The sequence below is a fragment of the Pelmatolapia mariae genome, linkage group LG5 (genome assembly GCF_036321145.2).
Source record: "Pelmatolapia mariae isolate MD_Pm_ZW linkage group LG5, Pm_UMD_F_2, whole genome shotgun sequence".
Classification (NCBI taxonomy): domain Eukaryota; kingdom Metazoa; phylum Chordata; class Actinopteri; order Cichliformes; family Cichlidae; genus Pelmatolapia; species Pelmatolapia mariae.
The window spans coordinates 22,571,547-22,822,117 of record NC_086231.1 but is presented as its reverse complement, the minus strand read 5'-3'; the positions used below and the strand labels follow the sequence as shown (position 1 = coordinate 22,822,117).

The window sequence follows — 250,571 nt, the reverse complement described above, 5'->3', positions numbered from 1 at the left end:
ATATATATATCTATATATATATCTATCTATATATATATATCTATATATATATATATCTATATACATAGATATATATATATATCTCAATTGAACTCCTGCAAAATGATGAACATGATGAGGACTTTTCAATATAGTCCACAGGTAGATGTAAGGACGCTATTTTATCTGTTTTTTTGTTTGCTTGCTTTTTTATTTCTAAATATACAAGAAAATATCTATAGATGTTAAACAAACTGATAAATTCGAGATACTTCGGACAATGCCTTTCTCACCTTACTGACTCACTTCCGTTTGAGCATTTAGTTGACGCATAACAGCAGACAGAGACAAAGCTCGGGGAGGTGGTGTGTGGATAAAGACGCTAATGGAGCCATGATGGGGGGGGTGAATAACAAGTTAATATAATAACTGAAACCGACACAAGATGATATCCAAACGGCAGGTGATGAGTTTTATATCCCTGTGACCCCATAGCCTAATTCCCCACAAGTACACCGTAGAGTTTTATGATTCAGCTCACCTTTCTGTAATGAGAAAAGGGTTCTGAATAAGCACATCCCACCCAGCCCCAACCCCGAGCCCAAGCTACGTGACCTAAATTTAATTCGCCGTGTGCCTATCAGCAGCGGCCACACGGCGTCTATCGAGCGCTAGGACACGTCGGTTTTAGTCACATTTGAGCTATTTTGCGTGGCTCGTGTTTGCACAAGCAGCTCCTGACCTACATTCGCTGTGTCCCAGCCAATCTCCGGCGATACTTTGGCTTCTGGCAAACACAATCTCCACAAAGAAAGGAAACGTGACGGGGAGGAGGGGGCGGCAGGGGGAGGGGGAAGGGGGGGGGCGGGAGTCACGGTGAGCGCCGCCCTTCACGCACGTGCCGGCGCTTCTCCAGCGAAGATCGTCTATCGCGCGAAGACCTCCACCGCTCGACTGAGAACACACGGCGCTGGTCTATGGGTAGAAAACGTGCTCTCAGCTCGAGCAGCTTTGACTACACTTAAAAGCACGTGGACTAAAGCTGAACATTGGTTTGGGTTTTTTTTTTCTCTTATTATTATTATTTTATTTCTCACCTGATATTTATATTTTTAATCTGTTGCAACATGCGGCTGTCCACCACTGGAATATAGGCTGCATTTATAAGCAATCAATACAGCTACATATATAAAAAACGTATTTTATTAGAGCTATTTCTTATATTTTGTACATTTTGTAATATATTGTATTATTTAATTAGTTTGGTCTCTTACTGTTATTATCTTGGAGTAACTGTAACCCACATAATTTTCTTAGGGATTATTAATGTATTCTGATTCTGAAACTAACACTGGCATTAAAGCCACTCAAACGTATACAAGGTGATAACAGTGATCTAGATAATTCTGAGTGGCCATGTTCTGTAATAATGAGTTGCTGTGTTTGTTGCAGAATTTTACATTATTGGTATTATTATTTATCAGTTGCTTAGATTGTGTGTAATTTAACTTTGTTGCTCAATGAGTGAGGTGGGCTGCTAAAGCAGAGAATTACAGACTCTTAGTGATCTAAGAAGATGCTCTCCATACGAATTTCATGCAAATCAAAAATAATGGCAATTAATTATCCTAAATGTTACAGATCAAAACAATGAAATGAGGATCCCTTTAAAGTAATGTAAAAACTACAAAGTAATAGTGTTAGATAAAAACAAGCATAAAAAATGCACATTTGCTTCTCCTTTCCATTAAAACTTAAAGTTGTTACCCCAATATTCTATTCTATTTACATTGCATACAGGTGCTGCTGATCCACTTCTACACTGCAGTCATTGAACCTGTCTTGTGCAACTCAATCAGGGTCTTATTCAGTGCAGCCACAAAACAGAAATATACAAAGAAAAAAAATACAACTACAGCTAACAGGAAGGAACTGTGAGCTGCTCCCTTCTCTTCATCCTTTAGGACTTGTACTCAAAAACCAGGAAGTGGGCAGTGAGCATCATCACATATCCTTCACTTCACACCCTGGAAACAAGCTTTTTAAACTCCTCCACTCCAGCTGGCACTATTAATCTCCCATACCACGGCAACCAAACACAGAAACAGCCTGTTTCCCACTGCCACCATCCTTATCAACAGCTTATATTTATTCTTCGTTATTCCAAGACGGTTATTGCATTCTGCTTCAAATCCACAATTACTGGATTTTACCCATCCTCAACATCACAGCCAACTCCATGCACATTATGCTGTTTCACTAGCTTATTACACTGCACTTCATATAAATTGGTTGTTATATCTGATGTGTGTGAGGTTTGTGTTAACCCTGCTGTACACTGCAATAAATTTGTTTGTATACATTATGTAATATAATATCCAGTCTGTAATAGATTGTCTTATATGTATATAATCTACCTGCCAGTATTATCTTTGTGCACACTGATAGCACCGTATAATATGGCCCATGTGTAAGGGTGTAATTTCACTACAATTATATAATTTCAGTGTATTTCACCTGAAATTGCAATGTAACTATATTAACCCAAAAATTCTTAAGTAAAATTACTTATGAACTTTTTAAAATACTTACAGTATATTTTGTCTAGTTTTTATGTAAAATACTTGGAGTTACACCCTACTTAAAATTGCTTGCAGTATGAATTTGAATTGCTATCCCTCTTGTCAACCTGTAAGTAAAATTAGGCATGTACTTCTTAACATTACTTACAGTATAATTACTTCTTCTTTCCTGTAAAATACCTGAAAGTTACACCCTACTTCAAATTGCTTGCAGTATAATTACTTCGTCTTTCTTTCCTTTAAAAGTTACTTGGATATTCAGCCCTTGTTCTAATGTATCGACCTGTAAAGTAAAATTACTTGTGCACTACTTAAACTTGCAATATATATATGCCTGGTTTCTTGTAAAATACCTGAAAATTCCATACTACGTAACACTGCGTACAGTACAATTACTTCTTTGCTGTAAAGTACTTGAAGTTACACCCTTGTTCTAGTGGATCTTCTTGTAAGTATTAGTGACTAAATATAACTGTATCATAATTTCAAGACTGAGAATCCGTTTAATTCTCAAAGAATTACACAGTGACATCCTAATTTTCTACACTGCACCACCAAATCCCGGAACCAAATCCTTGTATGTGCAGCAACCTCGGCGAAAACAAATTTGAGTCTCATCCTAAGGTCTAAAGACGATGCCCGAGTGAGACCTCTTCTCCTCTTTCGCCGTCTCTCCCTCGCTTCACCCTCTTATCGCCGAGCCCAGGCAGCTCATTAGCATAAAATGTGTGTCAGTAGGGCAGCGCGAGCTCACATGCAACGCGCACATGCTGCAGAGCTTTAACCAGCATTCCAGTGTCGAACGAGCCCGATGTGCCGTCTCCACGCGGGGCTCTCGGCCAATGAGAAAGTGAGAAAGAGTAAAGAAGAGTGGGGGGTGTGGGGGGAGGAGTGGGGGTGAAATGTTGTCAGAGAGCGTGACACAGAGAGGGAGGAAGAGAAAAGAGAGCGAGAGAGAGAGACATCCCTGATGCACACCAACAAACAGGAGGGACACACAAAAGGAGAGCAGGGAGGGAAGAAAAAAATGGTCACATTTCTCAAGCACCTGAAAACGTGCTGGTTATTTTCGGACGCGTGTTGCTTATTGATGAGTGTGGGAGTGTTTAAACTACTTCCACTCTGATCATGTTTTCATGGTGACTGTACATGGCAAGCAGCTGAACGCGTTGGGACCACTGTAATTCAGAGAACACCCTTTTACACAGAGATCCGTCTGACATCACACAGTGTACAGACAGTCGAGCTTCCCCGTGCGTCTGTTCACCTCGGGAAAATATCGGGATCAATAAGAGACCTGATCTGAATTGCTTTTAAATAGTTTATTACTTTTATTATTTCTACTTCTTCTTTTTGGCGCACTGGGTTTTCTCAGGAACCCCAATGCCCTGCGCACTCTGCTTTTGGTCTGAGCTTTGGGATACACTCTACATGCCCTGGCAGTTCATGACTCTTTCACCTGTATCAACAAAACTCCTCGGTGACAAGAAGTGGCAGTCAGTTCAGCAGTAAACGCCTACAGTAATACGGAACAAACGAGCAACACCGATCGACTGGGAAACATGGAAAACAGTCCTGGTGGTAAGTAAGCTTTAAATTGTGTGGTCGGTGCTGAAAGCTGCTGGCAAGCAGCGCTGTCAGGTTTACTTTGAGGGTAATGGTGCAGGTGAGGACAGATGCCAGTGAGCTGCATTAGATCAAATATTGCTAATATTTAAGTAATATATATAGTTTTACTGCCATTTTATTATTATTTTTTTTAATTGTCATTTTGAGTCATGTCAGATCACTGCAGTTATTGAACATGTCTGATGCGTTGGGATTTGTATCCAGTTTAATTGCATCTTATGCTCCTTCTATATGAATGTGTGATATCCAGAAAACTATTTAAGCTATAGGCAGTTGGAGTTTCTGTGCGCTGTACTCTTGTCTATGACTGTAATTCAGCTGTGCAATCTCTGGCGTGTTGCCAGGTGCTTCTGGGCTGCGCAAGTCTGAGGATTTTGAGTGAGTGAGCTGAACTCGGAGAGGGAAGTCCTCTCCTCCAGTCTTTGCGGCGGACTTCCGATTCTCTGCATGTAAACAAACTCACGTGAAGCGCGACCCTGAACGCCCTCTGACCGGGCACGTTGTCATCCCACAGCCTTCCCCACGTTTGGTCGCCCCATCATCAGAGTGCTAATTTAATGACAGGCTTATCTGCAGACAGATAAGGAACAATAACGTGCTGACCCACCCGCGGTGCGTCCGCGTTTTTTTTTTGGGATCTTAAAGTTCTTGCTCCCAAAACCACTTCTGGATGTTTTCATCCAATGGGAGGTTGTCAACTAACAAACATGTGATTCATTAGAAGTTTGCTGGTCATAAGCGTGGCACTTTTCCCCAAACACAAGTGAGGAGGCGATGTCAGGGAGGAGTCACGCCCACTGCTCCACAAACATGAAATCTGTGCCAAATTCTCCTTCCACACTGGCTCCAAGAGCCGCGCTTGGAGTAAACATGTAGTTCTGCCAGCCCCTGAATCACGATCTAAATGTAGCGAGAGCTGATGATGAATGAACAGATCATATCTGACTCATGAAATCGATAAGAGTTAAACCGCCTCCTATTCACTCCGTCGCTCACTGGCTGAGAGCGCCATTGTTATAGGCGAACATATAGATAAAAAGCAATAAAGCAGTGACGCTCTATTGATATAACGCTTTAAACCATTACAGCAACTTCACGCTGCACCTAGATCTCACGATATAATTTAAATCTAAACATCACGGGCATAAGTCCTTGGTCGACTGTGGCCATTTTAACTGTTCTTTCACGCGCTCTCCGCCTAGTGCACCCTGGGTAAAAAACAACACACAAAAAAACCCGTTCGTGATGTTGCGAATCATGCACCTGATTTTTAATACGCAGCCACCCCGCCTCGAGCTGACAGCACGTGTACACAGCCTCAGTATCCACGTGCCGCGCATGATTCCAAGTACACTGCTCCTCTCACGGTTGTTCCTCTCTGTCGCGCGCATTGTGCGCGCGCTCAGCTCACACGGGGATTCCTCTTTATTCGTTGGTAGATTGGTCAGTGGGTCAGAGGGGTTTAACCAGCCTTCTCTCTCATATTAGTTACTATAGCTGATTTGAAATGTTCATTAGTAATTAAAAGGAGCGTCCTTTTTTGGGGGGTAGCCTATCACAGGACGTGGGATGTGAAAGAACATATTAACCTACATTTGCCAGCATCAACTAGTTTTTTGGGTGACAAGGCCAAGCCGTTTCAATTACACGCTGGTATTTCTATTTGGGCGGTGTAATGGAACAAAATAACATGATAAATACCAGACTGAAGTCATTATCATAGGGGCACTGAGCAGTTGTCACATGAACTAAGGCTAACCTTCACAATGTTGTCAATGAAATGATAAAAGGTCACTTCAACATGGACTGTTGATTGTTTTTCTTTTCATTCAGAATAAATAAAGTTGTTTAGATTGGTGCTTTGATGGGATGTTGTTGGTAATAACAGCACATAAACCCTTTCTGCAATAAAAAGGCCAAAGCATGTGAAAGGTTATTTATTTCTAAGGGTTACAGTTAAATCAGATGACACAACAAAACCTGTTCTGACTTCCTTTCACATTGTTTCAATATTATATGGGTATTTATTTTAAAGCTGTCTCTATCAATAGTAACTAGTCAACCTTTCTGGATGATTGTCAGTACATCCATCCATTTTCTTCCGCTTATCCAATTCAGGGTCATGGTTGGGTTGGAGCCTATCCCACCTGTCACACGGAGGGAGGTGAGAGGTGGGGTACAGCCTGCACAGGTTGCCATTCTATAGCAATTCTAACACTCAGAGACAGATATGGGGTGGCTGTAGCTCAGGTGGTAGAGCAGGTCATCCACTGATCGGAAGGTTGGTGGTTCGATTCCTGGCTTCCCCTAGTCTACATGCCAAATATCCTTGGGCAAGATACTAACCCCAAATTGCTCTCCGATGCATCCATCGGAGTATGAATGTGTGTGAATGTTAGCTATGAAGCACTTAAAAAGATGTGCTTGTGCGAATGGGTGTGAATGGGTGAATGCACAAGTTGTGTAAAGCGCTTTGAGTGCTCAGATGAGTAGAAAAGCGCTATATAAGAACCAGTCCATTTACCATTTACCATAACCATTCATGCTCACAAAATCAGTAAACCTAGACTCTCCAATTAACCTAACGTACATGTCTTTGCATGGTGGGAGGGAGCTGCAGCACATGTGAGAACCCAAGCAGGCAAGAGGTGAAAATGCAAACTCCACACAGAAAGGCCACAGCTGGCCGGTGGATTCAAACCCAGGACCTTCTTGCTGTGAGGCAACCACGGCGCCACCATGCTGCCCATATTCAGTTTCACAGCAGTCAAATGGAAGATGAGTACTTTAATAAGTGTTCATCGTGTAATTGGGATATAATGTCATGGTATCAACCCGCTTCAGGGAGCCGTGACGTGTTCAACCTCACTCCTTTCAACTGAAAAAGTACCAGAAAGATTGTGGGTGCAGTAGTTGAATGACTAAGCTAATCAGTAGCAGTAGGAATCTGCAATAGGAATGGTTAATGGTATGACTCTGTGATGAGAATGAATGCAGAGAAACACTGCAGCTGTTCATGACCAGCTCTCATGAACCCTGTAGTCTTCATGGAGTTTTCCTCTCCTTGATCTCAAAGCGTGATTATTGACGAACTTACAAAAAAATCCAACATGTTTAAGCAGATGAATGCATATGTTGGGCACTAGCAGGAAAATGAAACCAGATTCATTGTGTTAGATTAAAAAGAAACCCCCCCCCCCCCCCCCCCACAAAGATTTCACATTTCACATTAAAATCCTGACTATACTATAGGGAGCATGTCACTCCTGAGAATAAATACTTTTTTCTAGGCTACGTTTGCATTGCTCAGCCCAGAGGATCTACATGTAATCCTTTGAACTTGAGAACTCCTTAAACAAAGTTCAAATTGGGTCAGCCTCTTCCATTATGTTAATTAAAAAAAATCTTCTCAAGTGCTTCTAATATGAAAAAAAAACTGTCCGCTGCTCCTTCTAAGAACTATCCTCCATGACAAACGCTTCATAAATGAGCATATGACATGAAGCCAGTAGTTGCACGTGGAGGGAGGCTTACTGCCCATGCACAGAGGTAAACGTTCACATGACAGAGGACAGTCAAGTTGCAGATGGAGCATGATTTCCACATTTTCTACAGGCGTCCGTGCATGCCCAGGGGGAGGGAACACACGAGATGGGAAGTCAGAGAGGACTGGCAAAAAAAAAGAAAGAAAAAAAAAAAGGAGGCGGTTGCATTGTTTATTCTGTAGTTCTTGTGGCTGTATGTGTATCCGCAAGTCACATGTTGTAACCTGTGCCTGAGCACAGCGGGGGTGACATTCCCAGAGCTCATTCCATAGCCCAGTCAAGCCATATTCCAGGAAATCGTTACAAGCATTCAGAATATGGAATGTTTTTCTACTCGACAAGCTGGGCGGGGTTGTTACTTCTGAGCGTAGAAAGTGGGTGTGGAAGAGCCCGTGTGTCTGCAGGGTGTCACCCTGCCCTCCGCAGGTGAGCCACATGCCCATAAAACTACCTCTCTCACAAATCATGCAGAAAAACTGAACAAGCAACATTTGTGTGCACAGGGAAGTAACCGCCTGCCCAGAGCTGCCACCCCACACACGTCCACACACACATACACGCATACTCTGTTGGAGCATTCAGTGTTGACACGTGTAAGCGGTGGAATTAAGGAGGCACTTAGAGCTAAACAGCAATCCAGCACGTGTTTTCTCAAGAAGAGAAAGCAAAAGAGACAGGGCACACTTTTCTCAAATGATTCCAGGTCCTTGAGAGGAAATGTGCACAGAATTACAGAGCAGACATTCTAATTATATTTACACCGCTTTGGATAACACTGCCACACACAGAGCAGGCATTTTTGACTTTGACTACACTAACCTGTTGGGTGGTAAATTCACAGACCCGATACATTACAAGTAGCTTAATACTGACCCACAAGGTATGATCACAATCATAATGTGAGAATATCTGATGCAGTTTCTGGGTGAAGAATTGTGCGTGCAGGAAATGTTACAGTTGGCAGGTCTTCTCGGATATGTGACACAGTGATCTGGTAAAAAATGAACAAGTGGTTCAAACTGTCAGCTAAATACGGGGGGGGGGGGTACCAAAGTAAGCCTAAATCCATAAATTCTTAAAATTATTTGAAGAGATAATCACTCACTTATATTACCATAAATTAAAACAATTATGGTAGCTTTAAAGGTAGGGAAGATTGCTTGGTGGGTTTTTCCTCCCTCTAGCCTGATTCATCTAAACACACACACACACAAAAAGCACAATGTCAGCCTTTGAAATTGTGTTAAAGTGTGAAAACAGTGACCGGCAACAACGTGACTGTTGCCCTCTGCGCAGTTTCTAGTGACTCAGTGGAATTCATTAGCTTGTGCCGTTCCCCGCTTGCTCTCCTCCGTATCTCTAGCCACAGCATTAAAAGCCTTCTCCACTCCAAACGTGATCTGCCCTAGCGCTTGTTATGGCACTGCTGCTGTTGTTGTCTACACGGGACTGCGCAAAGAGCCTTGTGAGCCAGGCGGGAACTGTGTCAAGAGTCCATGTGAGCTCCTGGTCAGGTGGCTGGCGGATAGATGGGTCTGCAGGCCCGGAGCCGGAGAGGGGAGGGAGGAAGGGAGGAGGATAAGAGAAAAAGGGAGGGGGGAAAGGCGGAGGGAGCGTAGAAAGGACTCTGTTCTGAAAGGAAGCATGCAGAGAGCTGGCTGGCTCAGCCTGCACGTGAGGGGCAGTCTTTCATCTTGCGGGGAGGAACACTGTCTGCAAAGGAAAGGGCGGGGGTGGTGGTGGTGACGGAGGGGTTTGGGTGTTGTGTTTAGAGGTAATAGGGCATTTCCAACTTGATCTGACATCCCTAAACAAAGGCCTGTTTGTGAACTCTCTGTGGCTCTCATTGTGAACATACAGTGACTTACTGTCATAATATGATATGATATGATGTATTTAATGGAGTTCCCTATTCCAGAAGGTTTGGTGTGTGTGATGTGATATATCATAGGCTATTTTATCAATAGTTTATGATAGTTTATGACAGTTGAGAGATGAAGATCTTTAACTAGTTGCATGCTGTGTCTATTTCAGTTACTACTTCTCCTATTTTTCCATCACTCATCAGTAAAAGCATTGTCAAGCAGGTTACTTGAAGGTATGATTTGGCATGACTCAGGCATTTTTTTCCTTATCTCATTGTTATCAGATTAAAAACTGAAAAGACTGCACAAAAATATCCAGGTCAGAGTTGTTGTTCCTCAAGCTGTCACTTTTCTTTCTTTCTTTTTTTTTTCTTCTTTTTTCTAAATTGCTCATCGGATCAAATTTCTGTTGTCCCAACAAGGTCAGGGTTTTGTGTCTGTGTTTGCAAAAGTCTGCCAAGTAAGCTCAGATGAAAGCAGATGATTGCTCAACACTTCAACTCTCTACTAGTTTGTGCCTGTGCACTGAGTTTTGGACCCTCTGTGCTCTTTCAGGTGGTGTTATCTTGTACGCTGGCTCGTCTGGAAGCGCCAGTCCGAGTCCTGGCAGCCCGTCAAGTGGATACCAGACCCAGTCGCCCTCCTCCCACTCACAGCCTTCATCCCCAGAGGGTGTCTCCTTTCAGGAGATCGGAGCCCTGAAGCAAAGAGGGGAGCCAGGGGGAGGAACACCTTCCCCGAAAATGGTCTTTCAGTTTCCCGAAGTTAACAGTGCTCCAGCTGCGCAAATTACGACGGTGTCATCACCGACCTACAACCATCCCACTGTTGCCAAAAGGCCTTGTGGCTTCACTGGCACGTTCACCAGTAAGTACCTGCTCGCCACCCTCCTCCCTGTTCTCCTCCTTCCTTGGCCATCAGATGTTTTTCATTGTGTTTCTTCATCTGACAACTGTTGTGACTTCCTCTTTCACAGAAACCGGAGGTATGGTGCTTCTGTGTAAGGTGTGTGGGGACATCGCATCTGGGTTCCATTATGGCGTGCATGCCTGTGAGGGCTGCAAGGTGAGACCAAAGAAAGATTATATTATGTCACGTCTTTCCTTTTCATTGTGTACAAAAAACACAATGACACAAAAGGCACCCTTCACAGCCTCTATTCTTCCTACCCTCCTTCCACAGGGTTTCTTCAGGCGCAGCATTCAGCAGAATATCCACTACAAGATGTGTGTGAAGAATGAAAACTGTCTCATCATGCGCATGAACCGTAACCGGTGCCAGCACTGCCGCTTCAAGAAGTGTCTCTCCGTGGGCATGTCCAGAGATGGTGAGAGATCATGTCATTGCATGAAGATATTTAGACATAAGTAAATTCTGATGGATTTATTCCCACCAGTATTTTACACTGGCTTAAACAGAGAATCATTTTAATCCACTTTGTACAAGATGCGAAAACAAAGTCCAAATTCATTTCTGTCACAGCTTACAACAAAAGCATAATCCCACTGTCGAAGCCACTAGCCTTACTCCTCATCAAAAAGTTGAATTTTCTACTTATCTCCTTTCCACTATTTCCTCCTCTTGTCTTTGTCCTCCTCTGCCTCCCTTTCTCCTTGCGCTGCTCTCTGATTAATGGCAAGAGGAGCTGGAGAGTCTCAGTAGTCATCAGTCATGTAGAAACTGTGAAAAATACTAGTTTATTTTAGGAAATTGGGGCACAAAGTTGTTGATTACCCTTCCCGTTCGCAGTCACGTACGCTCTTTCCCGACACGGGCATTTCAAATCATTTGAGATTTAATGTTATTCTGTCTAGTTAATCACAAAAACATACACTGCTTAAATTGAATATTAAACATATGATTGCAGGTAATCAGCTTTTGTGTGTTATTTTCACCTTCAGGAGTTAAATCTCCAGGGGAAGATGGCTAAACTAGGTGATAATAAATCAAGTTTTTTTTTTTCTTTCTGGCGCAAACATTTTTTAGCCGACCCCCCCCCCCCCCCCCCCCCCCAAAAAAGCCAGAAGCGAGAAATCAACTGCTAATTCATCAGATTTGAGCCATTTAGATTTTTTGAATAAGCACACAAAACACCGTAAATGAAAAATACGATAATAACAACATAATGTTCATGGGAAAAGTGGTTCCACCCACTTTCTGGTTTTCGGCTGATGTCTGCGACTCGCCAGCACGAAATTGATTTTTGATCAGCCGCCTTCGACCCTCTGTCTTTTCGGCTCTCTCACCTGCCTTTCTGTACCTCTGACCTTTCCACTCATCACCCACTGTGTCACTCTGCTAATGACATCACGTTTGGTGGTATTGACCCAGTGACCTACTTCTAGAGGAAAAAAAGAAAGAGCCTGCGCTTCACTGAAAGGCAGAAAGAGAAAGACTCGTGGGGGAGGAGGTGGTGTAGCATACAGTGTACTATAAATAGGACTGTCAGTGGAGGTAGGGCATCGAAGTGGGGGGAAGGGAGGAATGTAAAGGCTGAAGAGGAGGATGAAAAGATGGAGGCTTCTGGGTCTGTAGTGTGGTGTAACAGCTGTGATGGAGAAAGAATAGTCAGAGACAGATGAGAGATCTTGGGATTAGTAATACATTTAGATTAGAGTTTGAGAGTAACATGTAGGATATTTGTTTGAATGTGAACATTTTACGCATACAAGTGTCAGTGCTGTAAGATGCTAACAGAGATGCTCATTTCTGTCTGCTTTTGTCCTCAGCTGTGCGTTTTGGGCGTATTCCCAAGCGGGAGAAGCAGAGGCTTTTGGATGAGATGCAGAGCTACATGAACAGTCTCAATGAATCGGCTTCCATGGAAATGGAGGTGTCACCTCCTCCCGATGCTCCATGCAGTCCACAGAACCAGACGAGTGAAGGAGCCGGCTCCATAATTCAGTCTTACCACGGTAATGAGAAACCACTCAAGATGGCTGCTGGCAACGGCAACCTTGGCGCTTCCTCTTTCCAGAACAGCGCGGGGCAGGAGCCTGCCCTGTTGCACGCGACTGCCCAGACGCAGCACGCAGTTCAGGTGGAGCAGGCGAACCTGACAGCTAACTACCACGTCCCCCCAAACTTCCCCGTCCCACCTACCGGCAGCGAAAGCACCACCAACGCAAACGTCGACAACGCCAAGTACACGTTCTCCTCCAATCAGAACCAGTGTCCTGTCAGCGGTAACATATCGTCTCAGGGCTACGCAGCCAATCAGAACAGTTTCCCAGCCAGAGAGTCCTCAAACCAAAACCAGTGTCCCTGGAAGCTGAACGGAGGAGCCAAGGTTCTGGTGAGTCTCCCTCTCCTTTTGACTCTATGAAAGCCTTTTTAAATTCCAGTCAATAAAAAGCCCATAATGCTCCTCTTTCTCCCTTTTCTCTGTCTTCTGCAGGCATGCCCACTCAATTCATGTCCTGTGGCTCCGGCCAGTCGCTCCAGTCAGGAGGTGTGGGAGTCTTTCTCCCAGTGCTTCACCCCTGCTGTTAAAGAAGTGGTGGAGTTTGCAAAGAGCATCCCAGGCTTCCAGACACTCAGCCAGCATGATCAGGTCATGCTGCTCAAATCTGGTACTTTCCAGGTATGCCTCTTTGAATACGATTTGTGTCTTTGGGGCTTTTCTTTTTACGTTTCTTTTTCCCTCGATGCTGAACTGCTCTTGTTTTGCTGACAGGTTCTTATGGTGAGGTTCTGCTCACTGTTTGACCCCAAAGAAAGGACGGTGACCTTCCTCAACGGACAGACATACTCACTGGCATCCTTGAGAGCCCTTGGTATGGGCTCATTATTGGATTCCATGTTTGATTTCAGTGAGAAGCTAGGATCTTTGGGTCTGGAACCAGATGAGATGGCACTTTTTATGGCTGTCGTGCTCGTATCTGCTGGTAAGAGTCACGCACCTATGTGCATACAAGCTCATACTTCTCACACAAACACATTTCTTATGTCTAATGCTACTTTGTTTCCTCCTTTTTTCTTTTTTTAGATCGCTCTGGTATAGTGGAGGTTGGCGCAGTAGAGCAATTGCAGGAGAATCTAATAAAAGCTCTGCGTTCACTCATCACCAGTCGCCGCCCAGATGACAGCACGCTCTTCCCAAAGTTGCTGCTTCGTCTGCCGGACCTGCGCACCCTGAATAACCAACACTCTGACAAGCTTTTAGCTTTCCGCATAGACCCTTGAGTTCAGACAGCTTAATGGGGTAACTGCCTTTGGGAACCGCCTTACTCCATATGCAGGCCTGGCTTGCTACTTTTCCTACACTGGCCGCTGCATGATGGACGGCAATTTTGAGAGATCTCCCAGGTCTGATGTTCCAAGAGAGCCGGGGAAATATGAGTGAAGAACGCAGGCAGAGCAGAAGGTGGTGGAAGCTGATGAACATAAACCGATCTCTGCTCCAGTTGCTTCCAATTGGACTGCTAGAAAACTGTTAAAACTGTAGAGTTCTTCCTTGAGTTTTTCGAGACAAAATCAAACCACCGTTGCTCCTCCCTCTTGGAGTTTGCTTTTGATGTAAAGACCAAAAAAGAAGGGAGAGCCCGTTGATCCTCACCGGACTTTTTTTGTTATCTCACAAAGCTAATGGAAAGGAAGCACATACTTTTTTGCCCAGAAGAAAAAAAAAAGGACAGACATTCACCAATAATGATCTCTTACTGTAAATTCCTGCCACAAATGTAAAGGCACTTTTCATACATTGAGAAACCTCTGAAATCAATAAATATATATATATATATATAGCAATAGAAATGTTTAACACAGTTTGTGTTTGCCCTGTTGAAATGACATAAGCTATTTTCACATCATGTTATCATGTGAGGAATCTTTATAGAAAAAAAATCACCCATTTGTGATTGAGAGATGTATACCATTTTTACGAAAATGAGACTGAGGTACAATGTATTTGTACATGGTGATCAGGGAGAAATTATTGGTCATTTTAGACCATGTCTGATGGCTTATATGATAAGATGTTCTGTTGTAAATTTTGTACAGGGCCGTTATTCTCGGTTTGTACCAGCGCTTGTTTGCAGATTCTTGGATATGTAAATGAAATTAGTATGGAGATTATTGTATGATGTCACACATGATTGATTTCTCTACAGGACGCAGCGTCTGAATGATGTGCTCCGAGTATAAACTTTTTATTTGAATATATAGCGTTGAAATAAATGTATTGTCAACGGACAGCATCGGCCTGTGAATATTTTGTAAATGTTTTATGGTTACACCATAGATTACCATTATTAAATAATGTTATATAGCATCTTCTCCTTGTTCTCATCTCTTTTCATTTTCTTCCTTAATGCGATGCCGAGACATACCATACAGCCGTAGCCTAGCAACAGATGCAATGAGCCAATCGTGCTTCAGGTCTGAGAGCCACTGGGGGCTTTTATAATAACAAGAAACACCACTTGATTTTTGAGTGTGTGAGATAACAAGTGAATGTAATTCCAAAGACTTATGGGAATACTAGGTGTTGTTCTTTGCTGAGAGCACACAGCGACCTTTTGTAGAGACGAGATGATAAGCAAACTGAAAGAGATAAACTGGATTCTGGTGAAGGATGAATGCAAATGTAGGACTAACAAAGCAGTTGGATCAAAATGTTCTTCATGTGTAAAGTCTTGTTACCAGACACGAGGCGAAGCCCTGGAGAAATCATATTGATATAAACATTTAAGAGCAAGTTCCATAAACTGCAGCTCTGCCTTTAATAAGGCTCCATAATGTGCTCAGTCACTGGCATTGCTTGTTTTAAAAGGAAATGATTTAGACAAGTGCGTCACACCCAGAATCATGCATCACAATAGCACAGCTTCAATTATATTTCTAGGTCTGACAGGCTTTTGACTGACTCGTGTATTTTCGAAACAAACATACTAAAGAAGCTGTGACTGCTTATAAGAATATAGCAGTCACAGATCCAACAGTAGTTCCACATTAGGTGAAAAAAATTAGCAATAGTACACATTTTCCTCGGTGCCAAGAAATGAAAAATGAGTACGAACCAGAAGCTGACATCTATTTATCTACGAACGCACCTGCACTTTTACTGTCATTGATCCATCAGAAAGAAATACTGGAAGTCTGCAACGGGGAGAGCCTATAGTCCCTAGGGGTGCTTTGTTCCAGTCATGCCCATAAATCATGTTGGTCTACGCCTGCCGCCTACTGGACAGCACAGTAATGGCAGGAGCACGTTTTAGCCTCCCACTAGATGTGTTACAAGTTGTAACACATCTGTCATATGATAATCATACAAAAATACTGAATGGGCTACAAGACCATCACCAAAAAGCTTGGTGAGAAGGTGACAACTGTTGGTGTGGTTATTTGGAAATGGAAGAAATATAAATTCCCCCTTCAATCCCCCTCAGTCTGAAGCTCCATTCAATATCTTGCCTCATGGGGTGAGGATGATCAAGAGAAAAGTGGTGCATCCGCCCAAAGGAGGAACGAGGACCTGCTAAAAATCGGGAAGCAGTTGGGACCACAGTCACCAAGAATACCATTTGTAACACTACATTTTAATGCATTCAAATCCTGCAGCGTCCGCCAGGTCCCCTCAAGAAGTACAGATCCGTCTTAAGAAAATATAGTGGTCAGATGAAACCAAAATCAAGCTCAACACCATCCCCACAGTCAAGCATGAAGGTGGAAACATTATGCTTTGGGACTGTTTTTCTGCTAAGGGTACAGGATGACTTCACTGCATTATGGAGTCAATAGACTTTAAAATCTTGGACAAGAACTTCCCTCCTTCAGCCAGAACATTGAACATGGGTCATGATGAGTCTTTACAGTTACCCAAAACACAGCCAAGGCAACAAAGTCTCAAAAGAAGAAGACGAAGGATAAGAAGTGGGCTAGCTGATCTCCAGACCTCTGGAGGCCAGTCTGTTATAACGCTGGATATTATATTATTATAACAGTTAAGGGAAAAAAGTTTTACCTTTGGTAAATCATCTGCAAGGTTTTGGTCACATAATCTTCTCCCGAAGGCTGAAAGTGCTCCTCCATCAAACTTTCATTTTTACCAGTTAGATTAATCAACTTGAAAGTGGGCTGTTGTTTTCCTTTCCTTTTTCACTTTGTTGTTATGTAATAGAATTAAAGGGCCCACAGAAACCCTTCCACCTACAACTTCACAAAATTATGACTTCAGTCTGCTGACGAAATCGCTGCTTCACTTAATCATGCTTAGTAAACCCTGCAGGAAAACCGTATTTTCGTTTTACTTCCTTACTGTCAATTTCAATTTACAACCATCTCTGCAAGCAGTAATTACAGCCGAGATTTCCTTTTAAATGTTCCCAGTTGTTTCAGTAATAGCAAATCATGCAAGGCCAACAACATTAGAAGTCTGGAGGTTTAGGTTGAGCCTAGACTAGACTACATAACCTCCTCTCACATCACGATTTGACACAAACAGAACATACTCTCTTTCTGGTTGACTTTTCTCTGGGCAATAAAAACAGAAAGCTTGTAAAAGTCTGGTATTTACTTTGTCAGTGATGCAGGTCTGGCCGCCACATGGGACATATTTCTCTTGGCTTCTTTCGCCATCTAGTGGTCATAGGAAACTTTGACGTTAGAATTAGTATGGAGTGAATCTGGGATTGTTGCCCCCAAGCGGCCGACAGACTGTCCTCTGTTGTGTCTTTGTAAATGGCCATCTCTCTGTCTCTCTCTTTTCTTTTAGCATTGTGTTATTGTGCTCTGGTTTAGGGAATAGCAAAATCAGAACAGTTTTATTATCATGATTTTTTCCGAACATTTATGACATTACAATGCAAAAAAATATGAAACAAATTCATCACCATCAATCATCCTTGGCTGCAGTCAAACAAGCTCCATCACTCTTAATATATATAGTATATAGTGTACCGCCAACCTTTTTATTATTATATGTTCTCAAATGCTCCAGCTACCCATCTCACAAGCCCACCTTTGGACTGATGCCACTCCCTTTCACTTACAAACTGCCTAGAAGAATCTGCCTTGCTCTCATAATACTAGACTGAATCCAACTCCTTTTCTTTTCATTTTTTTCTTTGTTTTATTTTTGTTGTTGTTCCTGCCTGCTAATGTAGCAATCAGAATTATTGTCTGACGGCCAAAAAAATGCCAAACAGATTTATTTTCTCAAGTGGACCATTTGCTATAATGAATGGATGGATGGTCTCCTTGATAGTCATTTTTTATTAGAACTTTATTAGGATTTTATGAGTTATTACAATCACAATGGGCAAGACTGAGTGATTGAAAGGAAAAATAGTAAAGAAAGCGAAGTTGGGGAGAAAGTTCACAGAAGGACAGGGAGAGAAAAATAGTAAAGGAGAGGGAGAGAGAGAGAACATCTGCTTCAACACCTGCTGAAGGAAGAAGCAGAAACAAAACAACAAAAACACAGCAGAGAAACCATGGTAACAAGCAACATATGTATAAGTAACAGCAAACAATAAATGTTACTGAACAGCACACAGTACTACTAACAGAAGATGTGTTTATAGGCAGCAGCCGACCAAGATAGTGTGTGTCTGAGTACCTGTTTGCATACCTTTGTGCACACCTGTGAGTGTTAATGCGCTTGTGTTCAAGGTTTCTTCATTAAGTGTCTGATTGTGTGTGTGGGGAACCAAGGCCACAGAGATTCAGAGGCCCCCCACAGCACAAGAGCCCCAGGAGGACCGCCACAGTGACAATTGTGGACCCCAACCAGAGAAGACAAGAGGAGAGCCCCTGGAGAGGGGTCACCCAGCAGCCACAGTGTAGAAGCCCAAGGGGGCCATGGCGACTGGCCCGCAGGCTCACCACACAGCTGGCTGCGCCAGAGCAGACCAAGCTCCGGGCCCAGGGACCCAAGACCTGTGGGCCCGCAACCCCCCAGCATGTGTCTGACAGAGCCAGGAGGGCCAGGCTCCACCGAGCAGCTGACGGAGTGAGCCAGTACACACCTGAGAACCCAGCCCCAGACACTGAGTACCACCAATGCACTGGCGGGTGGGGGGGAGCCTGAGATGTTCTGAGAGAGGCGGAGGTGGAGACCTGACCTGACACATAGACACAGACACAAACATGCATTCTCACCCTCACGCTCACACTTTCCGAACATGAAGACACACTCACACTCCCCATACACACACTATACTCCCTGGTGCCGGCACCTACACCCCCAGAGGGGCAATCAACCTCCAGACTCCAGACAAGATGGTCCGCTTTCCTCTAGGGTGGAGACAACAGACCGCCTTTGTCCACGCAGCAGCAGAGCAGCCCACCAGCCTGTATGTGTTTGCCATCACCTGTCCAGTTTGACTCGTCTCCTAAAACAAACAATCAGAATTTTATAAATCCTTTCCCAGAATTCCCTCACCTTATCACATGACCATAAACATGAATTCAATTTCTTTGTTTAAACTTGCATCTCCAACAGTTTGGAATAGGCCTTGGCGCAAGTCTCAAGAGTCTGGAGGGAGTCCAATAAAACAGATGCGTAATCTGAAACTGAATAACACATGTCCTGACAAAACAAGTTTTATCTTAATGTGACTACTTTTGCTAAGAAAATGGGAAGGTGATGCTGTCATATATTGAAATGCAGAAACGCATGGACATTTAGTATATAAGACAAAAACAGAGTTAGCAAAGTACTAATGAGCTTGAAAGTCAATATTTTAGGTCCACTTTTATTCACAATTTATTCACACAGCCTGAATTCTTTTAGACAAGCTTTCTAAAATAGGTAGTCTTCAGGAAAAATCCCGTGGGCTTCTTGGAGAACATTTAAAGCTCTTCTTTAGATGTTTTCTGTTTTCTGTTCTCTGTCAAGACGAACAGAACAGAAGTGGCCTGGTCAAAGTCCCGACTCAAACCTGATAGAGATGCTTTGGTAAGACCTTGAACACTTCGTTCATGCTTGAAAAAGATTTAATGTGGCGGAATTAAAACAGTTCTGCAAAGAAGAGTTCTTACTGCCACATGTCTTAATAACAAACAGTAATTAAGTTTAGGGAGAAATTACTTTTTCCACACAGGGTCAGACTGGTTTGGATAATTTTTTTTAAATGAAATCATCATTGAAAAAGTGCATGTTACATTTACTAGGGTTAATTTTGTCTGGCTCCTTATTGATCTTGAAGGAGAGGTCAGAGGTCAAATGCGACATGATATCTTAAATCTTTAAATAGCACTTTCTGTATGTTGACAACACACTTCTAAGAATGATGCTTTCTAAGCTATGAGGCTTTTTGTCAATTTTGGCAACGTTGGTGTAAGACAGATTTTAATGGATTGTCAAAATGACCCCCTCTACGCCCGACAAAGTGTTCTCAGAACTCATTCTAAACTTTCTGAGCTATTGTGCTTACAGGCAGAATGACACCTACACAAAGCAGACACCTATTCTAGAGCAGAGCACGAGAGAAAACCAGTTCTTGGAAGCACGTTATAAAATCTCGCCAGAGATTAGACAAGAGCAGTTCAAAGTATTGTAGAGAGGCTTTGAGGTAACAGTTTTTTAAATTTTAATATTTATCTATTTATTTATTTAAAGATCTGTATTTATTTAAAGTGTACACATTTACGGACTTGTTGTTGCAACATTTTCTAGATCCTGCATGATTTCCTCCTTATGGGAGACAAAGTAATCTCATCCTACTGACTGATGATGTTTAGTTTGTGGCTGGAAACAAACTTCCAGTTGTGCATTTGAGAAAATATTGAATATTAATATAAACATTTTAATAAAGTATAAATGATTACGCACACAAATGTGCTTATTAAAGAGGGGAACAGTACAATACATCTGAGTAAAAGCAGATTAGAGGTGATCACTTGCCGGTAAATCTCAGTGTATTTTCCATAATGTTCTTAACTCCATGCTAATTAGTGCTGCGTGTCTGTTACTAAAGCAGTGTCTTACATAAAAACATGATGTCATTTGTTTACCCAACCTGTTTGCTAAAAATAAGCAAACAAAGAAAAGCTACTTCCAACTGTACCCTACTGTACTTTTACACCCACGCAGACAAAGATGTCACCAGACTGATGGACCCACATTAATGCAATTGATTGGTAGTTTTTGATGGGTATAATATATCTGAATTTCCAATAAATCTGTAAATATGTGTTTTTTAAAAATACATTTTTCTGTCATATCAACATTTCTGCACTGTTCTCTTTGTATTTTTTATACCTCAAAATGGATTAAAATAATAATGTAATATCATCTGTGGTTCAGACATGTAAATCCCTCTGTTTGCTTTGCACTATTATGATTAATTGACCCTGAATACTGTTCAGAACATTTGTCCCCCCCCCCCCTGTTAAGCAACAGCAGTGGCACACTCTGGTGGGATCTGAGTGTTTTGGGCCTACCTGGACGTTGCTAGAACGACCTCTTTAGGGCTGGGATAGGGGTGGTGTGGGATCAGGGTTAGAGGGAGATTAACTACATGGCAGCCTATAAAGCTCCAGTGTAATCCGAACACTGCAGACAAAATCAGAGCAACAACTACTGCGCAAACAACCTTTTTTTCCCCACTCACAACGGCTTTTGGAGCCACAGAAGCGACATCGAACGAAAGAAGAAGCCTAGGAACTGTACATATTTGGGATTTAACAGCTTCACATCATTAAATAAACAAACAAACAAACAAACCCATTTCACCAAGGATTTCAGGAGAGTGTTCCTTCATCAGAACCATAAAGAAGAATAAAGGGAAAAAAACATGAAAAAGGGAAAGGTATGTTTTCATCTTTCCTGACTTAAAATAAAGCTGTAGCAAAATGCCTTCATTAAAGTGACAGATTTGTTTAATTATGAGATGTGTTATTGTGAAAGATTGTTAGAATTATTAATATTTTTTTAAAGGTATGCTCTAAAAAAGCTTACAAACTCGATCAAAATCCAACATGATCAGAGAAACAGTTTAAAGGTTTTATGACTCTTTATGTCTATGAACATACATACATACAGTTTATGTATATAATCCTTTGAGTTAATCAAACATGGGGGCTTTTATAGTCAGATCTGCAATGAAAAGTATCTCCTGTACTATTTTGTTTTTTATTTAAATGTGCATATAAAGCAAAAAGGGTGTAGAATAGCTGGCACATGTGTCTAACACTGTACTGTGGCTGTAAACGCAGTTATTGTTCATTCATATACTAATTATGATTGCGTACCAGCAGGTGAGTAATGACAATGAGCCTCCCAGCTATCAAGAGGCAACAGCAGGTGAGTAAAGTATCCTGCTGGTTACATTTATGCGAACACTGGCTGTCCTCTAGTTTAGACCTGTAGTAGTCAAAGCTGCGTGGTAACAAGTGAAACAATGTGAATGAAAAATAATGTTAGTTTTTTGTTTAGCTTCATTTTAAATGCAAATAATAATCTTTTCATGACATTGCACTTAGTTATTAAAAATGATGTAGGTAATCAGGGCAATGCTACAATGTGATGTCATGAAGTTCAGCTTTGAAACGCCTCCACCCTGCCTCTTTTTTTTAGGCTATGCTGAGATGGAGGCCCAGTTCGCCTGGGATGATAAGACCATCCGGCGGACTTTCATCAGGAAGGTACTGGAAGCAAAATAAACCCCAAACAAAACACCATGAAAACATAAATTAATAAAAGGAAATGCCACATCGCTCTGACACAGCGCTTGTCCACCTGCAGGTCTACGCCATTCTCATGGTTCAGCTGTTTGTGACCGTGGGCGTTGTTGGTCTCTTCACATTTTGGTAAGTACGTCTGTATTTATTCTGCTCAACTTTACTGTCATTTTCTAAAAAAGCTTTTTCTACTTTATTCTATGAAGTACCAGTTTACTTTCTTTTTTGGTTGCCGTTTTGATTTCAGTGAACCAGTGAGGTTTTTTATTCAGACTCATCCTGGCTTGTACTCGGCATCCTAGTAAGTAAAAAAACAAAACAAAAACAACACAGATGAAAACTCACATTACACTCACATAAATTTCATGTACATTTTGAAATTGTCTCTGATCTTTTTTTCTTTTAGTCTCATGTTTTTTGCCACCTACATTGCACTGTCCTGCTGTGGAGACCTGAGGTAAACCGTCTTTGTAGAAATAAACAGCACAAAAATTCAAGAAACAACTGAAAAGATGCTCTTTTGCAAAAACTCTATAAAATGTGTCTCTGTGTGCATAAATAACAAATCTACTGTCTTTTCTGTCGAAACAGGAGGCAGTTTCCTTGGAATATAATTCTTTTAGTTCTCTTTGTGAGTAACATGCAGTGTAAAATACAAACCTTATACAATAATACAGCCTGCCGTCACTCAGCCTCTATCCTAATAAGCCATTTTTATCAACTTTTCCCTACAGACTCTGAGCATGGCCTTCATGATGGGATTTTTGTCAAGGTAAATACACCTGCAGATGTAAGAACCATCCGTGTCTTTTCAAGCTGAAAGAGAAAATGTATATGTTTGTTTGTGTCCAGCTTTTACAACACCAAGTCGGTGGTGCTGTGCCTGGGAATCACAGCTCTGGTGTGTCTTTCTGTCACCATCTTCAGCTTCCAGAGCAAGGTGCGAACTGCTTCAAACTAGAACTTCAAACTGCTTTGAACAAAACAAAACACAATAAAACACACATCTTCTTCCTCTCTTGCAGATTGATGTCACCTCTTGTCAGGGAATCCTGTTTTCCTTGTGTATGGTCATGCTCATCTGTGCCATCGCCATCTCCGTTGTCGTCCCTTTTGGATACGTGAGTTTAAACACCTACATCCTTCCAGAAGGAAACCAAGCTGCAATTAATGAGTTAAACAAAAGTAGTTGGGTTAATGCGTCAGGTACTGCATTAATGGAAGAGGGATTAGCCTCAGATAATCTTGCACTGTGCTGTCTTCCTTAAATTAGCATCCCTGCTAGCCTTCTTAAAAGTGTTTTGTAATGCATTTTATCTCGCAGGTACCTTGGTTACATGCCACCTATGCTGTAATAGGAGCCATCCTCTTTACTCTGGTGAGAATCACACAGCCTACCCCCCGTCTTAGTTTCCAGCTAAGTTTTCAAATGATTACCTCGTGCTCACCTGCTCTGCTTGTTTTCTCCATTTGTGCCTTTCTCTGCCACAGTTCTTGGCATTCGACACTCAGATGCTCTTAGGAAACAAGCGCTACGCCATCAGTCCAGAGGAATACATCTTTGCCACGCTCAGCCTCTACCTGGACATTATCTACCTTTTCAGCTTCCTGTTACAGATTACGGGAGAAGGCCGGGAGTGAAGCCTGTTTTACACGTTTCTCCTGCATACTAAAGATGTTTCTCAGCTGAACTATTTGATCACTTGACTTGGATTTACCTCTCGACAGAACGACATGACTTCAAGGCTCATTGCAGCAACCTGTTTGCTCTTTCTTTAAGTGATGTGTTATCGATCTAACCTTTGTTTAACCTTTAAGTCTCTTCAGTTCATAATCTTCTTATCAAGGGAGACCCTGAAATCCCATCTTGAAATCCCATAGATGACACCGTCCAACTACTGCTAGCTGCTACCTTGGGAATCTATAAGTGTGTGTTTTGAATGCCATTTTGGACTCTTAAGTGGATAAAAGCAGGTACAAACAGAGTTGGATGCATCACTCCGTTTATTCAGCCTTGAGCCAATAATGGGGTTGAGTTTGTTTTAATCATTTGTTTCACATCCAATATGTAGATGCACTTTTATACTTGTTTTTATTTTTATTCATTTCATTATATATGATAGGTTTAGTGTATTATCAGTATGTACTGTATGTGTGTAAGCTCAGACTGGGCAGTGGTATTTTGGAGGCAGCAGCTACTGTATGAGTCAACAGACTTTAAGATGTAAAGAAAGCAAACAGCAACCACAAAGGGAAAATGTACATAGAGTAAGTCAGAGTAAGAGAGTACATTTGGCTGTTAGAGATCTGTTTACACTGGTGTTGAGAATTTACTGTGGCCTTTTAGCTGTTATAGAAAATAGTTTTAGATTAATAAGTTAATAATGGGAACGCTGGAAACTGTGTGTAATGAATAAAAAACATTATACATTTCTTTGCAAAGAACACGGGCTATGGACTTGTAAGTGGCAATGTAATTAAAGTAACACATGAAACCTATCAAGTGTGTTAGTTTTAATGTTACAGAATTAAACAATAATAACATTTCTTTGTATTGTACGTTTCTACAGAGCAAACTACACCATCCTTGTGGGGGTTTGGAGTTGTGTGTACACTGACCAGTATTAGATACACCAAGCTAATGGCACAGATTCAACGAGGTGGAGGAAACATTCCTCAGAGATTTTAGTCCATACTGGGATCAGTGGTCTCTGATCAGTGGTTGTTCATCAATGGTCATAACATGCATAATAATGATCAAGAAACTGACCTTACAGCCCATTTTTCGTCAGTGGTGCTAGTTTCAGTCATTGTGTAAAGGTTGGGGAAACCTGCAGTCAGCTGAGCCTGAAGAAGTCACTTGGACTGAGTGATCTGGTGACTATTCAGGCCATCTGAGTACAGTGAACTTATTGTCATTTGAGATGATCTGTGCTTCGTGGCATACTGCGCTAACCCTCTTGGATCAGCCATCAAGATTGGCACACTGCTCATAGAGAGTTGGAAATGGTCAGGACTCAGGAACAATTCTCACATAGGCTGTAAGCTTTTAAATGATGCTCGCCCAGTACTAAGGCACCCAAAGGGTGCCAAAAAAACCCACCTCCCATCCCATTACATAACCAGGCAGAATGGATCCCTCCTTTCATGTTTAGACCAAATTCTGTCTCTGCCATGCAAATGTCAGAGCAGAAACCAAGACTCATCAGACCAGGCAATGTTTTTCCAATCTTCCATTACTGGTGAGCCGATATGAATTGTAGCCTGATGAGGGGTTCGGGCTCGGTGTGTTCTTCTGCTACTGTAGCCCATCTTTTGCACACCTTTCTTGTGACAATTGATTATTTGAGGTAGTGTTGCTATCCTATTAAATCAACTTTCTTTTCCATGTATCTGAACATCAGCAGGTTGACTTGACCATATTTACATTTCTAAATGCACTGAGTTGTTGCCATGTTATTGGTTAAGTACTTATTTAAGCAGGTGGACTTTAGCTTCCTGCAAAAACTAATTCAATTTAAAGATTAAGAAAATAAGACTAATGATACTGCAAGATCAGCTGTCCATAATATGTAATATACACCCCTAATTTAGCAATAATTAAACAGCCAATAATAAATCGCTCACAAAAACATTGAAACAAGACTTTTATTAAAAAAGAAAACTGACATATTCAAATTCAAAGAGAAAACCAAGAAAGAAGTAAAATCTCAATCAATTAAAAAACAAACAACAACAACAAAAGAAAAACAAAAACACAAGTTACAGACAATTTAGCAACTCTGGCACAGGAAGACAAAAGTAGCCAAATGGCATTTGCAAAATAACCAAATATCAAAACCTCTTTCCTCTAACAAAACTGTACAAAATGAGTTCTTGTATAAATAAGAAAACTATTCACAAACAGATAGTGAAATGCGCCAATCTGAATTTTCAAAAAGCTTGTGATCCACACAATACAGTTTATACAGTGGTGAGCTGTGTTTGTGGATCAAAAATGTTACTTTAAGAAAGCATTTCTTGCTAAAATGATTGAATATTTATCTAGTTAAACTGCTCACTACTGCAACATATAGTAAACTGTAGTATTACACAACAGTATGACTCAACTGTTTAAAAAGAAAAAAATTGGGACACTGGTATTAACCAAACTGAAATAAAATGAAACATTTTGAAAATCCAGATGTGACGTTATTAAACCAGCTGTTTGGAAATCCTGTTTTAGCAGCAAAATGTTTTGAAACTATGAAATAAGCTGTCAAATTGACATTAGGATGGATAAAAATAGCATTTACAAATCTATGCGGACTAAAAATGCAAGTGCAATGAGTATTTTTTTTTTTAATTTCAAATATTGTGTACTTTCCATGTACTATTAGTCTTAGTATTCCTATATTTGTTATGTCATTTAAAAGGCCAGTTCCTTTAGTTTCCTGTCCTATCATCTCTGCTTTAAAAAAATAAATAAACACTGCATTGTAACAAGTGGTCATTTCATAGTTTCAAAATCTTGTTTTGTATTAAAAGTGATGGCTAATATATGGAATAGCATTTCTCAGAACATTTCCTTCATGGTGCGCTGAATCTGAAAACTTGCAAGTCACTGTGTTTTCTGGACAAGTTATAATTCATAATAAAAAAATTAAAAATCACAAAAACACACAAGAAGAAAGGGAAAAAATGGTGAAAGAAGTGCAAGGAAAGACAGGCTATTTACAAAATCTGCTTGTGTCTGAAAATGTTTGTGTTTGCACCAATCGTAAAATCTGTGCTCCGTTTTTCTTAATGTCCGTTGAGTCAAGAGCCCGACCGATATAGGATTCTAAGACCGATACTAGTACCGATATCTGGTGATTCAAATATCGGCTGATACTTTTTTTTTCTTTCAACATAAATTTTTTGGTTTGTAGATTTGTTTTTGTGTCCTTACTAAGACAATATGACAATGCTATCAAAAAATAATGTTTTCTTATCACGAGTTGTGGATTACTTGTTTATGCTGCTCGGATCAGCCGGTTGTTGTTTTGCAGAATTCCAAACATGTGCCCTCTGGTGGACAAACCATGCACTGTCAACACATAACATGGTGGAAAGGTGTTTCTCCCGTCTCATCTTCACTTAGCGGGCATTATAAATGTTGACACCGACATATCGGCAATCAGCTAATAATATCGGCAGGCAATATATCGGTCGGGCTGTAGCTGAGTTCAGTTAAGTCTGCTCGCATGCTGTCCTGCACTCATTATGTAAGCTAAGGGGAACTAGGGTTAACCAGCTGGATTTGTTCTTTTCAAAAACACTTTCTAAGACAGAGCTGAAAAACTCCTCAAACTGTAGACATAATTTGGAATATTGAGTGTACGTTAACACTCTTATTGCCATCTTTCTCTTTCTTAGAGTCAATAAAAGGCATTTTATACCATTACACAAAACATACGAGCATCTTGGGAGGAGAACAGGAGATTGGAGACAACGGTGGGTGGCTAAAACATCTTTGGTTGCAGAAATGTACAACAGAAAAATTGCAAAAAAACAATGTAAGCCTTGGGGAAGATGTTATCTCGTTCGTCTTTTCACTGGATTCAAACATGAATGGTTAAAGAACAGGAAGAAAAGCTCCTGGTAACCCTACGTCTAACTCAACTGACTCGAAGTTCAAACAACCCTGCTGCCATTTCCACAGTATATACAAACTCATGTCAAATCTATGTGAAACCGGGCAGTTCATCCAGAGGAAAAACATTAAGGCTTAGCTAGAAAGAGTTTTTGCAGACTTTTTTTTTATCACTCACAAAGTCATTCAGACTTGCTGTCTCACTAAAGGCTGTAAGAATCATCTTTAATGGCACTTCCATGGTCTAGTGAGCAGTCCTTTGTAAAACCATTATTTCTATTATCTACATATGTACAGTTTTTGATATCCGTATAAATTAAAGTTCAACATGTTTGGATGTACGTGGTGACAGCATAACTCGGTGTGCTGACTTAAAAAGCTGAAAACAGCCCAGGTTTGTGTGTTTTTGAGCTTGTCCGAGCCTGATGCAGCAGCATCAGCAGAAGTGATTTGGATCAGCACTAAGTAAAGTCACTGTTTGGTTCAGCTCTCCATTCTGGAAGGCTTTCTGCTAAAGAGGCCAGACGCAATGTCGGGACAGACGACGTGAGGTTTGGAACGGAAATTCATGTGAAAAGAAAACAATGCGCACAAGAAAACAGCGTCAACAAAACAAACAAAAAAAACGACTCCATAAAAAGCTAAAATCTACAGCTAAAATCTAATCTACTTGTAAGATTAACTCATCAAAAAATAAGGCAAATTAGCTCAAAGACTTTCAAGTGAAAGACAAAAGAGAGAGAAAAAAACAGAAGACACTTAACTTTCTACAAACTAAAAAACAAAAATCACTGACAAAGAATCAAACTCAGGTGACAGCAGCATTGAAAAAAAAAAAGACTTACAGCTCCCTTTCCTCTCAAACAAATTATTCTCAGGGATTTTGTTAGTCTTCCATTCGATATCCCTCATTGCTTTCACTAAACTATGTCTTAATTTAGTCACTGCATTTGCTCTTTGTTTTCACATAATCTCTCCTTTGTAATGCGTGCACACGTCACCACTTCAGGCAGAGGATGAATTCAATGATACCTGATGGTTCGCCACCACAAAACCGCTTAAAACCACTTCTCATGGATGAGGATGTAGTAAAGTATTAACTATTAACAGTAGGTGCAGGTTTTTTTGTAAGCATATGTGGACTGAGAGTGATCCAATCATAAAAAAAATAATTAAAAATTAAATTCATGAGCCAAACACTGGAGCTCAGCTGGGGGGGGAAGGCTCTTTCATGTTTTCATTGACTACAGTATTAAATAACTCCTTTTGTATAAACGTATGCCTCGCTGATCTAAAACCTCTAAAAAATAGAACTATAATTCAAATATAAATATAAATAATTGATTGTCTTTTGTTCTCTTATGAAAGAATGATTTAAAGTTAAACAAAAAAACAAGAAAGAGAAGAATTAATTTGACTAAACTATAAACAGTCGATGTTTGTCATCATCTGTGCGTGATGAGAAATCTCTGCAGCAGTTACAGGAAGAAGTAGCTTTAAACGGTTTGCCTCCCACAGTCAGAGCGACTCGACACACCAGACCAGCGGAAGTGTTTGTAAGGTTTTTTTGTTTTTTTTTTAAAATCTGTACAAATTGCCCCCCCCCGAACCCCACACACCCCAACCCGTCCCGCTGCTGCAAATAGAATGTCAAACAACAACAGACATCAGGAAATAAAAATAAACCTTTGCATATTTTACAAAAAAAAAAAAAATCAAAAAGACACATTGTGTTTCAACTCTTCCTTGAATCACTCTGAAACATCCAGAATGCTCAGTTAAAAATAAGAATTTGCTATATTACGTGCACAAAAATAATGCTCTGTCTTTTCCTCCTCTTTTAATTTTTTTTTCCAAAGAGTTTTTAAACTTCTTTTTTTGTTACGTTCCTTTTTTTTCAGTTATCAAAATAGATCAAAGCTTCTCTTGAAGAAGATTCCCACCTTTGGTTGATCAGCTCTTGAGGATGTGAGCTGAAAAGTCTGATGATGTTAAGTGTTGTCCTTTTTCTTTAAAAAACAAAACAAAAAAGAACAAAACAAAAAACACAGAAACAAACAAACAACAGACTAACACGCACACACGCACGCACACAAACAAACACACTCACAGGCATACACGTGTTCCTTTTGTTATCCATGTTCAAGTCGGGTTGCTTGGTGATGGTATGGAGCACAGATCTCTTCCAGCTGAATCCTGTTCGGTTGGATTCATTTCGCGCCTTCGGCCCCACCCTGCCGGGAGCTGCAAAACACACGACTCAGCGTTGACACTCTAAACCCACTCACGCACTTGCACTGATCATAGTTTAGAAAACATTGCATGAGATGCTTTTAGACCATAGCAGACATGATTAGCTAAAGTTTGCCTTTTAAAATCATATTATGCAATATCAAATGATTCCTTTCTACTCCTTATTTTATTTGAGTTTTTTCGGCCGATGGATACATACGGTGTGACCCTCTACCTCTACGATCACTGAAAGCACGAACCACACCTGATTCCAGTTTGGCTGCTATTGCGTTTAAGGTTGCGTCACTGTGCATACCTGGACCGCTTCCAGCACTGCAGCAATCTTTAGATGCCTTACTGGAAGTCTGTTCTTAGCACCCGCTGACCTCAAACTTGCCTCAGAGCAAACATAAACTTGGTGTCAGACAAAGCCGATGGTGATGACAGTTGGCTCCCGCTGAGGCAGTTTTCAAACCTTTGAGTGATTTATCACCTCGGGAAAATGATCCGTCATCTGTTATCTCCTTTTCTTTCTTTTCACAATCACCGGTTAATGCACCAATGAAGTCCCCCAGAGTGAGACGACCACTCGGTGCAAACAGCCTCAGCCGTGCTGCGGCCTGGCGTGAAAATGTTTTTTAGTCACAGCAGCACAATCTTCACTCACCGCATGCCCTGTGTTTTCAACCTCTTCACCATGAGGGTTGCAATTTTGACGCAGCAGAGAAGATCTGGTAACCACTGCGGATAGTTTAAAGTAGAAAGAATGGGGACTTCCAGGGTGGGATCTAAACATGGCAGCAGCAGCTCTGAATGTGGTGCACATGTCCAGGCAAGGATATGACAAACAGCATACAGGCTTCTAACCGGAGGAGTCACAGAACTTATTTATTGTTCTTCATATTATGAGCGTGTTCGGCATAGTCTTCTTCTTGATGCCTCTAAGCATAAATACTGAAGCCATAATGTGTTTGACTCTTGACATGATAACATATATAACTACCTCCCGTAACTAACTACTCATAATTCCAGGTTTTTATGCAATCTATACTAGAGTGTCTCAAAAAATTACAATATTGTGAAAATCTTCTTCTTTGGCTATTTATTTGAAAATGTAATCCTCCTTATATTCTACATGTATGCTGACAAATTCACAGCGTTTTTCCACATTTTGATGGCTTATAGCTCATGAAAGTTAGAAATCCAGGATCTAATATCAGGTTATAATCTTTCATTAGAGCAGCTAAAGAAAGGATTTACAATACAATAATGTCCAGCTTCGGAAAAGCATGTTCATTTATACACTCGGTGCTTAGTTCAGGCTCCTTCCCCTTGGCTTACTGCATCAACGCGATGCGGCATAGAGGCGATCAGCTTGTAGCACTGCTACAAACAATTACATTTAAAATATTTGATATTTTGCTCTTCAACAGCTCCATAACTGAGCTGTTTAACTGAGAAATGTTTAACCACATATGTAGGTGGAGTGTACAGAGAATTTCTCAGTTTTAAAGTCCCTATACAAAGAACAACACTCATAAACATGCTCCCATCCAGGCAGCTACAATGACCATCATGTCTTTATTGTCACCGTGGTTCAGGGGGTTGGGAAGTTCATCATCCGGTTCGATCCCCAGCTCTGTCTGTCTTGGTTGTTGTGTCCTTGGGCAAGATACTTCACCTACCGCCTACTGGTGATGGCCAGAGGGGCCGATGGTGCGATATGGCAGCCTCGCTTCTGTCAGTCTGCCCCAGGGCAGCTGTGGCTGCAACTGTAGCTTGCCTCCACCAGTGTGTGAATGTGAGAGTGAATGAATAGTGGAATTGTAAAGCACTTTGAGGGTCTCAAAAAGCGCTATATAAATGCAATCCATTATTATTATTATTTTTTTGAGTTTTTGATTTGTGGAAACCTCCTTAAAAAAAGTTATTTTAACTTAGTAATATTTTCACCATTGTAATCATCTGTGTCACTTTTAACCACGACTTATGTTTTCATTCATGCTCATTACAATTTTGCTAATTAAACAATTTACAAATGCCTACATATTTGTAATTTGCAGGAAGGAGCGACCTTACCTACCTTAGCTTTACTTGGTGTGTTGGTATGAGTAGTTTGTGTGTTCTGTAGGAGTCTCCATTGCAACCTGCTGCTGCTGGCCACCGTTTTCCTGGGGTAAAAGAAAAGAAAAAAAAAGTCAGGTTTAGCAACTTAATAATTCATGACAACCACACAGATGTTAGCATAAAGGAAACAGACGATATTTTAAAACTCCCTTCCTAATCACATTAAATGCATCTTATCCTTTTGTGTGCATGCACAAAGAGCAAATATTAGATTTACAGAAAGAATCTGTGAACCTAAACTCACAGCCTCCCCCTTCCATGTGCTTTCTGTTGTACTTCATTCATAAATCATCCATTTTCTCATTCACAAGGTCACCTAAGAGGCCACCACCGCTATCACTGAGCTCCATTCAGCAAATGGCTTAAAAACACCCCACAGGCTCAGAGGGCCTCCTGCAGAGCACTCTGCCTGGATCTACCACAATACAGCCCTGGAACACACAGACTGCACAATGATTGCCAAAGTAAATAAAGAAAGACATAAAGAAATTGCAAAAGCTTGCCCAGTTAGGTAATAGCCTTAAATCTGAGGTTCGCATATGGCTGCATTCAGGTTATCAAAGGTTACGTATGGACTCAGGCCAATGTTGGGCGGAAACAGAAGCAGACACTCCATTTATACAGGTTCTCCCAGCTGGAAATATTCTCTTTGGTTCAAGCAGCAAACACATGTGCTGACCTGGAATAATCAGTCATTCAACAGACAATCAACACGATGAAAGAATTTTTGCTGCTTCTTAAAAGCACTTTTAAGTGGTGCTGTTTACCTAATAAAGCAATAAAATGACATATGTTTTTCAATATTTCAATATTTGACAATTTTTAATTAATCAAATATCTGGCAGATTTATGAATGAATAAGGAAAATGAGCAGGTGCAACCTAAACTAGGCACATTTGTTTCACAGATTAAAAAGAAGGCAGGACAGCACCGCTAAGTCATTTTGATCTCAAAACACATCAACAAAATGACTTCACAGACACAGGGACGTACGCCGCAGTTAAAGGTTTAGCTGGTAAATTCATGATCACTTTAAAAAGGCTCTCAGGATATCGAGTGAATTCAATCAGCCAGCTGGCACCTTTGAACAACCACCTCCATTACTTTTGTCAATTTCTTTAGCCACGTTCAATTATTAGTTACACAGTATGTCCCACAAAGGAGTTTTCATTTTGAGCCAGCCACTTCATGGAAAAACAAAACATCATTAAGACATTAAGAAACGTTTCATACCTCCACTGGGACGCTGGAAGGAGGCACTGGGGTGTACTGGGGGATGTAGGTCCCCTGCATAGTTGTATTGGCCGGAATATACTGTAGGGAAGACAGGGAGGAAAATGAAATCTGTGACTGTGTGTTTAGTATTTCACGCAAATAATTACACTTGTAAACTTCGTTAGTGACAGGGACAGTTGATTGTGTTTGTGTGTCTGTTGGTACTGACTGTGCCTGTGCTGCCCAGAGACAGGTGGCTTAGTTGCTGGGTGAGAGGTCCCATCATGGATGTGGGCTGGATGGACATGGCATGTTCCATTGTTGGGGTAATAACTGTACCCTGTGAACGCACAGAGACACACACCTAAATGCAGTCCCAGAGTGTGACATGTATCACCTAGTAACTACATTTTGTTAAAAAGTAGAGGTTAACATTCATCGTATTTTATTAATAACACTGGTACAAGTTTAATATTAAAAAACTGTAGATATCTACTGATGAAACAAAAGCCCTTTCAGGTGTGCATTCCTCTTTAAGCTTTCCACATGGCTTCGGCACGCACCCTGATCCCTTTTCCATAAAAGTTGACCCAGCAGAAGATATTTTTCCTTTCATTTGGTTAATGCAAATCATAGCTGCCACTGGTCAAGTTCGGATAGTGGCAGCAATGCAACCGATGCTGGGCAGCCACAGATATATTGTACAGTTTAACATGCAGCGTAATTACAACCACAAAAAGTATTGAGACTAATTCATTAATGGCATTCCCTAAAGCAGGTCAATGCTTAAAGCGTACGCTTAAAGATCACAACTATCAGGGATCCAATAAATATTACAGCTTTCTGTGTGACCACTGAGGCCGCTTGTTCCTGTTGATTTCCATGTAACAGAAAGAACTATGTTCTTTTTATTGTTACTGCCGTGACACTTTGATTTGAATATCCTGCTTCAAGCACTTTTTGCATTTACACTTTTGTTTATGCTTTTTTGCCCTGTGGGCCAAGTGAAAAGACCAGAAGGCATTGAAGGAGGGATACTCACAGCTGGCTGCATGAGGTATGACTGATGGTGCATCCAGGACGGGTTGTGTACCTGTAGAGGCGGGAGTACATCGCAAAATTAGTTTTCGATATTTTTCATCTGGTGCTGTCACAGTCCCCTCAGAGCCCTTAATGTGTAAGCTGGCACAAAAAGGTCACAAGAACAGAGACAGAACCTGGATGAAAGCAGCCGTCCTACATGTTAACTTACGTAACGTGACCTTAATGAGGGATTCGGTACAGAAAAGCAACAGAAAAATACATGATTCACTTTCATGCAGATTTTAAAAGCCAGCAGGGCTAAAAATGAACGAACAAAGAAAAAAAAACTACTAATAATTTGAATATAAACAGAGTGAAAAGTCCCACCTGGTAGGATGAGACAGGAGAATGCATGTAGGGAGAGAGGGAAGTCTGAGCAATCATTCGATTTGGAGCCAGACTGTAAGGTGAGGAGTAGAAGCTGCCAAACACACAGAGCAACAAGAAGAAAACATGAAGGAAACTGCAACATGTCGACAATTTCCAGCTAATTTAGCGACATTTCTGAGTTCCTGCAATGTCCAGCAGAGGGCAGCCTTTTACCAGTCTCTGATTGCTATGTTTATTTTCCTGGAGGGCTGGGACTGTTTTTAGTCAGTCCGTGCATACCACTCACCCATTTTGTAAGGCTGTGGGGTCATACGCAAGCGTCATTCCTCCCTGGGAAAACAAAAAAGGGATTCAGAACCAGTGAGGTCATGCAAACACCGGCGCAGTACTTACTAAAACAGTCTGCTAGCACAGAGTGTGGACGATTACATTCAAAACTTTCCAGTATGTACTTAAAGTGATTATTCTCCATAATTTTAGAGGAGAAAAAAAAAAGACATTACCGTATCTCCGTCTCTAGCCCAAGGTCTTCCATTTTGGAGATATTTGCTCTGGTTCTGCCTCTTCTTCTGACCTCCGTCTGCAAACTTACATAATAAGGGCTCTGTGGGTACTGAGAAAGCAACAGGTCAAACAAGAGAGTGAATTCACTGATCACAGTGGGGAAGAAAACACACTCAGCTCCAGCACTTACAACAGTATCAGGTTTCTATAATACAAAAAAAACATTCCACGCACCGGGTATTCCTGGTGGAGTCTTGATGAATTTGCCATTGAAATGCTGAATTATGGCTTCGCACTTCTCCGTGGATTCCATCCTGAAAAACCAGACAGAGTTAAAATTAATCCCTCTCGAGAAGCACTGTTTGCATTCGGTTGGTCCGTGCCAGAGCTGCACAAATTACATGTAATTCATAACAGAAAATGTGCTCAAGACACGATGGACCACCATGCGACGCCACAGTCTGACCTGGCAAATCCGACGCCACGGCTGGTCCCATTAGCATCTCGGAGGATGCGGGTGGAAATGACCTGGCCAAAAGACTTGAGCATGCTCTCCAGCTCTTGCTCATCCATAGACACGGGCAGGTTGGAGATGTAGAGGTTGGTGGGGTCCTGCTCCTGTTGCTATACAGAAAGTGAGAAATGAGAATCCATTCACTCGTCCATCTTTTTAAGCTTTGAATGAGGAAACGCGGCGCTGACTTTTTATTATTTATCTCAAAGCGACCGTGTCGGTGCAGACGCCGCTGCTTTAATCAAGTATTTACAGTTTCTTAAAGCGTGAAGTTCTCCGACTTAAATTTAAAATATATTTCAGCACACTTTCCTGGCACTCTTGCAAATAGAAAAATGTTGTCACTTTCAAAAATCTTTTTTTCCACACGGCACAAATTTCTGTGTAGGCAGCAGTGCGACCCGTCTTTCCATCAACACCTGCCACTGCACTTGGCAAATTGATTAAATTACATTTGCGCACCGTGTCAAGCATAATTTAGTAACAGAACCTGCTGAAATGTTTTTAAGCAATTAGTGACAGACCAATAAAGGGAAACCCTGAATAATCTCTCACCACTTTCTATGTGTCACTGCCACAGCTGAGGAGGATTTGAAAAACCTTACGTGCACGCTAAAAAACCACTCTGACATTTGCAAAATATTAATTTGTGCACAGGGGTAGAGAGTCGTGCTTTTTTAGTATAATTTTGACTAATGAAGAGATCTTGATGGCTGTGAGTAAATTAAGAGGAGAGATCATTTGGTGGCACTAGCTTGAAAGCGAAACCTTGTGTGACTATGCAGAAGCAGACAGGAAGCCAGGCATGAAGTTAAAGAGTTCACAGAGCAACAGGAGCCTGGCAACCATGAAAAAAAAAAAAGAGAGGCTGGGCTAAAAAACAGGGGAAGGAAAAAAAACGGAGAGCGAAGAAAGAGGGGGGAAATTAATAACTCAAAAGGCTGATATTTTGTTACGGAAGGAGGAAACTAGCAGGGTAGGACCTACCCAGGCCTCTGCAGTCATTTGGGCAATTAGAAAGGAGAATGACAGAAAAAGAGTGAAACTAGAAAAGAAGACAGATGGGTGTCTTCTGACTAGCAGGCTGCTCTCTATACCATTTTATCTCCTCTTTTCAGTGCCTGCTGCATGCAATCAGACAGCTCTGCACACCACAAATAACAAAAGCTTTTTAAATTTGGATGGAGAAGAAGCTGTCAGAAGCTGTCAGCGAGCGAGGCAAATCGAGTTACAACTGTTTAGACTGGACTGATCCAAGCAACAACCAGGAGAGGACAGCCAGTACCTCAGATACTTGCCAAGCTGTTCGGGCACATTTGACAGAGGTGGCGATCTGACAATGAAGAATTCCTGAGAACATTTATGGCATTAAAGTATGTCAACAGCTATCTTAAATGTTTTATAGCCTACGTGAGTATCTCCTACTCTCAGCCATCTGGTGGAGAGATAACCTATTTTCTGTGATTGCCGTCATTCCTGCTAACACAGCTATTATGCAACAGAGGAGCAAACCGCAGGGGTCATAGGCCAGCTGAGAGTAATGGTATTCAAAGCCATATGACAAAACAAACACAAACAAAAAACTCCACCCCTTTTCCCTTTTTTTGTTTTCCCTTTTAGCTCGGCCAGCGCACACAGCAGACGGTTTGATATTCTAACAGTTTTCTTCCTGCTGTATTAAAATGTTGCCGCGCGCAGCTCAGGCGCATGAATGGGATTTGCTGAGGTGTCACCGTGTATTGTCTGTGCCAGGCCTTCACCGAGCCATGTCTGTTAAGGTGTGTCTCTGCGTTAGCTCGCTTGGCTGTTTGTGTGTCGAGCAGCGTGTGGGTGATGACGTCTGAGTTCAAACAGGGAGGTGCTGAGAAGTAAAAAAGAAAAAAGAAAAAACAGAGGGGGTGGGGTGGGGGGTGGCTCTATTTTTAACTTTGCCATTGTTTCGCTGCCCCTACACACGCAGCTCCTCTGGGCTTGCAGCCTGGAGGCTGGGGTGGCCCGTTCAGGGACTTAGCACACACTCTAAGGACATCTAGTTCAAGGTGTGGTTCATTGTGTTTGTGAATAACACTGCAGCAGCCATGGTGAAGCTGCTGGCAGGTGAACCTGTCCTTGATATTAATATTACCATTGACTATAGCTCTTTTTTTTTGCTGACCTGAAATACCCACTGACTCTGAGACGGCGGGTTTATATAGTGGTTATCAACACCTCTCACTGAGCACATGCTGTCTGGGTGAGTCAGGTTATGGTGTCCAGTTGCACTTGTCAAGTACAAAGATACGCAGGATTGTATGGCACTCTTACAGAAGCGGCTCAGTGAACTTCGACTCAGGGTTTAGTTGCACTGGACTGTTTCAGGTCAGCTGGCAGTGTGTATCCGTTACAGTTCTCCAGCGCTGCTCTGAGGGAGACCCTGGTGTTACATTGCTGCGGGTCTGTTTGGGTGCAAGATTGAGGGAGGAGGTAGGGACGCCGGGGTGGAGTGTATTAAGTGCTGGTGTCTCCCCCAGGCCCAGGCCCAGGCGATGGACAATGCCAGTCCATTGTGCCTGCCCCATTGACAGCGGGTGTAGTGGCACCCTCCCCCCTGGGTTCCTTCAATGGGGAGCCTCAGAGCCAGAGGGATCAGCTTAATGGGCCGACAAGAGTAGCTTTGACTTCAGACACTTGGACAAAGAGTTCAGAACAAGTGCTACAACAGGAGCAGGTTTGTAACATACACAGTGCAGAAATGAAGTACGTGAGTGGGAAGGAGACAGGAGGTAGTGCGGAGGACAGTGAAGAAAGAGGCAAAATGAGGATTTGAGAGGAGACCGAACAGAGCGGAGGAACAAGCAATAAAAAATATGATCAGCAAACTGTTTCTGCAGGTCTAGTCTGGGCTGTGCATCACTGTACACACACACCTCCCTATAGACAAGAGTTTACTTTGAATCCTTTCCAACAGCACAGTCGCTGCCAATTAGGCCACTGCATGTAACAGTTTTTAACCTTTTACATGATAGTGTGTGTACGTGCGCAGCAATGGTGCCATGACTCTTGAGCTGATGGCTCTCTGAAGATCAATAAGGGTACAAGACTGGGTGATGGGCTAAAAAAGGCATGTTTAAATCTAATGGTGGCTGGTAAACTTGGAAGCAACACGTGGTAGATGGATACAAGATAGTTGGCTAATTCTTACCTTAGCCATCTGAGCCTGGACCCCAGTGGATTTCAGAGCTGTAACAGCTTTCTGTGCTGCTGCTGGACTGTCGAAATCCACAAAGCCATAGCCTGTAAAACAGACAAACTGATGGTAAAAATGCTGTAACATTGGGAAGTACATGAAAAGATGCCATGCGTTTGCTGAATACAGCACTCTACAAAAGTGTTGAGCCATATTTCTCAACATTTTGCTGGAAAAATGGGAAATGAGTGCAGTGATTCATTGAAATGTGCAAGCAATTCTAACAAGCTTGAAAGTCAGTACCTTTATTCTTACAAGCTGAATCTGTTACGCAAGCTGTAATTTATTTAAGTAGTCTTCTGTAATAGTTCTTCAGGCTTCTTGAAGGACATCTTCTTTGGATGTCGGCTGCCTTTTCTTTCATTCTCTGTCAAGATCATCCCACAGTGGTTTAATAACGCTGAGGTGTGGGCTCTCGGGAGGCCAATCCATGACTGATAGTGTTCCACTGAGTGTTTTCTATCCAGTTATGCTTCTACTGCTTTGACAGCGTGTTTGAGATCACTGTCATTGAAATTGAAGCCGTTGCCAATCAGTTGCTTTTCAGATGGTATTGCATGGTGGATCATATGTCTGTACGTTCCTGCAATCAAAATTGCATCAATATTGACAAGATCCCCAACACCATTGGCCTAAAAGCAGCAGCAAACCATGACAGAGCCTCCACCGTCTTTTACAGTTGGCTCCAAAAACTCACTGTTGTACCTCTTTCCTGACCTTGTCTGTACATTATGATGACAATTTGAACCAAACATTTAAAATTTGGATTTATCGTTCCATGAAACTGGTTTCCACTGATTTTCAGTCCAGTTCTTGTGTAATGTGGCATACCTCAACCTTTCCTCCATGTTTCCCTTCCTTAAGAATGGAAGTTTTTCGATAGCCATCCTTCCACTGAGAACATTGGTCTTCAAACTAAAAGATGCACTTTTTGAAACATGTTGGTAGCAGTGTTGAGGCATGACTTTTATTTGTAAGGTGAACATTCTCCATTTGTGCTTTGCATTGCACATTTTCAAGTTTCGCTACATCTCCAAGAGCAAAGGGTTCGCAGCCAAGTACATGTCTTCTGTGCAAACTACTGGTGACTGTGGCAGTCTGCTACTGACCAAAGCAATCTGGCGAGGTTTTTGGTGGTGCATCCTCTTCGCAACAGATTTTGCTTGTCAGCAATCAGCAAACTCCAGCAAGCACACGCCAGCTGATCTGGAGTCTTTAGAGCTATGTGACTGAGGCCTTATGAGCTACATGGATGTTCCCATCTAACTCTGGGCAATACAGGAAAACAGCGTTTTTCACAAAATGGCATGCTTCTCCACAGCCAAAGAATGACTAAAAATGACATTCAAAAAAAAAAAAACTGTGTATATAATTAAAAAAAAAAAAAGCATGACAACCCAGTCTTTGAAAAGATTATTAGAGTTTACCTTTACATTTGTTGGTAGTTTTGTCCAAGATGGCCTTGGTCGACACAATTTTGCCATACCTTCAGGGAAGAGACAAGAACACAGAATACAGGATCAATGACGAGACAAGGTTACAATGAGGCAACAAGAGGAATCTGCTCCTACCACATGCATGCCAACATTTATAAATTTCCCCTGGCTGCCAGACTACAGGTGTAAACACGAATACAAAATCCTTTGTGCAACCATTTGTGTGCATTTAATGATCTTAAGAAGCACCGAAACCTTCGTCTGACTCCTCCCTCGTGTCTTTGTTCAGGCTGCCGTACAGTAACTCTGTTCCCCGACATTGTTTTCGAGGACAGGGGACGGCACCCCAGGGCCAAAAACAATTTGTTCCAGGCCCGTCTTTACCAGACACACACACAGACTAACACACTAACACCTCTCTTCTAAATACAGCTCTGCTCTAGGGTATTTTTGACTTAAATACAGCTTAAACATCTTGTCACTTGCAACATTAGACTCTCAAACTGGGATATTAATTTTCAGGAAAATGCATTCTCATCCACCCATCTACAAACAAAAGAAGGAATATAGCATGCGAAATACAAGTTCATGTCTTAACCTGTCATTTCGGTTCACAGCTGTCAACAGAGACGCACAACAAGTCAGTCAGTAAAAGATGAAAATCAGTTTCTGCATACATCCAGCCACATAAATATTGATAGTATGAAAATCACCTTAAAGGCAGCAAATGAGAAGTGTTACGCAACATGCTGAGACTAATGGAATGCAGTGTTGTAAGACGGTGCATCAGCACTACAGTATAATAGACCTGCCCTTGTCTGGTGAATTTACCCAGTGAGAGAGGCTGGTGCTCCTCTGTTTGGGCAACATGGCGTCTGGGCGGAATGTACACTGTAACCTGATGCTTCACCCCTCCAGTTCGCCTTCCTTCCTTCCCACCACGTCCCGCTCTCTCTCTCTGTTTTTCCACCCTCACATGGTAGCACACTGCTGGGTCCTACACTCCGGCCTCGTTTCAGTGCACTTTTAACCACATGACTCAGACCAGGCTTGATGGTCACAACAGAGACGTGGGTAATAACTGGCAATTCAATTTAAAGACAACGCTACTCCTCCACTTTTGCCCTAAATGCACAGACCAGAAGTTATATATACGAGCAATGTTTATGGCGCCGCTCCAGTTACCACGGTGGGGCATGACTGAATGTTTGCATTGACCTTATTAGCTTATGTCTGTGTGCTAAGTTTGATATTCAAATAAACTTATATATGCATTTCGATTATGATGAATTAAAATAATCTAGAAGTTCCGCTGCACAGTTTATAGTGCTAGAAAAGCTCCTTATTGCAGGCATTAATAATTCATCAGCCATTACCAAATAAACACAGGCTATGTTTATACTGTCCCAGTGTCATCTAACAGCTGCAAAGTGGTTGTTAGGCATGAATGTACACACACCCCTGATATAATGTAACCCATTCAAGCCCAAATGAAGTTTTACAGTTGGACCTCTGGCTTTCACATATGGACACAGTTGATTTTATGGTGGATTTTTGTTAGTATACAAAGCTGAACTTGTGCTGTGCTGTTTACAGCCATTCGAGAAACTGCAGAATGTGTCCAATGACATTTTCATGTAATTATACTTCAAGCATTTCTATGTTGTGCTGTGTTTTACCTCTACATCACTTTATTCTGGATGCAAATGCCGTACTCTGTACTACAGGATGCTTTGGTTACTTTGAGGCTCCTGTGCAGTTCAACATTTCATTTCCGAACAAATATTCTGATTGCATTTTTTCTACTACTACGATGTTAATGAGAGTGGATAATCACGATAAGGTAAAACACCGTTCTGCTATGAAAGCAGCAGCCCCACCCACCTGGAGTTCAACCCTTGTGTTTATGAGAGGTAGCCAGTCAAATGAAGTTGACTTAATAGGAGGGTGGCCAGCCCAAATCAGCTGATGGCTCAACCTCTGCAAAACACTTTGCAACCCACCTCCGCCTAATTTCCTCCTTTTCATGTTATTCATGCTCTTGCTGACTTAATCAATGTCATGTGCATTGTCAATGAAGCCTGCTATGTTACATGAAGCATTTGTGGTGGTGCTGCTGCTTTCCCTGTCTTAGGCATTACACAGAACAGTGTCACACCGCCAAATAAAAGAAAAATGCCTGCAGAAGTCATAATAATCCTATTTTGACAAACACGGACCTAACAGAACTGCAAGTTTCAGACAGCGGACAACCTCAGGGACTGCACTAAGGATTTCTTTGAACTTTGAATCATGCCAGGCTAATCTAGCAAGGTCCATGAATAGAAACAAGGAGCTGGAAATTTGAAATAACCAGTCCCCTTTAACTAAAACAGACTTGAAAGCCACTGGTTTCTTTTTATAGCGGTGTCTTTTCACTGATATAAAGCCTCAGAAGTAAAGATCCCGTACACACATGCACACACATCCTTCTGAGACAAATTTCATTAAGTTTATCCACTACTCTTTTTATAGAAAGTACTTTGTCACCTGTCACCTAGCGTCTGATTATTTAGGAAAAAGCAAAAATGTCTGACATTTGCAAGCAAAGAGCAAAATGTAGATGAGAGATATAAGTGAAGTCTAGGTGAGAACCAAGAATATTTTTATTATAATGTGGATTATATGTCAGTACTCGAGGTATGAATATTGTCTGACTGAAACAACATTAAGGTGAAATAAATGTGAGTTTGACCTTGAATTGTACTTAACTATCACTTATCTAGAAACCAAAGTGGCATTGCTGTGAGTTCATTAGGCACAGTGAAACTACTATGTTTGTTGTATGGACAATAGAAATGTGCTTAAAAAAAACTGGTTAAACTGATGTTAGGCATCTCTATTTTTTCTGGTTTCGATCTGATACCTTTAAACTAAAAAAAAATCTAAAAAACCCACTTAAGACTTACTGATCACTGAGTTTTAATTAGAACCAAAGATAAAAATAAAAGCTGTCATTTATGACTTCCCCAACAACAATGCTATAAGAGTTTAAAAGGTCAACGGGCACTGACTGTGTGACCCTGCGCTTACCTCGGCTCCTCTGCAGGAGAACACCAACCAAGCACACTTATGGAGGAAACAGGGCTTAAAAGACAGCCCTAACCCATATATGGTCATCTGACATTCTTTCCCAGCAGGCCATGCTACTTTTTTCCCCGCTCATTTAAGTTTCTCCTTCAACAGTAGCCCTCCCACCCTCCTCTAAAGTCTCCGTCCTCTTTCCACTTCTCTGCCAATCCACAATGGCTTCTCTGTAAATCTCTTTAACACTCAAACTTCCTGTGTTTCACATCTGCACATTTCTGATCTTCTTAGATTGCTCACACACACGACAATTCATGAGTGTGTGTGTGTGTGTGTGTGTGGTCACAAGCCAAGTAAATTCTCCCTGTGGATTTTAATACTTCTGATACTTTTCTCTGTATGGTCAGGATGATTAAAATCAAAGTTTTAAAGATGGATGGTCTGTGATGTTGGAAATATTACCGGGCATTTTTAATTAGAAGTTGTGTAAGCTTCTTCACAGAGATGTGCTTTTACTGTGAAAGAGCCCTGATGGATGTGGGGCTGAAGTTCACTTGCAGCAGCCAAAAACCAGTTTGGGTGTTTTTATCTGCATGCTTGTCTATAAAGCTAACTACACTGGCTAGGCTGTTTGCTTCCAGGTGTACAAGTCTGGCTTCACTGAGTTTAAACTAATTCTCAAGAAAATGCAAAGTTAAATGAGGAAATATTGTAAGTTTCTTTTCTTTATCTCAGCACCTATCCCATCAAGATTAATTCAACTGACTTTAGTTGTGATAAGACTCACCCTTATCACAACTAACCTTTTTTCTTTCCCTCCTGCCTAAAGAGCTATTTTTTTCCCCCCCGAAAAATGTAGTTTTGCCTCGGTCGGAGGCATGAATTTAATTTCACGCCTCCCACTGATGAAGCGCACAGCTTCGGACAGCACAGGTCTTATGACTCTTTCTCCAACTTATTCATTAACCATAAACCTACAAAAAGCGTTCAAATAAACATGGAAAGTACAATCACCTTTGAACATTCAGATAAATATTAATGTTTTTGCCCTAACAACATCATGCGTATAAGGAAACAACAGTGAAACAACGACTCTCAGAAACATCACCAGCTCCATGCAGCCTTTGAACATCATTTAGGCATTTATTATGGAAATACCACTGCATGCCTGTATGTTTTATTACCTTTTAGAGTTTGACTTACTTTGCAAATCATATTTACCTTTAACAAACACAAAACAGCTTTTACACAAAGTTGTGAATAAGACAGGCATTTTTAAGTGCTTCATAGACCCAAACTAAGGTTACACCTTGGTATATATGAGCACACCATCATAACTCCAACAGTGAGAATATGTTAGTTTAGGTTAGGATAAACTTAGTTTAGCAGCTAACCTGATTCTGTTTAAAGGCCAGAAGTAGCAGCACCTCAAAGGCCCCAATCAGCATTCAATGCACATGTGTGTCCACTAGCACCGACAGATAAGTCTCGGTTTCTTCATTGTTATGAGAGGAACATGTGCAATGAAGAAAATTCAACCTGAAAGGCGTGCACCACGCATTCACTCTCAGCACACACACACGTGGCCCATGGGACGGACTGCTACATACATGAGACATTAAGTCTGGGGCTTCATCTACCACTGCAAGACTTAGATGCAAACACAGCATGTCAGCTAAAGGAATCAGAGAAACGTTGCAGGATGTTCTCTAATGTGTTTGCAGCTTCTTATCTCACACAAAGCAGCAAGAGTCCTTTATCACTGCACCCGTTCAAACACAGCAACAGCATCTACACCTAATGTAAGCCCCACACCAACCTAAGGAAAACCCTCAACTGAACTGTATAGCCGTTGTATTGCAAGTCATACTGTCATCTAATCATCACACAGTAGAACAGTGTTATTGCATATCACAGATTGTAGTAGGACTTCTGTCTACATACAGAAACAAACAAGAATTCGCCTAGTGCATCTAGTTTACGATGGCTACAGTGAAAATTAGACTCTGGAAAAAGTGTGAAGTTGATGCCAAAAAGTCTCCATTGTGTATCCATTTTTAGTTCTCTGTGTGTGTAAAATCAAAGGCTGTATTTAAAAGATGGAGGTAGCCTCCACATCTGGAAAAGGAAGCCAGTGAAGAAGTGCTTTCTTTATAAGGTCCAGCAGGTGGCTGCAAAAAGAAGTCTGGTTGTTTAACACCCCGTGGCTGTCAAATAGCACTTTCCTGATGGGCTTATGGTCTCCGTCAGTAGTTTCCACTTATACTGGAAACAGCACAATGTTCCTTTTGTCTTTTTTTTTTTTTGGTCAACAGTAGGATTGTGAAGGTGGTTTTAGTGCCTCAGCTTCACAGTCAGATCTATCTAGCACTCGTGACTGGTTACAAAAAGCTAAAATGGCACACTCGGCTTGAAACTTGAAACAGAACTTAGCTTATCAATCAGTGATGTCACTGTGGTCACGTCTAATCCTTTATATACAGTGTTTTTGGTAGGCGAGGCTTTCATAGATGGAATGAAGGCAAGCTAGATTGTTCCTTCATCCTGTGTTCATGTTTTCCAAAGCTAACCCCAGCCGACCTATAGTTTTCTGTTCCACTTGACGATAGATAGATGGTATCAGATCTCAAACTTAAAAAATGAGAGAGAAGATGATTTTATAACTTTATAAAAATTCGACTTGCTGTGCTACGTACAAAATAACCAAAAGTTAAAAAATGACTTACGGTTGGCAGAGCTTGACCAGATCTTGGTCCGTGGTCCCCGGATGGAGGCCACGAATATACAGATTGGTTTTGCTCAGCTGTTCCCCTCCACCGCCACTGCTGTTGCTACTACTGTTGGTGTTGGGACTGGGGGGTGCCATCTGGTGGCCGGAGGACACATAGGTCTGCTGCAGCAAGAAAGAAACATACCGATTATTTTACTGTGCACAAACATTTATAGGAATAAACATCGCTGATATTCTCAAACGCCAGCAGAAACTGCACAAGTACGCTGAAGTTTTTATTAAAAGTGTGAAAATTCAAAGGCGTGTTTAGAGATGTGGAGAAATGGAAAGTAATCCTGCATGAAACAGATGATTATGTGGGAGCTGCGAAAAGTGATATCACACAGCCCTCATGTCAACACTCACCAATAGCGCTTTCTGAGGGGAATGTGGGGCCTCTTGGCCGACTGCTCCACACATAGGGAAAAGGGGCCTCTTATGCTTTCTCAATGTTCGGTAACCTTTTTTTTTAACTTCTGGAACCACACAAAAAAATCCTGTGGTGCAAAAACCAAAGACCTAAAGATCTCAGACCAACATTTAGTTAGTCTCATGATGCAGAAATAAATAATAGCCTTGATGTTAACAATGTCTACTTTGTAGTGCAACTCGCTGCCTCGTGTTACCTCAAATGAAAAAAAGCAGATACGTCAAAAACGAGACACTGACAACGCTGCATTTATTTTCGCTCCCGAAACTCGCTGAAGTCTTCACTTTAACAGTGTAATCTTTTCCCCTCTCAAACAGTCATTAAGGTTAAAGGGTTAACAAGATCCCGAGCGGCTAGATGCAAAAACAGGGATCAGCTTAATCCACGATAATTATGAGTCTGAGAACCCCATCGGCTGATGTCTGATGACAGATATGTGGTTACAGAAATGACTCAAATGTAAACAGAAACAAGGGGAATTTAAAGAGATTAATAAACTTGGAGTTTATCACTTTATTAGAAAATATGATCAAACATGCTCATGAGCCAAACATTTGACATTTACTTCAGCTATTATCTTATTTTGGTTTGTTTTCTACAAGGATGCAGTGGCAGTGAATTCTGCTTGTAAACTAATGGATGACTCACAGCTAGGACCATGAAACGGATGTTGCGCAACAAAAAGTGCATCATCTAATCTCTCTGTGGGACCGTGGCTCTCCTTGGAGATATCAAACAAAAAGATTGTGTAACTGTGCAGATGCTTTCATTTTAATGGAATAAATATGATTTTATTATCACTTTGCCAGTGAAGAAAAAAAAAAAAAACCTTCTCCTTCCAGGAATAGATCTGGTAGCTTTTTTCCAAACATGACTGGGGAAATAAACACAGAGCACACCAGCTTCACCAGAACAGGCGAAACTGGCTGTCTGCAGTGGGAAAATGACTTCAATCACATTAATTTAACAGTCCAATTTCTTTAACTTGCTGTTGTATAGGAACGAATTAGATCAAGCATGCTTTCTAAATAAGCTCAGCAGGGTGCTTCTGTGAAGCTGGGCAGGAGGACAATGGGTTTATTTCATGACAGAGGAATAAAAAGGGCTCGCCGATCAATCTGGTCGGGTTTAAAAAAGGCCCAGCAGGACGACACGGTCGCACCGGGATCACCGACAGCATCACTCAATTCCACTAATTAGACAGTATCCATAAGGGCGTGAGGTCCCTTTAAGACAGGCCTTCTGACCTCTACTTTGCCCACAGCTTTCACAACAGCAATGACCCTCTACTCCACCACCGACTTAAGCTTGAATGTAGACTTTTTTCATGACAGGTAGATGAGATGGAAGCACAGCCTCCCTTTTGTCCATTTTCGTTGTATCTTTTATTCCAGGGATATTCAAACATGTTCACAAGTGTGTTAGACTTCACATTCAAAGAATTTGGCGAAAACAACTACTACTAATATTGGTGTACATATATCTATATATCAATTGCAATTGGAACGTAGTAGTGAAAAGGAACAATAACAACTGAATAATTTCAGTATTGCGTTCTTAGTTTTGATTTTTTTTAGGCCTAGTAGAAAAATACATTCTGCTGGACAAATACACCCCGAGTCTGCCTACAGGAGTCGTCCTATATTGTCACAGTGAAATTCTTGATGAATATGTTTTGCAGGCAGCTAATTTGTGAATGAAAGAAGAGGACAGCAGAGGCCTATAATCTCATTCAAACTCTCTTTACCAAAATGCCAAGTCTCATTCAGTGAGCGTATCACTGCAACAACACCCCTTAAATCACCGGTCTGCAGTCACACGGCTAACTACGCACACATACCGCTGAAGCGTTGTTAAGGCTAAAAATGTGCCCAGAGGGCTGCATAAAAGTTCATATTAACAATCAGACAGAGATGACTGAAGCGCAGAAGTAACTCTCTGTCAGGCTTTCAGAAAATTCTCTTTATTGCAAAAAGCTTTAAATTCACGGTGCTGTAACTATGCAGTTGATGCTCGGTCACGTTATAGTGGTGACGTGTAATCTTTCTCTCTTGGGTCCTACATTAAAGTGTGCGTGTAAATTGTTATAGAAGGAAAAAGTATTAAACTGAAAAATAAAAAAGTTTCAAAAGCCCCCCCTCAAACGGTTGGTAATTAGCTTTCACGTTATTGCAGTAATCATATTTTGTAGTCCTGTCGCTGCATTTCTCCTTCTCTGTGAGACTGGAAATATAAATAGATTATTTTAAGGACCAAAGATAAAAATCAAGAACATTTCTATAAATAAAACCATTTCCTCTATTTTTATGCAAACCTGTATGAAGACTCTGACGCTGGAAGGAAGTGTCTATTTTAAATATAGGGTACTGCTAGCATTTAACCCTGCCTTTAATCTTTCAAAATATCAAAGACGTACCCCCGCATTTTATGTGTTGTATCACAGTAAACTCTCAGAGGTGATTCACGCACAGGAACAGCTCACTGGCTTAAGTGAGACGTCTTACCTAATTGAATCGCATGTCTAACGGTTTAATTGTGTCAGAAATATCCTCCACCAACACCCTGAAGACATTTGACACGAGGTGTCACATGAGTGCACCTTCTTCAACCGCCCTTTAAGTCTCACGCCACCTCTGCTTTTATTTTATTTTATTTTATTTTTAAATCTCCGCCTCTCAAGCTGACTCACAGAAGTCCATGGACTTCCTGGTTGCGGGCGGTCTGCCCACCTCCCCATGTCCTGCCGGCAAGAAAGAGCCATGACTGCCTGTGTATGGCAGCCGACTTCTATGCTAATGCACAGATTTAAAGTCCAACTAAATGAGGACACAGCTTCCAGCGTGTATAGAATTACACTGCTGAGCTGCCGCTTTACATCCGCCTCTCTTTAGGACCGACCAGAGCAATGAGTCATGGGAATTCAAAACCTAAGATCCTTCTGAAGCATTAACAAACCTTCCGGAAGAGTTATCCGATGTGTGTAACCACATCTTTTCTTCTTTGCCATGTTGATAAAAACCATACAACTAAAAATGTAACAGTTAATCTACACCCAACGGAACGCTCCGTCCCAGAAAACAAAAGTGCTAATAATCATAAGAACATAAAACAGGTATCTATGAAAAGGTTAAACAGTCTGTACATGTTAGCAGAGGATAAGAACAGGACTGTACGTCTCATAAAGTGGTGAGTGACAGTATGGCAGTAGGCAGGAAATCCTGTGTGTCTGCTCCTGATCTTATCACACAGCCTTCTAAATGAGGAGCTCTGCATTCCAACCAGGTGACAGGGACACCAAACTCACGTCCAGACTCGTTCCTGAATCCTCCTTCCTTTCAGTCTGCAACGCTCCCCTTCCTTTCGTCTCTTTATAGGCACCTATTAATCTTGGAATTGTCTGTCTCTTATTGTCGCTGATCACACCTATGTGCGCACGCACAGGCCAAATGCACATGCCTGCGTGGCTTTCAAGCCGGGTCAGGTGGCAAAGGATGGAGAGCTTGCAAACGGATACTCTCAAACACTGGGCCAGAGCTCAGCTAGAGATCTAACAAAATGTGAGACAGAGAGAGAGCGTCTGGCATCGGTGCAGGCCTCGGCATTGGATTTCTGACAGCTGTGCTTTCTCCAAGGACTCTGTCTCCCTCTCTACCTGTTCACCTTGGCCGGTTCATGCGGCTGGCACTCCGGCCAGGGACTGATCCAAAACATCTGACACATTAAACAAAGAGACAGATAAACATATACCTGGCATGCGGCCAGGAGGACAAAGGTGGCTGTACAGAAGAGTTCAAAGAAAAAAAAAACACTCACTGCAGCAAAACAGCTGGGGTTTTTTTGTACGCACAACCGTGTGGAGTAGTTTCTGATACCTTTTCAGTAGTGTCTGATATAAAGGATTGGCTGATTTCAATACAATATAAATAATCCTGATCCATATTCCTCGATCTGCGTCAGAACACGCGTGCATTCTTGTTTAAATAAAAAGGTTTCCAGTTGAAACGCATTCATTTAATTGATTATTGGTACCCACTAAAATCGTGGTATTGTGACATCCCTAATCCCTGCCAATATTTACTTTAATCTTTGTCTTTATCCTTCATTTAGGGATGGGCAAGTCATGTACTGTGGGTTTTTAAGAGATTATTTGCCTGAAAACAGCTGCCTACTGCTTGCTGAAAATAGGATTAATGAAAGCAACAAGACTCCACAACAAAGTAAATGTGTGGGCTGTAAAAAGTACCCAAATAATAATAAGTATAATTTAAAAAAAAAAAACAGCCACCCAATATGTTTTTCCCCTCATTCAGACTTCAAAAAACAATTGATCAATGGAAACTAAAGCCTTTGGGTGTAGCTATTTTCTAGCATTAGCATGTCAGTGTTTGAGCAGCAACGATGTTAAAGTTAATATGCATTAAAGTGAACGTGTTTGTGTCGGGGCACACAGTATAGAACTTTGTTGTGTCAGTGAGAGGGTTACGCAGATGACTGACAGCCAAGCAAACCACAGAGAGTTTTCAGGCCCTCATTTAATGTGACTGCATGGAACGTATTTATGAAGCAGCGAGACATGTACCCAAAAAATTTAAATACAAATTGAGCCATGTTTGTGTGCGATGAAACTGTGAATTAAGCTTGAGACAGACACCTGCTTTCTACCTCCTAGACATCAGCTGGTTTCAGTTCCTGTCACAGTGACAGGAAAATATGACATGAACGAGGACATGAATCATGTTTGACACAGCGCACAGTTGTAATGTATCAAAATGAATCCTCATGAACATTTAGTTCGCTCTACCTTCTTTCTAGTAAAAAAGAAAAGAAAACCCCACCACAGCTGTGTGGCAAAACTATTTCTTTGCACTGTGATTTCACGCACTACATCCAGGTGTGCACAGTTGTGGCTAGCAAAATCTTCACAGTGGTTCTGCTCACTGCTGAGATCACACATGTTTATTATCATAACAGCTAATCCACCTTAAAGAGAAAAAAAGCTTGTATCACCTCTTTTTCATATACGCGCTACTACTTTTTTCATAAATAGTCAGGTCAGTCCTTAAGCTGCAAATTAAAACAAATGAGGTGTGTAAGGCATTTATTATTCTAATTTTATTTTTAAAATTACCTTGCCTTCAGTATGGGGGGGGGCAAAGACTGGGTTGCTGTAAAGTGCTTGACTCAATAAGCTAAACACAATAATGCTGCACCAATTAACTTACTATTTAAAGATAGCTGTTCTAATTATCATATTAAAGCGTGATTACATGTCACTTTATTATCCCGACTAACCCCAATCACTGTTCCCTTTATTTCTCCCAGAGTTACTGAGGCTTTCCATTTATTCTTTAACTCTTTAACTTTATTCTTTAAGGCATTATTTTTATTTACTTTTTTACAATTACACTGTACAACAGGCATCAAACAAAGAGCTCGCTTAATGGAAAGGACTTTTTATTCACTATAATACACAAATACAGTTTAACAATTTAGTTTGGCTTAGATTTTTAAAATATTTTACAAATCTGTCAATAAAAAATGTAAAACTAGATATTTTATTTAATTTATTACGCAAATAATAAACTGAAGTCATGTTGTTATAGCCACATTTGAGCTAGCGTACTGGACTCAGTCAGAAATTAATGAAGCGTAACATTCAACCACTAAAACGAATTCTTCTGTTTAGGAATGTAAGTAAATGAATGTAATACGTCATCCTAATATAACAATAATAATGATCTTTACATTTTTTTCCGTTCTTTGCTTGTAAAACAGTACATGGGGAAAATCCATGGATAACAGCAATAATTAGATTTTAGCATTGAAAAAAATAATTTTATTTCAAAGAACTTGCAGATACCGGTGAATTAAACATTACAGAAACGTAAAAATGGCAACTGTGGCATAAACCCTCCATCGGATGCTGGTCTGTATATGTTTTATTTCTTTAGTGCATTTAGTGCAATCATTTTGGGAATTTTGAGCAGGTCAACTATTTTCCGCGTGCGACTAAAAACTCCACAGTCACGTTAAGGAGAGAACACACCGTACCAAACAAAATCAAACTTCTTAAATGACCCAGTTTACTCTGAGCACAATGTTACAGTGAGAGAAGTTTTCTTTAAACATCAGTACTGCAAAGTAAAATCAGTTGCCAGTACAGGCATTTAATAACCATCTGTCTGGAAGCCTTAGCATAACTTACTTACATCAACTCTTATCAAGGAGTAACATGACAAAGCTAAACATGCCCACTTAAATGTTGCTGGTTTACATAATGCTTGAATTCAGGAATGAATACTTGTGAAAGCGTTTGGAGTTCATGTGTAAAAGGATCAAACTACCGAGTCAGAAATGCATTTGAGACTTCACATCTGCTTATTTTCCATCAATGGCCTTTTTAGAGCAAACCTTTCTATCCGTGTGTCAATTTAATGCTCCAGTCAATGTGTTTTATTGATTTCTTTGATTTCTTTTCATATACATAGCTGTGCTTTGACTTAGCAGAGTCAATGTTGAGGCATCCACAGCTTTAAATCACAGCACTAAGCTGACATCTGTTGAAAAGGTCTCCAGCCAAGAGGGAAACAAAAATGTGAATGACAAGTACAAAAAAAAAAAAAAAAACCCACGCCATTCGATGCCGCCCTGACTGAGACTCACGATACCTTAAGCAGCGACAAGCCGCCTCCTGTTATTTTTCCATGCAGGAAGCTTTACACGGAAACCGACCAAATTTGATTTGAGAACATTAATTCTATTTATTTGAAGGAGGAAATGAGGTGCTGAGTCAGGGGAGGAGCAGCAGCCTTTAAGCACAACAGTAACCAAATGCCATTTAGCAGTCGGTAAGTCAGTCTCAGTAATCACCGTGCTCACACAAAGAGCGCTTTTCTCACCCCTGTGAATGGGTTTATTTCTCATTCTGTTTCTTATTTGATGCACTTGTATAGCTCAGGTATGGCAAAATGTGAGCAAGGGACCAAAAGAATGAAAGGAGGTGCGCGGAAATGTTGAGAAACAAAACACAGGAACTTGACCTCTCTGTGAACTTTGGCTCCCCAACATAGAGGAGCTTGATACTACTAAAGCAACTGAAGGATAAATGTTTTGCCTACGCCTTAAGCTTCTTTTACATGCTGCTTAATGCCTTTTCACCTTAATTATTCTTTTGAGAAGTCTGAAACTAATCATTATGCACTGAAAACACAGATAAGGAAATTCAAATCAACTGAGTATCACACATTTAATTCAGATGCAAATATATTAACTAAAAGAAGTGCTGATACTTATATTTGAAAACAAATTTGACTAATATTTAATGCTGATATGTATTTTGTGTGTATTTCATGAAAATCTAAGTAGAGATGAGAGCAACACTCGTGAAGCGTCCTATGACTGTACATGTTGCATGAGTTGACCACAGGAGAACACTTCCCTGTTGTCAGCACACATGTTTCATCTGAGTCAGGCACAACTAGTAAATAAATAACTACACATAACAAAATTTAATACAATTATTTAATGGCGCAAGCGTCAGAAAGAAAAAAAATATCATCAATCAATCAATTTATGAGACTAATGGATTTTTAATATCATCAGTTATCGGTGTCCGTCTTAAAAAGCCAACATGGGTTGGACTTCTCTAGAGTATTCCAGCTCTTTATCAAATCATCTTTGCACCCTTTTTTGAAAACAACACTTAACGCAACAGATAAACAAAGGCACCCGGCAAAGGCAGATGTCATCTTTAGCTTTCATTATACTCGGACACGGTCAGCTAGTAGAGACCCGACAACCAAACAGACAAGCCTGTGTGTCACAAAAAAATTGGTGGACATGCAGGCATCCACATGGACTTTCACACCCACTGTCTGATGATGAAATTTAAGTCACTTTGAGCCAAGTGGACCGTAGCGGACTCGCAGAAGCAAAAGATATAATCAAGGCCTTTTATTTGGCGTCTGCAAGGGAAAATCAGCTGACATTTATGATCAGGTGAAAGCTTGTGTTAAACTTATCGAACGCAAAGCCCAAAACATTTCAATTTCCTGATTACCAGCATTGTAAGTGATGTACACTAATAATAAAATTAAGAAAATGAGATTAAAAAACACCAATCATATAGTTTTTGAAACATCAACACACATGAGAAAAATTTAGTCTTAATTTCCCAGTGCACATTTTGAAACATCTGAATTCTTTTGAGAAAGAAAGTGGAAAATCTAAATAGTGTTGGCAATTCCCACAAGAATTTAGCACATCACCAAAATATCTGCTTATGCACGCAATGAAGCCGATTAAATACTGCCACATGATCTGTTGTGTACATGTATGTCACTAGAAGACCAAATTAAATAAATGAAACTGAAAGTGCTGACATGCACACACTCCACTGCTCACACTTGTGTACTTCCTTAAAAAACTTTTGACAGTATCTCTTAGTCCCCAGTGGTGTTAAAAAAATTTAAAAAATAAAGTGGGTGTTGATAGTTTAGAGAATGAACCATTTGTCAGAAACAAGATAAAGCCCAACCTAGTAACAGCAGTGAATTTAAAAGTCTATTCAGTAACAGCTCAGTGCCACTGCATCAAAAACAAATCGCTAATTGCGTTTGAGCCTGCACAACCCAAACATTTTAAGCTATTTGCCCCAGACAAGCGCAAGTGTTGACATCAGATCTGGTAGGATGAGCAGTCCGCGATCACAGAGAGACAATATGTCAATACACATTTTCAAAATGCCATTCGGGGTTCAGGAGCTCACAGCAACACGCTCAGTGAAATGCAGGAAGATCAGCAGGAGATGAAAAACCACTATTACTCTACTGGATGTAGAAAAAAAAAATCACAACGCGATGCCTTCACGTTCAAAGGAAAAGCTTTTACCGTCACTTAGAAGTCATTAGGGTCCACAGGGAGAGGTCTGCGTGACTAAACAAAAACACCACTCTGGAATATGGATTATAGGAAGCGAAAAGTTCTCGAAAAGTAGCTTTGCTACTTCACTGTATCGAGCCACTTTTGCTCATTTTAAATGGCTTCTGTTACGGTGTATAGTGTACTACTCGAAGCAGAGTAGTCAGGCTACATTTGCCCTCACGTAGTGGTTACAAAAAGTGACAATGTCAACAGTGAACGCAACAGAGAGAGCGCGATTCATAATTCTGGGAATGTAGTCATCGGGGTCTGGTGGGATTTTTTAAGGGGTGGGGCATATTCCGCTTTCTGATGGGAAACGAGGGAAAGAGGAAAAAAAACTTTGCTAACTTACGCGGCGGCGGAGACAATGAAGACCTGATTTAACACCAGATACTTGTGTCCGGAGCTCTCTCACGGAGGAAGAGGCAGAATTCATTTTGTAACATGTTCCCTCTCAGCCTGCGTTTCTCCCTACCCCCACTTCCACAAACACCATCCAGGCACTGACGCGCTATCCCAGCACCGTACAGTAACCCACAAAAGTTGCTCCCCACCATTGACTTTTCTCAAATGAGTGAACAGAGCCATAATCGACATCCCCCGCTTGTAGTACCCGCACACAAATACTACTAAATAAAACAGCCAGGCGTCCAGCGTGACAGGGACCGAGCGGTAGAAGGAAATTTCCCACCTTGACACACACCACGGAGCGGGCCTGCTCTTTAAGCTGAATATTTGACTCCACGAAGTCTGAAGTTAAATTCAGCTCGTTTAGCTTCTCAAGGACACTGCAGCTCACTGTCACAAACCCTCTCTCTCTCTATCTCGCTCTCTCTCTCTCTCCCTTTTTTTTTTTTTTTTGGTCGCGACAGACGCAGGCGTGTTGCCCTGCAGGGCGAACAAGCCGAAAATTGGGGAAAATCCCGAAAGCGTTTACCTTTTTGCTGTTTCTGCTGTTATAGCCGTTGTATGGGTTGATTCCTGCCCTTGACGGTACGGAGAGCAGCATTTTTCTCGGCGCTATGTCCGGAGCGGCGAGCACAGCCCAGGCTGCCAGCTGACGTCAGCAGCTGGGGAAGTGAGAGCCTGGAGTCCCGCTGCTCGACGGCGAGTGGTGCTGCTGCTGCGGCAGGACAGCCCCCCCCTCACCTCCCCCGACCTCCCTCACCTGCCCCTCACTGCTGGCCCCTGAGATCCTTCGGGGGTCCTTCACGCGCCTTTAGGGGTCCGCACAGAAGAAGGGCTTTACCTCAGATTCATTCACTCAGCAGGGGGATTTCGAGTAGAAATCACCAGACAAGAAGAGTCTCAAAAAATTAGCTTTGTCGGAGCAGAACACTTAAAAAACCCATCAAAGTTACAGTGTGCGGTGCTTTTGTCGGAAGGTCCTTGATTCACTCTTGACTTCACAGGCATTCACCTTCTTCAGAATTCTCATTCATTTTTAAAAGCATTGATATATAATAAGGGTTCTTGATCTTTTGATGACTGGGTGGTAATTAAGGACGCCAGCAAATGACTGAGGCCAGATAGGAAATGCACTAGCACTGCATCTTTCATCTGTGAATTATTGACAAAGTTAAAAACATCCTGTCTCAGAGAGATCCTGACAAACTAGTCCATGCATGTGTTAGCCATCACTTGATCCAAAAACCTAAGTGGGACTATGAGAGAGCACATTTCTGCTACGTTAGTTTCTTCTCATGGACTCCTTGTTAAATCCAGGACTGAATTTAAAATGAATCCTGAAAATATCACAATGATAGCTTTAAGACCTCGCAAAACCATGTCATTCCAACAGAGCACTTCTCGCTCAGTCTGCAGCCTTACCTAGACTTTCTGAAAGTAGAATGGGAGGCAGAGTCTTCAGCTATCGGGGCCCTCTCCCGTGGAACAGCTCCCAGTTTGGTATCAGGAGACAGACACCCTCTCTATCTCGCTCTCTCTCTCTCTCCCTTTTTTTTTTTTTTTTGGTCGCGACAGACGCAGGCGTGTTGCCCTGCAGGGCGAACAAGCCGAAAATTGGGGAAAATCCCGAAAGCGTTTACCTTTTTGCTGTTTCTGCTGTTATAGCCGTTGTATGGGTTGATTCCTGCCCTTGACGGTACGGAGAGCAGCATTTTTCTCGGCGCTATGTCCGGAGCGGCGAGCACAGCCCAGGCTGCCAGCTGATGTCAGCAGCTGGGGAAGTGAGAGCCTGGAGTCCCGCTGCTCGACGGCGAGTGGTGCTGCTGCTGCGGCAGGACAGCCCCCCCCTCACCTCCCCCGACCTCCCTCACCTGCCCCTCACTGCTGGCCCCTGAGATCCTTCGGGGGTCCTTCACGCGCCTTTAGGGGTCCGCACAGAAGAAGGGCTTTACCTCAGATTCATTCACTCAGCAGGGGGATTTCGAGTAGAAATCACCAGACAAGAAGAGTCTCAAAAAATTAGCTTTGTCGGAGCAGAACACTTAAAAAACCCATCAAAGTTACAGTGTGCGGTGCTTTTGTCGGAAGGTCCTTGATTCACTCTTGACTTCACAGGCATTCACCTTCTTCAGAATTCTCATTCATTTTTAAAAGCATTGATATATAATAAGGGTTCTTGATCTTTTGATGACTGGGTGGTAATTAAGGACGCCAGCAAATGACTGAGGCCAGATAGGAAATGCACTAGCACTGCATCTTTCATCTGTGAATTATTGACAAAGTTAAAAACATCCTGTCTCAGAGAGATCCTGACAAACTAGTCCATGCATGTGTTAGCCATCACTTGATCCAAAAACCTAAGTGGGACTATGAGAGAGCACATTTCTGCTACGTTAGTTTCTTCTCATGGACTCCTTGTTAAATCCAGGACTGAATTTAAAATGAATCCTGAAAATATCACAATGATAGCTTTAAGACCTCGCAAAACCATGTCATTCCAACAGAGCACTTCTCGCTCAGTCTGCAGCCTTACCTAGACTTTCTGAAAGTAGAATGGGAGGCAGAGTCTTCAGCTATCGGGGCCCTCTCCCGTGGAACAGCTCCCAGTTTGGTATCAGGAGACAGACACCCTCTCTGCTTTTAAGTGCTGGCTTCAAGTTTTCCTCTTTTGATGATGCTTATAGTTAGGACTGGATCAGGTGAAGCTTAACCAGGCTGCAGAGGGGCACACATGGCTCACTGAGCATTTCTTGTTCTCATCTCACCTCTTTTCCTTCTGTGTTTTTATATTATTATATTTTGTCTACCCTCTCCTTTAGTTTGTAGTTTTTCTGTTACACACATCTTCCAGAAATATCTACTTTCACCTATTTTTAGCCTATATATAATTTATACTACATTATTCTCCTCATTTTAACAAGGGAGACAAAAATCTGAACTTTAAGTTTTGCAAGAGGTACCATACAGAAGACAATAAAAGTGTAGTAGAAAAGCAGATGCCATCATTTATTTATCTTAGATGTAATAAATTCATAACACCTCCACATCCTTTTAACCCACCTGAAGGGTTGGCTCTTTCCCGTGGGTGTTTTTTGTGCTGTCTCTCTGTGCTCTCTTTTCCCTCACCCCCCTTAACCAGTTGTGGAAGATGGCTGCCCCTGAGTCTGGTTCTGCTGGAGGTTTCTTCCTGTTTAACCCTAGAACACTATCGCTATAAATAGTAACACAATCACTAACGCCGGGTGATTTTTACCCGCTATAATATGACCAACTAAAAGTACTTGTCATCAAAATATATCAAACACATGACAAATCAGAGTGGTCAGCTTTTACTTTCAACTGTGCCATGTCTAACAAAATGAAAAAAAGTGTCATGGGGGATGCTAAAATAATGCTCCAAAATTACAGAAAAATCTGGAATTCAAGAACAAAAAATTCCTAAAAAAAAAAAAAAAAAAAAATGACGCTGGAAAGCTGGTCTTTGATACACCCATTCCTGGGACATTTGAGACTTCCCTGGTGAAGGCACAATCTCCTCGACACACTAACAGCTGCAGGAGAGAGAAATCACGTAAATGTATTTGCTCGGGTGAAAATCACCCAGCTATAGTGTTGTAGAGTTAAAGGGAGTTTTTTCCCCACTGTCACCAAGTGCTTGATCATACGGGGCCATCTGATTGTTGAGACTTTCTCTTTCATATTGTAGGTTCTTTTTCTTTCAATATAAAGCAAGGTGTGATTTGGTGTGCCAAAGGTGTGATTTGGCACTACAAACATGAAACTAAATTGAACTGAACTGAAGCATATTTAATTTTGCTGCTCCTCCTTCCTTTGCATGTGTGGCTTTCTCTCTCTATTTGGCTTTTTGTTTTTTGTTTTTTACTGATAACAAATGCATTTTAAACTTTCTTAAGTACATTTGCAATGCAGCAACTCCTATGAACTGAGAATGGTAAATATTTCCTCATTAAATACTGAATGCAAACGTTCAGCCAGTTCACATAAGTCAGTCTTTTCTGGATATCATTATAAAGATGACAAGACATACTGTTTTACAGTTACAGTTCTCTGCTTTCCATTAACATGTTCTCATCACTCCAATCAGTTTTATCCGTGCCGTTCTCCTGCTGAATGCCTTCAGATGCCATTTATTATTATCTTATTTTGCCCAAGAAGGAAAGAACCATTTGTGATAACTCCAGACTGCTGATGCTTATATCACAGATACCCCAGAGTAGCTGGAGCTTCGAGGATCATTGCATGATTTAACATGCCCCCACTTTAGAACATCTTGTTTGAAAATGTCTAAACGTGTAAAATCCGCTCCTAAAAGCCATTTTTAAAAAAGTGTATCTGTCTTTTTCCCCCTATGATTAATGTCAAAGCAACATGTCTTTTGAAGACATACAGAGCCTTAAAACCTTCAGTCTGGCACAAGAGAAAAATAAATGAATACATTTTATAAACCCAGACTTATAATGTCATTACTAAGGTTCTCCTTCGCTAGTGCCACCTCCATTGTAGTCATTAGTTCATCAGAGGCAAGATGAAAATAATTTCATGGGCCAGGGAAGCAAAAGATAATCAAGCTAAGTATGTTGTGTACAACTTGAGATCTTCCTGTTTTGGTCATCTGGAGGGAAAGAGACATATTTAGACATATAGTCAGCTTCTTGCTTGTGCCGTCACTGACCCAATGACTTGTGACCAAACAGAAACAAAGCTATTGTTTGTATTGTTTGTGTAACTCAATTAAGTATCTAGGACTCACCACTAGTAGAAATTATTGTGCAACACTTAAATTGTGCTGATTAGAACTTTTAGTTCTAGTCTTTTAAATGGTCGGAAATAAACCTTTGTGCGAGGCAATGATGTGGTTTTGTCACAGTGAAATGGGTCAAATGCAACGCTGTGTTGTTTGTTCTGAAGGTCACAGACAAACACTATCAAAGAGCAGACACACATGAGGTGCTAACCCTAAAAATTTGACATCAGAGTGTGAATGAGCATTGTCCTAAAGTTACCTTTAACATGTTATCCATGGCTGCCTAGTCACTGACTCTGGTTTCTTATCTACTACTGCTATATTTGAATGGCTTTTCACTTTCTCTTGTTGCCAGCAATTGGCTGGAAGACATATTCCAACACAGATGGCAATTGAAACCTGATTCCTAAATTGCAGTGGCATTCAGTGTAATCAGCACTGACACAAAAAAACCAGCCCTGCTGCTACTTTTAATCTCACACTGCAGCCATCAATTATGAAATTAGCAATCTATTAGTTTCATTTCAGTGTTTTGGACAGTACATCAATATAGAGTCATGAATGATTTATGAGTCAATGTATTTTTTCAAGCATGGGGACTCTTTGCAAAATCTCTCACCAGAAGAAGAGTGATTTGTGTTTTTTCCAGCATGTACACACCAAAGCACAATTTCTGCTGCTGATACAAACACCAGAGATGACTTTTAAGAGCAATGCATGTGTTCGATGGATAAAACAGGCTACAACTGGTAGGCAGAACTGACTTTCCCTTAGGATTGTGTGCCTTCTGTTCAATAAAGCTGTAGCTGTTAGTCTCCAAATTCTCTGTGCATTTTGCTTATAATTAGCTTTGTTTAAGGTAAAGTTAAAAACTACAAAAAAGTTTCCTCTGCTATCATTTGCCTTTTGTAGATTTTACAAAATATCAAATCAAATCAAATCAAATCACTTTTATTGTCACATCACATGTGCAGGTACACTGGTACAGTACATGTGAGTGAAATTCTTGTGTGCGAGCTTCACAAGCAACAGAGTTGTGCAAAATACAATAATGTAAAACAAGCAAAATATAAAAATGGCTAATCTAAATATCTCTACAGATTGCAGACTTTGTAGAAATGGCACATCCCTGTATAGTCTAGTGAGCAAAAGGCTTTCCTTCCTCCACAGACGGCCCACTCTGCCAGCTGTGAGCACTGCATGTCCTCTGTGTGGACAATAAAATGACAAGTGCAGCGGTATGGTCAATATTTCTAAGAAATGAACCATAAGCACTTTGTGTTAGTCTGTGTATCTCTGGCTTCAGCAGCCTGTGTGTGTCTGTTCATTCATTTCCCTTTAGGAACACACCAGCGAGACTGCTGCACCAGCAGCAGAACCTCAGTCTGTTACAACCAGCCGCTTTGACGACATGAACATTGTTTGGACATCAACAGGCTAGTTGCTAAGTAACCCAGCCCCCTCCACCCCAAGTGTTATAGCCTGTGAATCCATACTTATTACCTCAAGAGTAGCTAAGCGGTTTACATGTGCACACGGGCATGTGTTTATGCTTATGTGTGCATGCAGGCGTATGTGTGGGATAACCGTAATGCTTTATATTAGAGACAAAAAAAAAAGAAAGAGGTGGTGCATTGCCTGTTTCTTTTCCTTAAAAAAAAAAAGTTTAATTTATCGTGGCCTCAAAGTGGGAGTGAAACTATGTTTTGAAGCATGGGTCAGAGTTCTTTTCATAAAATGAAAGCTGCATCTGGTACAGACTTGCATTAAAAATGTTCTCATTTTTTTTTATTTGTCTTCTAAAATAAATCAGCCTTAGCAGATACTTTTTCTTTGCAAGTTTATTATGAAATGCAGCCAAATAGCCACAGCTATTTTGCAGTGTGGAAGCCATTCAGGACAAAGGCAACTGTTTAGGAAATTCCACCCTGTGGTTTGCTATAGAGAGCATGAATGCAGTGGGGGTGAACCCCTGTCATCAAAGTGGGTTGTTGTTTGGGAGGAAGGGAGCCTGTGTGTGGTGGAAAGTGGATATGAATGCTGTGAAAGGGTTCAGGTAGTTCATGTGTGAGGAAGGGTCTGGGTCACTGAGATTGTCAATGTGGGGTTCAAGGTCAAAATGGCTGAGAGTGGTAGAAAGGCAGAAAGTCACTGCAGAACTTCTAGAAGTGGGCAAAAAGAAGAAAAAGACAAAGGTGTCATTCAAAAATGACCACTGAGCACTATGTGGTTAAGGGTGAAAATGAGAGGCAGCCAGTCTTTCTTTCTTTAAAATCTTCACCTCTGACAGAGCAAACCCTTCACCCAACACCTGCTCCACATAAAGAAACAGCTTACTGCATATTGAAGCAATCTCTGCAGATATGTGCAGCTTGAGTTTCATAAGCTATGGCTTTTATTATTTATGTTAATTCATGTGGGTTTTTTTTCATGTAACATAAACCATTCACGCAGCAGCAGCGTGAGAAATACACTGGTAGTCATGAAATAAACTCTTTTTAATTACAGTAAACAATAAAAAGTGCAATATCTCACAAAATAGCTTTTTGCCATTTTAATTAAAACCTTAATGAATTTAATTACACATGTGCGTGTTGCTTGTTCTCAGTGCGGGTTAAGCAGCGAATGAATGGCTACAGCTCTGCTGTAGCGAATAAAAGCCATAAAAAAAGATGCATTATCAGAGGCACAGACAAACAAATGGATGCATTCGCTTGCTTCACGTGAGAGTAGCTACTTAACACGTCTGCCGAACAGACCACACACACACCCCTAACACTCATCAAACAATCAGTCAGGCATTCCCTGTGGCTGGAATGTGTTTTTGAGGGAGAGTGTGAAAAAGGAAGTTTTGAGGGGCGAGGCGGCTTGAGGGGAATGGATGATGACTTTTAGGTTTCAGCATAAGATATCGTTTGTGTGCACATTAATTATCTTTTTATAATGATAATTAATCTATTAGCACGGTGAGTAAAATTGTGCAAGCATCCTGGACATCCTGGTTCTTCTGAGGCACTATTTCAGATTGTATTTGAGACAAATGGGAACAGTTTACAGCTCCTATTTCATTAATTCAAATAGGAAATGAGAAAAGTATTAAGACAACTGACCTCAGCAATCCTCACCCTAATATCAACTCTATCACTGAACTAATATTAGCATAAAACCTACCTGTTTAGTCTTTAAATCCAACACAATTTTAAAACAACTTTAGGACTGTTACTAATTATTATTAACTTTTTAAATTTCATAGTAATGTATAGAAGCTATTATAAAATAAAGCACGTAAAATTGTTTTTAATGGGCATAGTATTTGATCTATTCATTGACAGCAGTGGTGGCTGATGTGTGCTGCCTCTAAATATAAATAAATGAATTAGAAAAGAGAAGAAGTGAGTTTTCCTTTCATAATAAACTGAGATTAAAAGCTCGACGGTGTGTTACAATTTCTTTGTTCTGATTATTTATTTTTTATTTTTTGTTCAGTTCATATTTTCTATTTATAAACTCCTGACAGAGCCACTGAAGTAAGGCCAGTGTCTGAGACATCTATATTTTTTTAAATTCTGGATTCCGTTTCCTCTCAAGTTCATGATTACTTGTTTTGTTTTGCTGATTGTTGTTGTGAAAGACTTTCTGAGCCTTATCCAAAAAGGTGCTATATAAAAAATGTACTTACTTGCTTACTTACTTAATACAAATAAAAAGTATAGATTTTTTTAATAGTTGGCCATATTGCTTGATTGGTACACATCAGTTTAACAATATTTCAAAACTCACCATCTGAGGATGTAATTAACAGATTATCACTGAGAAACTATTTGGTGTTAACATGCATAAACATCGGGCTCATTGTCATGACACCACAATCTAAATGTTGCACGATTTATTTTTGTTTCTTTTGATTTGATTTTTTTTTTAACCCCAAGTCCCAGCTGCAAGTAATCTGCACAGATTCTGAGTGTAAAGAGGCAGAAATAAAGCCTGATGATGGAGTGGGAGGAAAGGAGAGAAGGGGATGAGGGAAGGGGGAAGGGGAGAGATTGAGCTAAGCGGATGGGGGAAGGGCTGTTTGTGCATGCCTCAAATTCCTTAGGTGTTATCAGCGTTGCCCGCTCCATAATTGTTTCTTTCAAGGAGGGGAAAAAAATACACAGACTGTACAACATTGTAGAACTTCCTCTCGTAGGTTAGAGGACATAAAACAAGGGGTCGTTTTTGACTTAGTTACACTTGTATCACTGTAGACTAACATTAAAAGGGCGGGTCTGACTTTTAATGCATAGCACAGAATAGAAAGGGGAAATGGGCTAGATTCTTCTAATAAACTGCCCAAAGTTAATTGCGTTTTGATTGTGTATTGCAAAAATCTTAACAGTTTTGAAGTATTTAAAACTAAAAAATACATTCAAATAATACTGGATAATCTTGTCTTCTCTGGTTGCTTACAGAAATCAGGCCATATTTCACTGCTCAGCTTTGGAATTCTACGTACACTTGTCAAATTAAAAGCCCTTGTCCCACCTACAAACAAGAGCACTCACATTATTTTGATTGTGTCATTTTGTCAGCTCAAATAGGCTTTCATGCATGAAGAAAATGAGCTGCTTCCTGTGTATAAGCAGATGAAGATAAGTGAATGAGACAGAAAATTTCTTTAAATATCTTTTTTTCTCTCTCTTCCTTAAAATGAAGACACTGTAGTGTTGGGACACATGCGCATGCACGCATACACACAAACATGCACAGACGCACACATGCACAAGATGTGATTCTAGGAACTTTGATTGATGAGGTAATCCATCTGGCTCCAAAGCAAGGGAGGGGAGGGAGAGAGCATCAGTGAAGGGAGGAGGGACGGGTGAGTAGAAGATGAGTGATAATCTACTTCAGAGACTGATGCATCCCCGTATCCATTTGTGTGTGCGCGTATGAAGGAAAGTTGAAAATGCTCCAAGTTTTAAAAAACACAAAACAGATATTGACATGAAATCCTAAAATCAATCCATACTTTATTCATCAGTTTTGGAAAAAATAATAATCCAACATCTCAACATTAACATGCTGGAGGGGAGCAAGTACAGACTGCCTCCTCCGCTCTGCGCTTCACCCTGGCTTTCACCACAGCTGCAGTAAACTGGGCGTAGGTGCACCAAGAGCCTTAGTTTGAGGATGAAAGAATGACGCACAAAATCCTTGCTCCTTGCTCATGACACAGAGCAGATGAATGGTGTTTTCACTTACTTCATCAATAAAAAGTGCAACGGAAAGAGACATAACAGAAGCCCAGCACAGCTCTCAGAGTTCTCCACAGGTTAGGGTTTCCATTAATACGGTAATTCAATGTCACTCACATCAGATACATTTGGTAAGGAGAAGAGATGTTTTCCCGCTGCACAGTGTGGACACTTTACTTCACATGTGCAGTTGCTTCATCCATGTTTTCATTTAGTATCATGAAACTATCATTTGAAGGGTGGCTGGGGAATTAAAGCATGTCAAAAACATCAACCAAGAAAAGCTACAGGCTACGATGGCTTTACTGGCAACTAGACAGACCAAGAGAAACAAGTGCTTCCAATCCTGATATAGCCTATCATGTGCAGGACTCAGAAGCATGGTGTTTTACAATATAATGGTGCAGAGATACAGAATACAGTGGAGCTACAGGTAGAAAGGGAAGTGCTGAGCAAAATGTCATTATGGTGAAAGATGCGTGGGTGTATATATGCACAGCATCAGAGTCACTTTAGGATTGCTGCAGGGATAAATATTACTGTTAGCTGTTAGAGCAGATCTCTAATGTGTTTCTCCATTTGTTTCGCTGTCACACGTATAATGCATTAAAACTGATCAGAGGAGAAAAAGTGAAGATCCCCAGAGATGGATCTAAATCTGACAAGTAACACGTGAGACTTCTACAATAACTTTTAGAGTGGTCAAGAGAAGGGTTAGAGGGAATTATGGAAAGAAATCATGAGCGATGTGTTAATAGCAGCATATTCTTGTTTACTTTTTCCTATTTTACTGTTGTTTATAGATTTCATTCATTAATTCCTGCTTAAAAATAGTCAAACCAGAAACAGTCATTTAGTCTAGTCGTTGCTTTTACCACACACAGGGCTGAGGGTAACATGAAAGTGATGTCTGTGAGAGCTGTGGACGCCACAGGCAAGCGTGTCACCTGTGTTATGCTTCCATCTGCTGGTATAAATTGAAAAACACCAACTGATACCTCAGCATTTCCCCCATAAAGAGCCTTTTTGAGAGCCATGGCAGCAGTGTTACGGGTCAGCAACACACTTGCTATAGTTTTGCGATGTGTGGGTTATATGTTTACATGCACAAACAATGCTGCAAGTAGGTGATGTGGCAGCTCACTCCAAGACTGATTTTCCCTTGTTTCATTAGTTTCACTTGAGTATGTTTTTGAGCTGATTAACAAGAAAGAGCAAAAAAAGGAGAGAAAAGGGAAACACAAAAGTGAATTAAAATATGATCACCTTTTAGAGTTCTTTAAAAAAAACTGAAAAAAATCATTACACAGCAACTAATATCTCAAGAGTTTAAGTATAGTCTAATTAAAAATGAGGACAAAATCATCTTTCTGCTGCGCCCTTTCCCTCTCACCCCATCCCTACCATCCTCCTCTGTCACACTAACTCTGCCTTCATGTCGTCCTTCACTATATCCAGGAATCTCTGTGGTTTTTCTCTTTTCCTTCTGCTTGGCAACTCCATATATATCTACTCCAAAATATCCACTATCCCTCCTCTCTACATCTCCAAAGCATCCCAACCTCACCTTGACGCACTCATTCCTTTCTTTCTTTCTTTCTTTCTTTCTTTTTTTCTTTCTTTCTTTCTTTCTTTCTTTCTTTCTTCTTGATCTCTGTCATCTCCAGCTCCACTTCCTGTCTTTTTGTCAGTGCCACTATCTCCATCAGAGTTAAATAAAGACAACACGAAAGACAAAGAGGAAATGAGTAAAAACAATCTTTCAGTTTCCATTTCTTTCCTACTGTCTTTGATGTATTTTGTTTTTCAACCGAGAAAAGCAAAATGAGCACTGTGTGATGTAAGCAATGTAATAATAATAATAATAATAATGTATACTTTATTGATCCCCGTGGAGAAATTCCTCTCTGCATTTAACCCATTCACTCAGTGAAGCAGTGGGCAGCCACTGGGTGCCCGGGGAGCCCAGTGGCTATGAAAATACATTCACAAAAAAATTCAAAAAGGGTTCAGACAAACATTTGCACTGTTACTAAGCTCCATAAATTGAGAAAAAAGGTGCCATCGTGGGACAAGGTGGTCACAGAATGATGTAAAATGGCTGTATTTATCACACGTGCATGTCTGAGGTTTGTGTGTGTGAATTTTCTAAAGACTACATGTTTCTTTTGTAAATATATCTCAAGTCTTTCCCCCTCTCTGTCCTTCCATGCTTTTTCAGTGAATGTCTGGTTTTAGTTATGTAAGCACTGCACAAAAGCATTTGGTATGAGGACATTTTTGGACTCAAACACAGCATTAGATAAGGTAAGAACTGGTAGTGTGGTGCCGTTATACTGTTAGCTATGCTGCATGCACTAAATAAAGCATTTAAACGGCTTTAAGAGGACGGTTTGGGTGAAAAATGTGGAATTCCTGATTCAATTAACACCAAATAATAGCTTGTTTAACACTAACTGTAAATGAAAATTTCAGTTTTATTTAAAAAACAAACCTCGTTGCTCATAACTCTTCCTGAGAGGTTTGGCTTCAGCAAATATAATGACCCTGAAATCAAGAAAAGACTGAGGTTAAAAGGACAAGTGGTATTAACATTCTCTCTTTCAGAAACATCTCGGTCAAGTGTTTTGCTGGATATTCTTTGTGCTCACGCTTGCAACTCATTTATTTTCTTATCCTTGTAAGAGTCTCGGGGGGAGGGGGGGACTGCTGAAACAGAACAGAATACTTAAAGCTACGCGTCACTTTGGTAGTATTTTAAATACAGTCTTCTTCTCTTTTTTCTTTTTTTTTTTCCACTGACACAAAAGACCTTTTGTTCTTTGGCTTTAGATAATCTGGCACTGTAGACCCTCTAGGTGTCAGTGCTGCACAGCATTTCACAGATAGATTCTAGAGGTCACTTGATATTATTGCTCTAAACTGGTGCACACACACTGGGGATGCATAAGTAAAAGCCGGATTCATTTGTGCTGTCAGGAGCATGCACAACCTATAAAAACATATTTATTAAGCCTCAGTCTAAAGACTCCACACCTGGTCTTGTGTTTCTTCCAGTTCTGCATGATTGTGCCACTTTTTTGTGTGTGTGAATGAATTTTACACTGTAGTTGGGATTAAATTAAATATGTAAAAAGTCACAGAATTTAAAAACAAAATACAGTCACAACAAACATAATCAGAGTTAACGAGAATAAAACTTTGACTCATCAGATATCAGCGTCAGTAGGACTGTGACCACAAATGACTTGTTTTAATAAAGAGGAAGTAAACCATTAAAATATAGCCAGTGTCTTACAAGCTGTTTGTGTGATTTTTTTAAACAATGAAGTTAGAAGGGTTCTTAATAGAGGCTGCAGGCCATACTTCAACATATGTCAGACAATAATCCCAGCAATCTGTTTGTAAATGAAGAACTTTTGTGTTGAGACAAAGTCTGCTCTCTGATGAGCCACAAATGTTGAAATGATTCACTGCTTAAGTCTATTAAATTCATCTAAGCCATCTATAATTCACCTTATACAGTCACACTGCCATTTATTGTATGTAGTCTTTCTGTGTATTCATCAGATGTTATCATCGACGATTATATAAACCAGGTAATCTAATCCCAAACCTTTAGTTTAGGCTTTTTCTCTGGCATTATATTTCCAGCTCGCCGGAGTGCTCTTCAGTAAGATGAAATGTGTGTTTCAGGGTGTTGTTTTTGTTAAATGATCCAAGTACTGTGTGAGAGTAAACCTATTGCCTAACATGTTCAAGTAAGCAGTTTGTACTTGATGAATGTAAAGCGATGGTAATGATCCAAAATACCACCAGTTCTCCTAACATTTCTCAGTGTGCTGGAGTATTAGTGGAGAAAGCAGCAGCCTCAAAATAGACAGGATGAGCTTCTCCATATCTTGAAAACCTTAAATTAAGACAAAGCCAGGGAAACCCTCGTGTCCGCCGCCTGGCTGTCGTTTTGGATAGAGGTTCTTGTAGGCTGGTTTAGCATCCCAACAACATCAGCTGTCATCATTCAGGGTAAAACCCCCCCCAAAAAAAACCACATTTGTTGATGTACAGATTAGAGATGGCACGATACCACTTTTTAATGTCCGATACCGATTCCGATAACATAAATTTGGATATCTGCCAATACCGATATGAATCCGATATAGCGCATTTTGTAATCAATAAAACTGTTTTTTTTTTATAAATATCTTGCTGCATTTTGTATAAGTTCATACTCAAGTTTTAAAAAACAAGAGACTGAAGCTATTCTGTTATACCTGTATGCAAAAAATACACTCCACCCAAAACATTTTATAGTTCAGCAACACTGATCAATCTAATAAATTTAAACCTACACCATCCTCCCTATTCTGGTATTTTAAAGAGTACGTACCTACCTAACTAATAGGGTTGCCAACTCCCAGCAAAAATATTAGGGAATAAAAATATAAATAAATATATTTTATTTAATAAAAAAAATAAAAATATATGCAATGTTTGGTTTTCTTCCTGAATACTATCGTTGTTTATATTTACTGCGGGAAGAAACAGTGAAAATGGCGTTTTATAAGGAAAACGCTCGAAAGCACGCTCTGCCTGTGAGCAAAGATGAAACCAAAAAACCCCACCCTTTCCTATTGGTCGAAAAATCGACCAATCAAAACATGTCATTTAGTTGTTTAGGGAGGGGGGAAGTTTTAGGAGTGACGGCAGTGTTTTCAGATGTGAGAGATTTGCGACGTTTAGCGCAAATCTTGTGTAGTTAGTGTGTAGTGTAGTCAATAGTTTTGTTGTGTGTGTCAGAACAATGAGGCGACTACTGAATGTTACAGGTGATACATCTCCTGTTGTCAGGCCTGCAGGTATCAGGCTGTTGTTCTCCTTTATCTCATAGTGGACAGAAATTATTTTTTGGAGTGGCACAAATAATTTGTGTGGCATCAGATTTGATGCAGAACAGCTGATTGTTCTGTAAATAGTTTGAAATGTTTATTTAAAAAAACGCCTTGGCTGCATTTTTAGGTAAACAGCTGCAAAAAACTTTGTTGTTTGCAAAACTCAGTTACTTTTTTGAAGAAGTAACTGTATAATTAATTGCCCAACATTGGTCATTATATACTGTATTTTGCAGACAGAGAGTTACAGGACTTTCTCCCAGACCACAGAATCATACTTATAATACAAGTCAGAGCTTAATTTAAAAAAAAAAGAAAAAAAAAGTTGTGTTTTCAAAATTGGAGTTCAAGTTATTTTTTACTTCCAATAGTGTTAACATACTACACAGGCCATGAACAAGATTTTATTTTAATTTTCATTGTAAGTGGGCTAAAGCAGTTAATTAAAAGTCTAACATAAATATAAATGTTGTAATTTGATTATTTTAATAAACCATGTAACTTGGATGGATTTGATGCTGGCGTGACCACAGTACACACGTCTGCTGTTGCTCACAGTGGTCCAAGGGACCGCTCAGGGAGTGAAAAATTAGAGGGAACATTGCCCCCCGCCCTTAATCTTTGTAATCAACTTTAATTTAATGCAAGTGTAAAACAAATGCACAGAAATCAATTATTTTTCTACAATAATTAAATAGATTCAACATCTTTCTTCAACAGAATTGCAGACAGCACAGATGGTACCTTCCCAAAGGAAAAAGTACTATAGCTTACTAGGGTGTATATTAGACTTATTAGTTACTATATACAATAATGGATTTCTATACATTTAATCAGATGACCACTTTTGTTGTAAGATTCAGATAATTATTTATTCAAAGTTTTTAAATCACATAACAAAGAAAAGTATTTCTCTGTGCCCCCCTTTCCCTGTTATTGCCCAACCTGGCCCCCGACAAAACTTTGCTAGACCCGCTCCTGCACAGTTACCAGCTGTCAGCTATGTAGAAAAGGATCCTGGGTGTTATTTGTCTCTCAGAAACAGTTCATAACTTCCCTTCAACTCATTCATGTCACCTAAAAGGTAAACCTGTTTCTCCATCACCTGTTTAGCTCTGATGATTTAGTAAGGACATCTCCTGGTTTCATCTTCATGTTTCCCTCTCACCACATATCCAAACGGATATATCCGATCCAGTAATTTAGGTCAGTATCGGACCGATACCGATACGTAATATCAGTAGAGATGGCACGATACCACTTTTTTATGTCCGATACCGATACTGATATCATAAATTTGGATATCTGCCGATACCGATATGAATCCGATATTGTGTGTTTTTTAATCAATAAAACTGTTTTTTTAATATCTTGCTGCATTTTGTATAAGTTCATACTCAAGTTTAAATAAACAACAACACTAAAGCTATTCTGTTATACCTGTATGTAAAAAATACACTGCGCCCAAAATATTTCATAGTTCAGCAACACTGATCAATCTAATAAAATTAAACCTACTCCATCCTCCCTATTCTGGTATTTTAAAGAGTACTTAGCAGAAATATTAAGCAAACTAACTAATAGGGTTGCAAACTCCCAGCAAAAAAAAAAAAAAAATAGGGAACCACCCCCACCCTCCATCTCATGATGCTTAATTGATGTAATCAACTTTAATTTGATGCAGGGTGAAACAAAATGCACAGAAATAAATTATTTTTCTACAATAATTAAATAAATTCAACATCTTTCTTCAACAGAATTGCAGAATTCACAGATCATACCTTCCCAAAGGAAAAAGTAGTATAGCTTACTAGGGTATATTAGACTTAACAGTTACTATATACAGTAATGGACTTCTATACATTTTACATCAGATTAAAACTTTGGGTGTAAGATTCAGATAAATATTTATTAAAAGCTAGATATTTTAAATGAGAATAAGAAAGAAAAGTATGTCTTTGTGCCCCCTCTTCCCTGTTCATGCCCTATCGGCCCCCCTGGCTAAACTTTGCTAGATCCGCCCCTGCACAGTTACCAGCAGTCAGCTACGTAGAAAACGATCCTGGTGTAGAAAGTAATATTAAATAAATTCTAACAACAGCTTATCAAGCTTAAACCTGCTGCTGTTGTTCAGCCGCTGGTTTCCTCTTTCTGGTGCAAAGTGGGCCAAAAACAAAGAAGAGAGACGGACTCGCGACAGAAAAGCCGATCAGCTGATCATTAAGCAGTTTCACGATTGAAGTAGCAGCAGGAGAGCGAGAGGCAGTCGCTCCATATATCAGTTGTTAAGCTTAACATGGGAACGCTTTACAAACATTCAGAGATGAACTTACACACTTCCTTTACTTCTCTCTGGGATAACTTCCTCTGAGATGAAATGCTGATTTGGTAGCAAGGCTCCAAATACACACAGCTGCTCTATCAGGTGACGCATACTGCTCCCAGGTGCTACGGTTGTGAGCCGAGTTACGCCATGTCGCAAGTTTTGTGAGGTGCTTTTTTGATATTTCATGGATCATTACATTTTTTATTTCTCGCTGATATCCGATCCAGTAATTTAGGTCAGTATCGGACCGATACCGATATGTAATATCGGATCGGTCCATCTCTAAATATCGGATCGTCCATCTCTAGTACAGATGGGTGTTTCCCTCCATACTAAGCAGTTCACAGCTTACAAAGCCCTTAGTGTGTCAGCTTTGTCTAAGATTGGTTAACTTTTTTAAATAGTAAAATGATTGCTGTTATAATTATGCCTCTGCACACTATTTTCTAACACATTACGTGACTTTCTCCTCATTATCCCAGTAAGAAGCTTTTTCATGGGTACTGTTGAACCCTGTTGAAGGCAGAAAGCAAGCATCAGATACCAGTCATGGCCACACACATCACTAAAAAGTATGGCTCTGATTCTTGAGTAAAGCATTCTTCCACTAAAACGTCATCCCATTTCAAGGATCATGTCCTTCAAAGTCGTGATTTCAAGACTATGTGCATCATAATAGGTTAAACTAAGTTCTGTGAAGGCCGCATCCAGAAGGTAGCTGGCTTGGGGATCTGAAAATCTGCAAGTCATTGGGTCCTATCAAGAATATGCAAATTGTTTGCAGTGCTTAGCAAATTTATTAGACCACCAGTCATGAAAATAAGAAAGCACAAATATTTTAGAAATCTGTCAGAAACTTGTTTAAAACTAAAGATTAGGTTGGTTTTTATTGGGCAAATAGCAAACTGACTTAATGTTGTTAATCAACCAAAACATTCAAACACCTAAACTACATATCCTGTTCAGTGATGAATTTGGCATCTTAAATGAAATAATAATATTCTGGTTTTCATCTTTTTTGTAAAACAGTACATTTGAATTTTCGTGGATAACGACAATAATTAAAGTTTAGCATTAAAAATGTAATTTTGAATTAAGGAGCCTATACATGCTGGTGGATTAAGCATTACAGAAACATAAAAATAATTTTGGTAATTAGCAGTACTGACAAATTTAGGGCAGCCGTGGCATAAAGCTTCAACTGGGTGGCTTGTTCAATACATTTGTTAAGGATTGACCGCAACTTCCAATATTATTGCGAAAATTCATATTAAATCAACGTCAAATCCCGATGAAGATGAAGTTGCAAAGTACTTGAAAATAACGACAATACTGGAACGATCGGGTGTTTTTATGTCACAATCTAAATATCAAATCCGTTTAATAAGGTGGACTGAGAATCATTACCGTCGTAGCAACCGCAGCCTGCGAGTTTACATGAGTGAGCCTAATTTGAAGGAGGTGAATGGTGGTGGTGGGGGTGTCGGGTGGTGCTGGAGGGAGAGGGGAGGGCCAGCTGAGCCCCTGATGTTGCGACGTCACTCAGACCGCTGACTGACTGGGCTCCGGGCTTCAGGCTCAATCTGTGGCCAGCAGCAGCAGCAGCAGTAGCAGAGGTGGCGGGGAGGAGAGGAACATTTGATCCACTTCTTATTCCCCTCCTGTGACTTCTTCTCCATCGGGGCAGGGAGAACAAAAGGCGGACAGCTGCATGATTACAGGCGTCAGCGAGCTCCTTCATCTCGCCTACAAGCCGGGCTAGCTTGATGCTCATTTCAGCCAGCTAGCCTTTGTGGCAGGGCTCTCCATGCATCCGAGGACCCCTTAAGCAACCCCGGGCTGGGAGAAAGCCTCGGCTTTTTGCCTGGACAAGTCTGGAAGACTTACTCTCCGAGTGTGGGCAGACAGCAAGCAGCAGCCCTGTCAGCACTCACTGCGCACCCAGACAGCGGATTTCCAGCAAGGAGCATCCCCGCCGGGGCACACGGTTACACGTCGTCGCCTCTCTGCAACCTCCAGCTTTTGACAGGAGCAAGAAGCGATTGATGAGTAATATTCTTCCAAGATAGGCTACAATGTTGCGCATCGCGGCCAACATGCTGGCAACAGGATTGCTTTTCTTGGGATTCATACACAATTTGGAAGTAATCGCTCCAGCCAGAGCCATTGATGGTAAGCAGAGCTGATTGAATGTTACCTAGAGTGTTGTGCCAATTGCTCAAAAGATCTATAGCCGTTAGGTGATGTGTGCACAGTGATTAGTGCGGGATTTATTTTTGCTCTGTGTCTGCGTTGCAATGAGAGTACATTGCACCCGGTGGAAGGGGGAATGACTGCCCCCACTGAGCGGAGCAACGTGGAGGGGATGAAACCTAGGCGAGACAATTAAAGCGGTCTTTTGTTAGCGTGTGAATGTTGCAATGTCACAGTACCCCACCTCCAAACCCTCCACCAGCACCCTGCCACCCTTCACTTGATTCAGGCGCTCGCATCCCAGCATAGGCCCCGATAACAGCTCAAAGCTTATGTTTACGTGTCGATACCTTCATTAGAAAAATGTGTCGACCTGCAGTCTGAGGCGGTTTTTTTTTAAAGCTATGATAGTACCATGTCTTATTAAAAAAGAAGACAGCTGTGAGCACCTCTGCCGAGCTGTAATCGAGCCTATCTGATGTGTCTCGACTTCAGTCAGTTCACGTTCAACAGTTTTCCCCGAGAGTGCTGATGACAGCAGCCGAGCTACCCCTCAGTCAAACCGCACTGCCACACTTTTGTCCCATCCGTGGCTGGATCTTGCTTTATTAAGAGCAGAGGACCCGTTCGTGTCCATCACTGCACACTTGGTTTTTTTCTGCATCTTTAAGCTCCAAGGATGTGCTGCCATCAACAGGCATGCGTAACGCTGTGCACTGTTGCTGTGTGTCGGTGCCATTATTCAGTTTGTCGCGTATCTGTGCCCCCTGGAATGCCGACAGTCATATTGTGATCTGCAGGCACACAGTGAGCAGCTCTAAACGCCTCTGCTGCCCCCCCCCCCCGGACTTTATGAACACACACACACACACACACACACACACACACACACACACACACACACACACACACACACACACTGGAACAACTTCTGGAAACTATTAAGCTTCACAGTCCCACTCAGGGTTCCTGTTTTTGTGTAAGAAAGGAAACAGGTATTCATTCAAAGACAAAGATTTGCTGACAGACTTCTTAAAATCTTTGCAGGTGGAAAGAAAATCTATAAACTTGTTCTTCAAACACAGCTTTTTAAAATTTAATTTAATGTAATTTTTGGGGGGATGTCACCAGCGTCAGCAGGGCTAATCGAAGGTCCTGAATTCACCATGTCATTATATTCAGCAGGACTTGGATTCAAATCCCAAGCTGCATTTTGAGATTATTCATCGAGCCACAAATGGCTCCCTGTGTCTTTTTGAAGTCATCTCATCTCACTTGGCAGCCCAGTGCGGTGAGGTTCTTAAGGAGCACAATCCCCCACATAAAAACACCACCTTGGAGATCGATAGCCTGCAATCACCTGTAAGTTGAGAGAGAGTTGAGAGCCTGCATTTAAGCGTTTAAAACAAACAGCTTCTGCCTCAATTCACAGTGATTGTTTTAGTAAAATCTTCTTCCCTCTGAGTCTTTTTTTTCTTCCCTCCATTTGATGAGTCAGACCAGTGCAGTGGAACAGAGGAGATCACCAAACCTGAGTTTTTCCTAACAATCCACTGAGATGCAGAGCCTGCTGTGCTCGACGGCGTCTGTGAGCAAAGATACTAATTTGTTTACAGATGAGGTGTTTCATTACAATTTATTGGTTAGACTGACTGTGAGATTTACCAAATAGTCTCTAATTTTAACTCATGCATTTGGAAGATTTCTTCACTACATTGCCTTCTTTCTAACGTAGTTAAATGGCTTTTATTTTTTAGGGCCCCTTCAGTTACACATGCTACTAGTAAACCCTTTCCCCCCCCCCGACTTGACTTCAAAGTCTTCTTCCTTTGTTTCCATAAAGGTTTTTCTTTCTTTTTTTTCTCATACACTGTAGTTAGTGTAAAAGGCTCTGGGTACCAACAAACCCTAAGTTTAATTGGGTCTAAATTGCTCTTTGTTTCCCAGAAGAGACCTCCATGAACAGTCTCAGCTTGTTCAGAGAGCTCTGCTAATTGGAGGCCCAGTGGAAAGGGCCCTAATGAAAGAATTCCCATCACTTCGGTCTATGAAAGTAATTTCACTCTAGAAAGAGATCACTGGCCCCTTACAAATAGACAGTGTGCCCCCAACCCCCACCCCAGGCTTTCAGCGATAAATATTTTGCTCAGAAAATGACAAAGCAGAAGCGGTGCCTTAAGATCAGTCTCTTCAACTTTTGATAATTTCTTTTACTGCCTTTCTTCCTTGATGATGAAAGTGGCACGGGTTCCTTCCTTCTTAATGAACTCACGATGCAGCGATTTTCCTGGCAGTTCCCCTCTGTGCTGCAACATTTGGTGGAGGCCTAAGAACTGCCCCGGCATTTGGCTGATAGCGGGATGCTACTCCCATGACAATGACAGCATAGGGCCAAAAGGCTTATTGTTTACGACTGTATGGAATACAGAGTAGGTTTGTGAGAGCTTCACAGCTGTTGACCTTATCTTACCCTAAAACATTTAAGCGCAGCAGCTAATGTAAACAGCAGATGAGACATATATAGAAGTCTTATATAAATTTCTAGGTCAGATCAGTTAATTTGTTTCTGAAAATACTTTAAATGGCACAATTCAAACCTGCTCCAGCTGCATGAATGAGGAGCTTAACCAGGGGGAAAACAATCAGGTGGTTACATAAAGCTCATTCACATCATTGCATTCATGGTTTAAGTGGCCCTACCCCCACAGGAATCACTTAAAAAAAATTGCAAGATTTTGTATCTTTAACTCTTATAGATGCTAGTAGACCATGACCAGAACAATGGTAGCTGGACACGTTTAGGGGTGGGGGATATAGCCTCATAATTCTATTGTGATATTTTGAGGACATTTGTAATAACAATATTTTTAAAGATATATAGAAAAAAAATACTGAACAACATTTTATTGGTGATTGTAGCTCGCAGGCAGCAGCATTTCTTAGTGCAAACAAAATGAAGGTCATTCGCCGTCCTTCGTTTCAAATAAGCTGCTGTAGTTGATGATAGGCGACCTGATTCAGAGTTTAAATGTAATGCCATGAGGTGCCAGCAGCAGCAGTAGTATTAAATGTGAGCACAGAAGTAGCCTAGGTAATGTGTTCCCTAGAGTCTTTAAGTAGTGTAACAATAAAGCAATATCAATGCTAAGGATACTCATAAAATAGTACAATTTCACTATAGTCAAAACTTAAGCACAAAATTGTTGGACAGATTGTGAGTCATATTAGTTTTTAAGATAATTCAGTTTAGCTAACAGTGCTCTAAAAGGCACAGGTAGCACAAACAGTTGAGAGGTCCATCGTAGTGGCTTCAATTAATGGAGGCGAAGCATTGCAGACACCTATGGCTGCAGATGCCTGTGTGCAAACATGCCATTCAGAGCGATGATGCCCATTATGCATTAGAGTCTGACTTGTTTTGGAGCCAGCCTCAAGTGGCTGTTAGAGGAACTGCAGTTTTTGGCACTTTGACAGGTTCATTTTCCAGCTGCAGAGGTTTTGCCAACACTAGTCTTTATTTAAAGCTAATGTAGCTGTCTCCTGAAGCTCATTATACTCAATAGGTAAATATAGACTGCAATGCTACCAGCTGGTTGTGTACAAAATCTTCATAATTAGGCGGTACACTGTCAAAATCTTTGAAATTGCAACGTCTTTCTAGCCACTCGGCTCTGGGTACACATACACTTTTTACAGCAGTCCTGTGACCCACTTTAGGCTTGTGACCCACTGATTGAGATATGCTATCTATATGGAGCTATTTAAGGACTGAAGATGCTGCACAGAGGCGACTGCTGAAAGAACATGAGCGGAAAGTTGCTCTTGGGATGTAATGATTGTGACATTTCTTTACATTCACAATACATTAGCCAGCAAATTACTGAACAACCATCACCGGTACTGTATGTGAAGGTGATGATATTTTAAAAAACTGCTTATGAATTGAAGCTTAGTTAAAATACCAGTCCATCTCATGTCAGGATCCTTTGATTTGTACTTCAGATGAGATATAATTCCTGGAAAATGTTAGTCTTATTCACAGGTCACCTCTCTTGAGAAACAATAGCAGAAATACTCCTGCATTAAGACCAAAAACGAGTACAAAGTAATACTACAAAACCTTCTAATGACAGTTAGAAGAAGAGAAGAATGATAAGATGAGCGCGCTTCAACGTGTTTCAGGAGAGAATGGGATTTTGGGGCAGTAGCGATGAGCTACAGAGAGCTCCATAGTTTACCTAATATAGTGTTCAGGATTGTGAGTCAGTGTCCAGTTGAAATTTGGCTAAAGTGTTTGCAACCACCTGCAAATATTCATAATCGTATTTGGTGGGGTTTACAGTGAAGGCTAGGCTCAGGCTATGCGGCCTGTTATTTTTTATAAATTCACATATCTGCTTATTTACTGCACTTGTTTTGTTTTTTTAGGTGCAAAGTGGTGGAACACAGATGTTTATTCTGCTTTTATGTGTTTTTTCTACCTGGTCTTAAGATTTACACCCGTTTGCAAGCCTGTTTGGCTATTCACCAACTCCTAAGGGAACAATTTGTCTGTTTTTGCAGATAAATTCTCGACTGCATCCAGTAGTTAGTTGGCAGTTTTTTGAGATTTGTTTTTTGTAATCTGCAGTTTGTTGCCAAGCAGGTAGGTTGGTTTGTAGAGCTTTAGTAAACAGCACAGTAAGAGTGACCCAAATCAGTAAAGTCTCAGTCTGGAACACCAAAAACAAAGAAAATCTGATTTTCAATTTTTCAATCTGAGTCAAAGTGAGGAGGACTTTTTTTTTTCTGGGGCAAAGAAGACCACTCTGATGTTGGATCTTTTTTGAGTAGTAGCTTTAAATCCAAAGATGGCCTGTAGATAAAAGTATAGCTATGAAGAAGACAGTCATTTCACTCTTGTATTATACTTGTAGTCTTATGTGTAAAACTCATCAGTACACCTTCCCCCGATATGTACCAGGGCACAGACAATTAACTTTACGTCTACTGCCGCAGCTACTTTGTCAAATTATTGATTTTTCCATACCAGACTTGAAAGAGTTTTAGTTTTCATTTCCTGCAGTACTGAACGCTGATTTGAACTGCACTTCCTTGCTCTCTTCTCTCCCCACCGTCGAGTTCGCACGCACACACACACACAGACACACACTGCAGTGCCCACACAGCCCAGCCGCCTCTCACTGACTTACTGCCTTGCTGTCTTCTTCTTCATTTTTCTCATCCTCTCAGGTTAAACAGCATTTTTTTATAGTGTTAGAAAGTGCACTTTAAATCAAACGCACCTTTTGGCCGTATTATAGCCTTAATATGTTTCTCTTTTAATAAAACTCTAAACCTGCAGCGCTCTTAATGTTGTGGCACTGATTCCCCCTGGTACTTGTTTGAAATACTATTATTGCATCAAAGTATGTAATTCCTTTATTATTGCAACACTTAGTGGAAAGCCGTGTTATCTGCTGCTAGATGCGAGCACATGTAGGAGTGGGCTACGTAAGTAATCAAGCTGCCTTGAAAATTCAGCAAAATAAAATATTAGTCTAAGTGTGTGTGTGTGTGTGAGAAACAGTTTTCATAAGAAGTGGATGACTAACCTTTCATAACAACCCAATTGTCATGATAAAACAAAAAAAACCCAATGTGCTTAAATATTGTGTAATTAGTCCAGTTTTAAGGGTTTTGCCAGATTTGCAAAGACGTTGTCGTGCTTTATAGGTGTGTAATGTGCAATATTCATCAACGTCAACAACAACCACATCATGCTGATGCGAGGCAGTGCCATGGTCAGGCTGTAGGATTTGCTGGGACCCTTTTGTCACCAATAGCAAACATGAGGTAAACTCACTCCTCGGGCGTCAGTCTGAAAGGATGTCTGTGTTGTTTTTTTTTTTTGTTTTGTTTCTTTTTATATTAATGACTCAAGCTGTGACCTTCTCTCATTTTTTTTCTCTTTACCAAGTTTCAGATTACGTAAAGCATGAGGGAGGCAATATGATAGATTGTCCCAGCATAAGGCAGAATTTGTGAATTTATTTCTTTTATCAGTTTGCTAGATAAATTGCTTTATTTTCCAGTTGTAAACATTGTTGAATTTCAGCTCCAGCCCCGGGGGAAATGTCTTTTTTATTTGTTCGAAATGTTCCCAGTCTTGGTTGCACCAGCAGATATAACCAATATGTAGTCTATTTTTTTTTTTTTTTTTTTTAGCACCAGGCCTCTAACAAATACATTTATTAACATCCATTAAGGCTTCTCCTAGAAACATTTTTTTTCACTGACATCCATTTATTCAGGGACAGAGTGGACACGCATCCAAAGGTCTACCTCATCCTTTTCTCCAGCCTTTGCTGATACATCACAGTTTGTATCTAGTCTCCACAATGTAATAAGAGTCCCCCAGCTTCATGCCAGCAGACTCTTCCTAACTCGGATTCAAACAATGAGCACTGAGCCACAGGCCCAGACACACCAGCACCAAGGTTATTATTCATAGCACTGTGATTTAGATTCATTTACAAACTTCTAATGCAAAATGTAAATAACAATAACCTCAACATAGGCCTAATTGCAAAATTAATCCTAAGAGCAGACAGTAGCCTTGACTCTGAGGTAAAAAAAAAATTTTTGTTTTAAATTTCCTCACCTGGTCTGTAGTGGAGAAACAAGCCTGAGGAAATATAGCTGTCAACTGGGAGATTATTTATGTAGCAATTCCTGGCAAACATTTTACACATTTATAGTTAGGTCCATATGTTTTTGGGCAGTGACATATTTTTTTCATGATCTTGTCTCAGTACACTATCACTGTGTATTTTAAAGAGAACACTATGTGATTGAAGTGCAGAGTTTAAGCTATTCTTGAAGTGAGGTGAGGCCGCAAAATGACAAACATTTTCCATGAAAAGCAGATTAAAGATCTGGAGTTGATCCCAAGAGTTGAAATTGCATTTCATAGCTTCTTACTGGAACTTTCAATATGATGTCCAGTAAGAGAACAAAAGTGAAACTATCATAGAGACAGCAAAAACTTTAGGAGTGGGCAAATCAACAGTGGCCAGCTCAACAGCACCAAAAGGCCTGAAAGACCACAGAAGACAAGTGCATAAAGATTAACTCCATGTTTTAGAAAAAAAAAAACCCAACTTCAAATCTAACTAAATTAACACTCTCAACTGTGCATTGTCAAAGTCTGCATTCAAGACATTCCTTCGTGAATGGAGCTTTTTTATAACAAGGTGCAAACCACTGGTTATTCTCAAGAATAAGAAGGCCAGATTAGACTTTGACAGAAAATATCCAAAAGAGCTTGCACAGATCTCATGAAAAATAATCTTTGTACACATGAAACCAGAATGAACTTGTACAGAAAGGATGGGAAAAAAAATATGGAGAATGAGAGAAAAGGTTCATGATCTAAAGCATGCCCTAACATCAGACACGGGGGAGGCAATCAGAAAAGGAAGATAAAAAAAGGAAGCACTCTGTGGTATCTAAAAAAATACATACTAAACAGGTGCTCCTCAGTGGGATTAAAAAAAAAAAAACAAGTCATAAAAGCAGAAAACCTGCAGAGACACTCTGTTAGTAAGAATTAAAAAAATATTTGATAAAATTAGTAAAAGCACAGCAAGAAAAAAACTTGACCTACATGTATCGACTAAAGAGTTTTAGCAGGGTCTGATGAGGACCTTGATGAAGGAGGCAATGCTAGAGCATGGGCATGCATGGCTGCCAATGGAAGCGGGTCACTAGTGTTCATTAATGATGTGAGTGCTGATAGAAGTAGGAGGATGAACTTTTAAGTGAACAGGGCTTAAGTCTCTGCTTAGATTTAGGCAAACTCTAAAAGACTGATCACATGTTGTTTCCCAATGCAAAGCATGCTGAAGAAAAGCACGAGAGAACAGGCCTTAGTGACTGTGTCTAAAAAAATAGCTGTAATTCCCTAACAGCTAATTACTAAACCCCTTGAATTAAAGCTGAAAATCTGCACTTCAATCACGCCTTGATTGTTTGATTTAGGATCCATTGTTGTGGTGTGCAAAGGCAAAAATACAAATGTATCACTATCCAAAAACCTGTGGACCTAACTTTATGAGCCACACTGCAAATGCTGCACGCAGTTTTTAAGCAACTGGGTTCTTGCATAAGATTTCCCACATTCAAATGTATGTGTGTAGGCAATGTGGTCTCTCTGATTATGTGCATTGTGTGCTTCTGGGAAAAGAATGGGTGGCTGTTTGGTCCGCTGTTATTAGCCTACACACACTAAACTACTTGGAATATATTTAGTAAATATCCCTGAAGAAATTTCATTATTTATATGAGGTATTTTGGAGTGTGTGCAATTGCATTTTTAAATATATGAACTGGCTGAAGGAGTGATTTGGCTTTCAGATTAAGATTAGGATTATATCACTCACAGTCTTTCCTCAATGTGCCAAAGGCCAAGAAACCCACCTTACAGCACTCAGAATATGTTCTTATTAACAGAGATTTTTGAGCGACTGTGTTGCCACATGACAGAGTCAGGCTAGTGGTTTTCTTTCTGTGTCCATTTTTAGGCATAGTTAGGTTAACAGCTGCTGTCTGGTTAAATACCACAGACATGTATTTACAGCGATATCAATTTCTTACATTTTCATGCAGACTTGTTTGAATTCCCAAATTTCCCCAAAAAGGAAATTTCAGCAACCTTTAGATTTAAATCTATGTTACTTTTTATGCAAGAGGATTTCTTCCGACTTTGCTTTTTGATTGTCAGTGTCTCGTTGGAGTCTCAGCCAAGGTTGCTTTAGCACATGGAGGCCAAATGTGAAAAAACATTCTGGAGAATCAGGTCTTGTTGCATAGAGCTCATGCGTCATACTGAGACTTGAAATTTGTACTGGTCTTATGAAAAGGCACTAAAGAATTTCATATAATCTTCTTTAATGTGTTCCCCTCGGCAGCATACTAAGCAGGCTTAATTGTCATTTCCCCCCCTCTGCCGCTGCATACGGCGTGTGCTTCGGTGCTAGTGCAGCAAAGGGATTTGTCTAAACTGACTAAGTTGATAATGATGCATCACACCTTGTGGTTTTCTGCTTTGTCCCTTTTTCTTCTTCTTTAGAAAAAAAAGATTCATCCTTATGTGGAAGCGAAGGAGTTCATGACCTCCGCCCCCCTGAGTTCAAACAGTGAGCGTAGTAGTACAAATAGCAGTCATGGTTGATTACCACACCGGGGCTGAGACATGGTGAAATCTCAGCCAGACATCCAAATAGCTCTTAATTATGTTCACATTTGATTACTCTGCTTCAACTAATAGGTTCTGCTTCACAATACCACAAAGGCTTGTTGAAATTTGTGGAGTTTTTTTTCTCAGATTTGACCTGTAAAAATCAAACAGTCATATTCAGGAGTGTGTTGCCCTGTACAATGAAGCCTCATTTGACTTTGCAGCTATCACCAGACTTGAACATATTCCTCGTGATAGCTCTCCTGAGCCTAATGCATGCATGACACACACTTTCATGTATACGAACGTACACATGGCACAAAATTTACATCCATCCAGAAGGTGGTTGAGTAAGTCTGCACGCACAAGCCGAACTTTGACTTGGATTGTATTTTTTTAAAGGCCTCATTACCTTAATGTAGGTGACAAGTACAGTGGGGGAGATAATTATTTGATCCCCTGCTGAATTTGTAAGTTTGCTCACTTACAAAGAAATGAACACTGTGAGTTTTATGGTAGTTTAATTTTACTGGAAAGAGAGAATGTAAATTAAAAATCCAGAAAAAACACATTACGAAAAAGTTATTTGCAGGTCATTGAGTGAAATAAGCATTTGAGGTTCTAGCAAAACATGACTTTGTACTTAGTGGAGAAATCCTTGTTGGCAAGCACAGAGGTTAATTTAGTTAGTCTGTAGTTTTGCCCAAATCTCAGGAGGGATTTTCGCCCACTCCTCTTTACAGAAACTCTTTAGGTTTCTTGGCTGCTGCTTCATCAGTTGAAGCTTCACCTTTTTCCACAGGTTTTCTATAGGATTTAAGTCTAGAGACCTTCTTTTTTTCATCATGCCTTTGTTGTCTTGGTGTTATGTTTTTGGTTGATGGTGGAATGCGCTGGAAGACCCATCTACAACCCATTTTGTTTAAGAGGCACAGCTGGAGCCTCTTTATCTCTTGTTTTGTAACACAGGAACTTTTTTCCTCCCTCTTTCTTCTCCTCCTCTTCCATTACAAAATTCTGAAGTGTTTATGGCTCAGCTGTGGAGGTGGATGAAGAGTTGGCAGACTGCAGCCAAAGAGGCTGATATGCTCATCCCTCAATTTTGGCACTTAGCAGAACCCCCTCAGTTCAGCCCATAGGCCAAGTAAATAAACCCATATCCCATTTCTTTTTCTCTCAACCTCAGTGTTTTCTATATCTATACAAGTTTGTCAGATGCCATTTCTTGAGAGTGAGAAGCGTGTTGTCATGAATCCACTGTGGAATTTTCTATTTATTTTTTGTTGAATTCTGTCAAGATATTTAGCTCCAAGTCGATATCAAACCGGCTGGGTTGGGTTCTTTCCTCAGTGGGTGACTCAGTAAAGATAAAATCCAACTCAAGGTTTTCCAGAGTCTGTGTCAGGGTCAGGACTTGCAGCACGCAACTCAAGATGTTAAACTTCCTTGGTTAAATATTAGAAAACATAATGATGACACATATCATGTCGAGAAGCAAAAATGTTTAAAATAGTGACAGCATCTTAACCTTTGAGAAACTATTGAAGTGTTTCATTTGTGCGAGTACATGCTATCTTCTGTAGACTAAACTTGGTGTTTGTTTCCCATTAGACATTTCAAAACTCTCTGTAAGTGTTTAAAATGACTTCACTGTGTGTTTACTTCAGCCAGCACGCCCTCCTGGTACTTTTATGCTCCCTGGCAGCTTTCTTAGTTTTAGTTGAATTAGTTTTCTTTTGTATAAAGATTTTATATGATACTTTTCCTGCTTAGTCTCAGTGTATGTGGATGGCATGAGTGACTTAGGTTCGGAAAAGTCAGGGGAAAAACCCAACTCTTATTTCATAAAGACAGTCAGATTCCAGTCTTGTGAGATGAAGCTTGTGTAGCAGGTCTAACAGTCAAATAACAATTGTTTTATTGTATACTTTAAAACAGTTTGCTGTTAGTTATTTTATGGCTCTCCTGGTGGTATGGCCACAGGCATTGCAATATATTTATAGCTTTAGAGGTTTGCTATTAAAAAAAAAAAGGTGAATTTCTGATTTACCATTTTCCCAACTTGTGCAAGCAGGATAACATGTATCAACAGCTCATTCCAAAGAAATCTGGTATAAAAAAATGTGCTCAGTGTCATTTTTTCTCCCTCAAACACAGTATCACCATCCCATCAGCCTCATCAGCTTCAGCTGTACTAACACACTAAGCCAGTGGTTCCCAAACTTTTTTTGCTAGGCCCCCCTTTGTTTTACAAGAGAAATGCCCCCCCCCCCGCGCGCACACACACAAACACATCCTCCAACCACACACACCCACACATTTTGCTCCATTGCGGTTTATTTCACACCTCAAACATTTAGTAAACAATTAAGCAAATACAAGTAAACTGCAATAAATTACAGGTAGTAATAAAATAAACTACTAACTCTGTTACGCTACGTCCACACCTACACGGGTATTTTTGAAAACGCAGCTGTTTCGTCCACACGTAAACGACGTTTGGAATCACCGAAAACGGAGATTTTTTAAAACTCCTTTTTTGCGTTTACGTGTGGACGAGGAATACAGAGTTCGTCACGCAAGGTCAAAGGTGTGTGCCTTTTTTCACGTCATGCTGTGCGCCACGTTATTGTTTACATGAGATGAATTGCAGAATGGCAGATAGAGACAAAATACTGCTTCTGTTAATCTGACCATCTTCAGGTTTTACAGCTTACATATACACACGCAGTTACTGTCCCTCTATTTAGAAAGGCAGAGGCTCATGTCATTTTACATGTAGTTGCTTTTTTCCTGTGTAATAATATTCAACATTGCTATCAATACATTTTTCAAAAAATGCCTCTCTGTGCAAAATGGGTTTAAAAACATAAACAACTGTGGGATACTGTTTGTCCGTGATTTAGACAGGGGGAACAAATCGTGGCAGGATCAGCCTGATATTATTTGTATCCCGCTGTAACTTTACTGTATAAAGAGCTAACATCTCCAAAATGTCAGGAGTAGTTAGTCATTATGAGAAGTGTTTGTGAACTAAAAATCAAGAATGTGGGATACTGTTTGTCCGTGATTTGGAGAGCCCAGCGCGTGCTCCCAACGAAGGGAAAACCAATTCTGCAGGGGAGACCTACCTCGGCACTTGTGCAGGTGAAACCAAAGGGAAGATATGCTTCACCATATTTTCTAGTCTTTGGCTTGGAAGGAAGTTGGTTTGGAAACATATTCAGCTATGCTTCATCTCCTGATTTGCGTTTGTGTAGGCGCCCCATGCTAGCAGTGTCCAAGCGTTGTTTTTTTTGTTTTTTTTTCCCTTTTCATCCCCCCCCCTGCAATGGCTCTGCCCCACACTTTGGGAAGGTCTGCACTAAGCTAAGATGGTGTGCATAGTAAATATTTTACCTACTTAACATCAGCATGTAAGGCTGGCCAAGAAAGCTGATTCTTAGTGAGCTCAGAGTTTGGCCTCAGAAGATTCTATAACCTATATTAATACTAATAATAATACTAATCTGTATTCTATCTACTGTTGGTCCTATCACAGTGGTGGGTTTACTACACTGAAATTCTCATTTTTTGATTTCTAACTCCAGTCTTTGATACATTGTCACTATCCATTTTAAGGAAAGTACTCCTGTGATGTGATTAGCAGTTTCAGGACTGAACCTGAGGACTAGCTGGTGGTTAGTAACTACTGAGGAGGTGCCCCAGGAACTAAATACCTTCACATCTCTTTCTTCCCCCGTTTAATTTGAAGCTATCTAAGATCTACTAATTGGAATGCTGAAATGATGCAATAGCTTCCCATTGGTCAGGATGTATGTCATATCTTGTGGACCTTTATTTTCTGTGAATTTGTCAGTAAGATTAGAAAAGTACTATACATTCACCAGCCTTTTCTTTGCTTCCTCAATTACTTGTTAACTTAAATCAGTACTCAACCAATAATGTGGCAGAAGATTTATACATTGAGGCAAGTAGATTTAGTCAAGGCGACCATCTCTGATATTCGAACTGAGCATCAGAATGAGGAAACCCAAGGGACTTAAGTCACCTTTGTTGGTGGCAGATGTGACTGATCTCACAGTTTTAGAAACTGCTGATCTATTGGGATTTTCCTGCACAACCACAATATGTAGAAGAGCATGTCTGAAAACACAAGACATTAAATTTTGAAGCAGAGCGGCTAAAGCAGCGAAAGACAGCAAAAGAGGAAAAATGTTGCCTTATCTGACAAATCCTGATTTCATTTGGACAATAAAGTCAGAATTGGTCAAAAACAACATGAAAGCACTGATTCATCGTGAATTGGTAGCAATAGTTCACTTTGGTGGTGGTGCAATAGTGTGGGGGACATCATATCGGCAAACTCTGCACGCCAACTGATCATTGTTTAAACACCAGAGAGTATCGTTCATGCCTTCGTGACCATAGAGCACCTTTGGGATGTGATGGAATGGGACATTAGCTTAATGGATGTGTAGCCACCAAAGTGCAGGAGCTGCGTGATGCTATCATATCAGTATGGACCAACATCTCTAAGAAATGTTTCCAGGACCTTGTTGAATCTAGGCCATGACGAATTAAGGCAGTTTTAAAAGCAAAATGGGTCTAAACCAATGCTAACAAGGTATAACTAATGAAGTGGCCAGTGATTGTACAAATATTACTCCATAATGTCTATACCAGCGTTTACACTGGTTTTCAGTGTATTTGCAAAAATGAGGTACATTTATAGACTAGTCACAGTATAACTACGTCACTTGGGGTTCTTCACAGGCTGATGAAGTATCTAAATAGTTAAAAAAAAAAAGAACCACAATGGTCTCTAGTTTCTACAGTGTAGACAGAACAAAAGTAGGCGCCAAATGCAACAGTTAGAGCTCTTAAACAGTTCCTGTATTCTTAAGGACATTTTAAACAACTAACTTTGAAACTTCCTGCTGTTCAGAGTCCTTTCAGCCCCACTGTTGACAGTACTTTAAGTCTGCCTTCATCTCAACCGCTGCTGAGCAGTGTGTGATGAGGCCATAGTCTCAGTGTCTGCTGGAGCTTTGTCCTGGTTGATCTCAGAGGGCAGACTTCCAACTTATTTATAGCTCTGCTGTGGGTGTCTGAGGAAATGCTGCAGTGACTGGGGGCAAGGCTTGTGTTTGCCTTAGTATAGGTCTCTTCCTCCCAAGCAGACAGAGCTCATCTTAGAGGGCTCGCGGGCAGCGGCGGGGTGCAGAGGGCAGTGGGTTGTAAACCGTCCCAAATGGCGACAATTCAAAACATTTTCCCGCAGCCTCCGCTTTAGTAAACACACAGGCAGCTCATTGATAGCAAGTGTTAAATTCCTCCATCCCATCTCAATATCCCTGCCCAGCTCAGTGTGCTCTCTGATCTTCAGGCCTGTCCTGAAAGCTGAGATCACTTCCCCCAAGGAGTTGTAGCTCACTGCCCACTCTCCATTTCCTCTCGCATTGATGCCGTACATCTAATTTGTTCTCTTATATCATCATTCGGCCTATCCATCTGTTGACCTCATTTATTTGCTTTTCAGTTAAAGCTGTCCTTGGATCCCTTTAAACCCCGACTTTTAACCATATTAATTCAGATCGTGCCAGCAGCAGATTGCTTTCACAGCTAACAGTAAAATGGTTGTCAGTGTCGGCTGTCTTCTATCTTCTATGACTGAACAGTTTTACCTCAGTTCACATGCAAGTAAACCTGCATATTCAAAATATGATTGATTCTTTTTCTTGATCTCGCCAAAATTAAGTATTTTGTCATTATTTGTCATTGCCTGCTGTTTAGATTTGGTAGCCCAGGACTTACTTTAATGGTTTCCCTTTGCCCATCCCAGAATGAGCTTCACTTTTCCTTAGCTAACCTCTTGACCTACTTCTTATTTTCCCTGATATGATTCTGTCAGCAGCCGCTTGCAGCTGAGCCTGAGGTGCTTGTTAACTCCCCCCACAGCCATTTTGAAAGCGGAGTTCACAGCAGAGCGTGTCAGCATCTACATAAACAATAGACAATAGACAGATACACCACAACTGCTGCCTGCTCTGGCTGGTGCTGATATCCCTAAACAAACAAACAAAAAAACATGATCGCACACACCGAAGAAGAGGGAAGAGAAGCAAAGAGGAAACCCTTTAACACAAGCTTGGTTGCATTTCATGAATAATTCAAAACCTTGTGAGTTCTGAGAGAGAGAAAAAAAAGGCGACCCTTTACACACTCATCCACACACACACACACACACACACACACACACACACACACACACACACACACACACACACGGTGATCACAGTGGTACAGAGCGGAGGATAAGTGGGGAGCGTGTGACTGTGCACAGCAATATGTCAGGTTGAATTCATGGTTTTTAGGTTGAGCTCCATTTGAAGATTCCTTTCACTGCTGGAGTTGAAGAGTAGCTTTACATGTAGATGCAGTCATCCTGTTTATCCTTCTTCATCCCATAAGCCACTCCTATGCTATCCTATACTCCCCCACGTCCTGTTCGTCATGCTCTCTATCTGACTAAGTTGTAGCTCTGGTAAAAATGGCCATTTCTGGCCTTGCATTCTGACCCAAAGAGGCTGACTCGTCTGCAAAATGGCGTTACATAATCGTCTATAAAACACACTTTTTAAGATAACACTGAAAATGTAAATCATCAGTTGTGCCGCGGGACTGACGTGGGTGGATCGCTTCAGTGAGGCGAAGCTGTCAAAGATGTTGGAAGAATCACCCTCAGACCACTATATTCGAAATAATGACAGGAAGAAATAAAGAAGGAGTCTATTAAAAAAAACAAACTTTGAACTCAAATGATAGAAAAACACCAGCCTTGTGATGGATATTTAAACACTGAATATCCACAAAAACGGTCAAATTTTAAAGTGTCGGTTTGTTCCCTTTAAATGCCATGAAAGACTTTTGCAAAAAAATATAAACAACACTTCTCTGTCATGTATTAAGCTAAATCTTTAGTACAGCCACAGTATATTATTTACCGTATGGTCCCATCTTACCACAATGCATGAAATCGCCATCTGTGTGTTTGTGTCTTTGTTCACAAACTCCTCCTAGACCATCAGGAGCTGAGCAACCAAACCTGGCATGCAGGTTTATCTTTGGTCCTTGAAGGTTGTTATCTATATCAGATCTTACAGTGCCATCAATTTGCCTAGCAACCACCTAGCAACGGTTTGAAAATGGCCTGTTTTTAGAGTTTATGCACCCGAAACATCTTATAAAATCATCATCTGATGTAAGATCTAATTTAAACCTAGAAAAGCTGAGTTATATATTGTTGATACTATAATGCCATCACTTTGCCTGGCAAACACCTAACAATGTGCTAAAATGACCTGTTTTTACCCTTTAGACACCTACAGCACCTTGTGAAAGCATCCTATCATTTTAATTTCACAACAGTAACATCTCATTTATATCCTCAAAAGCTGAATAGTACATGCTTAGCAACCACCTAGCAACGGGCTAAAATGACCCATTTGTAGCATATAAACAACACTCTATTTTTGTACTTTTCTCAGTGTGATAAAGTGCCAACAGCACAAACAAGCCAAACAATACTCTAACATGGGCATTACTAGTTAGTTAACAAAAATGTCTGTAATTCTACCTTTTTTATTACCATGTTAAGCAGTTTATTATATCTTTAAATATAACTAGAAAATTATATTTCGTCAGTAACATAATAAAAAACTGTTTTAGTTAAACGTACTATTAAAATGAATTAATTTTATTTTGGAATCAAGTAATTATGTTAGTTACCAGTATGCCAGTAAATGTAATATAATTAGAGGAATATGTTGTTTGGTTCAAAGTCATCTTAGTCTCTCCGTCTTCAGCGTGGTCTGGTATGACTTAGCTTAGCACTGTGGCTTGGGTTGTGCAGCTGCAAGCATAGACTGTATATAAAAGTCTAGTTTATGTATACAGTCTTTGTTCAGAAGAGGAGACTTCAGCCTTCTGGTATCAACAAAGTAATCTTAGCTATGCTAGCCGGTTGCCTGCTAACAGCTTGCGTTCACAAATCTGCTGGGATTTTTGAACCTTGTGAAGCGAATACTTATGAGATGTTGCTGCATGTGGTCATAATGGCAAATGTTAAGCTAGCTGCTGACAGACAGTAAATACCATAGACTCTGATAAACATCCACAGATCGTAGGCTGCTGTCTGTGAAACCACAAAAAAGCATCACTTCTGTATGATTTCCTTACAGTTAGGTAGAGCAACTGAAACTTACACATGTTAAGTAATGTAGGAATTACTCTTTCTGATGACGAATGATTTAAAAAGAAACTTGTGCAATTTATTTTGCAGTGATTACCTTATGGGAACTTATCAAACACTGGCAATAATAAATAACATCTGCTCTGTATAAAACACAGCTTTACAAGAGGACGTGAACAAAGAGTGCTCGGGACAATGTGAAGAGCAGTCCATGTCAGAGTACTCATTAATCCCTGCCTTTATTTACATTTCAGTGACAGCTGAATACATGTTGAATGAAATATGGTTAAAAAGCTTCTGTCAGTGTTTACGTTTTCCTACTAAGTTTGTAAAATCTTGGAGACCGAGATTATTTCTTCCATTTGTTTTAATGTATTTTCAAAGCCAAAGACTTTGTACTCCATCATCTGTTTTTTGGTCACCGCTCAACAGTAAGTCCTGCTCGTCCAAAACCAAAGCTGAATGACTCAGCTTTGTTGCTTCTCTGTGTGTATATGTGTTGTTAAAGTGTTCATGTGCTGCTCAGAGAGGACTTGAATTAATGTGGCTTTGAATATGCGCTGCCATTTGGCTGTGGCTAGATTGGGCAGTTTTTCCTCGCCCTGGAAGTTTGGGCTGAAGGGGGGTAATAGAGGGAGGGTAATTCAGTGAACAGGATGTTCTTTGATATCCTCCAGACGAGCTGCTTCTCTGCCACCGGCTTGCAAATACTGACCTGGATATTTAGGTGCAGCAAGTTTATGCAAAGCTGCTTCCAGGCCTGCTTCAGTGCTCATTTTGCTTTTCTTGTGTGTGTATCCATTCTCTATTGCCCTCCGTCATGTAACAACGTTCCAAAACCTAATTAGGGCCAGTGTGAGCTTCTATTGACTCACAACAGACACCGCTTGCTAATGAGACCTCAGGAATAAAGATCATTGACAAAAAAAAGAGCTGCTTTTTTTTTATCTCCCAGAAATCCTTTTAGTCTTACTTTCTTTTTCTATCTCTTTTTAGCCCCAAGGACCTGCAGCCCAAAGCAGTTTGTGTGCAAAGATGGGGTAACGTGCATCTCAAAGGGCTGGCGCTGCGATCGGGAGAAGGACTGCCCGGACGGCTCTGACGAAGAGCCTGATGTTTGTAAGTCTTTCAAAAAATAATGAGTTTAAAGGCTCAGATATGCTGTATCCAAATAAATCATCAGGTTATTGAGCCTGCTGCGTCTCACTTGTTCAGCAGAATAAACTATCTGGCAGTTAATCATTCAGAGACAGATAACTGTTGTCCTGAGAAGAGACATTAAAGACTAGTTACGTTGCTTCTCTTTCTTGTTGTATAATAGAGTCCAGAGCATACTTTATGTGAATCATTCTGTGTTCAGGTTACTGATTATCATATTTGATAAGAATAAGGGTGTGTTTGATGCAGGTTAAGACAGGGAGCATTTTCACTAAATCAGTTAAAAATGCAGTGTTATGCAGACCTTACATTTTATTCAATCTCAAAATAAAAATGCGAGCTCACTTGGTTTAAAGAACATCTTCAGCTTCTCTGTACAGAATACGTTCTTTTGGCAATGTTTGAATTATGCACGTAACCAACGGTCACCAAGTGTGAAATTGGCTTGGAAATTGATCAGAACCTGCATGGGTAGATTTGTAAAATGTATCTTCCTCGGTATCCGGGGTATGCCAATATAATACTGCAGCGTTTGTTCTCTCAAACACACTCTAACAGCAGTTGTTGACTAAAAGACCGAGATTGATGCACTTTTCGATTTATTTGGCTAACCACCGCCAGACGAGAGAAAACAATGGGATGTTCTATCAGCAAATGAGAGGAGGTCGTTCTGCCGTTGAATAGCTCTGTCACGGCAAATTAGAAGATCTACAAAGTTTGTTTTTCTTGGTAAATGTGATTTTCCACTAACACTCAGACCCACAGAGGACACAGTCATGACACGAAACCAAACAGAAAGTGCTAAAAAAAAAAGAAGAAAAAAAAAAGACAGCTCTTGTTTCAAAGTCTTCAACTAGATGTTGAGATGCTTTGAGGCCGAATCCCTGGGGTGAGGATGAAAGCAGCAGTGTCTTTTTGGTCATCCTCTGAGACTAAAATGCCTGTAGTTATCTAAGAGGACAGAGGGCTCCGGGTGGGTTGGGGAGTGGTATGTGTCTGTGTATGTGTGCGTGTTTTTGGAGGGGCTGACCTGGGAGAGAGAGAGCGCAACTGTGTGGCTAGGACAGAGAGCTGTAGCTGCAGTCTAGACGCATGAGGCTGTATGAGAGCAGGTCTGGAAGTCATTAGAGACTCGCCCAGAGCAATGGAGAAACCTGCTGTTTTTCACAACCTGCCTAGGCCAAACACACACACACACACACACACACACACACACCCTCCCCGCTTCTCATCTTGGCCTTTCCTCTTCTGTGTCTATCTGGGACAGGAAGAAGTGATTTGATCCTCTGTTTCTTGCTACTCCATCTATCGTATGCCAAACCTCTCAACAGCAGCAGTCATAGGACCTATTGCCTCCAGGGACCCGATTTTATACAGTTAGGGAGGAAAACTCTAGAAGTGAAGCAAGGTCAGAAAATAAACACCAGTCGTTAGCTTTCTTAGAACTTAAAGTTGAGCTTGCTTATGCTGTTACTGAGAGGTTTCTGTAAACTTTCCTCTCACCAGAGTGTGACCAGCTACCAGCCTCAGTACAGGTGGTTAAACGATCTGGCACAGGAGGCTTTAATTGGGATCGTGAATTTCTTTTATGCTCAGTTAATGCTATCTTTGCCGTAATCAAAATATACCAGCAATCAGGTTTTCCAAATCTCAAGAAAACACCCAAACCAACAATGAATGGATGCTATCGGCATGTAGTCACAAACAAACATAATTATTAGCCACATGTAACATTAAGTGGTTAGGACTGATGTCTCACAGCAAGAAGGTCCCGGGCTTGAATTCACAAGCTGCTTGGGCCGTCCTGTGTGTCCATATTCTCCCAGTGCTGGCGTGGGTTTCGCCAGAGGCTCTCGGTCTTCCTCCCACAGTCAAAAGCCATGCAGGTTATGTTAATTGGTAATTCTAAATTGGTCGTAGGTGTGAACATGAACATGAAAGGTTGTCTGTCAGTATGTGTTATAGTCGTACGACAGGCTGGTGACCCGTGCTCTCACCCCATGGCACCTGGGAAAGGCTCCAACTTCACCATGACCCTGAAATGGATAAGTGATAAATGATGCAGTTGAGAGACACACACAAAAAACCCCAAAGACCCACATTAACAAATTGTTTTTCCTCCGTTTATGAAATTTGACAAAAGCATGGGAGCCAAAATATGCATGTGAGTCTGTAACCTCAATAGGCATGGAACCTGGGCTTTGCAGCTGATGTTGATACAAGCCACATTTTCCTCCTTCACACACACATTCATACAGCACTTTATTCTGTACCTTTTAAATACTTTCTATTTAACTATCACGCGCACACATTGACACTCCGATAGATGCCTCGGGGGCAATTTGAGTTCAGTATCTTGCCTTAGGATACATCAATCTTTAGACTGGATGAGCTGGGGCTCAAACTACAGATCTTCCGAAGCCACAGGCAATATATGAGCTAGTTTTACGTTAAGATGGTCAAAATTTTCAGCTTTTAAAAAAATCAGTAAGAGTAAAGGTCTGTGAAGGTCTTGCCTAACTCTGAAACTCGTCTGCTTAGCTGTGATGCATACTCTACATGTGCCGCATACAACACTGAGAGTCTGAGCCGCTCCCCTGCTGGATGGTCTCTGTGATGAAGCAATTTTTAATTTGCTGCAGTACATTAAATTTTAAATGACGGCATTACGGCCAACATAACCTAACCACCTAAAAAGCTGCTCTAAACCAGAGTTTTCCGAGAATATGACAAGAGATAAAAATGGACAGCAAAAACTTTTATACACACGTTTTCCCCCATCATATACTGACAAACCTGCGTTTTTATTGTTTTGATTAAAAGTGCTCTTTGTTGAGGGCCTTTTGCAGATGCTTCTGGTTGAAAGATGCATGAGGTGGTTTATTTATTCACTCATGTGGACGGAGCTTCACAGTGGGCTTTGTTGAGGTGTTGGCTATTGCCAGTGAAGTCAGCCACTGTCCAGTGCAGCTGCTTTGCCCTGCTGTGTAACCCCTACAATGCTGTTCTTTGTACTCCGGGGTGCTGGGTCAGACTGGCATAGAGGGATACTGAATGAGTAAAACAAAAATAAAATGGTCTTCTGGGCGTGTGGCCTTTATATAGAACTACATTTCTAGTCAATGAACAGTTAAAAGCCAAAAGATGAATATTAGTGTGGTCCGCAGCCTTCAGGTAGGGTGTCAATTCCTGCCTCGATAACACAGGAAGAGCGTGATGCTGAAATGATGGCCCTCCCTGTAGCCTATAAGTGCATTTTTAGACTGACATTTCCTGTCTAGTCTGCAATTAGCTTTTTAGGAGATGAAACATATTTGTAACAGCCACTTTTAGAGTGGAAAACAACTGATGTAGTGGGGCATCTCACTGATGCCTATCAGAAGAAATGAAAGACTGTCATGAAAATAAAATCTAGTAAGTTTCATCTTTAACCTTGGAAGGTAAAAGCAGTTATAATCTGCTAATATACAGTCGACTGTTGTATAAGACAGCAGTTATAAAAGGAGCAACAATCCAGGTCATATTAAAGCCATTAAATTAAATAATCCTAGGTTAGTATAAGTGTCTGTTGTTCCTACAAGGATTAAGGTATAAGTGCTTCCACTTTTTTACACACATTTTACCTCTCATAATAACAATTCTAACTATTAACTAAAGAAGATGAGGAAAATAGGTCTCAAAGACCATGAATCCATGCCAAATGAATGCAGCAACATAATTAGACAACACTTTAACTCAGTAAATCTGATGCTCGCAGTTGGAGGAAATTTAAGTTGTAATGCAGACACACGTGACAAAGAGGACTCATAGTAGTAATAGTTAAAAAAGCTGTAAATGTGACATCAGGAATCTCTTATTGTTTGTGTGTTACTGTACCTATAAATGCATTCAACAGATAGAGAGTATCACTAGAGCCGATCTGAAGAGCGCTTGTAGCATTTATATTCATAGGTTTCATTTATATGGAGCTTTTTTCACGCTTTTACTATGCAATCAAATAGAAAATGTTTGCAATTACAAAAACTGAGCAGAAGCTAAAATGAAAAAAACTATACATCTGTATTTACTGTTATTAAAAAAAAATCTAAACATTTTGTTTTTCAAATTTAAAAGTTGTTAATGAATCTAAAACATGCAGTTCAGTGGAATCTGAAGGATTTCAGTCATGGCTGGTAGCCACAGGTATGTAGTTAATAGGGAAGTAATTCTAACACAATTATTTTGCATCATGACCGGGTATCTTACCTGACTACAGCTGCTAAATTTAATTGACATTACACGTCTCTGCTTGACACGTTGCTGCTAGTCTAGTCTGTGTGTATGCACAGTAAACTGTTACCATGGTTGAGACTCACCAATAGACTTGCTTTTAGTGTAGGTTATGCCTGTGAAATTAACCTCAAATCCAAGCAAACCCGTTTGCTTGGATTTGCAAACAGAACTTTTGGATTCACATTTTATTGCCTAGTCTAAGATAACTCTTGTTTGATTGCATTACAAAAGACTCCAGTGTAACTCCTGAGGGAAATTTCCTGCTCCTTACCTTTTATATATTCTACTGATGTCGTTTTCCTTGCCATATGCCCCATAGGTTTCTCAAAATTCACTGATATTATTCTGCAAAATAACATTGTGTGTTATATTTAATGTTTCCTATATTTAAGAATAAACTCTGCAAGGATTCAAACCATTCCCTTTTCAGTTAAAATATTTCCAATATGTATGGCTACATTCGTATTATCTTTCAAGGGTTGTGTAAAAGTTCAAATTAATAAGTCTTATATTTGATTTTTAAGCAGTCCATAGGTGTAAAAAATCTAAAAATGTGCAATACATGTTGTATACACATGATGCATATCAAAAAATGTAAACATCTTATAGTTATAGGTAAAATGACCCAAATGCTCCAAAAACAGGCAAAAGGTAACTGAACACCATTTTCTTACAGGCAGCAAAAAGTCCAAAATACAAAGTTGATAAATCCACAAAGGGCGTAAAATATCAAAGACCCAAAAGGAAACGGCAAACTTAATCTCTGTAAAGGCAGAGTGGTTACAATGAGGGAAAAAAAAGACACAAAGTAACAGGGGAAAAGTAAACACAGGTGAACATAATCAAGGTAAAGAGCGGACAGGAAATAAATCTAAAGAAAAGACACCAGAGACAAACCCTGTAATGTAAAAACAGGAAGTAACAAATTGAACACAGAGGGTAAAGTCACAGACAGGATACAGGGACACTAAAATCCCAGTGGCCACGACAAAATGTGTACATAGCCATTCATTCGTCTATTTTTCCCCCTGCTTATTCATGTCGTACTGTAACATAGGTATGTTTTGAAAACATAATGCAGAAGATATTTTTTCTTATATTTCGGGTACAGTTACACAAACTGCAGGAAAAAAAAATACTTCCCCTTATAAAACCTCAGTGCAAGGTGCACTTCTGCAAAGTTTTTCAAGGTAGTTGGCAAGAGTAGGTGGTTTGAAGCATCTTGTTTTGTTGATTTAAGTTCCTTTATTTTCTTCAGTCTCTTTATGTAGACTGACTCTGTGGTGCTGAGATCAGGGCTCTGTGGGGGCTTTACCATCTGTTGCAAGCCTCCTTGTGTTGCTGCAGTAGACAGTTCTTTATGACAGGCTCATTCTCTTGCTGCAGAAGGATTTTGGAACCCATTATTTGACTTCCTGATGGTATTTCATGATGGCTAAGAATCTGCCCGAATCATTAGAGAAATCACTAACTCCGACCTAAACCCCAGCTGCATTTGCAGAAATTCTGCCCCTAACGTGAGTAAATGGCACCATCCTTTCCTGCTTTTTGCATTAGACTTGCTGTCATTTATTTCAGTGCAGTTCCTTTTTTTTATGTGTAAAATAGAAACCTGTGAGTCTGTTTTCACCTCCACGGAATGTATATTGTGCATTTACTGTAATGACTATATTGAAGGATGTGGCGAGCCAGATGTGACCCACCGACTAAGGGGCCGTTTTTAGATGAGGGGTTGAAGCTGGGGCAGCGAAAAATGGCAAAGCTGGCGCCCGAAGCAGAGCCCTGCCTATGTTTAGCCAAAAAAAGCATGTCAGGGGTTTCAATTTTTAAAACGCTATTATGTAATCTGAGCAGGTCTCTCCCCAAAAAATGTGCGGTAGGCCATAGGCACCCTAAAGCGAAAGCAAGCCTAAAAAGAAATATACAGCGGGCTTTTCAGCTCAAAGAAAATCAGTAAGGTGAACAAACAACAAAAAAACAAAACCCTGCATTTTGAATGTACAGACAGATGCTGAACACCTGGCTTTGCCTTGTGGCTCATCTTTCTCACCACCTGTGTCTGATTAGTGGCAGCAGTGAACGACTGCAGCCTGTATCCTGTAGTGTGCATTATTGAACACACAGCTTGTCTCCTGCATCATTTGTTTAACTTCACACTCCTCTTACAATGATGATTACTCTCATCCCGACCCCTCAACCCCCCGACCCTTGTGTTTCATTTATCTATTTCTCAAGGTGATAATTAGTCTGTCCTTTGATTTCATTTTCTATCGGCCCGTGTAACAAATTTAAAAATAACTGTTCGGTTTGGGGCTCGGTGCTCGATTTGTGACGATTAAAGTCAGCCTGCTGCTCTCTGAGTAAGAGGTCTGAGCCAAAGTGGACTGAAATGCCTTTCAGATATTTAGTCATTCTGGGCCAGCAGTAAGTCTTCTTTAAGGAAAATGTGAACAAAACTGAGAGTTAAGCCTCACACCATGGTGAGGAAAGAAGTCTTTTCAATCTGAGAAAAAGAGGTGCCGCGTAAAAACCTTATTTTAGTCAGCGACGGGTCTGTTCCTCTTCTTTCAAAACTCCAAGAGAAAGAGTGAAGGGTAAGGAAAGAGCGTCTCGTTTGCTGTGCGAGAGAAAGACGTGTTAAACTACTTTCTGTACTTTTAAAGCTGAAGGAAAGCAAGTGTGTTTTGGATCAATGTCCCCACATATTTAAATTTCACACCACACCAGATTTGTTTGGGTTTTTTTTGCATGTATTGTTGACTTTTTCTCTCTCATAACCAATACCGGAGTTTGTCCACTCTGTCTAGGTGGTTGGGGTATTCTGGTGATGTTGTCCTGTTTGAATCTTTCAATTTACTGCGCTGACAGCACTGTTTGCTTAGTGGTTGCTCTGCCCCGAGGAGCAGTGGTGCTTGTGTGTTTGGAGAAGGCTCAGTTTGTTGTGCTTTCGAGAGCTAGATTTAGCCTTCCTGCTTTGCTTGTCCCCCTGCCAGCCACCCTAGAAGCCCACCCCCCCACAAAAAGGAAGGAAAATGCAGTCTTGATATCTTAGAATGAAAAGAGTGAGCAAAGAGCCAGAGAGCTAAGATCCAACCATTAAACAGCAGGGTGGGGGGAGAGGACACACAGTCAAGCTAGATATTACTGAAATAAACTTTTATGATGTAAATTTTTGTAAAAAAAAAAAAAAAAAAGGACAGCTAATACTGAGATGTGGTTGCCTGTACAAAGAAAATTCAGATAGCCTAACTCAAAATTGTCCCACTGTGGTACTTGTGAGTCACCCACAGGTGCGGTTCGAGTGGCAGGTTAATGTGTTGTTTTCCACCTGCGGAGCAAAGTGTTTATAGGATAGCTGTCAGAAAGAGGGAAAAAAACAGCTGTGAAGTGCAGCATTGTTCCCTTTGCCGCTCGGCTGCCTGCCGTTGCTGTGCCTGCTCTTTTGCTGCCCATCATCTTTTTTTTGACAGGGCTGCGTTGAGTAGCCACATCATAATACAGACACCCCCCCCTCTGTCCTCTGTCCTCTCAGCGAAAGCTGTGCTGTTGCTGTGTTAATTTTTGGTGTCCTAGTTGTTTGGGGTTTTGTTTTCCTTTGGCAGGGCAGGCAAGGGGGATGTGGGGTAGGGGAGGGTCGAGGGGTGCCTCTGTGGCGCTGGGTCAGGATCTGGGGGCTTCATCCAAGAATATGTCATGTGGCTCAAGAGCATCACCAGTGAGGGCCCGTGAGGACATGGTCATGAGTTTACATTTACAGCATATGTGATGCCTTTGATTAGATTATTCTTTTCTGTACACTTTGCTTTTACGTTCTTATTTTTAAACGTCTGAAGTATTTCAAATGTAATAAAAGGCAGTGGGGTAGAATTGGTTTTCTCTGCAGTGAGCCTCATTCTGGCTCGCATAAAGCTCCTTTTATGTTTTACTGTAGCACCGGCAGGATCTTGTTATTTGTATTTGTGTTTTTATTGGTGCATTAAGAATCCATTTGACTAGCAATATGGGGGAAAAGTGTGAACTACTCAGTGGAAAACCCTTGCAGCCAAACAGACTTTGAGCTCTGGGACAGCCTAATCCAGACCCAGATCATGACTCCCTCTCAATCAGCTTGTCTCCTTTCTACTGGTGGAGAGGGAATGCAGATGAGGAAGCAGTTTCCAGGATGAATCATTCAGCATTCATCTTGTGAAAGAAAAAAAAATCTTAAAGTTGCAAAATTATGAGAGAGTCCTAAATGACACATACAGCATTTTCCTCATAAATCACAAAGCGCCAGCTGCCCTGTCATCACTTTGCTCCTGTGCCCCGTGGCCCTTACCCTTTACTGTTACCCCAGCTCTCCCTCCACGTGGCTGTACCACAGTTCAGGTCAGGCTTTGCACGTGACACTGCTTACAGCACTGTGGCTCAGCCTGTTTTGTAGGGGGTCACAGCCGATTTGTATGATCCAAACAATGGCCTTAGTTCTTTGTTCACCATCCCACTACCATTGCCCCCCTCTGCCCTCATTCCCTTGGACTGGAAAAGTTCATGTGATCTACCTCAGTGTGTAGCGGCTTAGAGACTCCACTGGTACAAGGTGTATGAAATCCTGTATGCCTCAGCCTGGTTTTGATTGGTGCTTAAAGAAGAAAAGCTTTGTTTGGCTCCAGCTGTGACCGCCAGGTGCTTATACTGATTCTGCAGATTAAAAAAGGGGTAAATCATAAAATAGATGGTTACTTCAGCGCTCATATTGCATTGCAGTTTTAAATTTTAAGGCATATGGAAGAAATGACATCTGTCCTGTATCTGCTGACGCCTCCGTGACGTCTATAGTGGAGAAACTAGGTCTTGGAACAAATTCTGGTTCTCCACAGGAAAAAAATAGTCAAACCCCCCAAACGCAGTTTTTAACCACCGTCAGCATCACAAGAATAGCTTGTATGGGTCAATAATGCAGGCACTAAGATATTTTTTCTTTTTCGTGGACCCCCGTATTGAGATAGAGAATAGTTGAATCTGTACCCAGTAGCCCTGTGCAGGTCTTTCAGTGAACTAGTGAATGAGCTCTGTACAAAAATAGAGCAGAGGAAACTTCTTAAAGGGAAAAAAAAAGGTTCAGGCCTGCTAACCTGGCTCACTCACTGTAGAGGAATGTTGATTAAAAAACCCTGTTTAATTCAAATTAGAAATGCCTTTTCTACTGCGGCACCTTCGCCTGGTGCCAGCTTGAAGAAGAATTGAGCCTTGTGGGTTTCTGGCCACTTCCTGTGGATGAGGTGTTTCACATGGCCTTCTGTGTCTTCTCTCTCCTGCTCTCTCTTTTTATTTCTGTCTGTCTCTGTCTCTACCCCCGTCACGTTACCTTGCCTTTGGAGGACAAATCATTTTTTATGTGCTGTTTAAAGAAGGAAAGTGAGTAGGCATAACAACGTGGAAGAAAGGCAGAGCCAACAGTTTAACTTTTCACATATACAGAAAAAGCATCTGTAGCATATAGGCAAGCAGTCTGTTTGAAGTCGGTGCGTTAAGCGAGGAACAAAACTTAATTCCTACCACTTGTATATGTCATAACACTAAACACAAGAAATAATTTTTTTTCCATTTTTAGGTTATTGTTTTATGAATGAACAAAACTTAAAGGATCAGTTTGAAACTTCTTTCTTGGCATGAGTTGATGGGAAATTTGATCCCGGTCTCGAGTGTGTTTGTGCTAAATGCAGAGCTGGGACCGAGCTTCGCATGAAGATTTGAAACAGAGGGAAATTTTTACAGTAGTCAAGCTGTCTCAAAAAAATGTGCCACCTCGAAATATCACTAATCTTAACTGGAAAGCATTTTAAGTAGTTTAAGCAACTCGGCTGGAGTTTCATTCTGGTATTGATTTTTCTCATTTAACTCTTGCAAAGAAAGAAAAAATGCTTTCTAAATGCCAAACTATCACTTGAGTAGAGCCATCTCACCGTCTATCACATTTCAAACACAAGTATGAAATCTAATTAAAGCATTTGTTCTCAGCTATAGCCTAATTCTGCTGCAAACTGGATGTTATTACTGTGATGATAAATGTTAGAAGAGCTGCCGAAAGTATTGGATTATTGCTTCAAAATTTGCTGAAAGGAGTTTGGAGATACCAGCCAAAGTTCTGGGCACACATAGAGGGTTTGTACCGGGGTTATGCTGAGTCATTTAGTCTGTGGGGAAAAAAAAGTCTGGTCAGAGTTACAAAACAGCAAACTCAATCCCCAAAAAAGGAAAAAGGAAAAAGGGGTTCCTTAGCAAAGGGTTTTGTCAGTATATGTTCTTTCTATATCCAGTTAAAGTTTTATGAATTTACTTTTCAAAGGTCAACATGTTTTCCTTCCCAGAAATCCCAAAATTCTTTCCTTAGCACACACTCACATCGGGACTACATGCCAGAGCTCTGGTGTGATTATTGTTGGTGTTTTGCCTTTTGGAGAGAGATGTGTGCACACTGCAGATTCAGTGAAGGCAGTCATTTGGCTAGTCCAAGCTAGAATAATGGTGTTTTTTTATAGTTCCTCCTACTTTTCTTTAGTGGCCATCTTTTGCTGCCTCAGTGGTGCTTTGGATGCTTGCTGTGTCTTTCTGCCGGTTAAGCTGGCAAGCAGGAAAAATGCATGGACATCCACGATAAAGAAGTACTAGAGAAAAAAACATTAGAATTTTTTTTTTATGTAATCTTTCCTGTTTGCATTACACAGAGGAGACACTTAATGTTTCACAAAACAACAGCCAGTGTAAGAACAGGATCTTATGTAGTCAGGTTTCCCAACTCTAAAACTTCAGATATTACAACATGTAGCTGCATTCCTGCAAAAGAAATAATCAATTACTCAGGTGTACTCTGCAGTGTATCTGGACAAAAGGTGATCTTTAAAGGTTATAAGATATAATAGTACCTATATAGGTTGATTCACTGAAAGCCAGACTATGGATTCTTTATTCTTATAGATGTTTTGTGTTGAATCCAACAGCAGTGGTACTCTCCACAGAAATTTAGGGATGGATAACTTAACTCAGGAGGTGGCAGAGAAGGATTTTGTGTTCCTTCGGTCTGACAAATGTAGTGCCCGGGAACTTTGTCAGAAAGTCTGTCATCTACTGCTAGAACAAAAGGGCAGTATTTTTGTGAAGACTGATTTTAAAGCATTCCTGCTTTACTGCATGGTTTATAGTCGAGAGAAAATTGATGAAAGAGATAAAGGGACAAGGCATATGATGAAGATCCAGAGGATAAGATTATTCTTGGGCTGTGCTGTATGAGCCTCTGTGGCTTGAGACAAAGCTGCTTTCAACAAGTGTTTGCAATGGCACAGCTGAAGGTGTTTTCACAGATGAGGTGATACAGTACAATTTTGGTATCCATCACACTTGTGTTTATTTCTGCCGCGAGTGGTTCTTATTGGAAACCCAAGCAGAGTGACTTATCTTATTTAGTTTAACTATGTAGGCACTAAATATACAAGTGATACCAATTATAAATGTAACCAATTAATCTTTGTTTGGGTTATATTCCTATGTTGAATAAACTAAAGTAGATCTATCTATATACATACAGATTATTCAGTACAAATCATTCATGCAGACAACTAATCAGCCAATCACATGGCACCATCTCAAAGCATTAAGGCATGAATACATAAGCAAGATGACCTGCTGTAGTTAAAATTGAGCATCATAATGGGAAAGAAACGTGATTTGAGTGACTTCGAACATGGCACGATTGTTGATGCCAGATGGGCCGGTCTGAATTATTTCAGAAATCGGTGATCTGCTGTGATTTTCCCACACAGCCATCTCTCAGGTGCGTTGCTGATGTCAAAAAACAGAGGAGAATGGCCAGACTGCTTCCAGCTCATAGAAAGCCAATAGTAACTCAAATAACCACTTGTTACAACCAAGATATGCAGAACAGCATCTCTGAATGCACAACAGGTCGAACCCCGAAGCAGCAGAGACCACACTTGGTTCTATTCCTGCCAACTGAGAACAGGAAACTGCGGCTACAAAAGATTGGTAAAAATGTCATTTGGTCTCATGAGTCTCAGTTTCTGCTGCGACACTCAGATGGTAGTGTGAAAATTTGGCATAAACAACGTAAACTCATGGAGCCATCCTGCCTTGTATAAACATTTGAGGCTGCCAATCTGTTATATTGGTGTCGGGGATATTTTCTTGGCACACTTTGGGTCCCTTAGTAGCAACTGAGCATCATTTAAACACCAAAGCCTACCTGAGGATTGCTGTTGATGATGTTCATCAATTTAAGACCACAGTGTATCCATTTTCTGATGGTTGCGTCCAGCGGGATATGTCACTAAGCTCAAATCATCTCAAATTGATTTCTTGAACATGACAATGAGTTCAGTGTGCTCAAATGGCCTCATGATTCACCAGATCTGTTTAGTAGGGCAACATTTAGGATGTGGTGGAACAGGAGACTCATCATAGATATGCAAATTTGCAGCAACTGCATGAATCTATCATGTCGATGCGGACCAAAATCTCAGGAATGTTTCCAACGCTTTGCTAAATCTATGACTAACCCTTCAGAAGCCTGAACCAAAAATCCAAATTTTCTGAAAATGGAGCATTTATTGAACCTTCTGACAAATGTTATATATAAAAAGAAATCACATTTGCTACATCCCAGATTTTGTCTGCAATTTATTGCTATTTATATATATTAATTCATAGAATATGTATTAGTGGGAACCTTCTGAAAAGTACTGTCAACTTTGAAATTGTTTGGATGAGAGGTTATTAAATTCAGAGTTAGATGTTTTCAGTTCTGCTTTTGCAAGCATGCATTGGTGTCATAGAATACAAAACAGTTGGGGAACATTTACAAAGCGTACTTGTACTGCATCTGCATCCATCTGTGGCATTGACTTCCACAAACTATAACACCAGAAATTTGACTTCCTGTATGCAGAAGGATTTTCAGCCACCACTGGAAATTTGAGCAAACTGCAGCGAGCGCTAAAATTTGGGAACAAAAATTCAAAGAAGGATGTTAGTAAAACACATTGTTACAGAAAAAGGAGAATAAAACCTACATGTGGAAATAGTAAAGATTAAGCTGGCATTAACAACTACAACTTAACATTGTCAGTCAACCGTGTTTGTGTTTGTCTTCCCTCAGGTCCACACAGCACGGTATCACGATGCCCTCCCAATGAATACCAGTGTGGAGGAACAGAGCTGTGCATCCACATGAGCAAACTGTGCAATGGGGTCTCAGACTGTACTGATGGCTGGGATGAAGGACCACACTGCAGAGGTATCACTTAAGCCACATTTTTATACCCCCCCCCTCAAAATAAAAAAAAGTCCCTACACACACACAGATGAGGATAAAAATTTAGCTCCCTATGAAAGCTTTTGTCAAATATTCCCCAAGTGCTTTTTGGGAGTAAGTGAATTTTAACATAGCTACTCTAAACACACTAGTTTTCTTTAGAACGCATAAATTATTTCTATTTGCACACAATAACAGAATTACTTCAGAAAAAAAAGAAAGATTACCAAGGTCAGTATTATTAGCCTCCTGAAAAACTGACCTTTTTACGGAAAGCTGAGGGTTATCTTCCAGTTTACACACAGTATAAATAGGTCATTAAGACTTGAGCACTGACCCTGGCAGTTTCTGGTTTTTGTAAAGTGAAATAATGAAAGTGTCCAAAATTAAACTAGGATTTTTGGAAAACTATGTTGAAAACTTCTTGTTCTTAACTACATACAATTTTCATAGGGAAGCTCATAATTCTGCCCTCATCTATGATATGCAATGTGGTTGTATAAGACTGTGTAGGTTAATATTACAGATGTGGATCTGTGTGAAACTAATGGTGTCTGACTGTCTTTTTACTTATTTATTGTACAGTCTTCACCCATGACATGTGCACACCGTGAAGCACCGCTGACATCGCAGCAACATGTTGATTTACCACATTCATGTTATAACATTGGATTGTGCTGCCATCTGCTTATGTTCCCACCGGTTCTGTATGCTGTATTTTGCTGCTGTGTGTATTTTTAGAGCTATAAAGTCTTTATGATTTGAATTAGGGAAGCAGTCATTTTGAAACCAGAAACTGGGAAGTAATTTATGATGACTCCAAGGAATGTGACATTTCTTTTTTAAGAATTTGCTGATTGAGCTCAAAAGAGCGTCAAAAAATAGAATTTAATTGTGCAAAACACTTTTATATTATTGGAGGAAAGGGTAAAGATCTAAAAGGAACTCAACCTGGGGAGTTTCACTTAAAGGTCAGCAGAGGAACAGAATTGATGATGGACTATCAATCAGACTGCTTTATGTGGCGCTGGTCAAAAGTTAGCACACATCACAAACCCAGCATCACTCACCTGTCCTCTGGAGTGTCCATTAGTCTTTAATAATCGTAACTGTCAATAATGGTAGAGTTTTACTGCGGAGGACACACACCGAAACCTGCCTTTCTCACATCCAGCCTGTACAAAAATCCCACTCCTGCTGGATGAAAATATTTAATTAATATTTCAATATTCGTTTCAAAGCTGTGAGATTTGGCTTCTTAGATTCTGAATTAAATATCTAACCTCGCAGTCTTGCTCACCACCTCACTCACCTATGAGTCCGTCCATCATTCTTTTCCTTTATTCTTTTCTGGGTGTCCCCAATACTCTTAGTTAAAAATGAGCTGGGATTAAATATTTATCGAAGAAACACGGAAAGAGCCACTGGGAGGGCCATCAAATTTTCATGCGCTTTCAGGTTGGCTAGACTTCTTTACGGTATATGTGTGTGTGTGTGTGTGTGTGTGTGTGTGTGTTCACCTCATAGTTGGGATGAATCTCCATGAGCATATGGGATGCCCCTGTATCCAGGGGTACCTTTTGCACTATTAAAAAAAAAAAAAAAAAAACGGAAGAAAGAAATCATTTTGGGGCCTGTGACTTGGGGTTAAAGTTGGAATTGCATCTTTATTTGATGACTTTTTAAGCTTTTTTTGAGACATCAGGTGTTACATTTAAGAGTCATCTGACTGATTTTAAGGTTGCATTCTGCAATTTATGTAATTCAAACTAAATATTTTGCCGTGTCTGTCACCGTAGGTTGTTTACATTGTTGCCCATGTTGGTTTTCTAAACTAATCTCAGTTGCTCGGCGCTCAGACTTGTTTTGGAAAATTCCGAGCATGTCTGTAATTTCAACTGTGGGTGTCCCAGCAAGTCTCTTGAGAGCAGGAGAAAGACTGGTGTATTCATAGGATTGTATAAGGATTGTCAGCAGGACAGTGGTTACACGGGGGAATTCATCCCTTTCTCATGTAGGGGTCTGGAGTAACGTCTTTAAAAATGCACAAACCAAAAAAATCTGCTGATTTGTGTGGTTTCTTCTCTGTTTCCCGCTTAGCGCTTACAGATGAAGTTTATTTTTTATTTAAGAAATTCATTCGGTCAGTAGTTCAGAGGTTTGCACAGCACTGCGACAGACTCGTGGGATTTTGTCTCGGAAATGCGACACTTTGACTGCGCCTCTTCTCTTTCTAGAGGTGTTTTTTTTAGTGTGAAGAGTCTTCCAGTGTTTCTGGGAAAAGTGAATCACTTGTGACTGATAGATCTCAGCTTGGTTTGACATGGCTGTGCGTTTGTTTGACTATGACTCATGTCTAGATTTGTATCTCATGGCGTGTTCCCTGCTCTTTTGAAAGCGCTCCTGATGTTCCATTATGTAGCCGGTCAGCTGACTGGAAGATGTGATTGTAGCATATTATGTTTGTACTCTTTTATCTCAGACGTGTACGTAGCCTTGGAGATGGTCTGTGATAACACTGAGACATTGATTTTGAATGCTAGGTGGGAATATTTGGTTATTTTCTTTTATGTCTCTTTTCTTACTCACTTAGAACTAAAACAATCAATCTTAAGATCACTAGAATATATATGTTATACTTTAGTGATTTGAAGCATTACCTGTGAGTTGACCTGAAGATTAAGAGTTCCAGAGAAATAACTTTAGTGAAATGGGTTACATTTCTCCCAATTTAGAGTTTACTTTGCAGCTACCCCTGTAATCATTTGTATCAGTTCGCCAGTTGCACTTGGCACTGCTGTTAAATTTACTTTCTACTTTTGAATTACCTAAGGGTAACGTGACAAACCATAAAGTCCAAACAGCATATAGGCACAAATGCTTCATACCAACTGTAAAGCACAGTGGTGGATGGATGGTGATTTGGGCTTGTTTTGCAGCCACAGGACCTGGGCACATTGAAATCATTGAGTTGGGCATGAACTCCTCTGTGTACCAAAGTATTCTGGAGTCAAATGCTTTGTGAAAGCTAAAATGGGTCCTTAAATGAATGCCTCCAAACCTCAATGAATTGAAGCAATGGTGTAAAGAAGAATGGCCCAGTATTTCTTCACTATGATGTGAGAAACGGATGAAGTCATATAGGAAACAACTCTTCCAAATTATTGCTGCCAAGCTACTTAAACATGGAGTGTGCTTAGTTTTTCACAGGACTGCACAGAGTTGTGTGAAAACCTTTTTCATATGACTGTATACGCATGTTTGAGTTTTTTCTCTGTAAGTTTAAAACATTTCTTGTCATATTAGGGCGAGGCTGGTACATTAGTTGTTACCAGATGTTCGATACATTAGTTTGACCAAGTCTCGTGATTTCTGCGTTGAGCTAAACAGTCAAAGTTTGATCCTGAAAACTCCTTAATGCAACAGCAGAATTATAATGGGAACCATTTGTACCATGTACACAGACACAGTCATATTTTGAATAAACCCCCCTGTATCTGTTTTTCTACTGAGAACCACTTGTTGTTGTTGACTCTTTTTTTTAATCTTACTTCCAGTTATTGTTGATTTGATTTATTTTTGAGGGGGTTTTTTTTGGGTTGTTTTTGTTTTCAGGGACATGTTGAGGCACAGAGCAGCCAAGGAAACTGTAGATCATGTCTCTGTCAGTTCTAGTGTCTTAACTGATGATATAACTGAGCTGACTATAAATTTTTCATGCCCATTATTTATATGTTCTTCACAGTCGGGAGGAAGCCACAGAGGGTGAAATTGAACAATTTAGCAATGCACATCAAGATTTTATGCAGTTAAGCACCCTGCTGAGCTCTAAAAAGAAAGCGTACAATAGCAGATTCAGCAGCACCTGTGCCTGATACCTACAGGCATTCTCTAAGCTCTGTGTCTTCTGATAGACAGTACTGAGGGAGATGAATGGAAGCTGAGTGATCACAGTATAATATCTGGGTGTATAGTGATATGTTGAACGGATTATTGCATAATTATTACAAATCCCTTTCCCCGTTAGAACCACCGAGGAAGCATTTTCAGTGCAGTAGCAATATAAGTAACAGGAGACAAACATGATTAAAAGCTGTCGTTTGTTTTTAGTGTTCATTTATTCATCATTCCTCTCTTCCGTTGCTCTCCTTCATTTTATTTCAGAGTATATCACCAACTGCTCACACATGGGCTGTAAGGAACATTGTGCCGTTACTCCGGCAGGGCCTGCTTGTTACTGTAAGACTGGCTATGAGATCAGCCCAGATGGAAAGACATGCAAAGGTGAGTTCCTATAAATTCCGATAGTCAAGTATGGACCGCAAGTGTCTAATCATCGTGTCACGGCAGAAAAACAGTCTGTGATTCATCTTTCTGTCCTATGCGCACATTTTTTTAGTAATAAACATGTTGTTTACAAAGCTAAACCAAAGTTTATTCAGGTTTTATAGAAGCCAAACTAAGTGCGGGTGGGTTGGGTGCTGAGAAACATGTGGAGCATTTCCTGCAAAAGTCTGTCTTGAAAATGTTGCATTTTGGCAGTCTTTTGGGGGACTTACTGGCAATGATGAGCAACACTTGTAAATCCCATTTATATCATGGTTATTTTTGCAACAAACCTGGTGTCTATCTACAAGTACTCACACCTTTAAGAAATTAGAAGCCAGTGGGAACATGAAAAACAAATGAGAGATGTATTTGCCAGCTTAAGCAAACTGAAAGTAAATATTAATCAGCATTTTTTCTTAAAATTATACTGTGAAGTTTTTATCCTTTTATGTTGTCCTTTCATTTCTGAGCTGTTGATGCTATTTGATGTATTTACTGACTAATAACACCATCTGCGGTTTCTTGGATTCAGACTTTGATGAGTGCAGCCTGTACGGGACCTGCAGTCAGAACTGTACTAACACCGAAGGATCCTACACCTGTTCCTGTGTGGAAGGCTACTTGTCTCAGCCAGACAACCGCTCCTGCAAGGCCAAGAATGGTGAGTACAGTCAGACAGCAGTAGAACTGTAGAGTGAACCAGGTTGTCTGAGTGCATATTGATGATCTCCTCGCGTTCCTTCTGTTTACTCTTAGTTATGTCCGTCTTTCTTTCCAGTGCCAGTAGAGCGTCTTCCTGTCCTGTTGATCGCCAATTCCCAGAACATAAACGCCACCTTTCTGAGCGGCACCACAGTCAACAATCTGCTGTCTACCAGCACCAAACAAACCACCGCCATGGACTTCCTTTATGCTGAGGAAAAGGTCTGCTGGATCCATGTAGGAGACTCCCCCTCGTCCACAAACCTCAAATGTGCCTTCATCCCCAATCTGAAGAGCTTCACAGACGAGAGAATCATCAATATCTCCTTCAGCCTGCACCGTAAGTAGCGCAGCACAGCATCACAGCTAAACCATTTAATGTTTATAATGTTTACAAATTATGCTTTAAATGCTTTTCAAATTATTCGATGAGCCACAGAACTTGCTCAAAAAACTCAGCACAGTATTATCTGCATAGTCCAGAGCGTGCACCAGAAAATGGTCTTCTATAGCCTTCTCTCACACTTTAATATGGGAGAGTATTATTTATGTGTTTATATTGTAATTCTGTTTCTGACAGCAATTCAACGTGAAAATGTTTTGCTGTAATTGCTCAGTGTAATTAGCTCAGTAAGGCACACTTTACACCACCTGTGGCTACATAGCAATCTGCCAAACCACTTGGGATCTTTTAAGCTTTGGCTTTTCAGTTTTCTTCTGTAGGCCTTTTGGCATAGTCAAAAACACAGGCGTGCACTACACTCCAGAAATGATAATTAGACTTTTTCTCTTGGTTTATATGAAAAGGACGAGGAACGTTTCAACATTTTTGTAGCTTTGCGTAGAAAAGTGCTTCCGTTATACATGCAGGTCTTATTAAAATGAATTGTTGATGTAATGCGTGCATTAGCTGTGACATAGCAGATATCCATTACTACTTACTTACTACTTACTACTTCTCCTGCAGCAAGGTGGACATTGTTATCTGGGAGTGATTTAGGCGTCTTTCTGTGTGATGAACATACACCCATGTTTTTGTCAGATAGACAAATAAACATCCATCCACCAGCCCTCTTTCTCCAGCTGGTCTCAATCCTGATTTAATATTTTTGTCTTGGTTGTGCATTTTTCAGATGGCAGTTTGACAGAGCTTGTCGTACACCTTGGGGTAATTTAATCCGATTAGTACGGTCCCACCAATGTCAGCCACGAGGGGGCCACAAAGCAGTGTTCTCCTAGTTCTGGTCTCAAGCCCAGATAAACGGGAACACTTGTGTCACAAAGTGAACCCGGCATGAAATTTTTCGCCAAATTAAACATGTGACTCATTTGTAAGATTTCCATACTGGATCAGCTGAGGGCCCAGTTAAATTCTTGTCTGGTCCTGTTGGCCAGCAGGGTGCTGGTGGAAACTGCCCGGCAAAGACAACGAAAGAGGAGAGGGGGAAGGCATGTTCGGGGGCAGCGAGAGAGAAGTCTGCAAGAAGAAGAAGAAAACATTTTCAAATGGGGGTTTTTTTTGGTCAATTTTTTTTTAAAGAGTAAAGAACATGAAAGTGTGTATTAGAGGTGTAAATAAATACTTAAAACACAATGTAAATAGGCTAACAAAAAAATGTCCGGAAACTGGGCCAAAAGCTGAGCTGAGCTTCTCTCAGCTCTGTGCACAGTGAGTCACAGATATTATGGCAACACATTAGAAGCAGCTGTATTTTTCCATGGCTTAAGTCTCCTTTCAAAAAACACTTTAGAGTCCTTACTTGTGTAAAAATGAAACTAAAAGTCAAAACCTGAGGAGAGTCACTGAATACAGACATGAGAACTTGCATGTTCCTGAGTGTAGACACCCTGCAGGTCAAGCAGTCACACCGTCTTTCTTACCTTCTTTTCCCCTTTATCGCTCCTTTGCCTCACACCCTGTGTTTCTAGTCATACCGTGGTTTGGTTTCGGGCAGCTTGTCTTCAATGAGTCAGGAGAAAACAGAGCGACAAAAACAACAATCTCATCTTGAGAAAACCAACTGCGATGCCTCATTACAACATCTTTTGGGAAGTTGGTTGACAGGTGGTTTGTAATCATTCGTAGCTGCAAACATTAATCGGGGACTTGGCCCTGAATCAGAACAACGCTTTCTCCCTCACTTTGCCGTTCCGTTTATTTTCTACTCTGCGTGCTTCTCCCCACAATCTCTTACCGTCACCTTAAGGGAAGGCTAAAATGAAAGCGAGCCTATTTTGCGAGTGCACCGGAGAAAGTCGAAGAAGTACGCAACGTCTCATTTGTACTTTATAATTGCTGAGCGGCGCCAACAGAGCTGTAACTCGATGAAGGAATGAGAAGTATTGAAGAACTGGCTGGGAGAGATGGGAGGGCGTGCAGGACTTTTGATGAGCTTAGCGAGCAGACCTCTGGATATTGGTTCTGATGAGAACTGGAGGGGATCTGACACACTAAGTAGCTCCTTACAGCAGCAGGGGAAATGAGGAGTTTTAAAATTCAACAGAGGGAAGATAATGTGCTCACGAAGGTCGTGACAAAATCGAATCGGTTTATTGGAAATAGGGGAACGCCCTCAGTCCGCCGACTGAATTTGAGCGGAAAATGAGAAAGAGGGTGCACATTAAAGACCGTCTTCCTTGTGTGAACTTTCACAAATTTTCACTTTGCTTTTGATTTCGGGACTTCAAGCAGCCCTATAGAATAATGTAGCATGTAGTTTTGTTCCTCTTCTTTTCCTCCCCTCACATCTGCTTGGAGAGCAACCACTTGTCTCTCACTCTCTCCACATTCCTTTTCCATGTGACTAAAAGAATGAAGTAACATGACAGAAATGACTTGCTCAGCGCCGACCGTCATAGAAAGTATAAAAGCAGAATAATGACAGACAGGCGAGCTCTGGTTTCCACATGCACACACAATGTGGTGCAGCTGTCTTTTGGAAATGTGCTAGTTGTAAACCAGATGATACTAGACAAGCTTAGAGCAGGAAAAATGGGGGATTTTATCATCAGAGTAGAAAAAAATAAATAAAAAAGCATTTCTCTGTGTGTGTTTGCTATTGCTACATTTGTCATGAGCTCATTACTGCACATCAGTACATCATAACGCCCATCTCAAAATTACAGAAAGTGCCACATCATTACAGAGCTTGCCTTTAAGGATACAGCGTTTGTGAGTAGTAATAATAATAATTATGATCAAAGTCATTCAAAAACAAGAATTATCACAGTTGCTATAATTGTGCAGCTGTAACCAGAACCTTACAACCGACTTGCCAATTTAAGAACCAGAAGCATTTTTTATTTATTTATTTATTTATTTTTACATAAAGGAAATTCCATCAGCCTCAGCTGGTTTCCTCACGCCTGTCCTCCACGCACATGCATGCCCACACACACTGCAGTGTTCGTTTGTAGACACAGACACATGTGTGCACACCCACACACTGACAAAATGGAGCACTGGCTGCATTGAAGAGCAAGGACAGGATGTGCATGACAGATGATGCAGGATTAGAGATGCTGTAAATGTGGAAGCAATCGAAGGGCGCTGCTTTTTCTGTATCCTTGTCACCATATTGTGGTTTCTGTGTCATTGTTGTTGATGGAAAATGCATTTCGGTTGCTAATGAGGCAAATCAAAATATGCTGAATTAAAGCAAGCATATCCGAGGCACAAAGGGGTTGCTGGGTATGAGCTACATAATATGGAAAGATGTGTAGATCTTTATACTATAATGACTTAAAAAAAACATTTATGGCTGTGTACTTTGAGCTGTGTAAAGAATATACAATACAAATGGGCAAGAGTTTTTGTCATCCGTTCCAGATGATGATTTGAAGGGGACTGCCCATTAGACTTCATCTTTTGTACAGGCTGGAAGGAGGAAGGAAGCATATTTACACTTACATTTAACGTCAAAGGAGCCAGCAGGATCCAGTAACAGGGATTAACATAGGAAATGACGCACATGTGATCAGAGTGACTCATGACTTCACTATTTCACAGATGAGTTGTCCAGATGTGTCTCCACCCGCGAACACTGTCACTCTCTTATTTAGCCACATTGCCTTTTTATTTATTTATTTATTTTTTTTGGTACTCACAAATTTCTGAAATAAATTTAAAATCAGGCAAACTTTTAATGGGATGACAGAACAAGTCTATAGCCATGATGCAGCACGTTTAAAGTGTGCTATAATAATTAGCATTCCTATACACAAAGCACAAACTAAAGCATATAACAAATATGCATATTGATAATCATACTACTTCAAAAGTAGTATGATCACCCACAAACATCTGCCTCCTGCTCAGCTTGAGGAAAAATCATGGGATTTTGCAGTGTAAGTAGGTAGGATCCATCTTTCTGGCACATTAATGTCCGCACTAAATTTCATGTTGTTAACGCCAAAAAGCTGGAGCTTCCAAATAATATTTACATTTTTAGAACCTTTGTTCCTGTTTGATGTACGATGATGGAGGTCAGAGGATTGCTTAAAAAGGAAAGTTGCAAAAATACCTCCTTAACATTTGATGATATTTTTTTGTTCTGTTTATCTCAGCACTTTCTTACTTAATAAACTGTATGTTGTTCTGCACCATTTATTCTACACCGTGGCTCTGCAGGAAACAACTATCCTTTTAATATACAGGCCAAAAAACCACTCAGAAAGCTGAGTAAACTTTACTGTGAGCAAAATGTTAATAAAAGCAGCTGCCAAAAAAAGATGACAGAGGAGTAGGCAAACAAAAGAACACTAAAAGCTAACTAAACGAACAAAGCTGAATTACAGCTTAAATAGAAATCACAGAGAAGCTGAGAGCATGAGCTAGAACACTTTTCCTTGACCTCAATGGAAAATGTCATGAGGTGAAGGAAAGGTGTGTAGGAGACGTGATAAGGCTAACTCTACTTAGCCTAGGCTCCTTAACAGCACGATGTCACATATCTACAGTGCTGAAACTACAACATCCAGTAGATGGACTACAACATGCACGCCTTACCTGACCCTTTTGTTTTGCTTCATATTTACATGGCACAGCAACAATATCTTCATCATATCAGCAACATACCAGCTCTCCTTCAGCCGCCTCTCACTTGTCTGCTGTTTTACACTGTATTGTTTTGGTTAGTACGTTGCCGGCTGCCTCATCGGAGATGTCAGTTTGAGCTGCTCTTGGCAGAATATTATTAATATAAACTTTTTATGCAACTTAGAAGATCACCCTGCGATTGCAGCACCGTGCTAATTTGGCCCCCTTAATAAATCTGCCTTGTTGCCAATAAAATAAAATGAATCTTATTTTCTGAGTTTTGCCTGCTGGGTAGTTATAATTCCTCTCCAGCTCCTTGTTTATTATTTCTGTGACTGAATTAAAATGTTTTTTTTTTGTTTTTTTTTTAATTAATTGATGATACTCCTAAAGGTTACAATGCAACAGACATCACTAATGCAATCTGAAGGATACAGAACCTTTACCAGACTTTGATCCATTAATATCAATGTAAACTTGATTTGTGGAGCTTAGATACGATCTCCATGCAAGATAACAGTTTGACGAGAAGCAGATTTTATTGCAGCAGCGTGGCATTCAGAGATCAGCTGCGCGTTTATCAGCCTGTTCAAAATTCAAACCATATCAATAGGTTATGGCACGAAATGGAAAATGCATTTATAATTAACATGCAGGTGATCTGCCCAACTTTGTCAATATATCTATGAATGGTGGGATGGCATTATCCGCTTTCATGAAGGATGGTCCAGTGTATCCTCTGCTAAAGGAGGTAATAAAGGAAGCACAGAAGCGCCTTTCCTTAGTATTTATTTAGAGTTCCTCTTATTATGACTGCGACACAGATACTTCCACGTCTCCTCCCTCAGTTAGAAACCTTTCTAAAGGAAACTGACTTGACAAAACTTGTGGTACACACAAGCTCTGTCAAGGAGACATGGTAACATGAAAAACAAATACCAAACATATTTCCCTTTTTTAGGGAACACAGAAAGACGTGACAGAGGGAAGGACAGACGGAAACAACAAGGACACTAAGCGAGCAAATATGAAACTGAAGCGAAATACAAATCAAGCTTCCAGAGCTAACGCTAGAGCAGCAGGACAGTCTAAACTGGTACCCAAGAGCAAATGAAATCAAACAGAGATAAGTTTACATTTACTAAATATCAGCCTTTGATGCTTCATGCTATGCACAGGAGGGCTGATCCCAGAGCTGCCAGTAAGCCCCCCTCATCTCAGCTTGTACTCTAAGAGCCAAAGTACCTGCTACCCTTGCACAACCAGCTACAGTACGCTGCTTAGAACAGACACTGGGCTGAAATCTCCTTAAAGGGTCATGTGCTGTTAAAAGGCAAGCCAGTCAGCACATTTTTAAGTCTTTCCATTCAACACTTGGTCAGCTTTAAGTTTCCCTCTCTCCCTTTCTGCTCCTTTACCCGCCTCACTCATTTTAGTTTGCACAGTGTTTCTTATTTAACACGGGGACTGGGTTGTGCAGTATGAGGGATTGGTGTTAAAGCTTCAATCAAACATTTCAAATTGACAGCCATGAAGTCTCAAAGCCATATCCGCCGCTTTAAACGTGATGATACTGATAGAAGCACGCTAATGCGTCCTTCTGTTAGCGACGTAGTACAATGCTGGGCCCCCGTGACTGCCCTCCTACGTGCGCAGTTGCTTGTGTAAAACTTTGTTGAGCTCCTAGAAATAAATTTTAACTCCATTACCTAGTCATGCACTTGTTTTTCTTAGACCAATGGGGAGCAGCCTACGAACAAGAAAACACGAAGAAAATGAGTTGTTTAGAGAAAGGAAGGGTAAATGAATAAGGCAGCTGTTTCTGTTTTTTCAATTATACGGTGTTGTTTTTTTATAGCATAGTTTCAGACAGACAGAGCTGCAGTTAATGAATCCAGACTGTTTTCCCACCTCTGGGGAACAGACAAAGGGGAGGAATGGGGGATGATGCATGGAGGAGGAGAGAGAGGAGAATGGGAGGAGATAGAAAAGTCTGTGGCTTTGCTGAGGCCATTTCTGCTCAGCAGAGGTGCAGGAAAACCTTTTTTTTTTTTTTCATGGTTTTCAGTAATCTTGCACAATCTCCTCTTTTCTCCCTCAGTTGTTTACCCAGTGCTTAATCTGGGAATCGGTGTTGTGAGGCAGCTGGAAGCATTTAAACAGAGAACTCTGTGTTAAAAATTAAGAGCACCTTTGGGACTTACGGCCGCTGATTCCATAAACCTCAGAAATGCTGCTGCACAATTGCCAAGTTTCCCTAGTGGAAATCAGATCTCTCCCTCGCCATCTTTCTTCTCGTCTCTCTTTCTTCTTCACTTTTTTTTGTCTTTCTCTTTCTCTGTACTGCTGCATTTTTCTTTTATCCCTTTTCCACTTTTGTTCAGGCTCAAAATATTTGAAGGTGGTCCATTTCCCTTCCTTTTGTTTTTTAAGCTCTTCACAAAAATGTGAGTTATGTTTTTTTTAAACAAGAGTTTAAACAGATTTATCGGTTCATTGCTGGTGAATTTTCACTATGGGCACTTTTACTGCATTCTTATACTAAGGAATCTGCTTCATCATTTCCCGAACCCAAACGATTCTTTCCTGGTTGAAGAAAATTGATCCTCAGGTTTCCCCTAAAGTCAGCACAGGGACCTGATCACTCTGGTAAACATACTGCCATGTTACACCACCACCCAAACCTCTGAGCGCTGCGTGACCAAGGACCCCTACAGTATGACTTTAGCCCTACATACGAAGTGTTTGCGTAGAGTGTGTTAGGATAGTTCTGTGGAGAGCTGAGCCAAAGCAGCTGTGAAAATACAGGCCTTGTGATATGTGAAGCCTGCCTCACCAGGATTTCTCTTACTTTCTCTCTAGTATATGCATAGTTTGTATCTGCCATGCCAAAATGAATATTTACAGGTACTTTTGCCGGTGCTGGAAGAAGTGTTCAGCTGCTTTGCATAAGTAAAGGTAAAAAAGTAGCAATGGGTTATGTTCACAGCTTGTTTCTGTGGCATCTCAAGAGACTAAAAGCAAAGAAAAATCATTTTATGTTGGTCGGTTGCATGAAGATGGCTGATTTCATAGTCAGTCATCTGTCATATGTTCCCCCTGTACAGACTGCATAATATTTTGCCTCCATGGAGCCAGACTTTTGGATTTTTGAAAGTGATGAGCAATAGGTCTCCAGGCTTTCAAGATGTCTTTGACAGGCACGAGAAACACAAACTAGTATTTCTACACCAACAAGTAGATTCCCAAATTTGTAGAAGACTTGGCACATTTCGACATACAGTCCAGTATGTCCTAAAAGAAGATCTGAGGAAAGTGGACAAGTAGAGGACAACAAAGAAAAGTGTAGGGACTTAAGAAAAACTATCTACAGAACATGAAGAGTAACTTAGTCCTTAGGAAACAGACACCTGACACAGGACCTGAGAGATTGCAATTTCTTTAAGTATTTTTTAGGAATAGTTCTCCAGGTTTCTTAAAGGACATTCAAAGCTCTTCTTTGGATGCCGGCTGCCTTTTCTGTTCTGTTCTCTATCAAGATGATCCCACATTGCTTTGATGATATTGAGGTCTGAGCCCTGGGGAGGCCTATGACCTGTGGCTGATAGTGATCTATTGTGTTTGGGATCATTTCATGCTAATCAGATGTTTTCCTTTTTCCACATTGACAATTCCATCAATTTTGACAAGATTCCTAACACCACTGGTTGAAATCCAGACCTAAACCATGACAGAGCCTGCACCATGTTTTACAGATGGCTTTAGACACTCAAGTGTTGCACCTCTCTCCTGAACCCATCTTTAAATATAGATTCATCACTCCATAAGAACTGTTGCTGTTGATTTTCAGCCCAGTTTTTGTGCAATTTGGACACCTTTTCAGCCTTTTCGCTCATTTTCCTTTCCTTAGGAATGGCTTTTTCACAGCCATCCTTCCACTGAAAGCATTTCTAATTAGGCTTTGGCAAACAGTAGATGGATCAACTAGATTTTATTTTGGTTGCTTGTTTGTGTAATTGTTACTATTTTTTTCTTTTTTGCTGTTTTTAATATATTTTTATGTCTGTGAACACTTTTGAACCCTTTGCGTTATACAGATAAAATTCACTTGACTAACGCCAACAAACTCAGTTACTAAACTGCTTCCCCAAACACAGATAACTGCTAATTAGTGCTGCGTAGCATCCAAATAAAATACTGTAATTTCCCTCACCAAAAATGGAGCACAGACTTTGCAGATTGGCTGTTAGTACAATTACCCACACAGCAAGCCTTATCATTTGTCAGGTAATTGCATAAAGACACCAGCACAAACAGAGAAGTCCAGTTCAGTAACTTGAGTAAGCAGCCTAGCAGTCATTTAGGGGCAATTTCAGCCTGTGTCGACACCCACCTGTCACAAAGCATCCCCATGTCTAATATTTCTTTACTTTAAGCCTTCATTTAATCTAAACAGGTAAGTAACCAATAAAAAGCCCTATATAATAACGATGAAGGTGGAAATCAGACAAAGAAACCAAAACAATGAAAAAGCAAAGAAATGTAATGCGAGAACATTTTAGAACTGTGTAATGCCATCTGGCACTGGTGATGTCATTTCCTGCAAGATGTTTGCAGTAATGACCAGGGAGTTAAGATGCAGAACTGAGGTTCTGGCTACAGCTTCCTCCGAATGTCCAAATGTCAACACACACACACACGCACACACACCTATCTTACTTTGAGTACTTGCTGTAAACTTGCCATGAATCAAATATAAACACCAGAAAAATTAAACACACATGGTGATGAGAAGCACTTTACTGTGAGAAAAAGTATTTGTTAAGCCACATTTGTTAAAAAGGTATTGGAAATCTACTTTATTCATTTACCAGCAGTTCAATCTGCTGAGAAGGAAAGAGGCTAATCATGTTTTACAACCTTATGTGATGTATACTTTGTTAAAAGTATAGAATTAACAGTAAAAAAGTTACAGCACTCATATGAAAAGGAGTATAGACTACAATATATAAAGTATATTATTGGATTATTCCTTACTTAATTATGTGTCTGGTGTTATTTCTGGTCTGAACTTTGAGCTTTTTTCCAACCTGCCAGATAAATGAAGGTAATTGAAAAATATATACATTTCAGCATTAAGAGTACGTATAAAGATGCAAAATATAAAGAACTTATGCGTAATTCTCTTGCCCTCGTGCTTCTCCAATGCACTGTACTTAAATTGGTACCATAAAGTGATAATTCCAGGCCTTTAATATCCTCCCATCTCCATTCATCTTCAACAAAAGCTTTCCGTCTCTGATTGTTGGCTCTGACTCATTGCGGCTGTGCTGCTGTTTGATGAAAGGAAGAGGAGGGAAGAAGGGGGTCTGTTAATGTAACGTTTCTTTTTACTCTATTTTCTCCTTCCTCAGACCCCTCCCCTCTTCACCGCATTCGGCACAGTTTTGATAGGGGAAGGGACGTTACAGTCTTTATGTCGGTCTGATGTTCAGCTTCGGTAGGCTTTAAATGTTCCATAAACTTTGCGTGTGGTGCCGTGCGCACACGTCTACGTGTTTGATTTTTGTCCCGTGGGTGGGGAGTGGAGCCTGGGGAAAATAAACCCAGTGAAAAACCACACAGAGCCGTCAGCTCTGAGGTACCACTATGGCAACATCACATAACCCGAAGCAACAAACAGGCTCTCTCATATTTTGCTGAAGTGATTTTAAGTGACAGACACAGTACTTAGACTCTGGCTAATTGGCGTTAGCTGTCGTCTCGTTTGTCAGTCAGGGAAAGCGATCCGAATGCGAACCTGACGTCCAGGACTGTGTGCGAATGTGTGCATGAGAGAGAGTGCCAAACCTCTTACCCATCTCCTAGAAATAAAAACAACATCATCGCACGCCACAAGTTCCATACTAGTCACTGAATCATTACAAGTACAGTTTTTGCTTCACCTTGCTCCCTCTGTGTCCCATCTTCTCCCCCACCCCACTTCCAACTTTTCTATCCAGATGTGGAGCAGATGGCCATTGACTGGCTGACCGGAAACTTCTACTTTGTGGATGACGTGGATGACAGGATCTTCGTGTGTGACAAGAATGGACAGACATGTGTTACCCTCCTGGATCAGGAGCTGTACAACCCCAAAGGCATCGCTCTGGACCCCACCATGGGGTGAGTGTGGTCACTTTCTAAAAGTACGGAGGGAAGAACATCACACGAACTTTGTCCAGCGACTGCGTCGTGTCATCCATCGCTGTTAGTCAACTTTAAAATATGTGGAAATAGAGAAAAAAAACAGGATAAATTGGATGTTTGGAAGCTGGAGTAATTGAGCGCAGATGTTGGCGGTATGCTGACTGTATAAGGTTTTGAGAGGAAAAGCATGTTTTTGTTTTCGGCTCTTTTGTTTATGACCAAACTTTCCAGCTGAATTCCTGAAAGTGTGTCTGTATCTGCGGCGCGTGGTCGTGATTCTGAGAGATTGTTCTTCGGAGAAAACTGCACGAATGCAAGAATGTGCGTTCGCGTGCACGTATTTGCCTGTAGTTTTCCTCCCACACAGCTTTCTCTGCTGTAATTGGTTCGTTCAGGAACAGCATCAGGTAGAGCTGCTGGAGCTGGCATTTTTTTTTTTTTTTTGGTAATCGGCAGTGTCATTAGAGGGAGAAAACAGCAATAACAAACACTAGGACAGCAAAAAAAAAAAAAAGCCTTAGTTGTGCTTTTAATAATCTGCAGGCTGACTTACTTTGAGTGACATACAAATAAAAGACAAAATTTAATAAATAAATAAATAAATAAATAACATCGTTCTATTTTTCCTGCCTTCATCTACTCATTAGCAGTTGCTCCGTTTCTCTGTTATGAAAGGATTTTGAGAGGTCTACTTTAGAGAAGGACTCACAGCTCGCTTGTGTAACACATGTTTTTCACAGTAGACGCTGTTTGTTAACACGTTTACAGGGACTGTGAGCAGGATTTGTGATTTGATGTCATAAACAAGTAATTTTATTTTATCTTTTTATATTTCTGCTCTGGCAACAATGAAAACTTATGGTCTAACAAACTGGTTTTGGAAGGAAAAATGTTATCAGATCTCAAATATCCATCAAAAAGCCCAAAAATTTAGTTTTTCGTATTTTGTCCAACCAGAAGTTAAAATCTGTCAATCAGCGGCATCTGTGGGAGCGGGCTATAAGGTGCTCTCAACACCTCCTGAAATATGTTTGGTCTCCTTGGCACCCCCCACCCTACTCCCACCCCAAAAGCCACTGGACTAGAGTGCTGTTAATCTTACAGTACCCTACAGTAATAGATGAGAGCACAGATAGGACTATTGCTTATAGATCAAGCTACTCAGCTATATATATGTCATTAATATAAACAGCTGCAACATTAAAGAGATATAGATATCAATAAGTCAATAATATGATGCAATCTGTGAACTATAATTTTTAGTTACTGAAAAAGTCAGAATACTTTTTTCTACTTTAAAAAGTATCTATTACAAGATTATGTTTACATATTAAATCTGCAATATGACACAGGGCTGCATATAACCTTGAAAACTGTGCTTTGCAGACCAGTTTGCATCTTTGGTGCCCCCTGTGCCCCCCTTGTACTCCATTTAGAAAAATCATGGAAACACCCCTGCTATCAATCCTTTTATTCTCACTTCTTTCTATAGGAAGGTGTTCTTCACGGACTATGGACAGATCCCCAAGGTGGAGCGCTGTGACATGGATGGCCAGAACCGTACCAAGTTGGTGGACAGTAAGATCGTCTTCCCCCACGGCATCACGCTGGACCTTGTCAGCAGGCTGGTGTACTGGGCTGATGCCTATCTAGACTATATTGAGGTGGTGGACTATGAAGGCAAGAACCGGCACACCATCATTCAGGGACTGCTGGTAAGAAAATAATCTCATTATTATCTCTCTTTAGCTGTAAGAAATTCCCCATAACGCTGTCTAACATGCTCTGGAGCTCTATACACGATACGTTACCCCTGTGTGCGCCTTTAATGCGTTCTTAGCCAGTGAGTTATTAGCAGGGAGAAGATGGTGGACATTTGGCTTTTCATTAAATAAGCTGATTAATCGTGTCCAATATTGAGGCTGTTGATGTTGCCGCGCTGTTGAAGCACATTGGCTCTTAAACCTGTTACCATGGCTTTTACTGTGATCTGTGGGGGAAGTAACAGCTTTCATTTACTCACTGAACCTAAGGGCACAGACATGCACACACACACACACACACACGCACATAAACCGCCACCTCTTGTTATATGTGTGTGTGTGCGCACCTGTGATAGACCATTAGTACATGCACATCCTTCACTTACAGGATAAAAAGAACCGTGGTTATGGATGGTGCTGAGTCAGGGCTGTTTTACCAAGTCAGTGTATGTGTTTGCTGAGACTTAGCACACACTCTCTTAAAGGTGCAAGCTGTGTAAAAAGTAATAACGCTCAGATCACACACCGCTGCCAACACAGTCTGTCAGTCTGGTTTGTGTTGTCTACATCTGGAAGCTAAGGTGACCTAATGCACTATTGTTAATTGTTGCCTGAATCCAGATTATGATAGGAAGCAGTATGTAAATGTAATCTTTAAGGTAGTCTGTGTTTATCAGTGTGTCTGATATCCACAATGATAGGCCTCAGTTCCATGTCAGATTTCGTGTTGTTCCGGTGTTTTTGTATTTCCTCCTGACTTTGTCAGCTAAAGGCAAGTGCTGTGTGAGCACTCATCATGTCTGAGAGCTCTGGAATATTTTCGGTCTCGGTCACACTTTGCACCATGCTGACCACGGGAAATTCTACTTTTTGGACAAGTGGCTTTTTAAAATTGTATATTGGGGCACCTCAAACAGCTTGACCACTGTTCTACACATGTGCGCATGGTTTATTAAACTAAAGGTGACATGGCAACACAACATCTGTTTAATGGTAAAAGAGTTTTTTAAAAATCTAACCATCGGAAATGTCACCAAAGAAGATCACAAAGAGGAGAAAACTATTTTGTTTTGGTGGTAAGTTGCCATGGAATGAGGAAAATAATAGCCACCAAATTGTCCCCATACAGAGAAAATAAAAGACTCGCTCAAGTAAAATGTCACAAAGCAATGAGTGACAGATCCATTGTTGTATATTGGCGATGCAGGGGAGTGCACTACTAAAAAAAACAGCTCTTGGATTGCATTTATTTGTTCAAATTTATGAAAGTTAAACCCCTTTTTATGAGGTTACACACAAAGGCAATGCTAAAGTGTTTCTGCGTAGACGTCACGAGGGCTTAGATGATTTTTTACAGTCTCTGCAGACTAATAAATCGCTTGTAGATCTATTTTTTTTGTAGTTAGTCAGAGAGGCTTTGTTTATGGAAAACTTATTTTGTATGAGTATTTGTACATGTAAGTTTAACAACAAGAGACGAAACACATGAAATACTGACAAAAATAAAGCGGTTTTTGTGCTTTCCTCTCCCTCTGATTTGTGTTGTTTTTAGATTGAGCATCTGTATGGACTGACTGTATTTGAAAACTATCTCTACGCCACCAACTCAGACAATGCTAACATGCAGCCCAAGACCAGTGTGATCAGGGTGAACCGCTTCAACAGCACAGACTACCAGGTGGTGACCAGGGTGGACAAGGGAGGAGCTCTGCACGTCTACCACCAGAGACGGCAGCCCCCAGGTAGACATGCACGCACATATACATCATTCCTAGGTGGATATTTTATTATGAGACTCATTTTTTCCCTCTTTCTTGGTTTCTAGTGCGCAGCCACGCATGCGAGGAGGACCAGTTTGGGAAGGCTGGAGGCTGCTCTGACATCTGTCTGTTGGGGAATGGCCAAAAGACGCGGACTTGCCGCTGTCGCTCTGGATTTAGCTTGGGTAGCGATGGCAAATCTTGCAAAAGTGAGTGGGAATGAATGGTGACTGAGCTCCAGCGATTGTAAATCAACACATCCATCAGAAGTCATCTGTGTGTCGAACAGTCACTGTAGCAGTATTCCCAGACGGGGGTGGGCTCCTGAATTTCCCAGTGGGTGTATGGGTGCATAGCTCAAGTAATTTGAAAGTTTACTAAAAAAATAAGTTTGTTGAATTGTGTCGTGCATAAGATGTTTACATGTAGAAATGCCATTTTTAAGAATGTGGACGGCCATTTTAGACTTTCTACATGTGCCCTATGAGAAGGTATTATAAAGCCCTTTCTATGAGAAGAGCTGCTTTAAGTGTATTTTGGTCTAAACTGTTGCCTTGGCTCGGATCCATGTAGATTCAGTTTGAAGTCACCAGATTAACAGATGTCTCGAGCAGTTGCTGTCTGTCTGTGTTCATTCTCCTGTAGATTTAATCCTGCTATCTCACTGTTTGAGTTTAAACACATAACTCTCTCCCTCTACCTCAGTGACTCTATATCAAATGATCTGCGAACCAAGTTGTACAAGTCATTTATCGATGTATGAAACAATCTCTTCTGCTGCCCTGCATATGCAGTCTTTCTGTTCTCAAGTTATTCGCAGAGTTGAGTTTTCTGAAAGTAACGCCGGCACTGAGCTCCAGCATTTGTTTTATGTATTTTAACAGCATTGCTGGCTCTTTGCTGGCTGCTCCACAAAGCTGTCAGTGTGATTCAGCTTATTCCGAGAAGTGTTTTACTATCCACCAATAACAGCTTTATATTGATCTGCCTACTGAGAAAAGAACGTCCTTGAAAATGGCAATATTGATTGACCCAAAGGGCACCCATCCTCTTCTTTCGCTATCCCATTAAAAATCACTTAATTTTCATTTTTGGGCTTTTGTTGAACTTGCATTTTTTTTAAACATATTAATCCATATAAATTATTCAGAAATAACTGTGTCAGCATATGAGTTGGCATCTAATTTTGATTCCTTTAAAAAAAAAAAAAAGAACAGTAAATGATGGTCTAAGTTTACGTGTTTTACCTTTATTCCCTTGTTTTACCACAGAACCAGAGCACGAGCTCTTCCTGGTCTATGGTAAAGGTCGCCCGGGGGTCATCAGAGGCATGGACATGAATGCTAAGGTGCCAGATGAGTACATGATCCCGATCGAGAATCTAATGAACCCGAGAGCGCTGGATTTTCACGCCGAGACAGAGTTCATTTACTTTGCTGACGCCACCAGCTACATGATTGGGCGCCAGAAGATTGATGGAACGGAGAGGGATACCATTCTGAAGGAAGGTACGGCAACAGCAGCTGATTGGAGAGACCAAAACGACATGCCAAGATTATGAGCTAGTTCGATGATTTTCCATAATAATCTCAAAAACACATTTCTTAAAATAAAATTTGTAGCCATATTGTAAAAGACTGTTTTTGTTGATCTGGCTTAAAACTATTTGAGATAAAAAAGTGCTTTACAATATGACTCTTATTTTCAGTCCAATTTATAACAAATAGCAACTACAGCCTCTTTCAGTACCTTACTTATAAAGCATGTGATATGCTTTATGCTGTGTAGAAAAACTTCACACCACTGTTTGTGTTTGTCTCAGCGATCCACACGGTGGAGGGTATAGCTGTGGACTGGATGGCTGACAACTTGTACTGGACAGATGACGGGCCCAAGAAAACTATCAGTGTGGCTCGACTGGAAAAGGCTTCACGGACCCGGAAAACACTGATTGAAGGGAAAATGACTCACCCTCGTGCCATTGTAGTGGATCCGCTTCATGGGTAATATGGATAAAGAGATGAAGGGAGGGATAGAGTGCAGAGAGAACAGATATCAGTAAAGAGCAGGTAGAGGAAATTATGCCAGAAAGGTACAAGTGAAAGCAGATAAGAGATAATAATAGGTGATCGTTACATCTGGTCATCTGTCTGATGACTCAAGTAAAAAAATACCCACCCTGTCAATCACCTCTCTTTGTTTGCTTTTATCTTGTCTGTTGCATCAGAGATTTCTGTTGCTTTTCCTTGTAAGCAGTATCTTTGTATCATCCAGCCGAAGGCCTTTGATCATTTTTCACTCTGTGCTGCTGACCATTTTCCCCTCCAACTGGCGAGTCCTTTCTGATTACACCTATCACACCTTATTTACTAAAACAGATGGAGCATTTTGTATATTAGCTCCATTAGCTCCATTTCATTCGCATGCAGCCGTATTGCTCTTTCAAATAATTCTTTATAATGGTGTACATGGATGTGTCTTATTGATAAGACCTCCTGTGCTCGTTCCTGAGAAATACATGCTCATAAACCCACGCAAAGACACGCACACACATTGGATTGCTAGTGACAGGGTGATGTGTGTCCACACACTTCCCTGGGGAAAGGCACTCACTTCTACTAATGCCTGTAATCAATCAGGCTCAGCAAGGAGGAGGAGAAACTAGCAGAAACCACTAGAAAGAGGAAAAGGCAAAGGAACTATAGAATGCCACTGTTAATGTCAGTCATATTATGGCAAGAAGGGACGTTTCTAATGTCGTACAATAGTGTAGACATCAGTGGTTGACAGGACCTAGAGTACCTGATGACAAACACCAGCATGCCTGTGGACATATCAGCTGAGAAACACTGCTGAGCATTCCCCACCGGTTGGTTTGATGAGTATTGGGTGCTTTAGGGCAGCTAGATAAAATGTCACTGCTTTTGTTAATCCTAAGAGATTCTTTACGATGCACCAATAATATTCACCTTTTCCTGTCTTGCTATCACTTGTACCCATAACAGTTCTCTTGTTATTCCTCAGGTGGATGTATTGGACAGATTGGGAAGAGGATCCTAAGGAAAGCAAGCGTGGAAAGATCGAGCGGGCGTGGATGGATGGCTCAAACAGAAATGTGTTTCTGACCAGTAAAACAGTGCTGTGGCCCAATGGCCTGAGCCTGGACATCCCCCAGGGAATCCTCTACTGGGTGGATGCCTACTACGACCGCATAGAGATGGTCTACCTTAACAGTTCCGGGCGCAAGGTCAGAATTAAAATGGTTTTAGAATTAAAGGTTAAAACTGTTTTACTGGAGTCTGGCAACTTCAGACGGGATTTAAAAACAGGTGTCAATGCACTAATAAGGAATGCGCTTTAAAGCAGTGGAATAATGTGGGTGGTCTATCACTGTGTAGTACAAACAATGTGGCCTTGAGTTTTGTTAACACTGGTTTCTCCTTGTGTCTGAACTGATATTTTGATTTCACTGAGCTGTGGTGCTATTGGTGCTGTTTTTAGCGTTTAAGATTTATAATGCAGAAACTGGAAATTTCATGGCCAATGTTAAATGAATGGAAACTAAATATTACACACACACACACACACACACACTAGTGCAACAAGGCTTTTAGTGCCAGTCAGTGTATAATGTGCATTGTTATATTGCTGTTGCCTAGATACTTATGTTACTTAACCCATGTAATAACTAGTAAAAAACACCAGTCATTGCATCATACTTTATCATCACCATGAAGTAATACGAGCAAGTTTTGAACTACACTGCTCAAAAAAATTAAAGGAACTGGAAAAAAAAAATCATGCTGGATATCTATACTGATGCCGTTGGGTGGACCAAAACATAATGTCCCAAGGGTGTTCTACTGATTTTAGGAGAGGTGAATGTGGGGGCAGTCAATGGTATCAATTCCTTCATCCTCCAGGAACAGCCTACAAACTCTTGTCACATGACCCCGGGCATTTTCAAGCACCAGAAGGAACCCAGGAACCATTGCACCAGTGTAGGGCCTGACAGTGGGTCCAAGGATTTCATCCTGATGCCTAACTGCAGTCAGGGTGCCACCCTAAACCATCACTGAGCCATTATCAAACAGGTCATGTCGTTATCTGTGCAGAAGGTGAACCTGCTGTCATCTGTGAAAAGCACAGCGTGGCAGTTGTGGACCTGCCAATTCTGGAATTATATGGCAAATGCTAATCAGGCTCCATACGGCCCACTATGAGTCTGTCTCTCATTGTCTGTGATGGTTAGACATTTAGACCAGTGGCCTGCTGGAGGTCATATCGTAGTTCTGGCAGTGCTCATCCTATTGACACCGGTCCAGCTGATGGGTTAAAGGCCTTCTACGGCCCTATCCAGCTCTCCTAGAGTAACTGCCTGTCTCCTGGAATCTCCTCCATGTTCTTGAGACTGTCCTGGGAGACACAGCAAACCTTCTTCTCCTCTACTGTAACTGTTATTAATTTCATTAACACCAAACCAGCTGAAACTGACCAACAACCCCATCTGTTACCTAACTGACCATATATATGCAGTAGTGGTTCATTATAAAAACATGCTTTACAGTCTTGCCTCTCTTCTCACATCACCAGACGGTGTATGAAGGTCAGGAGCTGAACCACGCCTTTGGTCTGTGCCACTATAAACACTTTTTGTTCTGGAACGAGTACCGCAGTGGTAGCATTTACAAGTTGGACACCACCACAGGCACTGCCACTCTACTGCGCAACGAGCGACCTCCCATCTTTGAAATTCGAATGTATGATGCTCAGCAGCAGCAAGGTACTGGGAAAAGCATTATACATAACATCCATCCAAACATGCTAACTTAAAGTATTATTGTCCACAGAGACAGCATCTCATAAGTACCCATTCATCTACAGGTTCTAATGCATGTCGCGTAAACAATGGAGGCTGCAGCAGTCTCTGTCTGGCCATACCAGGAGGGAGGCAGTGTGCCTGTGCAGAAGACCAAGTACTAGACAAAACTGACAACACCAGCTGCAGAGGTTTGTGCATGAACTCTTTGCACGTGCTTGTGTGTGCGTGTGCAGGGTGTTTCTAATGGCACCAGTTTTGCTCCATTACCTACAAGGTTAAGCTTCTTGTATGTCAGACAAGATGAGTCAAGCAGTCTGACTGTATGTTTTGTAAAACTGTTAGTCCTAAAATGTTTGAACAAATGCAGACAGACAAGAGCAGGCTACAAGAGCAAGCAACATCTACATACTGTAATGCAATCCAGTGCAAACTGTGCAATAAACGCTGCCTTTGTGAAGCGTAGTCTTCAAGGTGTTCTTGTTGTTTTGCAAAAAAATCAGAGATTACGGTCTTTGTACAAGTGGTTCCCTTCTGGTTTTCTTGATTGTTATGCAAGCACCAGTCAGCTCAGCCTCAGCCTGTTATGGGTGGGTTTTGACTGATGGATTTCATGAATGTTCATGTAATTGTGCTTTTTCACAAAACCACGCATTTTTCCCTTCTGTGGAAAATTTTCAGAATTCGTTGCAAAATCCTGCTGCTTTTATGTCCTTCATGACCTTTGGTTTTTTTGTTTTGTTTTTACCCCCACATTGTCTTTAACCTCCTTCTTCTTTTCTACAGCAAACCCCTCTTATGTACCTCCTCCTCAGTGCCAGCCTGGAGAGTTTGCCTGTAAGAACAACCGTTGCATCCAAGAGCGCTGGAAGTGCGACGGAGACAACGACTGTCTGGACAACAGCGATGAGGCTCTTGAACTGTGTTGTGAGTTACTGCCCGTACATGCAAACAAAACAGCTGCCCCTCCTTTTGCTACTGAGTCAGATGGTGTCCTGAATTTAACAGTGTAGTGGAGCCAGAATGAAATGAGAGATTTTGAATTGAGTGGGCGAGAGTTTGCGTGTGTGAATGCCCGTGTATATGCGGGTACACGATTTCTGCGGCTCGGGAAATGCTCTCTGTCTGTCTCTCCGTCTGTCTTTCTGCCTGTGGTCAAAAGTGCAGACAGGTTTCCCTTCCAGACAAAACAAAACCCCGTCCAAACCAGCTGGAATATCTGCCCTCTCTTGTATTCGTTTTCACCTCACATCTCCGAACTCTCTCACCTTTCCGTTCCCCATCTCCACACACGGCTTCTTGTATTCCTGTTTCTCCCTCGCCCTTCAGTGCGCCCTTTTTTCCCCCTCTCCAGACCAGCACACTTGCTCCGCAGACAGATTTAAGTGCAAGAACAACCGCTGCATCCCTCTGCGCTGGCTGTGTGATGGGGATAATGACTGCGGGAATGACGAGGATGAGTCCAACACCACCTGTTCAGGTAGACAAAGACTCATTTATTTTGGGTCGTTTCTGGGGTTTTTTGGGGGTTTTTTTCTATTTATGACGTGAATTCTGCTATTTTGTTTTTTAGCCCGAACCTGCCCGCCCAATCAGTACTCGTGTGCTAGCGGGCGCTGCATCCCCATCTCCTGGACATGTGACCTGGACGACGACTGTGGTGATCGATCAGATGAGCCTGCTTCCTGTGGTTAGTCAACTTAATTTCCACCCAACAGCTCATTGTACAAATGTTTTGCCATATGAGCGCCACGTGAGATAGCGCTTTATATCTAAAAGTCTTCCTCTGTCCACAGCCTACCCCACCTGTTTCCCCCTCACTCAGTTTACCTGCAACAATGGGCGCTGCATCAACATTAACTGGCGCTGTGATAATGGTCAGTTTCTCTTCTTTATTATCTCGTCTGCGTGTCTTTTATGTCGACGTACAATAGCAACTCATTGTTTGTCTTTGTCCCAGTTATCTGTGCATGTTTGGCCACCAGCCTTATTTTGGCATACGCTCTTCTTTTCATCATCTTTTGCGTTTGTATGTGCGTGTCTGTGTGTGCATGTGTGTGTGTGCATTTGGTTTTGTTGTCACGTGTTGTGCTGTTAGCCCAATCTGCTGTCTTCCATTGGTTCTGTCTTTCAGAAAAGGATTGTGAGGACGGCTCTGATGAGTTGAATTGTCCAAACCTGACCGGTTAGTGCATAGATCAACATGCACCACAAAAGCCTTGATGCTAGCCTCGCTTTAGGACTGACCAGGCAGGATTAGAAACAGTTAGGGCTGCTTTTCTGCTCATTGAACATGGCCACAAGCTGAGACCAAAACTGCTAGCATTGATTAGTCCATTGTGCACAAATTTGATACTAAGTAAACTATTCATTAAAACAAATACATTAAATAATCAAAGTGTACTTTTTGAGGAATTACTGGAAACCTTAACTAAAGAATAAATGTTATTTTCCAGATGACTTCATAGTCAAATTGTTTAACAAATACTGAACGTTATGTATTAGGTTGTCTTTTCAAAAGTGCTCAAAATGCTCTGCTTCCAAGCTCAATGTATCAGCGCTGGGTACATTCTCTCATGGTGCATGGTCTGATCTATGCAGTTTCTGTGATTACTTTGACTCTCATCTTTGATGTTCAATTTAATTTGTGTTAAGTTTTCTGTGTCGTAATTGAGAAAAGATGATATCTATCTATCTATCCACCTGTCTGTCTATCTATCGTCTTTGAGGCACTGCATGCCTCACAAAGTGAGTAAGTTTGCGTTGCTTCACTGCATTTGTTTTTCAGATAACGACTGCGGGGACAACAGTGACGAGGCAGGTTGTAGTCACTCCTGCTCCAGCGCTCAGTTCAAGTGTAACAGCGGCCGCTGCATCCCAGATTACTGGACCTGTGATGGAGACAATGACTGCGGAGACTACAGTGACGAGACCCATGCAAACTGCACCAATCAGGGTCTGTATCTAACCTCCATATTGTCTCTTGAAACTTTTCCACTGCTGCGGAATATTGCTTTCCAATTGAATGCACCTTTAACTAGAAAAAGCAGTGTGTTAAAATGTCCTTTAAAAAAATCATTGTGTTAAGAGTCAAGTTTTCTGTTTAGATAAAGCCTTGCTACACTTGTGCAAACAAGTTTTGCCTTGACTTCAACTTGAAGAGGTTTGTTTCATCTCTTTTCTGAACTTCATGTTTCTGTTCACGCAGCACTCCCATTCAAGGATGTTATGTGATGTTATTCAGACACTTGAAGTCGTTTAAATATCAGGCAGGGAAATCTGACACAGTACTTAGCACAGTTTTATGGTGTATTGCACTTGGAAGGAACAAAAAAAAAAACATGATTTAAAAAGTAGTTATCGAACGTGACATTTGTATTATACAGAAATAAAATAATACAATAAAAGAACCTGCAGCTGATGGAACAGACTGCATTCTATTACCAACCTCTGTTGTACCCATAAAAATGTACGATAATTGATTTCCCCTGACAAATAATTTGCATTTATGTACTATATAATTAGTATTCATATTTAATAATAAAAGCTTTAGTTGAAGAATGGCTAAGAAGGAGTACTGGTAATAAAAGTTGTGAGGAAAGGGGGAAAAAACATTGTGCACTAAAAGTTATGGGCTACTGGCTTATCATAGAAGCTACTTTCGGCTGCTCCCTTTTTGACAAGGCGTCGTCACAGCGGGTAGCTCCACATGTTTGATTTGGCAGAGTTTTTACGCCGCATGGCCCTTCCAAAGGGATTTGAGTCTCCTCCCGGGACCAAACCGTGGAGATTTCGCTTGTTAGCCACTACGCTACCGAGCCCCTGCGAACGCTACTGGCTGATAGTATAGGTTGGATATTTTGCAGTGTTTCTTAGCTGAAACCAACAAGACTGAATGAGTTTACAGAAGTCAAATTTATGTTAAACATTCAAGCTGGTGTTTATGAAACACAGGTAGCTGTTAGTGTCATAGATGGTTCTGCATTAATCTCTTTATTTAATCTCTTTCTTTTGTTTAGTAGATTAAATGGGTTTCGTGTCCGTAAGTCACTCTGTCTGTTAGGTGCAACCTTTGACACCCAATAATTCAGATATACCTACTTATACTTATAAGTAACTTCTCTTAAAAGCAGCGAAATAAATCAAATATATTTTGCTGCTGTAACGAACTGGCTGCTGATGTGCAGAAAACAGTGACCTTCTGAATTCACGCTTAAAGCTTTTCTGTCAAATCTGTCCTTCTGCGTGCTAATTTCTAACGGGCACCTCATTAGTTTTAGTTCTCAGTCTTTTGAAGTCGCACATTGTTTTTGCTCAAGGCTGTGTGTCCTGATGTGATTAATGCGAGAGACGTCGCAAAACGGCGTCACTTTCAAGTGATGTCTTTTTGATGTCTTGTTTTTTGGCTTGTTTGTCTTTTTTTCAGCCACTCGTCCGCCTGGAGGTTGTCATACAGACGAGTTTCAGTGTCGGATGGATGGCCTGTGCATCCCTTCACGCTGGCGCTGTGATGGGGACACTGACTGCATGGACATGAGCGATGAGAAGAACTGTGAGGGTGTCACGCACATGTGTGATCCAGCTGTCAAGTTTGGCTGCAGGGACTCCGGTGAGGAATCATACTCCTTAAAACGCACCAACTAATTTCATTCTGCTTTTAATGACATTTTATGCAACGTTCTGACTGAGGTTGCTCGTGAAATAACCCTGCCTTCTGTCTGTAGCACGCTGCATCAGCAAAGCCTGGGTTTGTGATGGCGACAGCGATTGTGAGGACAACTCAGATGAGGACAACTGTGAGGCACTGGTGTGTAAGCTCTCTCACCATGTGTGTGCCAACGACTCCACCATCTGCCTGCCTGCGGAGAAACTTTGCGACGGAGCTGATGACTGCCCAGATGGTTCTGATGAGAAACTCTGTGGTAAGGAACAACACCACCCAGGTTGTGTCTCATTGCAGGGAACGCAACGCAGCAAGTGAAGGCCTGCATTTAAAATGATCGCTAAAATAAATCAACGGTTAAGTACATCTGTTCCTTTTATCTACAGACTTGTGTTCGCTGGACAACGGCGAGTGCAGCCATAACTGCACAGTGGCTCCCGGAGAGGGGGTCATTTGTTCCTGTCCTCTGGGCATGGAGTTGGGGGCTGACAACAAGACTTGTCAGATCCAGAGCTTCTGCGCTAAACACCTGAAGTGCAGTCAACGCTGCGAGCAGAACAAGTTCAGTGTCATATGTTCATGCTATGACGGCTGGGAACTGGAGCCTGACAAGGAGAACTGCAAGAGCACGGGTAAGGGATCATGGAAACAAAAGGCAGATTTAGGGAAGTGAGCAAGTAGGTGTGTGTGAGTGTGTGTGTGTGTGTGTGTGTGTGTGTGTGTGTGTGTGTGTGTGTGTGTGTGTGTGTGTGTGTGTGTGTGTGTCTGTATAGAATTGAGTTACACAGGAGGGGGAGAAAGCTCGAGAAGTGACCCCTACTAGACCTCATCACTGTCAAAACAGCAGAATCGAAGGGTGGTTTGGTTTTGGGATGAAGGAAAGGAGAGGCAAGCCAAGCAGGAAACTGTGGTTGGAGAGGATGCATATTGCCAGAATATGGTATTCTTTTTGGACAATAGACAGTACACTGGAGACAGGAAAGGGGAACATATTACATTGTTTTAATGAGAGTATATGACATGTAAAAAGATTCATGAAGAAAACCTAGCTAGTGTTTTCTGACTATCAGTTTTAGTTTATGAAAAAGTGATTATTAAATGTCAAAAAAAAAAACTAAAGAGCTGACGTGTTTTTAAAAAAATTTATTAAAGTCATTAAAAGTGCAATTTGGGAAAGACAGAAAATACTTAATCACTTTATATCAGCTTTGAATTTTGTAATCCACATAAAGAATGTAGTTATCTCCCTGCAGCAACGAGGACACAGATTTATGATGCTGCCTCTCACTGCCAGGTCTTAGAGACTAGCCACCAGCACCCTGTCATTCATCCTGCTGCCCGTATGGCTGCCTGTTAGGTACAGATAACTCCTGTCTTATTTACACTGAGTTTTAATTACCAGGGATTAGAGCCACTTTCAACATACCCCCTCCTTTGCTGGTCAAGCCACACACTGCAGAGGAACAGGGCTGCAGGGTTTTCCATGCTGCACAGCAGAGCCATTTTGGAGCCTTTTGAGTACCAATCAATGGTGACCAAGCAAAAGTTTTAACCCTTTATGATCTGGTTAGCTCCATATTTTAGGATATTGGTTTTTTTTCCTCTTTCCGCAGATCCTTTCAAACCCTTTATCATTTTCTCCAACCGCCACGAGATCCGCCGCATTGATTTGAATAAGGGAGAGTTCAGCGTGTTAGTTCCTGGGCTCAGAAACACCATCGCCCTGGACTTCCATCTTAACCAGAGTGCCCTCTATTGGACTGACGTCGTGGAGGATAAGATCTATCGTGGGAAGCTGTCTGAGAATGGAGGTGAGGCCTTGTACTGTAACAGGTTTTTATGCCTAAAAGACCTAAAAGCACCATCTCTTTGGTTTGTTTTGACAATCGAGGGTCCGCTAAGTTTCATGCCAGAATGCACGATCTTCATCATTGAAAAACAATTCTATTTGAAGCTGAAAACATCTGGAAATTGGCGTTCCAATTGTAGTGCATTGATTAGGTTTTCTAGGATTTTATTGATTTGAAAAGAACACATTGGAATGCAGGGCCCCTTTTCTGTGCTTAAAAGCAGAATAGACTGTAGAGTGTGTACAGCTATGCTGCTGGAGCTGTGGCTTCTAGGTAAAAGAACATCAGATACTTCATCACATAAGGTCAGACTGGTCAATCAAGACCTGCTGCATCAGGCAAGCAAGGCGTCATCATGGCTGCAGCAGCAATAATGAGGAAATTATGTGCACAAGTCTCCACTTATATTGTGCATCTTACTGTATGTTTATTTGCTTGTTGTGTGTCATGTTTACTTACACAGTCCATAGGCTACATGCAGCAGTATGTGTATGCTTTCATTGTGGCAGAGAGGATAATGACTCGTGTAATTAGACCCTGATTAGGAGCCCAACGGAAAATGAAAGGGTTAGAAAGGGGCTGGAAAATGTGTCTCTTTGCTCCTGGAAGACACCACACATTTGAGACCTTTTCTGCAATTGTAGCATCACCACCCATGCTGAACAATACTACTGTATTTACCATTTGATTAAAGAAAATCGCAGAGTTAACTTCTTATCCAAATAGCTCCATTGCATTTACATAATTTGTCAAACTAAAACTGGATTAGCAGTTAAGATTAGAAATGTAGTCATCAGCAAATCCCAGCCTTCGCAGCCTTTAATGCTACATGTTGAGATACTGTGTGAATTTAAAAAATGTAAGCACCCCAGAGGAGTGTTTATTTTATTGAGTAGTGAGATGAAATATGATGTTTGAACATATGCCCTGATTTTTTTCTCTTCTTGTAGCTTTAACCAGCTTTGATGTGGTAATCCAGTACGGGCTGGCGACACCAGAGGGTCTGGCAGTCGACTGGATAGCGGGAAACATTTACTGGGTGGAAAGCAACCTGGATCAGATAGAAGTGGCCAAGTTGGATGGAACCATGAGGACCACGCTACTGGCGGGGGAGGTGGAGCACCCCCGAGCTATTGCTCTTGACCCCCGGGATGGGTAACAGCTGTTTATTCCGCCTCCTCCTCATATCAAGGAGAACACGTTAACATCACATTACAATCGCTCTAATTGTTTTTGCAGTAACTACGGAGCTTTTTCAGTTATAAACCTTGCTGACTGGTTCACTTCGTGTTACGGTTTTTTAGGATTCTCTTCTGGACAGACTGGGATGCCAGTTTGCCAAGGATTGAAGCTGCATCCATGAGTGGAGAAGGCAGGAAGACTATCCATAAGGAAACGGGCAATGGAGGCTGGCCAAATGGACTCACTGTGGATTATTTAGAGCGTCGCATCCTGTGGATTGATGCCAGGTTGTACAGAGGGGAAAAACATGAAAATACTTGCACATAAATGTTCAGTAATACTCAGAAACATAGCTAAAAGTTGTGTTTTATGCAGGTCTGATGCCATCTATTCAGCCAAGTATGATGGTTCTGGACTAATTGAGGTTCTGAGGGGCCACGAGTATCTGTCGCATCCGTTTGCCGTCACCATGTACGGTGGAGAAGTTTACTGGACAGACTGGAGGACCAACACGTTGGCCAAGGCAAACAAGTGGACCGGGAGCAACGTCACAGTGGTGCAGAGAACCAATACGCAACCCTTTGACCTTCAAGTGTACCATCCATCCAGACAACCACAGGGTAGGAAACAGACACACACTCACATACGCGCCACCATTATAATCAATGGAAAGATTACAATCTGAAATTATCTACAAGTTTCTGCCTTCAAAGTTATTAATTGTACATTTTGAGTTACTGACAGTTATAAACTGAATCACCCCACAAGAAAGTTTGTGTAAGTCAAGACCACTACAGTCAGTATTTCCATCTGCAGTCATTTATAGTTTGCCGTTCTGAGACCTCTCTGACCTCCATCTGCTTATAATGAAAGCCTAAGGCACGTGACAAGACCGACAACACAGAAGAGAGAAGGCATCGATAAAACTGGCAGAACAGTAATTAGACAGGAACACCATGCAAGGGGGAGCTGATTTTGGGAGGGGGGCTGCAAAGTGGCTTGCAGAATCAGCGGGGAAAAGAAGTTGTACACTATGAGGAATTTTCTTGACCATTAGGAAGTATAATTACATTAGATTTTAACCACACATTAAAACATTTCATTGACCTTCATACTTTTAAAATAAAACCTTTTCTGTGCTCATGTCTCCGTAGCTCCTAATCCGTGTGCAGCTAAAGACGGCAAAGAGCCCTGCTCTCACCTGTGCCTCATCAACTTCAATCAGACGTTCTCCTGTGCTTGTCCTCACCTCATGAAGCTGGGCCCTGACAAACGCACGTGTTACGGTAAGGCTGAGCTCACGAACACAAATGCAACCACTGTGGAAAACAGACTCTTTGATTCTTCCTGAGCCTCCACGCAGTCCTGTTCTTGTCTTGTTTTAGCTTGAATGTTACTGTCTAATCCCTGTCCTTGCAGAATTGTTTATTTATAATTCATTTTATTTTTCTCTTGGAGAAAAAGAGAGAGGATTAAACAGACTTTTTTTTTTTTTTTTTTTTTTTTTTACTTTGAGGTCTTTTTGCTGTGACAGCTTTGGAGCGTATTGAGGTGTCTGTCTGTAAAATAGTGAAAGCTGGCCTGTTTATTCAATGTGTGAGTTTAGTATTCAAGGCAGCACTTTCTATTATCTTCGGCAGTAATGGAATGGAGAGCCCCATTCTGTCTGATGCAGGCATCAGACACATCCCCCAGCTTCCACCACTGGCTCTGGGATGGCCAATACAGCCCGGCGCTGTCATTACTCTGCCCTCTCCGGCTCTCTTTCCCTCCTTTGCTGTCTATCATTTAAGCCGCACACAGTTAAATGGTACTTGACTGTTGAGACCAGTGCAATTGCAATGTATCTTCACTGATTGAATTCGCTCGCTCTACTCTGGCTGTGCTATTGAGTTAGCCAGCCAGACACAATCATTAGTCAAAAGATGCAATTGGATCAACTGTTTGTTCAAGTGGCAGGAATAATGCGTGGATGTACTGATCCATGCTGTAACCATCTATCCGCAGCTCTGACTCATGCATTAGTGTGTACTCATGCATTTGACTGGAAGCTACATTTAACTCCCGATTACTCACATTGAATACTAAGGGTCCACGTCAACATCTTGTGTCTCCCACAGAGTCTCGCCAGTTCTTGCTGTATGCTCGGCAGATCGAGATCAGAGGAGTAGACATCGACAACCCGTATTACAACTATATCATTTCCTTCACTGTGCCGGATATCGATAACGTGACTGTGGTGGACTATGATGCTCTGGAGCAGCGTATCTACTGGTCAGATGTCCGTACTCAGACCATCAAGAGGGCGTTCATCAATGGCACTGGAGTTGAAACTGTGGTTTCTGCTGGTATGATGGAGGCAACACGACACATTACAGAACATAATTAAAAGGCTCATTATTTAGTGCCTTACTTTAAGAAAAAAAATATAGCAGGGTAATTTTATCAGACTGCACCAAGATTTTTGTCCAGTAGTTAAAAATTAATGCTTCTCTCACTTCTAGATTCCTAGTATGCAGATGCTGTTATGTACAAGGCTCTACACAACAAAACTCATTAGCTTGGGGAATGGCGATCTTTTGCCTAAAATAATAACCTGAGTGGGCACGTTTTGGTCGATGATCTATGCCAGCTAACTCTGTCTTTAAAAAAAAAAACAAGTTAGCTGGAAACAATAAAAGATACAGGTGATAAAATGTGTCATCAGTTGTCCTGTTAGCCAACAAATGCAGTGTCCATAGGTTAGAAAACATCTATTTGAAATCACTAGGAAATTTGGGATGCCTTCCAGTACTGTACAGTAGTATAAAAAAGGGTTTACGTTGTTTTAATAAGATTTTGTTCATGTTCTTCATCTTTCATCAGATTTGCCCAATACTCATGGTCTGGCTGTCGACTGGGTGTCCAGGAACCTGTTCTGGACCAGTTATGATGCCAACAAGAAGCAAATTAATGTTGCCAGACTGGACGGCTCCTTCAAAAATGCTGTCATCCAGGGCTTAGACAAACCCCACTGTCTAGTGCTCCATCCAGTACTGGGGTTGGTCTCGCACACAAATGCACACACACACTCATACTATAAAGCTGTCATGTGTCGCCACACTGAACCTTTCAGAAATTGCTCACAGACACCCTCCTGGCTTCACCTATAACTTGCAACAGATACAAGCAGAAGTCCGCACAAAGACACACACAAACAATCATACAAAGTCTGTCTGGCAGGTTCCCCTCTGTGTGCGCTCACAGTAATTCGGTTCCTGACCTCAGAGTGTTTTGTCACTCAGGAAGTGGTTCCAATCCTTCTCCCCTCATGTCGCCTCTCTCCTCTCTCTGTCTTTTTTTTCTGTTTCTGTTTCAAAAGTTTCTGTGCTCAGAGTATAAATAATTTACAGCAAGTGTCTCTGTTGCTTTGTGTTACTTTTTCTGTTTCTCATCACTTTCTTCTCTGTGTTTATCTTACATCCTGTCTGTTCCTATCTTGCCTTGCAAAAGTCTATTTTTTTTTTTTTTTGCCAGCTCCAAACATGAACTTGGCCTCAGTCTTTTCTCAGTCCATCAGAGAATAAAAAGTCCATCTGTATTCATATACTCAGTTTTGATCTGCCGGAATATGTGGGCTTTTGTGTGTTTGAGGTCAATGAAGAAAAGATATTTTCTTAAGACAAGTCTCTGCCTCTGTGTGCATTATTTCCACTGTACTCCTTCCTCTCTGTGAAAGGCTTTAGCCTTCTTAAGAGGAGGAATGTTTCCGATCTGAGCATTGTTGGCGTGAGAGAAAATGAGAAGCAGATGTGAGATCTGTGAGCTCTCCCCTTTTTCTGGCACACAAACACGCTGACCCCACCAAAGGTGGGTGGGGTCAGAGAAAATTGAGGCGGGGCAAAGAGTTGGGATGGATATGTGTGTGCGTGTGTACACAAACATGACAATATAGGGGTTTATATGCTTCAGAGGCTTTATTTAAGGATAGTTAACAAACAAAGGAAGGGCGTGGTGGCTCTGGCTGGATTTAACAGAAAGTGAATGAACATAGAAAATGTGCAGTCCAAACAAAGTGGCACACACACGTATATACATGTTACCCTCTATACTCTTCATATGTGCATTTCCTCATGACAGTTTGAGAAGCAGTCATTTATGTGAGTGCATCTGGTGTGGGAGATTAAAGCTGTCAGAGGTCGATCGGGACATTAATTAACTGCTGAACTAAATGCACTGAAATATAGTTTCTTATTTGTCAGGTTTTTGCCAGCTTTATTTCTGCCTCACTCATCGTCATTACAGTCTGTTGATGCGATTTTGGCTTTGAAATGAAAACAGCAGATTGCGTTTTAGAAAAGTCCAAATAAGCTCACGTGCAGTTCGGTGTTGCTCACAGACCAGATGCTCTTATTTCTTATTGATAATATTACTGTTGTTCATGCTTTGTGTACCTATAGGCTTTATGGTTTTCGGTGGCGTACTAACACGGTTGGTTCAACAAGTTTAATAGTGATGTAGTAAAATTTCTCTCTCTCTCTTCCTGTTGTGTATCATATCTTTGTGGATTCTCTGTGCGCGCCTCCATCAGGAAGCTGTACTGGACTGATGGGGACAACATCAGCATGGCCAACACAGATGGCACCAACCGCAGCGTCCTCTTCACCAACCAGAAAGGCCCTGTTGGTGAGTTAGCGCCTCTTTTCTGTGACTGTATAAGCGACAGCACCCCCTAGTGACAGGGCAGATGATTACAACTCAGAGCTGTCTTTTTTCTTTTTCTTTTTTTTTTCCAGGCCTCTCCATTGACTTTAAAGCTGAGCGGCTTTACTGGATCAGCTCGGGAAACAGCACCATCAACCGCTGTAAACTGGACGGCTCTGGACTTGAGGTGCTTGAAGGGGCCAAGGGCAAGCTGACCAAGGCTACTGCTCTGGCCATCATGGGTAGGTATCCAGAGTGCATTAAAACTGCAATATTCATCTTGTGAGATAGTACTCTTATCTGGCTGTGTTGCATTGAAAATTGCTCCGGTTAACATGGTTCTTGTAGTGTGAGATCAGGTTTTAATGGAGAACGCTGATCATCCTCATGTGCGCTGTGTCCTGTAGGAGACAAGTTGTGGTGGGCGGACCAGGGAACTGACCAGATAGGAACCTGTGACAAGAAGGACGGTGGAAACTGGAAAGTCCTGAGGAACAGCACTTCTCCCATGATGCACATGAAAATTTATGATGAAACTGTGCAGAAAGGTGCAGAGTTTGGTGCTGCAAGCCAATTTTCCGTGGTTTTTTTTTCAGTCTTTTTTGCTTTCTGAAATTGCTCTGCAAAAAAAATAAGAAGAAGATATGAACTTGTTTCATTTAAGATCTGCTGTGCAGACTGCATGTAGCCCAGAGCTTATGTCTGTATCTAAAGCACATCTATTTATGCCTCTGTTACTAGTCTTTGATTTGTTTTATTTGCTCTTTGCTTTTGTGTTTCCAGGCACCAATCTTTGCAGTAATAACAACGGAGACTGTTCCCAGCTGTGTCTCCCCACCTCCCCGACCACCAGATCCTGCATGTGCACTGCAGGATACAGCCTGCGCAGAGGGCAGCAGTCTTGTGAGGGTACGATGCTCCCATACCCATGTCATGTGCCTGATTTTAGACAATGCTGGATATATAAAGTGATGAATATGAAGTGATGCCACGCTCAAAAATGAATATTTTATTTGTTTGCTGTAGGTGTCGGCTCTTTCTTGCTGTACTCGGTGCACGAGGGCATACGGGGTATTCCCTTGGACCCATCAGATAAGTCTGATGCCCTTGTACCAGTGTCGGGCACCTCCCTAGCAGTGGGAATAGATTTTCATGCTGGTAAGAAATTCTCTAGTTCTGCATATTTCGTGTAGCTGAATTCACTGCTCCATAAAATATTTGTTAAAGCTACTAGCTTCCTTTTTTAGTCCAACTCTGTTTTACTTGTTCCCACAGACAATGACACTATCTACTGGGTAGACATGGGCCTGAGCACCATCAGCCGGGCCAAGAGAGACCAAACCTGGAGAGAGGACGTGGTCACTAATGGCATCGGCAGGGTAGAGGGCATCGCTGTGGACTGGATTGCTGGTGAGAGAAACTGCGTCCCGGCCCATGCGTACTAAATTTAAATAATGACAGTTATACATACTGATAAAGAGTGTTTCGCTTTTCCTCTCTGCACATTTATCATGCTTGCACATACTGCCTGTCACTGTTAAAAGCAACAGTGTGGACCTGTTGCACTAAGTGAGAAAACAGAAAGTAGATGCAAAAACAGAGAGAAAAAAGTGTTATTTCTAGGTCAATGCGGTTTAAAAATTAGGACCTTGTTTCTCCTTCATCCTCCACAGGAAACATCTATTGGACAGATCAAGGCTTCGATGTGATTGAGGTGGCCAGGCTGAATGGTTCCTTCCGCTATGTGGTGATCTCGCAGGGCTTGGACAAACCTCGTGCCATCACTGTCCATCCTGAGAAAGGGTGAGAACGAAGGACTGTGCCAGGTTCCTACTTTAGCTTCTCCTTCTGTGATTTATCTCAGTATTGATTACTGCGGTATTTGGTTTGCTGTCTTTTGTGCGTTGGTGCGAGCAGCTACCTGTTCTGGACTGAGTGGGGCCAGTATCCCCGCATTGAACGCTCTCGCCTGGATGGATCTGAGCGAGCCATCCTCGTCAATGTCAGTATCAGCTGGCCCAATGGCATCTCCATCGACTATGAGGTACACCGCAACAGATCATTTTTTACATTTATATCGCTGACTTGCAGCACAGAGAGTGGGCCTAACATTACTTAATGTGGGAATGTAGGATGGTATGCTGTACTGGTGCGATGCCAGGACTGATAAGATTGAGCGCATCAACCTGGAGACTGGAGAAAACAGGGAAGTGGTGTTGGGCAACAACAACATGGACATGTTCTCTGTGTCTGTGTTTGAGAGCTACATCTATTGGAGTGACAGGTCAGATACACCATTCCTACTCAGTCTTAGCCTTATTTTTGCGAATGGTATTCACCCACAGTCCTAATGTTTATTTATAAATATATATATTTATATCAGCAAACTTCAGCTTGTGTTTAATGCTGATAATCTGTCTGGTGTCAACCAGGACGCATGCTAATGGCTCCATAAAGAGAGGCAGCAAGGACAATGCCACAGACTCTGTGTCACTGAGGACTGGCATTGGGGTGCAGCTCAAAGACATCAAGGTTTTCAACAGGGCCAGGCAGAAAGGTAAGCAAAGTGTGCTTTAAAGGTGACCTGTTACGCTCATTTCCAGCTCCCTATTTTTATTCTGGCACTTCCTGGAATAGCTTTGCATGAATCGCATTTCAAAACACTCCTTATTTACTCTTTAAAGGTTTTTATGGAGCACCTCAGTTTATCATATCTTTGAAACTTGTTATTTTAGCTCCTGTATCCTTAAGCTTCTTCTTTCTAAAACCCAGATTTTCCTATGACTGGCTGTCCTTGCAAACAGGACGCAGTGCTTGGAAATTCAAGCTTAGCTGACGTCATCTAAGCCCTGAAGTGGAAAAACAAAGTTATAGATGAAGCATGTAGCGCTGTGTGGACCCTGAGCTTATCACTTTAGAACACATATGCATCATTATTATTTAATATACAGCAGTGGAGAGTAAATTTTCCCTGGTAAGTTTTAATTTCCTAAATTAAAAATGTGCAATAATGAATACATCGACATTAAATCTGAACAGAAAGGTGAACAAAATCATGTTTTTGTTTCTTAAAATTTCAAAACTTCTAGATTAATGTGCAAAAGTGGTTTTTGCAACAATGCAAATACATAAATACTTACAAATCCATAAGGTTTACACTAAAGCGTTGATCAGTCACAGTCCACGCAGTGTTATCACCACAAAAAAATCCCCAGCATCACTAAAGGGGCAAATTTCACTGACGGATTGGCCAGGCATCCCTGGGCATGTATGAGTGCGCTGAGCATGGGTTTCCCGTGATAGCTGAGAAGCTTGTTGGAACAAAGACCTGGGGTAAAATAGCGCACTGCTTACTTGGAGTTTACACATCAGAAACTGTTTGATAAACTACATTTTTTTGTGACATACTTTTGAGAGCTATCTGCAGACAGCAAAGCTAAGATAACAAATACAGGAAATGCTGGAAAGTCTGTTCTTGATGACATCATTGCTTGGCTGCGCTGCATCGTCTACCTTCAAATGCCGCTACATATATTTTATAAAATTAGTAAAAGTATAATAAGAGTCAGGTGAAAATATATTATAATTCAAATGTATATTTAATTGCATTTTGTTCTCTTTACAGGAACAAATGTGTGCAAGGAAAACAATGGTGGATGTCAGCAGCTTTGCCTTTACCGTGGCAAAGGACAGCGTACGTGTGCCTGCGCCCACGGCATGCTGGCTGAAGATGGCCGCAGCTGCCGCGACTATGATGGCTACCTTCTCTACTCGGAGCGCACCATACTGAAGAGCGTTCACCTGTCCGACGAAAACAACCTTAATGCCCCCATAAAACCATTCGAGGACCCCGAGCACATGAAAAACGTCATCGCACTCACTTTTGATTACAGAGGAGGAGGAGGCAAAGGAGCTAACCGTATCTTCTTCAGTGATATTCATTTTGGCAACATCCAGCAGATCAGTGATGACGGGTCTGACCGCAAGACTGTAGTAGAGAGTGAGTTTTCCCGATAATGCCTTAATGCTTTGTGCTCTGTCCAAGTAACTAACATGACATGGTGATCTGGCCTAAACCTCCCACCCCATCCAAGGTTTATGGCTCCTGTCATTTGTCCAGTCATAAGACTCCCTGATAAGAAATCTTCCTGGAGAAGAAATCTGCTGGCTTTTTCCCAAAATACTCATATTTATTCTGTAGATGTAGCCAAAGTAGAAACAAAGGAAAAGCATTTTGAGAACAGAGTGAGAAGCAATACAATCAGGCTGAGAGACAGATAGACTTTCATTCAACTTATCTCAGCACAACAGAACACGGGTGCACCGTTAATGTTTTACTTTAATCTCTTTTACAAGGAATGCGTGATATTCCTGCTGTGCATGTAAAGCAACAAATCCCAGAGCAAAGTTCCTGCTCAATTCAAGAGCAACTGTTGTTCAAAGCAATGATGCTGACTGTTGCTATGAGAGCTCTTGAGTTGACTTTGTTCATGAAGGCAACGCTGACGTCCAGTTTATCTGTAGTCTTTGATCAAGTTTTTTAGCTTGTATTTTTTTTGTCGATCCCAGTTGCCAGCAGTTCCTCGCTGTGCGCGAATAAAATAGTCACGTTATGTCAAGTTAGTTACTCGTAGTAATACTGTCAGGCAGCAGCCATAGCCACATCCCCGCTGTCTCTTTGTCCTTCCCTCTTGAACAGCCTCAGTAGGTCTTGCCTGAACTTTTCAGACATCAGCACATAGAGAATAGGGTTCATCACTGTAGAGGAGGTTGCCATAAAGCGTGCAAACACAGCAAAGGGGCCATAACGTGGTGAGGCTCCAGTGGCTCCTGTGCCTTTATCCGCCAGTAAGGCCAGCGTCATGCCGTAGGACGGCAGCCAGCACAGGGTGAAAGCCAGCACCAGCATAGCCGACGTTTGGGTCACTTTGCTTTGGTAACGCTCCACCTGGGGGGCTCTTCCAGTGTGCCGACTCCTCCATAGAAACATGTAGATGCTGCCATATGCCACTGCTATGGTAACTAGCGGTAGAAAGAAGGCCACAAAGAAATGAGACAGTCCATAGATCAACTGGTCACGGTGGGTCTGGAAAGCAAAGCATGCAAGCCCGTCAAGGGCTTTTTGTGGGGTTCCTACAGAGCGAAAGACTAGCTGTGGAACAGCAAGGCAGCAGGCTGGGACCCAGACCAGTATGGCAGCTATAGAGATTCGGCGAGTAGAGAGAAGGGAATATGCTCTGGCAGGCTTCACTACAGTCAGATAGCGACACACAGCCAGTGTGGCCAGAGTAAAGATGCTGGTTGAAGAGCAGGCTGATCCCAGGAAGCCCAGCAGACGACACATGAAGTCACCAAACGGCCAGTGCTGCATGGCTATAGCAGCCGTGTGGAAGGGAAGCATGGAGAGCAAAAGCAGGTCTGAAATGCTCAGGGCGAGAAGCAGGATGTCTGTCCCCATACCCATCACAGAGTTTTGGGGAGACTGTCCTAAACGTCCCACGCCTCTCCTCCATCGCTTACATAAGATTACTATCACTATGGTGTGTCCGCTAACTCCCAGCACCAGAATTAGTGAATCTAGTATTGGGACTAGAACCTGTTCCACATTGTCCAGTCCAGGGTCACTGCTACTGTTACCCAGCAGATCCTCTGAGCTTGTAGAGTTCAGCAGCAGCATTGTGTCTTCACAGTTTGTTGGGTCAGTTTGTTGAATCCGGTCATAAAACTTCTGATCATAAATGTAGGAATGATTAAGGACATTGCAGTAGCAGTGTTCTCAGAAATGACAACACACAGATTTACAGTTCAAAGTTTAACATGAATCACCTCAGACTGAATCATGTTAAATACATAAACACATATGACATCCATTCATGTGACTGTGCTGACTGTATAAAAACTGACAAAGTGTATGGTTAAAGCTGCTTCCTCTTGATCTGTTCCACCTCTTATTGGCTTGGTATTGTAGAGGGGAACAAAGTGAGATCAGGCCCCTCCACTGAAGTCAAGACACACCTGATTTCTGAGCTGCTTGTCATTCTTCTGGTTGAACTCCTGTTAAGGGCAAGCGGGTGTTGAGAGGTGAATGCTGTAGATTGTGTGAGTTCAGAGCAGGCAGCTACTCCACATGGCATTCGCCTTCCACAGTCAGTATTCCTCATATATCCAGGAAAGGGACTTCCAGAGAAAAACGCAACAGTGGAAAGGATACGTAGATAGTTTGACAGGAAGACAGGATGAAACCAAGTAAGCGGTAGGTGAACTCTGGACTGATTATGATAGAGCAGGACATGGATGGGCTGTCCAACTCTCTGTGGGAGGGCCTAATGAGGCCCAACATATTTTGTTTCCCATGCTCTATTTAGTTTCTTCCCATTTTGTGGAAAGGCCTGTGCATTGTCTCAACGTGCATTTGCAGCACAGCCTGCACAAAAACCTGCGCTGATACAAAAAATAAACATAGAGCGACACAGTGAGACAGTGTTTGCCTTCAGAATCGGGGTAATTATTGACTCCCAGCCTGATGGCAAACACTACACTGCTATCTTACCTACTGTAGATAAACGGCCATAAAATCACTGTCAGTATAACCACGTGAGCTCAAGACCTGTATATTCAGCTTGCCTGTATTGGCACAAGCAGCGCGTGAAAATGTACAGAATCTTTGGTAGCCCTAGATCAACAGTAATGTGATTTGAGCAGACAGTGGTGGCAGTTTGTGATTTAAAATTCATTAACACCGCTAAAGAAAGAGGAAATGGGGGTGAATGGATTTCACGCCGCTCTCTATCGATTGTTAGGGTGTTGATTTATGAGTGCGAGAAGCGGGGGAGAGTTGCTTTGCGTGTTGCAATGCTCCGCTTGATTTTCAGTCGCTTTGCTTCTCTCAGAGTCTCATAGCGTGTGCTGGACGCGCAATGATTCACGTCTGTGGTGGCGCACTGGAGATATTGAGGTGTAGTGTGAACTGTCCCACCTGGTGGTAAACCTCACCGTTGCTTTGGCCTGACATCTGATGGGATGAGATCATATCCAGTCCTAAGAAAAGGCTGCTTTAATCATTAGACCTGCACTGTTCCATTGCAGCAGCTGCAGTAACAAGTAGGTGACTATTACTTAGTATTTGGAACGGTCTCTGACTCCATGAAGCACAAGTTACAGTATTTGTTTGTGTGTGCGGTGTGTGTATTCTCAATACCGGTGCAGCTGTTCTCCATCTGATGTTGCAGAACTTTGTGTTCCTCCATCTTGGCTGACTCTTGTCTGTCCTCTGGCCTCCTTTCAGCCATGAAGCTCCCAACTTCTTATTCATTTCAAGGCTGGGAAAGCAGAAAAAAATGACCTCTTGCTTCTCATCTGTTGATGAGGCAGTCCAGTGGAAAGTAATATGCTAGCTGGTAACCGTTATTGTGACCTTTATCCTCCACTATTTGCTGGATAAAAGCCTTGAATCACACAGTGTTCTTAGTCATTAATACTAAGCTGTCATGCCCAGAGCCCTGACTCCGGGTTGCCATACAGCAGTCTGCCAGCTCTGAGCTGCTGCCAAACGGTCTACACTTGGCCTTTTAACATAACCCCGTAGTTGACGTGCTTCTCTTTCTTCTCCCTTTTTCCTCTTCTGTCTACTCCGTCCCCCACCTCTGGTCGTTGCCTTCTCTTACTGTCTGTATGCTCTTCTCTCGATTCCTTCATGCTTTTTCAGATGTGGGCTCGGTGGAGGGGTTGGCATACCATAGAGCCTGGGATATGTTGTACTGGACGAGCTACACTACCTCGACTATCACCCGCCACACTGTGGACCAGAGCCGCTGGGGTGCCGTTGACCGGCATACAGTGGTCACCATGTCAGGAGACGACCACCCGAGGGCCTTCGTTCTCGACGAGTGTCAGAGGTAAGATTCAGTTGTTCATTTCGCCGATTTGCAGGCCATTCTGCTCACGCCAGTTCATTACACCTGTTTGTATCACTGATTATTATGTTTTTTTTTCTACAGCCTGATGTTTTGGACCAACTGGAACGAGCAGTCTCCCAGTATCATGCGCGCCACTCTGACTGGCTCCAACGTCCTTGTGATCATTGGCACGGACATCCGAACCCCCAACGGCCTGGCCATAGACCACCGTGCTGAAAAGCTTTATTTTTCCGACGCCACACTGGACAAGATTGAACGCTGCGAGTATGATGGCAGTAGGCGCTATGTGAGTGACAAAATTCACTAAAAATATTTCTAATGCTGCATGGCTGTGCAATGTGACTGTTTAAATAGCAACCATCAGCTTTTTACTCTATCACTGGTTTGTTAGAAAAAGACTGGGGTTCTCATGACTGTGGTTTTGCTTCCCCCTGCAGGTCGTGCTGAAGAATGAGCCGGTCCATCCATTTGGCCTGGCGGTGTATGGAGACTACATCTTTTGGACCGACTGGGTGAGGAGGGCTGTGCTCCGGGCTGAGAAATACACCGGGGCAGATATGAAGGTCCTGCGTGCTGATATTCCTCAACAGCCGATGGGTATTGTGGCAGTGGCCAATGACACTAACAGCTGTAAGTCTTTACACCAAATGAGGAAATTCAATGTAAAATTTGGGGAATTTTTCATCACAGTCCTCTGTCGTAAGACTACGACTGCTGGACTGTTTCATGTAAATGTGTGAAGCAAATGGATCTTACATAAAGCCTGTAAACCATACATTGGTTGAGCCTGAGTCGGTAAAACATTCAACATCTTTTTCACATTTATGATAAGTGGAGGAATCCTGAATTTTTCTCCTATTTTTTATTCCTCTCTGCATTTATCATTGTTTGTATCTTTTTATTTCAATCAAGTCAAGCATTTTTCCACTCTACCGTATCTTTTCCCTCGAGTTCCCTTATTCAGTAAACAGTTTTGCACCAATACCCGCAGCACCGATGCAAGCTGAGAGCCCGCTGTAACAGCCGCAAATCCTATTTAGATAGAGTCACATTGTGCATTCAGCTGAGGCAGAGCCATTGCCGGGTTCACCCAGGTGTTTCTGTCTGCTCGTGATGTGTGTTCGCCTGTGTGTCAGGAGATTGGATGCGAGATCAGAAATTCTCAGGTTTGTGTGCTAACTGTCCTCCTGTTTGCACAGGTGAATTCTCCATGTGTCGTGTTAACAACGGGGGATGTCAGGACCTGTGTTTGCTGACCTCTGAGGGAAGGGTCAACTGCAGCTGTCGGGGCGACAGGAAGCTATTCGAAGACAACACTTGCATAGGTAATTCAAGAATGGGACACGCTTATATGGAGGAAATGTTTATAAACAGGAAACAAAGCGAGGACGATTTCAAAATTCCGACAAATTTTTTTTAATAGCTCCATAAGTAAACAGAAACACTAAATCAGATCAGTGTGCCTTTAAAACACAACAACCTCGAGATAAATTTGTACACTGATTTTTCAAGGTACCTAGCAAACAGGTTGTTCCAATCTTCTTGAAGGACTCATCACACTTCTTCCGTGGATTTAGGCTGTCTTCATCTAATCTTGATAACTGAAGAGAAGGGGGCTGGTCGGGGACTGTCTTTGGTAGAACTTGTTATTGTTTTTGCTGAAGATGGATATTAAAAACTCTTGGCTGAGTGTTTGAGGCCGCACACTGCAGAATGAGCTGAGACTGAGCAGCATTACTGTAGATGTGTCCCAGATGGTACTGTTGCGTGGTGATGCTGGTGATGATGAGCAGACATTCTTCTCGGGCAGAACTTGATGTGATAAAGTAACAAGCAAAGACAGATATCAGCTCTGTGCCTGCTCTGATTGTCTTGGGTTAGGCAACTCTTCCTAAGTCCCTATTTCTCTCTTTTTGCCTGTCAGCCCTCAACACTACATGTAACAGCATTGATGAGTTTGAGTGTGGAAATGGAGACTGCGTTAACTACACCCTGACTTGTGATGGCATGGCTCACTGCAAGGACAAGTCTGATGAGAAGCAGTCATACTGCGGTGAGTGGAACCTTTTTTTGCGTGTCAAAACACTATCAGCCGTGTTTTTTCTTGTTGGATTTTGTAGTTAGAATCCATCCTGTCTGGTTTTCAGCCAACCGCATCTGCAAGAAGGGCTACAGACGCTGTGTGAATGGCCGCTGTGTGGGTCACAGCTCCTGGTGCAATGGGCAGGATGACTGTGGAGACAACTCAGATGAGCTCTTCTGTAACAGTGAGTCTGTTTTTCCAATTAATCAAACATTTTTGCATTCGCATTTCTTAAAATATTGCTCTCACTAACCGCCGCCTCTCCTGTCACTAGCCACGCTGTGCTCAGCCGATCAGTTCCAATGCAAAGACGGAAGCTGCATCTCCAACTCCAGCAAGTGCAACCAGAAAGTGGACTGCGAGGACGCTAGTGATGAGATGAACTGCAGTAAGTTAAGATGATCAGATTTGTTTTTAAAAATTAAATGTTGACATTTTTGCTACTCTGAGGCGGTGGTAAAATGTTTTGCTTCTCTCTTTGTTAAGCCGCCACAGACTGTTCCAGTTATTTCCATCTGGGAGTGAAGGGAGTGACATTTCAGAAGTGCGAGTTCACCACACTCTGCTATGCACCTTCTTGGCAGTGTGACGGAGCCAACGACTGTGGAGACTTCTCAGATGAAAGAAATTGCCCTGGTATTTTAATTACATCTGACAGCTAAATCTACTTGGATTGAGTTTTTTTTTTTGTTTTTTGTTAGAGTAGAAAGAACTGTTTGGATTATGCCACAGGGAACAGGGAAAAACAATGAATGTTTTCATCCATTAAATTGGGGTTTGGGAGGTAATTCTCCTTGAAAAACACAGCAAAGTAAATGTAATTTGTTTTTCCTCTCTTCATGCTGGATTAACTCTTTGATGTTTCCTTTTCAAACTAACCTCTTTTTTGCTGCTCTGCCAGGGAGCGGGAAAACAAAGTGTCCGACGCCCTTCTTCGCCTGCCCCAGCGGACGTTGCATCCCTATGAGCTGGACCTGTGATAAGGAGAACGACTGTGAGAACGGTGCAGACGAGGCTCATTGTGGTAAGTTCGTATACGCTGTACAGGACAACAGACCGTTGCTTTGTTTCGATGTCTTTGCTTTGCACTTTACACGTTCTCACTTCTCCTTTAGACAAGTTCTGCTCAGCCACCCAGTTTGAGTGTGGGAACCACCGCTGCATTCCTAACCGCTGGGTTTGTGATGGAGCGGATGACTGCGGGGACAGCAGTGACGAGGACAGCAAGTGCAGTAAGTGCTGAAGACATATTTAGACATGGACAAACACTGAACTCCTAAAGTTGAGTGAATATTGCAACAGTTTTTAACCTGCAGCACAGATTAAAAGTATGAGTCACCCCTAATTTCTGTATACTGTATACTTTTATAGTCGGTAAGATTTTCTTGCAATTTTTTTGTGTTCTTGATCAATAGATCTCCAGGCGTTCAGTTATTTTCAGTCGAGTTCTTGTACCTGAACATTTTCTGAGAATTTCTTTTTGTTTGTTAAGCCACTTGACTGACTCATGCGTCAAAGTTAAGCATAAAAAGGCACCTAACTCAAGGTATGGATCAGTCTACACATAACAAACAACTTAGCAAAGAACCAATAAGTTGTATCCAAGGAAACTGGAGAAGGAGAGTACAAATGTAGAAGAGACATTGAGTATCTACAGCAGATGAACAATATCTGAAATCCATGTCCTTAAGAAATAAGAAGAAATCCAGACATAGGAGCTGAGATAGAAAAATACACAATGGAACACTATCAGTCATGGATTGGTGTCCCCAAAGCCTGGACCTCAAAATGATTTAAACAGTGTGCGACAATCTTTATAGAGAAAGCAACAAAAAGCAGCCATCATCCAAAGAAGAGCTTTGAATGTCCTTTGAGAAGCCTGGAGAACTGAATTGTACCACATGTTTGCGTGTGCTTTGCTGCACCTACCTCACATTTTCTTAGCAAAATATAAGGAAATGATGGGTGGTCTTCTGCACACTAAACATAATTTTAGTTTAATAAGTGCAAAACATTAGGCTGTGTACAAAAAATGTGATTTTTTTTTTTTTTAATATTAAAATAACCATTAATAGGCATTCCAATCAGTCACCTCTTTCTATTACAGAGACTAAAACCTGCAGTCCAGAGACATTCCAATGCCCCGAATCACACAGGTGTATTCCTAAACGCTGGATGTGTGACGGAGATAAAGACTGTCCTGATGGAGCTGATGAGAGCGTGAAAGCTGGCTGCTGTGAGTGCAAGCTGAGGGCTGAGTTTGATCAAGATAAATAGATTTTAATAACTCTCATAGACTAAGGAATATCTGTCAGTTTTAATGATCTCACTTGTGCGCCAATTATTTCTGTGCCTCAGACTTCAACAACACATGCAGCAGCAATGAGTTCATGTGCCAGAACCGACAGTGTATACCCAAGCACTTTGTGTGTGACCATGACAACGACTGCAGCGACGGCTCAGACGAGTCCCAGGAGTGCGGTGAGTGGAGCCGTGACCTGTGATTTGAAACACTCTCCCTCCTCCTGAGTGTTTTTTTTGTTTTTGAAGTAGCATGTACCATTTGTCGCTGCAGAGTATCCGACGTGTGGACCGAACGAGTTCCGCTGTGCGAACGGACGCTGTCTCATTAAAAATTCATGGGAGTGTGATGGAGACTTCGACTGTCATGACCACTCAGATGAAGCTCCAAAAAATCCCCGGTGCACTGGCCCAGGTTAGACACACAGTCTCTCCAGAACTACTTTATGTATTCAGTTCATGTATTCAGTATATTTATTGAATTAGTGTGATTACAGGACATGTAAAATTCATTTTTAACCACTGAACTTGCAAAAAAATACAAAAATAAAGGGACAATAATATTATAGCATATATAGAGGAGGTTCCAGGAAAGAAAGTGAACAAGGAGAAGTCACAGTCTTTATATTGTAATTAAATACTGTATGCTAACAAGCCTAAAAGAGAATAAGACTCCACTATCTTTAACTTTTTGGCAATTGTAATCCGCTCTCAGCATTTGCGACTGAAATTAATCCCTGAGGCTTTTATATCAGCTACGCCGGCTGACATTTTCTCTTCATTTGTTTCTCATTTCATTGCTTCACTTTGCGGAACAGAGAAGAAGTGCAACGACACCGCGTACATCTGCAATAATGGAAACTGCGTGAACGAGACGTTGCTCTGCGACCATAAAGACGACTGTGGCGACGGCTCTGATGAGCTCAACTGCTTCATTAACGAGTGTCTGAACAGCAAACTGAGTGGCTGCTCCCAGCTCTGTGAAGACCTGAAAATAGGGTTTAAGGTAAGTGAACAGCATGAAATTGGGACTTGAGTTCTTAAGTAATGGATGTGTAAAAAAAAAAAAAAATTGCACGGACCGAAGCTTTACCTGCTCTGTGCTTTGCTCCCCCACAGTGCAGATGCCATCCCGGCTTTCATCTGAAAGATGATAGGAAGACTTGTATTGACATAGATGAATGCACGACCACTTACCCGTGCACGCAGCGGTGCATCAACACGCACGGCAGCTTCCACTGTCTGTGTGTGGAGGGTTTCCAGCTTAGCCCCGAGAACCCCACAATATGCAAATCCACTTCTGGTAAGAAATGTGACAGATTAATAGCATTCAGGGATGCGTTTACGGGAAAGCCTCTCATAACTTTTCATATTCTCACTTCACTCCTTGCAGATGAAGAACCCTTCCTCATCTTTGCCAACCGCTATTACCTGAGAAAGCTCAACTTGGACGGCTCTAACTACACCTTAATCAAACAGGTGAGCCCTGCAGGTTCAGTCCTGCTGATGTGATTGGAAAGTTCTGGAGTTTATCTACACAAAAGACTAATGCAGCTCCCGTGCCTTGACAGGGCTTGAACAATGCTGTCGCTCTAGACTTCGACTATCGCCAGCAGATGATTTATTGGACAGATGTGACCACCCAGGGCAGCATGATTCGACGCATGCACATCAATGGCAGCAATGTTCAGGTCAGCATAGACGCGTCTTGGCAGAGGAAGAGAAATAAAATGTGCTGTTAATACCTGCTAGAAATTTAAACTATATTCAAAATGATGAAGGTGGTCGTGTCTGTGTGTGTGCCTGTTCATTTGTCAGGTTCTTCACCGCACATCACTTAGCAACCCAGACGGCCTGGCAGTCGACTGGGTGGGAGGAAACCTCTACTGGTGCGATAAAGGACGGGATACTATTGAGGTGTCGAAGCTGAATGGAGCTTATCGAACAGTTCTGGTCAACAACGGCTTGAGGGAGCCTCGCGCTCTGGCTGTGGATGTACGCTACGGGTAAGAGTGACACTGCAAAATGTTCCTAAAGTGCTAACAGAGAAGGTTTTTTTCTTTTTCTTTTTAGAAGAAGAATTTGTAGGTTTCTGTTTGAAGTGATGGGCTCACTTTACCAATATCTGTTGTAGTCAGTAACCTACAACTGTTGTAGGTTACATGAGGTGAAATGAATATGAGACTGTAAATCAGTGTTTCTCAAACAGGGGTAATAATACCTCTTGTGGTGCTTTGGAGAACTGCAGGCAGAATAAGATTTATTTTCAAAAATGTTATGTACAATTCCTACAATTAGTAACATTTAAAAAAATGTAAGCTTGATAAAGCTCGCTTACTAGATTCATGTGTGTTCCATCCTGATCTTGTTTGATGAAACTCCTGTAGAGCACTTTGTCACTGGTCTCTTGTCTTAAAAAGCACAATTTTAATACGTTTCTCTTTCTTACTCTCTAGTAAGATAGTCTTCCTGTTTTCAGTGAAAATATGTATCCAGTTTAACCTGTCAGCTGCTGAAAAAGCTCACAGAAATGTTTTCCACCTTTTTAGTTGTGGATTTTAATCCTCAGAAATGGCGTATTTTTCAGTTTCTTCAGACATTAACCATTTTTGATGGTCAGTGCATAATTGTCAGACAAAATATCTGGATACATTTGTGCAGAAGGTTGAACGTCTAGGACATCTTGCACCTTGTAGATGTTAAATTTTGATTTGCTATTAATCAGTAAACCTTATAAATAACCTTCACAGGTACTTGTACTGGTCTGACTGGGGTGACAACCCCCACATAGGGAGGATTGGGATGGATGGCACCAACAGGAGCGTCATTGTGGAGGATAGAATCACCTGGCCCAATGGTCTAACTCTGGACTTTATTAATGACCGCATTTACTGGGCCGACGCTCGAGAGGACTACATTGCGTTTGCTAGCCTGGATGGAACAAGCAGACATACAGGTAACATATACATAAACACACAAGATCAACTTCAGGTGTTGATTTTGTGACTAAATTCTCCGTCTTTATGCTTGCACCTTGTAGTGCTGGTCCAGGATATTCCCCACATCTTTGCCATGACTTTATTTGAGGAGTACATCTACTGGACAGACTGGGAAACAAAGTCCATCAACAGAGCTCACAAGACTCTGGGGACCAATAAGACGATGCTGATCAGCACCTTACACAGACCCATGGACATCCACATTTACCACCCATATCGCCAACCTGATGGTAGGACAAAGATACCTGTCATTAACAACCACATGTTAATCTTCATCTGTGCTCTGGTTCTGTCTGATTTGCTCTGTGTTCTCCTTGTTAACACGTCTCTCCTCTTCAGTGGAAGGCCACCCGTGCCAGACAAACAATGGAGGCTGCAGTAACCTGTGCTTGCTCTCTCCTGGAGGGGGTTACAAGTGCGCTTGCCCCACCAACTTTTACCTAGCAGCCGATGGCAAACACTGCTTGTCCAACTGCACTGCCAGTCAGGTAAAAGCATATCTGCCTGTATTAAAACATTGTCACACATCACACTACCAGATATTTAAAAAATCATTTGTTTTTCTTCTTTTCCTTCAGTTTGTTTGTAAAAACGACAAATGCATCCCATTCTGGTGGAAGTGTGACACTGAAGATGACTGTGGTGACCACTCAGATGAGCCCGCAGACTGCCGTGAGTGATCAGACTGTAGCAGTCGTGAGACATTACTGTTGTAGGCTGACGTTTTGATTATGGTGGTTAATAATGCGCCATGTATTCTCCCTGTAGCTGAGTTTAGGTGCAGACCAGGCCAGTTCCAGTGTGGTACGGGCATCTGTACTAACCCGGCCTACATCTGTGACGGAGACAATGACTGCCAGGATAACTCTGATGAAGCCAACTGCGGTACAAACACCTACACGTGTCTACAGAGTCTAAATTAGAGCAGCAAGTCTTTATCCCATGTAATCACTATTTATTGAATTTGTTTGGGGTTTTATTTGCAGACATCCACGTGTGCCTGCCAAGTCAGTTTAAATGTTCCCACCCCAGTCGATGTATCCCTGGCATCTTCCGCTGCAATGGGCAGGACAACTGTGGAGACGGAGAGGACGAGAAAGACTGCCGTAAGTTATTAGTTCCTCTGCTATTTTCTTAGTGTCTGCCTTCCCTGTTCACTACAGTGTGACTGCCTTTTTATCTTAAACACTTTGGTTCAGAGCAAGCTGTCTCCGTCACTTGTAGCAAATTTGTCCCCAGAGGATGAACCCATCTGATTGCAGAGAGGCCGTAACCGTCCTTCTTTTGTCTCACTTAGGCCACTATGCTATTAAGCAGATGGGAAATTGCTAAACGCTGTGTCCCTCCCCAGAGGATCTCTGTCCTTTTTGACCTTTCCTTTAGCAACGAAGCCCTTGGGCCAAATTATGTTGCATAATGTAATTGGGATGGCATTTGCTAAGGACATTTCATTTTCCCTAGAGGGAGATTACATGAACTGTTCAGTTGTACTATCCAGAGGTCAAAATTAGCATTTTAGCACCTTTATAGCAGGATCTCCATGTTTGCAGTTTGAAGAAGCCGGTAGCAGAACCCAAGCACTGCAGCCTTTTAACATGTGAATTCTTCAAATGGAGAGCAGCTTGTCTTTATTTAGTGTGATGAAGTAAATGGGCCCATCTGTTTGCCTCATATGCAGCGGAGGTAACGTGCGCCCCCAACCAGTTCCAGTGTACCATCACGAAGCGCTGTATCCCACGGGTGTGGGTGTGTGACAGGGACAACGACTGCGTGGATGGATCTGATGAGCCTGCCAACTGCAGTAAGACAAATCTTTTTATTACGACACCAAAACAATTGCTCTGCTTATGAAGAGCGTCTCCTCCGCATCGAAATGAAATGGCTCAGTAATAGAATCTGACCAATTATACTGATGAGACACTGTGAATGTCAGAACCAGAGGAAATCTGGATGTAGAGAATATTGCGCTGGAGTTTAAAAGAGAAATTTAAAACTACAGAGTGAAACAGAGCTGCATCTAGATTTTTATCACGTCGTCGTTCACCCTTTTATTGTCGAGTTTGAAGCTGATTAAAACCCAGGCGATTCTTTTTACAGCATCAGGAAAGGAGGCATGATCTGTTTATCCATTAGGAGGGAATAAGCCTATAAAGTCCCATATCTACTTTTGAGGGTCTAATCCAGTCATTCTCCTCTGTTGCAGCTCAGATGACATGCGGTGTGGATGAGTTCCGCTGCAAGGACTCGGGCCGCTGCATCCCAGCACGATGGAAGTGTGACGGAGAGGATGACTGCGGGGATGCGTCGGATGAACCCAAGGAGGAGTGTGGTAAGGAAAGAGTTTCGGAAGGTGAATAAAGATAAAAGATGCTGGCGATGAGGGGAAACTTGTGCTAAATATGTGTTTTTGTGCAGATGAGCGGACGTGTGAGCCTTACCAGTTCCGCTGTAAAAACAACCGCTGCGTGCCTGGCCGCTGGCAATGCGACTACGACAATGATTGCGGTGATAACTCAGACGAAGACAAGTGTGGTAGGTATCACCCTGGCTTTTCTTACATTTGGATGGGACGGCGCCCACTAACACTCTCACCCACCCTCGACGCACAGTGATTTGTAATATAATTGTTAAATAATCTGTTCCATTAGAGTGGGTTTTAGTGGTGAGCAGTGTTTCGCTTGTCACTCTGCGTTTGTGTCTTATATTTATACACGCATGGTTGAGATTTAATTTGTTTTTAAGTTAGATGGCTCTACGGCCATTTGCACATCTCACGTTCACATCATCTCATGTCTGTTTTGCATTTCACACTGGCCAGTTGCTGTGAGCCAGAGGTAGGTGTTATCACCAGTTACCCAGCCCTTTGTGTGCCCCTGGCTTTTCTTTTAGTCCTGCCAGTATTTTTTTTCCATTTTATTTGTTTATTTTTAAATCCCAGTAGCTCTTTTAGCTCCCGTGTTACACATGCCCGATTCTGTACCCACCGAGCCAACCCTGTGATATGAACCATCTGACTTATTTTATCCACGTACGTCCGGCTCTCAACAGAGCTTCTTGTGTTGTTTTTTTCAGTCTGCTCTATTCCCACCTTTTCTATTCTATTTTCCTTTCCTTACACCTCTCCTTGCTCCTTAATCATGCTCACACCCATTCTGAGTGCTTGTCCCTGTGTCCTCAGTGCCTCGCCAGTGCTCAGAGAGCGAGTTTGCCTGCACAAACGGCCGTTGCATTGCAGGGCGCTGGAAGTGTGACGGGGACCACGACTGCGCTGATGGCTCAGATGAGGTATCGCTCACATTTTAACTTCTGACTGAACTTTTTGGTTTAAAATCTGACGTGCTATAATGAAAGCAATTCATTTTTTTTTCTTTTCAGAATGGCTGTGATGTGAAATGTGACAGAGATCAGTTCCAATGTAAAAATGGCCACTGCATTCCCCTCCGCTGGCGCTGTGATGAAGATCCCGATTGCATGGATGGCAGTGACGAAGAGAGCTGCGACAGTGGCGGTAAGAAGCATGCGTCATCGTACCACCACTGGATATTTCTAACAAAGCTAATTCTTAAAATATCAGCATCTAAGACTGATGATGACTGAGCACTCGCCGCTTTGTTTCAGCTGGTAGACACTGCCCCCAGGATGAGTTCCAGTGCAACAACACCCTTTGTAAACCCCTGGGCTGGATGTGTGATGGTGAGGATGACTGTGGAGACAACTCTGATGAGAACCCAGAACAGTGTGGTGAGAACCAGTGCATTCCTCACATTGCTAGAATTACAGAAGACCATTTGATAGCCTGCTCTTATAGAGGTTTTCCTGTTCCTTAATGCTTTTTCTCCTTTGGTCCTTCAGTTAAATTCCAGTGTCCACCCACAAGACAGTTCCGGTGCCATAACGACCGTGTCTGTCTACCTGTATCAAAACGGTGCGATGGTGTGAACAACTGCGGGGACAACAGTGACGAACTCAACTGCTGTAAGTGTGCTTTTTTGAAAATGAGTATTTATTATTGGACTGATAAGGAGAGCAGGGTTTTAGTAACTTACTGTAACGTCAGTTAAAAGCTGCGTATTGTTTTGCAATTGGATGTAAGACTTTTGTTATGGTTAATTTTTCACATGTAACACGTTAAAAATGACTTCTCTGTGACCCTTGTTCTCTTCCAAAAGGGAGTACTTCCAAACCAGCGTGCCAAAAGGACGAGTTCGGGTGCTCGAATGGCCGTTGCATCAGCTCAGTTCTGCGCTGCAACTACTTCAACGACTGTGAGGACTATGGCTCTGATGAAGTCAACTGCAGTAAGAAAGGTATTTTGGGCCACAGTGAATTTGTCACATCGGCAGTGTTCACTGTCTGTAGCTGTCTGCGTGACCGCCTGCTCCCCGTTTCCTTGCCCGCAGACACAGTGCTGAATGACTGTCGCAGTAACAGGACGGTGTGTGGGGACGGAGATGAAGCTCACTGCGTGGTCAACGGCACCGACTCTTTCTGCTCCTGCAAACCTGGCTTCACATCCAGTGGACGTAACAGATGTCAAGGTACCCTGGCTTCATTTTTCATGTGTCGTTTTACAACTCTAAGGTGCTTTGTATTTGCGTTGTGTGTCATGTGGTTTTTGGGGTGTTTCACAGATAAGAACGAGTGCAAGGAGTTCGGAGTGTGTTCCCACATCTGCAACAACACTAAGGGTTCCTACAAGTGCAGCTGCCACAAGTACTTCAGCAGAATCAATGACACATGCAAAGCTGATAGTAAGTACTTCTAACCTAATCCAGCAATGTTTTGGGTTCGTTTGTTGTTTTGGTTAACAAGCAAAAGGTTGCTGGTTCGATTCCAGCCAGAGACACAAATCCCATTTGGGGTTGCTTCAGGAAGTGTAAAACTGCCACATCAAATATGCAGAGTTACTCGCCGTGGCGACCCCTTGTGGCAAGGGAGAAGCAGAAAGTAGCTTCTATATATACACTGTACATTCTTTGTGTTTATTTCAATGCCTTCCTATTCCAGAACTCACTTTGCTCTTCATCCCCAGCTCAGAGACAGGTCCTCTACATCGCTGATGACAATGAAATCCGCAGCCTGGACCCTTCCATGCCAAACTGGCGCTATGAGCAAATCTTCCAGGGTGATGCCAACGTGCGCATTGATGCCATGGACCTGCACGTGAAGACGAATCGCATTTACTGGACCAACTGGCACACGGGACGCATTTCTTCCTACGATTTGCCTTCTTCCTCCTCGTCCCCCAACAGCAACAACAACCGCGACCGACGCCAGAGTGACTCCAGGATCACCAGCCTTGAGGTAACTTTGTGTTTCTTGTGTGTTCTTGCTGCGTGCTTACAGAAATCTGATCTACCATAAACAAAGAAAGAATATTTGTCCAGTTTTGGAGATTCTTGTTGCAGTTTCAATTTCTTGTTTGTTTTCAGATTCCTGATCTGAAAATGCCCCGGGGCATCGCTGTGGACTGGGTCGCAGGGAACTTGTACTGGACTGACTCTGGTAGAGATGTGATCGAGGTGGCCCAGATAAGTGGAGGACGCCACCGCAAAACCCTGATCTCAGGCATGATTGATGAGCCTCATGCAATTGTAGTTGACCCCCAGAGAGGGTAAGTGGTTTGTGGGAGGCGTAATATGCAGTCATATCGGAGAAAGGAGTTTGAAGAATGCACACTGTGTTTTAATTGTGTTGACATCAGAGAAATTACTTTTCATTCATTAGGAAAATGTACTGGGCCGACTGGGGCAACCACCCCAAGATTGAAACAGCTGCTATGGATGGAACCATGAGAGAGACTCTGGTTGAAGAAAACATTCAATGGCCAACCGGTAAACCACACAGCTATACAAAAGCAACACTTTCTTTTCATCTGGCCTGCAGTTAGTATAAAGTTTGAGTATTTCCTCTTTTAAACTTTCTCTGATTTACTGTGTGTGCATAGGCCTGGCGGTGGACTACTTTAACGAGCGTCTGTACTGGGCTGACGCTAAACTCTCAGTGATTTGCAGCGTGAAGCTGAACGGCAGTGACGCCATCGTGGCTGTAAACAGCATTAAAAACAGTTGAGTGGCATCTACTCGCATTGCACAGCTCTTCTTGTAATCACTTCTGATCGATCCGTCTTTATTAGTCAGGAATCCATTCCAATTACACCTTTGTTTCTACTCAGAGCTCCATCAGCCCTTCAGCATCGATGTGTTTGAGGACTACATCTATGGCGTCACCTACATCAACAATTACGTCTTCCGGGTGAACAAATTTGGCAAAGGCCCCATCGAGAACCTGACAACCGGAATAAATCACGCCACAGATATCGCCCTGTATCACCGTTACAAACAACCTGAAAGTGAGTGTGAGGAAAAAAGAAAAGAGCAAAAGTTCAAACAGCAGCAGCAGTGTTTAATCAGTTAGTGCAGTGAAGCAGCTGTCTCCCCCATTTTTAATTCTTGTTCTCACGCTCTCTTTCTATCAGTGACTAATCCCTGCGACAGGAAGAAATGCGAGTGGCTGTGCCTGCTAAGCCCCAGCGGACCTGTGTGCACCTGTCCCAACGGACGTACGCTGGACAATGGCACATGTGTAGAGCTTCCTACTCCCACACTGTCTCCTATCTGTGAGTCCACAGGCAGAAAATACACACTCGCACACACAGAATGTACGCAGGCACTGCCTTGTATATGTATGTATATGCATGCTACTGAAGGATTTTGTCGCACTACAGCTCCTCCTAGCGGTCCCTGCTTAATCCAGTGTATGAACGGCGGCAGCTGTTTCCTAAATGCCCACAAGCAGCCCAAGTGCCGCTGCCAGCCTAATTATGGAGGAGATCGATGCGAGATTGACCAATGCAGGGACTACTGCAAGAATGGAGGCACATGCACACCTTCCCCTACAGGTTAGATATGAAAACGAAGCTTGCTTTGCTATATTTATAATGCCCGATATTGCAGTTAACAGCTGGGTTAAAATATTGCTTTATAGGCTACCTTCATGGTTCTGTTGGCCCAGTAAAATAATTCACACTTTTCTCCATTCCCCACCCATCCTTCCCTTCATTTCTCTTCATGTATCTGTCCTCCCACAGGCTCTCCTACCTGTCGTTGCCTGACAGGCTTTACAGGACCAAATTGTAACCTGCACACTTGTGAGAATTACTGCCGGAATAAAGGCAATTGTACGGTCAGCACTGGAAACCAGCCAACTTGTAACTGCCCCTCTGGCTTCCTTGGCGACCAGTGCCAGTACAGTGAGTGTTTGTGTTGTCTGTGTGACGCGACAAGTTTCAAACTGTTAAAATTGAAACTGAGAAAAAGAACAGTTGAAATGAGCCTTTATGATGTGGCCAGGAATTAATGCACCTACGTGCTTATTTGTGTGCGCCCGTGTGTGCAGGAACCTGCGAAGCCCATTGTCTGAATGCAGGTACGTGTCTGGAGAGCGAAAGCGGCACCAAACTGTGCCGCTGCCTGCCCCAGTTCACCGGTAGCACATGTGAGATTGACAGGTGTCACTACTGTCGGGATGGCGAGTGCATCCCCAGCAATACTTTGACATCGGTGGTGAACTTCACCTGTCGGTAAGAGCACTTATAATTTGCCTCACATTAACAGAAAAAGAAACATACATGCGTGAAGCTGTCACATTTTGCTCAATTTCTTTTTTTTTTTTTTTCATAGCTGCACAGATGGCCGAGTCCAGCCCAGCTGTTACACGTGCGATACGAATGAGTACTGTGCAAATGGCCAGTGCTCTATAGACCCTAATACTCGCCTTCCAAAGTGCATGTGAGGAGTGCATTCATCCATATTTGTTGTCTATCAGTCTTGGTTAAATCCTTTGCATTGTTTCATAGTGTGCATGAATATTTCTGTTTGCGTATATCTCTGTCATTATAATACTGTATAGTTTACATATTTTTTATTGTGTCATCTTGTATTGGTGTCTGTGTTCGTGTGTAGATGTTCACCTGGCTGGGAAGGGCATCGCTGTGAGTCTGTGGCCAGTAGTGATGCTTCAGGTTCAGGCGGACGTGAGTCAGCTCTTCCACTGTGACGTTGATAACAGAGGTTTCTTGAGTTTTGTTTGATGAGGCTGTTTGTTTTTAATTCTGTGTGTGAGCAGGCACAGTCTCGATACTGATTGCAGTGCTGATGCTGTTGCTGCTGATCCTCCTGGCTGCAGGAGCGCTGTTCTGGTACAGGAGAAGGATGAGAGGGTGAGTAACACGACATTCTTGAGATGGCTTTGACCTCTTTTTTTTTTTTTTTTTCGTTTCCTTTTTTCTTCCCCCTTTTCTTCCTTCTTTCCGTTCTTCGATCTGCACTTTTACTCTCCTCCTCTGTAATGGCATCTCTTCTGCTCCTCAGGTCTAGCCGGCCCGGAAAAACCGGCTCCAGACGCTTGCGGTAACGGCTGCCAGGGTTACACTTTTCTCTCCATGCCCTCTTTCAGTTCTTCATTCTGATGCTCTCTCTTTCCCTGCCTCTCCCTTAACCATAAGTTCCTGTGTTGTGTTTGGTCTTTAGTGTTGTGCCATTTTTTTCTGATGGTCATTGAGGCTGTAGGTCATCCCGCTCCTACAGTGTCCGTCCTGTGTAGTTATCCTCTTTCAAAGCAGGGCTCCAGGGCAGATCTATTGAAAAGATTAAATGAATAGATCTGTCTGTGTGTTAGCCAGCGCTGTAGGTCTTTCATATTGTTGTCCATCATATTGTGCCATAATGTACTGTGTTGTGGTTTGAGCTGTGGTAGTGTCTCTCGTAGCGAGACATGAAGAGTCCAGTAGCATTGTTCCAAGCTCTGACTGGAAAATGCAACTTCCCAAAATCCAGCATTTACTTAGCCATGGATACTTCATGCATATTTTAGAGGACTGATTGTGGATTTATTGGGGGTCTGGGAAGATATCCAGGTCCAGTATGTCTGGATCAGACATTACCTCCTGTACATGAATGCTGGGTTTGTGTTGGTCCTTGTGCTGTGGCTTAGCCTGGATGGTGGTGAGAGTCATGCAATGCCTCTCCCCTCCCGTCGTATTGTGGCTGTGTCCCTGCTTGCACTCTTCAGGCAGCTGTACTCTTGAACAAAAGATGAAATTATGACTGCTCTCCTTATTATTTTGTATAGGGCCAAGGGCTTCCAGCACCAAAGGATGACCAATGGGGCAATGAATGTTGAGATTGGAAACCCTGCTTACAAGATCTATGAGGGCGAGCCCGATGACGATGCTGGGGAGCTGCTCGATTCAGACTTCACTCTGGACCCAGACAAGGTAGAGAAAAATATAGACGTGTGCAAAACTTCAGTCACTCCTCATTTCTTTATAGTGTTCTTGCAAGTTGCCAGACTATTATAATGCAATTTTTATTTAAAAAAAAATGTCCTGAGTAATAGTTCTCCAGGCTTCGCTACTTTTTGACCTATTTTCAGTCCAGTCCTTGTACCTGACTATTTTCAGAGGGATGCTTTCTTGTTTGTTAAGCCACTTAACGGCAACCTATTAATCACTGAAGGGTTTAAAAAAGGGACCTAACTCAAGTGATGAAGCAGTTTTCTGTTTACACATAACAAGCAACTTAGCAAAGAACCAGTTTTATCTTTAGGCACTTTATTTGCAGACTGTCGCAAACATCATCATCAGACAGCACAGACAAGCTTAAAATAGTATTGTTGCACCAACAAGGTGATTCCCAAAAAAGCTCTTAGCCCAAAAAATAGGCATCTCTCATCATGATGTGCAGTGTGTCCTTAAAAAACACTTGATGAACAGTAGGTCATGGGAGGACATGTAATTAAGAAACAAGAAAGGTTCAGCAAAGACCTGACACAGGACCTGAGAGATGCAGGTGAAGCGATTAATCCAAATTTTCAGTTTTTGATTCAAATTGTCATCGGTGTGTATGGAAGCGAGCTTTGAATGTCCTTCAAGAAGAAGAAGCTTGCCTAAGAGAGTTCAGGGTATGTTGAAGAATAAAGCTGGTTATACTGCATTTCCATGTATGTTTGCACAATAAATCCAGCATCTTTTCCACATTTATCTTGCAAAATATAAAGAAATTAGGAATGGCTGAAGACTTTTGCACAGCACTATATATACACGATGCTAAACTTTAGTTTTTTAAACATTATGTCATGGATCATTTTTCTTCCTTCCAGCCCACTAACTTCACCAACCCAGTTTATGCCACTCTGTATATGGGAGCTCACAACAGCCGCAACTCTCTGGCCAGCACAGATGAGAAGAAGGAGTTGCTATCCCGTGGAGATGAGGAGCCCCTTGTGGACCCACTGGCATAGACCTTGGTCCCCGATCACGCTATTCCAAACACACCCCCATTCTTGCCTTTTAAAGAAAAATTGAACAAAAAAAATCAATAAAAAGTGTGAGAGAAAATTGATAAACCATGTGAACACTGTATAAAATGTACAAAAATGAAGGACTACTTTTGTATGTGATTGCAGTATTATATTTTGTTCTTTTGAGATTCCTCTGGTCAAAAACAAATAACATTTTCTATGAGAGATTTTTAATTTCCACTTCGTCCCTTACCCTTTACCTAAATAGCCACTACCTCTGTGCAAAATGAAATGGAAACATGGAAATCATAAGAAAAAAAAAGAAATGCTATCATTGGAGCAATTTTAATTTTTTATTTTTGTATGAATTGTATAGAAAAGACAAAAACATTGTTCCATTTCACCAGTGCCAACTGTCTGTTGTTTGTGTCGACTTTGAGCGGGAAAAGGCAAAAACTCAAAGTTTTCGAAATCGGTACATTTGTCATCTTGCCGAGCTTCTTGGCAAGAATATGTGAGGCAGATTTGTGATAGCACCGTTTGTGTATAGCACATGTAAAATGTCAATACCAGATGGCAACTACAGTATTTCCACGTAATTTTTCTTTCTTTCTCAGAGAACAATGTTCATAAAATGATTGTGTTGTCTTCCTTGCACAGAATATCACATTTTACGGTATAGTGTATACTGTAGGCTTTATACCTTAAGATGTAAAGAAAATGTGTTTGTTTTTATCACTTTGTGTAACAGCTGGAGCTGATGTGTTGCTGTGGAGAAAGGATAAAGAGGCTTGTTGGTGCGTGATTGTGCAGTTATATGAAGAACGTTGTAGGTGGTTATGGGTTAAACATTCCAGGCAGAGTGATGGATGGAGATTACGGATGTAAAGCAATAGATGGGGTGAATACTTTAATGTAGCTGGCTGTGTGTACATGCCCAGAAAACAGCTGGCTAACAATGGCGGGGGCTTTTTTGATAGAAGACTTATAGATAGTGTCATGTTTGCACTATTTAGTGTCTGTTTGCTGGCCTTCCTGTAGAGGCTGCAATTATGGTCAAATGTAAGGAAAGAAAGATTTCTTTTCTATGTGTGTTCTGCTTCTCCAGTCCATTTTTGTTCTGTAAAGACCAGATAGCATCCATCTGGCTTTGTGAGTAAATTTGCCTTCAGAGGATCAAAGTCTGTATGTTCACAGTTTTGTAATAACTCTGTCTTAAGTGCATTATTTTCATTTGATCTTTAGCGTTTGTTTTCTTTCTTAAACCCTTCCCCATCTCTTCTCTGTGCCCTGCTGCTGCTAATGCTACCATTCTGGTTGCTCTGACACGTCCTTACGCTCAGCCTCTGTCCCAAAATGCTGCTTCTGTCAGAAATGTGTTGGCCATATCTTAATGCATGTGAAAAGTAACACAAGTCTTCAGTGTAACTACAATAACAAGTTTTTATTTTGCTTACTTGTCAAGCCAGCGTTATTTTATGCCGTCGTGTATGTTTTGTCTTTAATTGAGAGAGAAGTACAATCATTTTACCGAAAGGACATTTTTGCTAAATCATATGTGCATTTCCAGACTTTTGTTTTGATTAGTCCTTGGTTTTTTTAAAATGAAAAATGACACATAGCTTTTATAGTACACAATGCATGGAGGCGCAGACTTTCTTCTGAAAAGAGAATAATGTTTAATTTTTGCTGGAGTACTTTACAAACTAAATAACAGATATTGTTATAAATAAAATTTTAAAAATTGTACAGAAAACAAACCACAGTGTTCTGTGTTTTGTTCACAATCGGTCCTGATAAAAGGAGGAATTCAGTGTGGAGGATTTAATCATTTATTAGGCAAACAGCAAGTCAGACCATCAGCACTGTAGACCTGAGATTATATAAGTCTATGTACTTATGTAAATCTACATTTTATATTGTTACATGATGAAAACTTAGACAATCAATAAAAAATTTTTTATCACCCGATATGTGAAGATAATATATTTTGCAAATGAAAGAAGTCAATTCTAACCCTTGCTGATCAGATGAAACATTAACAGAGAAAAGACCAAAACAGAGTATTTGAATTTCAGTGTCTGTTTAAAGAGTCATCTTGTTTTTAGCCTCTTTGATTTCTAATCCACCTGCACTTTGTATCAAAGACTTCACTCAATGCCTTTGGCCTTTAACTCCTCTTTGACTCTGCTCAGGTACTCAGGGTCAGGATACCCAAAGCTGTGAAAACAGAACATATCCAAGGTTAATATCTAGTATTTTATTAGAGTAAACAGTGAAAGAAAACATATACTGCAACACTGGTAAGAAAACTGGCTACTCTACCAATTTGGTCCTCCTGACGTGGATGTTTTGTGGTGAATGTCATTCCAGGTCACCTGACCATCCATTCCAGTTGTTCTGGATGTCCCCACAGTAAAAATGAGCTTCTGGTCGAAAGCTTTTTTCAGCAGTTGCAGCACTTCATTGCCCTCTTTGTTGTCTGGAAGATACGCTCTTCTATAAATACCTGAGTAGGGCCGTCCAGGATTGGGATGTTTTGCCTAAAAAGCAGAATGTAAAGTAAACAGTGTTAGAAAAGTATATATAAAACCACAAAATGAAAACACAATCAGGTTTTGTTTTTTTAAACAGGGACATAGGCATTCAAATAAAATCGTCATTTACCGTCTGTATTCCACTTGGAATGTCATAGTTGATCACTATGGTGCCACAGTCTGAGAATCCAGGGAGGAAAGAGGGCGATGTATTGTCCGACATTCTTCCATCTGGTTGGTTTCCCATTATCTTACCAAAGACGACTCTGCATATAGGACAGATGGGCCCATTCGCTTCCTGTGCTTGTTTCAGGCAGTCTTTACAAAATTCATGTTTACACTTGAGCTGTGTCTTATTTTCGAATTTATCCAAACATATAGGGCACCTTTCTTCCTTTTGGTCACCTGCTGTTGTCCCCCTGTCAGTGGATGTGTCAGTTTTGTGCTTCCTGTTTGCTGATTGGCCATTCAATACAGGCTCATTGGGGGAACCCTCTGACTGAGAAATGGGTGTGCCACTGAATCCAGTAGCACCATGCAACTGGGATGAACTCATGGGGGACGCAACAAACTTCTGGTATAGACAGAGAAGTGCTCTTAGAGCGTGGCTCTCCATGGAGGCATTTCCTTCATCTTTCTGGTATACAGCTTTGACATTGACTTTGCCTTGACCAATGTCAAATTCTTTCAATTTCACATTAAACTTAGCTTTGATCCTTGCTACTTGCTTGTTATATTGGATAGCCATCAACTTCCAAAAAGTCTTCTCGATGATCAATCCTGCATGTGGGAAATCGTCTTTGGTGGTCATGTCAATCTTCAGTGATGTCTCTTGATACTCATGAGAAGCATCTGTGTTTCTTTTCTGCTCTGTATCTGCATTTAACAACTTACTGAAAACATCTTGACTTTGTGTTGGCCCACGTACAGTCATTGTTTCAGAGGTCAAAGTAACCAAAAGCTTGTCTTCTTTTTCCTGGATGGTTTTCAGTGCGTTACTCCACTGATCTGGATCTATGAACTTGAGAGGAATAACTGAGCCACTGGATTCAGCTAAGCTTTTCTGGACAAGGTTTGTAAACTCATCGAGAGCACGGTCTGGTCTCCCATGTTTTCCATCTACTTCAAATCTCACCTTCACATCTGCCATGATTTTAACTCCATTCTTTTCCCCTATACGTTTCATTTCCTCTTTGTACATGTGGTTCACATACCAGAAAGGAGCCACTGGGACAGAACAAGTGCACATCTCTTCACCTGCAGAAACTGTGCTACTCTGTTTCCCCACCTGAACTTGATCCTGGTTTAAAAATAAAAATCATTATGCTAATTTATTAAAACATTTTTTTATTTTAATATTAACTTTTTTGATTAATGACACACTACATACATGTTGTGGCTCTTGCATGAAAGAAGCGCCCATCTTTTCTCCAGCTTTAGAACCTGCTTTACTCTTCTTCTCCGGTTGAACTTGCTCCTTTAAAAAATACAGTACATCATTTAATTCAATAGCATACATTAATATTTGTTTTTTAATGATTTACTACATAGTGCATACAGTTTGTGGCTCTGGCAGGTTCACTGAAGCATCCTCTAGTACCTGTCTATCAAGCTCTGGAGATAGCAGACTGATGGATGTTATGATGACTGAATTTTCATCCTTTCTACTTAGTGTTTGTTCACTAAGTTTCTGAAGCTCAGTCACGGCTTAAAAAAACAGGAAATTGAATATATGTTAAAACCAATATGGATATACAGAATAAAGTCAAATTATTTTTATTACTGAAAAAGTTATAAAGATAGGAATGTAATCAGATAACAACGTAGGGCTTTACTGCACCTGCGGCTGGTTTAATGCTTATCACAACACGCCCATCATCTAAGGTCCTTTTCACTGAGCATTCCATCATATGTTTCTGTTTGTTGATCCAAGACTGAAGCATTTTCTGTAGACGAACCTCTAGCCTCTTCACTTTTTGTTGTTCATCATCAGGCTTTATCCACTTCACTGAGAGAACAATGTGAGCTTCATCTTCATCCTGTGATAAAATAAAACAAACAAATAATAAAACACTGCAAGACTGTGTAAGGCTTTCAGATTCAGCTGAAAACACCTTTATTTAAACATGCCTTTTTTTTTATCATTGTTGAAATATTTATCTATCTTTAGAACTTCTCTTTTTTTTTATTATAATGCAGATAAATAGTGTGAGGTTAGCTAAATGCCATAGTTTCACATTTGTCACATTAATGTCACTCTGCTGCCTTAGAACTTTACAAATGTTCTCACTGATGATCACAGTAATGCTGAACAGATTTATACACTGTTGATGATAATATAACATTTCCTCAGTGTCAGAAGGATAACCATAGACAACCTATGCATTCATTTTAGTCCTTTAGTCCATTCCTTTACATGTTATTACAAGTTTTTCAATGGTGACAACAGCTACACTAAGCAGCTTTACACATTCTGCTCATGATGTATTTCCTGAACCTCCAGAGCACACCAGCTGAGATTGTATTTTTGATCTCACTTTCACATACTCTTTATAAGAAGACAGACAAAATCTGGAATGTGTTACGTGTTTATTGTGCACTTAGGCGTATGCAGGCAAACTCCCCAAAACACTTACTGCAGTAGGTGTATCGCTAGGTGTTGAATGTTGCTGGCTTTTACTCACAGCAGAATTATTCACCTATAATAATGAAGAAAGGCTTTTAGGTGCATAAAAAACAAAGTGTGGTGTCAAAAGTAAAATTTAAAACAAGAAATAAACTACTCCTACTGATGATAAAACTCTGGATATTTAATGACTGCATTAACACCAAAGTTCCTGTAACAATTTTCTTTTATTCTGATTAAGTGTTAGTTTACGTACTTGGCTCATGTCGTCAGGATTGTCGATGTCCATGGGCACTTCAGGTTCCACGATCTGTCCAGTGGCCATGTTTCAGATTTCGATCTTCTTCCTTCAAAACACACCAAACTCAGACGACATAACAACAGTGTGTTGCACCCCAACAACCACCAATTCTTTATTTGGTGATTTTATATAAAACCGTTTCCATAAATTAGCTAACGTCGCTCTCCACCCTGCAGAGCTACACTCTCGGTTACACTCTACTTTACAGTTTCCTTATGTCTTACATTTTAACCAAACCTGTAACAGCCACAACGTTATCTCACACGTTATGTGTATCTGAACAGAAATTTATCTTGAAAATATTACCTTACTGCGCATTTGACTTACCCCTGCCTCGCTACTTAAAACACTGGTACTTCCTTATAAACGAAAGCGAAAGCTTGCAGCTCCGCAATAAGGAGCTGCGTCACCCTCCAAACACGCAAGTGCGCCTCTGTCATTTCCAGCAGTGTTGGCAAGAGGTCTGTTAGCTCAGCTGACTGTGGAAACTAAATCCTTCTTCACTGCTAGAAAAGGACAGAAATGTTCTTTATGTGACATATAAGCTGTTTCCTTGATATCTCAGATATAGTTAATAGTTTGTGTAAGATCACCTACTGTCTCATATGATACTGACAAACATAAAATAAAACATTGCGTTTTATTTTATGTTCGACTCCTTTCAGGCATATGATACTTGGGGGAAGAAAGTATTAATTATAAGCCAAGGTTAAATTTATAAGCCAAAATCCACTGAAAAAATGTAGCTTAAGTACATTTTCTGCTAATATTTCCCTAATGCTACTCATGTTTCCACTTAATTTGTGGTGCTGTGTTTGTACTTTTATCAGAATCAGAATCGCGTTTATTGGCCATGTATATGCACACACACATACAAGGTGTAGATGGTGACTCTCAAGCACAGCAGTGTAAATAAATCTCAACAATGTAATCAACACAATACACACACACACACACACACACACACACACACACACACACGCACGTGTGGATATATACATGTACACATGCATACACAAACATACACAAAGCTGTGTAAACCAACCATAAATAACCAATCTAAATCTTATATACATAAAATACAGGATGACAGAAATGAAATTAAGTGATATTAATATCACAGAATGTACATAGGGTGCAGTTGCAGTCTGGCAGTGGGAGCAGTGTGACAGTTCAACTGTTTAGGAGGGAGATGGCGAGGGGAAAGAAACTCTTCCTATGTCGGGTGGTCCTGGTCTGCAGGCTTCTATACCATCAGCCAGAGGGCAGTAGGTCAAAAAGTCTGTGTCCAGGGTGTGAGGGGTCTGTGATGATTTTCCCTGCCCGTTTCCTTGTTCTTGAGAGGTACAGGTCCTGGATGGAGGGCAGGGGGGCGCAGATGATCTTTTCTGCTGCCCGTACAGTCCGCTGCAGTCTGCGCCTGTCCTGTTTAGTGGCTCCTCCATACCAGACTGTGATGGAGGAGCACAGGACAGACTCAATGACTGCAGTGTAGAACTGGATCAGCAGCTCCTGTGGAAGACTGTACTTCCCCAGTTGTCTCAGGAAGTACATCCTCTGCTGGGTCTTTTTGAGGATGGAGTTGATGTTGGTCTCCCACTTCAGGTCCTGGGAGATGGTGGTACCCAGGAACTTGAATATCTCCACAGTAGACACCGGGCTGCCTGATATGGTGAGGGGGAGCAGTGTTGAGGGATGTCTCCTGAAGTCCACTGTCATCTCTACAGTCTTAAGCATGTTCAGCTCCAGATTGTGCTGACTGCACCAGAGTACCAGGTGCTCAACTTCCTGCCGGTATGCAGACTCATTACCATTCTGAATGAGGCCAATGACGGTGGTGTCGTTTAACAGCCGAGTTTTTGGAGGTGCAGTCATTAGTGTAGAGAGAGAACAAACAGTGCAACATGCCACGACTTTAAAAATGTTCCGTAGTCCCAGCCTTAAAAATGCCCCCTGTTCTTTTCAATTATAATTAAATGAAATAAATCTTATTTATTATTTATTTAGTATATGTACAGAAAATCGAATAAGCAGCATGGGTGGTTCCTTTAAAAAGCAGGAAGAAACAAAATAAAAGCAAAGTCATTTCATACAAAAACAAACATGAAAAAATTGTTTATTTTATGTTTCCATTTTTCAGCAAACATTGTTCAGCCTGATCTTTTGCAAAGGTTTCAGAGAAACAATACAAAGATTAATGATAACATTATGAAATATATAAAGATTCCACTGTAAGCATGCAAATAACACAAGACAGTAGACTGAGTTTACTGCCATAGCCATGACAAACCCCACATTCCAGCATTGGACTGGGAGAAGTTCATGGGAGATGTGGCAGTTTTCTGATATAAATGAAAAAGCTCTCTGGCAGCGTGGCTCTCCATGGAGGCATTTCCTTCATCTTTCTTGTATACAGCTTTGACATTGACTTTACCTTGACCAATGTCTGATTCTTTCAGGTCCACATTAAACTTATCTTTGATCCTTGTTACCTTCTCACTGTAAGAGGTAATCATCACCTTCCAGTAGCTCTCCTCCATCGTTAGTCCCGTATGCATGAGATGGTCTTTGGTGGTCATGTCAATCTTCAGTGATGTGTCTTGAATCTCTCTTTCATACTCTTCCCGAGAAGCATCTGTGTTTCTTTTCTGCTCTGTATCTGCATTTAATAACTTTTTCATGGCCTCTTGACTATGTGTTGGCCCACGTACAGTCATTGTTTCAGAGGTCAGAGTAACCAAGAGCTTGTTTTCTTTTTTCTGGATGGTTTTCAGTGCATCCCCCCACTGATCTGACTCTATGAACTTGAGAGGAATAACTGAGCCACTGGATTCAACTAAGCTTTTCTGGACAAGGTTTGCAAACTCATCGAGAGCACGGTCTGGTCTCCCATGTTTTTGGTCTTCTTCAAATCTCACTTTCACATCTGCCATGATTTTAACTCCATTCTTTTTCTCTATACGTTTCATTTCCTCTTCGTACATGTGGTTCACATACCAGAAATGACCCACTGGGACGGAACAAGAGTGCATTTCTTCACCTGCAGAAACTGTGCTACTCTGTTTCCCCACCTGAACTTGGTCCTGGTAAATAATAATAATAATAATAATAATAATAATAATAAAAACTCATAATAATATTAATACAATAATAATTATGTTCATTTGTTAAAGATCACATTTTTCATTTTTATGATTAATCACACAGTACATACCGTTTGTGGCTCTGACACTGGGGAAATGCCACTATCTTTTTCAGCTGTAGACCCTGTGTTACTCTGCTTTCCTGGTTGAATGTGCGCCTGTTAAAAAATAAAGTACTTCATTCAGTTCAACAGCATCCATGCACACGCACACAAACGTGTATATGCATGTGTATATATATATGTCTATGTTTTTAAATGATTTACTACACAGTGCATACAGTTTGTGGAGCTGGCACAAATGGAGGATGGTTTGTCGAAGCATCCTCTGCAGCACCTGTCTGTTCTCCACCTGCTGAACCTGTGTTACTTTGCTTTCCCAGTTGAACTTGATCCTACAAACACAGCACACCATTTAATTCAACAGCATTCATTTATATTTGTTTTTAATGATTTACTACATTTTACACACAATTTGTGGATCTGGCACAGATGGGGGAAGGTTCATTGAAGCATCCTCTGGTACTTGTGTATCGAGCTCTGGAGATGGCAGTGTCAGACTGATGGATGTTATGGTGACTGAATTTCCATCCCGCCCAGTTAGTGTTTGTTTACTCAGTTTCTGAAGCTCAGTCAGGACTTAAAAGACAGAGACAAAATTGATTTAAAAAAAAATCAAAATAATTATACAGAATTTATTAAAAATAAATGTTTTTATTGGAGAAGTTATAAAGATAGTAAAGTAATCAGATGATTATGTAGGACTTTACTGCACCTGGAACTGGTTTAGTCTTTATCACAACACGCCCATCTTTTAACATCCTTTCCACTGAGCATTCCACCTTATGTTTGCATTTGTTAAACCAAGTCTGAAGCATTATCTGTAGACGAGTCTTTAGCCTCTTCCCTTTTTGTAGCTCATCATCAGACTTTATCCACTTTATTGAGAGAACAATGTGTGCTTCATCTTGATCCTGTAATTTTAAAAAAAAAACACACACACACTAAAAATATGCAAGCCTATGATATTAATCCAAAATTACATTTATTTAAATATGTATATATATTTTTTTTAAATTTTTGAAAAATATCTTTTAAGAATTCCATTCTTTAGTATTATAGACAAGACTAAAGCTTGTTTTCTTTTTGGTCCAAACTAAGGTTCGCAAACTAAGTTTTTCTTAACTATTGTACTTATAAATGAATAGTGTGACGTTAGCTACTTGTCATATTTTCACATTTGTCACATTGATGTCACCTTGCAGCCTTAGATATTTACAATGTTCTCACTGATGATCACAGTAACGCTGATCATCTTCACACACTGTTGACTTCTTCAGTCTCACAACTCTTACAATACAATGCTGAAGCTTTGTATTCCATCTAGTGGCACTTTGAAACCTTACAAAAAATTTCACAGCCGCACTGGACAGCTTTACACATTCTGATGATGTATTTCCTGAACCTTGAGTTCAGGAAATACATCAGTTGATAAGCTAAGATTATGCTGACCTTGTAGTCTCAGTACTTTCACTTTTATATAGTCTTTATAAGAATACGGGAAACAACGGAACACATTAACCATAAGCACACAAAATCACCAAAATGAAACGCTTTTCAAGTATAAAAGCACACCGTGGCCTCAAAGGTGCACTTTAAAAAATGTAAGGGTCCAACTGGAGATAAGCACTGTGGATATTTAATGACTGCATTAACACCAAAGCTCCTATAACAAATTACTTTATTCTTATTCAGTGTTAGTTTACGTACTTGGCTCATGTCGTCAGGTTTGTCGACCTCCATGGGCTCTGCAGTGGCCATGTTTTCGATTTTGATCTTCTTCCTTCAAAACACACCAAACACAGACGACATGACAACAGTGTGTTGCACTCAAACAACCACCAATTCTTTATTTGGTGATCTTTATATAAAAACCGTTTCCATAAATTAGCTAACGTCGTTCTCCTCCTAGCCTGCAGAGCTACACTCTCGGTTACACTCCACTTTCCAGTTTTCTTACGTCTTGAACTTTAGCCAAACCTTCAACAACCACAATGTTCCACGTTTTGTGTATGTGAACAGAAATATAGCTGGAAAATACGACTTTTCTGCACATTAGACTTACCCCTGCCTCGCTGCTTTAAACTGTTTTTTTCATTATAAATGAAAGTGAAACCTTCACAACAGTCACGCTCCAACACGCAAGTACGTCTCTGTCATTTACAAGAGGTCTGTTTGCTCAGTTAAGATGGCTGTGGATACTGAACCTCCCCTCCCTTTATTTCCAGAAAAGGACAGAAGATGTCCTTTATGTTGTTTGCTCGATATCTTGATATTCACAGTTCGTGTAAACTCAGTTGTGATAAATATCTACTGTCTCATATGATCCTGACACATGTACAGCACTGACTTGTTTTATTTTGCACTCCCTCAGGTATACAGGATGATGCTGTAAATAAAATAATTTATTGCAGGCTATAACTCATGCAGCAGGTAAAACGTATCATTCAGAATACACTGTGATTTTCTGTTTGACATTTTCTTTAGTCTAAATCAGAAATATTTTCTGATAATATTTCACCAATTCTACTCATGTTTCACTTGCTATAGAGAATTTCTGGTGTTGTGTTTGTACTTTTACAAAAGAGCATTTCTGCCACCAAGTAAAAAAAAAGAAAGAAGTGATGAACATTGTGGTCCCATCCTAAAAATGCTCTGCTGTTCTTTGCAGTTACAAATACATGAAATCTTCTAATTATGTAGATTCAATATGCAGCAGAAAAGATACTTTAGTATATAGTATTTCACATTTACATTACAGTAATCCTAAATCTAATATTTATGCAGTATGGGTGGTTGCATTAAAAAGTAGGAGGAGATACAAAATAAAAGTAAAGCCATTTCACACAAACACATACCTGCAAAACTTGTTTATTTTTCATTTCAGCAAATATTGTTCAGGCTGATCTCCAACTTTTGCAAAGGTTTCTAAAAGCACAACAGAAAGATACATGGCAACATTGTGAAACATATAAAAAATTCCACTCTAAGCATGCAAATAACACAAAATTTTAAACACTACACTGGGATTACTGCCATGACAAATCCCACATTTCCGTGCAGCATGGGACTGGGAGATGTGGCAATTTTCTGATATAAATAAAGAAGCTCTCTGACAGTATGGTTCTCCTCTTCATGATTAATCCTGCATGTGAGAAAGGATCTCTGGCAGCCAGGTCAATCTTCAGTGATGTGTCTTGAAACTCTCTTCCATACTCTTAATGAGAAGTACCTGTGTTGCTTTTCAGCTATGTGTCTATAAGAAGGAGTTGCTATCCCGTGGACACGAGGAGCCCCTTTCCCTTGGCCTGGATCACGCTATTCCAAACACACCCCCATTCTCACCTTTTAAAGAAAAATTGAACAAAAAAGAAAAAAGTGTAAGGAAAAACTGATAAATCACGTGAGCACTGAACTGTACAAAAATGAAGGACTACTTTTGTATGTGATTGCAGTATTATATTTTGTTCTTTTGAGATTCCTCTGGTCAAAAACAAATAACATTTTCTATGAGAGATTTTTAATTTCCACTTCGTCCCTTACCCTTTACCTAAATAGACACTACCTCTGTGCAAAATGAAATGGAAACATGGAAATCATAAGAAAAAAAAAGAAATGCTATCACTGGAGCAATTTTAATTTTTTATTTTTGTATGAATTATATAGAAAAGGGGGGGAAAAAGCATTGTTTCATTTCACCAGTGCCAACTGTCTGTTGTTTGTGTCAACTCTGAGCAATAGATGGGGTGAATACTTTAATGGGTGGGTAGCTGGCTGTGTGTACATGCCCAGAAAACAGCTGCCTAACAATGGCGGGGGCTTTTTTAATTAAAGACTTATATAGTGTCATGTTTGCACTATTTAGTGTCTGTTTGCTGGCCTTCCTGTAGAGACTCCAACTATAGTCAAATGTAAGGAAGGAAAGATTTCTTTTCTATGTGTGTTCTGCTTCTCCAGTCCATTTTTGTTCTGTAAAGACCAGATAGCATCCATCTGGCTTTGTGAGTAAATTTGCCTTCAGAGGATCAAAGTCTGTATGTTCACAGTTTTGTAATGACTCTGTCTTAAGTGCATTATTTTCATTTGATCTTTAGCGTTTCTGTTTTCTTTCTTAAACCCTTCCCCATCTCTTCTCTGTGCCCTGCTGCTGCTAATGCTACCATTCTGGTTGCTCTGACACGTCCTTACACTCAGCCTCTGTCCCAAAATGCTGCTTCTGTCAGAAATGTGTTGGCCATATCTTAATGCATGTGAAAAGTAACACAAGTCTTCAGTGTAACTACAATAACAAGTACCATCATTTTACTGAAAGGACATTTTTTGCTAAATCATATGTGCATTTCCAGACCTTTTTGTTTTGATTAGTCCTTGGTTTTTTTAAAATGAAAAATGACACATAGCTTTTATAGTACACAATGCATGGAGGCGCAGACTTTCTTCTGAAAAGAGAATAATGTTCAATTTTTGCTGGAGTACTTTACAAACTAAATAACAAATTGTTATAAATAAAGTTGTAAAAATTGTACAGAAAACAAACCACAGTGTTCTGTGTTTTGTTCACAATCGGTCCTGATTAAAGGAGGAATTCAGTGTGGAGGATTTAATCACTTATTAGGCAAACAGCAAGTCAGACCATCAGCACTGTAGACCTGAGATTATATAAGTCTATGTATTTATGTAAATCTACATTTTATATTGTTACATGATGAAAACTTTGGCAATCCACAAAAAAAATCGTCATTTAGTATTTGAAGATAATATATGTAGCTCAGAAAAAAGTGAATTCTAGCCTTTACTGATCATTTGAAACATTAACAGAGAAAAGTGCAAAACAGAGTATTTGAAATTCAGTGTCTGTTTAAAGAGTCATCTTGTTTTTAACGTCTTTGATTTCTAATCCACCTGCACTTTGTATCAAACACTTCACTCAATGCCTTTGGCCTTTAACTCCTCTTTGACTCTGCTCAGGTACTCAGGGTCAGGATACCCAAAGCTGTGGAAACAGAATATATCGGGTTTAATATCTAGTATTTTATTATAGTAAACACTGAAAAAGAACAAAAGCAAAAAAACAGGCTAATCTACCAATCTGGTCCTCCTGACGTGGATGTTTTGTGGGGAATGTCATTCCAGGTCACCTGGTTGTCCAGTCCAGTTGTTCTGGATGTCCCCACAGTAAAAATGAGCCTCTGCTCAAACGCTCTTTTCAGCAGTTGCAGCACTTCATTGCCCTCTTTGTTGTTTGGAAGACATGCTGTTCTATGAATACCTGAGTAGTGCTGACCAGGATTGGGATGCTCTGCCTAAAAAGCAGAATGTAAAGTAAATAGTGTTAGAAAAGTATATATAAAACCACAAACTGAAAACACAATCAGGTTTTAAGTTTTAAACAGGGACATAGGCATTCAAATAAAATTGTCATTTACCGTCTGTGTTCCACTTGGAATCACATAGTTGATAACTATGGTGCCGCAGTCTGAGTATCCAGGAAGGGAAGTGCGTAATGTCTGGTGTGACATTCTTCCATCTGGTTGGTCTCCTATTATCTTACCAAAGACGACTCTGCATACAGGACAGATGGGCCCATTCGCCTCCAGTGCTTGTCTCAGACAGTCTTCACAAAATTCATCTTTACACTTGAGCCGTTTCCTGTTTTTGAATTTATCCAAACATATAGGACACTGATCATCCTTTTGGTCACCTGCTGTTGTCCCACTGTCAGTCAGGTCAATCAGCAAACTGTGCATCCTGTTTGCTGATTGGCCATTCAACACAGGTTCATTAGAGGCCCCCTCTGATTGAGAAATGCAGTTTGTCTTCATCAGTAAGTCACAGTGAGTCATGCGGTCTGGTTGGAAAGCAGAATTGAGACTGCAGTCCTTCATGAAGGAGTGTCCTTTATCTTGTTTGCATAAAGTTTTCACACCAACTTTTCCTTGACTAATGTCTGATTCTTTGATTTCCACATTAAACCCAGCTTTGATCCTGTCTACTTCCTTGTTGCAAGAGGTAGTCATCGGCCACAAGTCTTTGGTGGTCCTGTCAGTCTTCAGTGATGTGTCTTGGATCTTTTTCTCATACTCTTCAAGAAAAGCAAGAGTGTTTGTATGCTGCATTGTATCTCCAAATAACGACTTACTGATGACATCTTGACTACGTCTTGGCCCTTGCACAGTCATTGTTTCAGAGGTCAGAGTAACCAAAAGTTTATTTTTATTTTTCTGGATGGTTTTCAGTGCATCTCTCCACTGATCTGGATCAATGAACTTGAGAGGAATAACTGAGCCACTGGATTCAGTTATACTGTTCTGCATGAGGTTTTTAAACTCTTTTAGAGCATTGTCTGGGCTCCCATGTTTTTTGTCTACTTGAAATTTCAACTTTAACTCTGCTTCAATTTTAACTCCGTTCTCTTTCTCAATACGTTTCATTTCTTCCTTGTACATGTGGTTCACATACCAAAAATGACCCACTGGGACAGAACAAGAGCGTGTCTCCTCTTCAGCTGCAGAACCTGCCTTACTCCGTTTTCGTGGTTTAACATGTTCCTGTGAAAAATAGAGTACATTTAAATCAGCAGCTTGTTTTTTAATGTAAAATTAAAAAACAAACACAAGAAACTGTGCTACTCTGTTTCCAAGCTGAACTTGGTCCTGGTTTTAAAAATTATTCTAATTTATTAAAAGATCACATTGTTTATTTTAATTTTAATATTAATGTGTTTGATTAATGACATAGTGCATACATTTTGTAGCTCTGACATGAAAGAAGCTCCCATCTGTGCTCCAGCAGAACCTCTGTTACTCTGCTTCCAGGGGTGTAATTTCCAGGGGGGTTAGGGGGGGTTATGACCCCCCCAATAATCAGACCCAGCCAATATAACCCCCACAATAAAATTATGAATTATCTTGCATAAATAGGCTGTTGATTTTCTTTACTCAGTTATTACCAGCAAAATAGTTGCATGTTTAACCCTAGAACACTATCGCTGGGTGATTTTCACCCGAGCAAATACATTTACATGATTTCTCTCTCCTGCAGCTGTTAGTGTGTCGAGGACATTGTGCCTTCACCAGGGAAGTCTCAAATGTCCCAGGAATGGGTGTATCAAAGACCAGCTTTCCAGTGTCATTTTTTTTTTTTTTAGGAATTTTTTGTTCTTGAATTCCAGATTTTTCTGTAATTTTGGAGCATTATTTTAGCATCCCCCATGACACTTTTTTTCATTTTGTTAGACATGGCACAGTTGAAAGTAAAAGCTGACCACTCTGATTTATCACGTGTTTGATATATTTTGATGACAAGTACTTTTAGTTGGTCATATTATATTGGGTAAAAATCACCCGGCGTTAGTGATTGTGTTACTATTTATAGCGATAGTGTTCTAGGGTTAATCATGTGGGAATTTACCCAGATTTATTTATTTATTTAGACAGAGCTCTTGACCCCCGCAATGTTAAGCACAAAGTTACGCCCATGTCTGCTTCTCTAGTTGAATGTGCTCCTGTTAAAATCACAGTACATAATTTAATTCTATAGCAGACATTAATATTTATTTTTTAACGATTTACTACGCAGCACATGCAGTTTGTGGATCTGGCAAAGGTGGAGCAAGGTTTACACAATAATCCTGCGCCTATAATAATGAAGAAAGGCATTCAAGCATATAAAAATCAATCAACGTGTGGTGTCAAAAGTAAAATAAAATACACTACACCTACTGAAGATTAGCACTCTGGATATTTAATGATTGACTTAACACCAAAGTTCCTGTAACAATATTATTTTATTCTGATTCAGTGTTATTTTACGTACTTGGTTCAAGTCGTAAGTCTCCATGGGCTCTTCCCAGTCCATCTTTCAGATTTTGATCTTCTTCCTTCAAAACACATCAAACACAGACGACATGACAACAGTGTGTTGCACTCAGACAACCAGCAATTCTCCACCTAGCCTTCAGAGCTACAGTCCTGGTTGCACTTCACTTTCCAGTTTTCTAATGTCTTACATTTTAACCAAACCTGTAACAACCACAACTTTATATAACATGTTTTATGTATCATCTGAACAGAAATTTATCTTGAAAATCACTTTACTGCACATTAGACTTACCCCAACCTCGTTAATTTAAACTGTTTTTTCCTCATAAACGAAACTGAAACCTTACAGCTCCACGGTAACGCTCCAACACACAAGTGCGCCTCTGTCATTTGGGACAGTGTGTCCTCTGTTGTTTATAAGAGGTCTGTTTGTTCAGTTAAGATGACTGTGGATATTAAACTTCATTTCCAGAAAAGGACACTAATATATATGTATATACAGTGTTGGGGAGTAAGAAAATACAAATATGAGTAACTGTATTCCGTTACAGTTACAGTTTAAAAAGGTGGTAATCAGAATACAGTTACTTTGTTGAAATAAATGGATTACACAGCGGTCTTTTCCTGTTTCATATGTTAGGCTGTCCCCTCTCTATTTTTGATAACTTCAAACAAAACCCAAACAAAACACGCATTAAAAGCCCATGTCACCTCTACTTGCGCCCGCATAATTACATGAAGAAATATTTGTCAAAATTATTATTCAAAAAATTATTTAATATGAAGGCAGTAGGCAGAGTGTTACAGGCATAGCCCTAAAGAATGTAGCCTCATGGGCAGTGTTGTCCGTGCTGCAGGGAGAATGGACTGCCATACCCGTTATGTGTCTGTGAGCAAGTACGAATTGTCACCGACCGGAAACAGGAGATGGAAGCATGTAAATATAATAATAACCACTGCAGCCAAAAACAGTGCCCGGTGAGCCCAGTTCTAAGTAAGCTATTAAGACTTGACTGTACACTGTGTCCGCTGGAGCAGCCTTTCAACGCCTCTCTCTGTCTGTCGCTAGCAAAGTTGACCCAGACAACAAAGTACAGCTAGTTTTCAGGCATGAGCCCAACATGGAACCCAACGTATTAGCCAGAGGTCCCTTTACTACGGCTCGGAGCCGCAAACCTGTTTTATACATGCGCGGAATAGTTTCCTATGAGATCGCTACAAAAAATGCAGCCTCACCTAATGTCCACCCTACTGTTACTCATTTTATATTAAGATTTTAAAAATCTAGTTGGTATTGGTATGGCGAGTAGCCTTCAGTAATAGTAATAAATCACACAGCAATAGTACATTCATGTAGTTGTAAAAAGCATGATAATATATTAAGTATTCCAAAGTATTCAGAATACGTTACTCTCATTGAGTAACGTAACGGAATACGTTACAAAATAACGTATTCATTTTGGGGCATGTATTCTCTAATCTGTAGTGGAATACATTTTGAAAGTAACCTTCCCAACACTGTATCTCTCTATCTCTCTCCCTCTCGCTATCTATCTATCTATATATATACACACACACACACACACACACACATATATATATATATATATATGTGTGTGTGTGTGTGTATATATATATATATATATATATATATATATATATATATATATATATATATATATATATATATATATATATATATATACACACACATATATATTAGTGTCCTTTTCTGAAAATGAAGTTTAGTATCCACAGTCATCTTAATTGAACAAACAGACCTCTTATCAATAACATATATCTATGTATATATATGTATACATAGATATAGGTTCCCAGTTCAGTTCGTGTAAGCTCAGTTGTGATAAATATCTACTGTACCTACTATACTGGATGATAACTCATGCGACAGCTAAAACGTATCATTCCCAATCCACTGAATTGTTCTGTTTGACACTTTCTTTAGTGTAAATCAAACATATTTTCTGATAATATTTCACTAATTCTACTCATGTTTTCTGGTGTTGTGTTTGTACTTTTATAAAAGAGCATTTCTGCCAGCAATTTAACAAAAAAAAAAAAAAAAAAAAAAGCATAGAAGCATAGAGCTGCCACCCAGGCAGGAGTTATATCACATTATAACGTGAAAACTTTATTGTTTTAACAATATACTTTTCATGTTTGAACAACATTAACAACAAAAAATCTTTCACGTTCTTACAATATAAATATTATTTTGTATGAATGTGATAATTATATTGTTTGAACAATAAAGTTTTCACGTTATAACATATCTTTTATTTTTCGAACATGATATATGTTTGCCTTTAAAAATAGTGAAGTGGATGACAGTGCAGTTCAGAGCTCGAGAAAATGGCTCATTTATCGGAATTAGTTAAGTTCTATTTTATGCTTGGATTGAGGCATGGCGAGATTTTGTTATAACGTGATAGTTATGTTTATTGTAATAACGTGATATTATGTTGTTCAAACGTGAAAAGTATATTGTTAGAACAATGAAGTTTTCACGTTATAACGTGATATAGCTCTGTTTTTCTTTTGCCTTTCTTTTGCCTGGCTGCAAGCTCTACGCTTCTGTACATTAACGTCCCATATCCGTGACCAAAATTGGGCAGAAATGAAAATAGTGCTATTTTAAGTACTTTAAGTACAAAATGGTATTGTCTTTAAATAATAATAATAATAAAAATTTCAGCATAAAGTGCAGTTTTTCTTCTTAAAATATAAGGCAGAAACATAAAAGGTTATTTGACTAGCTTCACCTTTAAACTCTGAGTAACCTTAGCCAAAATTATTTTGTACTTTAGGCTAAAACAGTGTGATCATCGAACATTTTAGTGCAAAAAATAACAAACCCATTGGACTCACAATAACTCCATGCTTATTTACTGTCCGTCTCTTTCAGCCAGTTCGACAAACTAACACTTTAAATCCTTAAAGCGTGGGTCAAGCACAGTCCCTATCCTGATCCACTGATTGTTGAGTGTAGCTGCACGTTGGGATAGGTCCTTTGTGAAGGCAGTCTTAAATTTCACCATGTAGTTTCAGTCATCATCGGAGATCTCCATGGTGTGATGCAGGAGGCAGAAAGCAGGTAAAACCACTGAACATGAAACATATGTCTCACCTCCAAGAAGCTCAGTCACAAACCTGTAGTAGACAGTCCAAGAAAGAAATTATTAATCTACACAATAACTGTCAACTATAGAGCTTTTTGAAGAAACAGTAACAACAAGTAAAAAAAGATAGTTTTATGTACCTGCATGGCTCAAGGACAGTCGCCAGCTTTTGGAGTTTTACCAGCTCTGATGGAGTTAAAATGACCAGCTTGTGCTTTTGTTTGTCCAAAGCTGCAAAAACAGCCTTTTGACTCCTTAACACTAGTAGACGAGAAATCATATCCAGCGTTGAATTCCACAGTGTGGAAACATCCTGTATGAGTGGCTCTCTGTTACTCAAGTCTTCATTGCTCCTGGTGTAGTTCTTCCATATTAGCAGGGCTGTCTGTAATGCATCTAATTTTGCTTACTTTTAAGTGTAATAAAGCTGTTAAATTTTACCTGAAATTGGATCACCTGATGCTAACTGTAGCAGATTTTCTAACCTCCTATCTTCTACCACTGATAGTGGTCTACAGTCTAGAGCAATCCATTTTGCAAGGGAAGTTGTAAGATCGTCCGATTGTTGACTTACTAATTCTAGTCCTGAAGCCAGTCATCAGGTTTGGGCTGCCGACACCTTTTGTTTGGTACTCGGGCTGCTAGCGCTAACAGCTCCCACAGTTTCTGTGCTTGCTGCAACATGTTTTGCATTTAGATGGTACCATAGGTTTGAAGTGCTTCGGTGGTGAGCAAATTCATTTTTGCACAGTTTGCACAAAACCACGCTTTTATCAAGGCTTCCGTCGGTATCAGTCATAGCAACCTAGCTGTGTAATCGGTATACCAGGAAATCATGCATTGACAAAGTTCTCCTTTGTTTGGAATGCAAAGTGCGATTAAATGTGTTATTTTTTTGATGTGTTATTATTTTTTTCAAATTAATTAATTGCAATTAACGCCTTAAATTCCCGCCCTTTATGTCCTGACCAGGCCACCCTAAAACCTGTGGAGTGATTGTGTCTACAATAACATCATACAAGAAATAGTAACACAAATATACACAATATAAAACGGTTAGAAAATAGAATTAATAAAATTCATGATTCTATTTGTTTCTACTTGCTGTAGATGATTTTGACACTGTCACAACTTTTATATGAACTGAGAATGTGGTTGTTTCTACCTTTACACACATCCTTTCATTCTTTATATTCTGAAATAAAATAAGCAAAAACATTTGTTTTTTAGAGTCAGTAGGAAGAGTCAGAGCTTTTCATGTACAGTACACCTGCAGTAAACCTACTGTATGAGTAGGATAGCTGCCTCAAACAAGCAATAAGAAAGCAATTCAAAAATAAAAAGAGCAAAGTACAAAAGGTAACAAATTTATACAGGAACAGTCTTTTGTTCTGCAGAAATTTGAGCTGTGCAAAATCAGTTTATTTTTGTTGCCATCTTTCCACAAACATTTTCCCACCTGATCAATGACCTTTGCAAATATACACAAATTAAACCATAACTGGGGAAATATGTGTAACACATCCTTAGCTGTAAAAAAAATAACCATACAAAAACTATTTCCAAAGGCACTCTCAAAAGCTGTGTGGCAAAGTGAAATATAAAAAAATCCACCTTAAGCTGGTAAACAAAACAAGATTAAAATACTGAAATGGCACTAATATTCATGAGTGATACATGAAAATCAACTAAAAGCTATAATGTTGCTGCACTTCAAACAAGATTTAAAACACTCTTACAGCAACAAGGAGCAAACAAAGCAATTAAATGTAACATGACACCTTCAGGCCACTTCATCCATCACTTTCTCTGTTCAGTCTTTAAATTCAATTTCTTCATATAATTTTCAATCATAACTTACTTACACCTTTTTTTTTTAACTTAGCTGCTTCTTTCTACTTATCTTTGGTGACTTGTATGTATGTGGTTGTATGTGAATACGAGAGCTGTGCACTTCTATACTAGATGCTATAACACAGTGAGCTGGGTGGATACAGGTAAGGCTGCCATGCTGGCACTGTGTGCAGAAGTACAGAGGAGAAGGCATCGGTGTGATTAGCAGCAGCAGGATTTGAATGATGACGTTTCCATCGCTGTACTACGGCATCAGCAAGCAGCTATTCTCTCTATTCAGCTTCATCCTTCAGAGTGAACCTGGAAGATGAGGTGGAACAGACACTGAATGATAATAAGAGTTCCTGATGGTCAATAAAAATGGTCAGAAATAATGACCATCAAGCTTGAGCATTTGAATAAATGTAAATGCAGTCTGGATGAAACCAGATCTCTTCTGCTCACCATTCTGTGACACCAGACACGAGGTTCACCTCAGCCAACTCGAGCTGCACCTAAAGAATGGGAATGTCATGTCAGCATCTGCATAAACACAGTTTCTGCCTGTATTTGGAGCATTTCAGAGTGAAAAGATAAAACACATTTATGGAATGAATGCAATTTACGCTACCAACTAGAGCACAGTGAGGAGATTGGAGTACATTTTACCCAACCGAATCTCAGTGTGCTGTTTGGCAGTATATTTAAAGCCATGTAACAGATGCAGGAAGAGCTACAAATATGATTTTAGTCTGACCTGTCCAATGACGTCTCGGCTTCTGAATGAAGAGGAGTTATTTTTCACTGATACACTGAGGCGTCTGAATCTTATCTCGTCCTTAGGCAGATCATACTCAAACCTTTAAAAAAGTACAAAAAGATTATTAGAACACTAAGTCAGATCTTTAGGGATAACAAAACCTACAAAGAAGAAAAAAAGGTAGTGCAACCTTTCATTAAATTCGGGGTTGAGGTCTCTCTTCTTCACTCCTGTTTTTTTCTTAGTGGCCTTGCTTTTATCTGGCAGCAGCATGAGGGAGACATAGCTGTCCACACCATCCTTATGTTGCGACAACAGACCTCTGTGTGGATAAAAAAATAAACAATATAAAAATGAAATATAGTAATAATGAATACAAGTTAACTGTAAAAATGTTTTAAAACATGCCAGCAGGGGTGGGAGCACTTTGATGTTTCCCGGTAGTCATTTTGAGTTGTTCATGAACAGTCAACTTTAAAGCAAAAGTACAACAAGCAAACATGAGAAACTCAGAAACCACGTATAAGTTGCAGCTCTCACTGTGTGTCCACTGGACAGGGAGTGCATTTCCTAAAGATGTTTCATTGTGTGTCTATTGGTAAAGCCCACAATGTCTATGAATATATTTTCTACCTAACAGAAAATCTGTTACCATTTAGATCATTCATACCTTGGATAACTCTATTAAAATCTAGTATCTGTTAAATGAACATAAAGCATTAGCCTATAAAATTAGCGGTCTCACAGTTCGTGCGAAAAGGTTGTCATATCATATGATGGAGACATATTATTTTTCAGTTAGTCACTGAGTCCCAATATGTTAGAGCAATACAGTTCCTTCTTCAATATATGGAGCAGCCAGCATAGCATGAAGTATTCTTTGAGTTATCATTAATTTCTTTTGTAACCTGTTTTTGACCCCACACAGAAACATGGTAGGTTTATGATGAAGTTATGATGAGGTTGTGTTATAATATTATAAACACCTTCCTTTAACGCAGCCTCAGACGCATAATATTCATATGCAGCACTCATGCGATTTAAATGTTTTGTTTCACACACCTGCAGGCGTGAACGATGACAATGAGCTTTCTCTCTTGCGAGGCGTATGAAAGCGACAGCTTCACCTGCCCGTTTCCAGAACCGCACCCAGAAGCAGCACAGGGCAAAGTCCCTGCGCCAATCAAATCCGTCATTTTGGATGCCAGTATCTATAAAACACATCCAGGATAACAGTAAGAGGGTGCAGTAACGAGTCTAATCATTTGCTTTTATCTGTCAGATGTTATCACCTTGAGTTCAGCCCTAAGCAGGATTTGACTTTCAGGTGATGCTCCATCCAGATGGAACCACTGATCCTGAACCAGCTGTGGCTCTGCAAGCAGATTCTTGACAGGAATCACCAGAGATCCCATTGGCTGGTCCCAGCCACTCGACAACTGCGATGCAAAAGAGAGTGAGAATGAAAATCACCCCAATATTAGTACTCCTGCATATAAGCAAATTAAATCTGTACACACAAATGAATGCAAGAAGTATGGCAAAATTTAAAAACAGATGTAGATAAATATCTTACTTTCACCACAAGCATATCATGCTTAGGATCATGGACCACAAAGTAGAAAGACTGATTCCACTGAGGACTGGTACTGCGGTCACAGAGCTGATAAAGTGTGACGAAATGATAAAATTAATATAGCAGTAAAAAAAAGCAATTATCACACCGAGTTGCAGAGCAGCATGAGAGAAAGAGCCTCACTTTGGTTTTGTAGGCTGTTTCACCCAGAACAAGCTCAGCTCCGGCTTTTGGTTCTTTTCCGCTCTTCTTCAACTATGAAGCAAAAGAGAGGCATTCAAGTTACTCAACACGTGGGATCGTTTCTGTCAACTTGCGCACAGTGTGTCAATAAACTGCGGGTGACTTACAGATAACGAATGTGCTCTGTCTATATGGACAAAGAGCAGAGCTGCAGCAGGGACAGATTTGTTCTTAAAAGTCTGGAGAGACTGAAGCTGCAGCACCTGTGGCATGGAGCACAGCAAGTTAGGTCAGGTGATTATTTTGCTACGTGAATATACTTTGTGTTGTGCTATGTTGCTCAACAGCATTCTAGGAGGCTGGAGGCATATTACTCCATGTTTAAATGAACAGAGCGAGGCTGAATTGAGTGAGTTTATTAACACGGTGCAGGGCCCACCTGCTCCAGTCTGGCTGTGTTTGACACTGCAGGAACCCACTCCAGTATCAAGTGAACCTGTCCAGTTTTCACATCCTTCAGAGTGTACCACTGCAACAGAGACAATGTTTGTTAGAGAAGCATGACAAACCCTTTGTATAAGGAAAACGGGCAATGCTGAGTTAAAACAGACAGGGTGTGGCTCAAGGTTTCCATGACTAACCTGATCTGTGTACTGTGATCTTATGACCTCATTTAGCTTAATACTGAATCTGTGGACATGAATACAGGCAAATGATTAACAACAACAAGAGTTTAAGTTCACATAATATGACCATGTTTACTTCAGGCTGATTTCCAGATGTCAGGAGTTTTAAGAGACAGGCTTTGTGAAAAAAGCAGTCAATACTGGATTAATAATAATAATGTAAATGGTATTCTCAATTAATTTTATACAGGTGGAAATTTGTTTTAAACAAAATAAAAATGTGTTATCTTTCATTTTCCACGGCTTGAGGTGAAAGCTGCAATCAAGCTAGACCAGTGAAACACAGCACTGATTCTTTAGAGTAGGAAACACACCTTCCTAGAAAGTCATCAGAATCTATATCTTTATCAAATGCTTCAAACTTGATCTCCTGGATGCTGTGCCCATTCACAACGACCTGTTTAAAAGTAAGAGAAGCAAACATTTGCCAAAAAAAACTACTTCAGACAAATCAAAGCTCAGATAATGAACAACAACCTTAAACAGCTTACCTCATACATTTCGTTCCACGTTGGGTTTAGATTCTCCTTGATAACATGACTCTTAAATGTGACCTCGCCTACGTTGATCTTGACATAGGGATCGCTCTTGCCCTTCACCATCCCCCCCATCAGGTTATCCTTTGCAACCAGATTCTGGGCCTCCAGCAGGTGAACCCTTAGGAGCCCCTACAGCATGAAGAGTGCAAGTGTTATACAGGAAGTACCACAGAACAGAGCATACGTTCGTTGGATTTATTAAGTCAGTGTATACATTTCAGTGTGATCCAGATCATTTCTGCCCTTCCCACAGAGGACTGGAAAACAGGAATTTCTTGCTTACTAATTGTTAATCTGACATTCCTTTGTCACTTTCATAGATAAATCTTTAGAGATAAACAAATCTCTGATTGATGGTTAACTACTTAATGAAAACCTGTTTTTCTTGTTCAAATTAGCAAAGGATCCTTCATTAAGAGTATCCTACATTATAAGTTGCATTTGCAACATGCTCATTTTGTTTTAAGCCTCTAGATGTCCTTCTTCTTCCTTGAAGCTGGTATGACACAGGTACAAACAAGATAAACCAAAACAGCAGAGGGGGCCATTCTAGTAGAGCTTAAAGTAAAATAACATGAGGAAGAAGGAAAATCCTGCTGTGCAGAAAGAGACACGAGGGGCTGTTTAGAAACCCACATGATAAGTTGGATCCCAGCAGCACCCATTTATTTAATTATCCCCACCTAATAACTGAGGACAAATGGAATCGCTGGGAGGATATTGTCTAATGTGAGTAAATGAAAAAACACAGGCTTAATGGAGCCCTACATTTCAAAACATTAGAATTAGACCTCCAGAATGATCTGAATATGTATATATGAACTCAAAAGCAAATTACACGATACTGCTTTCCTTTCCATGCTGATAACAAAGACAGAACTACACCCACCTCTTGAGCAAAGCCCTGGCTCGGGGTTGTGTGTGGTGGAAGAACCTGAGCAGGTTTGGGGATTTCAGGAACCACTTCTGGCTTTTTAGTGTCAGTGGGAAGACCTGTCACTGTGGCGTGAGCAAGATTGCCCAAACTGGAAATTCATTCATATCCAAACACACAGAAATTTTTTTTTTTCAAATTGTTTGTTTGAGGCAAACATGACATAAATATGAAAAACTGAAAGAACAATATAGTTGTGTTTGCTGTCACATGGAGCTCACCCCTCTGTTTGCTTTTTCTGTGGTTCAAAGTCTCCTCTGTCTGCTTTGTGGGGCTGTGTGCGGTGCTCTTCTGCATCTGCTGGCTTGTCCACCAGCTGAGCAAAATTACATTAACGTTATGAAGACGAAAACAGACATCTGGGGCAGAGTAACAACTGACTTTTGTGTGATGTGACTCACTGCAGCAGCAGGGGATGGGTCATGTGCTGGTTCAACATGAGGAGCCATCTCTGTAGCAGTTGCAGGATTTGCTTCAGGTTCTTTAGGATGGTTTGATACTGCAACAGACCTAAGAGCAACATTATTCTTAAAAACATGAAAGTCTGGAATAAAGCTTGTCAGACATAATACCATCTGAATCCTGTGTGCTGTGCAGTCCTAGTGCAACTATGTCTTTATATTTAAGTGGCATATGACATCAAGGAGCATGTTTTCTATACTTTCACTCACCAACAGGGAGAACACTTAATATCTTCCATTTATTAAGCTTATTTATGTTTAAAGGTGTATGAACTGCTTATTTTCCTTAGCAGCACTTCTAACTTTGGTTTTAACTGTTTTTGAATAAGACTACAGTCTCGGGTACAGCAGCATTAGCTCCAACATTAGATCATAGATTTTACACATAAATGACTCACTTGTGCATTGGCATCTCTGAACTTTTTTCCTCCTTGCCAGCTGCTGCAGATGCCTTTTCTGTGTGGGTGCTGGTGTCCTCTTTCTTTACAGTGGTCACAGTCGGCCGTGGAACTTCAGCCATCCTCGAGTTAAGAATCTGTTAATGACACATTTTCATTTGGGGTTTCTTGATGTCAGTCACAGTAACACTAATGTAGAGTGTACATATCTTCATACCTTGAGCTCAGCCCTCAGGAGGATCTCGCTTTCAGGTAACGCTCCATCAAGAGGCATCCACTGGTCCAGGACCAGCTGTGGTTCAGAGAGGAGCTGTCTCACGGGAACTACCAGAGATCCCATTGGCTGGTCCCATGCACTGGAGAGCTACACAGACAAGGACACATTTATGATATCAGTCAGCACTTGAAATGAAGAGGGCAGCAGCAGACTTTAAATGCTATTGTATTGTACTGTGTATTGTACTGTAACAAATTCAGTGCATTTACCTTTATGATGAGCATCTCCTCTTTGGGATTGTGTACTTCGAAGCAGAATGCTTCATTCCACTGAGGAGCTCTGGTGCGATCGCACACCTTCAGACAGAAAATGGATAAAGAATGGTAATAAATTATTTCTCTTTAAAAAAAAAATCAGGTGTGAAGTTATAGTATATTATGTCACATATATTATTAATTTCACACCTTAGTTTTGGAGACTGTGTTACCAAACACCAGCTCAGCTCCAGCCTTGGGTTCCTTTCCACTTTTTTTGAACTGTACACAGAAATAAAAAAGATTAGATTACATGAATAGTTTGAATTCCTTTCATCTATTTTCTTAACTTCTCCAATTCAAGTGTGATCAGAGTTTATCCCAGCAGACATTATTCTCCGTAATTATGACATCCAACACTTTCTTATACAATATAAAACATTTCTGAAACATCATAAAATCCAACAATGATTGTCATTCGTTAGTTTTTAATCAGTTTTTCCTTTTTAGTAAAGGGTTACTAGTTAAAAGTGGCAATTTTTCACTTTATGTGCATAAGCGAACTCATAATCAAACTGTCTATCATAATGATTTTCACTGTACAAAATTACAAGCGGCTCACAGGCAATGAGTGCGCTCTGTCCACATAAACAAAGAGGAGTGCTGCACAGGGAACGGCCTTGTTCTGGTAAGACTGCAGAGACAGCAGATGCATTACCTGCAGCAGAGAATCAAATAAAAAATACATTAGTGACTCAGCACCGATGTGCACAGTGAATCAAAGAAGGAGCATTTTGTTTGTGTACAGAAACATGCACTAACTTGGTCTAGGGTGTTATTATGGGACACTGTTGAAACCCACTCCAGGATCAGACGGACACGCCCAGACTTTACATCATTCAAGGTGTACCACTGAAACAGAGGTGCTCAAACATTGGATTACAGTTTATAAATGCACAAGGCGTACACAGATTTAGTAAGAAAATATATAAAATACCCACCTGGTCTAAGTATTGGGAGCTGATTATGTCTGCCAAGCTGATTTTGAATCTAGTCAACAAAGAAGATTATGCACATTATGCACAAGTCCTGTTTCAGCGATTCTGAATTTAGAAACACTGTTTTTTTTTTTACTAGTGTACTGTGATAAACATCATCTCATGGTCGACTGACACTGTTTTTTTTGCCAGTATACACACTTGTTTACCAACTGCTATGCTCAGGTAGTTATCTTTGTGTGATCTGGTTCCTCTGACTCAGTTCTGAACAAGTATAGACCTCGACATTAGCCCCTACCTGCCCAGGAAGTCATCTTTGTCCATGTCTTTATCATACAGCTCCACTTGCATTTCCTGTCCTGACTGAGGCCTCAAAACCACCTTAAAGAACACAAACAAGTTTAGTCAAAGTCACAGATGTTAGGTGGCAACAGGCCTTCTGATTTTATGCAGCCCCTCATACACACCTCATACATCTCATTCCAGACCGGGTTGAGGTTTTCCTTGATCACGTTGCTCTTAAAACTGAATTCACCGACACTGATCTTAGCGTAAGGGTCACTCTTGCCTTTTGCCATACCCAACACTTTATCTTTGGCAACAAGACTCTGGGCCTCCAGCAGGATGATCCTCAGCAGACCCTACAGGGAGGGATATTTTCATCCATGCGGCTTTTTAACAAACAGGATTTTGTCGTGCCCTGCTTCTCGTATCTGCTTCTGTAGATCAGTGTGTTGTGATGTTACCTCACTGGCAAAGCTGATGTCTGGGGAAGTATGAGGGGGCTGTGTTATGGCAGGACTTGGTGATTCTTCTTCAGTCTCATCTTGAATCGAATCAGCTGCCTTTTTTTTGGCATCGGCATCTTCATGTGAAGTCACTGAAGAGACAATAGTCTCCACAGGAGGAGTGTCTACTGAGCTCGACCTAAAAACACAGCGATTAGAAATCAGCCAAGTTTAAGAGGGAAATCTGGTGGCTAAACAGAAATAGACTTTACTGAATAAATAATCTTACTTGAGCGTTTTTTCTGTCTCCTGTTTCTGCTTAGCAGGAGAAGGATCTGACACCGCAGTCACCTTAGCTTTATCAGCGGTAACAGGGCATTTGCTTGGAATCAGCATCTGTAGTTAAATGGACATTGTTCTAAATTAACTATGTTATTTATTACATAGTCATTACACCCGTTGCAAAAACAAATTAGAAAAAGAACAAAAAGTGAGCAAAAGAGGAAATTATAGAGAGAATTAAAGAGAATTTTTGTTCTACCACCTCCTTTGCTGCACTATGCAAACATGGAAAGCCATGGGCAGAGGGCGCAACAGCAAGAATAATAGCAAGAATACAGAGCAGGCAACAGTGACAACAGCTATGACACCGACATGACACACAAAGCAGGATAGGAGGAGCTGGAGTAAAGGTGGGTTGCAAAGCAGCTTGCAGGGGTTCAGCAACTAAAGCGGCTCATATAGTGTGCCCTATATGAGGTTTTCCAGTTGGACGTGTAGAAAGGTGCCAGCTGAGCCCTCAGAAACTGTGGACTGGCACTGAGATCAACTGATATGTTGGAATTGAAGCTGCGCTTGATGCTCTGACTCACTTAAACTACAACTATGCTTGATTTAGAAGATAACAAAAAACCAAAAACAAACAACCAAAAAAAGTTGAACTGAAAAACTGAGAGAGACAAAGACTGACATACCTTGAGTTCAGCTCTCAAAAGAATCTGGCTCTCAGGTGAGGCTCCATCCAGATGGAACCACTGGTCCAGGACCAGCTCTGGTTCAGAGAGCAGCTCTCGAACAGGAATAACCACAGAGCCCATGGGTAAGGTCCAGCTGTGGGAGAGCTGGACAAACACAATATTTGGTATTAACAACTTCTATATGACAGATCTGTTTACATGAGGATAAGTTTTATAATACACCGAAGCCATCTTACCTTAACAAGAAGAATAGCCTCTCTGGGGTCACGAACCAGGAAGCAGAATGCTTCATTCCACTGAGGTGATGTTGTACGATCACACACCTTAAGACGAGACAAAAGAGTCAATCCATAGAGTACTTTGCCAATCGTAGTACTGAAAGAGAAGCAGAAGTATCAGGATGAGGGCTGGAGTCTTACTGTAGTTTTTCGAGACTTTGCTCCAAGAGTTAACTCTGCTCCTACTTTTGGATCTTTTCCACTTTTCTTCACCTGCAGGAAGAGACAACAGTCAGTAATATTTATTTGGAGTCCAAAGGTCAGCTCCTAGTTCTACAGTCTGTCCTACAAAGCAGTATTAAAAGACTTACTGACAATCCATCTGCCTGCTCGACAAACACAAACAGCAGGCCTGCCGAGGGAACTGCCTTGTTCTTGTAGGACTGTTGGGAATAGAACTGAAGAACCTACAGATGCAGGAAGCAACCGCAGAATATAAATAAAGCTCAGCACAGGGTGTTCATTAATCCGTGGTTTGCTTCGATATTACTGACCTGGTCCAATCTGTCTGACTCTGAAGCTGTTGGAACCCATTCCAGTATCAGGTGTACACGACCAGACTTCACATCACTGAGCGTGTACCACTGAAAAACAAAGAGAAATCATTATGTCTGAACTATCTTCAATTAAGTAATTTTAGAGAAAAAATTCAATTTTTCTGAAATTTCCTCTCTGTCTGTACCTGAAAAATACTAAAACTCTATGTAGCTGGCTAACCACATTCCTAAAAACTAACACTTCAGCACATGCCCACCTGATCAGTGTATTGAGCATCAATGAGGTCCTTTAGACTGATCTTCAGCCTGCATGTCAACACATACAAGATTAGAATAGATCGTGTAGATGCTAATAAGCATATATGATGCTTGATTTAAATGTAGTTACCTGCCCATGAAGTCATCCTTCATGTCCATGTCTTTATCAAAGACCTCCACATGCAGGTCCTGGCCTGGAAGCTGGGTTAAAATCACCTGAGGGGCAAACCAAGTTAAACATCTCAAAGGACCCTCTTCAACTAATTACACTGCAACTAAATAAACTCAGTGTACTCAATCAAAAAGCAGGTGAAGACTCATCTATTTAAACTCGCAATTAGATTTAATTTCATTTTATTTTGTCCAATTCTCTATTTTCTTGTTTGTTGGTTTTATTTGATGTAAAGTGTCATGGTCCTGGGTCATTTTGACCCAGTGTTCTTAGTTTTCTTATGTTTTTGTATTTTGTTCTTTAGTCATTCCATGGTTCCTAGGTTGTTTAGTTTAGTTTACTAGATTTCCACTCGTGTCTGTACCCCCTGTGTCCCCCTCCACGTATCTGTGAGTCCCCATGCCTTGTGTTTTATTCCATGTTTTCCCCAGCCCGTTATGTCTGTGCTCTCCCCATGTTCTCTCTCCCCCTCCTGTCTGCGCCTCTGTGTACTTCCTGTTTTACTTTGACAGTCTCTCGTCAGTATACGTCATGTTGTGTTTGCTCCTGCCCTGTCTCCTTATGATTATCTGTGTCAGCTGTGTTCCCAGTGTTTTCCCATGTCCCTCGTTATCCTTCTGTGTATTTATGTCCGCGTCTCCCTCAGTTCTTTGTCGCGTTCTCCCTCTTAGCTGTGTGACTTTCCCCGTGAGTTTAGTTTTCCCAGTTTAGCTTTGTACTGGTTTCTGTATCCGCTCTTTCCCGTTCTGTTAATAAAGCTATATTTTGAGTTAAGTCCCCGTTCTGGTGAGTTTGCGTTTGGGTCCAATTCCTGCCTGCACACAGCTGATTATGACAGTAAAGGACTTATCTTGAAATCAAATTCCTTACTTACTTTCACACATAAGCGCAGATCATGCTTTAAAATGTCACCGCAATTTTACAGTTTCTTACCTCATACATCTCATTCCAGGTGGGGTTAAGATTGCCTTTGATAACTTCGCTTGTGAATGTTTCACCCCCAATGCTGATCTTGGCATAGGGGTCACTCTTGCCTTTCACCATGCCTCCCATCAGGTTATCTTTCGGAACAAGATTCTGACCTGCCAACAGGTGAATTCTCAGCAGTCCCTGAAATAAAATTTGCATTTTAAATTTTAAAATAATAATAAAACTACTACTACCAAGATCCTAAGAACTATCAAGTAAAAAAAAACAAACAAAAACTGGTGTGTCCTGTATTACCTCTGTAGCGAAGCTAGGATGGGGAGAGGTCTGCTGTGGGAGCTGTTGGGATAAGCTGGAGGACACATCAGATGGAATGCGCTCTTCATCTAACCACAGGACCTTTGGTGAAATGGGAAAAAGGAGAAGCAGAAAGACAAAAATTCTTAATTGAATTTGGAATTAATCACTTCCTACACTCCACTTTTTTTGTTAGTGTGTTTATTAGACATTATAACTGTGCAGGACCATAGGTCTTAGTCCCATATACCCTGAGAATCGCATTGAAGTAGATGCGACTGGCTGATCCAGAGTTTTCCAACTGGAACCATTGGTCCAGAGAAAGATTGGAATTTGATAAGAGACGGGACAACGGGATGGTCAGGTTTCCCAGCGTCTGCACACGGTCAGCATCCTTCACCTAATGAAGAAAAGACAGTTCAACACCATCACCCGTCAGATTATCAAAGATGAGTTTTATTGCATAGTAAATGGTACATAATCTCATCATCTACTACCTGAATGTCTATGTCCTGGTTGCGAGGATCGTGGATGAAGAAGGTAAAAGCTTCTTCAAACTGTGGATTAATGGTTGTGTAACAAGTCTAAAGAGAAGACGGAAAAATGTGCATATGACAAAAAAATAAACAAAACATATCAAGAGAATTTTAAATGGCTTTCCCAGGAGATGTACCTTGCTCTCTCTAGTGACGTCCTTCACAGATAACTGCACCATGGGATTGGGCTCTTTATTTCCCTTCTTCATCTAAAACATACACAGTTGCAGACAGATATGAATACAGAGTAAGACACTGACATTTTGTAACCAAGAGCAGCACAACAAATAGATTTATCTACTATTATAAGAACATGAGGTCGGTCACAATGAAAGTGTGTGCATGGCTACCATAGCAACAGCACAAATAACTGAAATGAAGCACCGTGCTGCATGGCACAATCAGGAAGTCTAAGTTTGCAAAGAGAAAAAAACAATACCGTAAGATGGGGGTTTTCTTCCAAAGTTTCTTTAACTTTTGTTTTTCTTTTTTAATATATGATCAAATTAGAAGAGTCTGAAAAGTGTGTAACAGTTTTGGATGGAGTTACCCATATTCATCAACAGTGGAACAGAATCAACTGGGTTTGAGGCCAAGGCAACAAACTTGTGGAATGCGAAACAAATAGCAGTTACAGCTCAGTTAGTTTAACCACACACAGGAAGCAGCTCTGAGCTGTGCACGAATGTGGGCACGGAAGGCACACTTATTTGACTCACAGGAAGCGCTTCAGCCTTATCCAAATAGATAACCAAGATGGCTGAAGAAGGGAGATCAGCATTCTTGTTGGTGATGCTCTCGTTCCTCTTCAGGACCTAGATGATGATTTTACAACATTTCTTTTAGTGTAATTGTTTGACAACAAACACGAGTCTCCTCGATGACACACAAAAAGCTGATCATCAGTGAAAATTAGACACTCAGACCTGCTCTAGTTGATCAGTGCTTGGCAGCAAACTCAACCACTCTAGCCTGAAGTGAACCCGTCCAGAATCTGTGTCCTTCAGAGTGAACCACTGGGAAGACACATTCAGACATACTTTCACCGTCTTATGATTAAAAAAATCATCCTCAGTGTGGCAAAGATAAAAAAGAAAACTGCTCACTTACATCATCGACAACTATGGATTTCTTCACAATGCCCAAATCCAATTTGGTCCTATAGGGAGGAGGAGTGCAAGACAAGAAGGATTAAAGACAAAATACAGTAGTGCAATTTCAATGATCAACAGAACAGAAAGGAGACTCTGTACATTCGAAGTACTTTTCCCCACTGTTCATGCAGGTGACAAATGAAAGGTGACAACATGAGATTCAACCAGGACATGAATTATGCATATGTACCTGCCCAAGAAATCATCCTTGTCTGGGTCTTTGTCATATACCTCAACTTCCAACTCTTGACCAGGTACTTCATGGACAATAACCTGATGTACGGAACACACATAAGGACATGACGACTGACAAAGGGGCTTGTATGGAAGCTGTCTGCAGCCTCATGAATGAAAATGAACAATGCCAGTGACTGATATATCAGCAGAAACCCTCAAATACAGAACAAAGTGAAATGATGTGTGAAAGACAATATTTTCCAAGACCTTTACGTGCTGATGGTTTACAAAGAAAACAAAAAACCTTTCTCCTCACCTCATACATCTCTCCCCACTTGGGGGCGTCTGTGTTGTCAATGTGTTTGGAGGTGAAGGTCTGAGGTCCCACCCTTAATATGGCATAGGGGTCAGACAAGCCTGCCATGACCCCTTTCACATAGTTGTCCTTGGCTGCTAGTTTCTGTGCCTCCAGTAGGTGGATGCGTACAACACCCTGAGAGAGGAAAAGAGGTTCATATACTAGTGTTTTAAAGCTTGAAGTACAATTGTAGTCTGAATATGCAGATGAATATTCAGGCCTTACCCTGGGCAAAGGAGAGCGTAGCTGGGCCACATGCAGGCCAGGAACCAACGGGACAACCAGGCGGTTGGGCAGCACCAAGAAGGAGGCGATAGCATCCATAATCATGCTGTCTGACATGACACTTAAACATAGAACAGAGTAATATTTCAGTGGCAGCACTAAAAATCATTTAATTTTCATTGTACAATAAAAGTAAATTATTGAAACGACATTTTTAAAGGGAAAATATTGTACTTTCTTTAGTTTCTCTTATAAATATACTGTTAATGTTGCATGCACATTTAAATATGACAGAAGTTTCAAACAATGAAGTCAGCCTATGTACAGGTAATTCCTCTGAGCCAAACGATCTTGATCAGGATCTTGGTTCTGTATGATGTCAAGCTCACATCACTAAAATGTTCATCTCTTGCAAGCAGAGAGAAACCTCGTCCACTTGTCTGTTTATGAAGGGCATTCAACTAGGAGAAATTTGCCTTGAATTTGCAGAAGGGAAGGGAGGTATAGCTAAACTGTGGGGCTTTACAAAATCACTGCATAGGATGAGTAGGGATTATTTTTAACTGTGAATCATGATCATGCAAAGCTTCTTGAATAGTGTACACGGTGTTGGAAACATGGAGTTGGAAACAAGCAGACTTGGTTCCCTTTAAAGGCTATGGTTATTAATAATGTGTAAAGCAAGGTTTTTCAGCATGACTCACTTCAGTCCAGGAATGTCCAACAAATTAGTCAGTCCAGTCCAATTGATGTCTAGTTTCTGGGAAGAGATAAGAAGGAACTGTGTAGAGCAATCTATAAGGACTGATAGCAAACCAATAGCATACAAGACAATAGGACACGTGTTATTGACAGGAATGGGGGTTGGAAGGTGCAACAAGAGAAGGACTAATGGAGGTGAATTGTAAATATAAATTGACCTACAGGCCGACGGATGAAAAACATAGAGACTGCACCCACAATGGGCACATCTCCAATCAGAGGCTCAAGGATCACTCGCATCATCCCGTGTAGCTGAAGCAAAAGAGAAACAGAAAGGCCAATTATCACTAAATAAAGAAAAGCAGATTTTCTTTGTATTTTACTGAATTCTGGATCTTTAGATTGGCATTTAAAAACTTTACATGAAATGGTTGTCTAATAATGTCACCACATAGTAGTTTTAAGCTTGGATGAGAAGACAAACCTGTATGCCTTTGACTCCAGCTTTGCAGAAGTACCGTTTCACTTCAACATTGATCTCCACGTTGCCAACGTAGCTGAAAATATAAGCACAAAAATGTCACCAATATGAGCACCCTGGAAACATTCCAATAAAGAGAGAGTAAAAAGCAAAAGGTAAAAAGTCACCTAATATACAGATCCAGCAAGACTTGTCCCTTGTCATTTTCTGTGTGTGCCTTAATCCCTACAACCTTCATGGCCTAAAGCAAACATAAAGCACATTTGTTTGAACAGTATAACTCCATCATGCATCACTTGTGTGGATCTTTGCTGCAAATCCATAGCATTGTGTAAACTCTCAGTGTCATCACCTTGTCCCCCATGTCCACCTTGGTAAAGCTGAGGGTCTGGAGGTGGCTGCTTGAGGCTCGGATAGAAGGAGCGATGGTTTCTACCAGCAGCTTCTCGAGGTACTGGCCGACAAAGGGCCACACCTGCTGCAGGACCTGGCCAGGATATCAAGCACATGCTTTAATACGATGTTTTTATCTTTCATAAACATAACAGAGAGGACTGCTTCAAGTAAACTTTTGCCTTCTGTTTGAAATACCAGAAAGAATGACAGAGACAGCTGGAGTGTACTAAACCTCCTCAGCTGTTAGTGTTCTTGTTTGGGGTCACAACATGCTGTATGACATCTGTGGTCTAGATGTGGTTCTTTCTGCACAATATTAATACCGCTATGTAAACCTGTGCAGTCTTCAGTCTATTGTCAATGAGAAAGAATCTAAAAACAGAGCACAGTTTGCTTGCGTGCCTCTGACTTTGTGAAAAAACAAAAACCCCACAGTTGGTTAGAGTCTGGCATAAGTGGAGAATGAGTCATCAGCTGCCTGCTCTTATGGCGCATGAAGCCTGAGCAGTAAAGCAATCTGCTGACCTCCCCTCCAGTAAGCAGTCTCAAACCTCTGCTTTGTCTGCTTTCTAATGCTTATGTCTTGTGATCCTGCTATCTTGAATGCTTTTTATTTCTTTATGTCTGTATTAGAGGCCTTTCTCTAGGCTAGAAGAGCTAGAAGGAGATGGGGGTGGGGCTGCAGGGTTTCTTTTTAGTTTGGAGAGCTATGTGGCTCCTCCCCTTTCCTGTGAGGCTGCAATGAAATGGAAATGTTGAGTGGGCTGTCTGGCACCGGGCCTCCCCTCTGCAGTACAGATAGAGTGGCCACAATGGTGGGGGTGTGGCCTTTTTTCCACTAAGGTAGCAACAGTACTTATCAGCGAGCACACACTAAGTGTCAATCAACACAACAGCTGGGCTGTTGAACGGAGTGTGTTTGCTGGGCTTGAGGGAATATGGACAGTTGTACAATAAAATGATGAAGAAAAAGAGGAACTTGCTGATGTTTTACCTTATTCAGCCATTCAACCTTCTCAACATCCGGAAAGTTTACCTGAAGGATAGAAACAGAGGGCATGAACACGCTTAAATTGTGTATAGAAACTGATAAACAAACAAGAGGAAAGGGAAATGACTCATTCACAGATGACCGGCAACTTTGCTAATATCACAACAGTGCTCTCTCCCAGAGTTCAGACTGAAAAAGCTTTTCAAAAACTAAACAAAAAATGGATGAAGATATGTTATATAAAAAGATCACTTTAAAATGATGTGGCTATTACACATTAAGCATTGTAAATCATTTGTCAAGACACTTTTGCAGTATAAGTGCTTGAAGTGTTTCCCCCCATGTATATTTCATAGGTTTCTCTCAGACAAAGCATTGCCACATGACAATATTGAGAAATCTGTTTTGAACCCTTCACTGAGGAGATGCATTCTGTCTGGTTATGCACGCAATCATTTTAATCACTCCTGAAACAGGAACCCACAGAACCTCACTTGGGTGTGGCCAGATACTCCTAGATGACAGAGGCACATGTGGGTTTCTGAATTTGCGTTCTGTCTACAATCACTACAAAGATATACTATAGACTGCAGGTCCAGTGTCCTCACACATTCTCCATTCAGTTTTGATTAGACGGTTTGAGTGTTTTTGGAGCAGTTTTTGAAGCAACAATCCCCCTGTGTGCTTTTAGACATGTTTCGTTTTAAAATTAAACACGTGTGCAATGAATTTAGGAAGTGTCTTTGTATGAAAGGAAGAGGGACAAAGAGTTCTACAAAACTGCATACTCCATTGTGGAGCTAAAGAGCAACGGTTCAGCAAAGTTTTTCAAGGCTATACTAGGCTGTGGTGCATGCCATAGTTCCATTGCAGCAAATAATAATTACTGGCTGGGGATAAATCACTCAAAAATACTCATTACACCCTACAGTAGCCTCTGTAGTGGTATTGTGATTGCATGGTCCAGTGCCAGGCTTTGCTTGATTTGTGTAATGTAAGGTTAATCTAGGTCAAAGTGGGCTAAGGGGGAGACAGTGCAGCAGCAGAAAGCTTAATATGCTCTCAGACCATCAGGTACATTCATGTCTTACCCATGCAGGAAGGTCTCGCTTGATTTTGGACACTCTCGTGGATGTGTACTCTTGCTCGTTGTCGAGCAGCTGCATGGCTGACTTCAGGCGCGTCTCCTTGGCTTCTCGGGCATGTTTCCATCCCGTGTAGATCATCATGCCGAACACCAGCAGACTGGTGCTGACCCGATAGTATCCGGCAAGGTAGACGGGCAGCAGGGCACCCAGGCATTTCCCAAAGGTCCAGAGTACCGCCACTGCACTTATCCCCTTGGGTTTGTCAGTTTCTGCCTCCACGTTACTCATGGCTTTCTTCTCGCGGTCGCCTGTGCTCGGACACTCGGCGCCCTTGGATTCGCTCGGCTCCGGCTTGTCGCTCTGCATTATGGTTATCTTCTAAAACCACTAAAATACCGCAAGGCTGTTCGCTGAATGATATTTGCTGTCTTTAAAACGGCGATCGAACTTCCCTAACACTTAATCTGCGGTTTCATGACTCGTGCGAGCCACTGTCTGAACAAACGCACTGCTGCCGCGCGTCAGCTTTACGAGCACCGCCGCTAATTCGCCGTTCGCGATTGTTGCATTTTATACGGACTACAATAAAATGTGATTGCGATCGCTGGATTGGATCGGTAGTATTGATTGAGCACAGATCTCGGAGAAGTCCCCGAAAGCTGCTGCTCACCCAGTCCCGTTAGCTGGATAAAAACACGCCCACTAAAAAGGCGTTTTGACTGTTTGCTGCGTCAAATTACCCAGTCGCTGTTATTACTGCAGCATTATGTAGAAGTTCATAAGTTTTCTATAATCAAACTATCCGAAAAAAGGGTATTTATTTGTCTGATGAAGCACAGACCACCCATTAACTCAACAATACACGCTTGGAAATACTTCCTACTGCTTTATCATCTCTCCCCAAACCCCCAAATAGCGCTCAGGCCATTGCCATAACGATTTCAGTAAGCAGGGTTGGATAGTAACTAATTACATGTAATTAGGATTACGTTATCAGATTATAAAAAACAAGTAGTATAGTAAGTAAAGATTAACTGTGATAATTTTGCAGTTAGATTATAATTCAGTTGTTAAGAATTTTCTTGAACACACAAATTTGGAAACACTTGCATTTGAAACTGCTTGAAGTCGATATTTTTTTCCTCCTCTTGGCACAAAATGAAGCACTTTCTAAGAGACACCACGTGCCCACACTTTTCATTAGTCATCATGCGGTTTCTAAAGCATGGCCACTTAATTAAGTATATAATACCCTACTCCCCACACCGAGAACTGCCCCAGTTCTTGGTGGCATAGATTCAACAAGGTGCTATTATTATATCAGATTTGTTGGTTACACATCCATGATGAGAAGCTCCCGATCTACCAAAGGTGCTCTCATGCATTGCGTTGTGATGACTGTTGAGGGAATTTGAGTAAAGTGAACTTGTTTAAGTTCATGTTTAAGAAACCAGTTTGCTCTGTCCTTTGTGACATGACAGGACAGGTACACCATGGACATGATAGGTAATATTCAGGTTGGGTATATGGCACCAGTGATGCACAATTGGTCCTAAAGGCCCAAAGAAAATATACCTCCACACTGTTACACCACCACAAACACGAACCACTGATAGAAGGCACGATAGATCCATACTTCCAGGTTGTTTGTCAAGTTCCAACCCTACAAACCAGCAGAAATCGAGACTCATGAGACCAGGAAATACTTTCCAAACTTCAGTTGTACAATTTTGATGAGCCCATGCAAATTTCAAACCGTTTCCTCTCCTTTGCTGGCTGGAGTGGTACTAGTGTCATCTGCTGCTGTTCACTATTTTATTTTCAGAGGTGTTATTCTGCATACCTTTGTTGTTATAAGTGGTTATCTGATTTCCTGTTACCTTCCTTAAAGCTTGACGCAGTCTGGCCATTCTGCTCTGACATCTGACTATTTTACAACCACTTTACAACTTTTTACTCCACCTATTTGAACTAGACTCACTTTGAACTAGACATTTGCATGAATGAGTAATTAAACAAGCATACCTAATAAAGTGGGTATATTTTAAAAGCTAGTACGGGCTTGCAATTGAACTACTTTCCCCAAAATAATGCTGTGATTAAAGAAAATGTTTTGGCTGCACCATGTTTAGTATGAAGGTCCAGAATCTGCAATATCTGGTTTTGAAGTAAATGTTTTCAGAAATATTTGCTTTGCAGTGGACTACATAAATACTAAACTAACAGTAACTAAATACAACTTGAAGCGCTCCCACCAGGCCCCAGAGTGTGAAGTCAACGCCAGATACTTACAGTTTTTTTTCAGTTGCTTTGGTGCATTTCCCACAACAGAATTAAACTTTGCACAATAGTTAGTTCAACCTCCACAACATGTAGTCGTTTTGGCACAACCTTGTGGCGGTTTCATGCAAATGCCTTTGGACATGAAGCAGTTGAGTAAGTACAAATATCTAAAGAATGGTCACTTTTGACTTGCTATTCATCACTATCTCCTTGCTTTTATCATGAATGTCACAATTATTTATACTTGTACCGGCTGAATAGTCATTGTCCATACAACTAATAGTCTTCATTTCATTGCTTGTGTCAGTGCACTCAAAATTGTTGAACATCTTGTCAAACAATTTGTACACCCATTTTGAAAACCCTATTTTTAAGGAGTTTCCATGAAAATCTCCATAAATTACTTTTCTCAGGTGAACCTTATCTCACACTAATGAAAATTGGTGTGTGTTACTCTTACTTGCAACCAATGAAAAGCCTCTTCTACCCAGTCACAGGTGAATCGCGTTACAGTATCCCCTACTCTACAAGTATATATATAATGTAAACCAACAGACAGGATTGGCATGAGGTGCATACTGAATCTACGAAACTGCAGAACGTGGAACGTCAGCCTTGTGGAAGAGGGGTGAGGATCGGTGGAGGACGAGGACAAAACCGGGTAAGAAGAGGCCAACCACATAGACACGTTCCTGACGAAATCAGGGCAACACTTGTGGATCATGTGATAAACCATGGCCTCACAATGGCCGAGGCTGGTCGAAGGGTGCAGCCAAATGTTGGGAGAACTACTGTAAGTTCTATTATGCAGACATTTCGTCAGGAAAACAGGTGAGCATACTGTAATGTAGTTATTCAGCACAAACTAATTTGCTCTGCACTTTCATAGTCATACAGGAGACTTGCATTCGGACATGACCTTATAGATCTTTACATATAGACGTACTGTAACTGAAGCGCAGACTTGGCCCAGGTGTGGCATAGTGTGCTGTGGTACAATACAGTAATGCTGTAAAGAAAGGAGTTTTGAATGATAGTCCTGTAACAATTACTGTAAGCATGTTTGCGCTTATTTGTGTTTGTGTTTTTTTTTTCATCTGCATCTCAAAAAGGACTGCCAGACAACCTAGAAGAGGTGGAAGAGGTCCACTTTTGACTCCGCAGCAAGAGGAATGGTGGCTGCAAACAAAGCTTTGAGACTGAGAGAAATACAAAGAACTGTCGTAGAAGATGACACCATCTTTGGAAATATTCAGTCAATATCAATTTCCACCATAGACAGAGTCCTCAGACGGAATGAAATGTCCATGAAGCAATTGTACAAAGTACCATTTGAACGGAACAGTGATCGAGTGAAGGAGCTCCGTCACCAGTATGTACAGGTAAAACATGTTTGCATATGTACCTCTGTTTACTGTAAAAGTTTAGGCCATGTACTGCACTTACATTTATGCATGTTACTGTAATCCTATTTACAATTCACACTGTACAATCTGTTGTGCCAAATGCACCATTACAGACTTTTTTATTCTCATCCTTTGTATAGCGTATCCTGGAATTGGAGGCCAGGGAACCCCTGCACACGTTTGTATATCTTGACGAAGCGGGATTCAATCTCGCAAAAGGCAGACGGCGTGGACAAAATCACATTGGAGAAAGAGCCACCATTGATGTCCCAGGCCAACGAGGAGGAAATATTACAATGTGTGCAGCAATCTCAGAAAATGGCGTTCACACCCATATTCCTCGTATTGGTGCATACAATACACAACACCTGTTGGCTTTTCTGGACGCTCTTTATAGGGACCTAATCCCACAAAATGAAAGGGATGATCCTGGTGACAATCGGACAATGTATGTAGTGGTTTGGGATAATGTTAGCTTCCATCACTCTGCTGTAGTCAGGCAGTGGTTTGCAGCACACGACAGGATGCTTATGGAGTTTCTTCCTCCTTACACTCCATTCCTAAATCCAATTGAGGAGTTTTTCTCTTCCTGGAGGTGGAAGGTATATGACAGGCATCCACATACCCAAATGACCCTGCTAGCAGCTATGGATGCAGCTTGTGATGACATCACAGCAGAGTCCTGCAGAGGGTGGATTCGACACTCCAGAAGATACTTTCCCCGATGCATCGATAGAGCTGACATTCACTGTGATGTTGATGAAAATATGTGGGCAGACAGACGGGAGCGTCTAGATATCAATGATTGATATGCAGCAGTGTCTGTTTTTCAGGGTTTTTTTGTTTCATAACTACTGCAGTAAGGTTTACTGTCTAAGTAATTTTGTTTGCTGTAAAATGTTTGATTTACTGTATTTCCCCAGTTGCACAATGCTGTGCACAGTTTCAATTGAATATTATCAGGAGTGCATCTGAAGTGTCTTGATTTTCCTTTACAATTTATGGTTTTCTACATGCCATGCATGCTGCCCAGACTTGACATGTCATTGGGAAGCACCTACAAAGAAATCCGTCACAATGAGAGTGCCAGTGTCAAAGGTGCCAGTGTAATGACTTGTAATTGTGACAGCCCTGACACTTTGATATAAGTACTTGCTTTTGATGAATATATTATCTGTTTTGATTAAGGGACTTGCTTTTGAAGCATTGACTACTTATTTTGAGCAACTGACTTGCTTTTGAACAACTGACTTTTCTTTTTGATGAAGTGACTCACTTTTGCAAGTTATCCACCATGTTTTGCAGTTTGCACTAATTGTTTGGTGAAGAGCCTTAGTAGTGGTGCAGAGATCAATTCTGTTGTGAGAAATGCACCAAAGCAACTGAGAAAAACTGTAAGCTGTTTAAAGAGCCACACACACATGAAGTTACTAAACAGAGATTAAGCTCTAGTTTACACAGCATGACTCCTCTCAAACAACTAGACCAACAGGATATAAACATGAGCACTCATATCACTTCAAAATTAAAATATATCCATTTATGACATATGTAAACATAAAAAAAACTGTAAAAAGACAAAACACAGGATTCACTGAGTGGCTGTAATTCTTTTTTTGTTTTGTTTCAAATGTGCAAAGTACCAAAATTAATTTACACCAGAACAATCAAAAAAAAAAAAAAAAAATACAAACAAACTGTTTCCAATGTCTTTGTGTCTTTAGATGGACAATGCTGCAGCCTTGCCGAAACGATTCACATTTCACACACCACAGATCACGGCACAAGTTTTAAGTCTTTTGTCATTTTTAGTGTACCTGTGTATGAAAAGATCCCTTTGGTACAAAGACCTTGTGTCAGTCAATCTATGAAAACAAAACAAAAACCCCAAAACCCTCAACATTTGTAACGTTGCCATAGAACACAGTTCTGATTTAGGGAAGGATAAGCATTTATCCTGACCCCTGGTGGAGAAAAGGAAGTGTCTCTATCACACATCTCTCATTGTTCAAACATCTTCTGAGTCTCATACACAGAAAAAAAAAATCCATCTGTGTAAAAATTCAAAACCCATTAAAGTTCAAGTACATTTCCAGTTCGACTCATGGGTATTGCAGCCCCTGCATTCATTCAGTGTGGCAGGGTTGTGATCCTCATGCTTTGACTTGCAATTGGGTACGACACCATTGGGGTGGTGGCGTGACTCATAGTGATCCCGGGAAGCGGCTGAGTCATGGACACTGCCACAGGTGCCACAGATACTGCCACTGGCGCCATAGAAACAGGGGGTGCCATTCCCTGGGCAATGGTCTGTGCGAGGGCGGCTGAGAGGGGGGTTATCTCAGGATTGAGGTGTGGCGGAGGAGCTGTGGGTGGGGCTGCATTGGTTGGGGGGGCTGCAGGGGCACCAGCGGGAGCTACAAGGTCTTGCTGGGTGACTGGCCGAGCCTGTAATGGAGCACTGCTCAAGGTGGTGTGAGTCTGGGCGATGCTATGGTTGTAGGAACTCACTGAACCTACGGGGGGCGCCAGATTCTGCTCAGTGGGTGCAGGAGTTGAAGACAGTGTCATCACTTTGGCTTGGCTTCGGAACTGGGCGTTCTGCTCCAGGAGAACCTCATTTGTGGCAATGAGATTGGAAACCTGAAAAACACATAAGAAAGAGCTTAGTATAAACAGGCAGAAAGTTCATGACAGGAAACACATAGAGACATTAAATATTTGAAATATGCAAAGATATAAAGGAAATCATTTACAAGTAGTCTTACACTTCATGTTAACTAATGACATAGTTTTACAGAAAGAGAAGGCTAAAAACTGCAGAATCCGAGTGTTTGTGTGTCTCATGATGTTACAGAGTGTCTTTTCCTTTTACCCCCAAAACATCCAGTGGGCCTTTGTCAGGTGACTAAAGGGGAAACAAATTCTTCCCCATTTACTCCTGCACAGCCATCACTTCATATTAACTCTTCAGTAACAATTTCAGCTCATTCCCCTTCAGGTCCACCATTCTAGCCAATAGGCAGAGCATTTACAGCAGTCTAAATTCTGTGCTTTTGGACATCAGATGATCTCAGTTCTTACTAATAACATTGACCATTTTAACAGTGTGTTGCTGGGTTCTTTTCCAACATTTAGATCCAATCTGATATGATGGGATCTAAATGTTGAAAAAGAGCCCAGCAACACAAAAATGTGTCATTAGCATCCTCCAAAAGGAAGAAGCAACACATAAATAGGTTCCTGGATGATTCTTTGTTTAGATCAGCAAAGTTTGCTTAATTGTAACTACATGAAATAAAGTCCCCCTTTGTCACCAACTCCTTTCACCTTATATTTAAACTTTTATTGTAATGTTAATGTAAACTGTTGATCGCTGGGATTTTAATATACAAGTCTGTCAGCAGACACTTAATCACACTTCTAACAAACATGGGACAAACATTCTGGTGGATTTTTGGATATACCGCTGAGATGCTGTTTGGATCGGCCTTTTCTTTGAACTGGTTATGTGGAAAATGCTTTAATCTTTCCAGGATGTGTCATAAAACACCTCGATAAGGTTTCCGTTTAGTTGGAATTTGGCAATGCTTGTTTTGCATGTATCTCAGTAAAATAAAATAAAAATGACTGAAGCCATTTACATCCTGCATCGGTGGCATGACTCCATTCCCAGGAAGTCATAATATGATTCTTATACCTACCTGCTTTTTCAATTCTTCCACTCTCTTCCTTAGCAGGGAATTTTCTTCCTCTAGAAATCTGTACTCCAGAGGACGAGGCGGCAAGGTGGCTTGAACTCCCAACTCGTAGTGCCCACCTCCGCTCCCATCTGTCAGACGCAGCCCCTCCAACCGTCGCCTCTTTAACTGTAGAGTGGTGTGGTCCATAGAGGTCTCCAGGGAACCAGCATCAAACAGACCACTTTCAACCAGAGGGTCAAACATTGAGCATGTGCTCCTGTCATAACGTCGCTGTCCGGATGAACTTATGGACAGACACCCACTCATTCCACTTCCTCCTACTCCTCCAAGACCTGAGATACCTGGATCTCTGCAACCACCCAAGCCAGGGCACCCGGTCCCCATCATATTACCTCCACCCCCTGCGCCACCTCCCACAAGTCCCTGCATTCCTCCGCAAGCACCTCCTCCTCCACCCATGCCTCCTCCAGCATTCACAATGCCACTGACACCTGGCCCCATAACGCCACCCACTCCAACCCTGGTTGGTTCATATTCACAGTCTTTTTTGACATGGCGAAATTTACATTTATTGCCCCTCTGGCACTCTCCTTTCAGGAAGTCTCTACAGATGGGAACCTCACCGCGGCTATGGGGGAGATCCATGGGGGAGAGGCCTAGCCGTGCAGCAACTTTCCCTCTTAGTCTGAGAGGTAACTCTCCTGTCTTCTTGTAATAGTCCTCATCCTCTTTGGATCCGTGGACAAAGCGACAGTTGGAGCGCATGCACTCCTTATTTTGATGATCGTGACAAAAGATGAATTCGTTCTTCTGCACTCCCAAGTCTGGAACCTCGTTAAAGTCTGGGTGTCTGAAGCGGCAGCGCTTCCCTCTCTTGCAGACATTGCGTATGAAGTCCCTGCAGACACCATCCAAGGCCAGCCCCGCACCTTGGCCTCCACCGTTCCCATAGCTGTTGCCATTTCCGAGCGCTCCTCCTCCACCCATACCCCCAGAGCCAGAGACGCTTCCTCCGACACTACTTCCCGAACCTCCTCTGCCCTCTGCCGCACTCCCTGCCAAACCAGACCCGGGTCCCCCTTCTTCACCCAGACTACCACCACTCCCACCACCACCTGACAGGTATGAACTGTCCCGGTCAGGCATGGCGCTCGGCCCAGCTCAAGGAGAAAGGAGCACTCATGTGTGTTTGGGAATGGCAAATGTGAGCTGGCAAACATTCACATACACAGTAGTAGTCATTAATTGTTTCTTCACACTCGAAGTATTGCAATCTGCCGTTTAATTACCTGCAAGACAAAAACACGAACCCAGCATGAGATACTGGCTATAGAACTAAAGGGGGAGATTTGAATAATGACATGAAAGACAATAGGACATGTAAATGATTACCTTAGACAAGGTAAGGACAGAAATTTAGCACGTGACAACACATCGTAAACAATAAATAGCCCCGCTTCTGTTTACATGGTTCTTGGTAAAACACTACAAAACATCAACTAAATTGAATGCAACGGATTTCAACCAGTAAATAATGCATACTCTGTCGTATTATATTCCAGAATAAGTTAGCCTAAAATGGTGCTACGAAACCGTCGTCTACCCTGGGTAGCTAATGGCTAGCGAACATCTAGCTAACTGGGTACTACTGTAGTCTTACCAAATCGAAGGATAGAGAAAGTTCCAAAGTACAGCTGAGAAGCTCCCACGAAGAAACAACTTCCTTTAACTGATTCAACAGACACCGCTGCTAACAAAAGCAAAAAACTTGCGTTATTTTTAGCAGTTCCTTGAGGCCCTGGTGCTGTTTACCACATTTCTTCATGCAGCGTTCAATACCAACGAAGAAGAGCGCCGGCGTCTTCCTTATTTTTTCGCTGATTGGGATTTTCTGCCCTCTATTGGTGGAAATGCGGAACACCACCTTAGCGTGTTCACAATTTGTTCATTTTTAAAACCACGAAATAATTTCGTGCACGACGTGAAGTTGGATTCACGGAGTCTTGCACAGTCTGTGAACGAGGTCACTTTTTCTTTCGTGCCCATGTATAACAGTTTTTGTCGTAAGCTCCAAAGAAATTGTCGTAAATAACCAACAACTGCTACTTTTGGTGTACTTTTACTACAAGCACAGTGCTGACGTGGAGGCTTTACGGCGCTGTGTGGATATGAAAATGAGACGCTAAACCACAAGGTCTGCCACACTTCCAGATAAACTGTTGTGCACATGACGACGTTTGTTTTGAGTTCCTCCTCACTCTCTCTGTGTGCTGGGGCGCTCCTCAACATGGCAGCGCAAGGTGCTTCCTACTGGCTGCGACCCTGCATGCTTCTGCTGCTCTGTCTATCTGAAGCCCTGTCCGAAGAGATAAACAGAAATTACTACGACACTCTTCATGTTGAGCCAACAGCAACGGACAGCGAGATAAAAAAGTCTTTCCGAAAACTGGCCGTGAAGTACCACCCTGATAAGAACAAGAGCGCAGATGCTGAGAAGACCTTCAGGGAGATTGCTGAAGGTAAAGGATGAAAGGATGCCTCCTCCGAAACGTTTACATTTTACAGTGTAAATAAGTGAGGGGTTTTATTACTATTATCATCATTATCATTAGTATAATATTTTATAGTAAACTGAAAATTACTTCACTGTGGAAGAAGCTGAGGTACAACAAAGCCACCATATGGAGTTTAGTTAACTAAAACTACTCAGAAAATAGTTTAAAAATAGTTCAAATTAAATTTGAAATTAAGTTAAAAAAATAAAGAAACGTGTGATTTCAGAAAAAAAAATCCCCCCGTTTAAAAAAAAAACAACGATGTTCTTCCTGGCAAAAATGCAAAAATGTACTTGTTATTCCCATCAAACAGGCTCTTTAAGAAGCTATGGGGTCCTGCTGTGTTGGTCTATTGCAAATAAGGTTGCTCAGTAAGGTACCTTATTAAATTGCATGCAGTAACTTCTATGGATAGCTGGTGATTTATGGAGGTTTATTATTAATCGGGCAATGTCACTGTTTGACCTTCTCTTCTGCAAGTGCCTGTTGTGGATGCAAAGCTCTGACATTGATGATCTGATAAATGCATTGCCTAAACAGGATTTCACAGAGTAGCAGGGGTGGGGCTTGTTAAAGAAGCAACTTTTCTGGTTCAGTATTAGTGTTTGTAGCTTTAGAAGTTAACTACATGAAAAAAAAAAAAAGATGTAAATAACTGGAGGCCAGCTGGCTCTTGCAAAACGAAGTTAAGCTGCTAGTTTAGTTAAATGTAGCTCACTACTCTCTAACATTTCACACAGGTTGACGTCTGGGCAGCTTTAGCTTTACCATTTGACTCTAGAGGACTTTGGTACACAGACTAGTTCATAATTGAGTCAGTAACTGCCAGGTGCCCAGGCGTTGTGGTTGCTTGTTTGCAACCACACCCCTCCATCACCAAAGTTGACCTTTTCCCCTCTAACTGTCTTTCCTTAGCCTACACAGTCCTCTCAAACAAGGAGCAAAGGAGGGCGTATGACCGTGTGGGCCACGGAGCTTTCCTGAAAAATGAGGACCTAGTCAAGCCTGAGGATGAGTATCAGACAAGCTTCCACTTCAGCTTCTCAGACTTCTTCCACGACTTTGATGACAGTCCCTTTGGTGGACAGTGGAGCTTTCACCAGGAAGAGGATGAGGAGGATGGTCGTTATGAACGCTACAGTTTTGAGGGGCAGAGATTTAGCTTTTATTTTGGTGATCCAGATGAATATGAAGAAGAGTACTACTTCTAAAAGTTTTTTTTCCCCTGTACTTGGAATGACCGTTACCTTTTTACATGTTTTCTTTTATCAATAATAAAGTACTCTGTCTAAAATGCTCTCTCAGTATCTATTTCTTGTATTCATTATGTAAAAAAAAATAAAAATCACCTAAACAGACCCTTTGAACCTGTTTGCATTCTTCCCCTTTTTATGGGCTCACTTATAAATTCAGCAGCTGCGGGGTTGTAAGGCTGGCTGCTAGATAACCGACTGAGCCGTTATGCCACTTTTCCTGTGTGGGTGTGTCGAAGGTCCAGAGTTACTCACTAACACGCCATTTACTCATCTTTTTCCCTGCGCCAGCACTTTAGATTTGGCACTGTTTTACTCCATTTCTCATGGGACCATTGTGCACTTTGACCCAAAGGATATCCTGTGCATTCTCAACACTTGGAGCTCAAGCAGACTAAAAGGCAACAGGCAAGAGCTCTTTCCAGTTTTATGTACTTTTATCAAGCTAAAAGGACAAACCACAAAGGCAGATAAAAGACAGACTGCTAGTTTGCAAAGCTGACAATGATGGTGAGTACGCCTGTAGATTTTGCAGGATTTGTAAGCTTCTGAGTGTCATGTGACAGGCGTTTACTCCTCGCAGACATTCATGAGTACAGTGTGTGCTGAATTACGTTTTGTTCTCCCTTTAAATTTAGTTTGAGCATGAATGCGACTTTAATCTCAGCCTGTACTGATACCATTTGACTGCTTCTGCTGTGCTGTACTGCTTTTGACCGCTTTGTTTTTTTAATTACAGGAAGAAGTGAAAGAAACGGCATCTGTTCTGAGTGTCCATGATGACAGCATCAAAGTTACAGAGGTGTTGAAAGACGGGGACACTCTCACCTTTATCATCGTATCTCAAAAGGTGAGATTCATTAGACTGTCATCTGGTTAGATCCAGGCAAATGACACAAGAACCATAAAATCTGTCAGCTTATTTATTTGAATTATGATTTTCCAAAAGCAGTTGGTTGTCTTTCCTTTTTGTTCCAGCTCTCTGGTACAGGGGAATACCATGTGGACCGGACCTATGAGGATTTTGAATGGCTGCAGCAGCACTTGTTCTCTCAGGAGGATGTGCCAGGAATACAGGGAGTCATAGTCAGTACTTGTTATTCTTTAATGTAGCTTGTATGTGCTTATTTGACAGTAACAGGATCAGGGCTGGAGTACTGGTGGCTTTAGTGCCACAAATGTTGAATTTTGGAACAGCCTTTTTGTGTGTACAGCAAGTGCTAGCTTGAAACTATGGAGAAACGTTCAGACCAATGCAATTCATGGACTGACTCTGTTGCTGCTAAGAGAATGTGCTGTTTCTATCCAAGATACAGTCATGGTTAAAAAAACAGTGAACCCTCTTTCAGTTCTTGTATTTGAATGTCAGGATATAATAAATTATCCAGTCCTTAGAAGTTCTTCAATCAGGTAGGTACAACCTCACATGAACAATAGCACATGACATATTACAGAATGACACCATTTATGTAACAAAAACTCTGCCAAGCAGAAGCAGTGTGAGAAAAACTAAGTACAACCCTTGATTATATAGCTTGTAGAACCACCTCTTGGCAGGAATAACTTGGAATAATGTTTTTCTGTAAGACTTTGTCAGTCTTTTACATTATTGTGGAGAAATTTAGACCCATTCTTCTTTATAATGTAATGTAATTTCATCAAGATTTTTAGGCACTCATTTATGCACAGCTCTCTTAAGGTCCCACCACAGCATTTAGGTCAGGTTGATGTCTGGACTTTGGGTCGTTGCAACACCTTTTCTTTCTTTTCTTTTTCAGCCCTTCTGTCACAGATTTGCTTCTGTGCTCGGGATCATTGTCCTGTTGTAGGGCCCAGTTTGGGCCAATTTTAGCTGTTGGACAGATGGCCTCACATCTGACTCTAGAATTCTTTGGTGTACAAAAAGCATCTCTCCTCCACCACCATGTTTAGCAGTTGTTAGGAGGTGTTTGTCTTGATATGCTGTGTCTGATTTTATTTGTCCAAATGTGGCACTGCACATTATGGCCAAACATCTCCACTGTGGCCTTGTCTGTCTGAAGGATATTGTTCCCAAAGTCTTGTGATTTGTACTAATGCAACAATGCTAAGCTGTGCAAGAAGAGGCTTTCTCCTTGCAAACTTTCCAAACAACCCATATTTGTTCAGTCTTTTTCTAAATTTACTCCTGACCTTTAACATTTAAAAGGCTAGCTCTTGAGATTTTTCCATAGATTGCAGTCAGCCCTGGTGGGCTGGGTGGGATGTCCACTCCTGGGAATATTGGCAGCTGTCTTGAACTTGTCAATAAGCTTTCTCACAGTAAAAAGATGAACTTCAAATTCTCTGGTAATAGCCTCATAACCCTTCCCAGACTGATGAGCAACCACTATTGCTGATGCAATTCTGATGAATTTCTTGGAACTGGGATAAAGTGAACATCTGTTAAGTATTTGTACACAAAGTTCTATGGCTGCATAGATTCAAAACCCCCCAAATGCACTGGATTCAACCAGACCCACAAACATGGGCTGAGTAGCCAAAACATGAACACCACACAAGGGTTTAATGAATAAAGACACAGTGTAATATGTCATGTATTGTTGTGTATTTGAGGTTGTGTTTAAATAATGATAATGATGAGTTTAAAGTTAAATTATTTAAACCTGCCAAGGACCAGATGACTTTTATTGTGTCCTGGTATGTAAAGAATTAAAAGAGTGTACTTTCTTCTTGCTATGATTGTACTACTTTTGTGGTTTAAAGTCCTTCCTGCTTTTCCTTCCTGTGTCCTCCTTCTCTTTTGTAATCAACTGATTTTATCGTTGCTATTTTTTGCCAGCTGCCCCAGTACTGTAGGGAATTAAGTAAACAATGTAGGGACTACTTTTTTCAAAGAAAGTCAACAGTACACCATCAGGATGTATTTTTTTATGTTACTTCCTACTATGACAGTGTGTGTTGATGTTCTTTGTAATGTATTACACAAGCACATTGTGTAATATCTGATATAGTGCATAGAGTCTGCATATCACAACCGATCTAAGCACAGAGTAACTTTAAAATGCATGAAACTTTCACAAGCTCGTATTTAAGAAATGTTTTAGGAGACAAATAATGGGATAAAATCTTTGTAATAAAATAATATTATCTTCTTTTTCAAGTTCCCTCCTCTTCCTGCAAAGCCCCAGGTGAATGCATCTTCCAGATCTATAAAACAGCTTGGTGAGTACATCTGAAGACTGCCTGTGCACAAAGACAAACATTTCACAGTTCTGATGTACAGTGTCAAATGTGATGTGAAGTGGTGTGGTTAAAATGTCAATAGTTTGCTTGCAGGTTTCCTTGCTTTAGGAGAGTGTCAGCCCTACTGTAAAGCATTAGAAACGTTCCTGCAGCAGGTTGCTGCACACAGCATACTCAGCAAAAATAAAGCCGTGGAGGTCTTTCTGACCAGCTCGGATGTAAGTGAACACAAACAGCTTTTTGGCAGCTTTGCCAAGCTTCAACTTAAGAGCTAGAATCTCATGTTACAACAGGTTGTCACGTGAAACCTTGTGATGAGAGAGACTGACAATAAATGGTTAAACTTTCACCAACATGATAGAGATCCATGTGACAGTACTCATTCATTCGACTCTTTATATATAAATATATATGGCCTTCCAAATGAGATTGTATACAAAAAAAAAAGTTTTTTAAAAGGGTGAGAGTTTGTGTATGTAACCTCTACTGATGAATTCACATCAGTCAGATATCACCCTGTAAATAGCCAGCATACAGTTCTTGTTACAAGAAGGTGGTTGTTTGGGTTAGAGCAGGGTGTCTAATAATCAGGTCAGTGGTTAGATGTGTGTGATGCTGATAGCACTGCATATACAATAAGAAGCACTGTAACTGTGAACAGGTCAGTGTGGCTTGTAGTGTAAAGAGGGTAGAAAATTGTCATACAAATGCGCAAACATACATGGAAATACAGTATATAAAGCCAAAGCAGAGTTTGTACAATTCTAAAGAGATTGATAGTCAATATTTGATATGAGCACCTTTAGTCTTCAACACAGCCTGAACTCGCTTAGATAAGCTTTCTTATCATTTCCTCAAGTAGTGTTCAGGAACAGTTGTCCAGAATTCTTTAAAGACATTCAAAGCTCTTCTTTGGATGTTGCCTTCCTTTTGTTCCACCTTGTCTTGCATGTTTTACATTGGCTATAGACATTCACTTTATAAGAACTGTTGCCACTGAGGCCTGTCAGACTGTTATCTTTGGATATTTTTCATTAATTCAGCTAAAGAAGTGGGAACAAATGACGTGTTTTTGTGACAAGTAGCCCCAACACTGGTTCAGCCCTCGAATTAGGTGCTCTTTTTATGCTTGAATTATTCATAGGCCACTCATAAGTGGCTTAACAAAGACATTTCTCTGAAAATGGTCAGGTACAAAGACTGTACTGAAAATGAGTGAAAAAGCAACCAGTGCCCAAAGAAAAACTTTCAAAGATTTTCAGAAACCCTGGAGAACTATTGCTCAGGACAACCTTAAAAATGACAAGAAAGTCTGGCTGCTTGGACTCAAAATATCAGGAAATGAGGGTTAGCACAAGACTTTTGCACAGTACGATATATCCAGAGTCAGATACACATGTAGAAGAATTGTAATATCTTGAAATATATAAAGTCAGTGTTGCGTGTGTTACATCGCGATGATGCGTTTTTTTCCTGTGTGTCTAATTCTGGCCAAACGTGTATTTTATTAAGCTTTAGTAGTTTTCAGCTTGTACATTTTACCAGCATACTTCAATGGACATTTATAACAAAATGCCATTTGCTGTGATATGTTATGATATTCTGTGTAATGATAAATGATTTAAGCTTTTATTATGTCCTTACATTCAGCCTCCAGGCAGACAGAAAGTAAGGAAGAACATTTTCAACAGACTGAGTCAAGCTGTGGAGGAGATGAGAAAAGAAGGCCATAAGGTACGCATCTGGGACTCATATATAGGCAGAATGTGTCCAGAGAAAGTGGGGGGTTAATGCTGTTATCAACGTGTCTGCAGGATGTGGATGAGTTCTTTCAGAATGAACGGGATCATAACCTCGTTCTAACCGGCTGTACCAAGACTGCAGCTGAGGTGAGACGGTCACTTATTGCTTCTTGGTCTGTTTATTTGTCGTCGTTGTCTCCTTTTCTTGGTTTGATTTCCAAACATTTCCCTTCTTCTTGCAGAAATTCCTAGATGTGGTGGCAACAGAGCAAAGTAAGAAAATTATATAAGTGTGAAAGCACAGAAAAAGAATTGATCTGTCGATGTTGTTTAAGATTTGTGTGATCAGATTCAGCAGATGATAATTATGGTGTTATGTACACATGTTTTTAGGGCTCAGTGTCAGCTGAATTCATCCAATGTGTGGTATCAGAGTGCTCTGTTTGCTTGCAGAAATAGCAGTGGCCTGTGGACACTTCTCAACTGCTCTGCATCTCTGCGTGGAACCAGGCGAGGATCCTGACAAACAGGCTTTCTCTAGGTTGGAAAAAAAAAACATTAATACTGGACTCACACCATTATCATGTTTATTCAAAGGAAAAGCATCTGAATGATTCATATAAGTTGTGATAAAGCTGCATACATGTATATATGTGTCTTTTCTTACAGGGTTTGTGTGAAATTATCAGAAGTGTTTGAATCTATAAAGGTAAGCTGCTTGTCTTTTCCAATAGCACCATAAACAGCAGTGCACTTGTACTTTGCCGCATCGTGTGTTTGTGTGTGGGCAGAAAAATATGACGAGTGTTGCTGAGAACAACGTGAACACTCTTGGACTGGGCCTGGACCTCGAGTCACGTTATCAGGAGGCGGAAAGGGTGTGTTTTCTAGTTCTGCAATCATTTCATGCTCATCGTATGCATGCTGCCTTCCTTCCTATATTGAATCTTGCATTTCTGGTTAAATGTAACATGTTTCGAGTGAATATTGTGACTAAATTGTTCAGCGTGTAACACGATTATTATGTCCAATAAAGGAGATGCTCTTCAGGAGAACCTGCAAACTAGTGGAGTTAGAGAATGCCCAAAGGAACGCAGAGAAGGCGAAACCTGTAAAGAAGGCTGCTGTGAGTGTCTGCACCCATACTTTAAAAGCGTGGTCAGATCTGCACATTTTCTTGTAACCAGCAGGTGTCAGCAACATAACTGTTAGTAAGAGGAAACTGCATTTGTTGTGAGCTTTCTGATGTAGACTAAAATATATAATGATAATAACATGCGCTTCATATTCATCAGATGGAAGAAGTGAAGAAAGCAGCAGAGACTGAGTTTGAGCACACTTCTGGAGTGGCTAAGCAGGAGGTAAAGTCCACAATAAATAACTGCATTCCCCACTTTCACGTGTCTTTCCACAATGCATTCGTTTGCTGAATTCATGTTGTTGCCATGCATTTTCTGCATCTATTAATATTGATGTGATGTGTTTCTTTCAGATTGCACGTTTCCAGGGAGCGCGTGTGGAAATGCTGCAGCAGGCTCTGGTTAGTTGGTGTGAAAAGCAACTCCTTACAGCCAAAGAAAGTGCTGACCAGTTCAACCAGCATCTGGAAGTCTTTAGGGGAATGGCCTAGTGACCTCACTGGCACCCTCTCAAATTAGCATCCTCAGTAAATCTAATCATAGCACGGGACAACCCAAACCTGTCCTTCACTGTGTTGTGCTGCAGTTGGATGCTTTATTGAGTGTAAATAGGGAAATGTAAGCAACGGAGAAAGGATGGCTCTGCTGATAATTTCACACACACACACACGCACGCACGCACGCACACGCATGCATGCACACAGGCGCTCTCTTATTATACCCCAGTCTCTATTAAGGCGTACTCACTCCAATAAAATCCAGGTAGAAATGATTGTTTTGAGATCTTGTCGGTGGATTTCATCATCCGATAACACTGCCGTGCGTGAGCGAGTGTTTATGTGTTCTATATTACACTGCTGCGTTTGTGCTGAGAATGTATTGTGCTGCTCTCTAGCCAGTACATCAGCTGGGGTCACACAAAATAAAGTGTGATGAATTGATTCCCAAAGTACCTGCTTGCCTCTGTGTGTGTTTCTTACTCCTGGATCATTAATCAGTTGGTTTGACTGCTTCTGCAAGGACATGGCAGCAAGGACAGCCTGTGCTGGCCTTTTTGAAATGATTCTGGCTCTTTGAAAATCTCTTTGAACTTTTTTTTTTTTGACACGATTAAGACCTCTTGTAAGGTTTGCCATGATACACATAAGCTAAAATGTTCTAATATAGTCTCAATATCTGGTGATGTAGGCCTGTAGGTTCATATCTCAGTCCTGCTGTGTTCTTCATTGCCTCTCTTGTGGCCTGTGATCTCTTAGCTGGCAGAATTAGGAGTAATGGTTTGCATCCTAAGGAATAAGTCAGACAGAAAGATGAGTGTCCTCTTAAGAAGAGAGGATGGAAAAGAGATTTAGCTAACAAAGGAATTAAAGGATACAATGCAATGCTACGAGTTTCCTCCCAAACAAACTGATAAAAAAAAAAAAAAAAACTAGGGGAAGGATTTGGTATCGTTGTGGCTTGCAGTGAAAGACTGCCTGCACTTGGCATTAGAGGGCATGCTGTCCTCCCCTTGTGATACATTTCCCTGATGGTCTTACAACCTGAGATCATTTTATATCGCTATCCTCCACCCTCACAATTACTGCCCTTCCTCAACCTCAGGCAGATGCTTACCAATGAAAAAATATTCCTAACCTGCTTAGATTGTGTTAAAAACATCCACCATTGTACCTTTTTAAGGGTGGTCTCTTGAGAAATTAATTAAGTGCGATTTCATTTACAAGAGACCTAAGTGCCGATGTGCTCATGTATAAGACTGCAATGTTAACCCTTTTTGGTTCTGCATGTAACCTTGTTATCATTTTCTACAGTTAAGGAGATTTAAAACATAATTTTCAAAGAATTGATCTTACTTCAAATAGCACAAAGGTCCAGCGTTCATCCTCTGATCAGCATGGAGGTCAGTACTAATCTCCAGACAGGCCTATTTCACAGCAGCCACTTTGCCATGAAATAGGAGGTAAACACAGGTGTTCAGTGTTCAGTGGGTACAGAGCATTAAATTTATGTGCTATGAAGCACCTGGGTTTACCAGATATTTCTTGTCAAAATGGCTGCTGGGAAAAAATCTCATCCATCTAGTTCTTGGACATCTTACTGCTGCTAGGACTAAAAGCAGGGGATCAATAAACTCATACAATTATGAGTGTACATTATTCCTAGCAATCTGTTCACATGGATCCAACATATTTCTCCGAGGCTCAGCTTCATGTGACATGTGAGAGAAACAGTCGATCCAGTTATTAAAATATTTGAGATTTCTCCCAGGAAAAAAAAAAATCAGATCACCTACTGTAGGTCTACTTAAACATTCAAAAAATGCTACAACAAGATATTCACTGCTCAAAATAATTAAAGGAAACACTTTCAAAATGCATATATACTGATGTGCACTGGGTATTGTGTAAGGAACAAAATGATGCCACATTGCTTGATAGAAATTTAAAGGATTAATCAACAAAGGGCTAAATCCAAAGACAAAAAACTGAAGTGAAAGAAAAGATGAGGTAAGCCGGTCTATTTTACTGAAATTTCATTGCAGTCACTCAAATACTGACCAGATCAATATCTCTGACTGACTTGGTGCTAAAAAGCTATTCTTTAAGCTATCCTTTAATTTTTTTTAAGCAGTGTATTTACATGTCAAACATGCATTTTAATCCCATAAATGTGTCCAGGTTAAAACCACCGAAACAAAGAAAAAAATAAGAAGTTTTTCAAATGAGCTTTCCTTTAAAAAATGCACGTCATTATTTTGATCCCATGTTTATTGGAAAAGCAACATTTAGACTAAGTTTACAGCAGGTCACCGGCAGGTCACTGCAATGCTAGTCCACATTTTACACCCTTTTTTTTAATGCTGTCGAGAGGACAATAAAAAGACATTAGTTTTCGGCGCAGCACGTTTATTGATCATTAAATCCAGCAGTTTCATCATTAAGGTTTTGCTCCACATTTCTGTGGTTTATTGGTTTTAATGGAACGCAGTAAATGGTAAATGTGAGAAGTTTATGGAGCATTTCTATTAAGTTTTAGATTTTACTTTTATCTACCCAAGAAAAACATTATGAATATGATACAAACCAGTGAGCTACATGGTGTGTAATGGGACAAATGCATTGGGCTGTGCTTACAGTAAGCAATCCAAACAGAAAAGCCTGTGTTTTTTTTCTACAGAATTCATCATATTGCAGCATTATACTTTGTGTTATTATTCATTATCTGTGACGCTTCCATCCCTACTGCTTGTCACTAAAACCAGATGAATTTCACATCAGGGGAGCCTCATTTTTGGTGCTTTCATTCTGGTGTTCGCAGGTAACTAGCACATGATGAGTGCTCTCTCTCTCTGTCTCTCTCTCTCACCCCCCCCCCCCCCCCCCCCCCACACACACACACACACAAATGAGAGCCGTTCTCAACTGCTGAGAGCATGACCCAGATCAAGGACAGAGGGATCATGGCAACACTGTGTATGAAGTGTGTGTGTGTGCCTGAGTGTACTTCCCCCTCAAAACATGGACTTGGAGCTGCTTCGCAAAGTAGCTCATTACTGGTGGATAGGCAGCACCAGACATACCAGCCTATGGCTTGACAAGCACTGGTTTGTTGAGTGGAGAGAGACGAAAGCAGCTTGTCTGAATACTCAGCGTGACAAGGCATTATGACCCAACCATTCCCTCGAAACTGCACTACACCAATTTGATGAGCATGACAGCCTGTTAGGTAGGGTGTAGCTTCTTTGTTAAGTTTATTCAGTGTTTCCACTGGAGGTGTTTTAGTGTTGCTTGTGTGTTCTTTGCATTGAGTTTAAAAAAATGTGATAATTGGCCAATTAAATTCAAAGCAAAACCATAAAATGAATGCACAACAAATCAATTGGTTAAATAAAAAAACTAATGCACCATCTGCATGCGCTGGCTATAATAGATCAGAAACTCTGTTTCTTCTTGACTTGTCCCTGGATTTCCCCAGATAGCTCTTTCCCATCTTCAAAGTCATCTTTGATATCTTTGAGATGGTCTAATTCCTGGTAACTTAAAAGAACAAAATTTGATTACAGATGCTAATGTGAAAGTCGCTCCCTTTAAATCTTCCAGACAAGACTTGGCATTCCTACCAATTACACAGGGCTTGAAGTCAAAGAGAAGAAAACACACTTTGAAAGCTTTAATCCTGTCTTTTCTTGCATGGGGCTTCTGTCATACGGTCCAAGGCTTGGCTGTGGTCTATCACAAATAAATGAGAGTGTTGCAGCTCAGCTGAGTCAATCCAAGGTTGTTGGCACCTCATTAAATCTAATCACCGCCGTACACAGACTCATTAAAAGTTGGTAGGATGGAGAATGAGACAGGAGGAGAAGGAGAGAAAGAGACAAATGCCATAATGCAGATGCCCCAGCCATCTGTAGTTTATACAGCTTCATAAGGCACATCCTATTCTGAATGCGGAGCACAGCACAAGGTAAATGTAGAACCCCTCAGCCCTATAATCAACCCTGATGGCAGCACTCCACCGATGATTTGGATAGTGCATAGTATATCAATTTCCACCCCTTCGCAGTGCAAAGCATTAGACTTGCTAATTTTGTCCGTTTTTTTTCCTGTTCACTACTAAATGGATCCATAAATATTAATAGATTCACACTCCCCTCCTGGTTGCCTGTCATGCATTCTAGGGATTGTGGATGATGATATGATATTGCTAATTAGTTTTGCAGAAATAATGTTAGCGGTGAAGCTATGGACAGGCTGACATGCTGAGGTGATGACATTCCTGGCATTTTAATGCGCAGCAGAGTCCTCTGAATATACTGTAACATGGAAAACACTTGCAGGAAACATGGAAAGGGGAATTGGGGCTGCCCATCTTCTGAATTTACAACATCATGATTTATTCAGAAAAACAACAGCGCATAGACACACACATGCACATGTTTTGCCATGCAAAAGTACAGTATAATGATGCACACCATTATTATACACACAATAAATATGTGCCCATTAGAGTAAAATCAATTATTCATCAATGTTTCCGACACAGCTTTGATCAGAGAAGCATCAACACACATTCGAGCTGTTCACTCCAAAGGTCATTATTGTCACATGTTCTCCAACGTGTGGCCTTTTTTTTGTGCGCTGCTGACATGTGCTTACTACAAAATCTACTGTAGTAACAGCTTTAAAAAAAAGGCTCACAAACACAGCAGAGCTCAAAGAATGGGAAAGGCTCGAGTGTTACATTTGTTGTTTTCCAAAACAAAACAATTTTTCACTGTCTGAGCAACTTTTTTGTTTTTTTGCCACTGGAGCTGCACAGGATTTACAATTTTGTTCAAGGACATCTGAGTGGGATGACACTCGCTGCCACAGGGGCTCAAACCACTTTGCACTACTGTAGCTGAAGAACAGCCTCTCTCTGCTCACCCAGCCACCTTCATGTTCCAAACACACATTCAAGGGCAAGGCAACCAGATGGAAAGTCATCAACAAAACAGAGCTTCAACATCTGTTGCCGGGGTGTTTCCAAGACAAGTTTCGCCTCACCTTTCCCCCGCCGTTGTTTCCTCCCATTCGTTGACGGCGATGGGATGCAGACAGGATAGCGAATGCCCTCTGGATGCTGCTATTAAATTTCACTTTGCGATTATGCTTGCTAAAGTCTCATTAAATCCCAGTCAGAGATAATGCATGGTAAACTCCCATTATGGTTTGATTAGAAGGCGCGGGGCCTGCCATCCTGCTGATTGTGTTTTTAATCAAATCCTTCCTGCTGCAGAGCAAACGGGGGCTAAGATGAGAAAATAACAAAGAACAAAGCAAAACAAGCTGAGCAAGCAGGAACAATTTACCTTTTTTGTTTTGTATTATTTTGCAGCACACTGGAGGCAATTAAGACGCGCTGGATTTTTTTTCTCACTATTATTTCAAATTAATATTTTGTTGGAAAGGAAACCAATACACAAGGAAACAGGGCAAGTGGTTAGTTCAGTGTCTTTTAAATGCTTTTAAATAATCCTTGGTCAGCTTCAAAAATCCGTTAATGTTCTGTCACAGTTCTTACCGGCAATGTGTCATGCAAAACTGAATCATTTTGACACAATACTCAGCAGTTACACAATATATTTTGCACAATATGATTACATCATTTAGCTGGATGAATGTGTTTTGCAACTGCCTCCCATGAGTAGTGTTCGCTACACTAAAAATTTACACCTTACACCTTAAGCTGTGTGCTGTGTTGGAAACAGTTGAGTCAACTGAAAGTGAGCAACTTCTGTGCGTGCTGTGGATGAAAGGATGGGAGTACCGCTATCTGCACCAGTAAACCCTGTGTGTGTAAGAAAGGTTTAAGTAGTGACAGAGAGGTGAGGTTCTAGTGTAATAATTAATTTCAAGGGCACTAAAGTTTCTGCCTTTGTTCCATTAGGGAGTATGCAGAAAAGCTCATTTTGTCTTTTGCTGAGTTGACCCTTTATGTTGCAAACACTTAAAGAGAATAAATGGACTTTTTTTGTAGAATTTTACATGATAGGAATTTATAACTATATTAGGCTACAGATTTCACACAGATGGCACGAGGTTTTTAAAGTACTGTCAAGAGAAGCAGCGAGGAGAGGAGCAGCTGTCTCTGTGCTTCTTGCTTGCTTCAGGCTTGGAGATCTATCACTGCCTCCCCCAGTATTATAGGAGTACACTATGTTCAGCAAACTCAAATCAGGGTTGGTCAAAAATGAATTATTACTCTATACAGTATTTAAAGGCATAGTTGTAAAGAAGAGAAAATAAAAGAAATGGGTGATTTCACTCTCATTTAATTGAAGAACACAAAATGTTCACAATCAGTCAGTAAGTAAGGAAAATGTTCGTCTTAAAGAGCATTTGTAAAAGCTTTGCCTACATGTTCTTAATGTGTTCTCATGCATGCATACTCCACAACCATCAGTGGGAGTGGGGAGAGAGACTGCATCCAAATAGAGATGAGCAGTTCATAAACACACAGTACTGCACAGCAATGCAATAATGTTAAGGATGATAACCGCTCATTAGGCACCATTAGGGAGCTCATTAAGAACTGCACTGCAATGCATGTCCTTTCCTCTCATATATACACATGAAACTGTTTGCATACTTCAGGCTACTGAGATTCAAAGTCAAGTGAACAAGGTTTGCAGGCTCTCCTTTTATGCAGAGCTCTCTTAAGGTCTTGCTAAAGTCCTGTGAAAATCAGTTGTTTTTTTTACATGACTGTACACATTGTAGATTCAAACCATAGTTTTCTAGCTCAGGTAAAGCTAGATGAGATAAAGGATGTAGATAGAGCAGGCAGCTGTTACTAACACTCACTCAGCAGAACTACAGCACCCAGAGATGCATATCGTACAAGGAAAGTGATCTGGTTTATTGAGAGTAGAGAAAAAAAAATGGCACTGACAAACAGAAAGCCAATTGTAAGCCTGGACTGTTGTGCCCCACTGACCAAGTCAGACCAAGTTTGATAAAATATTCATCAAGAGTACAATAAAATTGCTTTTTGCCTAAGCCTGAACAGAAAAGACTGCCTAATCCTACTAAATCTAGGAAGTTATGTAGACCTCTAAGACTACAAGAATAAATAAGGTTTGAAGTCTGGATTTGAAAATCCCAAGTGGGGTGCTTTTTTAACCCATAGATCGTCCTCTTTAAAAAAAAAAAACAGAAACAAAAACAAAAAAAAGACTCTTTTTATGGTAAGGCCACAAAATGCCACAAAATGTAAAAATATTATATAGTAATATTTTTTTCTACTTTAAATGACTCAGTCTTTTAAAACTACTTCAGCCTGAAATATCCATTCTCTTCCACCTGGAGCCTTTCCCAGCTGTCTTAAGGCAGGGTACACTCTAGACAGATCGCCAGTCTGTCGCAGGGCTAACACATAGAGACAGACAACCATTCGCACTCACATTCACACCTATGGGCAATTTTGAGTTACCAATTAATCTAACCCCACTAACTGGATGTCTTTGAACTGTGGGTGGATGCCGGAGCACCTGGAGAGAACAACAAAACAGAAAAAACAAATAGATTTTCATTTTTTCTGTAATGTCAACTTAAAAAAAAGTCACACTCAACATCCTAAGGACAAAAAACAACAGCTTCCCAAAAACTGCTGTAAAAATATTATAGAGTAATGTTTTTTCCAGTTTAAATGACTCAATCTTTTAAAACTACTTCAGACTGAAATATAAATATTAATGACTAATTATATTTAATCATATTTTTTGGATTTTAACCCTTTAAAGAAAAGGGGACTCCAGCTGAGGTGGGTCAGAGGCTGCAAATGGACAGACTGTCCGTACAAAAGTCATATTGCCCTTACATTTGCTGATGACAGGGCCTTGCAGCAACACCCTGCAGATCTGAATTGCTTAATTTTTTTGATCTGTAAACACAAAATGAGCATTTCTACACAAGACTGCAGTTCCTCTGTGTCCACATAAGCCACTGAGTGTTTCCCATGAAGGTTTGTCATGGCCACAGTTTCCTGCAGGATTTCATCAATTAGCAGCAGTGCATAGCTGGTGGCATAGTGTGTAGGTCCTGGGATCAAACCTCTGGCTGCCGGGATGTAGCAGAGCATTGCAGTCTTTGTGGAAAACCAAAATATGGGGATGACCAAAACATGGAGATGGAGACATCCGTCCTGTCACTGCTTCAACCTCCTTACCACTCTCACCATCAGATGAGTCAGAGTTGGACTCCTGCTGGTCTGTTTCTACCTCTGAGGCCTCCTCCATGTCAGCCTCAGAGTCCTGATGAGAATGAGGAGGATCATCTTCAGACTCACAATGCACGATCATTTTCAGAGCCTCCTGTGTGTCCTATCCACTCTAAAATGACTTCTCTTACACTACTGCTCATACTTCTAACCACGGCTGCAGTGCATCTGCATAAACTACCTGTTGAAATAAATTTGACAGAAAAAAGTGGGAAATTTTGCTGAATGTTTTGAATGGTAAAAAAAAGTAGCGCCATCTGATGGACAAATATAAAAATAAAAAATTGAAGGTGAGCAGTCCAAAATAAAATCTTAACATAAAGGAATGCAGTAGTAGTAGTAGACGTCGAGATAAATGTGGGTTAAAAATTTGTATTTTCAATTATTTTCAATGGGACATTTTAGCCTGAGGATAAAATGTGGTCGTTTTCACGCAGCTTAGCCATTTTAAGCTAAAAAGAACCTGAGACAACGATCCTAACATAAAAAAATAGATATCTTCTGGCAAATATGAGCTATATTTATTCAGCACAGCCAAAATAGCATGAAAATAAAAACAGGAATGTCAAAAAAAGGTCCCCAGGACTACCTAAGGGTTTAAGAGTAGAGAAAGAAGAGGGCTCTAGTCTCTTGATAACTTTTTCTTTGAAACAAAGACATCAGCCCGCTGTGTTAAAAGGTAAAAATACACTAGTCTACTATTTCATAGGTAACAATTTAATTGCATCTAGGGGAAGCCAGTGCTAGGAGGCAAAAACTGGAGAAATATAGTAAAACATATGGGTAACTAGAATTTGTGCTGCGCTATTCGGAGCAAACATGTTTTGTTTTTCATAAATGTCACAGCAAAAAAAGGACAGGGAGGAAAAAAATCATTAAAATGGATTATGCACACATTAGCATTTAACAAGCTTTACAAGCCATGTTCCTGTTTACTCTCCACCGTAACACGTGTCTACTGATGTACATGTACAAACGACTGCTCTATCTCTGCCATCCTCTTGGTGTGAAGCAGCCAATTAGAGGCTGATTGGGTGAAAATGAATAGCACACGAGGAAGACATGAGGGGAAATTGGAGAAGAGGTTGTTTGTAGTGGCAGCGGGAGGAGAAAGGCGAAGAAAATGGGATACAAATGAAACAAAGGAACAGTAGAGGAAACAGACACACAGTGCATGATGAAAGAAGGAAATTAATTGGACAACCTGTAAAGAATCCAGATTTTTCTTTGTGGCTGTGGCGTTATCAATCAGTCTGATAGCTGGGCGAATTATTCTCTGAGAGTGACAATGAATGATTAGCGAGAGTGTGTCCAGTCCTTTCTGTGACAGGAAGAACTCCTCCTTCACTCATGGAGTGAAGTCACTTATGGGAGCTATCATTACTACACCCACAAGACCAAGATAAATGATGACAGGTGTTTACTGTCACAGGGTACTGTACTGATGTATTATTAGGAGATGAATAATTAATACTGTATTCTCAGTGAAACAAGTGGGAGCTTCTCCATATAAAAATAATTAAGTATTAGATGACATGTTAATGCTGAGCTGATTAGCACATACAAGCACTGGTGATATACACGACTGCTATAGTTATAGTTGAATTTCTGTTAACTTTGCCTGTCTGCCATTTGCTGCAGACAGGCAAAGTTTTTATTATTGTTTTTGTTGTTTTTTATTTATTTATTTTGCAGGCCTGGTTGTTGCAATGAAGTACACTCAAATCTGAAAATGCACACATGCACACACAGAGGCACGCACACAACAATTATTACATTTTCTCCCTCTCCAACCTGAAGAGGATAATCTAATAAATTTTCTGGCTATGTAGTCCAATTGTCTGGAAAACAGTACAATCACTTTAAAAAGGATATTCTGCCCAGAGTCTTTTCAGGATAAAGTTTAATTCAAACTCCCAGTAAGATTATAGAAATCCTCAATGTTTGTCCTCTCAAACAACAGCGACTTTCAGCTGCTCCCTTATTCACAAGATACCCAGCACAGCAGGTAGCTCTGCATATTTGATTCGGAAGATTTTTAGGCTGGATGCCCTTCCAAGGGATTTTTTTGTTTGGCTCCTCCTGGGATGGAACCAGGGGTCTTTCAAAGGTTAGGCAAACGTGTAAACCACTACATTATGGAGCCACTGTCAGCTCTCAAACGATGATCCGCAGAAATGCACACAAAGCTCTCTAATCTGCTCTGCGTGTAACCAGTGATGAATATGAATGAGCGTATGAATATAGATGAGAGGAAAAAATAAATTAATATTAATGAAGGCCGTGCCTTCTCCCTCTGACTGATGGTGTGGGCACAGAGAGTGGAACCAATCAATCATCACACAGGAACCCCATGATTGGCAGGCAGGCCCTTTGCTCTTTTCACTATATTACAAGACCACCTCAGGGTGTGTGCGTGTAAAAATCATAGAACACACCTGGATGCATTTATAAAACATTATTTTGCAATGAACTACATGTAGTGATTTTGAAGCAGTACTTGTTGTGCTGGTTAATTTAAAAATAGAATATAATGAATGCATCCACCCTGACAAACTAATGACATCAGTGCAGAATGGTTGTTGGGCTTAAAAATTACATGCAAAACAAGTACACGTGTTTTCCCCGATGGTTTTATTATCATTATACTGATTAAACCAACTCCAGAGCTTAATGAGGCATGCCAGTCAAATGGCAGATACATTACAGGGTGAGGTCAGAGGTCAAAACTCCTTATTGGTCTAGTCATTAAATTATACAATATCAGTGACGCTGGATGGCACAGTTTTGATCTTTTCAGTGCCACGGAGTGACTTCCCTCAGCTTCAACTTTGCTCTCAAAAGAAAAACCTTTCACAGGGCAAAGCCTCTCAGTGCTTCATTAAAAGGCTAATGCAGCGTCTCCTGTACCTACAGCTGTGGGATCATTTGCCACCTCTTTACCTTGCGCTTCTCCCCATTTACTCCAAGCCTCCTATTCCAGGTAATTGGAATTGGTAGCCTCGAGTGGCTGCACGGATTACGCTGTTCCCCAACCATCTGTAGGGTATCGACTGTTTAGTCCTTGAACTCTTTAAGAGATAAATGAGTCTTGGTCAGAGCTAAAATGTCACAAGGAAAGCCACAAATGACTGCATTAGTAAAAAGTCACAGCCAGTTCAAGGGCTCTTCATTAAATGATTGAGGGAGCTTACATATCTGCTATTAGAGGACTACAGTGTTTATGAATGCTAACCTGATGCACATAAGCAACACCAGTCAGTATTTTCTTTTGCAATGCTATACACCTAACCTATAGTTGACTTGTCTTAGTAATTCCTTTTTAAGCCTTTAGAGATTTTTAAAAATATTTTATTATATTTCACATCCCCTCACCAGCACCAATAGAGTTCAAGTTACATCTTATTTACTTTAACACTGGCATTTTTAGGTGTAAAATATACCTTTGCTTTTCGACAACAAACATTTCAGCCGAGAGCTAAACCCAAAATTCAATAAAAATAATAAATCAAAAAAATATGTTTTTACCCTCAATAAACATGAGGCAATAATTTTGAGTAAAATGCAACTTTTTATTCATTTATTTAGTCAATTTTTTTTGTCTTTAAAAAAATGTGCTTGGCATAAACTGAGTGCAAACTAATCAGGTACATTTCATTTTGACCAGATTCCATTAAATTTAAATTTTATATTGACCTTATGTAACAAAATTGCATGTAAAAATTACTTATAAATAAATATGTTAAAGCCAGCAGTGTGAGTAGAGTTGTTTTTTGAATTTGTACTATTTCTGTTGTTTTTCTATTGATTTTTCACTATATTTCATAAAGACTGCATATAAAATATGAGCAGAGCCACAACATCATGTTTTACTGTCACCATCTTAACATTTTGAAGTCTAACATGACCATTAAAGAGTGGATTTGACTGTGAAATTCAGAGATACTGTGAGGGATACATTAGAGCAGGCCCACCTTTCCTCTTTTTTGACATTACAGAGGATCAGACTTGAAGACTGTTCTATCCTGTCAGACATGAAACTAGAAACATCCAGAAATAATCTTTAACACAGTCCATGACAACTCGTCTTTAAGAAATTTGGGGAGAATAAGTGCACATATGAGAAATTATAACCAGGAGATCATTTGTGTAAATCAGATCAAACTCAGAACAGAAGACTGAGAACAATTTGTCAGACTGATAGGATTGGGAGGCTTGTTCTGTGCTCTCCAGTGAGCAAACTATAAACCTTTTTTTTAAAAAATGAATTGATGATCCAATAAAGATCATCATTCAGATTAACATGTGGTCTCCAACTGTAACATATGAAATAACATCAGTTTTATGAGTAATTTGGTTCATTTTAGATGAATTTGAAGGGAAAACAGTTATTTTGTGTGGCTCTACACCAAATAATAGGATGTTGTAGTGAATAGATGCATGATGCTCTAAACAGTTAAATAAGCCTTCATTAGTTTCTATTGTATACTAATTTGAGCTACCCTGCTGCTAGCTAGCATTTTTCATATTGTATAGACACTTATGAAAATAGCTCTGAGCTAAATCAGTCTGTATTTCCTACATTTCAAATAATTATTTGATTTGATTTTTTCTACAGGTTTTTATGCCGCACATTCCTGATGCCAGTCTCCCATTCCACCACATCCCAAAGGAGATATTGGAATGTGATAGTACTGAGCGGCCCATTCTGACCGTGTGGTGTTGGAGCAAAAATCAAGACTCACATCAGATCAAACAACATTTTTCTGTTGTCCAATTTTTTTCAAACTAATGTAAACTGTAGCTTCCGCTTCCTGTTCTTAGCTGACACAACTATGAACTGATGTAATGTCCTGCTGCTGTAGCCCATCTGCTTCAAGGTTTGTTGCCTTCCTATCAGCTTGAGGCAGTCTGGCCATTCTCCTCTGACCTCTGGCATCAACAGGAGGTCAGAGGAGAATAGCCAGCAGTTATTTTCACCAGAAAACTGCCACTCACTGGATATTTTCTCTTTTCTCAGAACACTAGAGATGGTTGTGTGGGAAAATTCCTTTAGATCAGCAGTTTATCATCTGGTACCAACAACCATGACGCATTCAAAGTCAAAAATCCCTTTCCCCCCCTCATTCTGATGCTTGGTTTGAACTTCAGCAGGTCATCTTGACCATGTCTGCATTCCTAAATGCATCAAGGTGCTGATATGTGATTTGGTGATTAGATATTTGTGTTAACAAGCAGTTGAACACCTGTACCTAATGAAATGGCCCATAAATGTACAGCAGTATGGGCCAAAGAGCCATATTAGGACTAAAAGTTTATGACGAATAGGAGACTGAGAGATTTGGTGAAAACAGTTTAAAATCATGTTTTCTGCATAAAAAGGAAAATAAGTGTTATTTCTCTAAATAATAATGCACTGAATAAATTCTCCTTTATGTTGTCTTCTTCTCTAGTATGTCACAATACGCAACGAACAGTGAAGCTCACTAAACTCCCTGTTAAGGTCAGATATCCGGAGTGTCAACTTTGAGCTACTGGTGTCAAGCTTTCTTTTCCCGCAGTCTCTGTTGCTGTCATGAGAAGGACGTATCAACAGTGGCAGGAATCATGTGACAAGTGTGATGTTGGAAATGGTGACATGTACTGTATCCATGGTGTCAGTGCAGTGGGACAAGCCTAGACAGGGCTGTCTTTCCTGTGCCACGACATACTATGTCAGCACTGTGTGTGACATTACCCTAGGGGCACCATTTCTATGAAAGCGCCACTAAAACCACCAATGTCCCTGTTAAACCCTATAGAGAATCTCGCCATAGAAAGAGATAGTCCACAAATTATGAGTGAATAGCTAATTAGAAGCCATTGTGCACATAATAGGCGAATAATTTGTGGCTACCCAAAATAAAATGTTACATGATCATCTCTGGGGGAACATAATCGGCTTATATGGTTGAATCTTCTTTTGTACAAACCCCCTCTAAAGGCTTTTAGCCTGCCAGAGGTGGTGTCGCCCGGGGTTACACATTTGTATTGCTCTTCTGCTTTACAATACACACAGAAAATACAAAATGCCCACAATTAGCGTGAGATAGATGGCTCTATCACGGGGTGTATATTAAACAGGAGGAGCGCACAGAATGCCGTAAATGAGATCATGGATTATATTTTTTTAATTGGTAAATGGGCTCTGAATTTAAACTTTAATGCAAGCTGATAGAGAAGGACAGATACTTTAAAAGGGAGAAACTGCATCCTCAGGCACCATAAATCAGAGTTTTTTCCTCTGTCTGCACTGTAGAGCCAATTAGTCAGATGGATGTGCAGTGTTATCTTCACTCTGGCTCATCTCCACCACGCAGTCACACAGCTCCTGTAAACTACTGTGGCCGAATAGGCCCAGATAAGATCAGTAATAAAGAGCCACCATGCTGATATTTTTGCCGTCGTAGCAACTAAAGAAGAAAAAAAAAAGCAAACGTTACCATCGCACGCGCTCATCTAATCATATCACTTAGCATCGGAACGTTATTGAATACAAAATAAAATGCTTCTGTAACCGCTACACTTTCATTTCACTCTGCGTCTCACTTTGAAAGTTTTTTCATCTGACTGAAGCGTTGAGCTAATAAAGTATTTCACATTCACATATCTTGTTGTTTCAGTCTCTTTATTGCAAGGACCACAGTGAGAAGATTTCAGAAGTGACAGCTTAAAGAGGTACTCAAAAACTAAACAAGTTCATAAAGCTGCGGGAACAATGGGAGAACTGTAATTGGAATAACACAATTCAAATTATACTGGACATGTCACCCTTCTCAGCTTGCTCAGAAGAAGAAGAGTTTAAAATATATGAAATTGAACATTTTTCCTTGTGAATCTGCTCTGTAATTGTACAGAGACAGGAAGAAATCATGCTGTGTCATTTGGTGACTCAGCCCTCATCCCGATGGAATTTTGATTATCTCCACAGTCTCACTTTGTTCTTTTCTTAATAAGCAGTTTCCTTAGCACAAAAACACCTTGTAATGGCTTCCTTTAAAATAGAAAGGAAGGAAAAAGGCAGAGCAAACTCATAGTTATATAGATAAAGTGGCAAGTGGTCACATATTGTGTTGATCGGTCTTGAAGGTCACCAATTTGCAGTTGCTATCTTTATTCCCATGATGATTTGGTTTGTTCGTGATCACGAAAACATCCTGCAAGGAGTTCAATGGCACACTTTTGTACATGGATGGCTCGGTCTGACACCATTAGTCTGCTTTCTGTGACTTTGTCTGCATATCAAGCCTCCTCCACCCCTACAGGGCTCCGTGTGGATGGGACAGATGTTCCCTTGTAGATGTGACATCCCATCAAAGCCTGGGAAACCACGTAAAGGCTCGCCTAGCTTGGGCTCAAACTGGTATTCACGCATATCCATTGCCTTAAGTCAGCGGGGTCGGCCACTCACCCCTGGGACTGCGGGTGGGTGTTGATGTGCCAACCCTCTTCCATATCCCATTGATGTCCTCAAGAGTCCAGGTTAGAGGTCAGCCCTTAAGGTGACAGGGTCAAACTTCATCTCATGAATATGGAAGAACACAGGACTTAGGGGACCATCTGGTAAGCTCTATGGAAACCAAACAAATGAGCCTGCTGAGAGGGTGCCGCATTAGTGTAATTACTGTGGACGTTGCAGGCCTAAAAAGCAGTGTCAATACTTGTTGGCTTCCACTTTATCCCCTAGCATCTGCAGGTGGATTAGACTAAAGTGAAACAGGAAAAACACCCAAAGCTTCCATTACTGAAACATATAACTAATCCTCTGCTAGTTTAGCATTGCTTTAAAAAAATGTAAGCTATTATTCCACATGGGCTCATAAGCCATTCAGTTTCCTCTATAGTTATTGCACTGTCAGGTGCTAAACTGTGTTTTGCTTTATTTGTTTTCAACATTTGCTGTGCAGTTTTGTCAGTTTTGATTTTGTTCAGGAATCTGGATGTTCGTTGCATTGCCTTACTTATGATGCCTTCTCTCCCGGCCTGTCTTTGTGGCCTTAGGCACAGACTTGACTTAGCTTAGGCCCAGTCTGGGATTTTTGCCTTGCTTACTTTATTTCCCATGTTTCCTGTAACTTTTCTCTGCTTTAAAAATTAGCTATCTAAATAAAGTAAGTAAGAGAAAGACAAAAAGGTCAAAAATAAGCCCTTAAAACAATTTTCAAAAGATATCCTTATTGATACAACATCATTAGAGTGTAATTATGTCCATCCAACAGAAATCTATATAATTAAAAGTTGGAAGTCTGACACTTTATGCACAAAATTATACTTCAATATTACATTTTTCCTGAAAAAAAAAAAGACTTTTCTACAGGCTATAAATGTCTGAGTAATGGAATACAGCTCCCTGTCTAGTGACCTTGATAAAAATCTCATCCTGTTTCTCACACTGTGTGTGGGTCTCACCGGAGGCGAATCACAGGTCAACCTCTCGCTGTCATTCTGCTCGCCTTTCTCTCTCTTTCCTTCACTTACAGCCCCCAAGAGTGAAAAAACAAAACAAAACACAATGCTGCTCTGTGTCTTATTGTCTGTCATCACATATGTTTGTCTCAAGAGTATTTTTTTTTTTCATGTTTGACTGTAGCCAACAGTGGGCCTATTCTTTTGTTTTGCTCACTGATACAGGTGACCTGGAGTCAATGAAAGCAGAAGCACAGGCCTAAAGATTTCAGAGGGAGTGTGTGGATGCTTTTTACATCAGTGAACACTGTCTGAAAGCTTGTTTGTGTAGAGGAACTAAAAGTCACACTAGCCCAGGTGGCATCAGAACAGCTGTGTTTACATGTATCATTTTTTTGTGCTTGGTTTGATGGGGTTGGGCTCAGTGAGTCTTTCTTTAATTCTTTATTGTCGAGTGCTTATTACTACTCCTCAGAGTTCAGTCTCTCGAATAACATGTTGTCTAACAGTATACTTGTCATCCAAAGCCATACTGGCGTCTGATGGATAATCAAGGAAAGATGAAGAGAATAAAAAATGAGATGGAGCTAAATGTTTAAAAATAACTACTAGGTAGAAAACACGCCAGTCAGAAATACCAACCGAACAAATACAGCCTTTTTATATTTTTGTAGCTTGGGTTCAGTTTCAGTCATTGTTCAGTTCTTTTATTATTTGATACCTGAATATAAAGATCATGTTTATTAGGATGGGCTATGATTAGTATATTCTTATTGAGTTTTTGAAGGTGCATCTACACCCTTAGCATACCTTGAAAACTCAGCATTCAAGCAGATTGGTTAGTTTGAAATCTTTTGCATTTGTATTCTGGATATCTTTCATCAGACAAACATGGACAAATTTCAGCCTTGTATAACTGACCTTTTGGTCATGGGTGCAGACTCTCTTTCCACCTTCCTCCTTGCATATTTTGGGAGTTAATAATCACCTTTTTCCAAAATTCCTATACTAGACATCCAATAATGCCATTCATATGTGATTTCTTTGGTCTTGATAATCATGAAAGGACATCTGATGTCATGAAAGTCTTGAATAAACACACAGGTTCACGGGGCAAAGTGAGAGCCCTAGGTGGAAGTCAAGTTTCAGGCCTGAATTGATGTTTCAGTCCTCCCGTGGAGCATCACATCAATGTGCAATAATATCACCTGGAGTGCCAAAAAAACATGCAGCAATAGTAAAAGCAAGCTGCAGTTTGAATAGCTTTAAAAACTATGAAGCTGTTGTATAGCTAGCTAAGAATTTAGCATGTTGTCAGGCACTGTTTTATAAGGAAAATTTGCATATAAAGCACTGTCAGTCATTCATTTATCAGGTGACTGGAAAATCTATTATTTTCACACCTAATACATGCCTGTACAGTTGTCAGTAGTTATTCATACGATGCTGATTGGTGGGATGTTGCCATTATTGCGAGACTCTAGCTAGTACTTGTGATTTTTGTCCAGAATTAAAATGTATTCCTAAACATCAAGACAGTGAGGAGACTCCATGACTTTTGGCCATTTAGAAGAATTGATCTGGATGAGGTGCGTTCATGCTAAAGGAACTACAATGTAGTATACATGACTATGACCGGTTACACGATCTTCCCTATCTTGACTGTTGATAGTGATAGTGTTTTTTTCTGCTCGTTTGAATTCAAAAGGCATTGCATTATATGCATCATAGTGTCTATGTACATACAGTTTGTGTCTTAAGTCAACCTTTCAGAGTGAAGCACAATATTCCTTGATGAAAAGAAACACTGCTTATCATGGAGAGTAAGTTTTATTTCATCTAAATTTACTGCAGTAAATCCTGTTTTTCATCTGAAAATCACCCTTGCTTTCCTGACTATGTATGAACCATTACTTTATTAATTTGGGAATAAACAGAGTTAAAAGGGCCCTGAATTGATCATTTTTTTGGTTGTGTGACTTTATTGAGTTGTAGCTGGAATTCTACTATTTGAAATTATGTGTAGTTTTGTTAGATACAGGAATATATAAGTACCCTGAATGACTATAGTGTAAATATATTTTACACACATTTATCTTAAGAAAGGGTGACTGCAAGTGTTATGCACAGAGAGGGTAAGCCTGAAGCTTGCCTGTCAGGCTGAATTTCACTAAAGACTCAGGGCATGAATAAATCACCACATTTTGACCCATTTAAATACCAAATGGAACCATACTCTCTACTGGGGAAATACATGCTTGAACACACCACCTTATTTCCATGATGGAAGGTGGATGCCACTGGTAGACACTGGGAGTCATGCAGTGATCTTAAGAGGGCTTGTGGCATGACTATATTGCTTTTGGCTCTGGGTCAAATGGAAAAATATATCCCCAACTATAGCCTGAGGTTGGTGATAGCACCGTAATGTAATCACACTATAAACTCAACATTTCTCAGTTGCAGGGGCTGAAGAAAAATTTAGCAATGTGTTTTTCTTCTTATTAAGCTTTTCTACTCTTAGTCGTCCATCTGTAACTGGTCATGGAGTTGCTCAGCAACAGTCACCACTGCTAGTTAATGTAAGCTTCTGCTCGTCGAGGTCCTCAATGTTCTAATGATTCCTTTAATGTAAGACAAAAAGGAGAATATTAAACAATAATTTATATAAAAACAGATTTTTTTTTTTTTTCAGATAACAAGGCTTGCATCCACCATTTTTCCAACTTTTTTTTACTCCAAGACTTTAAAAGTTAACCTTCGTGTACGACTTGATAATGAAATAGCAACATTTTAGCCATGTTTGGTGTACAGATGTACTTTCACTCAGATGATTTCAATCTAGTACTGACAGTTCCACTGTCTGTACAACAGCCCCAGAGTGTGTGTCACTTTTTGTCTGAAGGAGCCTGTTAATATTTAAATTTCATGTTTGTCTGGATTTAACAAGTGCAGCGGGAGACAGGATGATGTGCATAAGGGGTGTGCCAAAGAGGATGGAGGATCAGATAAAAGGTCATCACAGCTCTGAATACTTGATCATTATGTGTGCTTCTGTCTGTCTGGAGAAAGACTAACTGTCACAGGATCATAGCAGGAAAGCTATTTAGTGACTGTTATACAAAGTGCCCAAAACAAGTATAGTGGCTCCTGCTGAAGGACTATTTGACCCTGCAAATGAAGATTAAATGATATCACCCACAAGCTGATATAAGACTCTATCTCACAATAAGGTTTGTGTCAGAATTTGCAGAAAATAATGCAAACTGCAGGATTCAGTAAAAAAAAAAAAAGAACCACAAATCAACCTGTATATCTTAAAAAGTAATTTGTTATACAGATATACAGAGGTATATCTGTAAAGATATACAGAGGAGCAATGTTTAGGATATCTTTGGATGTTTATGCAACTTCAGCTTTACAAACCACTAAGCAAGTTAACAAGAACAGAGAGGTACAGGCACGGAGATGTCCATGATGGAGAGAAAGGACCAAAAGGCAAGAAAATGAAATATTTCCACTGAGCAATGGGAGAACATAGCATATTGTACAATGTGCCTCTCTTTCTCTTATGGCTTCTTAATAATTTACAGAAGAAACTCTGCACTCTGTGCTATGCCATGCCTAAGAGTGTTTTTGCAAAGAATTGCTTCAGTAATGTGTGAAAGTTTGCCACTTAGGAGTCAGCTACTGAAAAACTGAATGACAAAGTTAGAGGTAGGGCCCCACTGTTTACATGGAGTAGTGTTATTCAAATGTAATGAGGCTGGCTAGCTGAAACCCTGCTTCACTGCGGTGATTTAATCAAATAAAGCTCTTAAAAGAAATCCCAAATCTGTTCCAATTACTGCACTGAATCCTGCAGCTACAATTAGTCCCAGAGCTGATGGTGTGCTGCGGGCTGTTCTTGGATAACCTGCAGATGGTGATTCATGCATGCTGTATCAACATTGCCTGAGAGGACACTGGACCTGGTGTGTATTTACATTTTGTGTGGGTTGTATTTTTACACTAAAATATAACTACGGGCATAATTTGTTTTTGAGTCATCTGTGTGTATAGCACGCACAATAGCGGCAGCTGAGGGCAGTCTGATAGTCTTTAGCAAATTAATAGCTTGACTAGTGCCCGAGCGTGAATTTCCTTACTGCAGCATGCTGTCTATGCGTAATTTGGTCATTCTGTTAAAGACTCTTTAAGGTACATTCTCTGAAGTTTTCCTGTCCTTGACACCCTCCACCCACTCACTACTCCTCTGAAGCACTGGCTCTTTCGTTCTAGAATCAGCATGATTTATAAGGGCTAATAGCCACCCACTCTCTTCACGCTCTTTAACTCTCAATCTATTGATATCAGTCAGCCAGGAAATGGAGCTAAATTATCCCATTCACTGAGAGACTTTAACAGTCCAAAGGATTTACCCTCTAACTGAGAATTTTGCACATTATACAAAATTTTCACAGACCACACAAACTGACATCTGCATTATGAACATGGCGATTAATTATGCATACTTTCTCATCATGCTATGGAAATAATTAATTGTGACATGCACGTTCTTTTCTTCCTGGCACAGTGCTAATGACTAGTAATATAAACCAGCATGAAAAGGCAATCAGGGCTCTCAAGACAAGAAGAGGAATTATAAAAAATAAAGACAAAGAGATATTCCATGAGGAAGCAGACTGGTTAAAGAGGCCACCCACCCTCTACCCCTCACTTACCCAATAACACAGACTGGTGAATCACTTCACCGTCCCTCCCCAGCGCACACCAGTCCTACCATATAGAGAAAATTGAGTGGGGCATATATATATTTAAATCCATCACTCCCTTGACTTCTCCTAATGCAAATCCTCTTCTGGCCCTAATCACTTCACTACATTTTTATTCACCTTCCTTCTTCCTAAGTGGGCCAACTTGCCCTTTCCCTTAACCCAAATCCTTGTTGCTTTCTGGACACTTTTTTTTTCCTTGCAAAAATGCACTAGGATGCTTCAGGGATGAAGTGCTTTGTAGTGTATCTCTGAGAACATCTGATCCTCTTGACAGCAAAAGTGCAATGTTTCTTTGTAAGATATTTTTCAGCTCAAGCACGGAGAGCAGCTGAACAAAAAGGTGGAGTGTTTTGAACGAGAAAAGGTGCCGGGTAAAGTGCTTTCACAAAAACAGCTGCTTCAGCTGCCTCTATTGAAAATATCTGCAAAAACGTACTCCAAACAGAAACCTGGTGGGCACAAGGCTTAATGTTTTCTTTTGGATTATTTCTTTCTCTGCATATCTGCTGCCCATAGACGCACACATTAGCAGTACTTCTATCTCTGCCACAAGAATCAGTAAAAAAAAAGAAGAAAAAAAAGACACATTCTGACTTCAAGCTCAGACGGAGCATGAAGCAAACAAAGAACAGTTGTCTTTGTTCAGCTGGCACAGGAGAGGGAGGGGGTACAAGGAGGGATAAGGATGGAGGATGGGGAGAGACAGATTTTTCTTTTTCTCAGTATGAACGTAAAAAGAGCTGAGAAGCAAAATTTCCTGCTCTAATAATACACGTACACACAATGCAGAATCCTGAGTAGCATGCTTTTAAACAGCGCTGTGCTTACTCAGGTGGATCTATGCTTACACAAAAGCGTGTAATATAAAGCAGTATACCAATGACTGCTTAAGCGCACTGTGTATTTCTATTCTGAGGGATGAGTTAAGCTTAAAGCAATGCTACCAAAGCTTTTTAAGGGTCTGCAGCAGTGTTAGAAGCCCTGTGAGGCTGGCCTGCACCCTGCTAGAGATGTCTGAACAAAATGTTGAATGTAGCATGCTAATTTGCTCATAATGATAATGCTATCATGCTGATATATTGCCGCTTAAAAGCTTCTTTACCATGCAGTTCACCAACCACTTTGGCATGTTAGCATAAAAATATATGCAAATTGACTCCAGGCACAAATTGAAGCTTGGGTGAATCACATTAATTTTGCAGGTATGTATTCATAAGGCAAAGTATGCAAACATTTTATTGTTTTTTTCTCGATGAAGACGCTCTTTTAGTAGTTTATTGATTTCTATTATCAAACTGATGACGTGATATTTCATAACCTGAGTGAATTGCTGTTACAGGGATGATCAAAGCCAGAATACATCATATTTAATGCCAGTCTGTCCAGTAAGTCTTGCAATATCTGAGTCAAAGATCAGCAGTGATATCACTTAAATGCACAAATATGTCTCTAGGATAAAAACTGAGCCAAAAAAAAATATTACTCCGCTTCATACAAAAGTAAAGTTATTCCAGTAGTAACCGATAAAATTAAAAAAAATAACTTCTTTGGACACAAACTGAAGTATTCTGGTTTGCCTGATCTCAACATACTCAAAATTACCTCTTGATGATGACACATAAGGCATATTTAAGTCTTGCTTTGAAATGGAATGAATAGAATAGAGTTTGATTCATTCGGAATATTTGAACTTGACAACATTTTTCTTTTGTGCGTCCCCAGCTGTATCTGTGAAATTGGAAGTTTAAAAAAAATAAATAAAACAAAAAACCTCATTCTTCGACTTGGGGCTGTCAAAGCATTTTTTTTTCCTGCTTTGCAAGACATCAGTGATGTAAAATCCTACTCGTGCCACGTGTGATTGAATTTTAACGAGTTGTTATTGTTGCAGGAATGAACAGAAAAGAACCAAATTGCTTTTAATATTCTCATTTGTCTGAGAGAGGACATGAGAAAGATGGATAAATACAACTGATTAACGAGACCCTATTATTCTACTATACTTTTTCACCACAGTACACCAAGGGGCAATTATTATTATTAATTTATTTTTGCAAAAAGAAAAGCAAAACGTAAAAGAGTACACACGGCTACTTTATACACACACACACACTACAAATGCTTCAGAAACTATTTTAATTTTGGATTGGGCCAAAACAAATCAAGCAAGGCCTGCATTTGACAAACTCAAATGAAAGTCAGTTCCCAAGAGCCTCTGCTAAATTGCTTTGCTAAGGAGCAATTAGAAAGGGATCTGTTGATTTTGT

General features: G+C 40.8%; 11 protein-coding genes across 16 annotated transcripts; 5 read left to right on the top strand and 6 right to left on the bottom strand.

The window, feature by feature from the left end:
• The first annotated feature begins 3,501 nt into the window (after positions 1–3,501).
• Positions 3,502–14,877, top strand: LOC134627844 (nuclear receptor subfamily 1 group D member 1-like). The gene is made up of 8 exons (XM_063474261.1): positions 3,502–4,142; positions 10,156–10,467; positions 10,577–10,665; positions 10,783–10,927; positions 12,330–12,895; positions 12,998–13,183; positions 13,277–13,487; positions 13,589–14,877. Exons 1-8 carry the CDS (start codon positions 4,124–4,126, stop codon positions 13,783–13,785), a joined length of 1,725 nt encoding a protein of 574 aa, XP_063330331.1. The 5' UTR covers positions 3,502–4,123; the 3' UTR covers positions 13,786–14,877.
• Positions 14,878–21,087: 6,210 nt separating this feature from the next.
• On the top strand, positions 21,088–24,771 carry faim2b (Fas apoptotic inhibitory molecule 2b). Of its 2 annotated transcripts, none has more exons than XM_063474258.1 (12): positions 21,088–21,356; positions 21,802–21,850; positions 22,124–22,191; positions 22,292–22,356; positions 22,475–22,528; positions 22,634–22,684; positions 22,819–22,858; positions 22,962–22,999; positions 23,080–23,167; positions 23,253–23,348; positions 23,552–23,605; positions 23,719–24,771. In XM_063474258.1, exons 1-12 carry the CDS (start codon positions 21,342–21,344, stop codon positions 23,866–23,868), a joined length of 768 nt encoding a protein of 255 aa, XP_063330328.1. In that variant the 5' UTR covers positions 21,088–21,341; the 3' UTR covers positions 23,869–24,771. The 2 variants fall into 2 exon arrangements, with proteins under 2 accessions (XP_063330328.1, XP_063330330.1); XM_063474260.1 differs by having other exon boundaries at positions 21,089–21,356; positions 21,805–21,850.
• A 4,695-nt stretch (positions 24,772–29,466) lies between these two features.
• LOC134627145 (RNA-binding motif, single-stranded-interacting protein 2-like) lies at positions 29,467–56,748 on the bottom strand. 3 transcript variants are annotated; one of them, XM_063473079.1, is made up of 14 exons: positions 56,634–56,748; positions 46,301–46,467; positions 40,500–40,558; positions 39,028–39,119; positions 35,799–35,956; positions 35,567–35,646; positions 35,332–35,441; positions 35,115–35,158; positions 34,826–34,919; positions 34,458–34,508; positions 33,645–33,755; positions 33,434–33,514; positions 32,157–32,244; positions 29,467–30,085 (listed from the first exon to the last, which is right to left on the bottom strand). In XM_063473079.1, the coding sequence occupies exons 1-13, from the start codon at positions 56,703–56,705 to the stop codon at positions 32,164–32,166; spliced, it is 1,200 nt and encodes a 399-aa protein (XP_063329149.1). In that variant the 5' UTR covers positions 56,706–56,748; the 3' UTR covers positions 29,467–30,085; positions 32,157–32,163. The 3 variants fall into 3 exon arrangements, with proteins under 3 accessions (XP_063329149.1, XP_063329151.1, XP_063329152.1); XM_063473081.1 differs by having other exon boundaries at positions 46,301–46,464; XM_063473082.1 differs by lacking the exon at positions 56,634–56,748 and adding an exon at positions 56,388–56,422 and having other exon boundaries at positions 46,301–46,464.
• An 18,145-nt stretch (positions 56,749–74,893) lies between these two features.
• LOC134627840 (low-density lipoprotein receptor-related protein 1-like) lies at positions 74,894–170,307 on the top strand. 2 transcript variants are annotated; one of them, XM_063474255.1, is made up of 90 exons: positions 74,894–75,496; positions 93,988–94,110; positions 107,573–107,710; positions 111,893–112,012; positions 112,590–112,718; positions 112,836–113,099; positions 123,800–123,962; positions 125,479–125,701; positions 127,302–127,491; positions 127,575–127,718; positions 128,781–129,017; positions 129,332–129,512; positions 130,534–130,756; positions 132,103–132,292; positions 132,394–132,519; positions 133,115–133,255; positions 133,683–133,808; positions 133,902–134,018; positions 134,125–134,205; positions 135,117–135,284; positions 136,755–136,937; positions 137,053–137,250; positions 137,378–137,623; positions 138,605–138,802; positions 139,792–139,996; positions 140,146–140,310; positions 140,399–140,643; positions 141,178–141,309; positions 142,144–142,371; positions 142,889–143,063; positions 144,594–144,688; positions 144,799–144,948; positions 145,114–145,254; positions 145,490–145,615; positions 145,733–145,864; positions 145,982–146,116; positions 146,380–146,509; positions 146,624–146,750; positions 146,839–146,990; positions 147,139–147,263; positions 148,332–148,706; positions 152,412–152,601; positions 152,704–152,908; positions 153,060–153,252; positions 153,822–153,947; positions 154,547–154,675; positions 154,770–154,889; positions 154,980–155,093; positions 155,192–155,341; positions 155,607–155,729; positions 155,821–155,937; positions 156,813–156,941; positions 157,064–157,186; positions 157,281–157,421; positions 157,825–158,012; positions 158,126–158,309; positions 158,400–158,485; positions 158,578–158,697; positions 158,825–159,012; positions 159,757–159,962; positions 160,047–160,235; positions 160,345–160,493; positions 160,584–160,677; positions 160,774–160,890; positions 160,992–161,111; positions 161,684–161,806; positions 162,209–162,334; positions 162,421–162,537; positions 163,184–163,290; positions 163,381–163,513; positions 163,624–163,746; positions 163,858–163,980; positions 164,175–164,312; positions 164,406–164,543; positions 164,637–164,756; positions 165,038–165,309; positions 165,438–165,619; positions 165,733–165,839; positions 165,953–166,072; positions 166,181–166,357; positions 166,484–166,624; positions 166,733–166,906; positions 167,096–167,257; positions 167,404–167,587; positions 167,688–167,795; positions 167,970–168,040; positions 168,133–168,226; positions 168,378–168,416; positions 169,138–169,282; positions 170,167–170,307. In XM_063474255.1, exons 1-90 carry the CDS (start codon positions 75,400–75,402, stop codon positions 170,305–170,307), a joined length of 13,710 nt encoding a protein of 4,569 aa, XP_063330325.1. In that variant the 5' UTR covers positions 74,894–75,399. The 2 variants fall into 2 exon arrangements, with proteins under 2 accessions (XP_063330325.1, XP_063330326.1); XM_063474256.1 differs by lacking the exon at positions 168,378–168,416.
• On the bottom strand, positions 148,722–150,417 carry LOC134627842 (delta-type opioid receptor). Its single transcript, XM_063474257.1, has one exon. The coding sequence runs from the start codon at positions 150,381–150,383 to the stop codon at positions 149,349–149,351; it is 1,035 nt and encodes a 344-aa protein (XP_063330327.1). The 5' UTR covers positions 150,384–150,417; the 3' UTR covers positions 148,722–149,348.
• Positions 170,308–172,416: 2,109 nt separating the features above from the next.
• LOC134628215 (uncharacterized) lies at positions 172,417–181,123 on the bottom strand. The gene is made up of 17 exons (XM_065470967.1): positions 181,039–181,123; positions 180,684–180,756; positions 179,689–179,887; positions 179,386–179,552; positions 179,195–179,308; positions 178,986–179,072; positions 178,043–178,854; positions 177,397–177,530; positions 177,095–177,222; positions 175,727–175,780; positions 175,481–175,543; positions 174,685–174,883; positions 174,403–174,551; positions 174,235–174,321; positions 172,975–174,144; positions 172,633–172,850; positions 172,417–172,527 (listed from the first exon to the last, which is right to left on the bottom strand). Exons 2-17 carry the CDS (start codon positions 180,732–180,734, stop codon positions 172,458–172,460), a joined length of 3,702 nt encoding a protein of 1,233 aa, XP_065327039.1. The 5' UTR covers positions 180,735–180,756; positions 181,039–181,123; the 3' UTR covers positions 172,417–172,457.
• Positions 181,124–183,768: 2,645 nt separating this feature from the next.
• On the bottom strand, positions 183,769–186,830 carry LOC134628214 (uncharacterized). Its single transcript, XM_063474985.1, has 4 exons — positions 186,789–186,830; positions 184,400–185,521; positions 184,059–184,276; positions 183,769–183,966 (listed from the first exon to the last, which is right to left on the bottom strand). Exons 1-4 carry the CDS (start codon positions 186,828–186,830, stop codon positions 183,897–183,899), a joined length of 1,452 nt encoding a protein of 483 aa, XP_063331055.1. The 3' UTR covers positions 183,769–183,896.
• A 4,505-nt stretch (positions 186,831–191,335) lies between these two features.
• esyt1b (extended synaptotagmin-like protein 1b) lies at positions 191,336–209,685 on the bottom strand. The gene is made up of 52 exons (XM_063474254.1): positions 209,018–209,685; positions 207,930–207,971; positions 206,892–207,026; positions 206,707–206,780; positions 206,543–206,615; positions 206,281–206,370; positions 206,061–206,116; positions 205,357–205,477; positions 205,090–205,266; positions 204,787–204,869; positions 204,553–204,601; positions 204,369–204,458; positions 204,162–204,257; positions 203,580–203,651; positions 203,404–203,490; positions 203,157–203,306; positions 202,907–203,008; positions 202,616–202,792; positions 201,641–201,726; positions 201,510–201,558; positions 201,250–201,339; positions 201,067–201,162; positions 200,897–200,968; positions 200,714–200,800; positions 200,475–200,621; positions 199,790–199,896; positions 199,519–199,699; positions 199,240–199,413; positions 199,071–199,153; positions 198,776–198,824; positions 198,597–198,686; positions 198,397–198,492; positions 197,985–198,056; positions 197,790–197,876; positions 197,521–197,667; positions 197,304–197,440; positions 196,846–196,954; positions 196,666–196,760; positions 196,400–196,535; positions 195,463–195,639; positions 195,286–195,368; positions 194,927–194,975; positions 194,725–194,814; positions 194,453–194,548; positions 194,286–194,357; positions 194,103–194,189; positions 193,819–193,965; positions 193,589–193,737; positions 192,717–192,848; positions 192,524–192,626; positions 192,232–192,281; positions 191,336–192,087 (listed from the first exon to the last, which is right to left on the bottom strand). The coding sequence occupies exons 1-52, from the start codon at positions 209,378–209,380 to the stop codon at positions 192,060–192,062; spliced, it is 5,490 nt and encodes a 1,829-aa protein (XP_063330324.1). The 5' UTR covers positions 209,381–209,685; the 3' UTR covers positions 191,336–192,059.
• Positions 209,686–214,311: 4,626 nt separating this feature from the next.
• zc3h10 (zinc finger CCCH-type containing 10) lies at positions 214,312–218,246 on the bottom strand. Its single transcript, XM_063474250.1, has 3 exons — positions 218,068–218,246; positions 216,408–217,696; positions 214,312–215,346 (listed from the first exon to the last, which is right to left on the bottom strand). Exons 2-3 carry the CDS (start codon positions 217,551–217,553, stop codon positions 214,834–214,836), a joined length of 1,659 nt encoding a protein of 552 aa, XP_063330320.1. The 5' UTR covers positions 217,554–217,696; positions 218,068–218,246; the 3' UTR covers positions 214,312–214,833.
• A 271-nt stretch (positions 218,247–218,517) lies between these two features.
• On the top strand, positions 218,518–220,301 carry LOC134627838 (dnaJ homolog subfamily B member 9-like). Its single transcript, XM_063474253.1, has 2 exons — positions 218,518–218,926; positions 219,878–220,301. Exons 1-2 carry the CDS (start codon positions 218,635–218,637, stop codon positions 220,171–220,173), a joined length of 588 nt encoding a protein of 195 aa, XP_063330323.1. The 5' UTR covers positions 218,518–218,634; the 3' UTR covers positions 220,174–220,301.
• Positions 220,302–220,440: 139 nt separating this feature from the next.
• si:dkey-28n18.9 (sorting nexin-6) lies at positions 220,441–227,273 on the top strand. 2 transcript variants are annotated; one of them, XM_063474252.2, is made up of 14 exons: positions 220,441–220,623; positions 220,955–221,065; positions 221,194–221,301; positions 223,359–223,419; positions 223,523–223,658; positions 225,091–225,174; positions 225,255–225,329; positions 225,425–225,455; positions 225,636–225,723; positions 225,852–225,891; positions 225,974–226,060; positions 226,219–226,308; positions 226,478–226,543; positions 226,675–227,273. In XM_063474252.2, the coding sequence occupies exons 3-14, from the start codon at positions 221,244–221,246 to the stop codon at positions 226,810–226,812; spliced, it is 954 nt and encodes a 317-aa protein (XP_063330322.1). In that variant the 5' UTR covers positions 220,441–220,623; positions 220,955–221,065; positions 221,194–221,243; the 3' UTR covers positions 226,813–227,273. The 2 variants fall into 2 exon arrangements, with proteins under 2 accessions (XP_063330322.1, XP_063330321.1); XM_063474251.1 differs by having other exon boundaries at positions 220,445–220,725; positions 223,534–223,658.
• The last annotated feature ends 23,298 nt before the right edge of the window (positions 227,274–250,571 follow it).

Bases quoted from the DNA above. Each gene is read 5' to 3' on its own strand.
- LOC134628215 (XM_065470967.1), bottom strand. From the start codon at position 180,734: ATGGCCACTGCAGAGCCCATGGAGGTCGACAAACCTGACGACATGAGC. The intron at 179,888-180,683 runs GTACGTAAACTA...TTAAAATTACAG, and splicing joins AACCTGACGACATGAGCCAA to GATCAAGATGAAGCACACAT. The intron at 178,855-178,985 runs GTATGTACTGTG...ATTATTTACCAG, and splicing joins CAGTGTCAGAGCCACAAACG to GACCAAGTTCAGGTGGGGAA.
- si:dkey-28n18.9 (XM_063474251.1), top strand. The intron at 221,302-223,358 runs GTCAGTACTTGT...TTCTTTTTCAAG, and splicing joins CAGGAATACAGGGAGTCATA to TTCCCTCCTCTTCCTGCAAA. The intron at 225,892-225,973 runs GTAAGCTGCTTG...GTGTGTGGGCAG, and splicing joins AAGTGTTTGAATCTATAAAG to AAAAATATGACGAGTGTTGC.
- LOC134627145 (XM_063473079.1), bottom strand. From the start codon at position 56,705: ATGCTGCTCTCCGTACCGTCAAGGGCAGGAATCAACCCATACAACGGC. The intron at 46,468-56,633 runs GTAAACGCTTTC...TTCTTGCTGCAG, and splicing joins ACAGCAGAAACAGCAAAAAG to CAGACCTATGTGTCCTCCGG. The intron at 39,120-40,499 runs GTAAACTCTAAT...TCTGTTTTACAG, and splicing joins AACTACCAACAAATGTAAAG to GCTATGGCTTTGTGGATTTC.
- zc3h10 (XM_063474250.1), bottom strand. From the start codon at position 217,553: ATGCCTGACCGGGACAGTTCATACCTGTCAGGTGGTGGTGGGAGTGGT. The intron at 215,347-216,407 runs GTAGGTATAAGA...TGTGTTTTTCAG, and splicing joins TGGAAGAATTGAAAAAGCAG to GTTTCCAATCTCATTGCCAC.
- LOC134627840 (XM_063474255.1), top strand. From the start codon at position 75,400: ATGTTGCGCATCGCGGCCAACATGCTGGCAACAGGATTGCTTTTCTTG. The intron at 112,719-112,835 runs GTGAGTACAGTC...CTTTCTTTCCAG, and splicing joins CTCCTGCAAGGCCAAGAATG to TGCCAGTAGAGCGTCTTCCT. The intron at 160,678-160,773 runs GTGAGTGATCAG...TTCTCCCTGTAG, and splicing joins AGATGAGCCCGCAGACTGCC to CTGAGTTTAGGTGCAGACCA.
- esyt1b (XM_063474254.1), bottom strand. From the start codon at position 209,380: ATGCAGAGCGACAAGCCGGAGCCGAGCGAATCCAAGGGCGCCGAGTGT. The intron at 204,602-204,786 runs GTACATATGCAT...TCCTCCCTATAG, and splicing joins AAGGATGATTTCTTGGGCAG to GACCAAATTGGATTTGGGCA. The intron at 192,849-193,588 runs GTGTGTGAAACA...TTATCCACACAG, and splicing joins GTCATCGTTCACGCCTGCAG to AGGTCTGTTGTCGCAACATA.
- faim2b (XM_063474258.1), top strand. The intron at 21,851-22,123 runs GTGAGTAAAGTA...TCTTTTTTTTAG, and splicing joins CTATCAAGAGGCAACAGCAG to GCTATGCTGAGATGGAGGCC. The intron at 22,685-22,818 runs GTAAACCGTCTT...CTGTCGAAACAG, and splicing joins TCCTGCTGTGGAGACCTGAG to GAGGCAGTTTCCTTGGAATA.
- LOC134627838 (XM_063474253.1), top strand. From the start codon at position 218,635: ATGACGACGTTTGTTTTGAGTTCCTCCTCACTCTCTCTGTGTGCTGGG. The intron at 218,927-219,877 runs GTAAAGGATGAA...GTCTTTCCTTAG, and splicing joins CTTCAGGGAGATTGCTGAAG to CCTACACAGTCCTCTCAAAC.
- LOC134628214 (XM_063474985.1), bottom strand. From the start codon at position 186,830: ATGGACTGGGAAGAGCCCATGGAGACTTACGACTTGAACCAA. The intron at 185,522-186,788 runs GTACGTAAAATA...TATTTTTCACAG, and splicing joins AGACTTACGACTTGAACCAA to GAACATGTTAAACCACGAAA. The intron at 184,277-184,399 runs GTAAATGACAAT...TCTGCTTTTTAG, and splicing joins TTCCAAGTGGAACACAGACG to GCAGAGCATCCCAATCCTGG.
- LOC134627842 (XM_063474257.1), bottom strand. From the start codon at position 150,383: ATGCTGCTGCTGAACTCTACAAGCTCAGAGGATCTGCTGGGTAACAGT.
- LOC134627844 (XM_063474261.1), top strand. The intron at 10,468-10,576 runs GTAAGTACCTGC...CCTCTTTCACAG, and splicing joins CTTCACTGGCACGTTCACCA to AAACCGGAGGTATGGTGCTT. The intron at 10,928-12,329 runs GTGAGAGATCAT...TTTTGTCCTCAG, and splicing joins CGTGGGCATGTCCAGAGATG to CTGTGCGTTTTGGGCGTATT.